The sequence below is a fragment of the Cnephaeus nilssonii genome, assembly GCF_951640355.1.
Source record: "Cnephaeus nilssonii genome assembly, chromosome: 18".
NCBI classification, from domain to species: domain Eukaryota; kingdom Metazoa; phylum Chordata; class Mammalia; order Chiroptera; family Vespertilionidae; genus Cnephaeus; species Cnephaeus nilssonii.
In genome coordinates, this window is record NC_137089.1 from 8,989,844 (window position 1) to 9,278,201 (window position 288,358).

The 288,358-nt window shown below is 40.3% G+C and overlaps 5 protein-coding genes and 1 pseudogene across 15 annotated transcripts in view; 2 read left to right on the top strand and 4 right to left on the bottom strand.

The window, feature by feature from the left end:
* Positions 1-21,189: 21,189 nt before the first annotated feature.
* On the bottom strand, positions 21,190-91,277 carry RAD54B (RAD54 homolog B). Of its 4 annotated transcripts, none has more exons than XR_013814929.1 (19): positions 91,074-91,277; positions 88,270-88,420; positions 85,807-85,948; positions 60,605-60,799; positions 53,753-54,034; positions 51,684-51,846; positions 47,252-47,477; positions 46,776-46,983; positions 43,796-43,935; positions 42,658-42,948; positions 39,177-39,352; positions 37,238-37,499; positions 34,919-34,985; positions 34,228-34,428; positions 31,994-32,840; positions 23,918-24,546; positions 23,613-23,793; positions 22,634-22,833; positions 21,190-21,547 (listed from the first exon to the last, which is right to left on the bottom strand). XR_013814929.1 is itself a non-coding variant. In XM_079796121.1 (15 exons), exons 2-15 carry the CDS (start codon positions 88,402-88,404, stop codon positions 32,623-32,625), a joined length of 2,706 nt encoding a protein of 901 aa, XP_079652247.1. In that variant the 5' UTR covers positions 88,405-88,420; positions 91,074-91,277; the 3' UTR covers positions 31,581-32,622. The 4 variants fall into 4 exon arrangements, 1 of the variants encoding a protein (XP_079652247.1); XR_013814930.1 differs by lacking the exon at positions 91,074-91,277 and adding an exon at positions 90,161-90,589; XR_013814931.1 differs by having other exon boundaries at positions 21,196-21,547; positions 24,466-24,546.
* On the bottom strand, positions 70,393-75,376 carry FSBP (fibrinogen silencer binding protein). Its single transcript, XM_079796122.1, has 2 exons — positions 74,796-75,376; positions 70,393-70,928 (listed from the first exon to the last, which is right to left on the bottom strand). The coding sequence occupies exons 1-2, from the start codon at positions 75,167-75,169 to the stop codon at positions 70,403-70,405; spliced, it is 900 nt and encodes a 299-aa protein (XP_079652248.1). The 5' UTR covers positions 75,170-75,376; the 3' UTR covers positions 70,393-70,402.
* Positions 91,278-94,657: 3,380 nt separating the features above from the next.
* VIRMA (vir like m6A methyltransferase associated) lies at positions 94,658-143,132 on the bottom strand. Its single transcript, XM_079796468.1, has 24 exons — positions 142,894-143,132; positions 136,699-136,814; positions 134,310-134,396; positions 133,611-133,659; positions 131,950-132,118; positions 130,122-130,244; positions 128,374-128,640; positions 125,338-126,478; positions 121,802-122,293; positions 120,655-120,809; positions 118,501-118,583; positions 115,560-115,653; positions 114,885-115,429; positions 114,110-114,345; positions 113,385-113,637; positions 110,546-110,763; positions 107,741-107,873; positions 104,335-104,487; positions 103,486-103,646; positions 102,757-102,853; positions 100,551-100,717; positions 99,311-99,642; positions 97,603-97,746; positions 94,658-96,083 (listed from the first exon to the last, which is right to left on the bottom strand). The coding sequence occupies exons 1-24, from the start codon at positions 142,954-142,956 to the stop codon at positions 95,929-95,931; spliced, it is 5,433 nt and encodes a 1,810-aa protein (XP_079652594.1). The 5' UTR covers positions 142,957-143,132; the 3' UTR covers positions 94,658-95,928.
* Positions 143,133-176,166: 33,034 nt separating this feature from the next.
* On the top strand, positions 176,167-231,742 carry ESRP1 (epithelial splicing regulatory protein 1). Of its 6 annotated transcripts, none has more exons than XM_079796202.1 (16): positions 176,167-176,648; positions 177,197-177,325; positions 178,702-178,815; positions 181,567-181,681; positions 195,861-195,959; positions 196,096-196,150; positions 197,358-197,468; positions 197,598-197,730; positions 197,821-197,863; positions 200,224-200,525; positions 201,933-202,154; positions 204,836-205,034; positions 208,730-208,898; positions 222,665-222,815; positions 227,394-227,503; positions 230,225-231,742. In XM_079796202.1, exons 1-15 carry the CDS (start codon positions 176,517-176,519, stop codon positions 227,466-227,468), a joined length of 2,049 nt encoding a protein of 682 aa, XP_079652328.1. In that variant the 5' UTR covers positions 176,167-176,516; the 3' UTR covers positions 227,469-227,503; positions 230,225-231,742. The 6 variants fall into 6 exon arrangements, with proteins under 6 accessions (XP_079652328.1, XP_079652329.1, XP_079652330.1 ...); XM_079796203.1 differs by having other exon boundaries at positions 204,836-205,022; XM_079796204.1 differs by lacking the exon at positions 227,394-227,503.
* Positions 231,743-237,074: 5,332 nt separating this feature from the next.
* Positions 237,075-288,358, top strand: part of DPY19L4 (dpy-19 like 4) — a 54,600-nt gene continuing 3,316 nt past the window's right edge. The window contains exons 1-19 of one of the 2 annotated variants that reach the window (XM_079795950.1): positions 237,075-237,206; positions 246,309-246,419; positions 249,498-249,622; positions 250,326-250,416; positions 250,959-251,080; positions 251,192-251,337; positions 260,140-260,263; positions 263,794-263,928; positions 266,827-266,958; positions 267,062-267,160; positions 267,711-267,784; positions 270,183-270,341; positions 271,064-271,183; positions 272,907-273,027; positions 275,421-275,477; positions 276,114-276,196; positions 281,290-281,422; positions 283,405-283,563; positions 287,240-288,358. The exon at positions 287,240-288,358 is cut by the window's right edge and continues 3,314 nt beyond it. In XM_079795950.1, the coding sequence (XP_079652076.1) occupies positions 237,191-237,206; positions 246,309-246,419; positions 249,498-249,622; positions 250,326-250,416; positions 250,959-251,080; positions 251,192-251,337; positions 260,140-260,263; positions 263,794-263,928; positions 266,827-266,958; positions 267,062-267,160; positions 267,711-267,784; positions 270,183-270,341; positions 271,064-271,183; positions 272,907-273,027; positions 275,421-275,477; positions 276,114-276,196; positions 281,290-281,422; positions 283,405-283,563; positions 287,240-287,404 (2,172 nt within the window). In that variant the 5' untranslated portion in view covers positions 237,075-237,190 and the 3' untranslated portion in view covers positions 287,405-288,358. Of the gene's footprint in view, positions 237,246-246,308; positions 246,420-249,497; positions 249,623-250,325; positions 250,417-250,958; positions 251,081-251,191; positions 251,338-260,139; positions 260,264-263,793; positions 263,929-266,826; positions 266,959-267,061; positions 267,161-267,710; positions 267,785-270,182; positions 270,342-271,063; positions 271,184-272,906; positions 273,028-275,420; positions 275,478-276,113; positions 276,197-281,289; positions 281,423-283,404; positions 283,564-287,239 lie in introns of both variants that reach the window. The other variant, XM_079795949.1, reaches the window with a different exon arrangement.
* Positions 255,779-257,106, bottom strand: LOC307113931 (actin-related protein 2/3 complex subunit 3-like; annotated as a pseudogene). Its single transcript has one exon. The product of its transcript is annotated as an actin-related protein 2/3 complex subunit 3-like (transcript).

The following is a 288,358-nucleotide window of genomic DNA, read 5'->3' on the forward strand; positions in this document are numbered from 1 at the left end:
CTAACATAAAGAAGAGCGTTGCCCTGGCCGGTTTGGCTCAGTGGGTAGAGCGTCGGCCTGCAGACTGAAGGGTCCCAGGTTCGATTCCGGTCAAGGGCATGTACCTTGGTTGTGGGCATATCCCCAGTGGGGGGTGTGCAGGAGGCAGCTGATCGATGTTTCTGGCTCTCTATTCCTCTCCCTTCCTCTCTGTAAAAAAATCAATAAAATATATTAAAAAAAAAAAAAAAAGAAGACCGTGGCTAGGAGACAAAACTCAAAACAACAAAAATACCATTTACTGAACTCTATGCATGCCTTCTCTCAGTTAGTTCTCATCACCACTGCACTTACCCATGTTTCATGGGTGAAGATGCAGAGGAGCGAAGTGAAATAACTTGTCTACTGTCACAGAGCTAATATATAGTACAACTGTGCTCCCCGGGCCACAGTCTTACTCACTGTTCTATTTAGAGTGGGCGATACACTTCAATCTGGTTCCCATGGTAACCCCACCTCAGCCCACTCCCTAACTCCCCTTAAAAGAGAAGTTCCTACTTGATTGGCCAAAGCCCGTGACCTTCATTGGACCACATTTCATTAATGGGGAAGATTTTTCCACTTAAAGGCACAATCCATGCTACTGAGCGTGGAAGGGCTTTGTTAACCACAGAGCGCCGTGTGAATGTGAGTGATTATGATTATGATGCAGGAGCCAAGGATTGGAGCTTGGCCACCTGCCCTGGGTTTTGCTGCCTGTTACAACTCAAATTAATCCAGCAGAATTCAGGACACATGAAGCAGAGGGAGGGAGGGTGGGGAATATCCTCAGATTGCTGTTTGTAAGGAAAAGTAATTAGCCAGGAGAGTGGCATGGCCAAATCCCCAGCACACGGAATAGGTGTCTACCAGCTACAAAGGCTGACGAGGAGCTGAATGAGTGGGAGGTCATGTGCAAAGAGTTTGAGCACACAAAAAACCCCACCCACCCCCTCCAGGAGGTGTAAGGAAGGAAAGAATTACTATATGGAAAATTATTGCTTTACAGAAAGGGAGGGGGGAGCTCCAATTGCAAAATCAAGACAGCCCTGATTAAGACAAAACTGAGACTGAAGGATGGCTAAGAATAACCTCGAACATCTAGAGGCCTGTGGGAGCCAGATGGGTACTTCCTCCGGCTGCAGCCTTCTTTAGGCCAGCCCCAGCTTCTCATCAGACCCCTGCTGAACAGATTTAACTTTCCATTGGAAAAAAGTTTGTAGCTGCCACTCTTCCTCCACTTCACTAGCTCAGCCTGCTGCAGGCCTTTAGGGGTCCTTCTAGAATCCTGCAGGGGGCCGGGCCGGCGTGGCTTAGTGGTGGAGTGTCCACCTGTGAATCAGGAGGTCCTCGTTTGAGTCCCGGTTCCCGGTCAGGGCACATGCCCAGGTTGCAAGCTTGATCCCCAGTAGGGGGCGTGTAGGAAGCAGCCAACCAATGATTCTCTCTCATCATTGATGTTTCTCTCTCTCTCTCTCTCTCTCTCTCTCTCATTCTCCCTTTCCTCTCTGAAATCAATTACAAAAATAAATAAAATGAAATGAAATCCTGCAGGGGAAGTGCAGAATGTATCTCAAAAGGCCAAGGGGAACCTCCTGAAGAAAGAGGACCTTCTCTGTCCAGGTCCTCCCATTCCTGCATTCACTACACAGCAATTCCCATGAGCCTTTGCCTTATGCCAGGACATGTTCTAAGGGTTAGGGCTAAGGTACTTACACTTGTGGAATGTACAGTCTGGTGGGAAAAATAATAAAGTATCACCTTATTCATTCATTCATTCATTCATTCATTCACTCATCATCTGAGTATACAAAGGGAATGATACTACTGGAGAGGATATGCAAAGTAAGGTTTAAGTTCACACCCATTCAGAAGTCTAACAATGCCCCCGGAACAGAGAAATTTAAGACCAGGTTCCTGTCCTCAAGGAGCATAAAGTATGGTGTTCCTTTCACCAGAATCTACTGTTGGCATGATGCAGGCATTCCAGGGACCCAAGAACCCGATGGTCCACAACTCATTGTGGGTTCTTGGCTTCCCACAGGACAAGACAGCATGGAGTTTAAAGTGAAAGAGAGTTTATTAGTGAAGCAGTAAGCCTTTAAATGTAATAATACTCATAACACGAATGAGAAAAGTATCAATTTACTGAAATCTTTCCATGTTTCAGGTTCTGTGAATGTAGATTGTCTCTTTTAATCCTTACAACTACCCTATGAACTTTAGGACTATTAAAATTACCATTTTACAGATGAAGACATTGAAACATACAAAGTTTAATTTGGACCTGGCTGGTTTGGCTCAGTGGATAGAGCACCGGCCTGCAGACTGAAGGGTCCTGGGTTCGGTTTCTGGTCCAGGGCACATGCCCGGGTTGTGGGCTTGATTCCCAGTGGGGAACCTGCAAGAGGCAGCTGATCAATGATTCTCTCTCATCATTGATGTTTCTATCTTTCTCTCCTTCTCCCTTCCTCTCTGAAATCAATAAATATATATATATTTTTTTAAAGTTTAATTTTCCCAAGATCCCAATAACTAGAAAATTATAAAGTAAATATTTTAAATCCTATTTCTGATTCCAGGAACATGGACTTCATCCAGTAGGCTATTGGGAGCCATCAATTCTACAATTCAACTCAACAAACAGATGTGAAAAACCTATTCCATGCCAGGTTCTAGGAATACGGGAAAATAAGAGACAGTCCCTGTACAAGATAGTTGGGAAGAAAAACTGAGGAGTTAACAATATTAATAGCTCCCCTTTATTGAGCTGGGTATTTTACTAAGTAATTTACATGTAACATCTCATTTAATTTTTCAAGAACCCTATTTTATCATTATTAATAGTATCTATTCACCACTTCTACTTTCTCCTCCTCAGTCACTTTGCTCGTCTTCACTCCTTTGTCCTTGCTCTACATTATCCTTCTGAGCATCCAATACACAGCATCTATGGTTGGTGCTCAGCCAAGGAATTCTCATCTATACCCAACGCAAAACAGTTGGATGGGGAACAGATGTTTCTGCCCATTAAAATTTATATCCAAACTATAAACACTCCTCTGACAAGTGAAATAAGTAAAAGCTTCCGAGAAATTGTGAAGTCATCTCCCTGGGGAATTCAGCAGGAGTGATACATAACCCAGGGGCAACTGAGCCTGCCATTTTCCTTTCAAAATTAAAGCACAGTCTGGGGTAGAGAAAAGAAATTTCCTGCAAATGACACATAGACCCAATATTCGTATCTATGTTTCCCACGTGAGGGATTCACACCATGAGGATTAAAAGATTGCATAGTGAAGATAGCATCATCGTAATTAATATCCTAAAGAATTTTATTAGGCATCTATTTGTATGCTCAGATTTTATTTTTATAGATTTTTAAAAAATTGACTTCAGAGAGGAGGGGAGAGGGAGAGAGAGAGAGAAACATCAATGATGAGAGAGAATCATTGATTGGCTGCCTCCTGCACACCCCACATAGGGGATTGAGCCCGCAACCCAGGCATGTGCCCTGACTGGGAATTGAACCGTGACCTCCTGGTTCATAGGTCAACGCTCAACCACTGAGCTACGCTGGCCGGGCTTGTATGCTCAGATTTTATAATTTACTATGTGATAGCATTTCAGGTTTTATATTCTGTTTTTTTGTACATTCAAATTGCAATTGAGAAATGCAATCTATTCTGTCTTTCACTCAATACATTCTGATGGGGGACCTGTTAGGTATTGGGCCAGGTGCTATGCTCCAGGGTAAACAAATAAAAGCAACACAATCCCTGCCCTCCACAAACTCACAATCACTGAGCCCGCATTTTGAACTGAATTGTCTTTTCACCAAGAAGGCCAACCCCTGTCAGCATGGATGGGCAGGATCATAGTGAGACTTTAATTGGGGGAAGGGGAACCTCTGAGCCTGAGGATTTGAGCAGGGGCACCCCATTCCTACTGTACCAAGACAGACGCTGACTTCCAGGAGCACAGCCATGTAACAAGTAAAGGTAATGAGAAGAGAGAACAGCAGAAGTGCCCTCAAATAGAAATTGGTATTTGGTGTTTGAAGATCTAACTTCATTCATTCCATTATGTCAGATTCTTCAGGTATATTTGTTTGTTAGTCCCTTCTTGACGCAAGAAGATAAGAATGCTCAGCTGGGCCTGGCTGGTTTGGCTCAGTGGATACAGCGTCAGCCTGTGGACTGAGGGTCCTGGGTTTGATTCGGGTCGGAGGCACATGACTGGGTTGCTGGCTTGATCCCCAGTAGGGGGTGTGCAGGAGGCAGCCAATTGATGATTCTCTCTCATCATTGATGTTTCTATCTCTCTCCCTCTCCCTTCCTCTCTGAAATCAATAAAAATATATATTTTTAAAATGCTCAGCTGGGAGCTTATTGTAAGAGAGGAATGAAACCATCTTGACAGCTGCCCTTCTAGGTTTCACGAAGCACAATTTCATACAGGTTACCGTGCCGGCTCTGTTTTCATCTCGACTCTTCATTGCAAAAACTGGGCACTACCTTAAGCCACCTTAATCATTTAAAAAATGGTGGTGGGTATTATAAAACCACAGGTACTTGAGGCACTAAGGGACATCTTTGAGGGACCGGAGCCAGGAAATGGAGATGAAGGATCAGAAGCCAAGACTCTTACACGGTCTCCCTCCCTCTCTCCACATGGCCTCTCCATGTCTGCTTCACGATGTACATCTATTTCTTCCTTTTCTCGCCACATGCCAGCTTTGCCATAGCTTCACGTCCCTTTGCTCCAGACACAGGCAGAGACAGCCTCTCAGACCCAGTTCCAAAGTCCCAGGGAAGAGCATCTGGTTGGGTCAGCTCGGATGAAACCTTCATCCTTGGTTTCAATCCCCTTCAGAGAGGAAGGGAGAGGGAGAGAGAGGCCTGGAAGGTGGAACTATCTAGCACAATCATGCCTGTCCCTAGGAGCCTTCAGAATGTGACAGAAGGGCAGTCTCAGCGGAAGGGTTAGCTGTGCACTAAGCAACACTACGAGAGGTGTCTACTAATCTTTGGGTGTCTTGTCATCTCTCCACAGAAAGCGCCCCTCGCTCCCTGTGCAGGGGCACTGTTCTATGGTGACTCAGAAACTGACAGTCTCTGCTACCCTCACTCAGTTTCTCCCCTCTCTTATCCTCTACCTCTGACGTCTGCTCACCTACAGCGACTACCGTTTCTACTTCCTGCCAGGCTCCATGGCTCTTGGCTTCTGCGCCACTTTACTGTCCAACATCTCTCTGAGTGAATGGAATTCACTCTCCCTCCCCAAATGTAGGTTGGGTTGGATCTCAACTGACCTGGAGCTCTCTTTGGGTCAGTCATTAATCCACCGGTTCATCAACCCCTAGTCCTATCAACTGTGGCCCGGGGAGTGGAGTTACGAGTCCACGGAACAGAAACCAAGAATAAAGAACTGTCTGCTTCTGCTTTTCCCAGGAGAGAACTAAGGGCCTGTCCGTTTTCCTCAAAAGGTACCAGGGGTTGCGGGCACATCCCCAGTAGGGGGTGTGCAGGAGGCAGCTGATCGATGTTTCTCTCTCATTGATGTTTCTAACTCTCTATCCCTCTTTCTTCCTCTCTGTAAAAAAATCAATCCTACCTAATAATAGACAAATATGCAAATTGACCGCACCTTCGCTACGCCCAAGCCACGCCCGCCAGCCAAGCCACGCCCACCAACCAATCAGGACGAGTATGCAAATTACCCCAACAAAGATGGCGGCTAATTTGCATATCAAGACAGCGTAGAAAGAAGCCAAGAGCTGCAGAAGGGAGCAAAGCTGCGGAGAAGCAAGCAAGCTGGGGGGAGGAGAAGGGAGGAGCGGAGGCGGGGCCAGGGGAGAAGGAAGAAGAGCGGGCAGGCTGGCGGAGAAGGGAGAAAAGCAGTGGGGCTGGCGGAGAAGGCGGGGCAGGGGACAAGGGAGGAGAGCAGGCAGGGCGGGGTAGAGTGCAGCAGGAAACCCTATTGCAGGATTTTTCCTGCAACGGGAACGCTAGTAAAATATATATTAAAAAAAAGGTACCAGGGGCTTCTAGGACTCAGACCATAAAATACCTGTTCTGTCTCCAAATACCCTTTGGACATAAAATAAGCTACTTAGGGATCTCTATGGGCTTTTTAAATTTTCAAACAATAACTAGTTTAGCATTCCTTACTACTGTACTATACAGTGTACCTTTGTACCCTCAATTGGTATTTTAATAAGACTTATACTCTTCAATTACCTACCATATTTTCCGGCGTCTAAGATGACTTTTTAACCCAGGAAAATCTTCTATACGCCCAGTCGTCTTATACACCAGAAAATACGGTACTTCTGAAAATCTTCTTTTTTAAAATTTCTTTATTGATTAAGGCGTTACATATGTGCCCTTACTCCCCCATTATCTCCCCTATCCCCCCCCCCTGCCCCCACTCATGCCCTCACCCCCCTGTTGTCTGTGTCCATTGGTTAGGTTTATATGCATGCATGCAAGTCCTTTGGTTGATCTCTCCCTCTTACTCCCACCCTCCCCTACCTTCCCTCTGAGGTTTGATGGTCTGATCGATGTTTCTCTGTCTCTGGATCTGTTTTTGTTCATCCGTTTATGTTGTTCATTATACTTCTGAGAATCTTAAGGTGAAAAGGGGAAAGTAATGGACAGATTAAAGACACCTCACCGCAAAATTGTGAAGACTGTTGTAGTACTTCTTGGTGACTACGGCCTTGCATTCTTGGTGGTAAGATAGTGATTCTTCTTGTAAAATCCTCCGTAAATTGCTTATTTAAGCAAGTAGAGACAAGCAGTATCTCTCTCCTGCCCTGCACTGAGAAATATGAGCTAATTAATATTAAATGTTACACTGTTTCAACGCTCTGCATGAATTAGGGAGAAATGTAAATTAGGGGAAAATGAAGTCAGAGGCAAGAATGTCACTGAGAACAAAACATACTCCATATGGGTGTGTGTGTGTGTGTGGGGGGGGTAATGGTAAGATATGTACACATATAATACCTCAATAAAAAAAAAACAATTAAAAAAAAACATACTCCAATGGGAGTTTTAGAAAGAGACAGATACATCATGTTACACAAGATGTGTAGGATCTTACAAAAGAGCCTAAATATTTTGATCTCCTAGATACAAGCCCAGCTTCTAATTCATTTATGGCCTAAAGCATCCAGTTACTGGTAAGTACCTCCCTATACCAGAGATTTTCAATCTTTTTCATCTCGTGGCACACATAAACTAATCACTAAAATTCTTCGGCACACCAAAAAATACATTTTTTGCCGACCTGACAAAAAAATAGGTATGATTTTGATTCATTCACACCGAATGGCTATTGTTGTTTGGGCTGTTGTCTTTTTTTTTTTTAATTTGACCATCTAAGGGAAAAGAGGTCGGTGCCCCTGACTAAATAGTCAAGTATTGCATGTTTGAAAAATTCTTGGGGCAGCCCTGGCCGATATAGGTCAGTTGGTTGGGCATCGTCCTGTGCACAGAAAAGTCGCTGTTCGATTCCAGGTCAGGGCACATGCCTAGGCTGTGGGTTTGGTCCCAGTTGGGAACCAATGGATGTTTCTCTCTCACATCAATGTTTCTCTCTCCCTCTCCTTCCTCTTTCTCTAAAAAAAAAAAAAAAATCAATGAAAACATATATTTTTTAAATGTCTTGGGGCACACCATTGCCTGCTGCAGCACGTGGGTGGGAATCACTGCCCTCTGCCGAGGAAGCGGGGCCCTGCCATCAGGACCAGAAACAAGCTAACCCTCGGTGTCCCAGCCCTTGTCAGGCTTGTTGCTGGAGAAAACTCCACTGAGATCTGGTGAGTTTTATCTGATTAATAGCCACAGAAGGGCAATCTCTTCTACATGCCACTCAAGGAACCTTGGGCAGGGGAGGGTTCATTTGCATCCCAGAAATGTATGGTAATTCCATTATGGCAATGGAGTCTGATCCTACTTCATACACTCTCTCCACAGGGAGAAACGCTGGTCAGAATTACCCTCCTCTCACGCTCCTGAGTGCTTTTGGTATCCTATCTAATAAAAGAGTACTATGCAGATTGATCATCACTGCAACACACAATATAGCTGCCCCCATGTGGTCAAAGATCCTGCCCCCATGTGGACACAAGATGGCCACCACAAGATGGCCAGCAGGAGAGGGCAGTTGGGAGGCACCTGGCCTGCAACGGAGGGCAGTTGAGAGGGACCAAGCCTGCAAGGGAGAGCAGTTGGAGGAGATCAACCCTGCAGGAGAGGGCAGTTAGGGGTAACCAGACCGGCAGAGGAGGGAAGTTGGGGGCAAAGTGGTTAGGGGGTGATCAGACTGGCAGGCAGAAGCGGTTAGGGGCAATCAGGAAGGCAGGCAGGCAAGCAGTTGGGAGCCAGCAGTCCTGGATTGTGAGAGGGATGCCCGACTGCCCGTTTAGGCCCGATCCCACTCGGGCCTAAACGGGCAGTCGGACATCCCTCAAGGGGTCCCAGATTGGAGAGGGTACAGGCTGGGCTGAGGGACAACCCCCCTCCGTGCACAAATTTCGTGCACCGGGCTTCTAGTGTATTTTATAATAACCCTATGCCACCACTATTGAAAACAGTTAAAAAGGTTTTGCTCATGCTCTCCCATTCTGGCTCTGTTCCAGTTGTTGTTTTTACATTTATCTTTTAATTTCAATTGACACAATATTATATTCATTTCAGGTGTGCAACTTAATGACCAGACGTTTTTCTACCTTATGAAGTGATTAGTCCAGTAAGTTATTGTCTAAATCACCAGGCAGGTCCTGAGAGGGGAATACAATGCAGCAGCTAAGAACTCAGTCTTTGAGGCCACACACGTGGGCTTGAATCATGGTCATGTGACTGGGGCAAGTTATTGGAACTCTGTACCCCGTTTTCCTGTCTGTAAAGGGAAAACGGTAAGACTACTACTTCCTAGTGTCATTGCAAAAAGCAAATATAATGATGCATATAAAATTGTTAGCACACTGTCTGGAGCATTGTAAGTTATTTACTACTAGTAGCCCGTTTGCACGAAGATTCGTGCAATAGACCTTCATTCACCTGGCTGCCTGCACCAGTTTTCTGCCGGCACCGGGGACCCAGGCCTTGGCTGTGGCCACCGCCTTCTGCCTTCTTTCAGGGTCGGGGCTTGGCCCCAGACGGTGGCCTTGGGCTTGGCCGCACCCAACATCCCTGCTAAGGATCGCAGGAGCTGACCCCCAGTGGTTTCCTGCGATCCGTGCAGGCTCCCCGCTGGTGCCCAAGGCCGGGAAAGCCTCCGCCCGAGGCTTTCCCAGCCTTGGGCTCGGCCTCACCCAGCGTCCCTGCTAAGGATCGCAGGAGCCGACCCCCTGGTCATTGCCTTCGATCCGTGCAGGCATACCCCAATGTCCCTGCAACGGTTTCCTGGTGGGCGTGGTTGGTGGGCGTGGCGTGGTTGATGGGCGTGGCTTGGGCGTAGCGAAGGTGCGGTCAATTTGCATATTTGTCTATTATAAGGTAAGATTATACTCATTACTAGAGGCCTGGTGCATGAAATTCGTGCACGGGGGGCAGAGGGAGGGTCCCTCAGCCCAACCTGCACCCTCTCCAATCCAGGAGCCCTCAGGGGATGTCCTACTGACAGCTTTGTGTTGGAGTGATGGTTAATTTGCATATTACTCTTTTATTAGATAGGCTATCCAGGGCAACACCACAACCTACATTCATGTCCCCACAAAAGGCTTAGTATTCTGCAGACTCTCAGTAAAAATCTTAAGTGAACTGAATCAACTATAGCTATTGGAGTGGAGAGAAAGCAGGGAGGCAGGGATACCTGAGAAAAATACTCAATATATCCAAAGGGAAGCAATTAAAGAAAATAGCCCCAGCTACTAAGACTTGCAAAGTACCTACAGATTTTCTAACAATTAGTCCCTTATGAAAGGTTTTGTTTATTCCTTGGGAAGATTCTGAGATTTTATTTAATTACCTTAAGTTTGGTCCCAGGTCCTGGCAATATTCTTCTGGCATTCTCTGCTGCTTGAAGCTGGGGACAGGCCAGCCAAAGCATAGCCCTGGAGCAGTTCTGGGCCCCCCAGCAGCAGCTCTCCATTGTTCATTATGGAGGATTTCAAAGAAGAGATTGTTTAAGGAATGGTTGGCTTTGTAAACAGCCCGGAGACAGTGGAACTAGACCCTGAATCGGGAGCCAGTTCAGGAAGGAATCAGCCCTGGGGCTGGGGGGAATTCCAGAATGAGCAAACTTTATGATGGCCTCTATAAACCCAGCTTGTAACAAATCCAGAAGAGAGCACACAGGACTTGCATTCAGGGGATTAAATTAAACGTTGATCCTAATTCAGGCATCCATAGTGTCTGAGATTCTTCAGTGAATCTTACTCATTCGTTCATTCATTCATTCATTTCATATCTGTTGCTCACCAACCATGCTAAGTACTGGAAATACAGAGATGAATAAAAACAGTTCTCTCTAAATCATATAGATATTGTTAAAAAATAAGACAACAGGCCCAAAATGGATACGTGTGCTAAATTTGATGTCACCAAACTGAGTCTTTACTTAATGAATTTCGGCTCTTCCAGAAATGCCATCTTAAGCCAGGAATCACCTGATCAGCACTAACTACTTCAGGTAATTTTCCCGATAGACCCGTGCCATCCCCCAAAAGGAAAGTGACCTTGCAACAACAAACCTGCTTTTTCCATAGCATAGCTTCCTCGTTTCCGCTCCTCCTGCCTGCAGAAGTCTTTCATTCTGTGCAGCTCTCAGAGCTACTATCTGCTAGATTGGCTGCTGCCCGATTTGAATTAATTTTTGCTCAGTTAAACTTTAAAATAATTTTAATATGTCTCCGTTTATCTTTTCACAGGTGCTATCAGTCCAAAAGATTATTAGAAATGAGCCACAATGGGAATTGATCCAAAATGCCAAAGATAAATATGAAAAATGGAGAGAAATATTTCCAAACATATGACAGATGAAAGTTGTCATATAAAGAAAGATCATACAACAGGGGAAAAAAGATGGATACAAAGCTCAAGTGGGAAATGGACATGATCAGAGCGCTCTGTAAATGGAAAGTAAAAGTGATGCTCAACTTCAGTAATAATCAAAGAAATGCAATTTTGCAATAATAAAAACACCACTCTGCCTATCAAATGGGTCAAGATCAGCCAGTGTGTGCGTGGGTATAGGGTAAAAGGCCCTTCGTGGGCTGCTTGTGGGAATGTAAAATGGGTCAGTGTTTTTCCAGAGCCATCTGAAAATAAGTCCAAAAGCCATTAAAATCAGAAAATGTTTATATTCTTTGGCCTGGCATACACACTTGAAAGCATTTATCCCAAGGAAATAGAAAGATATTTTAAAAATTTGTTTGTAAAAATGTTCATTAGAATTCTGTTTCTAATACTATAAAATTGGGAAGAACCTAAATGCTCAACAATAGAAACTGATTAAATAAATTCTAGTTCATTAATACAATGAACTAGGATGCAGCCATTTTTTCCCAAATATATTTCTGCCCCATCCTCTTTCAAAGACGCTCATTGAAGCATCCATCTTATATAAAAACTGCTGTTTGAAATTTTAACCCTGCTATTTGGCTTCTGTAAATGCTTGCTTGCTTAAATAATAAGGAAAATAAGACTACTCCCACTTCAGGGAGGCCATTAAACCTTCCCCAGACAAAATTATCAGTGCTGGCACCAGGCCAAGCCTTTGATTGAGGTCTCAAGGCCCCAGCACATAGGGGCTCTTTAAGAACTTGCAAAGGGGGCCGGAAACACCCCATATTTGGGAGACAAAGAAGGTAAAAACATATAAATAGGGAAAGTTCCTCCATGTTGGGGCCCAGAATTTGAGAGACATTTTCCTCTGGACCCACGCGTAACAAATGTAACTCCATCTCTCTAAGTATTGCTTGGTTCTGCTCCAGTTTTCTGTAACACCATTAGAGATATACACTGAGTGGCCAGATTATTATGATCTCTGAACGCATAGTAATCTGGCCACTCAGTGTATGATAGACCTCTTGAGTTGTACCAGAACTCACTGATGCTCACTCTTTCCTCTCTGTTTCCTGAACACATGACTGCCCTGGAATTTTCAGCCTGGTAAGTGGGGAAAGTAAGCCTTGGCAGCCAAAATAAGTCCTCCGGCAAAGAGCGGGGGTGTTGGCAGCTGGAAGAAGGACAGGCATAAATAGAAATGGCGGCCGAGGAGATACCAGCAGAGCCCTGAAGGCTACTTGTGTCTCAAACCTTCCCTTTCCTAGTTCCAGATCCCACTATGACTTCTACACCAACATCCCAGTCCATTGATATGCCAAGGGCATCTTCACCCTGAGGTAAAAGATCATGCCCTTCGCAGGTTCAGGGGCAGGAAGGAATGCATGCACAAATCAGGAAGGGGAACGGGAAGCCATATTCACAGGGGTACGCTATGCGCTGGTGAAGGCTGTACAGACAGCCCTAGCTATCTCCTCCTGCTGCTGGATGGCCAGCCACACAAAGGCTTCATCATCTTTGTCACGGCCCATCCTGGTATCGGCAGGTGATGCTTGGCAGATTACATGCACACCAGGCAGGCAAGGAGAATAACTGAGGCCGCCACGGGCCTGTGAACTAGGATGGGGAGGCTGAAAGGAGCCAGAGAGGCAAGGGACAGGCTGGTTGACAAAGGAAAGGGTGCCAGGCAGGCCACCATCCTCAGCCACAGTCCAAGCAAACCAGCGGGCCAGGCAAAGCAGAAGTTTGAAACGCCAGCCTTGGACCAGGAGCTGGGAGCTGAGGCTGCCTCAGTGCTTTCCGCTGAGGCCCGGATCTGTGTGGGGACAGAGAACGGGGCAGGCCGGCAGGAAGTGGGGGAAATCAGGGCCTCGGTTCGTCCACAAACCACGAGGCAGCTGAGGAAGGCAGGACTGGGTATGGGCTGATGGTCCTTGTAGTCAAGTGCTCAGAGTGTGCTGTCAGGGGCTGGGGGTGGGCGACACTGAAACCCATCCCTATGCAAAACTGAATGGACATTCCCGGGCGCCAACTCTGTCCCTGCCAGTTCTCCCTCATATGCTCACGTTTTGAGTTTGCAGGAAGTTCACAGCTATCTATATTTATTCCCTCGGCTTTACCTCTCACTTCTCCCTCACACACTCTCCATGCTGGGCAAACCCACAGCAAAGGCTCCCGTGTCCCGCCTCCACAGTTTGACCGGCAAAGTTCTACCCAGTGTCTTCCCTTACTCCCTTGCACCAGCCTTCCAGGGGCAGGCGCACACACACACACACACACACACACACACACACACACACCTCTGACAAGAACTATGGCCCTAGCCAGTTTAGCTCAGTGGATAGAGTGTCAGCCTGTGGACTGAAGGGTGGAGGGTTTGATTCTGGTCAAGGACATGTACCTCGGTTGCAGGCTCCATCCCCGGCCCTAGTCAGGGTGCAGTCAGGGTGGGTGTGGGAGGCAGCCAATCGATGTGTCTCTCTCACATTGATGTTTCTCTCTCTGTGTGTCTCTCCTCCTCCCTTCCACTCTCCCTAAAATAAATAAATAAATAAATAAATAAATGGGAAAATATCCTCAGGGTGAGTGTTAACAAAAAAGAGAACTATGAAGGGTCTGAGATGTGCCCTACTTGCAAGCTAACAACTGAGTCCCCCACAGTTTCATTGATTCTGGCAGAAGACACAAAACTCCCCGGTCAGAGATAAAGGACTTTATGACTCATGGCGCAGCGCGTGGCCTGAGCATCAGCATATTCAGCACTGGTTCCCCCACCTCCAGTTCCCACAGCACAACAGAGGGCCACTCGCTCACACAGGGAGGGCACTACAGGAGAGGAACCCAACGCTGAGGGAACCTCAATCTTTTATAGTGAGCAGCGAGCATGCCTATCTCGTGTTCTGTAAGGAGACATGATTGCTATCTTCCAAGACTGTTTGCTGTCCAAAGACCTTTGAAAAGATAGTACCAAACAAAGAGAAACCGTAGAGTCACCCGTGCCTACTCACAAGACATGCAGAAACACAGCAGAGGCATGGGGAACTCCCACCATATCCAACTGTCCGTTCCACAGTCTTTAAAGCCCCGCACAGTTGATCCCATTGTAGAAGCCCCCCTGTCCCACCTTCCGACTTCCCACTGAACACGGGAAACTCAGCCCCTCTTCTAAGCTGCCGGCCTCGCCTCAGGTAAGCATGTTTCCACAGGGGATGACTCTTGCTCTAAGTCTTGCCAAGTTATGGTAGATGTATATGCCCTGCCTTCTGAACTAGAACATTCCATTCCAGAGGGCAGAAATTCAGTCCTCTGCCTCTCAGCATCCCTATGGCCTGCAGCATTATACCTCAACACCAAGCATGTCAAACTCAAAGGCTAACACGGGCCAAATAAACGAGGCATGCAGCCCGCGGGCCGCGAGTTTGACATGCTTGCTCTACACATTCTAGAAAACACAGACAGGAAGGCAACTGAAAAATATCACATTCTTGGGCAATTAGACCCTTGTCAGCTACACACACACACACACACACACACACACACACACACACGGTATTTGGGGAAAAACACATAAGGCAGAGGCCCTTATCTGTCATCTGAAAGCTCAGCTCCCCTTACCACCCTCCTCCCAACGCCCTGGCCCTGGAGCCAGGTCCTCCCATGACCCTCTCCAGCACTTACAGGAGGGGCCTGTCAGGAGTGGGAGGAGTTGTTCCCTTGGCCAGAGGAGAGAAATACTGACCATGAGGAGGTACTTGTTTGAAAAGAACCACTTGATTCAAAGTAAAACAAAAACAAAAATGTTATCCCTTGGAAAGCCAACGTCCAGCTAATCTCTGGAATGAAAAACAAATCCTCTGTGATTCAATGCCATGCCCCAGGGTGGCAAAGCACACGCACCTGTCACCCAGCTGTAAACTGGTAAGCCAAAGACATCTTCCGTGGGCATTCCGTGGGCATTTTAGTATTTATGAACCACTTGACAGCTGATTAAACCCAGATGTGCACTGCACACACACACACACACACACACACACACAGGCCTTCCCAGCATGCCACCCCCTCGCACCCCTGCGCCGGGCCTCTGAGTGCCACCCTCCTGTTACAGCAGGATCTGGGGCTCTGCGTCACAGGCCCTCACATCCTAGTCCAGGACTGGCCATGCCCCTCACTCTTCATCCAGATATAGTCCCGCCCCTGGCACCATCACCACACTTTCTACCACTACCTCCATCCAAGGAGCTGGGAACCTAGACACCTGGGGGTTCACCTTTTTCTCTTGGACTTCCTCCATTTTTGAAAAGCTTTTCAGTGAATTCTGCAATGTATATTAACCAAAATGTATTACCTCTGGATTTCTCAAACTGGGGTCCACATGGGCCTACTGACATGGAAGCTACAAGCTACCCCGGGTGCGTCTTCCCAACCGTCAATCTCACTGGATGCTATTAATTTAACACACTGTACACTACGAAGGGAGATTTATTGTGGAAGAAGACACAGCAAGGACGGGGTTGGAATGCTGATGTGAGAGAAGTCTGGGCCAAGGCCACCCCAATGTCAGTGAGGCCTACATGCAGCCATGCTCCTACTCGGGGCTGCAGTGGAGTTACAGATACCACCGCACCGCCCTTGGGGAGCAAGCCCTGGCCTCAGGTCCAGCCTTGGACAGTGTCCTGAGGTGGTCTCTGCTGAGGGAAGCAGGGGCTGAGGGGTTTCATGGTAGCCAGGGGCTGAGGGGAGAGGGGGATGGGGTACAGATGTTCAGTTATAAGAATAACGTTTGAGGCCCTAACCAGTTTGGCTCAGTGGATAGAGTGTCGGCCTGCGGACTGAAGGGTCCCAGGTTCAATTCTGGTCAAGGGCATGTACCTTGGTTGTGGGCACATACCCGGTGGGGAGTGTGCAGGAGGCAGCTGATCGATGTTTCTCTCTCATCGATGTTTCTGGCTCTCTATTCCTCTCCCTTCCTCTCTGTAAAAAAATCAATAAAATATATATATTTTTTAAAAAAGAATAACGTTTGAGGATCTAATGCATAGCACAGTTACTATAGTTAATATGGTATTGTTTACTTGGAAGTAGATCTTAAGCATTCTCACAAAAATAAAAGTAACTTTATCACGTGATGTGTGTGCTAATTATCTTGATCTTTGTAATCATATATATATGTCATCATATTGCACACTAGAAATATATACAATTCTATTTTTCAGTCATTCCTCAATAAAGTGAAAAATAAAATTGACAAGTATCAGCCTCCCAAGAAACATCAGAGACAGCCAGACCCTACCAAATTCATTACCATGGATAGGCCCCTTAGAGACCATCGAGGCCAATGCTCTTGTACCAAGAAGAAAACAAAGTCAAGAAGTAAACTGACTTGCTAAAGCCACTCAGCTAGCTAGAAACAAGGCTGGGACTGGAGCCCATGGCCCATAGCATTAACCTCTCCCACGGTAGTCTGTCGCATTGCCTGAAATTCCACCATCAGAATTCCCCCTTCTGAATTCAGCGTGCCCTAACTACACCCATAAGCAATTAGAGGTCCCTGTCGATTGTGCTGAGGCACAGTGCCCCTCCTCTTTCACCCTGTGTTATTATTGCCTGTTTAATTGTCTGTCCTGCCCCCCAAACAGATCTTCTTGTAAGCTCCATCCGGGTAAAGGGAAGGCATTACTTGCTTGCCGTTGTATCCAGAATCTAGTACACAGTGGGTTCTCATGATTAATATCTTAATAGTCACTGTTGGAGAAAAAATAAATGAGTGAATGAACGATCACCACCTCCTCATAGCACAACCCTTGTAAGGCGACAGGAGGCTTGGTATAACCAGCTACTCTCCTCCTCAATGCTAGCCAAGACAAGGTTGATGATTTGATGAGGAAGAGAGGAAACAAATCCACAACAGCATTTTGAGGAAGACAGGCTGAGGCGAGAAGCCAGTGGAAGCATAAAAGTCCAGAGCACCCAACTCAGATCAAGAGACTCAAGTTCAACGAGCCGGAGGAGCACAGGAGACCCCGTGCAAACTGCCGGGCCCGCGATTCTGTGTAGGACTCTGCCTAGCCAGGGCCCGACCTCCCCGTGGAGCAGCAGGTGTTTCCAGCCAGAAACTTGGCTCTCCTGGCTCGTGTCCTTCTCCTTCACCAAACACAACACTTGAGCCATTAATTTTCTTTCATTGCGCAGGGAGCATGCCAGGACTTTCCTGGAGCTGATGAGTCATGTTCCCTGAGCACAGAACATCTCCCGAGGGAAGTGAGGTCTGTGGGGCGTCCCACCCCCAAGGGAAGCTCTGCCCCAGGGTGCACAGACTCGGAAGCGCCCAGGAAAGGCCCTGTGGGAGGCGCCGGGACAAATCACGCAGGTGCCGTGAAAACTTAGCTTGGTGGGCAGGGCTGAAAGAACTCAGAGCTGCAGGAAACCAGGCACCATGAGTTGCTAAGGTTGAACAGAAACTAGACATCAGACCTGTCTTTGCTTTCTGTTCCTTTGAGTTCCATGTTCCAGGAAGGATGACTATGAAGAGAGCGCTCAGAATGTCTTGACCGTGGACCCGAGTTTATCTGGATTTGCTGCCGCAGACACAAAGTCTCTCTTCACTAAGGGAAAGCTTCAAAGGCAGGAGGGACAGAGAAAGGGTGGCCTTCCTGACCCGGCTGGCACCCACAGAGACCCGCAGAACAAATGCAGGAACCGCAGCCTCTGAGGTTTTCACATACTTTGCAAGGTTGTCTTGACACTGTGGAGCATGCCTACTTGTTACAATCCCACACGAGTCCATTTAGTCAGCCCCTGCTGGGTGCTGGGTGCCGGGTGCCAGGACTGTTAGATGTGTGGTTTCCAGAAGTTCCAGAATCTTTTGCTTCCTTAAAACTCTAACATGTCACCCACCTAATACTAGTGCTGCATGTTAATATTCCCTTTGGGATATGAATACCATTCCTCTGGCCCAGTGGTCGGCAAACTCATTAGTCAACAGAGCCAAATATCAACAGTACAACGATTGACATTTCTTTTGAGAGCCACATTTTTTAAACTTAAACTTCTTCTAACGCCACTTCTTCAAAATAGACTCGCCCAGGCCGTGGTATTTTGTGGAAGAGCCACACTCAAGGGGCCAAAGAGCCGCATGTGGCTCGCGAGCCGCAGTTTGCCGACCACGGCTCTGGCCCAAATGACCAGGACAACAGAGACAGTCTGGGAATTTGCTTCCATTCCAAATGCTACTGTGCTCCTGGTTTCTTTTTCTGCTCTCAGCTTTCTGTAGAGTACACTCCCTTTAACTCCTCTCCTTCTGTTTGTCACATAGCTAGATACACACACTACACACACACACACACACACACACACACACACACACACACACACATATACACATGCACATAGGGAGCTAAAATAGTGGCGATAATGGACAGACGCTTCACTCCGTGGTACTTCTGTTTCCTCGTCTGAAACTGAGGGTGTTGAAGGAGACAGGCTCTCAGGACCCTCCCAAGGCTCTCCCTGAGATCCTGAGGTTCTATGCAGACAGGCCTGCGCACCCAGGTCATGAGCGAAGTAAAGATCAGAGACACTAAAATTTTTGAGCTGCTGAGCTGCTGAGCTGCTCTGCTCCGTGCCCAGCATGCAATAGTCTGAATGACAAGAGACACTCGGCACAGTTCAGCCATGTCCAGAAAAGGGGGAAGGCTATTATATTGGGGTCAGGGAATAACAGTTAAACGATGAAAGGATCAATGTCCTTTAGGTAGCTGACTTGTTTCTAGGTCTTTAGCAGAAGGTGACTCTGGCCTGCTGTTGGGGAGAGGAGCCTGGATTGGCTTCTACCCCTCCTTCTACTGGACGTGAGCCAGGCAGCATTGATGCCTGGCCCCTGGAAGCTTCTTCACAGCTGTGAGGGACCAGAACACAACCCACCTCCAACCCTTACAGAACAAGACAGAAAATATTATCCACCCTCACCTATTCCTACAGTGTACTAGTAACCCCAATAAATGGATAAAGGTGCAAACAGAGATGGGACACTATAGCCCAGAATGACCAAGTTGATTTGTATTAAAAGGGCTGCCCTAGCCGATTTGACTCAGTGGACAGAGCATTAGCCCTCGGACCGAAGGGTCCTGAGTTCGATTCCGGTCAAGGGCATATACCTAGGTTGCAGGTTTGATCCCCAGGTCCAGTCGGGGCATGTGCAGGAGGCAACCAATCAATATGTCTCTCTCACGTGGATGTTTCTCTCGCTGTCAATGATTGCCGAGCCTTCACAAGGTCTTTTGTCGTGGCTTCATCCTTTATGAATCCAATGATTGCTAGAAAGTCCTTTCTCTGAGAATATTCTTGCCTTCCTGAAACCACGGAGCTCTCAAATAGCTTCTTTTCAAATGAAGGTCATTCATTATTGCTCATAAACAATAATCATCGGTGTGACCTGCCTGCCTCAAAGCCTTGACCAGAACACGTTCATGTGAGACTTCGACCCAGAGCAGAATGCCAGGCATTCGGGGGGACGCAGCCCCTCACCTCCCTTTCCACAGGGACATTGGAGAATCCAAATGCTGGTTTACTGCAGTCGAGAGGCCGCCCCGCAATCTGCTGTGTCATAAGCTGCCCCTGCTGATGTTTCTCTCGGGAGTTAACACAACACAAACACAAACATCTTAACACAAACATCAGGTGCTTGGTGTTGTGCACTGAAAACCTACACATGAGCGACACTTTCACATTTTGATGCTGCCGGTGAATGCTACAGGAGGGGCCTGGTTCCTAATCGCTTGTCTTCTGGCCTGGACGGCACGCAAAAATTGGGGTTTGGAAGCTGCTTTGGGGACTGTTAGCTGCAGAAGCTAAATGCTGTCCCAACCTCCAAAAGATATTGTCATTGAACATTAACCTCAGATATCTACATAATAGACACTTTTCCTTGCAATTTTACTCTCAAACAGGAGGGACGTTATCTCAATTGTGTCAGAGGTTTTGTCTATCTCTGAAGAATGATGCTATTTAGAAAACATTCGGGGTGGGGTGGAGGGAGGGGACCAAATAGCTTTTAGGACAATCCTGTCTTATTAGGCCAGACATGGAAGGAGTCTTGTCTTGCTAAGTTACTGGAGCCCAGGTGTGCTCCTGCCTTTCTCTGATCCCCTGGGTATCTTCATTTTATCATTTGATTCCTCAACGCTGCCCCCAAAAGAGGAAAAAGAGAAAGCAGAGGTTCCCAGAGCTGGGTTGGTTAAGTTCCTACTCCTTTGGATGTCTGCGGACAATAGTGGACAATATTTCCATTTTTAACGTGATGATCCTCCTTGATTCAGGGAAGTTAGTCTCATGGGGGATTTGATGTAAGATGGCAGGTGAATTTTGAGCCAAGGTTAAAAACAAAACGTTAGAACTCGATACAAAAGAACATTCCTTCACTCTTCCAATAATAAAAAGTGTAAAGGGTTTTCCGAACGGCATGCAAAAATGTGAAAGGTTTTTTTTTCCATGGGTTGCTTTACTTGTAGTTGATGTGAAAGAAGAAAGAAACTGGATTCATGACCTCTGGGCTCTCGGTCCAAAGATATAGAGAGACGCAAGCTGGAAATAGAACGAAAGGGAGGCGGCAGACTGACCAGGTTAGGGCAGACTGACCAGGGCTGACCATCTGTGGACATCAGACGAGGCTGCTCCAAACACAGCGGCCGGAGAGCAGCTCTGTGAGCTAAGGCCCTCGGGATGTCTCCACACTCACATGACAAGGACGTGGTGTGCCTCTCATGACCCTAATTTTGCTTCCAAAGATGTGAAGGAATTCACACTTGAACCACGACAATGAAGGAGAGTTCTTACAGCCTCGATTACCACACCGGCCCTAAGAGCCATTTCCAGCAAAGTCTGACCATACTGTCATCTATGGTCATCACAAATAGCCTATCAGAACCAAACCCAGAAATTGCAACCATTACCAAAAAGAAAAGAATAACTACATCCAAACCGGAGCAGGCTTCAGTGATTAAAAAAATGCTTACCCCGAACCATCAAAAAATACTTGTTTCATAAAGCAGGATTAGAGATCTGTCCCACTTTAGGCATATCTTCCTGTATGAAAGTTGGTACATTATATTCTATGGCTACTTAATACTATATACCTGACAACTAGAACCCATAACTCTGAAGAAAGACAACAGCTTCATCATTTATTTGCACGGTCATTTCTCCAAGGTTAAGTGGAGCAAGAAACATGGTGGAGAAGCATCTGCTGTATTCTCCATGCCGAAGGCAAGGAGGGAGTGTATTGATTGCTGACCGGGCTGTTTGTAGGGTTATCATTCACTTGGCATTGAAATTACCCTGTTGAGAACGTCAAGGTCAGAGGCTTGTGGATCCTTCCAACTTGGCCCAGAAGCAGAGTTCAGGTTCCAGTTGGTCAGGACCAGACACACCCGGAACAGCTCTCTAGCCAGACACGATGTCGGTGGCGCTGCATCCGCATCCCCTGGCAATCGATGGAGACGCCTGGCAGGTGTCCTCTGAGAAACACCGAAAAGAAGGGAAGGGTTTCGCAGATTGGATTTGGGGGAGAGATAATAAATTAAAAGTCAGTATGTCAGAGTCAGGAAAGGAACTTTACTGGGGCAAGTAGGTACTGATCGTAATTGGAGAACTGTGGAGAAAACAAATTGCATTTGGCAGCAGGAAAAGGAAAGATTCTACGTGTCAAGGTTAAAGAGAATTCTCTCCTATTTGAAGTGAGACTGGCCTTGGAACCTGCAGAAGGGCTACCACGTGGGTAGGAGAGAGATAACTTTATGAACTTAAAAGTAGTATGTTTCATCCCAGTTGAAATAGAGAATTAACACTGAAAATAATGAGAAAGCGGTTAAGCGAGAGGCTGGCCTTCTATCTCTGGCTATAATAACATGAGGAATTTTATCCTGAGGGCAACTTCACTCCATTGGGAGTGAACAATATGTCAAGGATTCTAAGGCAGTGTTTGCACTTCTGAGGAAAGAGTCATGATCGATTAGCAATGTCTGCCCTGGGCGCTGGATGGGGATGCCCATGCTGCATGTCTGCTGATCGGGGCTTACAGTAAGGAGTACCTTAGAGGTTTGAAAGCAAGATAAACTCCATCAAACAGAGATCCACATGTTTATTGTGAGAGAGAAAATTGCCCACAGATTTTAAAATGTGAAACCTTGTGCTGAAAAAAAGATGCAATCATGATTGTATCTTAGATTTAACTTATCTATTGTTTCGTTCGACAAATGTCTTCGTATGCCAGCCCGCCAGAAGCTTGGCACCAGGAATAAAAATGGGCAAAACCAATGGCTTCTGCGTTCCAAGAGTTCACAGTCTAGGAAGGGAAATAGGTAAGTGAACTGACTACCAGAGCGGCAGGGGGGTCAGTTGAGGATACTGTAGAAGGTTGGAAAATGGAGCCCAAAGATATCCACAACCCCAAACCTGGCCCCTGCGAATGCTAATGTATATGGCAAAAGGCGGGGAGAGGGCGCTTTGCAGATGCGATTAAATTAAGAATTTTGAGATGGGAAGGTTAGCCCAGATTATCTGAATGAACTGTAAATGCATGCACGCATATCCTTGATACATACCAAGGAAGAGAAGACAATGGGACCACAGGGGCAGAGAACAGAGTGATGCAATCACAAGCCAATGCCGAGGAATGATGGCAGCCACCGGGAGCTGGAAGCTAGAAGAGGCAGGGAACAAATTCTCCTCCAGTCTCTGGAGGGAGCAGGGCCCCACCAACATTTAGATTTTGGCCCAGTGGTGCTAATTTCAGACTCATGACCTAAAATTAAAAAAGAATACATTGCTGTTGAGTCCACACATTTTCTGATACTTTACTATGACAGTCATAGGGAATTAATACATAGTTTACAAGCGTGTAGGAGAGTAGCTCATTCAGGGTTCCTGGGTCAAGCTTGGGGGTTGATTCTGGTTGATTTAAACCAAAAGACTCCCCTGGAAGGCTCGGCAGTTCTCTTACGTGATGTTTATAGGATCTAGAGGAGCTGGAAGAGGAAGCTCAGAAAAAGGGGATGACCCCAGCATTAAAGAGGATCACCACCCTCTCCATTCTTACATCTTATTATTTCCCTCTGGCTTACAAAGTGTGAAGTCAATCCAAAGGGTTTTGGAAAGGAAAAAAGGAGAATTTGGGGTTGAAGCAAAAAGAGACCATGTATGACCCTTCTGTCCTTCACTGTACTACATCCTCGGCTTTTTGGCTTGGAATCTCCCATCCATCACCAACACTGAGAGCAACTCAGGAAGTGTGTATTACGTTGCTTAGCAACCCGCACTGTTTGGGTGACTAACTCCTTGCCTGGACATATATGAGTATAACTGTCTCTCTGCAGATTATAACTGAGTCACAAGTCTGCTTTTATGAGATCAGGGGAGAATAAAAGCATTACTTGCCCAGGTGGTTGCCTGCAGCTACTGAAATGAAGCAGAGCTCTAAGACCTTCAGGTGAGATGACTCAGAAGACTACCGGGAGGACAATGAGGATGAACAGGGAGGGCAAGTTTCAGGAATAGACTGGAAATAAATCCTATTAATATCACCCTTCCAGAGAGGCAGAGGAGATCCAGTCTAAGGGTCTCTGTCAGCCAGGGCACCAGTGCTGGGCTGAGATGCTCAGTAGAATCTGCAGGATTTATGTCAGACACCGTGGATCTCTTGCCATTGTTCTTAAATTGGGCCTTAACACCCAGAAGTTTCTTGGGAAGATGTAATGCTCATGACCTATGGATAAAAAGAAAACATGCTGAACATAAAGCATACCCAGCTATGTGCATATACCCTATATTGCTATGGGCATAAATAAGCCTATAAGCAAGTGATTCGCATTTAAGCCCCTGGAACTCACTGTCACTTGGGCCACAGGCTGCTCCTCGGCTGCTTGGTCTGTCTCTCCCTTGCCCTGACATCTTCTTGTCCCATCATCAAGAGAACCACAATCCGCCGAAACTGGTTTGGCTCAGTGGATAGAGCGTCGGTCTGCGGACTGAAAGGTCCCAGGTTTGATTCCGGTCAAGGGCATGTACATTGGTTGCGGGCACATCCCTGGTAGGGGGTGTGCAAGAGGCAGCTGGTCGATGTTTCTCTCTCATCAATGTTTCTAGCTCTCTGTCCCTCTCCTTTCCTCTCTGTAAAAAGTCAATAAAATATATTTTAAAAAAAAGAAAAAGAGAGAACCACAATCCAGGAGAGGTGCCACTTAGTAGTTGTACACTATGAGCAACTCTCCAAGTCCCAACTTCCTTATCTGTAAACTGGGCAAAATACAGGACTTCATTGTTCTGGAAATTTGATGGGATGATATAAATAAAACATGTATCACTGCCTGGCCCATAAAAAAAACTCCATAAATGGTAATAATTTGGATCAGGTTAGAATCCTAGCTCTATCGCTTACCAGCTGTTGATCTTGTATAGACTTTTCACCTATGTGAGCTTCCATGTCCTTCTTCCTAGAAATACCAATCATACAGAATTCCTGAGAATATTTAAATGAGATAGCATATATAAATGAGCCTGGCGCAGTATGAGGTATTCAACTAGTCTTCATTAATCAGTGAAATAACTTTTCTGCTTCTACCCACCTGTTTCCTCTCGTGTGGATGGACCTAATGCTTGCATAGTCGGGCTTACGTGGTTGTTTCCTCCAAAACAGAAATTTCTCTAAGTTAATTAGACGTTTACAAACAACTTAATGAGTAAGACCATTTGTTCTACAGTTTGATGTCCCTGGTGCCTGGCACATAGTAGATACACAATAAAATAAAAAAGTAAAATTAATTAAAACAAAGTAAAATTAGAGCTCTCCTCTGTCCCTGACTTCTTGCCCGGCACTACCTCCCAGCAGCCCCCTATTCCACCTCATAATGTTTCTTGAAATCTTATTTATTGATTTGATGAAACAGAGGGTAGACTCAGAAAGCACAATAGTGACAACAAAGATTAAATTCTGAAACTTATAGATCATTTCCTTTCCTGTGATTAGAGTTAAGAGAATAACTAACGATGTCTTTCTTTAAACTAGTTAATAACCAAACCATTATGTAGAGTTGGTGTGGTTGGGTGAGAGGATGCAATTCATGCATCCCCAAAATTACACAAGTTGACCCACTGGGGTATGGGAAATATTAGAACTTTAATACAATTAGTACAGCAGTAAATGTACAAAATGTATAAATAAATGAGTTCTATTTTGGGGGGTGCATACTCATAAACTGTGATGGAGTTACAGCTTACACAATCTTCGTATGCCAGCCCAAACAGTGATCATTCACTTAAACCAGTGGTCGGCAAACTCATGAGTCAACAGAGCCAAATATCAACAGTACAACGACTGAAATTTCTTTTGAGAGCCACATTTTTAAAACTTAAACTTCTTCTAACGCCACTTCTTCAAAATAGACTCGCCCAGGCCGTATTTTGTGGAAGAGCCACACTCAAGGGGCCAAAGAGCCGCATGTGGCTCGCGAGCCGCAGTTTGCCGACCACTGACTTCAACCATATATTTAATGTTACAGTTCGCCATTATTCTTATACCCAAAACTTATCATGACATTTTAACTTCATTACTTTAGATGTGTAGTTAGAGTTACCAGCTTTTGAAGGTCAAATACCTTTATTATATTTATGGGGAAGGAAGGGAGAAACAGAAGGGATGGGATAAGGAAAGAGGGAAAGAGGAAAGGGAAAAGGCCATGTGGATTAAACTGATAAAAATCTCCAGAGAATAACTTAATCACAACATGCATCCTGCTAATATTTCTATGACTAACACCGCCAGTGATAGACAATGTAGAGCAATGCACAAACAAAACCTAAGTTTTGTCAGGCGATGTAGACAAAAAATGGCCCAAATCGAGTCAACAGAGACCAGCTTTCTTCCACAACACAAAGCTCAGTGTGGTGCTGGCCGGATGTCTGATTTGTGCTCTCTTCATCTGCTGGCCTCTCCTGGTCTGTGATCTGGGCCTGGTCCTTGGCTATTGACTCCTGGGGCTGTTTATAATTATCTGTCCTGCTGATGTCTGCTTTTCCATTCTATAAAAAGGGATTAAGTCATGACCAGAGGCCCCAAGGTTTCCCCAGGCATGTATAGGGCAGTAGGCCATCCATTCAAAGTGGCTAAATGGTTAGAGAAGTTACAAGAGGTCTTCTTCTTAGAGGAATGTTTTTGTTAGATGTTAAATATTTAAACATTTTCCTCCACTCCATTATTGAAGCTTCTCATTCTCCTACCTAGCTACACAGGTACGAATGCCGGTGCCATGTCTATTGTCTACAACTACCAAGAGGGTGGGGTATACCCTACTCCCATGGACAGTCTTGCCCCAACATTCAGGGCTACTCAGGGCCCATTAAAGCTGGCTTCTAGACACACTCATCTTCTGAGAAGTATTCCCTGTCTGTTATCTGAATAACCATTATTAATAAAACAGTCCACTGGTGAGTCAGCCCAGTCTTGTTTGGGCAAGTCATGACTGACTAAGTCAATTCTCAGACTTGTGACCCAGGGGTTCAGGGCCAACATGGAATAATTGCTCTTTCTTCTTTGTCATTTTAGGGCCAAGGTTTTAGCCAGCTGAAACATGAAGTTAACTAGTATGGAGACAAAATTTAAAATAATATTTCAATACAAATAAAGTTTTCCATTTAAATAAAATTTCCAATTTGGTGTTACAGTCACGCGCCATTTAACAACAGGAATATGTTCTGAGAAATGCAGCGTTAGGCAATTTCATCCTCATGCAAACATCATAGAGCGCAATTCCATAAACCTAGATGCGATAGTCTACTACCATGATTATTTGTGCTGTGCTTTTATATGACTGGTAGTGCTGTAGGTTTGTTACACCAGCATCACCACAAACAAGTGAGTCATGTGTTACGCTACACAGAACAGCTACTGCATTACTAGGCAATAGAAAATTTTCAGCTCCATTATAACCTTATGGGACCAACAGGGTATATGCAGTCCATTGTCCATTAAAATGTCATTATGTGGTGCGTGAAAGTATTGTTAAAATGCTTTCATGACTTTTCAACACTTCATTAAGGCTCTTCTTAAGGACATCCATGTAACCCCATCCACCCTCTTCTACTTGGATTTTCACTCTTTTAGAACATTTCCCCTCTCATCCCACACCTTGAATCCTGAGCCATCTGATCCACCTGTCCACATCTACCCAATCAGCAACATCTAATTCACTTCACACGCCCTCCTGAAGCTTTACCAATGTTTGCAGCCCACATCAATTGCCCCCCTTCCCCCACCTTTGTAACAGCCCATGCACAGCCCCGTTAATTTAAGCCACTCTATGCTATTCTCCAATGATACAGGGAAATCTTGGATGTGTCCAATGAGCACATTCAATAAAACTCAGCATTCATGATCATATTGTGTACAAAGCTATATATAGTCAATCAGCATGTTTAGATCTTTGACCTTAAGGTTGCCTGTTTCTGTGTTAATCAGGAGATGTGCGACCATGCCAAGAACCCTGGTGTGAAGAAAATGCAAGGTCCTAGAAACAAAACATACCTGATAACTCCTTATACTTATGTGAGAGAATTTCTCCAGTTTAAATACTTTAATGTTACTGAAGAGTTCCCATATCCCAGGCACTATATTACTAAAAAAATAAAAATAAAAATCTTTTAGGTAGCCTATATTATCCCCATTTTAAAAATAAGGACTCCGAGATTCAGAGAAATTAAGTAACTGGCTTAAGGTCACACAGAAAGTAAGTTACAGGCCGAAGCCAGTTTGGCTCAGTGGATAGAGCGTCGGCCTGCGAACTCAAGGGTCCCAGGTTCGATTCCGGTCAAGGGCACATACCTTGGTTGCGGGCACATCCCCAGTAGGGGGTGTGCAAGAGGCAGCTGATCGATGTTTCTCTCTCATCGATGTTTCTAACTCTCTATCCCTCTCTCTTCCTCTCTGTAAAAAATCAATAAAATATATTTTAAAAAAGAAAAAAAAGAAAACGAATTCTCTTTAAAAAAAAAAAAGAAAGTAAGTTACAGAACTAGGATTTAAATAGGTTTCTATGACTCCAGTGCCAACCTCCTCAACCTCTATACTGCTCTATATATGAGCGTACTGTGGATCTGTGTCTGTTCATTTTGTTTCTCCACCAGAATTATAAATCGTTTGAGGGTTTATAATGATAATACTGTTTATCATAATAAGAACTACCATTTATTAAGTACTTACTATGTGCCAGGTGTGCATAACATTTGAAAAACATATTTAATTTCATTTAACCCTCACACAACCTGATTATTGAGGTACTAGTCCCATTTCACAAATGGGGAAACTGAGTCACAAAGCATTTAAATAGCTTGCCCAGAGACATACACACAGTGGAACAAACCCAAGTTCTCCAGGGCTTGAAGCTTACATAAGTGTAGTAGGAAAGCTCTCCTCAAGAAAAAATATTCAAAAATACAAAATCAAAGATGAAAGTGAATATTCAAAATAAAATTAGAAACCACAACTAATCACTTGAGTCTTAGATATGCAAGTTTCTCCGTTCTGAGATGGCTTTGGACAATTCCCCTGAGATGCTCACACACAAAACGCTTCCTAGTTGCTCCCTCGCTTTCCCTCACCATATAGAACTCTGTGACTCCTTTCACGCACACGGGCGTGCAAGGAAGGGGCCTTGAGCCTGAAGCAGCACTAGCTCGTGATAAACCTGCCTCCAGACAGACGGGACTTAATCCTGGTCTGCCCATCTCCAGAGCCCGCATCCAAGGTACCATTTTGGATTTGCCCAGACCAGAGGGCTGTTCTTAAAAGCAAATTTATATTTTGCACACATCATGCATTATATTAAGTCCATTTTCTTATCAAAATGTTCCATATATCAAGTCCCAGGTATGCTCTAAAGTTCTTGAACAAGAGTTATTATTCCTCTATAGTTTTCATAATAAGGTTGCAATTTAAAATAACAATATTCAAGATATATCTTTGTTAGCATGGCAATCAAAAACTCACACCACATATACTTTGGGGATCAACGGACATCTAAAAACAGTAGCAGCTTCTTTTTCCAATGGAGAAATGTAAAGTTTGCCTCTTCGTGTATGATTTATCTTCACTTGAGAAATCATCAGGAAATCAAAAAAAGGAGAAATGTTCATTTCTAGACTATGAATCATATGAGAAAATTGCAGTAACTCTGTATCTTTTCACACTGGCCTGCTTGAAAGACTATTTCATTTTTTATCCTTATTTCACATTTAACTAACATAATTAAAATAACATAATTACATAATTGTTATTGAGGAAAAAATACAGACTAAAGTTATTGTCTGAGAGAAATATTGAGGTCAAAATGTCTTTTATTTCTGTTCTTATATTAAGTATGGCCCAAAAAAAAAAAAAACCTCAAAATAACCATACTTAATGTCTCATTTGGGAATAGTTCACTTCCCCAATGCCTTTCGGAGCATCCCACAAGTCACTGTTTCTGTTTATTTTGGTTAACAAGATATCCAAATCTTCATCCAGTATTCTGATGAGTTTTAAGAGTATACTTCCAGTATCAATTTATTTACATTGCTATCAAATGTATGGGGTTAATGGTGTGGATACAACTGACTGACCATCTGGAGAAAAATTAATTAGATACATCACTTCTTACACCAAAATAAATACCAGCAGAATCGGAGACTTAAGTAGAAAAAAGAAAGCACAAAAGTACAAAAAAATATATAGGAACTTCCACTTCTTGTAGTAGTAACTTAGGTAATTCAACTGACTATCCTGCTGAGAACAACAAGGCAAAATATTTTTATACACACACCTACCACAGAGGACCCAACTATTCCACTCCTAGATATTTTCCCAAGAGAAATAAAAGCATCTGTTCACACAACGATTTTAACATAAATGTTCATAGTAGTTTTATTTATAAAAGCCCAAAACTGGAAACAATCTAAGAGCTTGTCAGCCTGTGAATGCATTAAAAAAAATTATGAGTACATACACAAAATAGAGTGCTTCTCAGCTTTTTAAAAGGGCTGAACATACAACACAGATAAGTCTTTTTTTTTTTAACACAGATAAGTCTTAAGGCAATAAAGAATCCAGACAAAAAAGAAGAAATACTTTCATTTCTTCAAAATGGTATATTTTAATGAGCACTTTGTTAGGCATAAATAGAACAACCAAAACATTCATTTATTTTTTCTACTTATGGAATAAACATTAGGGTTCCCGAGTTTTCAAAGCCATCTGACAGTCAAAGAATTCCTTAATGATGTTTATGGAAGAGAAATGAAAAATAGTTACTGAAGGACTCCCAAACATTCTCAATAAAACAAGGAATTTTTCATTCATGCAAGTCAGTTCATTAAACCTACCTTCATCTTACAACAACTACAGTGTTACTTTTTTTCAACAGTCTATGCATTCGATCAGTTTTTAAAAGGTTGATCACTTTTTATTTACTTTATCATTTAATACCTACCCCCACAACCCATACCCCCCCGCAAACCCATGGGGGGTGGGAATAAGTGTAAAACTCTGGTCATACAAAATGCTCTTGAAAAAATCCTGTCAGTCATATTGGTAGCTAGTGACTTGCCCATTTTTTAGCTGTCACAGCAGCAGCCTATGAAAACAGAGAGCCCTATGCTTTAAACATGCCTGGAATGCCTAATGCGTTGAGACAATTGTGATCTGTTGCTGCCACCAGCAGGTCATGCTCACAAAATGATATTTTCCCCTTTGCTTTTGTTTTATTTCCAGCTCACCTACAGATATTTCTTGCCCACCAAATCCTTAGATGAAATAACAAGTCTCTTTCATAGGTATTCTCAGTAACAATGACTTCTAAAAATATATACTATACAAAACCTTTTCTTCCTTTTAGAAATACATCTAATCTTTTTCCTTGTCTTCTCTTCCTTCTTTCATTTTCCTTCATAATCCCCATAATTCTTACTTTTTTAAGATCATTTTTCTGGTAAATGTATTCCTTTGTTGTGTCTGCCCTTCAAAAACAAAAGCAGCATGTCTACAAACTGCTTTAGATCCAATATATTAATTTGGGACCAACTCAGAGAAACAGTACCATCTGTTGATTATACACATTGTTTACTGCAAGTCACGATTTCCTAAGAATCCCGAAACACCAATCAGAAAGAACATGTGCACCCCAATTTTCACAGCAGTGTTATTTACAATAGCTAAGATCCGGAAACAGCCCAAGGGCCATGACTAGATGAGTGGATAAAAAAGCTGCGGTAGCCCTAGCCGACTGACTCAGTGGTTAGAGCGTCGGCTTGGGGACTGAGGGTTGAGGTTTGAATCCGGTCAAGGGCATGTAGGGCAGTTGCAGGCTCATCCCCAACACCAGTCAGGATGCATGCGGGAAGCAACCATTTTATGTGTTTCTCTCACAGCGATGTTTCTTTCTCTGCCTCTTCCCCTCCCCTTCCACTCTCTCTAAAAATCAATGGAAAAAATACGAGAGAGAGAGAGAGAGAGAGAGAGAGAGAGAGAGAGAGAGAGAGAGAATAAAAAAAAAAGAAAAAGAAATAACTATGGCACAGTTACACAATGGTACATTTACACTACACAGTGGCTGTAAAAAAAAAAAAAAAAAAAAGGAACTCTTACCATTTGTGAAAGCATGGATGGACCTGGAGATTATATTAAACTAACTTTAAATTTACCATTATATTAAAATAACTTTAAATTTACCAAGTTATTCAATTATCTGACACATCTATGTCTAATGTTCCTAATCAAATTAGATTTTCCAAAAACAGGTATTTTACCATTTTTTAATATTCCTTATGAAAATTCCTTAGAGGGTACTTGATAAAAGTGTATTAATTAAGGAATTACTAATAAACAATTATATAATGATAGATGTCTTTAATGTTTTAACATTTAAGACTATATGCCCTACCTGGTTTGGCTCAGTGGATAGAGCATCGGCCTGCAGACTGAAGGGTCCTGGGTTTGATTCCGGTCAAAGGCACATACATGCCTGGTTTATGGGCTCGATCCCCAGCAGGGGGTGTGCAGGAGGCAGCCGATCAATAATTCTCTCTCATCATTGATGTTTCTATCTCTCTCTTACTCTCCCTTCCTCTCTGAAATCAATAAAAATATATTTTTAACAAAGAATATATATAAAAAATTAAACAATAGTGCTGTATCAAAACTCTGATACACTTTGCAACAAATTTATTACTGTAATATAAGTAATTCTATCCAGAGACATAGAAGCAAGGAAAAGACTGTGGAATCTCAGGGAAGGCGGAGATGGTTGGGTAGGTGGGAAGAGATCAACCAAAGAACTTGTATGCATATATGCACAACTCATGGACACAGACAATAGGGTGGTGAAGGCCTGGGTGGGGGACAGGGGAAGGCTAGAATGGGTCAATGGGGGGAAAAAGGGACATATGTAATACTTTCAACAATAAGGATTTAATTAAATAAATAAGTAATTCTAATCATTTTCAAAACTTACATTTAATAACTGTTATTTTTTAAAGGGGGGGTAAGGGAATGTCATGAAGTAATCTTTCATTACAGAGCAGTATTTTGATTGGTTATATTCTGAAAAAAGAATGACACATTTTCTCTTATTCTTTCAAGAAAAGGATCTTTAAGATTTAACTGATCTCCAGAAAAGTGTTTCCATTGCTTCAGCTGTGACATGGAGAGAGGTTTCCGGGAGTCAGACTTCTTGTGATGTGGACCAAGTTGACAATTTCTAGAGACAGGGAATTTTTCCAGTGAATCACCTGCAATAAGTAAAAGAATGAGAAAATCCTTAAGCCAATCAATATTCTACTATATATAATACTTTTTATTTTATGATATAACGAGTTTATGCAATTTATTACATTTTGTTCTCTGATCTCAAGGACCTTCTGATCTAATAGGAGACATATTAAACAAATAATCATCCAGAGATATGCTACAGGGCTGCAATCCCTTATCTAACACCTTTGGGACGAGATATATTTCCAAATTCAGAATATAATTGGAACAATCGGGGACAACACTCCATAATCAAGTCCATTATACAGAATATTTATAACTAAATAATAAAAAAACTACATATTAAAATTATAAGATCCAGCCTTGGGGAAAATTTATAGCCTTAAATACCCATTTCATAAAAGGAAACTGAAAATCATTAAGCTAGGCATTCAACTTGAAAAATAAGAAGAACAGAGTAAATACAATGAAAAAGGAAGAGAAGATAAAAGCAAAAATTGTTAAAATAGAAAACATACGGTAGAGGACCCAATATTAATTTATATAAAATATAAAGTTTCCATGTCAGTCTTGTACAGTCTAACTTCCTAACCTACTCAATATAATTTATCAAGTGACTTCAAACTCTTGAACACTCAAGTCCCACTTGTGATCCAGTTCCTATGTGAATGGTATTAATTACAGAGGACTGATGTTTTTATTTATTTATTTATTTATTTCCTCAACTGGGGATATTTTTCCATTGATTTTTACAGAAAGTGGAAGACAGAGGGAAAGACAGAAATATCGATGTGAGAGAAACACATCAATTGGTTGCCTCCTGCATGAGCCCCGACCAGGGCCTGGGCCAGGGAGGAGCCTACAACTGAGGTACGTGCCCTTGACCAGAATCAAACCCGGGACCCTTTGGTCCAAAGGCAGGCACTCTATCCATTGAGCAACACTGGCTAGGCCAGGACTGACATTTTTGGCTTCACTTAACCAGCACTAGCAGTTAGTTCATCAGGTACTGGGAAGTATGGTGGCCCCTGCTAACCACCACCTCAGAAACATTATGATTAAGGTCTACATAAATTAAACAAAGAGTAAGCTTATTCTGTCAAGTGTATGTTTTGAGGTAAATGGAAATAAGGATTCTAATTCTGAAGCCATTATGCCAGAATTTGAAAGATTTCTCTAAGCTAAATTTCTCACAGCTGTTTCAGAAATAAGCCAAATGGAGAGATTAAGGTTCTAATTAATATCTTCTCAAAAACTGATCTGGCAGTTGCCCTCTGACTTGCAGGGGGAAAGAAACTAACATATACAAATGGTAAATATTTTAGTTATTCTGTATTTAAATACTTTCAACTACTGCAGAGAGACAAATGAACTTTACCATCCTAACAGAATTAACAGACAACAAACCTGTATGGTCTCGGTCTCCTGCACATTCACAGTCAAGCAGGTCATGAGTCACACAGTGTGAACTTTCGTGTAATGTGAACAAATCTTTAAGCTCCTCTACTGAAAACTGGATATGCTCAGATGTCTTGGCCAGGTCTACAACTGCCCCAGAAAGGCCTTGCTTACTGATCTGTCTTTGATAGATCTTTTCTTCTATTGTACCTGAAGAGAAAGCATTCATTAGATTTACTGCAGATCCTTATGTCAGTTATTTCTGCAGGGTAAAATATAGTTAGCATATAGTTAACAAAATAACAATAATTACTAACATGGAAGCACAGATTAACAACAACAATAATTCTTTTTATACTAGAGGCCCGTTGCATGATATTCGTGCAAGAATAGGCCTTCCTTCCCCTGGTTTCGCTCCCGGCCGCCCGGGAGCCTGCAAGTCCTCGCTTCCGGCCGGAGCACCGCTCCTGTAGCTCCCTCCGCCCCCCACGCCCTCCCCCTCATTGCAGGCGTCCTGCCCCACCCGCCGCTCCGTGCCTGCATATGCAAATTAACCTGCCATCTTTGTTGGGTTAATTTGCATACTCACTCCTGATTGTCTGTTGTGCAATGTGGAGGTACGGTCAATTTGCATATTTCTCTTTTATTAGTGTAGCTTACTTAAAGGGATACATTTTTTGGCACATTGAAGGGTTATTACCTGTGGTTAGGAGTCTGTAAATATGTACTGGATGTTTCTGACCATCTCTCCACACTCTAGACATTGCCTTAGAAAATAAATGAGAATTCTGAGAGTACAGTTGAAACTAATAGCCTTTTCCCCATAAGCAATTTGCATTAATACATTTAAGATTAGGAATTCTTGATTTTACTTATAGCTTCAAAAAACAAAGCCCAGGCATGTCAAAGCATTCTCCACTTCCTATCTTTTTCCTGAGAAATAGAAAGGCACGGACACCCACTGTGGGGCTGTAAAATAACCAGAGGAGCGTCAACAAGGTGAGAGGGTCTATCTGCATCAGTGAATGACACAGTGAGTTTAGATAGCAAAATGCAAAGAACTGCCCTGGCCGGTTTCTCAGTGGTTAGAGCACTGGCCCATGGACCTAAGGGGTCACAGGTTCGATTGCCGGTCAAGGGCACATACTTCAGTTTGCAGGTTTGATCCCAGGGCACATGCAGGAGGCAACCATTCAATGTGTCTCTCTCACATCGGTTCTTTCTCTCTCTCTCTCTCTCTCTCTCTCTCTCCTCTCTCTCTCTCTCTAAAGATCAAGGGGGAAAAATATATGCTTGGGTGAGGATAAAAAAAAAGAAGATGAATGCAAAGAAACCACATGTAGCTTGAGCACAGAGGGATTATTCCCAGTCCGAGTAGCTCATGATTCATCCCTGAGGAATCCTGAGGACGCCTGCAATCAGTTCAGGCTCTAGGTAGTTCCCTGAGGTTTCAGGATCAATGATGCCATGCAGTAAGGGTTGATGTGCAAACCCTGCACTTTCCAAAGAAAGGTCTGGCCTTCCCACCAGCTGCAAGTAGACAACCTCTAAGCCCTTGGAGTGTCCTGCCTGATAAAGGGTCTCTGTTTACCTGGGGCCTTGCAGCCACTAGATCTTTTATGCTAACAATGTGATTTAGGTGAGGGCTTTGGGCCCCGTCCTGTCAGTTTGCCCTCTGGTGAAGTTGGAGACTGAATAACTGAGGTCACTCAAGTACTTCATGCCTACACGATCAACCAACAAAAACTCCAGACACCGAGATGCAAATAAACTTCTGTTTGATGGTACTCATCGATGCTGGGACAATTAAGTGTTGTCCACAGAACTCCACCAGGGGAGGAAAAAGGGAAGCTTGTGCCTGGTCTCTACCCCATGTGCCTTTTACCTTTACTGATTTTAATCTGTATCTTTTCACTGCAATAAAAACACAGATAGCAACTGTGGTGCAAATCTGTAAGTAGAAATCTTAGAATACATAAAGATGGACTGTATTCTGAAGTAAACCAAAGCCTTCTTCTGAAATATTTTCCGAAATAAGCTAATTTTATATCTTTACTATACTCTGCACAAACATTGATTATAGCACCTGTGATACTTAATTGTCTTCCCCTGATGGTCGTAAGCATCCTGATGTCCCAAGATGCAAGTGAACTTCCCTGTTTGACAGTACTCATCGATGCTGGGAAAATTAAGTGTTGTCCATAGAACTCCGGTAGGGGAGGACAATTAGAGCCTGCAGTACCTGCAGCAACTTAGAGCCTAGAGACATACAGGTTTGGGTTTGAATCCTGGCTCTGCCCTGTATAAGCTATTGTTAGGGGCAAAAATAGAATACTGGGGACTAGCTGCGGTTATGGGAAATTTAATCATGCTCTGTTAACCATGGTTGCCTTGTGTTGGTTAAAGAAAGGACATTCTGACCTGGCTGGGAGTTGTGCGACCCCAGGACCTGGGATTCAGCCTTGGACCTGGGAGTCAACCTTGGAACCATTCTCATTCAAGAACTGCCTGTTATCATGGAAAGATTAACAACTTTGTTGCCCAAACAATAGAGTCCCACCCCAGTCTCCTATTTCCCATGCCTATAATCCATATTTCCCCGTGTGATCTTTGTCTTTACCCTATATCAGCAGCTGGCTTATGGGGGCTGCAGAGCAGATTTTTGTGGATGACCTGCTGCTCTCCCATACTGCCGGCAATATTGGAATAAACACTCATATATGATTCAACCCTGTCTCTGCTTAATTGGCTCAAGTAGTGACAGGTAGCATGGACCCATTGATTGTCCAGTTATACCATGTGACCTAGAACAGGCTTTCATATCTTCATCGGCAAAATGGGGCTATCCACACTTAGGATTATTGTGAAAACTGAATAGATGTGAAGCACTTAGCAGAGTGCCTGATGCAAAATAGGGGCTCAGTTACCACACATCATCAGCATTTACCATACATCATCATCTTTGTATCCCCAGCAGGCATTCTATAATGTTTATTTAATGCATAAGAACTAGTCCTACCTGGATATCAGTGGCTGGATTCCAATCAATGTCATAGAGAATTAAGTGAGATCCTCCAATAAGGTTAAGTCCCACGCCACCAGCTTTTGAACTTAATAAAAAAATGAAATCAGAAGAGTATTTACTATTGAAGCCATCAACAATTTGCTGCCTTTGAGAGATTGGTGTTTGTCCATCAAGTCTTGTATAAGCATATCCATGACGCTTACATACTTCTTGTAAAATATTCAAAGTTTGTGTGTAGTTGGATACCAACACCACCCTGTCAATCAAAAAGAAAGACTCTTGGTATATTTGAAGAAAATTACCAAATAATATCATCACTGATATTTATAGAACATGCAACAATGGCCGTATACATTAAAACTCAGGTTCTCAAAAAAACAAAAACAACAAAAAAAACAAACTCAGGTTCTCCTTCAAATTCAATTTTAAAGTTAATATCTAAGAGACTTTCCAGTTTTAAGATAGTGAAGTAAAAACTTCTCTGCCTTCTTCACCTCTCTAAAGTCACCCTAAAAACAGCCAGAGAATGAGAAACAGAAATACAAACTCTATCTTTGAGGTTTTTTTTAAAGGAGACATTTATATACGAAAACAGAAAATGATGAAATAGTGATCTACTTATGAGTACAGAGAAGGTGAAACCTTAGTGCCCAAAGTGGGAGATTCCAATAAGAAACAAGTGCAAGTTCATTCACCCCAGAGAATCTTCTTAAGGTACCCCAGAAGGAAGGAGACTGGAGCTCTGACAAGAGCACTGATAACAGAACCCAGGCCCTAGCCCACGTAACCAGTTGACTTTTCTTTCTCAATACAATGTTTGTTATCTGGAGAAAGTAAACCAAAGAAACAAGACTAGAGGACTTTAAGAGACAGGGATGTAATGACTAATCAGAATGAAAGTATGCATACATATGGTCCCAGTCCCCTTTTCCTGCCAACCCCTAGAACAGCAGCAGCCAGGCATCCCTCTTACATCCCACCCCAGGAAAGATATTATTGGGAGATTCATCTCTGAGATGACATGAATGGCCCCAGAGAAAAGATCCACAGAGATAAGGAATCCCTAAATAAAGAAGCCAACTCGCTGCCTAATTACCCAATGAGGGTGACCAATCCACAAGCCTCACCCATGCACACACAACATTCAGTAAGTTTTACTGCCTCACTCTTACATATAAATGGACACCACAGGTCACCATTTGCGGTGAGTCTCCAACATTAAAAATAGAACAAAAAAGGAGAAACCTGAATAAAACAGCAATGGAGGAAACAGAAAACAACATCCTCACGTAAGAGATAACATTCACAAGAAGAGGAGGCAATTTAAAAAATCAAGAATGAGGGAAATATCTTGTAAATTTAAAATGATAGCCAAACTGTAATTTTCACTGGAGATTTTGCAGATAATAACAAGAGAGTCTGCCCAGAAATAGATTAAAAAGGAATGTAATGACCAATAAAAAAGAAAATAATTAGATTTAGGTGTCCATTAAAGAGTTAGAAAGAAGGATGTGGGAACTAGAACAGAGGGCTGGACGAGAGAGACAAACTTGGAATCTATGGGTGATAGTTAAAACTATGGGGAGTAGAGATAACCCAGAAAGAGTGTTTAGAGTAAGAAGGAGGCTAAAGAGAAAACCCTAAGGGGTATCAACATTTAAGGGATGGTAAAAAAAAAAAAAGGGATTCCGAAAGAGCTTAAAGTACAAGCTGGGTGTTATAAGACTTCTCTAGGGTCTTTTTTTTAATATATGTGTTTATATTTATTTTTTTCTTAAATAAAAACTTACAGATGCTGATCATGCCCCAAAGAAAACAACTTATTTTTAATGTTTTCTTCTTTTGAAAGAAAGGAAGGGCAGGGGAGTAAGGCCATATTCTAAACCAAAATTCCAGGAGCACTTACAAGCAGATTATTAGATTGGCCACTGACCTTTCAGTAGGACGAAGTTCGTGGATAACAGCTAAGAGCTTTGTCAGCACTTGTAGTTTTCCTGACTCCTTCTCAGTAAACATGAGAGGGTTATAGTCAGCAGGGAACACATTAATCAAGCCTTCATATAAACTACTCTCTTCATTTTCATCCCAAGTTGAGCTACATTCTTTTTCCTATTCAAAAGAATGATTAACACTGGCTCATGTTTGTTCGTTTTTAATTGGAAGAGAAAAATGCTCAAATTATGGGAGGAAAAATGAATATTAATAGCTTCCTGAAAAGACCAAGCTAACTATCATGTAAATATTGTTGTTGTTAATCCTTACCCAAGGACATTTTCTCCATTGATTTTTAGAGAGAGTGGAAGGGAGAGTGAGAGGGGAAGAGAGGAAAATGAGAGAGAGAGAGAGAAAAACATCTATTTGAGAGAGACACATCGATTGGTTGCCTCCTGCACTTGCCCCGAATGGGGCTAGGGATCGAACCTGCAACCCAGGAATGTGCCCTTGACCAGGAATCAAACCCACAACCCTTTGGTGCACAGGCCAACCCTCTAACCACTGAGAACACTGGCCAGGGCGTTGGTCATATTTTTAAAAAGTAACATGTATCCTACTGAGTTAATTACAGAGCAGTTCTAATGCAGTCTCCTAATGCCTGCTGCCTTCACCCTACTAGTGCAGAATCACTGTCTGGCGGAGCAGCGTGAAGGGAGCCAGAAGCAGAGAAATAAAGGAGAGGAAAACAGAGGGCAAATAGTGCTACAAAATCTATCCTCTCCAAAGCCTGAGCTGTCTCATCGCTGATACTTTTTTCGCTCTTCTTCCCTTTGTCCCTCCCCGCTGTTAACTTTTCTCTCCTGATTTGTGGGCTTGCACGGCCCCTCCCAGGTGATACTCAAAAAGGAGCACAGTAGTTTACTCCATCTTGCCAATTTCTTCTGCAAGAAGGAACAATTCTGTCATTAAGTTGGCAGAAAGTTATTCTTACTTACAACAATATTCTTATTTTACCATTAGTTTTTAGAATAATTTTATTCCAAAGCGATTGTCAGCACCTCTGAAATCCCCACTCTAAAACTGCCTAGCTGAGCCCTAGCCGGTTTGGCTCAGTGGAGAGAGCATCAGCCTGCGGACTGAAGGGTCCCGGGTTCGATTCCGGGCAAGGGCACATGCCCGGGTTTCAGGCTCAATCCCCAATAGGGGGCGTGCAGGAGACAGTCAATCAATGATTCCCTATCATCACTGATATTTCTATCTCTCTCTTCCTCTCGGAAATCAATAAAAATAAATTGATTAAAAATAAATAAAATAAATCATTCTAACCTGGCTGGTGTGGTTCAGTGGTTGAGCATCGTCCAGGAGGTCACCGGTTTATTCCCGGTCACAGAACATGCCCAGGTTGCGGGCACGATCCCCAGCAAGGGGCAGGAAGCAGCTAATCGATAATGTTCCCTTCTCTACCTCTCCCTTTCTCTCTCTAAAATAAATAAAAACATTAAAAAAAAAAAAGAATAAGTCACTCTAGAAAGGTACTCCATGTCTGGTACATGATAAGTGCTTAATAAATGCTAGCTAAGATTATTATTATTATTATTAATAGCAAAATGTGGTTTTCTCTGGCTGGAGAGCTTTATTTCTTTTTTTTTTTTTTAATATATTTTACTAGAGGCCCAGTGCACGGAGGGGGGTTGTCCCTCAGCCCAGCCTGTACCCTCTCCAATCTGGGACCCCTCGAGGGATGTCCGACTGCCCGTTTAGGCCCGATCCCACCAGGACATCCCTCTCACAATCCAGGACTGCTGGCTCCCAACTGCTTGCCTGCCTGCCTCCTGATTGCCCCTAACCGCTTCTGCCTGCCAGCCTGATCACCCCCTAACCACTCTGCTGCCAGCTTGTTTGCCCCCAACTTCCCTCCTCTGCCGTCCTGGTCACCCTTAACTGCCCTCTCCTGCAGGGTTGATCACCTCCAACTGCCCTCCCTTGCAGGCCGGGTGCCTCCCAACTGCCCTCTCCTGCTGGCCATCTTGTGGTGGCCATCTTGTGTCCACATGGGGGCAGGATCTTTGACCACATGGGGGCAGCTATATTGTGTGTTGCAGTGATGATCAATCTGCATATTACTTTTATTAGATAGGATAGAGGCCTGGTACAGGGGTGGGGGCCAGCTGGTTTGCCCTGAAGGGTGTCACAGATAAGGGTGGGGGTTCCCTTGGGGTGTGGGGCGGCCTGAGCGAGGGGCCTGTGGTGGTTTGCAGGCCGGCCACGCCCCCTGGCAACCCAAGTGGAGGCCCTGGTATCTGGAATTTATTTTCCTTCTACAATTGAAACTTTGTAGCCTGGAGCGGAGCCAAGCCTGGGGCTCCCTCCGCGGCAGGCAGCCATTTCTGTGGCAGTTAATTCACCTTCTACAATTGAAACTTTGTAGCCTTAAGCAGAGGCTGGACCCAGACAGGGTGTGCGGAAAGCTTTGCTTCCCCTGTTGCCGGGGACAACCCTGGCCTGCTCTCTCAAGCTCCATTCTGCCGCCATTTATGTTTGAATTTGTTTACCTTCTATAATTGAAACTTTGTAGCTTGAATGGAGGCTTAGGCCTGGCAAGGACAGGCGGAAAGCTTGGCTTCCTCTGTTACCTAGGAAACCTTGCTCTCTGTGGCTATAGCCATCTTAGTTGTGTTAATTTGCATACTTGCTCTGATTGGATAGTGGGTGTGGCTTGTGGGTGTATCGGAGGTATGGTCAATTTGCATATTTGTCTATTCTTATGTAGGATTGCTTTTTACAAAGTGGAAGGGAGAGGGATAGATCAGCTGCCTCCTGCACACCCCCTACTGGGGATGTGCCTGCAACCAAGGTACATGCCCTTGACCAGAATCGAACCTGAGACCCTTCAGTCCACAGACCGATGCTCTATCCACTGAGCCAAACCAGTTAGTGAGTTTTATTTCTTTATAATAAATTTCAAAAAGTGGTATGCCAGGTCACAAAATATACAAAATTATAAGGCTTTTGATACATATTACCAAACTATCTTCCATTTATTTAACAATTTGCATTCTAACCAGTATATCATTTTTATTGTCATTTTTGTGATTTTCATACAAAAATCAGGTGTTACTTTATAATGGCAAATTTTGTATTTGTTAGCACAAAACAAACAAAACTGACTGGCTATATTAATAAAAGACAGGAAGAGAAACCATGACAAAGTACTAGACAAGGTACTAAAGGGCTTGGGGCACAGTCTAGAAGGCAGAACCTCAAACCCACTCCATCCCTAGTTCAGCTCTACGAATACGGACATGCTCTGAAGAACAAACAGGGGCCGGACCTGCTAGAGAGCAGAACCATCCTGAAGAGACTCAGATCCTTGGGGAAACCCACAAATACAACCCCAGGAATTAGTCCACTCTGCCCTCTTAGATTCACATGACAGAGAACCCTCAGCTCACATCCTGACAGTCTCACATGCTACTTACCTTTACGGAGTTGAACAAGAGGCAGGGGTGATTGCACAGTTTTTTAAGAGCGCCTATGCATATCAGATGAGGACTGTTTTCCAACGACCCTTGAAGACAGAACCTCACAGCCTGAGAATTCAACAGCTTTTGGTAAAGTTCAAGCTGTAGCGCCCCCGGTCGGCAAAAGACTACATTCTCTATTTTAGGGGGAAGATATTTATTTATGACCTCTTGGGTTCTTCTAAGGAAAAAGAGTCCAGTGAAGCAAACAAGTTCAGCTGCTCTTCTCTCTCCTAACTCCTTTTCTTCCTGTGAAAGAAACAGCAGACTTAAAGTTGACTTGCAGTTGAAATGAACATTAAATATTTTATAATGATAAACTTAGTAACTTCAATTCAGATTTTTGATTCATCAGAATAAATGAGATACAAGTTTGTGAAAGGAAAACGCTCCATCATCTCTTTAAATGTTCCGCATAATCATTTAATTAAGTGAAGCCACAGTTTCCTAAATTTTTGTTTGTTTGGCTATTTGGCACCAGTGAGAGCAACCAGAAATCTATAATCTACAAACTTAATTATTCTGAAAGGAAGTTTTTATGTGAATACTGTAATGGTACATAGTCTTAAAATCAAAGCAAAGAGCTGATACAGCAAAGTCTTGTAAAGCAAATATTTTGACAAGTTATTGATCCTAAAATTAACCCTATAGGAAATTACTGGCACAAAGCACTACTGATTCTTTCCAAATCATTACACATTATTCATTAAGTAATAGTACAGTTTTAAAATCAAAATACAGTACAAGTAAAACATGTCCCAAATGGAAGAATATAATAAAACTCCAGAAAAAGAACTAAACAAAATGGGGACAAACAATCTACCAGATGCAGAGTTCAAAACACTGGCTATATAGAATCTTTAGAGCAGTGGTTCTCAAACTTTCTAATGCTGCAACCCTTTAATACAGTTCCTCATGTTGTGGACCCCCAACCATAAAATTATTTTCGTTGCTACTTCATAACTGTAATTTTGCTACTGTTATGAATCGTAATGTAAATATCTGTGTTTTCTGAGAATTTCCCCAGGCATACTGCTCTTTTTATTTTTTTCATACTGCTCTTTTTTTAACCTAAATTTATTAAAATAAATTATACCTTAGAAGCAGAAGGCTGTCTTGATATAATGATGGGTTCTTCATATATTTTTCTAAAAGATGACAAAGAGCCTAATATTCCTGGATTTACAAAATCAATTAATGCAAAAAATTCTTGCAGATCATTCTGAACTGGAGTACCTAAAGAGTTAAAAGTGATGAGGTCAAGTTTGTGTTTTACAATCACAGATCTACATAGAAATTTGTACTTACTTCCTTAAACGGACTAACTTTAAGCAAAGTCCCTAAAACTGAGGACAAAGAGCAGTCAAATCAAGTTGAAAAAAAAAAAAAGAATAATTATATATAAAGTTTTAACTCTGGATTTAACTGTGTACTAAATTCTTCTTTAGTACAGCATAGTGGCTGAGTGCAGGTTCTGGAGTCTGCTTGGTTCAAATCCTACCTGCATCACTTACTCTATGAGGGACCCTGAGCAAGTTATTTACCCCAGTTCTATTATTTGTAAAATGCCAATAGTAATAGTAGCTCCTAGAGTTTTATGGACCAAATGAGATAATCCATATACTTACTTAGAATAGGGCCTAGAGCACAATAAATGTTCCATAATCTTAGTAATTCTTAATATTATTATAACTGTGTGACTTCAGACAAATTGCCTTAGCTCTTTAAGTTAAACTCGGGATTTTTTTTCACTTATAAAAGTGGGAAGATAATACTTTCCCAGTGGTATTACAAAGAGAAAAAAAATAGAGACGATGTATGTGAAGTGACCAGCACAGTGCCTGACATTTAGTAAAACACTCAGTGAATGGCACCTACTGCTATTGTCTTTCCAAGTTGCCAGATCGAAGTGGGATCTTCACTAATCTGAAAGGCTGGCAGACTGGAATGAATTAATATACCCTGCATATATTACATACTCAATAACTTTGGCTAACTAGTATTCAAAAGAACATTGGCATGCTTCAATAATTATAATATCCAAAGAACATATAAGTCAGCATAGTCCAAGAGTATAACAGACTAGAAAAATTGTCCAAAGATATAAATAATAACATTTGTTTTTTTTTGTTTGTTTTGTTTTGTTTTTAAATATATTTTATTGATTTTTTACAGAGAGGAAGAGAGAGAGAGATAGAGAGTTAGAAACATCGATCAGCTGCCTCTTGCACACCCCCTACTGGGGATGTGCCCGCAACCAAGGTACATGCCCTTGACCGGAATCGAACCTGGGACCCTTGAGTCCGCAGGCCAACGCTCTATCCACTGAGCCAAACCGGTTTCGGCCATAACATTCGTTTTTAAAAATGCACTTATTTCATTACCATAAACAATATGAATTTTACAATGTCAGAGAGTTTTAGGATCACTTCCCTCAAAACTAAATGGGTCAGCTCCAGGTTGGAGCTTACCAGTTTTTTTTTAACACAGCTAATCAGTTCTACATTTTTAAACACATCATAGAAAGACTAGAGAAAATATATTTATGTTGTATGCATTTTGTTACACTTTTAAAAGAAACTCCATGACAATGACTAATAAAAATAGGGAGAATGGGAAAAGAAGGAAAGGGGAGCGAGAGGTATAAGGACCATTGTGGTTGGCTTCCAGGCATTCATCTAGCCCCAACTGATGAACCCAAGCCAATCACGATAGTCCCACCCTTTGCCAATGACGGATGTAGTAAGGGTTGTGTCTCATACCGGGTTCCTCAGAAGCAGAGCCTGAGATAAGTATTTGGCTGCACATGATTTAGAGAGGGAGTGCTCAAAGAGAATAACGGAATCCAAAAATAGCAGAGGGAGAAAATAAGCAAGGATAGCCTCAAGCTAAATTATAGGGAGGCTGAGAGCGTAAATTGTGCCATAAAGTTGGTCCTGAAATTACTCTGAAGCAAGCGGGCTGGCATTTTTCACTTTCCCTTTTATGAGTCAATCGCTGGCCAAGCTATAGGTGACAGAGTAAGCGCTTATTCAACCAGGGATCATTCTCCAGAAGAGACGGGGGCGTGAGTTGTTTAATCAATAGTCCGAGCAGCTACGAGATGGGTGCAACCAGAAAGGGGAGCTGGGAACGGCACCGACGGTTTCCACCAACATCATCTGACCCACCCTGTCCAAGGAGACATGAGAGGGAGTGACAGAGGGGCTTCTGGGAAAGTTTCCTCACTCTTGAAAACAGAGAAACAGGAAGAGCCAGTCTCCGCTCTCCTTGGGATATCACCACATCTGGATGTGATGCCTGGAACTGCTGCAGTCACCTGCTACCAGCCCGAGGATGAAGCCAGCCCTGTCCCAGCGGAAGACAAAAAGAGCCAAAATCATTGTTGACAGTGCTGAGCTGCTGTATCGCACCCCTGAGCCTGCACTAGCTCTAGACTTCCAGTTATGTGGGAGAATAGGCACATTTAATTCAGATGTCTGTCACTTGTACCTGAAACCACCCTAAGTAATACATAAGAGAAAGAGGTCAAAGCAAAACTTTTTTTGAAAAAAGGAAAAGAAAAAAGGCAGAATACAAAAAGGTGGTAAGACAAAAGGATTTCGAGAAGCAAAAAAGGAAAAACAGAGGGGAAGGCTATGTGGCCACAGGAGAAAGCAATATACCAGCACAGTGTCATCCTAAGAGATCACAAAGGCTGTCTCGACTCTGCAGTCCCTAACTCACCGCTTATACTACTCTTCTCTCATTCTAGACTAGGTAGAACTTAGAAGAAGCTAAATAACTTAATGTGAATAAAAGTCAAGCAGCAATGTCCTGTGACAAGAAAAAAAAGAAACGCTAATGATTTAAGTCAAGTTGGTATGTTTACTGAAACTATTCAGAGCTTTGGAAGAGTTGGGGAATATTACATAGGGATTTGGAAAATCAGTCCTACCAAGGCTTTATAGTATGGGTTTATTAGCATGAACTCCATTCAATAACATGGGTTCATTGGATGCCAAGCATCATATTACAAGTCGTATATGTTCAATAGGCAGCAATGCCATTACCTCCACCCAAAAGTAAGTACTGACCAGTCAGAATTATTCTTTTCTCACAAGCGAGGCTAATGAGGGCTGTAGTTGTCTTAATGGCACTGTTCTTCAAACGATGCCCTTCATCACAGATGAGGAGATCAAATTTTATATTCTTAATGTGATCCAGGGAACGAAGTAACATTTCATAACTGATAATCAGAACAGAATATAATGGAGATTTGATGAATTCTTCTACTTTGTGGTCCTAACAAAAGGAGAACATATTTAACAAATCTTGGGCAGAAACTGTACGAAATAAAATTTAAGCAGCATATTTCTCACAGCCATTAAGCAAGTATTAGAATATGTTAACTCAAAACCAAATTGCATGCCCAGATTCCACTTCTCTGCAAAGGAGGTGGAGAGTTACATACACTTGAGAAACTGCTACGTTAGAGAGTGAAAACTGCAGTAATGATTTGAAAAACTACAGATTTAGACAATGACCAAGGCTAAACTTTTAAGTCTCTTACCTGATCAACAGTAAATATCTTGATCCTTTCGCTTCCTAACCATTTTTGAAATTCTCTCCTCCAATTATTCACCAAACTCCCAGGTGTGACAATAAGTGTCTTCTTTATTATCGGCTTGCCTCCATAGGGTCCCTGACACTGTAGAGTCCAGATGAGTGAAATACATTGCAATGTTTTCCCTAAACCCATTTCATCAGCAAGAATAGCTCCACATCTGCCATTCACCCTGTTAGAAATAATTATACTTCTTTAATCACAATAGGAAAATATTTTATGGCTCTAAAATCCTCACTTGTTAGTCAAGAACCAGAAGCTGATATTTTGTAATTAAAACAATTCTACTCCCTAAATACTTTTTCTAGTTTTTCATTCAGCTGATTTACATATCTCTTTTGTATCTTTGATAATTGTGCTCATTATATATTTACTAGAGGCCCGGTGCACGAAATTCATGCACAGGGGCGGGGGAGGGGGGGTGTCCCTCAGCCCAGCCTGCACCCTCTCCAAGCTGGGACCCCTCGAGGGCAGTCGGACATCCCTCTCACAATCCAGGACTGCTGGCTCCCAACTGCTCGCCTGCCTACCTTCCTGATTGCCCCTAACCGCTTCTGCCTGCCAGCCTGATCACCCCCTAACCACTCCCATGCCAGCCTGATTGATGTCTAACTGCTCCCCTGCCAGCCTGTTTGCCCCCAACTTCCCTCCTCTGCCAGCCTGGTCACCCCTAACTGCCCTCCCCTGCAGGGTTGATCGCTTCCAACTACCCTCCCTTGCAGGCCTGGTCCCTCTCAACTGCCCTCCCTTGCAGGCCTGGTGCCTCCCAACTACCCTCCCCTGCTTGCCTGATAGCCCACAACTGCCCTCCCTTGCAGGCCTGGTCCCTCCCAACTGCCCTCCCCTGCTGGCCATCTTGTGGTGGCCATCTTGTGTCCACATAGGGGCAGGATCTTTGACCACATGGGGGCAGCCATATTGTGTATTGGAGTGATGGTCAATCTGCATATTACTCTTTTATTAGATAGGATAGAGGCCTGGTGCATGGGTGGGGGCCAGCTGGTTTGCCCTGAAGGGTGTCCTGGATCAGGGTGGGGGTTCCCTTGGGGCATGGGGCGGCCTGGGCGAGGGGCCTGTGGTGGTTTGCAGGCCGGCCACGCCCCCTGGCGACCCAAGCGGAGGCCCTGGTATCTGGGGTTTATTTACCTTCTACAATTGAAACTTTGTAGCCTGGAGTGGAGCCAAGCCTACTGCTCGCTCCATGGCCGGCAGCCATTTCTGTTGGAATTAATTTATTTTCTATAATTGAAACTTTGTAGCCTGGAGTGGAGGTGTGCGGAAGGCTTTGCTTCCTCCATTGCCAGGGGCAACCCTAGCCTCCCGCTCTTTCCAGCTTCGTGGCTGCCGCCATTTCTGTTTGGATTTGTTTACCTTCTATAATTGAAACTTTGTAGCCTTGAGTGGAGGCTTAGGCTGGCAAGGGCAGGCAGAAAGCTTGGCTTCCTCCATTACCTGGGAAACCCAAGCCTCCTTCCTGCTCTCTGTGGCTGTAGCCATCTTGGTTGGGTTTATTTGCATACTAGCTCTGATTGGCTGGTGGGCGTGGTTGGTGGGCGTGGCTGGTGGGTGTAGTGGAGTGATGGTTAATTTGCATATTACTCTTTTATTAGGTAGGATTGTCTACGAAATTACTAAAACAAATCTGAAATTGAATCTAAATCATTTGTTACATATATATATATATTTAAAACTGTTTTGATACCTACTAACATATATATATTTAGAGAGACTAGAAATGAACCTCAATTTTATATCTACACTAGAGGCCCGGTGCATGAAAATTCATGCACTGGAGGGGGGGGTCCTTCAGCCCAGCCTGTCCCCTCTCACAGTCTGAAAGCCCTCCAGGTTAAGAGGCGACCTGGCGAGCAGGGGAAGGCGTTACCCCTATCACACCTCTGCTGCTGCCATTGCCGGCAGTGCAAGCCTCGGTCGGCCCTGGTTACCTGAGCCCTGGGCGGTTGGGGAGCCGCCATCTGAGGCTTGCCTGCATCTTGGGCATCGGCTAGGCAGCCGCCATCCAAGGCTTGCCTGCGCTTCAAGCCAGCCCTGGGCGGGTGGGGGGCTGAGGGCGTGTCTGGCTGCACTGCATGCCTGCCACCCCCACCCCCAGTGGGGCTGAAAGGACTGAGGGACTCTGGCAGGGCTGAGGGGACTGGGCGCCGCCATCTTGTGGCTATGGGCACCGCCATCTTTGTGATAGGGTGACAATCAATTTGCATATTCCCTCTTTATTAGATAGGATATGAATATCTGAACAGTCTTCATCACGAACAGTTCAGCAGTTTTTATCAGTCTTGTTAGTAGGTATCAAAACAGTTTAAAATATATTGTAATCTTAACCATCAAGAGCTATCGCGCTGTATTTATGATTCTCTGGTAGTAAATAAAAACTTCAACCAAAATATCTCTCTGCACTATAAGAAACATTAAATACTAAATATTTAATCTAATACACATAATTTACAAAGAGTCTGTTATCCTACAGATCTACTAGGTTAACACAATTTAAAATTAAATAATACAAGAAATATTAAAAGTGGCATCCCATACCACCTTATAGCTTTTAAAACCCTTTGACATATATAGTTGATATGTATTTTTAAAGTTGCAAAATCCAAGGGAATTGAGGCTATTACCAAAAACATAAGTATAGTCTATTAATCATTCTATTCCTTATTGCTAGAAATAATAACCAAAAAGCAATTTTTAAAATATGTTTTCCATTGCAAAGTATAGAAATAAAATTGCAAATATGAATTCTAGCCACTGTTATCATTTTTTAATCAACAGTTTGCCAAGGCAAGAGCGAATGCCAGCTGAGAGATATTGCGTGGCAGAGAGAAAACAGTAATGCATCCTTTCAGGGTAAAGAGCAGAGAGCAAGTAAGGCTTCCCTGAGAAGATGCGCCTTGTGCAAAGTTCTAAGAGATGAATAGGAATTCACTACACAGATTGAGTAGTTCAGGAACCTGGCACTTGAATTGAATTCCGAGCAGGGAAATACAGGGCTATGAACCTGGCAGGACAGGCAGAAAGAAGACAAAGGATGAGGATACTTATCCTTGAAAGGTCAGACTGTACCTTGTAGGTCAGTGTCTCCCAAGCACCAGGCTTTCATGACTACCATCACAACTGTTGCCATATGTGTTATTATTTATTTATTATTTTTCTTTCAATCAGCATACTTTTTATTTAGATTTATTTGAAAAGAAAACTCTTTCTACACATAATTTACCTGTGAAACCAAAAGTTAAATGTGCTATTTTTTTTCTAATAATTCATTGGCTAAAATATGCTACTATTAAAATTCAAAAACAAAGTGTGCTCATGTATGCCTAAAATTACCCAACATACCAGCAGTGGAGTGCATATCACAGGTTAGGAAACACTGCTCTAAGTTCTCAGAGTCTGAATGGTTTTAAGCAAGGGAATGGCATGTTCAGAACTGTTTTACAGAAATACCAAACTGGTGGGTTTAAGGAGTATGAGAAGCAGATACGCAAGTTAGGAGTCACTGCAATAGTCCAGATAAAATGTAACTTTATGACATCGGTTCCCACAGCTGCTGCAGGGTTTGATTAGATTGAGAAGATGAAATAGGAGAAATCAAAGATGATTCCCAGGCCAACTGAGATAAGATCTCCAAAGAGAAGAGCAAATCTGAGAGAGAACATGAGTCTGGACAATTTCCTGGAAACAACATTCCCTTAACTTGTTCTCAGAATTTGTGGGAATTGACATTCCTAACTCCCTGTTAAATGACCAATTTAAAAATCAAGGGCCTATGCATTAAAGAAAGAACTGGAAGGAAATACACCTAGATGTTAGCAGGGACATTTGACTTTTTTTATTCCCTTTGTCTGGATTTTTGGGGGGATTGAGGTGGACTTCTATCATATCTTTAAGAGAGGATACTACCATTCTTTAATCAGAAAACTCGATTTAAAAGGAAGGGGGGAATCTTGGTCGTCTTTTTTAAGTAGAGGAGAGATAAGAAAAAAACCTTTTTCTAAAATTCTCATAAGGAGAATTAAGGTTTCTCCCATTTTGCACCCATACCCCTTTATCATACTAGTAATGAGCTCTTATTGTATCACATTAAGGTTGACTGCATTTATTTGTTTCTTCAAATAAAGAGTGAGGACCATGGTCCTGAGTCTTGTGTGCCCAGCTCCTAGCAAGATGGCTACTATATGGTATCCATCAAGAACCACTTCTGAAATAAATGCACACATTAAGTACCACTCATCATTCCAACTAAACTCATGATGGACCCTCTATGAACCATTGTATCAGACTCTTCCTGGAAAACCATTACTTTATGGGCTAAATCAAAACTCAGATTAGACTCAACTCAAATGATTTCTTTTCCTACCTCATTCCCATCACACATTCATAAAGGAATATGATTCCTTCTTTCTGATGTGGTCGAAGATAATATGCCAGGTGAGGATCTATCACAATATCCACAACAGGGAAACAGTTCTTATTGAACATCCACTGATGATTTTTGTCTGGTCGGGGCATAACAAAGGAATCTTAAGAAAAAGGTAAAACAATAATTATAAATGAATTGTCATTTCACTTTGTTAGCAACTACATTATCTTGTTTTGATTACTCATAAGATAGAACTGTTTGCCATCATTTGTGGCAAAAAAAAAACAACACACCCACAACCCTTCAAATTTAATAACATTAATGCTAAGCAAGGGTACAAAATCCTATATAATAAAAGGCTAATATGCAAATAGATCAAACATTGGAACGACCAGTCGCTATGATGTGCGCTGACCACCAGGGGGCAGATGCTCAATGCAGGAGTGGTCAGTGCACTCCCACAGGGGGAGCACCGCTCAGCCAGAAGCTAGGCAAGCGCAGCGGCAGTGGCAGGAGCCTCTCCCACCTCTGAGGCAGCCCTAAGGAGCAGCGAGCAGGCGGGTGGTAAGGAGCAAGGACTCCCGGACTGCGAGAGAGCACAGGCCTGGCTGAGGGCTCCCCCCCCCCCTCCCCGACCCCAGTGTACGAATTTGCATGCACCGGACCTCTAGTTTAAAAATAAAATCTCATGCCTTATTGATGTAAGATTTCATGCAAAGAATTACAAAGAGTTTTCTAAACTTCATATACTCAGTGCTCTGAAATTCACTGTTTCTAATAAGAAATCCACTAAGCCACAACATTTAATAGTTCAGTACTCAAAGCAAAGAGAACTATTATATCCAACAGAAAGCATAGGTTGAAATTTTGCCAACATGTGCTTGCAAAGCTCACAGCTTCTTATTCTGGAAAAGCTCCCTAAATTTAACATCAAGACTCCCTTTATTTTTAGTACCGTACATACTAACAATGACCACTATTCCTATCAACCAGAAGAACTGCGAATTTCCCATTGACTTCACCACCATTATTTGCTTCAAGTTAATCACTATATTCATGAATGTCAAAAGAATGAATCTTTGCAAAGCATATTTCTAAATCTTTGCAAAGCATATTTCTAAAGAATTACATTATTGTTCAATAATGTAATTCTTTAGAAATATGTTAATACAATTTAAAAGCTTTATTAAAATACCACCAAAAATTACAAAATCAAATATAATTAGATAGCAGGTCTCAAATGATAAATCTAAAGTCATCATTAACTGGCCGCCTCCCACACATCCCCCACTGGGGATTAAGCCCGCAACTCGGGCACATGCCCTGACCAGGAATCAAACCGTGACCTCCTGGTTCATAGATCAACGCTCAACCACTGAGCTATGCGAGATGGGCTAAAATTTAATTCTTTTTTAAAAATATATTTTATTGATGTTTTACAGAGAGGAAAGGAGAGGGATAGTTAGAAACATCGATGAGAGAGAAACATCGATCAGCTGCCTCCTGTACACCCCCTACTGGGGATGTGCCTGCAACCAAGGTACATGCCCTTGACCGGAATCGAACCTTGGACCCTTCAGTCCGCAGGCCGATGTTCTATCCACTGATCCACTGAGCCAAACCGGTTAGGTAAAATTTAATTCTTTACATGACATTTTATTATTCAATATTTTAATATGATAATACATGTAATCAAGACATAGTCTTCAAAATAGAAGCATAAAAAACATAATCCTCATTCATGAATTTATTAATTTTTCTCCTTACTAAATGTCATATTTTATCCAAAATCATAAACATGTATGTCTGTGTGTATACATCTACAATTTGCATATTTTCCTTCAATGCATGTACAGAATTTTTATTACTGTTTCTTATAAAATAATTCTCAAACCACATTGTTACTCAATATTGACATTATCCCTTACATCAGATTACGTATCTGAAGAATAATATATACATAGTTTCATCTGAACAGTTTAAAAGAAAATTTAAAGTTTAAATTCACATACCAAAAATCTTTTGACAGGAGAAACAGAATATTCAAACTAATTTTTAAATCTTACTTGGTGCACATGGATCATGGCGTGGTTTGCAAGTTTGGAAACTATTCTGCCTATTTTCCTTTGAACTTGGTTTATAGACACTTTTTAAGGGGTTAGAAAAACACTTCTTGGCAGCTTGAGAAGAACTTGATATAGCTGGACTTCCTCCTCCAGGCTGAAAACATCTGCCACTGCTGAAATCATCTGGGGAGATCGTACCCATGACTTCTATTTCTTTTCCACCAATCATCATTGTATGGCCCTCTTCGATCTTTTCAAGCTCTTTGAATTTATACCCAGCACCTTTAAATTGAGAACAAAGAAAGTTATTTCCTGATACTCTAAGATGACTTAATTACTGATACCATAGTCACCTTCCCATAACTGTACAAGAAAACTGTGCTTTGAACGCAAATAGCCTTGTATAACCCATTAGCCAGAATGAAAACATAATTTATCATTTTGGTAAACAAAACAAAACAAAAGACAAAAAACACTAAGAAATCAGAAAAAATAGATAATGATCCTATCTAATAAAAGAGTAATATGCAAATTAACCATCACTCTGCGACAAAAATGGTGGCGCCCATAGCCACAAGATGGCAGCACCCAGTACTCTCAGCTCCGCCAGAGTCCCCCAGTCTCAGGGAGGGATGCCGCTGAGAGGCTGCAGAGTAAGCGGCCTGGCGGAATGCTGCCCAGAGGCCCTCCTGACCCTTTATAAAAAACAAAAACAAATTCACTCCCCACGGCCCGATCCCCTCCCAGCCGCAGCAGTTTGGGGTCTCAGCCTGGGAGGGGCGCACACCCCCACGGCCCGATCCCCTGCCAGCAGCGGCAGCCTGGGCTGGGGTCTCAGCCTGGCAGGGGCGCGCACCCCCACGGTGTGATTCCCTGCCAGCGGCGGCAGCCTGGGGTCTCAACCACTGAATCACACCAGCCAGGCAGATATGAAGGAATCTTAAATGTTTCTTTTTTTTTTTTAATATATTTTATTGATTTTTTACAGAGAGGAAGGGAAAGGGATAGAGAGCTAGAAACATCTATGAGAGAGAAACATCGATCAGCTGCCTCCTGCACACTCCCCACTGGGGATGTGCCCCCAACCAAGGTACATGCCCTTGACCGGAATCGAACCTGGGACACCCTTGAGTCTGCAGGCCGATGCTCCATCCACCTAGCCAAACCAGTTAAGGCTGTCCAATATGTTAAAGAAAAAACCCTATCTAATAAAGAGGGAATATGCATGGGAGGGTAGTTGGGGACGATTGGGCTGGAAGGGGAGCAGTTAGGCATCGATCAGGCTGGCAGGGGAGTGGTTAGGGGGTAATCAGGCTGGCAGGCAGAAGCGGTTAGGGGCAATCAGGAAGGCAGGTGAGCAGTTGGGAGCCAGCAGTCCTGGATTGTGAGAGGGATGTCCGACTGCCTGTTTAGGCCCGATCCCAGGGATCGGGCCTAAACAGGCAGTCGGACATCCCCCAAGGGGTCCCAGATTGGAGAGGGTGCAGGTTGGGCTGAGGGACACCCCCCCAGCCCCAGTGCACGAATTTCGTGCACCGGGCCTCTAGTATAGTTATAAAAAATTAGCCAAGTTTTAGCCCTGGCCGGTGTGGCTCACATGGTTGGAGCGTCATCCTGTGCACAGGAAGGTCGCAGGTTCAATTGCCAGTCAGGGCACATATCCAGGTTGCCAGGTCCATCCCGGTCAGGGTGTGTATGGAAGGCAACAGGTCAATGTTTTTCTCTCACATCGGTGCTTCTCTCTCTCTCTCTCTCTCTCTCTCTCTCTCTCTCTCTCTCTCTCTCCCCCATTTCCCTTCCTCTCTCTAAAATCAATTTTTAAAAATTTTAAGTGGGATATTTTATACCAAGTCTGTTTGAATTATTAATTCAACAGATATTAAGTGTTGCCATGTGTAAGGTGCTGATGGAATGTAAATATGAGTAAGTCAGTCACAGTTTATTCAAAATGCGCTCATTAACCAGATAGTGAGAAAATTTTAGACTCCTATGCCTGACTACTTTAAATGCATATAGTTATTGTGTGATTACAGGGAGGTATGAACTGTGTCTACCATAATGTTTTTAAGGCTCTAAAAAATAAAACATTCACATTTTAGAAAATATGACCTGTTTAAACTAGCTGGAAATTGTTACAATTTGCCCTATTAAAAGTGGACTAAAATTTACAATCTGTACCAACTGGTAACATATATACATTCTTAAATGATTTATAATGGAGCACTTTTTAATGTTAATGCTCTAATAAAGAAATTAGCTTGTATTCCAAAATGCCAAAAACCAATTGCTCTATTCCCCAGACTATCTGAATTCAACAACAGTCTTGACCTCTCCATATTAATGAGGGTTATAGTTTTACCTTCATATATAATAGCCCCCCCTTTTCCATGGAGGTGATGTTCCAAGACCCCCATTGGTTGCCCAAAACTGTGTATAGTTCCAAACCATAAATATACTGTTTTTTTCCCATACATACATACATATGATAAAATTTAATTTATAAATTAGGCACAGTAAGAGGTTAACAACAATTATAATATACTGTAATAAAAGTTTTGTGAATGTGGCCTCTTTCCCTTCTTCTTGTGATGATGTGAGATAAAACGCCTTATGAAGTCAAGAACTTCTACGTTTTCACTTAAAGAAAGCACCCACACGCTTGTGCTTTGGGACCACTGTTAAGTAAAACAAGGGTTGCTTGAAAACAAGCACTACAACCTAGAGGGCTGCTAAGGGACTAGAGGGAGAGTAGCATATACAACCTGGATGCACTGGACAGAAGGATGAGTCACATCCTGGGTGAGGGGAAACGGGATAGCACAAGATTTCGTCATACTGCTCAGAACACTGTGCAATTTAAAACTTATAAACTGTTTATTTCTAGAATTTTCCATTTAATAGTTTTGAATCATGGTTGACCAGGGGTAACTGAAACCTCGGAAAGTGAAACCAAGGATAAGGGGGGACTACTGTAAAATCCAATTATAGTCATCTCTCAGTATCCCTGGGGGACTGGCTCCAGGACCCCCTCACCAACCCCACTGACCACCCAGGATACTAAAACCTGCAGATGCTCAAGTCCCTTATATAAAACCAGAGGCCCGGTGTATGAAAATGCATGCACTTGGGGGAGGGTGGGGTCCCTCAACCCAGCCTGCCCCCTCTCACAGTCCAGGAGCCCTCAGGGGCGGGAGGCGACCCGGCAATCAGGGGAAGGCGATGCCCCCATCACAACTCTGATGGTGCTACTGCCGGCAGTGCAAACCTCAGCCGGCCCTGGTTACCTGAGCCTCGGGCGGTCCTGGGCAGCTGGGCAGCCACCATCCGAAGCTTGCCTGCACCTCGGGCCGGCCCTGGGCGGCTGGGGGCTGAGAGGACTGGGGGACTTGGGAGGCAGGCGCGTGGAGCGGCTGGACCCACCTGGGAGCTGGCCTGGCTGTGTAGCGCACCTGCCTCCCCAGCGGGGCTGAGGGGACTAGGCACCTCCATCTTGTGGCTGTGGGCGCCGCCATCTTTGAGGGTGTGTCAGTCAATTAGCATATTCCCTCCTTATTGGCTGTGGGCACCGACATCTTTGTGAGGGTGTGGCATCAATTAGCATATTCCCTCTTAGATAGGATGGTGCAGTATTCGCATATACGCTACAGCGAGGATTCCTACACATCACTTCATTCACGTGGATTCAGCACATAGCAAATTCAAGAACCTTTTGGAACCTTCTGGGATTTCTTTTTTCAAATATTTTCTACCCGAGATTGGTTAAATCCAGGGATATGAAACCCACAGATACAGAGGTACTGTTAATCTCGGTATAAAAATAGGAGATAAGAATAAAGTTACTTTTGAGGCATCTTTAGAAATCTCTGTAACTCTGTGATCTCTCGTTTCACTTTGATCTGTAGTGATAACTCTCTTAAACAACTCTAAATCGCTAGAAAAACTGTCTTAAAACTCTTGAACTTTGTTTCCCATGCTTGTTTTTTCTGGGTATTGTGTAATAAGGGCCAACTGAGCAAGACTACATTATCACAAACAATCAGCAAATCCAGCACTCCAGCCCTCAGTTTTTTTAGTCTCTATCCCTATGATGGCAATATTTAAATACTATATATTCAGTTTATTTAGAAGAAAATCTACCTGGATTACAGGCCAAAACTTGCAAAATTAACTCCAGGTTGATATATTTATTACTGTTATAATTAAGCAACCAAATCTTATGTTTGAATGTTTTTATTTTGAAAGCCCATAAAATCCCTTTAATCCCCTGGAAATCTAAAATAGACTTATGCCCAGGCCCTCTCTCCACCATTCGGGCCAAACATATCACAGCCCCCGAGGTCAGGGCCTAAGCATTGGTATTTGTTTTAAAAGAACCTTAGGTGACTCTACTTCTGTAGATAGGGTAAAAATCAGTTTTAAACCTAATTTGCATTTTTTGCTACTTGCAACTAAAACATCATTTTATTGTGTAAACTACACATATACAAAACCATGTATACTATAACTAAGGCATAAAAGATATTCCAGGATAACTTTGATAACTTTTACCACTCTAGTTGGCTTTAAAATTTTATTAAATAAGCATGAACAAGTTCTCCAAAAATCTAGCCTTTATCTATCTTAAGCTATAACATGCAGAATATCTGCTGTAACTTATTTTAATTCCTCTAGACACTGAGTATGACAGTGTATATGTATATAGTAGTTGTTCAGTATTTCTTTTTAATGTTTTCATTGATTTGAGAGAGGAAGGGTGAGAGAGATAGAAATATCAACGATGAGAGAAAATCATTGATCAGCTGCTTCCTGCACGTCCCACCTGACCAGGAATCAAACCATGACCTCCTACTTCATAGGTTGACACTCAACCACTGAGCCACACTGGTCGGGCTCAATTTTGTTTTAATCTTTATTGTTGAAAGTATTTTCCTTTTGCCCTAACTGGTTTGGCTCAGTGGATAGAGCGTTGGCCTGCGGACTGAAGGGTCCCAGGTTCGATTCTGGTCAAGGGCATGTACCTTGGTTGCAGGCATATCCCCAGTAGGGGGTGTGCAGGAGGCAGCTGATCTATGTTTCTCTCTCATAGATGTTTCTAACTCTCTATCCCTCTCCCTTCCTCTCTGTAAAAAATAAATAAAATATATTTTTTTTAAAAGGATTTTCCTTTTTTTCCCCATTGTCCCCTTCTAGCCCGCCCTCACCCCACACCCCAGGCCTTCACCACCCTATTGTCTGTGTCCATGGGTTATGCATATATGCATATAAGGTCCTTGATTGATCTCTTCCCACCCACCCACCCCTGCCTTCCCTCTGAGATTCATCAGTCTGTCTCATGCTTCTATGTCTCTGGATCTATTTTGTTCATCAGTTTACTTTGTTCATTAGATTCCACATATGAGTGAGATCATGTGATACTTGTCTTTCTCTGGCTTATTTCACTTAGCATAACACTCTCCAGTTCCCTCCATGCTATCGCAAATGGTGAGAGGTCCTTCTTTTTTTACTTCTTTTTTTTTTTGTATTTTATAAAAATATTCGTATATGTTTATATTTTTTAAAAATCTGTTGCAGATATTTCAGTTCAGCCTCAACTCTTATCAGTGCCAATGGCCTTTGTATACTACATTTCTGAAACTTTGAACTACTTTTAATTTTCTCGTGCTTTTGCATATGTTATTTCCTCTTGCATATGCCCAACACAAAACTATCATCCTTCAAATATTACCTTACACAATAACTTCTATGAAGTTTTCCCCTAGCCTCCTAGGTAGACTTAAATGGCCATTCCATTTTTGATCCTATTACACTTAGTAAAATTCTCATTGAAACAATTATCTTATTGCTTCTCTATCAATTACATTGGTCTGTCACCACTAAACTATGAATGATATCCATCTTTGAATGTTTACTCTTAGTATATGCTTGGCACATAACAGTTGCTGAAAACTGTAAACTATAAAGTTTTAAATGAATGAATAAACATGTAGACAAGATTCTATAATTATGGGTCACACTCAAAATTGAACAATAACCCTGACCAGTGTGGCTCAGTTGTCCTGTGCACTAAAAGGTTACTGGTTCAATTCCCAGTCAGGGCACATGCCTAGGTTGCAGGTTTGATACCCAGTCAGAGCACATACAAGCAACTGATCAATGTTTCTCTCTCACATCGATGTTTCTCTCTCTCTCTTCCTCTCTCCCTCCCTCTCTATCTAGAAATCAATTAACATGTTCTCAGGTGAATCTGTGGGCTAATTTGTATTAGTACAAGTCGTGCTGGCAACATTTTATAATAGACATAATGGCAACCTCCAACTTAAATGTATAATCTAGAGGGGATAGGAGTGGGCTGGAGAGGGTCAATGGGGGGAAAAGGGAGACATCTGTAATACGTTCAACAATAAATAAAAATAAAAAATAAACAAATAAACGTAAAATATACGTTCATTTGACATTATTGAAATTAGATTTCATTCCACTCCTAATCAATATCTTTTTAAGTTTTAATCACTTAGCATTCTACAAAGAATAAGTTGGGGGAGGGGAGTGCAGTAAGACAAACTGCTTAATCTCAGAAAAATGCCAAACTATATATACACCTGGCTGACCATTTAATTTTTTGAGAAAAATCAATTTTTTTGAAGAAAATGAAACTGAGATGGGATCTGCCTCACTGAGTTAGTATACATAAGACTAAACATTACGAGAGAATTTTATGTTTACGAGATAATTTAGATATAAAAGAACATCTTAAACCACCCCTTTATAAAACCCAATTAGATTTCAATGATGTAACCAAAAATATATGCTAATTTTAGGCCAAATCATAAACATTAGGTAATATCACAATACCTCTTCCAATGTCTTTGCCTTCCAGGTCCTTTAATGTAAGTGATTTTCCGTTCACAATAAGAACAGCATCACCTTCCCACTTTTTGTGCTTTTTCTTTGAAGCCTTACACCAAACAACAGTGAAATATCTAACCACACTACCAGGTTCCACTTCTTGTCCTGTAGACACTGTTATGTCTTCAGGCGGTGAATAAACTAGAATAAAAATATAAAATATAAACCATATTACTAAAGATCACTTTAATGTTTAAAAGTAAAGCCATTCAAACAAAAAAACACACAACAAAATCAAACTATATTAAGAAGTATGAAAGAATATTTGAAATTATCATGTTAGCATTTTATAAACTGAGAAATTCAAATGTCAGGTACTAGCATTACCATGAGTGCAATGAATATAAATTTCTTAACTCAGTTAAAGTAAAATAACATAATATCACTGCAAACATTTTAAAACTCTAAGAATTAAAAATGATATTTCAATATCCATGGGAAAATAGCTAAAATCACATCTTTTAAACAACTGATTTGATTAACAGTGATACGACAAGTCAGGGAAACCTAAAATAAGATCACAAATTTCTCTGAAAGAAAAATCTGTAGTTTTTTCAAATAAGAACAAATGTAAAACAGCAAAGTAGGAATGAGACTGGATTTCATTAAAATACTTTTGTGTCCCAGTTAGAGAATAATCACGCTGGGCCTCTGATCCTAAGATTCTAGGTTTTCCATCTTACAAAAGCCTGTACTTTTCTCAAAAACATTTTCAGAATCACCTTCTAAAAACATATCCAATGTTAACCAGACTTATTGTGATTATTTCACGATATATATAAAATATTACATTGTACACTTGATGCTATATGTCAGTGATTTTCAACCAGAGTGGTGCAAGAATTTTTAAAACATGCAATACCTGCTGGACTCCCTCTAGCCCCACCCTGTGGAGCTTACCCCTGCTGAGTACAGCCATAAGCTCTTCCTGTGACTGAGGTTATAGACAGCTGGCAGGCAGGGCAAGGCCAGGCGGGGGAAGGCGGAGGCGGATCTCGGGGTGCCTTAGGACTTTTGCTGTCCTGCCTCCAGGCCCGGTGCTGGTAAAAACCAGCATTGGTGGGCCGCTTGGTCTTTCCTGCATGCACCCAGGCCCAGCAGAGGCAGCTCCAACCTATGGATCACTCGTAGCTCCAAACAGGTGGCCAAGGACCAGTCAGCCACAGGCAGCATCTTACATGGGCCAGCACAAGAATCCCTCCCAAGAGGCCCAGAACTAACACACCCAGTGGCCAGCTTCAGACATCAGAGCAGGATCCAATAGCTTCACCAGCAGGCACCAAATCCTCCTGCATGCCCCTGGTTCACAGGTCGATGCTCAACCACTGAGTGACGTCGACCAGGCCAAAATTTACCAGTTTTTAGATAACTTGATAGTTGTCATGTTATTTCGGTTGTTTTATCAACCTTGATTTTCCCAGATAAAGTTTTCAGTTTTTAGCATTAACAAAAAAGACGGATACTTTGGTTAGTTTTTTAACTCTAAAAAACTTTGTGGTGTGCAACTTTTTTTGTTGTTAATCCTCACCCAAGGATTTTTTTCCATTTTTAGAGAGTGGGGGAGAGAGAGAGAGAGAGAGAGAGAGAAACAGCGATGTGAGAGAGACACATGATTGGCTGCCTCCTGCACACACTCTGACCAGAGCCAGGGACCAAGCCTGCAACCGAGGTACATGCCCTTGACCGGAATTGAACCCGGGACCCTTCAGTCCACGGGCCAACGCTCTATCCACTGAGCCAAACTGGCTATGGCTGTGGTGTGCAATTTTAGCCAATTTTAATTCATTTTCTTTTTGCATGTTTTCTACCAGTAGCAGTTACTGTACATTAAATGAAAGACCGATAATATCTTGCTGCACTTTTAAAATTTGTTCCTGTTTTATATTTGATTATCCAAGAGAAAAATGTAATTCTCAGGATTACTGTAAAACGGGAGGGGGAAGAGGTGTAGAGTATGTCTACATCAAATGGCTGGGAAAAACATTCTAGAGTCAAATATCCTGTTGTGTTCCCAGGACCTAAAAAAAGGGGAATATAACAAAAGACAATAAATTCTGAGAATTCAGAAATTTACTACAATTAACTTTGAAATACCATAAGATACTCAGACTTAGATCCTTTCTCTTGTACAACAGCAGGAGGGTTAAGAGCATGAACTAATCTGGCTGGGTTTGGATCTTGAGTCTGCCACTTACTAGCCATGTGACCCTAGACAAGTTCCCCCTCTATGCCAGTTTATGAATCTCTAAGTAAATGTAATACTAACACCTCCCTCACTTGTTGTGGGCATTAGGTTAGCTAATATGTGAAAAAGGCTTATTGCCCTGGAATAAGTACTCCTTAAATGTTACCTTCCATCATCATGATCATCTTGTCCTTGTCCCTTTCCCATTTAGTCCCATTTTAAATGCAGCACTTAGGGTAGGAAAGGGGAGTGAATAATCCCAAAAAGCAGAATGAAGACAACTGGAAATTAAACATATCTCCAACATAACCTCCTTTATCCATCCTACTTGTATTATATAAAATAGTGACTAATTTGAAACATCCCAGGCTAACTACCCCTAAAAATTCCACCTTAACTGTACTTTTTATTTCTAAACTTGGTTCTGGTCTATTTTGCCCTTGACCCTGTAATGTACTTTTCAAATCAGTAACAAATGGTCTACAAAAAAAAAAAAAAGTCTATATACACAAGAGACTTGAAGGCCTTTCAGCAAGATTCACAAGGTAAAGATGCATAAAAACATGCTTTGAAAAAATAACAGAAAGAGGTAGATAATTTCATTTTTATATTGATGGTGGACATTATAATCTTAATGAATCATCAGCATAGTCACTCTAGGATTGGATGGCTTAATTATGCATTGCATAAACCCAACTTTTTAATATTCTTTCTTTCCTTTCCAAAATTTTAAATAAACACATTGTTTTCAAGTGAGCATACAAAATTTAAAATGTTTTATATAATCAAATTCAATAAATAATGTAAGTATAAATACTCTTGCAAACTATTTTTTGAGTTTTAAAACTACCAAAACATACCAGAACTTTTAATATGTATTAACATAACTGCAATATAAGTTTAAAATTTGAAACATAGTTTTTATTACACTAAAAATATACAAACATTAATACACAAATTCCTTTAAACTGGTAATCATCCATAGTTTTCTTTATCTAATAAGAGAAATTAAATGTCAACTAAGTATAATTACCATTAAATATAAAATAAACCTAGAAGGCATTTCTTTGCATTAAAGGTCATTTTCAGAATAATACTTTATGAGCATGACAGAAACTACACATCTCATCATATTTCTCAATACCTCTTGTCAGCCCTAACCGGTTTGGCTCAGTGGATAGAGTGTCGGCCTTCGGACTGAAGGGTCCCAGGTTCGATTCCAGTCAAGGGCATGTACCTTGGTTGCGGGCACATCCCCAATAGGGGGTGTGCAGGAGGCAGCTGATCGATGTTTCTAACTCTATATCCCTCTCCCTTCCTCTCTGTAAAAAATCAATAAAATATAATTAAGAATGTTAAAATGGGTGAAAGAAAACAGAAACAAAGGGTACATGCTATATGACTCCAAGTACTAAAGTTCTAGAACAGGCAAAACTTATGCTTTTTAAAAATTAGAACAGTGGTTGCCTATGGTGCCAGAGAACTGATTAGAAAGGGACAAGAGAAAACTATCTGGGGTGATAATGTTCTGAATTTGAGAGGGTTTTAAGCGACACAGGTGTAGTCATCTGTCAACACTAATCACTTAAGTTTTATGCATTTCACTGTTTGTAAATCTTACCTTAAAAAAACATACATACACAGCACTAGCTGGTTTGGCTCAGTGGATAGAGCGCCAGCCTGTGGATCAAAGGGTCCAGGTTTGATTCCAATCAAGGGCATGTACCTTGGTTACAGGCAAGAGGCAACCAGTCAATGTGTTTCTCTCTGTCTTTCCCTCTCTCCTCCACTCTCTCTAAAAGATCAATGGAAAAATATCGAGTGAGGATTAACCAAAATAAAAACAAAAAAAAGAACCAACCATACATACACAAATATTGAATTCTAGTTCTTAATACTCATGCTGAAGTATTTAGATTTATTCTAATTCTGCAATTTGTTTTAAAATAAGTTTTCCTTTTTTTATTATATTTTATTGATTTTTTTAAATATATTTTATTGATTTTTTACAGAGAGGAAGAGAGAGGGATAGAGAGTTAGAAACATCGATGAGAGAGAAACATCCATCAGCTGCCTCTTGCACACCCCCTACTGGGAATGTGCCCACAACCAAGGTACATGCCCTTGACTGGAATCGAACCTGGGACCCTTGAGTCCGGAGGCCGACGCTCTATCCACTGAGCCAAACTGGTTAGGGCTAAAATAAGTTTTCTTTAGAGTTTTCTATATGCAGTATCATAGCATCTACAAATAATGCCAGTTTATTTCTTCCTTTCCAGTTTGAATGCCTTTTATTTCTTACTTGATTGCTGTGGCTAGGACTTGAGTACTATCTACACTAACAAAAGAGAAATATGTAAATTGACCATACCTCTGCAACACACACCAGCCAATCAGGAGGGGATATGCAAATTAGCAGGACAAGATGTCGGTGGCCCCACCCCCCAGCCGCTCTAGGCATGGAGCAGCTGGGTGGGGCAAAATGCCTGCTATGAGGGGGGGGGGGGGGGGGCGGAGGGTGCTACAGGAGCCGAGCTCCGGCCAGAGCAAAGCGAAGACTGCAGACTCCGGCTAGAGTCAGCGAAGACTCCGGCCGGAGCGAAGGCGCAAGGCGGCAGCCAGAGTGAAGGCCTGGGTCCCGGGTGTCGGAGGAAAACCTGTGCCAACAGCCAGGTGAAAGAAGGCCTATTGCACGAATCTTCGTGCAACGGGCCTCTAGTGTTGAATAAGAGTGGTGAAGAGTGGAGATCCCTGTCTTGTTCCCAAGCTTATAGTTTTTGCCCATTGACAGTGACTGTGGGTTTGTCATATATGGCCTTCATTATATTGAGGTATGTTCCCTCTATTCCCACTTTGTGGAGAGTTTTTATCGTAAATGGGTGCTGGATTTTATCAAATGCTTTTTCGGCATCTACTGATACCATCATGTGGTTTTTATCCTTCATTTTGTTTATGTGGTGCATCACTTTTTTTGATTTGCAGATATTGTACCAACTTGAAATCCCGGAGTAAATCCCAGTTGATCACGGTGTATGATCTTAATGTATTGCTAGATCCGGTTTGCTAATATTTTTTTGAGGATTTTAGCATCTATGTTTATCAGGGAGACTGGCCTATAATTGAGGGGAGGTGCAGAGTAGGTGGGAGGATGAAGGAATTGAGCAAAAAAGGAAGAAAACTTTAAAAAATAATAATATGGGTTTTCTTTAAAAATCAATTGGTGGCCTTGTGGTTGAGTGGTGTCCACGCACCAAGAGGTCACCAATTCAATTCCGGTCAGGTCATATACCTGGGTTGCAGGCTCAATCCCCAGTAGGGAGCCTGCTTGAGGCAGCTGATTGATGTTTCTCTCATCAATGTTTCTCTCTCTCCCCCTCCCTTCCTATCTCTCTCTAAAGCCAATAAAAACCTATTTTTAAAAATGAACTGATAGATGGATAAAGGAAAAAATTAATTGCAGAATTTAGGTGACAGACACGTTTACTGTGAAATGCTTTTGACATTTTCTATGTTTGAAGAGTTTCTTAATCTTTGTTAACAGAATTGAATTCACACATAATTTAAAAATATGAAAGATATACTAACAAACATGTAAGTCTAATGATATATACTCTTTAGTTTAAACTGTTTGGGCTGACTTGGGAGGTATTTTTATCTTATTTATTTTGCTTTCCATTATTTACAAAGCAATTAAAAATAACAAATTCAAATTATAGCTACTAGTTTTAATCAAATCAAAATTATATGCAAAGAGCATAACTGTTAATTAATTAGGTTGCATATTTTAAGATTTTAATCTTTTGTATTAAGTATTGCAACCATTTTTTATCTAATTATTTTTAAGTACTTGAAATCAAATTTACTATCAAATATTTAATAGATTTTGAGAATTTGTGGATCTTAATATTTGAAAAATAAACATGTTATGATATTTAGACATGGTACATTTGAGATCTACTATACCACAATCCTGTAAATAAATTTATTTCAATTTGCCTTATAAAATTTTACCTCAACAATATTGAATTCTTTGTCTTATGACACACAAAACGAGCACACAAATCAATATAATGTATTACCTTGTATTTAAAAGAACATGTATGAAAACATTTAACCATGATCGACAATATATATTAAATACATTTCATCACACTCTAAATGATTAAAACATGTCTATTTAAAATTTGACATTACTCTAAAAGAAGGCACATGGAAACATTTTAAACATTTTTATATAACTAAAAATGCAAAGGATAGAGTGAATCTTTCAAAAATGAAATAACTCCAAGCTGATGTCTCATTATTATACATAAAAATACTTGATTTAAATATTTTAAGAAATCTGCCAATATCTTTAGAAATGAAAGCTTCATTATCTTTTTCAGGATATCATTATAAATCATACCTTGTTTAGAAAATCAAAAGTTGTAAAAATAACAATGTACCCCCATTGGAAAATAAAGTAAAGGAGAAAAAAAGAATTATAAAAAAATAAATAAAATAAAAAAAACTAAAAAACCTACAATGTACCATTTAAGTTCATATGGGTAAGAAAAGATATAGGATGGCAACAATCTTGACCAATACTGGAGAAAAATCTGACAGAAGCAGACTATGTTTATAACTTATGGGCAGCAAAAGAATTTTCAAGGGCAATTCTGTATACACGTTTACCTTCAACACTAATTTTAGAACCTAATTACACAAAAAAGATGCATGTTGTACTTTTTTTAACACAAAACTCTTTCCTAGAAACAACTCACAGAATTACTCTCACAGGACACATTTTGGAAAACTCTGATTTAGCTGCACAGAGTAAATATTCAAATTAAACATTCGTCATCAATTATGAGTAGTACATGCTGAAATTGTAATATGAATTACTTTATATACAGTAATTTGCTTTCAATAATCTCAAAAAGTTAAACTGACTATTATAAGAATGCATTTACTAGAATTATATTGTAAAAACATTACCTCAAATTACAATTATAAAATTCATTAGACTCAAAGAAGTCATAGTACAGATTAAAGATGATGAAATTGTCAAAATGATGTATCATTATATCCAAGGCATTTTTATAAAATATTTAAATCTAAAAGCAGATATAAAATGTCGATGAAATTAAGCAATCAACAAGCTAAAATAATATCCTAACAGTCCATTTTATTTTTATCATTTCTGTTTCTATAGCCATAACCTAAATTTCAGACTTCCTTTACTCTCACTACAAAATGCTATTATAACACTAACTTAGAACTCTAATTTATATCCCCCTAATCAAAAGTCTTCAGTGGCTTCCCATTTTACATTCAAGTCTGATTCCTTAAAAAGTTTATTTTTTATTTATTAATTTTAGAGAGAGAGAGAGGAAGGGGGAAAGAGAGGGAAAAAAAACATCAATTTGTTATTATACTTATTTATGCATTCACTGGTTGATTCTTGTATGTACCCTGACCAGGGATCGAACCCGCAACCTAGGCTTATTAGGAGGACACTCAAACCAACTGAGCTACCAGGCCAGGGCTAAAACTAGTTTTTAATGTAATCTATAATCTGGCACCAACCAACTTCCAAATTAATATCCCTTAACTCACTTTTACTCCTCTTTTCAACAAAATTTTCTAAGAATCTAATATGAGTTAGGCACCAAGCTAGATTCCAAAATATTCTGTTCTAGTGGTTTTCAAACTGAGGGTTTGTTAAAATATTGCTGGACTCCACCTCCAAAGTTTCTAATTCAAAAGGCATGAATTTACATTGCTCACAAGTTCTCTAGTGATGCTCATATACTGGTCAAGATCTACTCTTGGTGAACCACTGCTCTACTCCTTAAGGCCACAAAGGAAGCCTGAAGGATGTCACATGTTTTGTCTGTGTAGTGTTTTAAACATTTTGAATTATTTGCAAACATTTTAAAATTGGAAACTTTTACATAAAATGCAGATCTCTGGCGTATTGTGCATGTAAAAAGTCTCCTGGAAATCAACAGTAGCTACAGTCAAGGAAGATGTCTTCAGATTACTACCATCCTAATGGGCCCTCTACACTCACATACAATTACCTGGTTTAGCACTGCATTTATGCTTGTCAGCGATGATCCAGGTCTTCGTGCTGCTCACTTTGACTTAAACGTCCTTTCTCCACTATACTGCTAAAATCCTGCCTACCCCATTCTAAAGCTTGGCTTAAAAATGCTTCCTCAACAAAGCTCTAGCAAAAATAGAAATTGATAAGTAATATACATACTAAAGATTTAACTTAAATTTAATATGTGTGCTTTAAGAATTAAAGTTTTATTTCCACAAATACTAAAATAGTAATATTTAAAAAAACATTACAGATTATATCATAAACTATAAACATACCTTTTGCTACTTTTGATCTATGTAAAATTTTAATCTTGTTCATTAAAATTTTTACTATGAAATCTTTTTCAGAATAAGACAAAAGTGAATTAAAACATTAAATCTTACAGCCAAGATATATAATAGCTCCAAGAGATTATCTTATTTTCTTGCCAAAAAGAAAACAAACAAAAAAACAGGGTGGGTGGGGGGTGGGAGATAATTGATACAATGCCCAATTTCATAACCTCCCAACCTTTAAAAACTATTTTAATAAAATAAGCACCTCTAATTTTTTAATATGGAGGTTAATTTTAATGGTTCTTTATTTCTATGGAATAGCCGGGGGGGGGGGGGGGGGGATTACAAACAAAAACTCAGTGCTGGTCCTTGCTCTGCCATAAATAGCTTTGTTTTTGTTTTGTTTTTTAATATATTTTATTGATTTTTTACAGAGAGGAAGAGAGAGGGATAGAGAGTTAGAAACATCGATGAGAGAGAAACATCGATCAGCTGCCTCTTGCACACCCCCTACTGGGGATGTGCCCGCAACCAAGGTACATGCCCTTGACCGGAATCGAACCTGGGACCCTTGAGTCCACAGGCCGACGCTCTATTCACTGAGCCAAACCGGTTTCGGCAAATAGCTTTGTTATATCAAGTAAGTAACATTGAGTTCTTTCTGGACCTCAGTTTTATTAGCTTCTAAATTGAAGAGGGGGTAAAAAGTGATCACCAAATACCTCCCATCACTAAAATCATAGGACTTACTCCTTCAAAAAATGAAAGCATAAAAATCAATGTCATAAAGGCAAACTTCCTGTATTTAGGCTAGTATTGCTTCTAAATTAGACCGAATTAAAAACCTTGAACTACTGCTTTTCAAAGCTCTAATTTAAAATGTTGAAGACAGAGCTCTGGAAGAATATGTATGTGTTTGTGTATATATTTATGTATGTTATATTTTAATGATCAAAATATAACATCTTTTGTAAGGCCAACAATTAAACTTCTTAGAAAAAAACATTGAGGAGAGACAAAAAATATATACCTCAAAAGAAAATTAAATAATTTTTAAAATGTCAAAAAAGTTTTTTTCATAATAGAGATTAACGATACATTATAAGAATACATATTCTGCTTTAAGACATTCCCAAGAGAAAGTAATTTGGCCAAAATTCAAATTATCATATTGTGAAACTGAAAATAAATTAGAAACTATTATATTCAGGCAGATCGTGCCGTAAGCGAATCGCTTTCAGCTTCTCCACTTCAATTTTTGCTTGTAGCAGCTCTTCTTCTAGCTGCTGCCTTCTTTTCAATCCATCCCTCTTCTCCTGAACATATAATCCAAAATTTTTTTGATTTTCTAAAATTATCTGATGCTCCTCTTTCAGCATTTGCAGAATCTGAGGATCATACCCTAATTGTGACCTAAAGTGTCCTCCACACTCATGATGAAAAAAATCATCTCTCCTTGGGATGGAAGATGGAGACGATGTCATTCTCATATCAACAGAGGAAAGTGACGGCGACCCAGATCTTTCCATAACATGTACTAATTCATGTTCTTCTCTTTGCTCTAAAGTATAACTCTGTTCCGAATTTAAAACCAGTGGAGGAGAGGGCTTAATGTCTTCTTCTTGCTTCACCTCCACTGTAATAGCAACTGGATGCTGATCCAACATTACCTGTAGTGAACTGGTACCAGCCTGTGCCTCCTCAGCCAAGTTTGCACTACAGCACACAAAAAAGCATTATAAAATGTAAATCAAATGAAGACAAGGGTATACTTACACCATAACTTCAAGTTTAATGTACATTAAATTATTAAGCTTTAAAGCTATAAAGAAAATCATGAAACAAATATTTAACCCTTAGAATAACAAGTTGAAAGTGAGTAACTAAATTTAGGATTTTAATACCATACATATATGTTATTTCCCACCCTTAACTTTAAAATCTGGCTCTTAAAAGAACAGGAAATTACAATACTACACAAATGACAATGAGGTAAAAGAAAAGCCATTTTTAATGGTTTCAAAGAGACGCCAATTGCTCCTACAAGTCTGACGTTCTTTAATGGTATTCTGAGTCTTGCTATCCCTATACCTTCTTTGCCCTTGATCTGCTTCTGCTCTCCTGGATTGATCTAAAAATTACCAAGTTCCAAGACTCCTAGGAGGATAATGGAAGGGCATCTATGAGAAGCAATGTTTTCTGCATTTGTCAAAAAAAAAAAAAAATCAAAGGTTGTGTATGGCTTCAGATGCCATCAGGATTATCCTAACTATCCAATTTCAGGTGCAATGTTTAATCTTACCTATCCTAAACCACATGACTCAGTTGTTCTCTCAGTCTGTCAACCATTGGTCAGGTGAAGTTAACCAGCCAAGGTTTTATATTGACCACTATATCCCCAGCACCTTGCGTAACACTATACTTGAAACCTGGTAGGTGTTCATCATATGTGGAATGATTAAATATAGATAAAAAGGTTATGTTAGTGCAATGGTTTTAAATAGGCTATATACAATAGATTGAAAGTTTATTAAATTTACATGTTATTTCCATAAAACTGTACAGGCATCTACAGTTTTAGCAGAATTTATTAATATGTTATTATGTACCTTAAAGTTCTGTGTGTGTTTTTTTAAATAATTGGTTATACCAGGAAGCTATTAATTAAGACTATATAATCTTGTTTCTTGAGGGTTATTTTTAAATTTTGCTTCTGCCTTACTTAAAAATAAAAATTAGAAAGGGAAAGAGATTATTAGAATATTACTGGGAAAGTGCTATATTAACATTATTTACAGAACATTTCACAAATGATAAGTAACATAGTTTAAGTAGAACTTAGGAAAAAATTTAAAATCCCCATATGTCACTTACTAATGGCATTAAATTGTCAATAACATCAGATGTTTGTTAAAGGGATACAAATGAAATATATAGTATGTTATTAAAAAAACCTATTTGTAGATTATATAAATTCATCCATTTTCATAACTTTTTTGTCATCTTATAATTTTCTCTTAAATTTTTTTTTTTTTTATTTCAGAGAAGAAGAGAGGGAGAGAGAGAAACATTAATGATGAGAAAGAATCATCGATTGGCTGCCTTCTGCTCGCCTCTCACAGGGGACCAAGCCTGCAACCCCAGCATGTGCTCTAACCAGGAACTGAACTGATACCTCCTGGTTCGTAGGTTAATGCTCAACCACTGAGCCAAACTGTGGTTGGCTATCATCTTATGATTTTCAAAAGCAAAACGACAGAATATAAATGTAATTCAAATTAGTAAGATTTACTTTTATTAACATCTCAAAAACCTATAATGGAAAAATATTACAATTGCAGATTAAATTTTAAAAATTTACACTGTAACTATTCCAAATTAATATTTACAATAGAGTACAATTAGACATATACATTATACTCTAGTGTAAATTAAAAATGTCTTATATCTGGAAATTCTATTCCATTTTAGTGGAAACATTATAAGTAAGGTCATCATATAAAAAATGCTTTAGCGAATGTCACAAAAGTGATAAACAGAAGGGTTTCTAAAATTTAGAAATATGGATTGTAAGGATCAAATGGGTTACAAAAACAGAAAATATAATTTGATATTAGAAAGAAGTAAAAATACACATAAATCAATGTGTTATAGATAGCCTAACCAAATATGTGTAATTTTTTAAATACATTAAATAATATGAACAGTAAGATTTTCCTTACTAAGAATGGAGAGACTGATGAGATTGGCAGACATGTTTATATAGAAACATAATTAACATTATAAAGTAATTATAAACTTGTGAGGTAATTATCAAGATTCAAGATGATGTCAAATAAATATAAGCACATTAAATATATCAATATATTACATGAAAACGCTAATATGAAAAATGGCAGTGTAGACACTAACATAAGCAAGCATTTAAATGGCTTATTTCTGATATTCTTCACTTTAAAATATGAAAAAATGTTATTGTTTAATAAGTGTAAAAATATGTGAATCAATTAATTCCTTTTATCAGAGAAATGTTGTCCCAAAAGATTGTATATGTAACATACATACACATACAAATGGTCAAAATATAAACAGATACTTGTATCTTATTTCTCTTCTATACTCATTGTGTTTTTAAAATATGCAACTAAAACTAGTTTCTATGTGTAGTTTTCAAATTACAAAAGTCTATACTTAATACCCAAAAGATGGTTTTATACCTGTAATGCAAAAGCAACTTTTCTTATGGTTTGAGGAGAAAAAAAATGTAGTAAGTAACACAATATAAAACAGTCTTACTGTGGAGGTTTCTGGACATCCAGCATGTTAGGATTTAATCATTTGTCATCTCAGTGAACATTTTAAGTAGTGGCCCCATAACTGTGTACCCATGTCCTGGATTCCCACTAGTGATTTTTTTTTACTATGCTATCAGCTAGAAATAAGCAGTATATGGTAAGAAGCTGAGCTCAAAAAATGATCCCAGTAAATTATCAAAATAACAAATATGTTTGGTTAAAAAGTTCTTTTCCCTGTTTCTCTCCTAACTTCAAAAAGTTTTCACAGGTAATCAATAAATTTACTTATATAATGACTCTTCCACTAATAGAAAAGCACATTGTAAAGCTTTATTTGAAAGGTCTCTCAACTAACAAAAAATTTACAACTTGTTTAAATTACCCTAAATGATTCAGAAGAATGTAGCTGCCATTTTTATCTTTGGCCAGGGGTTGCAATTTGAATCAGTAGTAAGATAATAGTTTTTAAGATTCCAAGGCAAGTAGTTATATAGCGCATAAATTTAACAACAATAAAATGTTTCTAACACTTTATGAAACCAGTTGCTCTTGTTGGTCTATTAAAATTCATAGTTTGATATCCTTGCAAAGCAATTTGTGAAAATCTGCCCTTTCCTATGTGACCCACGATCAATACCATTAATAAATACACAAAAACTTTAAATTTTATTAAGCAACCTGAATCCCTAATTAGGCATTAAATCCTTTCCTCGTGTTTTTTTATTTTAAATATGTTAGAAAAATAACTTAAACTGTCTTACCATATGCAATAATACCATTAATAAGTTTACTTAATTATTGATTTTAGTTTTTTAGCTCAAAGAATATTCAGTAAGTGGAGACAGTGACAATTTCACATACAAGCAAGGGTTCCATTTCTCTTACAACTAACTTTCTATGAAACTGAAAATTCCAATGAAATGTAATCTTAAATGAAATCTTAAAAGGTCTCTCTCTCAGCTAATTAAATAATTGAATCTTAAAGCTTAAAAAGTTTATGAACAGATGTCACAAATTTCATCCCAATTATTCCTCCCTAACCTTTACTTTTTAGAAACTACACAGAAGGAGGGAAGGGGGAAGGGAAGACAATAAAAGTGACTTAAATGAAATGCAGCAGGAAAATTCCTTATAGCCTCACTTTTCTTTTTTTAGAACGCAAAACAAAGACACTATTCATTGCTCCCGAGGGGGGATGCTTACTATGCATATCTCTGTCACAGCTAAGCCAGAGCCCAATAGATAGGAGGCGCCATAATTTTCCACAACAAAATAAAATAAAGCTTACCTTTGTATGTGGTTCCTGTCTCTTACCAGGCAAAAACTGGAAATCTGGGGAATCATCTCCATAACTTTCTTGGTTGGCTCAGAAATATTGCTTTTTAAATCTGATTGGGTATCTTTTTGCTGCAAAAGCTCCTGTTTGGCATATTCTTTGAGCCTTTTGTAAAGGGTGCGTAGGCCCTGCGCTGTCCGAGGAGGGCGGTCTACTCCAATGGCATTATAGTTAACCGCTATGATATCCCAACATCTATTCTTTTCCACTATTACTGAATGCTTATTAGTGTGTTCTTCGAGAATTTTCACATATGGCTTCACAAGTTTTAGCAAATCAAGCTTTTCGGATAAGGTAAAATTGGAAGATCTAGCCTTTCCCACCATTGTTCTTTTCTCAAATTCAGTAGGCAGTTTCTGAAACCACCATGCAGCCTTCAGCTCTGCTCAGCTCTTTTCACAAACGGAAAAAGATCAGGCTTAACTAGGCTAGCCTCATTTAGGCCCACGCCTACAGGGGAGGGTTTATTAAAATTCCTCCAGCTTAAGCTGACGCAGGTTCAGGAAATCTGCTTAAGCCAAGCCTGACCTACATAAAGCTTCTCACTGAAACAGACAGGAAGGCACAGGCAAAACACACTTGTGTATAAAGAGAACAGCTCAAGATAGGATTTAATACACAAAGGTCTAGAGATAAGCATGGAACACCGCTAAAAATTAGCTAATTTGGTGAGAATATCAGATTTCCACATATGTATGCTTAGCTGATATTGAAACTGCACTGCAGTATCACTTTAATAAAAACAAAAGAGGAACTGTTTTGTCCTGTTTACAGATCCAGTAGACAGAAAAATAAAAACTAACGAGATGAATGTAGTGATTCCTAACTGAGCAAGGCCCACGGTTTCTGAGCTGCTATTCTCTCTTACAAAATCTGCATAATGCTGGTCCTGCTGTCAATCAGGAATTGCATATCCTCTAGCTAGTTAGGTTACACCCAGACTCAGACTCCACAGTAAAGCTAAGCTTCTCCTTCAATTTACAACCTACAGTATCCACTGGGGTGTGTGCTTTTTCAGTTACTTAAGAAGAAATTTTTGTCAAACAATGAATCTAAAAAGCAGATTTAAAAAAAAAAAAAGGTTTTTAAAGCAATGTATTATTCTCGCTGTAACATATGTGAATATGCTAGCCTGCTCTCTATCATGTGTAAAAATCACCACAGTGAAAACAGCATAATCTCGCCTTAAGACCTCACACAACAAAATCACTATTTTACTATTATTACGGGGTGGGATTTTCATTTAGCTATACTCACACAATCTCAACTGCGAAAGAAAACAGTCTAGCCATTTGCAAGGCTACCAGTTTACATGCTTGGAATGTATTTTCTAATCCCTGTCTGAAAATATGGTAAATAACAATGTAAGCAAAATAAGCTTATTTTCTCCTGACATACATGTTTATCCAGATAAAAGAAAGAATTAGAACATATTTGAACACAGTTCCATTCAACCAATTACTGAACAGCCATTAAAAATCCTCCCAAGCACTGTGCCAGGCCCAAGGAAAACAAAGGTGAATTCTACCTGATACAGCCCCTATTCAGGAAGCTGTAGTTCTGCAGAAACACCATAAAATTTCAATTCCTTGTTTTCATTCTTTCAATAGGGAGAAGCAAATTAAATGTATTGAGTTCTCATATGAGCCACATGATGTGCAAGAAGTTTTAAATGTGTATCCATCAGGAAAAAAGGGAAAGACTGCTGGGTGTTCTAATGAGATAAAAAAAAAAAAAAAAAGAGGACTAGGTACACAGACAGGGACCACGTGGAGGTAGGGGGAAAGGAAGTCAGACATGGAGGTGAACCTGGCTGGGCTGGGGAAACTTGACCCTTGACCTGGCCAGGTGGGGACAGTGATGTCACCTGGGACCTGAAGTGGCAGTCCTTAATCAGGTCCTCCCACAGGTAGAAACCTGAACTTTGATATAATTGGATATTGCCAGAATTCCTTAAAGGGACCAATCAGAAGCTAGCAGAGTATATCAATATCCCCTAAACAAGAGCTTAAGTGGGTAACCCATTTGGGGACCCCTTCCTGCTGTCTTGCAGCAGGAAGTCCATATATCTCCTTATCTCCTCCCGCAAGCTCTGCCCCCGCGTCCCCCCCCCCCCCCCCCCAATAAATTCTGTTTTCTTCCCACCATTTTTGTCCCTGAATCCATTCTCCGGTTTTCCGAGACAAAGAACTCAGACCCAAACACATTTTGGGTATATTTTTGGTTTCAATATGGAATGCTAAGTGTTGTGTGGCATACCTTACTGAATAGTCTGATTTGTTAATACTTCTAGCTTTTCACTGCCTTTGGTCAGTTTTATTGCTCAATAAATTGTTGTAAATAGTAATGATTATTGCCCATAGAGATGGGAATTGAAAATTGACCCGTCCCAGCAACCTGACCACAGATATGCAAAGAAAAACAAGAACACAAGATATATATTATCCTTAAATAATATTTTGTTATTTGGGGGGGAAATGCAGATATTATATTAAGAAACAAAATACTAATAAAAATATGAAAAACCATTCAATCTCTAAATTATCAAGGAAATGTATAGCAAAAATGGGACTTTCATCCATAAGACTGGCAAAATTTTTAAAGACTGAAAATGTCAAGAGCAGATAAGAGGGTAGAGCAAAGAGCACTCTTCGGTCCTGTTGATGGATGTGTAAAATGGCATTCTGGACATCAATCTGAGAATATCCATTAATATTTTACATTTGTAAAACCTTCCAAAACTGTTAACCTAAAAATAAATTAGCCAAGTGAGAGACAACAAGCATTTATGTAGGGAGCGGTTATAGGGTTAAGCCTTGGACTGACCTGCTGGCAAAGCCTCAAACAAGTCCCAGCTTAGAGGGCACAGCCCTCTAAGCATAATTAAGCTTGATCTTGTGACTGCTCCCTAGATCTTTCCTGGGTAGCTAATGGACTGTGGGAGGGGCAGCAAGTGCTGCCAAAACAAGTGAAACTCACAGGAATACTGTAACTATGGTGACCACTACCTTGTTTACCTCTGACTATAAAATAAGGCATCAGCTTGCAGTCTGGATCTGTTCTGTGGCCTCAGCCAGGCCCAGAAGATCCACCAAGACCCAGCTTATTCTCTGTCTTTTCTTCATCCTTCGCCGGCCCTCCCTCAGGCTCGCCAAACCCTTGGCTGTGCTGGCGCGCACACGTTTACTTGAGGACCAACACAATAGCTATTTAGGAAGCAGTGATTCAGACAGAAACCCAAAGTCTTCCTATTAGGAGATGAAGGCAAGGGGTATTTATGAGACAGAAAAGGGGAATAATTACATGAATAGAATCCAGGGTGCTAACAAGCTAAGGAAGGAATTTCTTTTTTTTTTTTTTAAATACATTTTATTGATTTTTTACAGAGAGGAAGAGAGAGGGATAGAGAGTTAGAAACATTGATGAGAGAGAAACATCGATCAGCTGCCTCTTGCACACCCCCTACTGGGGATGTGCCTGCAACCAAGGTACATGCCCTTGACCGGAATCGAACCTGGGACCCTTGAGTCCGCAGGCTGACGCTCTATCCACTGAGCCAAACCGGTTTCGGCAGGAAGGAATTTCTGTAGAGGCAGATAAGCTAATACAGTGATGCTGATTCTTAAAAATGTCTTTAGTTTTCAGTACAGTAGTCATAATAACTGCTCTCTTGTTATCTTTGCAAATAGTTCTTTGGAACACAATGTTGCTTTAGGCTCAGATCAAATATTGTTTTGCCCAGTTTTAACATTCCAAAGATTTGAGGACTAAGACATACAGGCAAGGCAGTTCCTCTGGGATGACAGCTCCAACTCCATTTTGAAATGGCTCCATCTATATTATTTTTTACAATACTATGGTCTACATTAGGCAGCATTAAAATGAAAGAGGCAGATTTCATATATATATATATATATATATATATATATATATATATATTATTGATATCAGAGAGGAAAGGAGAGAGAGATGGAAACATCAATAATGAGAGAGAATCATTAATCAGCTGCCTCTTGCATGCCCCACCCTGGGGATAGAGACCGCAACCCAGGCAGGTGCCCTGACTAGGACTTGAACCTGACTAGGACTTGAACCATGACCTCTTGGTTGATGGTGAATGCTCAACCACTGAGCCATACCAGCCAGGCTTCAATACTTTTTTTTTACAGAAGAAAACAAAGTTTTAATACATGTGCATGGGTAATTTCAGAGAGATGAAAATTCCAAGGACAGTGAGGCCAACACTGGGTATATAAGACATTTTGGACAAAGGAGAAAGGGGGATGGAAGGGAGTATTAGATTTCAGAAGAATGGAGGATTTACAGGTAGTTGGGGAGGAGGGGAACATACCTGGCAGGCAAATTCTTGCTAGGCAAATCAGAAACAATGGGACATAGGGGGTATCTGCCTGAAGCCCTCTGTTTACCATACTTAATTCAAATTGGGCTAAGGCCACTTCACTGAGGATCTGTATAATTCTGATTTGATTTAAACTGTAGTTTTAAAACATTCATATTTTTCTTCTCTCTCTCAGCTAACTTGACTGCCCTGATGATCCTTGACTCCTGACACAGCAGAAGACAATAGCCCAGTTCTGAGTAATGGTCACCCCAAGGTTTAATCCCACTGGCAGGCTAAAGATAACAGCTCCTGAGCCCTAAGGCAGGAAAACCCACTTGGTTACTTGTTCTTGAAAGTGGTTATGGACACCCAGCTGACCTGGGAGTTGTCCTCAAGACCTGAAGGAATCCCCGCCAGTAGGCGAGGGGATCCCAAGACAGGTGCTGGGCGTGGAGGCCACGGGGGCATAGGCTACCAAGGAGACAGAACTGAACCTCACATCACCCTGCTTGGCCCCGGAGGATGGCTGGTTAGCCAGAGACGGGTAAGATTCCTCAGGGAAGGAACAACCTAAGACAGGCACAGTCGCATAGGGGCCATCAGGAGAGAACTTGGGGGTCAACAGAGGTGGGGCACAGACCCTCACCCCCCCAGCTTTGCAGGGGCCTGAACCCTCACCCCTTCTGAGGGAAGTCTCCTGCCCCCATGGCTGCTTAACTTCCCATGCCCAGCTCAAATCGGGACCCGGGTAACAGACAGAGACTTGGCCGACAGCAGCTGCCCTCTCACTGCAACAAGACTTGTTTGAGTTGTCTTGTACCCATGATGTGGGGAAGTGGGGTTTTGATATTTAAATCCAGCCTACCACCAGGAATGCTCAGGGCCTACTCAAGAAGGCAAATAATCCTTTCCACTAATATTTACAGGGTAAAATAAGATTGTTGTTAGAGTAATAAATTTGACAGTAAAATAGTAGTCAAGTTTTCAGGCTAATTTAAATTGGCTAATTTGAAATAAGTGAATATTCTAGAAAAATTAATTGTACTGGACAAAAAGCAGTTCCTAAAGTGTTAACTAAAAATTTTATTGGTAGTTCATCTCATGATAAAATTGCGTAACATTTAATGAACCTTAAAATTTAAAAGCTATCAAGACTACATTATAAAATTTTCAAAAGCCTCCTAATACTTAAATCAAAAAAGGGGGGATAGTAGAAGAATATCATGTAAGGAAAAATGTCCTGTAAGTAAATTACATCTAGAAAATTTGTTGTCCTGTAAGTAAATTACATCTAGAAAATTACTTTAGAAAATTAATTGTAATGCTAACAGCAAGATACCCAGGAAAAACACACATGGTGTCAAAACAAGCCAGAGGAAAATCATTTGGGCAAAAAATGAAAAAGGGTCCCAAGTCAAATTTATAGAAAATATTCCTTTATTAACTTTTGGTCGAGAATATGTTTGTATATTTTCAGGAAACAACTCCAAAACCATGTAGATTCCGGCAACAGAGAGGAATTGACAGGACTACTCCAGCCATGAAGACAGAAGAGAAGCAGTCCAGAGATGGAAGACGCTGACGTACCCTTGCCATACTAGCAGTCAGCAGCTGTGCGTCACTGCAGGTTGCCCAGGACCAAACCAGAGAGGGTCGGACCTGCATTACCACCATTTGTCCACCATCCAGAACTGAAATATCATTGCTGACATGTACACATAGGAACTGTTTGACATTGAAATTGGGTCACAAAAGAACTGTTGGCCTAGAAAGAAACTCACGACAGACTGATTCATTTGCCTTTCAGCATAACCATTATTGCTTGTCTCATTTTCGGTTCTTGTAAGTGTATTTCTAGTAGGACATGATCTCACTCATCTAGGGGAAATGATGAACAACAAAGACTGATGAACAAGAACAGACCCAGAGACAAGGAGGCATGGATCAGACTGTCGGACCTCAGAGGGTGGGTAGGGGAGGGTGGGGATAAAGGGGAGAAATCAACCAAAGGACTTGTGTGCATACATATGAGCCTAACCAGTGGTCAAGGACAACAGAGGGGTTAGGGCATGCGTGGGGAGGGGTGTGGGATGGGAATGGGGGGATGAGGACAAATATGTGAAAAAGACCTGAAGGAGCCTGGCTGGTTTGGCTCAGTGGATAGAGCGCCGGCCTGCGGACTAAAGGGTCCCAGGTTCGATTCCAGTCAAGGGCACATGCTCGGGTTGTGGGCACGATCCCCAGTAGGGGGCGTGCAGGAGGCAGCCAATCAATGATTCTCTCTCATCATTGATATTTCTATCTCTCTCTCCCTCTCCCTTCCTCTCTGACATCAATAAAAAAATATGTAAAAAAAAAAAAAAAAAAGACCTGAAGGAATGATTTATTACCCTTATCTCACATCTGACCAATCAGCTCCTACTATAACCCTGAACCCCTAGCCCATGGTGCCTTGTGATTTTGCTCTATACTTGTATAATCTGTAACTTATGTCCTCCAGGAGTTGTGTCTTTCAGAGTAGGAGCCTGGAGGCCTCCAGACTGGCCAGTTCAGATAAACCAATTTCTTTTGTTAGGGGCAGAAATAGAACACTATCACATCAAGTTGTTGTTTTTTTTAATTACAGTTGACATTCAATATTATATTAGTTTCAGGTGTACAGCATAGTACTTAAACTTATAATTTACAAAGTGATTTCCCTGATAAGTCTAGTACCTACCTGGCACCATACATAGTTATTACAATATTGACTATACCGTTACTATTTTGTAACTGACAATTTTTTAAAATATATTTTTAATGATTTCCAAGAGGAAGGGAGAGGGAGAGAGAGAGAGAGAAACATCAATAATGAGAGAGAATCATTGATCAGCTACCTCCTACACGCCCCCTACTGTGGATTTAGCCCGCAACCGGGCATGTGCCCTTCACGAGAATCAAACCTGGAACCCTTCAGTCCACAGGCTGACGCTCTATCCACTGAGCCAAACCGGCTAGGGCTATAACTGACAATTTGTACTGATCACAAATCACAATTATAACAGTAATGAAAAATTCTGAAATATTGTGAGAATTACCAAATGTGACACAGAGACACAAAGTGAACAAATACAATTGAAAAATGGAATCAACATACTTGCTCGATACAGGGTTGCCACAAACCTTCAATTTGTAAAACACATTATTTGAAAGCCCAATAAAACAAAGTACAACAAAACGAGGTATGCCTATATGTACTTTCATATAGCTTGAGCATCATAATAAAGGATATATGCATTGTTCATACATTGCTGGTGGGAGTATAAAGTTTTAGTATCTGCAGAAGGCAACTCATCATTATCAATCAAAATGACGAATGCACACTGCACACACTTTGAGACCAGCACCCTACTCCAATGTATTTACCCTATGGATATAGTCTCACCTATTTTTATAATACATAGATATTTGATCAGACCATCAAACTTCAGAGGGAAGGTAGGAGAGGGTAGGGGTAAGGGGAGAGATCAACCAAAGGACTTGTATGAATGCATATAAGCCTAACCAATGGACACAGACATCAGAGGGGTGAGGGCATGGGGGGGGGGGAATGGGGGGATAAGGACACATATGTAATACCTTAATCAATAAATGTAATAGTAATTTAAAGAAACATAGATATTCACTATAGCTTTGTTTGTAATAACAAAAAAGCTAAGCAACCTAATAAGGCTCTGGTTAAATATACTTGGCAAATCCATACAATAGAATATTATGTAGTTTTTAAATAGAAAGAGGTAGTTCTAAATGTACTGACAAAGATTTCAAAGATAGACTGTTAGAGTAAAAATGCAAAGTATAGAACAGTGCAGCTAGTGAATAATAACTTGTATGGGGAAAATATATTACATACAAATGTTTCCAAATGTACAAAATATCTCATACATGCCCAAATACTGGTAACTGGTTGCCTCTGGAGAAAGAAACTAGATGGCAAGGGATCAGGGAAAGGGGATTTCTTACTATATTCTTAACTTCTGAATTTTGTACCATGTGCATTCATTACCTATCCTTTTTTTTTTAAAAAAAAGGTCACAAGGAACTATATATATTGTAGGATTCTATTCATATGAAATGTCCAAAACAGGCAAAACCATAGAGACGGAAAGCAGATTAGTGGTTACCAGGGCTGGGAAGAAAGTGGGGAATGGGGAGTTGACTGCTTAATTGGCCCTGAGATTCCTTTTAGTGATGACAATGTTCTGACACTAGATAGTGGTAATGTTTGCAAAACACTGTAAATGTGCTAAATGCCACTGAAATGCACACTTTGAAATGGTTAAAATGGTGAATTTTTGCCCGGCCAATTGTGGCTCAGTGGTTGAGTGTCAACCCATGAACCAGGAAGTCACGGTTCGATTCCCGGTCTGGGCACTTGCCTGGATTACAGGCTAAACCCCCGTAGGGGACATGCAGGAGGCAGTCCATTGATGATTCTCATTGTTGATGTTTCTCTCTCTCTCTCTCCCACTCCCTCTCTCTGAAATCAATAAAAACATATATCTATATATGTATGTACACACACACACACACACACACACACACACACCTTCTTCTATCTGTAATAATAACAGCGTAACATGTTAATTAGACCGGACGTCCTTCCAGACGTCCTTCTGGATGTCCTTCCGGGCACTCTACCCACTGAGACAAACCAGCTAGGGCTCCATGCTTTTCTATATGCAACATCTCTCTTCAGCAATCACTACAGAAAGCAAGATGCTTCTTACAATGCTCTCTTCCCCAGCTAACCTCTCTCTGAATGACAGGCAGGACATGTCAGCAGGTTGGCACAGGTTCCCCAGGCCAGTGAATGCCTTAAATCGGAGAAGGATTAAGGGATTAAAGGTTGAGTAAATTAACTCCCTCTTTAGTTTATCTTAACTCTTAACTCTCTTCTCATATTTAGCAGGGAAGAGAACAAGAAACCATAGAACACAAATGAGACCCCAAACCAGTAACAAGGAATGTAACATACTGTAGAGTCTAAATATCATTCTCTGGGGAAGATATTAGTTACCATGATAGAAAAAACAAAAACAAAAAACAGGCATGCATGGATCATGATCTGCCACAGGCCTGACAGTAGAGATGAAAGACTGGGAAAATAGGACATTCATCTAACAAAGACAGAAGAAAAGAGGAAGGAAGTAAGGTAGGAAGAAATGAGAGCAAATCAGTGAGACATGGCAGCAGCTAAACGGCCATGCCCAGAACTGTTTCTACAAATCTCCCTGAATTGGTACCAGCTCCAAAAGTCCTTCCGCACTTTTAAAGTTCTGAGGAGCGCAAATGGTACCAATGAGCCTGGCCAATTGGGGAAATACAAAATTCCTTTCTTCCCCACCAAGAAATGAACCATTTATAGGTAAAATTAATCATCACCAAGCTCAAGAACTTCCTTGAAAAGGGTTAAGCGATGAAGGCACTTTTTGTTGATTTACACTGGTATCTTAAGGATGGCAGTTACAATACTACAAACCAGCAGATGGGTTCTCTCCCTGAATATGCTTATTCAACCAAAAATAAATAAAATACAATTTGGAAAACTGTAGTTTTGATGTTGGCTTTCACAAGGCCAAATAAACATCTGTGAACAATCTTCATTATTTTTTTAATTACCTGAAAAATACTGATCTATTACAGATACAAAAAGAACCATAGCCATTATTTTAACTCAATTCAACAATGGGGAGAGGGAACATTTGTTAAATGCTTGCTTTTACTGCTTTTACTTCATAATTCCCATCTAACTGATCTGAAGTTACTCCATGGACTATAATGATTTAACAATTTCTTTTATTTCAAGTTCACCTCTCCAGTTTTAGTATTGTTAACATATATTTTTTATTTTTTGTTTTTTTTTAATATATTTTATTGATTTTCCACAGAGAGGAAGGGAGAGGGACAGAGAGCCAGAAACATCGATGAGAGAGAAACATCGATCAGCTGCCTCCTGCACACACCCCATTGGGGATGTGCCTGCAACCAAGGCACATGCCCCCGACTGGAATCGAACCCAGGACCTTCCAGTCCACAGGCCGACGCTCTCTCCACTGAGCCAAACCGGCCAGGGCAACATGTTTTTTTAGAAAATTTGTTTTTTTAATCTTTAAACACCTTTTAGTACTTGAAACAAAGACCATATTTGACCAATATGTTTACAATGAACAGTATTAGACATACACCTATTATAAAGTACAAGATTTGAATGACATGGTTATTAATACAATCATTAAAGATAAATTATGACAACAAAAATCTGAATTGCCAACAATCTAGTAGTATTGTATCAATAACTTTCAAATGTACATATTCATTCTAAGTAATCAATTTAAATAATCCTATATAATAAAGAGCTAATACGCTAATTAGACCAGACGGGGGAACAACCTTCCTGTACAACCTTCCAGAACAACCAGTGGGTGGGGGGCGGGCCTGCGAGGCAGCTGGGGCTGCGAGGGCCAAGGCAGTCGGGGCTGCAAGGGCTGAGCCCCTTGCACGAATTTCATGCACCGGGCCTCTAGTACTGCAATAAAACTGGTCAAGTGTAAACCTGATTACTAAAAAGTACAGTCTTACCTGTATGATGTAGGTTAAATGCTGGCATTGCAGATGTCTCCCCGTGATTCATTTCTCTACCACTGTCTTCAGCAGGCCGAAGATTTAAACTGTATATTTTGGGATCAGGTTGTGATTGGAGAAAAGTATTATTTGCAGCAACCTAAAAGAACGAAATATGTATTTTTATGCAGAAATTCAATCTAATTTTCCATATTTTTACATAACAGATACCTAATGTAAAAAGAGCGACAAGTTTAAAAAAAAAAAGCTACAAGTTTAGTTTCTCTACATATACATAGGAAATAGGTACTTTAAAATAATTTAAAATTCCATTTTTATTGTTTTTTAAATTAGTTTTAAAAGCTGAGCCTCGCCAGTGTGTCTCAGTGGTTGAGTGTCGACCATGAATCAGGTCACGGTTCTATTCCTGGTTGGGGCAGATGCCTAGGTTTCGGGCTCGATCCCCAGTGTGGGGTGATTCTCTCATCATTGATGTTTCTATCTCCCTCTCCCTCTCCCTTCCTCTCTGAAATCAATAAAAATATTTTTTTAAATAACTAAAAGAAACAGAGAATGAAAATTGTGCTTATAATTATAGTGTGTTTTTTCAATATTTTTATTTATTTTTTTAGAGAAAGAGGAAGGGAAAGGGAGAGAGAAAGATCAATGTGAGAGTGAAACATCGATTAGCTGTCCTCTGCACGCCCCCCACTAGGGATTGAGCCTGCAACCCGGGCATATGCCCTAACTGGGAATCAAATCAGCAACCTTTCAATGCATGAGACAATGCCCAACCAACAAAGCCACACTGGCCAGGGCTCCCTCTTCTACTTTTAAGGATGATTATATGGGGCAACCAAGGCAATCCAGGATAACTACCCCATCTCAAGGTCCTTAACATTATCACTTAGTCAAAGAGTTCCTTCTACCATGTGAGGTAACATATTCACAAGTTCCAAGGATTAGGACATGGATGTTTTTAATATGTTTTTATTGATTTCAGAAAAAGGAAGGAAGAGATAGAAATATCAATGATGAGAGAGAATCATCGAATCCTGCATGTCCCCTAAAGTACATTGAGTCCGAAACCCGGGCATGTGCCATGTTAGGAATCAAACCACGACCTCCTGGGTCATGGGTCAATACTCAACCACTGAGCCACACCAGCTGGGCAAGACATGGACATTTTTAGAGAGCCATTTTTCTGTCTACCACAGTATGTTTGAATTTTTTAAAAAATAACAACTCACAATAAAAAAGAAAAAAATTTATTAGACTTTAACCTCCATAGCATAAATAAATCGGACAATTGTAGAGTAGCAGAAGTGTGGCTTGCCCGTTTTATATATTTTCTATATAACTTCTATATATCTAAGATCAAAACAATCCCTTCTCTTAGTAGTAAAGAGCATATATTAAGACTGCTTCAAGCATTTACTTTTTTTTTTTTTTTTTGGTTAATCTTCACCCAAGGATGTTTTCTATTGATTTTTAGAAAGAGTGGAAGGGAGAGGGAGAGCGAAAGACAGAGAAATATCGATTGGTTGCCTCCCACACATGCCCCAATTGGGCCCGGGGATCAAGCCTGCAACCGAGGTACTTGCCCTTAACCGGAATCAAACCCACATCCCTTCAGTCCAAAGGCCAATGCTCTATCCACTGAGCCAATCTGGCCAGGGCACATTTACTTTTTATAAGTAAAATGAAATGTCCAGAATAATTATATAAATCATTATTTACATGTTTGTCTTTAAACTGCCTTATCTAAAGTTTTCATTTATTTATATGGTATCTCTATATATATATATATATATATATATATGGGGCGTAATATCACAGAAAGGTCACGGGTATCCTGCCACCCGTGAGGAATAAGCCCCAGTTGCTGTTGGATGTGGTCATCACAAAGGAGCCATTCTTCAGGCGCTCTGCTCTCTCCACATCCAATATATGGTATCTTTAAAAAGAATAAAAATCACCCTGGCCAGTGTGGCTCCCTGGTTAGAGTGTCAGCCACGCACTGAAGGGTCACAGGTTTGATTCCCAGTCAAGAGAAAATACCTGGGTTAAGGGTTCAAGCCCCAACCCTAGTCAGGGTGGGTGCGGGAGCCAACCAATCAATGTGTCTCTCTCATCAATGTTTCTCTTTCTCTCTCTCCCCCCCAGTCCCTTACTCCTTCCCTTCCACTCTCTCTAAAAATCAATGGAAAAAATATCCTCGGGTGAAGATTAAAAAAAAGAAAAAAAAGAGCCTGACCAGTGTGGCTCAGTGGTTGAGCATCCACATATGAACCAGGAGGTCTCGGCTCAATTCCCAGTCAGGGCACATAACCAGGTTGTGGGCTCGATCCCCACTAGGGGGCATGCAGGAAGCAGCCCATCTATGATTCTCTCTCATCTTTGATGTTTATCTCTCTCTCTCCCTCTCCCTTCCTCTCTCTGAAATCAATTTATGCTTCCTTTAACTTCTTTTTTTTTTACCTCAGACAATTGTACATCTGGATCCAGCTTTGTATTCTCTTCATTCGGACTTGGGTTACTTCTCGCTGGCGGTATAAATTTTGGTTTTTTGAAGGGTTTCCCCTGCAACTGACTTGGTGCTGCAGATCGTCTCATATTCAGCAGTACTAACCTGAAAAATACCAAAAACAAGTCTTCCATAAATCTGATTAGATTCGGTCTTTCTGCCTCGGTTTCTGTGATGAGTGGGGACATTCACATTGTGCTGGATAGCCTTTATACAGTTAGAGGGGTTAGCAGTGGAGAGCATTCTCTACGGTTTCTTATTCAAGGGCAAAATAGATCTCTATTAACACAATCTGAGAGCAAATTAATGGTTTGATTAAATTTAAAATTGGTTTGTAACTATGTTTACTTGAGAAGCAGTATTTACTAATACCAAAGGTCAACACAGCTTCTGTCTAAATAAGTCATGCCAAAATAACCTCACTGGCCCCATCCCCTTCTATAATGGGCCAACAGAATATTATATGTCCTTGGATACATAATGACAACTGCAACATGATGAATTAAAACACAAATGTTAGGCCCTTAATGGTCAAATGAAATAGAACTTTTATATGAAAAACTCAAGGCTTTTAGATGACAATAGCTTAACTGAAATAACAAGATAATGATGAGCCTACTTAAATAAATTCTCGATGTCATTAATAAAAATGATGTCCACATCATGAAATTAGCAGGTTTTATTTTCTGCATTTAGTCAGATCCCCCTGTAAAACTCTGAAAATTCTGACCAAACCGTTTTAAAAAGAACACTAGAAAAATACAGTAGCTAGAAACTTTGGGCAAACTATTTAAACTCTCTGGATATCAATTCCCTCATTTGTAAAATAAAGAGAATGGACTAGATGGTAAAATTTCTTTCATCACCACCTTAAACCCTAAAACCCTTCCAGACCTAATACATGATTTCTAATTTTTCAACCCTCCTATTTATTTATTAACTATTTTTTTAAATGAATTTGAGAATGTAGGCAAGTGAGAAGCAGCACAGGGAGGTGGTGGTTCAGAAAACGGACTCTAAGTTGGCTTGAATTCTAGCTCTGCCATTTACATCCATCAGTCATCTAACTTATTAATGCATTTAAAAGTAAGCTGCAGGCATCAGTATATTTTCCCCTAAATATTTCAGCTTCGTCCTGGCCGGTTTGGCTCAGTGGATAGAGCATTAGCCTGCAGACTGAAGGGTCCCGGGTTCGATTCCGGTCAAGGGCACATGCCCAGGTTGCAGGCTCAATCCCCAGTAGGGGGCGTGCAGAAGGCAGCCCATCAATGATTCTCTCTCATCACTGATGCTTCTAACTCTCTCTCCTTCTCCCTTCTTCTCTGAAATAAATAAATATTTCAGCTTCCTCGTACCTCTTAAATTAGAACTATCTGAGCCCTTTGCCCATTTGGCCGTAGCTGGTTTGGCTCAGTGGACAGAGCGTGGGCCTGAGGACTGAAAGGTCCCAGGTTCGATTCCAGTCAAGGGCACAGGCCTGGGTTGCTGGGCTCCATCCCCAGTAGGGGGCATGCAGGAGGCAGCGGCTCAATGATTCTCATTATTAATGTTTCTATCTCTCTCTCTCCCTCTCCTCTCCCTTCCTCTTTGAAATCAATAAAAATATATTAAAAAATAAAATAAATAATGCCCACTTGGCAGCCCTACTGGGATGCTACAAGTTCTGAGATGATGCGAACACCCTACCTGCTTCTCTCCTCCCAAGTCAATGGCAAGTCCTGGCTGACAGCTGCAACCCATCAGAAAGCCCGAACTTTGGAGCAATGCAGAGATCATGAAGAACACAGCTTTGAAGGTAACAGTGTAATGTCATCACTAACAACACACAGCTTTACAGGTAAATACCTGGACTGACTCTTCCTAGTGTGTGATCTTGGACAGTTTGCTTAACCTCTGTGTCTCCATGTCTTCAACGATAAAAGGGGGTACAATAATCATGATGACAGTGCTGTCGGATTAAATGAAATACTCCAAGCACTTAGAACAAAGCTGACACATAGTAAGCACCCAAGGTTATATCTGTAATAATAATAATACCATGTCTAATTATTATTGGATGTTTAATACACAAGGTCCTGTGATGAAGGTCCCATGAGGTGGGACAGTGAAGGATGTAGCTCGACCCAGGGGATCGTGACCGAAAGCTGGGGGTTTGTGTGGGCTTTGAAGGTGGGAGGGGTGCCATCATCCGACCTTCGGGGGCAAGGAGGTAAATAAACCACCAAGAACCAGCCCCGGACCGCCTCTGCTGCTGCTGCACTGCGGGCTTCACCTGTTTTTTTGTTGTTGTTTTTTTTAATATATTTTATTGATTTCTTACAGAGAGGAAGGGAGAGGAATAGAGAGTTAGAAACATCGATGAGAGAGGAACATTGATCAGCTGCCTCCTGCACACCCCCCACTGGGGATGTGCCCACAACCAAGGTACATGCCCTTGACCGGAATCGAACCTGGGACCCTTCAGTCCACAGGCCGACGCTCTATCCACTGAGCCAAACGCGCCAGGGCTCACCTGCTCTTTGGACGTCATGGCCCCACCACACCGGCCGCCAACACCCTCCGCTAAGGCATCAACCCCGGGAGGAGGCGCAGGCCAGCCCGGGGGAAGGAAACGCCGCGGGCAGAGCCAGCGGACCGCAGAGCGGGCGCGGAGGCGTCCCCGCCCGCAGTTCCCTCTCCCGGGGGCTCCGCCAAAAACGCACCCCCACCGCCGCCCGCCCCCTGCCCCCCAGGACCCGCGGCCAGGGGCCCCCCACACCTCAGATCGCCCCCGGGACCCGCAGGAGGCGGCCCCGCCTGCTTCGCCGCCGGCCTTCCCTTCTCCCTCGGAGCCTGCTCTGGCGCCTCTCCTCGCCGAGTTCCTCACGGGCCTGCCGGCTGCCGCCCGGCGGGTCTCTTGGGAAGCCACGGGCCAGGACCCGAAGAAGCGGAGTCCCCGCGGGAGGCAGCGGGGTAGACAGCGCTCCCCTCACCGCCCAGAGCTCAAACCTCCCGCTGCCGCGCAGCCAATGGCGGAAGAGCCCGCCGCGCGTGCGCACTACCTGCCGGCGGCGCCTGGTCCAGCCCGACTCTGATTGGCCGACCTTCCCGCACGTGTCCCTTGGCGTTTCTCTGTACGCGCCTCCAAGTTTCTTAGAGGCTTGGGGTTCGATTCAGAAAGGGACTTATGCTCTGGCTGGTTTGGCTCAGTGGATAGAGCATCGGCCTGCGCAGCGAAGGGTCCTGGGTTCCATTACGGTGAGAAAGGATTGGCACGAATTATTGAAAGGGATGAAAAGCCAAGGAGCTACAACCCAGATTACTCTATCCAGCAAGTCTAACATTCAGAATGAGAGGACAGATAAGAGCTTCCCAGACAGGAAGGGGCCAAAGAAGCTCACCACCACCAAACCATTATTACAAAAAACATTAAACGGTCTTTTTTAAGAAGAATAAGATATAAAACATGAATAGCCTGGCTGGTGTGGCTCAGTTGGTTGGAGCGTAGTCCCATATACAGAAAGGTTAAGGGTCAGGGCACATATGGAAGGCAACCAATATTCTCTCTCACATGAATGCCTCTCTCTCTCTCCCTCTCTCCCCCCTCTCTAAAATCAATAAGCATATCCTCCAGTGAGGGCTTTTTTTTAAACATGAATAAAAATGGCTATAAATACATATTTATCAACAAGTACTTTAAATGCAAATGGTTACATTTTCCAATGAAAAGACAATGAAGGGATAACAAAGCAAGACCATTACATATGCTGTGTACAAGAGACCCACTTCAGATCAAAAGACACAGACTGAAAGTAAAGAGATGGAAAAAGATATTTTATGAAAATGGAAATATAATTTAAAAAGCTGGGATAGCAATACTTATACCAGACAAAATAGACTTTAAAACAAAAGCTATAACAAGAGACAAAGGACCCAGCGATTCCACTTCTGGATATTTATTTTAAAAAACAAAACGCACCCAAAATGATAAACCAAAACACTATTCATTGCAGCATTGTTTCCAATAGCCAAGATATGGAATCAACCTAAGTGTCCATCAATAGTTGAATAAAGAAGTGATGCACATAAATGGAATATGACAACCATAAGAAAAAATAAAGTCTTGTCATCTACAACAGCATGGATATACCTAGTGTGTGTTGTGCTGAGTGAAATGCCATGATTTCACTTATATGCTGAATATGAAAAAGCAGAACTGAGACTCAGATACAGAAAACACTTTGATGGTTGCCAGATGGGAGGAGGGTTGGAGGGATGCCTGAAAGAAGTGAAGAGATTAAGAAGTACAAATTGGTGGTTACAGAATAACCATGGGAATGTCAATAATATTGTAGTAACTATGTATGGTGTCAGATGGGTACAAGATTTATGGGGTGATCACTTCCTGGGTTATATAATTGTCTAATCACTGGGTTATACACCTGAGACTGACATAACATTGTCCAGCAACTCTAATTGAAAAACAAAAATTACTTTAAAAAAATTAGAAGCTAGCCAACGTGGTTTTAAAACTTGTTTTTATCACTTTTGAATCAAGTTCCTTAGATTTCTACATCTGTAAAATTAAGATAATATCTCCTTTGCTGGACTGTTATAAAGACTGAGTAATAATGCATGAAGGGGATAGTCAACATGTTGAATTCCTTAGCTTCTCATTTACCTAAGATTATTAGGCAATCAGGACATTTTTAATGATGCACATAAATGGAATATGACCATAAGAAAAAACAAAATCTTGCTGTAGGGAGCAGTTATAGGGTTAAGCCTTGGACTGACCTGCTGGCAAAGCTGCAAACAAGTCCCAGCTTAGAGGGCACAGTCCTCTAAGCATAATTAAACTTGATCTTGTGACTGCTCCCTAGATCTTTCCTGGGTAGCTAATGGACTGTGGGAGGGGCAGCAAGTGCTGCCAAAACAAGTGAAACTTACAAGAACATTGTAAATTGCCTTGTTTACCCCTGACTATAAAATAAAGCATCAGCTTGCAGTCTGGATCTGTTCTGTGGCCTCAGCCAGGCCCAGAAGATCCACCTAGACCCAGCTTATTCTCTTTGTCTCTTCTTCATCCTTCGCCAGCCCTCCCTCAGGCTTGCCGAACCCTTGGCTGTGCTGGCGTGGCACATCTTGCCATCTACAACAGCATGGATATACCTAGTGTCTGTTATAAACTTTATTTCTGTATATAAAGTCCAGATTTTATTAGGTATTTTGGATTCCCAAAATAACTTATTAGGACACACCTCATTTTAGGCTTTAGATAATTGTAATAAAATAGCAAATGTAGGTATAATTTGCTTCTACAGTACTAATTTATTACTTTGGCTGGCCTGAATTTCTGAGTGTTACACTAGCAGTCAAATAGCATACACAACACTGATATTTCTCAAAGATTATATTCAACTTAAAGCTAAAAAACAAATCAAGAAATGTACCTATAGTGCTTGCTTCGGCAGTACATATACTAAAATTGGAACAATACAGAGATTAGCATGGCTCCTACACAAGGATGACACACTCATGAAGCATTCCATAAAAAATATGTACATATATATAGCCATATTTTATTATTCAACAAATGTAATTACTTAAGAAACAATTATTACGTGTATTTGGTCAGGTATTAGGGACAAACTTTGAATTCTATCTAATGTGAATAATATATCTTTAGAGATGAGCTTATTAGGTTTGAGAATTTTTTTAAATTTATTTTTATTGATTTCAGAGAGGAAGGAAGAGGGAGAGATAGAAACATCAATGATGAGAGAGAATCACTGATCGGCTGCCTCCTGCATGGCCCCCACAGGGGATCGAGCCCGCCACCCAGGCATGTGCCCTTGACCAGAATCGAACCTGGGACCCTTCAATCTGCAGGTCTACGCTCTATCCACCGAGCCAAACCAGCCAGGGCTAGGTATGAGAATTTAAAGGGGTTTAGTTATCCTTGTTTTTTTGAGGCCATTAGGGATATGAGATTTCCTTTACTTTTCACTTAAACATCAGAATCTTCAGAGCTGAGCTTTTATTCAAGGCGTTCTAACAAACATTGTATTTACTCACAAATATTTCAGCAAAACAGAATGATAAAGGAATGAAATGAGACTCACACACACTCCTTTGTTAAGTCTTTATTTTTATTTATTGATTGATTTGAAAGAGAGGGAGAGAGAAGAAACATTGATGAGAAACATCCATTGGCTGCGGCTTCCTCCTGCACGTCCTGCACGCCCTCCACCCCCTCACCGCACCCCCACCCCCACCTCCCGGGATTGAGCTTGCAACTTGGGGATGTGTCCCTACCAGGAATCGAACAGGTGACCTCTTGATTCCACACTCAACCACTGAGCCACTCCGCCCGGGCAAGGAGTCTCTATTTTGTCAGTTATATAAGGCTCAGTGTTATCTCTTGGGAAAAATATGGCTATTTTCCATTATAAACTTTATTTCTGTATATAAAGTCCAGATTTTATTAGGTATTTTGGATTCCCAAAATAACTATTAGGACACACCTCATTTTAGGCTTTAGATAACTGTAATAAAATAGCAAATGTAGGTATAAGTATAAAGCTGAAACACAAAGTACATACACATTTCTAATGTACAGAAGAACGTTGTGTTTCTTTTGTTACAGACAAAAAGGTTCCCCAAACTATGCATCAGGGTACCCTAGTAAATTAGCACAAGGGTCAGTGTTTATTTTAAATTTTTGAGGGGAACACATCTATTGGACAGAACACAAACTACTAGTTTGAGGTAGTTTATATTCTCAATATTAGGTGGCTTTATATTTCTTCCCATGACAGTGTATCTTTTAAAAACTGGGTTTTCAGCAGTTGTGATCAAAAGTACTGTGCAAAAAGCATAGTGGAACAGGAAGTGATAGTAGCAGTGTCGATCCACGCTGATTCCAAGGTGTGAGAAGCTGTACAGTGTCCGCACTGACTAGTGCTTATGATATAAATTCTTACTAAGTTGTTTGGACCTGGCTGCTTAATAAATGTAAGTATTATGCAATCCTTTTGTCCTAGATGTGAAAAAAAAAAAAATTACTGAAACGCTAAAGGGCACCATGAGCTGAGAAAATATTGGGAACATCTGTGGTATAGACAAGGATACACTAAGACCGTGGTCGGCAAACTGCGGCTTGCGAGCCACATGCGGCTCTTTGGCCCCTTGAGTGTGGCTCTTCCACAAAATACCACGGCCTGGGCAAGTCTATTTGGAAGAAGTGGCGTTAGAAGAAGTTTAAAAAATTTGGCTCTCAAAAGACATGTCAATCCTTGTACTGTTGATATTTGGCTCTGTTGACTAGTGAGTTTGTCGACCACTGCACGAAGCCAAAAGTAATTTCATCATTCATTTTTCTACCTAAGAAATTTTCTAGTCTTATATAAGAAGGAGAAAAAAATATATAAAAACATACATACAAAGTTTGGATTTTTATTGAAATCTTGTGTTATGTATCAAACAAAATCTGTTTTCTTCAGATAAAAATATTTTTTCAGAGTTTCCAGATAACTGCTAAAAGGTTAAGTTGGTCCTTCAATGTCTTTTTTATTATTTTTGTTGTTGTCAGTAAATGTTCATATACACTTAGGATGTTCCCAAAACAACTTTTATCGTGTAAAGGACCGCACATGACGACCTCTACCACTGCCTCCACTGACAAACTTTCCTCTGGAGCCTCCACTGCCGCTGTTCGCACTCGCCCAGGAAGGCCCCAGTCCCCCGCGGCCTCTGGAAGCCCGGTCCCGAGGACTTGGGCGGTAGCCTGTAAAAGAAAGAGCACACACAGTACTAGCTGCAGCATCCTTTCCTCTCCCAATACATGAAGACTCATCTAGAACACTGAGCTCCAACCAAGACAGAAATTATTCTTGGCTCCTTTAAAATCCACGTACAAGTTCTATGAATGTGTTAAAGACCAGTGTGAACTGTCCTCTTTAAATAGTTTCATATGAGAACAACATCTCAAATAAAGCTGGTAAGCGTTATATGCTTACTAGTATACACACAATATAGTACAGTAACTAAAAACAGAAGACACCATATGAAGGTATGTCTGTTCTTAAAACACTTTGGTCAAAAATGTACCTAAGGATTGGCTTTTATCATTAACCTTTTGCACTCGGATGTCGAGTGTGACTCGACACGGTTAGCATTAGAATAAAGGAATCGAGAAAAAAGCAAGCGAGTGCAAAGGGTTAAAATATAAAAACAGAGCACATCGCCATGAAACTGCTCAGACTATACACAAAGGTCAGAATCCGCAATTTTGGTTATTTCTATAGAAAATATACATTGGGCACTCATTCAGATATAAATGACAAATATGCAAATTGACCATACCTTCGCCATGCCCGCGATTGGCCAGGAGGCGCGGGTGGGCGGGACTTGGGGTGGCGGGGTGGCTGATTGGGCTGGCGGGACGCTGAGCTCGCGTTGCCAGCGGCGGCTGGAGCTCAGCATCTGCGCCATGGCTGTGCTGTGGCACAGAAGGGGCCTCTGGGGCAGCGAGCTCACGTCCCACCGCGGACCATCAAAAGCATGGGAGTTGCCCTGGCTGGTTTGGCTCAGTGGATAGAGCGCCAGCCTGTGGACTAAAGGGTCCCAGGTTCGATTCCAGTCAAGGGCACATGCTCGGGTTGTGGGCACGATGCCCAGTAGGGGGCGTGCAGGAGGCAGCCAATCAATGATTCTCTCTCATCATTGATATTTCTATCTCTCTCTCCCTCTCCCTTCCTCTCTGAAATCAATAAAAAAATATATTTAAAAAAAAAAAAAAAAAGCATGGGAGCTGGGTGCCTGTCCGCTCAGTCATCAGGGGACAGGCACCCAGCTCCCCTGCGATCGAAAGCAAAAGTGTGGGAGCTGGGTGCCTGTCCACTCAGGCACCAGGCCTTTCAGAAGCCTCCGCCATGCTGGAGGCTTCTGAAAGGCCTGGTACACCAGCGATCAAAAGCAAAAGCGTGAGAGCTGGGTGCCTGTCCACTCAGGCACCAGGCCTTTCAGAAGCCTCCAGCCCGCCGGAGGCTTCTGAAAGGCCTGGTGCACCAGCAGACAGGCACCCAGCTCCCCCGTGATCGAAAGCGAAAGCGTGTAGGGGACCCTACACGTGCATGATTCAATCATGCACTGGGCCTCTAGTTCAGATATAAAAGTAAATTGACTTCAGAATTACACATTTATATTCTAAAATATTCTCTCCCAGAACCAGAGTACATTACATTTAACAATTTGAAATGAGGCTTCACCTCCCTCTCAGCATACCAAGTCGGAAGAATGCTTACCTGTAGAACTGAGTGGTCGCAAAGGTGGAAGAGGGCCCCTATTAAAATTGCTCTGGCCTCCACGACTTTCATTGTAAGTTCCTCGAGGAGTATTCTGAGCGCTCCAACTGGAGCCTCTTGTTCCCTCCCGACGACTGTAGTTTCCTAAAGGCAACACAATCAAAATCTTTTTTCACAACTTCAGTTGGATTAAGAAAGACCAGACAGGTTTTCCTTAAGCTTCAAAAGGAATGGAAGATAAACTGAAATTTTTGTCAATGAAATATACTGTAGAGTGGCAGCATCATACGTGGATAGGAGCAGAAGCAGTGGAGCCAGACTGCCAGGTTCACATACTGGTTTTACTACTTACACTTACGTATCCTGACAAAACCTACCTCATGGGGTTGATGTGAGAGTATTATATGTCAAGTGCTTATAACCATCCCTAACATTGCTATGTGTTTGCTATTAATGTAAACTCCTATTCTCTTTCACTCCTACCCTCCACAGCAGCAGAAAAACATGTCATCAATCTACTGGTGAAGCATAATATCTATGAATAAACTCAGTTTCTAAAATCTTGAAACAATTTAAAATAGAATAAATATTACATTAGGAATCAAGTACACAAGAGATTCAATGGTGAATATACAGAAAAATCTTCGGGAAATTGTTGATAAGTACAGCTATAAAAATAATGTATAAGTATTATTCAGAAAGGATAAACATAATTCTTAATGTAAAAATGAAAATAATTAGCCCAGACTTAATTAAACTTATCACTAAATGTGCTTAGATTAAGCAAAGGTTAATTTAAAAGAGAATGTTTCCCTATCCAATAAAATGCTCTGCAAATAGTACACTGAAAATAATCAAGAGGCAGCTTAATTTTAGTAACAGAAAAATACTTTATCTGAATCACTATCATCTCAATAATTTCTATTTCATATTCTAATATTCCACTATTCTAACTCAGCAATTTTCAACCTTTTTCATCTGATGACACACACAAACCAATTACTAAAATTCTGCTGCACACCAAAAAATAGGTATAATTTTCATTTATTCACACTTGACAATTATTATGTTGGCTATTGTCATTTTTTTATTTGACTATTTAAGGGAAGAGGTCAGTGCCCCCGACTAAATAGTCAAGTGCATGTTTTAAAAACTTGTAGCACACTGGTTGAAAATCGCTGTTCTAACCCATTAGAAAATATATATAACCTTGGCTGGTGGTGATCAGTGGTTAAAGTGTTGGCCTGCGACTGAAGGGTCACAGGTGTGATTTCCAGTCAAGGGCAAGTACCTAGGTTGCAGGTTCGATCCCCAATCCCAGTCCGGGCACGTGCAGAAAGCAACCAATTTGTGTCTTTCACATCGATGTTTCTCTCTCTCTCTCTCTCTGTCCCCCTTTCCACTCTCTCTAAAAATCTATGGAAAGCCCTGGCCGGTTTGGCTCAGTGGATAGAGCGTCAGCCTGCAGACTGAAGGGTCCCAGTTCGATTCTGGTCAAGGGCATGTACCTTGGTTGCAGGCACATCCCCAGTAGGGGGTGTGCAGGAGGCACCTGATGATGTTTCTCTCTCATCGATGTTTCTAATTCTCTATCCCTCTCCCTTCCTCTCTGTAAAAAAAAAAAAAAAAAACTATGGAAAAATATCCTCAGGTGAGGATTAACAGAACAAAACAAAAAAAGAGAAAGAAAACATATATAAGTAGTTACCTTTTGAGGCCGGCGGTGTGAAAAACCTATTTTGACTGTGAAAAGCTCCCCGTCCTCCTCGATTGCCTGAAAATCCACCACGAGAAGAAATCTTCTGTGAGACTTTGAGTGGCCGTTTTGGTGGGGGTATTCCATCTTGCGGGACCACTTCTTTACTTTCAGCTGCAACAAAGTCATCCACATGCATAGATGGTGGTCTGCTTGTGTTCTGTTTTCTCTGACGAAAAATATCATGGGGTCGGATACCCTGTCCAAATCCTCCCCTGCCCCTTCCTCTTGGTGGGGGCACAACATGAGCTCGTTTGGCAGGTTCAATGTACTCGGATTTTCCACTATTAAAACAAAAATACTCCATGAAAACATGTTTTAAAAATATATACCTCCAATGAAAATATAAATCAATCTTTACAATATGAAAACTACATTTCAACTATTTTTTATTCCAATTGTGGTTAGTTTGCAAATATTTCCATTACAGGCAAACCTTGCTTTAATGTGCTTTACTTTACTGAACTTCACAGATATTGCATTTTTTACAAATTGAAGGCAAGATCCTACATCAGTAAAAAGATTGACGCACCAAAGGCTCAGATGATAGTATCATTTAGCAATCAAGTATTTTTTAATTAAGGTATGTACATTGGTTTTTAGACACAATGATATTGCACACCTATAGTATGGGGTAAACATAGTGTTTACATGCACCAAGAAACAAAAAATTTCATGTAACTCACTTTATTATGATATTTACTTTATTGTAGTAGTCTGGAACCAAACCTACATGTCTCCCAAGATATACCTGTACTTTCCATGGAAATACAACAAAACTAGCTAAGAATGGCACTCACATTTTATTGGTATAACTAACAATTACCCTATCTAAGAAAGAGGAAATATGCTAATTGACCCTCGCACTGTCGCAAAGATGGCGGCGCCCACAGCCAATAAGGAGGGAATATGCTAATTGACTGCCCCACCCTCAAAGATGGCGGCGCCCAGTCCTCTCAGTGCCCCCTGACTGGCTGCCTCCTGCACACCCCCTATTGGGGATCAACAGGCATGTGCCCTTGACTAGAAATTGAATTGGCAACCTTCTGGTGCACAAACAACCCCCAACTAACTGAGCCACACCGGCCAAGGCTTCCTTTATCCTTTAATAGCCACATGTCTAGCTTAAAATACATTAAAATAAATAAACATATATGACCACAATCAAAATCTTTAGTAGAATAAATGTTACCTTGAAGTTATAAAGGTCTCATGCTTGTGCTTCCCAAGTTTGAATCCTTTAGTGGTCTTGGTTCTCCCTGGAGATGATGGTTCTGACAAAAATGAGCGCTCTAATTCTGAGTGCAAGTCAAAGTCACTACAGCATTTTTCAGAGAGTTCAATTAAGTCCACTTTTACCTGCAGTCATAAAAATTAAATAAAATGAAATATACACCTTAAATGTAACTATTAATGTAACACTTAACTATGGAAATTCTTATTTCCTATAAATTATATGACTCTAATTAATTATAGGCCTACCTCTTTCCCTCATCTTTTCAAAAAGCAACATCCCTGGTAGTTAAAAAAAAAAAATCTTAGGAATTCAATTGTGGGTTTTTCTTGGAGGGGAATGGGTTTGGCATTCTTCCTCACAGAAGTGTTATTAATCGAAGAGACCTATGCTGCCTGACAAAAAACTCAGGATTTCTCTACATAAATTAACAATGTAGTATCTCCAGAACTTTTCCAAAAGAATATGAAAATAACATATTCTACAAGCCTTATATAGTTAACCTATCTGCTATAAAAGGATTTTGTGCATCAGGTCTCAAAGTTCTATGCATTTAATGAGGTTCCAACCTAAGTTTACTTTCAGAGAAATGAAAATCACATTTACTTAGGTTTTATTCAAATTTACCAAACCTAAAACACTTAAAATTTCCCTAAGCCATGTAAGGTCACAGTCATTAATGCAACACAGTTGTGATTCAAAGTGAAGTTTATAAAAAGAACGATTTGTAACACAAATGTTTTATGTGATGCCAATATGGTAGTCGCTAACCACATATGCCTATTTAATTTTAAATTAATTAAAATTAAATGCAGTTTCTTAACCACATTAACGTTTCATTGCTCACCAGTCACATAAGGCTGGTGGCTACTTTACTGGACAGGATATAGAATATTTCTGCCACTACCTAAAGTTCTATTGGACAGCACAGTTCTTCTAAAGAATCAGTGACCAATTTCCAATGAAAAAAGAAATTAATTCTTTTTTAAAAAAATATGTTTTTATTGGTTTCAGAGAGGAAGGGAGAGGGAGAGATAGAAACATCAATTATAAGAGAGAATTATTGATTGGCTGCCTATTACACAAGCCCGCAACTCAGGCATATGCACCAACATGGAATCAGACAGTGACCTCTTGGTTCATAGGTCGACACTCAACCACTGACCCACACCACCGGGCAAGAAATTAATTCTTTAATGAGATTTAAAGAGAATTGTATGTGATCTTTTAAATAAGGAAAAAGAATCCTCAATACATTAAATACACTTTAAATGTGAATCATTTAAAAAATGTTATTGTACATGATGAGTAACAGCATTTTTTAGAACAGAAAATATCAAATACATATATTCCTTTGATCAAGAAAAAAATAATATATGGTACCATAAGATGTAGCTGAAATCATCCTCCCTAATATATCTGAGAAGCACAAAACAGACTACACTGAATTTTCAGTCTTAGTGTAACTATACTATTTCCTACTCAGCATTATATTTAAGGATGTTAATTTGCATTAGTACTTCATTATTCTAACAAATACATTCCTTACATTTCCTCAAATTAAGAGCAGATAACACAACACCATTCCGCTCCTTAAACACAAACACGGGAATAATTATTAATTTGGGGGGATCAATTATTCTCTACTTTAAAAATATAAGAAAACAAATTACTTCAGTATACTTATGCAAAAATGTGATTTTCTCCTAAAATGTCTCATTCTTGCCCTCGCCGGTGTGGCTCAATGGATAGAGCGTCAGCCTGGGAATTGAAGGGTCCCTGGTTCCATTGAGGTCAAGGGCACAAGCCTGGATTGCGGGCTCAATCCCCAGTAGGGGGCGTGCAAGAGGCAACCGATCAATGATTCTCTCTCATCATTGATATTTCTATCTCTCTCTCCCTCTCCATTCCTCTCTGAAATCAATAAAAATATATTTTTTAAAAATAAAATAAAATGTCTCATTCCCATATATACAGATCACTAACCAGAAAGAAGCAAAACAAGTAGCATAAAAACTGAGTCTTGGACACTATTAAGTGGGCGACTGACATAAAAAGCATGCAGTACTGGTCCCCAAATGAACTTGTAACAGCTATATGAGAGCTAACAATACACAAAGAAACAACAACTTTTTTTTCTAAATATTTAGTAATAAAATTATACCAAATCCAAGTCTGCATCAATATCTTCAGCCTGAAATGGAGTAAACCACATAGATTTCAATTGATCATCCATGACATCAGCTAGTACATATGCAGTCCTAGAACAGAAGAAGAATTTGGTAAAAAGAAGAAATCCAAAATAAAAATTTTAACATCTTGTAATTAGAGTAAAATCTATGGAAAGTACAATTTAAAATGTCACCCTGTAAAAGTATTAAAAATTAGCACTTAAAAAATTAATTCAAAAAGTTATTTAAGAATTAAGTATCCTTAAAAATCAATAGCTTGGAAACTAACCCTGTAGTGACAAATTTTGACCTTTCAGTAAAATAAAACAGTACTGGATTTACTTACAAAAAGTCAAGTTTATTAAACTGTACCAATGTGTACAAAAAATGTCCATACTTAATTTTTCTAAATTCAGAGAATAATTCCATTACAATGAATAGTCATTATGCTCTGAAAGTACAGTGCTCCAAAGATCAAGAAGCATTGCATATCAGGGATAAGTAAACTATGACCCCCATTCTACTGGCCTGTTTTGGTATAGCCTACAAGTTAGAAATGGTTTGTAAGTCAAGAAGAATATGTAAAAGAGGCTTAATGTGGCCTGCAAAGCCTAGAATTTTACTATCTGCCCCGTTACAGAAAAATAGCAAGCTGGCCATTTATAGACCTCCAGCCATTAATACACTGTATCTACTCAACCACAAAATATTGCTTGTTTTACCTATTGTTAAACAGATTCTGGAGAGATTCTGGAGCTGAAAGTACTGGTTCTACGTCTTGGTCACCGAGAGGTAAAGGATCACCTGATGACTCAAGCATCTGCTTAAGTCCAACTACATTGTCCAACAACGAATCCAGATTGTCATCATCTTTTGAATGTTCCTAAATACAAACAAAAACAAATTAAGAAGATGCAGGTAAAACTAAAACATTTGTGCCCCAAATCTATTAACTCTTTAGTAGAAAAGTTTATATTATTTCATTACTTAAAAATTTGGAGCACCATCAGGAAGTTATCAACTTAACATTAAACATAATAAAATAAAGCAAACACCAAAAACACTTATTTTATTTCTAAAGAACGGCAGCAGGGGCACCTGCACTCAACCAATAAACAATTCAAAAAGTACTGCCTTCATATAGTCCTTAAGATTCTTCACAATATGAAGGACTTCACTCCAAATTATTAACTCAGGGTTATTTCAAATGCTATAAATACCCAACTGAGGATTCAGTTTCTCACCCGAGGGTATTTTTTCCATTGATCTTTAGAGAGAGGAGAAGGAAGGGAGAGAAACATCGATGTGGGACACATCGATTGGTTGCTTCCCGCATGCACCCTGACCAGGGGATCAAGCCTGCAACCGAGGTACATGCCCTTGACCAGAATTGAACCTGCGACCCTTCTATACTTGGGCTGACACTCTAACCAGAAGCAAAATTGGCTAGGGCAGGATTCACTATTTTTAAAAAGTCACTAGAAAAACTTGTGCTAGTCAAATGGAAAAGAAAATAGGACTTGGGAATGCACTGTTTTTATTTTATTTCTGTTTTTATCTTTGTTTTTTACCAAAACAAGTTTCTCTAGTTCAAGGAACAAATTTTCTGGACTTTCTTCTTTGCTTTGTAGAAGTTGTTTTAACTCTGCAGCATTAATACTCATTGTCCGTGATGGATGAGCTCCCTCTACTTCCATGAGACCACTATCATCTCCACAACATCCCTGTAAATGTCACACACAAATCAAATTTGAGAACAACGAAATCTGCAAAGGTGCTTCCAAACTTACTCAGATATTTAAGTAATTTTTCTGCAATCTTTCCCTTAATGTTTTGGTTTTATATCAGTACAAATGGCTAGTTTCAAGAAGGATTTAGTCACTTCAAAATTGAAGTAAGTTTTCTTTGAGTAAAATTCACACAATAAATAGGTAAACACATGCACTCAATATACTGGCACTAAGATTTCTCAACAAAAATATCCAATGGAAAATACACTGGTACATGCAGAACACATAATATTCAGAATATGGGGGGAAACAACATGGTCATCTCAATAGAGACAGAAAAGCATTTAACAAAATCCAACACCTTTCATGATAAAAACACTCAATAAAAACTACAAAAGGAAGGAAATGTCTCAGCCTCATAAAGGGCATGTATGAGTAACTATAGCTAATATTGTATTTAATGGTCAGAAGTTGAATGCCTTCTCCTTAAGATTAAGAACAAGATAAAAACATCAATTCTTGTCACTTGCATTCAACGTGTACTGGAGGTTCTTGTGAGAACAATGAGCCAAGGAAGAAATTAAAAAGGTATCCAGATTGGAAAGGAAGAAGGTAGACTACCTCTATATATGACATGATCTTGTATATATAAAATCCTAAGGAAACAACTAAAAAAAACTAATAAAAAACTTCAGCAAGGTGTTGGACACAACATCAATGTACAAAATTCAATTGTATTTCTAAACATAAAGAACAATTCAGAGATGAAATTAAGAAACAATTCCATTTATAATAGCTTTAAAAAATTCCTAATTTAGAGGCATAAGACTTATATTTTGAAAACAATACAACATGGTAGAAAGAAATTTAAAGCAACCCAAATAAATGTACAGCCATCCCATTTTCCTGGACATGAAGATTTAATGGTAATGCTCCCAAAACTGATCTACAAATTCAATACAATGCCCTTAGTGGCTGCCAGGGGGTAGGGGCAAAAGAGAATGGGGAGTTTCTGTTAATGGGTACAAAGGTTCTTTGGGGGGTTATGAAATCATTCTAAAATTAGATAGTGATGATGGTTGCACAATTCTATGAATAAACTAAAAATCACTGAATCATCATTTTAAAAGGGTGAATTTTATGGGGTGTGAATTTCATCTCAATAAAAATGTTACAAAAAAGGAGGAGCACGAAGGAAAATTTTAAGGTAGAAGTGGTGAAATCAAAAGAAGAAACCCTATATAATAAAAGCGTAATATGCAAATCGACCAAACGGTGGAACGACTGGTCGCTATGACGTGCACTGACCACCAGGGGGCAGACACTCAATACAGAAGCAAGGGGTCCCGGACTGTGAGAGTGCACAGGCCGGGCTGAGGGACCCTCACCTCCCCCAGTGCACGAATCTCCTGCACCAGGCCTCTAGTAAAGTATAAAAGGTTGTTTATAAATTAATGAAGAATAAGCAGCTGAAAATGATGAACAGAAGAGGGAAAACTGGCTACTATTTCATTAGTTCTATCTTGAATGTCAGGAAAGATCAATGGTATAAAAACATAAAACAAGTTTATGGGGGAAGATAATGAATTTTATTTTTGATATTCAGAAATTCTATACATTAGCTAAGAGCAAGGACAGGAGAGGAAAAGAGAAGAGAGAAAAGGAATCAGAATATTAGAAGGGAGATCTATGCCATAGATAGAAATGAGGTAATGTAGGGGAATATTTTTCCTGATTAAGGAAGAAAAACAAGAGATTAAAAAGAACAAGGAAACAATCTAAGAGGGAGTGAAATGATTTAGAAATTAAACAAAATGGCCTTAATCTTTTTAACCAAGGAGGTAAGAAAAAAAAAAGGCATTGATAAGGAATGAATAAAAAGCATTACTCAGCAGTACTTGAGGGTTCAGCAGATTCTGGATTTCATGAATAAACACTGGTTGGTGGTTTTTATTAGGAACTGTTTAACTGGTCATATGTGTAAGAAAATCTACCATATGTGTAAGAAAACAAAATCTACCACATTGTTTTATTAGCAATGTCACTTATGATCTGGTGAAAATAATAAGTAGTAAATCTCTTTAGGGTAGCCACAGTTCTACTGTTAAATATGCCAATCTTCTAAAATCAAAGCATCCGGTAAACTTAATCACTTTAATAAACTATACGTAAGATAAAACAAACAATAATTTAGCAGTGAAATTGGCACAATCGCTACAAAGAGAATAGGCAGTCAAGAAAGGCTATTGAAGTAAATATTTTCAATATAAAATATACACATAACAGAAATACACTAAACAGTAAACTTAATTTTTTTCCTATGAAAACCTTCTATATTATATTTATTTTGGTAACACTGTACTAAACAGTCTTCTACAACTCTTCCCAAATAGAAATCTTAAATATGCGTAAAATTTCTGAAATCAGTGTTGACAGAATACTAACCCATGGGATATTAACAACTGTGCACGTACACACACGCACACACACACACACACACACACACACACACACAAGTATTTTGCAAGCAATACATTTGGACAAAATTGGATTAGATTGCAGTAAAGCAAGTTTCTATTTATCCAGAACCTCTTAGAGCTTGTAATATACCAATGTACACAGTTAAGTTTCATCAATGGAGACATTCCCAAACTTGTTTGACCAGAAGCACTTCCTAAAGGCAGGCCTATTAATGGCTTCTGGAAATGTGTCCATAATATAAAGCATGATTTTGTAAAATACTAATAAGAGAAACTCTTATTAAGATTTTAGAACTAAATAATCTTTAATCCATATCTAAGATGAATCCAAAATAGTCTAGTATAATAAACTTTACATTCACCCCCAAAATCACAGCAGCCAAAACACAATCAGTAAATGCTCATTTAAATGACAGTAAATAATTAAGAGACTGATAAAACTTGACTATTCTAAATGACCCTAGCAAAGCAACTCAATGTAAAAAATAGTGTGGATAGTATTTTTCTCTTTTTAAGTTGCAAAATCAGAGAGGATTCATAAATTAATGTCTAATAAATTAGAATTCAATAAAGACTACTCAAACATCTATAATTTTTAATAAATAAAAAATCTGATTTCATAATGGGGAGAGGACACAGGAAAAAAACAAGATTCTACATTCCAAATTCCAAAAATACATTACAAGTTTTTTTTTTAAATGAAGTGATTGTTTAACCTATGATAAACTTTAAGAATACAAACACATATGATATACATATATACATACCACTGTGTCAGAGTTAAGAATCTGTCTCATAAATTCCAAAAATGAAGATGCAAGTTCACCTGTGTCCTTACTAAAGGTGCTGACCACTCGTTTCAGTAAACTATGCAGAGCATTACTGTTTTTCCTTAAAGAACTGTGAATTTTAAGAGAGAGAAAAAGTCTTAACATTAGAACATATAAATCTAGTATGAGAAATGAACTATCTCAGTTCAGACAGAATGAAACTTAGTCCACCATTTTAAAAAAAGCAAAAAATACTTTGGTGTGTCTGTGTATACAAACCATGTAACAAAGCTTTATTTATAGTTGACATTTCCTTTTAAAGATAAGCTTTAAGCTCTTAAGAAAATTTTAGTTAATAATATGTCAAGGTTAGTTTCTTAGTTTTGATATTCAATGAACATATGGAAATATGTGATATAAATGATAGAGAGTTCAAGACTGCAGTTCTGAAAATACTCAATGAGATGCAAGAAAATATAGACAGGCAATAATTCAATACACTCAGAAAACAAAATGAGAACTTTACCAAAGATATTGAAACTTTTTAAAAAGCATGGCTCAGTGGCTGAGCATCAACCTGTAAACCAGAAGGTCATGATTTGATACCTATTTAGGGCACATGCCTGGACTGAGGGTTCGATTCCCAGTGTGGGGCATGCAGGAGGCAGCTGATCAATGAGTTTACAGAGTTATGACAATCAAAGCAGCATGGTATTGGCAGAAACACAGACACACAGACCAATGGAACAGAACTGAGAGCCCAGATATAAAATCACACGAATATGGCAGATAATTTTCAACAAAGGATCCAGAAACACACAATGGAGAAAAGAAAGCCTCTTTAATAAATAGTGCTGGGCCCAGTCAGAGTGCTCAGTGGTTGACTGTCGACCTATGAACCAGGAGGTCACGTTTTGATTCCAGGTCAGGGCACATGCCCAGGTTGTGGGGCTCATCCCCTAGTAGGGGGCATGCAGGAGGCAGCTAGCCAATCAATTATTCTCTCTCATCATTGATGTTTCTATTTCTATCTCTCCCTCTCCTTTCCTCTCTGAAATCAATAAAAAAGATATATAAAAAAATAAATAAATGGTGCTAGGAAAACTGGAAAGCCACATGCAAAAGAATGAAACTAGATTACAGTTTATCCCCATGTACAAAAATTAATTCAAAATGGATCAAAGACCTAAATATAAGATCTGAAACAATAAATTACATAGAAGAAAGCTTAGGTGCTAAACATATGGACCTTGGTCGTAGAGAACATGAACTTAATCCCAAAGGATTTTCTCTCATCATTGATGTTTCTCTCTCTCTCCCCGTCCCCTTCCTCTCTGAAATCAATTTAAAAATATCTATCTAAAAATATCACATACTGCCCGGCCAGCGTGGCTCATTGACCTATGAACCAGGAAGTCATGGTTCGATTCCCGGTCAAGGCATATACCTGGGTAGTGGGCTTGATTCCCAGTGTGGGGCCTGCAGGAGGCAGCCGATTGATGATTCTCTCTCATCACTGATGTTTCTCTCTCCCTTTCCCTTCCTTTCTGGAATCAATACAAAAATATATTTTTTTAAAAATCACATATAATACTGTGGCAGAGGTATGCAAAGGGTTATTTATGAAAGCACCTAACCAGCCAGTAATGGAGGGATTAAGGAAAGATTTTTGGCTTTCTTGGAAGTGTAGTGTATAAGGTGAGTTTTAAAGGATATAAAATAAACTAGAGGCCCGGTGCATGACATTTGTGCACTTGGGGGGGGGGCCCTCAGCCCTGCCTGCGCCTTCTCGCAGTCTAGAAGCCCTCAGGAGATGTCCTCCTAAGGGGAGCGAACCTAAGCCATCAGTCAGACATCCTTAGCGATGCCATGGATCAGCCTGGCTTCTGGCTGAGCGGTGCTCCCCAGGTTGAGCGTCTGCCCCCTGGTGGTCAGTGCGCATCATAGCAACTGATCCTTCCACCATTCGGTCAATTTGCATATTACCCTTCTATTATATAGGAGGATATCCAGGCAACAGGAAAAAGGACATTCAAGAAGTAAAATTTAAAGACTTTGGTGAGAGACTGGGAAATGGGGAAGGTAGGAGAAAAACTTGAGTGTTCAGACATGCCATCAACTAAGAAAGAGCATACAGTAGAAAAGATAGGTTTTTTCCAGGACAAAGAAGTGGAGAAGGGTAGAAGCCAGCATCAAACGCAGTACCTGGAACTTAACTTTTCAACCAATGTTACAAGAATTAATGAGAAGCACAAATATATGTTTCCTCCTCCTCTCTTTCTCATAACCCTACATACTCCTACAAATTCCCAAGAAAATCTAGCCAGCATGAAGAAAAAGAAGAAGGCACGGACAGAGCAGAAATTATGTCTGAGAGACTGAGCAGCATGAGGTATACATCATTTCAAATTAATTTTATCTCAGCCATTCCCCTAGAAAATAAAAACCATAGAATCAGCACTTTTAGGGTCCATAATACCACACTATCATTACCTTTGAAGGACTAGAGTGAATATATCAACAAACAAATATCTTAAAGCATGAATTAACATCCCTGGAACAGTAAGATTTCCTTAAATACTCTAAGATGTCCACATTAATTTGTCTGTCTATTCAATTCACATTTTTAATCCTGTAGATTTTATTAGCACATGCTACTGCTGACCAATCTTCTCCATAAATATAGAGAAAGAAATCACATCTTCAACCTTCTGTAATAGCTATAAATTAATTAATATGGGAGGGGGGGTGTTAACAGTGAAAACTTAAGCCAAGAGTATATTAAATTAGATAAAGCATTACCTTTTTAAATGAAATAGTCCATAATCATGCTCTGTAAGAAACATCATTGTTCTGACACATGTCAATAAACAGTTGTAACTGCTCTCAGAGTTGGCTAGCATAGCCAGTAGACAGTCACAAATTGAGGCCATCAATTCTTTGTTTGGCAAAGAATTGGAGAGCTGCTCTAGTTCAGAAATTGAACCTTCAGAAGAGTTTGGCAAAATAAGTGCAATGTCCTGTAAGGGAAGTGGGGAAAAGAAAAAAAATAATTTAAAAAAATTATCGTTATCATTTTTACTTCAGAAATTCGTAGCATTTAATACTTAGTAATTATCTCATCAAAATATTGTTACAGTCCCATCCTATACATTGATTCAAACACATTAAAAACAAAGGAGTCAGCCCTAGCCAGTTTGGCTCAGTGGATAGAACGTTGGCCTGCAGACTGAAAGGTACCGGGTTCGATTCCGGTCAAGGGCACATGCCTGGGTTGCAGGCTCTATCCCCAGTAGGGGGCGTGCAGGAGGCAGCCAATCAATGATTCTCTCTCATCATTGATGTTTCTGTCTCTCTCCCTCTCCGTTCCTCTCTGAAATCAACAAAAATTGAAAAAAATAATAAAAATAAAAAACAAAGGAGTCATTTGCCCTCCTATGAAAGTTAATACAAGTATACATAACTAAAGAAAAAATATCTTATTTTACAATATTTTTACTTTAAAATTTGTTCCTTCTGTATTGCACTAAGTGCAGTTTTTATCCACAACCTGTAAACTGAAGTACCTTTGGTATTAAAATATTTTAAATATATTTTTATTGATGGAGCAAATAAACATCCAACCACATCTTCCAAATAAATATTTTCCTCTAGTTTTTTATATGTTTAAAATGCAAATTTTTTAATATTAAGCAAATTAAAAACTCCCACTACTCTTTTTATAGAAGTAGATTTTACCAGAACATTTTTAGGTATGTCTCACAGCCTTTAATAATTTCAACATACTGCAAACCAGTATTCTACTTAGGTTAAAACTGTAAAACAAAGCTAGAACAAGAAGGGAAATATAACAATTGAGGCCAAGAATGTCTATGTGATCAAAGCAGCTAGGATGCTATAGTACTCTTAAGCATAATCATAAAAGCTAACATGGATTATACAACAAACACTAGTTAAATGGACATTTTGAGGTATGAGAACTTAAAATATCCTTTCTACCAGGTCCCAAACTATTTTCACCAGGTACCCTTTTTGTGAAAACAAGTCACACAAAAATTGTTCCTTCTTGACTAGAGTGTTAAAAGGTAAACAAACGAAATTTTTGTTAGCTAGAAAAAGATAATTTTCTAACACTGAAAAATATTCTGCCTGAAAAAAGATCACATCTAATGATTAAACAGCAGGAGCATTTTGCCAAGCTAGAATATGATTAGACATAGAAATCTGCCAAGATTCCAATCACAATAGGCTTTCAAAGTTAAAACAATTCTCATTAAATCACGAAACTAAAAGTCAATAACATAGACAGCTGGGAGAAATACTAATTTATTTATTTTTATTAAATTTATTGGGGTGACACTGGTCAACATGAACATATAGGTTTGAGGTGTTTTGGGGTTTTTTTTTTAGACACACTACCACTTTTAATCAGAATCTATAAAGTACAGTAATCTAAAAAAACACTAAAACTGTAGTAGCCTTTGATGCCTTCAAAAACTGTCCTAACAGAGTATTTCTCAGCCATAATAAAAGAATGAAACTTTGATGACATTTGCAACATGGATGGAACTATAGGGTATAATGCAAAGTGAAGTAAGTCAGACAGAGAAAAGCAAATACCATATGATTTCACTCATATGTGGAATCAAAACAAAAATAAAGGAACAAACAAAGTCACAGATACATGCCCTAACCGGTTTGGCTCAGTGGATAGAGTGTCAGCCTGCAGACTCAAGGGTCCCAGGTTCAATTCCGGTCAAGGGCATGTACCTTGGTTGCGGGCACATCCCCAGTAGGGGTGTGCAGGAGGCAGCTGATTGATGTTTCTCTCTCATCGATGTTTCTAACTCTCCCTCTCCCTTCCTCTCTGTAAAAAATCAATTAAATATATATATTTAAAAACAAAAAAACAAAGTCACAGATACAGAGAACATTTTATGGTTGCTGGATGAGAGGGGGGATGGGCGGAGAGGTGAAAAAGGGTAAGGGATTAAGATGCACAAATTGCCACCTATAAATACAGTCACAGGATATAAAATACAGTATAAGGGAATATAGCCAATAATATTGTAATGACTATTTATGGAGTCAGATGGGTACTGGGCTTATCAGGGTGATCATAAATTATATAAATATCTAATCATTATGTTGTATACCTGAAACTAATATAATACTGTATGTCAACTATAATTGAAAATAAAAATTTAATATGTTAAAAAAAAGTTGCCCTAACAGGAAACCATGATATTAATTCAACTAATCACAAAGCTATAAAATTCAAGAATGAATTGGTGTTTAATATAATTAGAAGGAAAATAAACATACCAGACAAAACTAACCCCCCACAATACTGCGGCACATAAGGCAACTATGCAAGGATGCAATTTCATAAAGAAAAGGAAAGACCTCTTCAAAGAAACCTATGAAGTACAAACCCCAAGGAAGCTGTGAAGCACCAAATCATTTTATTGTTTGTTCCTAGTCAAATTCATCTCCCTAAACAGCAGCAAGAGTAATAAAACAGGTGAGATCTCCTTGTTCACAGCTAAGAGTTACATCAACAGCTTTTAGACACACACACACACACACACACACACACACACACACACACACACAGAATTTATAAAGTAACTATAAATACCTGATCACAGAGAGACTGTAAAATGGATGTGATATATTCAACACACTGTTGGCGAATAACACTGTCTCCAGGAGACCGCACCAAAGTTAACAGATCCTGGAATATCTCAGCATATTTTTCATCACCTTTAATAGTTCCATTAATTAGATGCAAAATAGCTAATTTACAAGCTTTGTGTGAAGCCAGAGCATCAAGAAGAGCAAGCAACCTGGTGGTTTGGCTAGTATACTGTTTTTCTTTTTCTTCTGAAGTGCTGAAATAAAATCAATACATTTAATAAACAAAGTTCATAATTTTAAGGTATTATTTAACTAATAATTGTTTTTCAACATATACCAACTTATACCAATCTTGTATAAAACATTTCAAAATGACAACTTTTCTGGAATTTTACAATTATTATAAAATTTTGTAAATTTAGGTTTTAAATAACGTATTTTCTTAGATCAGAATACTTTATGGTTCACCTTTCAAACACCAAAAATCAAGGCCTTCCAAGCAATTTGCACATGAAATGAAAGAAAATATTCTACTTAAAAATAATCTAAATACACTCATTATATAGGTGTGTGTATATGTATATGGTATTTGTGTATATGTGGTGTATATTTGTGAATCTTATCTGAGCATTCTAAACCCTGGTTTCCAAATTCTAAGTGAAAAAATATGTATCTGTCTGTGTCAAGAATAACTTGAAAAAAATTTTAATGCAAAATGAAAAATACCTTTGCAAGTCTTCTACAATCAAATCCAACACAGTTCTCATAATCAGAAGTGCAGTTGGTGAGGCAAGGTCACACAATTGAACACAAATACGTCGTAACATATGTTGAATGGGCTGGCAGGTTGTGCCAGAGAAAGAGCGAACTATTTCTTGGAGCAACTTTGCTTGAACATGAAGGTGCATGCTCCACAATTTTCGGGTGTTGAGTGCCACTGATATATCATGTGGCTCAATAACCTGTTAAAAAAGTATAATGTATGTGTTCGTAGATTTTTTAAATATTTATTTATAGTCACAAAAAACTGTTCAGGAAGAACTATTATGAAAAGAACATCTTTACTGCATGCTGAAAACATTTAAGGTGCTTAAAACATCTATTACACAATTAAACATTGGCTTGAATTCAATGCATTTAAAAAAATCTTATTGTTCTCAGGTTAGCAGTCAGTAGAGCAGAGTCCATTGGTGAAGTGACCTAGTAAATGGCAAATTCTAATACATAATAAAGGAGAAAAAAAGGGATTTAAAAATAACAAAAGTACAAGTATACATAACAGCATAATAAAATTCACATTAACAAAAATTCATTTTAAATGTCACCCTCATATTCCCTTAATGACCGACTTGCTTCAGTTTTATCTCACCCTCATCCAGTTATTTTATGTCTGTTTTAGGGAAAGGGGATGAAGGTGTTTTGTTTTTTTAACAAAATCACTGGCTTTTAAAAAAGTGTTACTGCAGTCATTTATAAGATGCACGTTATATGGAAGTGATACCTGAGTTGTTTGCATGGGCAATGGTAGAGGCAGCAGCTCTGAAAGGAGTATGAGTCCAGAAAAAAATCCTTCAGGAACCTTTAAGATTGAAGAAAGAACTTCTTTTAACATTAAAGACCAAGTATTATTGGCCAGAGTCTCTTCTGAGATTGTGAGTTTTTCATTAACTCCTTGTGTAAAAGTCAGTAAGATATCAATGATATCATTCTGAATTTTCTGTTCATCACTGTCCAAACGACCTGAGAGGGGGATAGAGCACAGGAGCATGTGTAAAGTCACGAGTGCTGAAGGAACACGCATATCCTTAAACTCAAAGGAGCCACCTCTCAGGAGTTCCGTTAACATAGTTTTAAGAAGAGTGAGTGTGCAGCGAGCCATTGAAATAGTAGTAACTCTGTGAAGAGTAGTCCCCATGTTGACATGGAGCCTCCAAGGCTGAGTCAAAATACTGTTCAATTTTTGTAGAACCCGAATAAAGGTGTCCATTCCTTCAGCAGAAAAAAGCTGAATAACAGCAAGATTCCATTTCAGATCTTTCTGTTGACCTTTATATAAGAGGAAAAGAAAACTAATTAATTATATGTTAATAATCAGTTAAGAGTCTTGAATATCTTATTTAATAAATGATACTCATACTAGGCTTAAAAATTGGTAGTTTTAAAATAGCCATATTACCTTCAACAGGGGGTGGTGGGCATGCCACATTGCAGAGAACACGCAAGGCAGTGGTAAGGCCAACTCCTTCTGGAGTCATCAAGTTATCAATATTCTTTAAAAATAAAAATAAACAAAGTTTAATTTCTTGTTACCTACCAGATCAAGAGAAAATTCCAGAGAAGGCATTAGTTAAAAATATGAATTTAAAATTTACATACATTTCTTAAGTAAATTTAAAACATAAATAAGGCTGATAAAGTTTATAAAAGTTATCTGAACTTTGGCATATGTTGTACCATATGATATTATGTAAATAATTGTAAAGTACAAGTATGTTAAAAAGTACTAAAACAAAAGTAACATACAAAAATGTATGAGACTCTCTGTAATAAGAATTTAAAGTAGCTCCTTTTTGTATATTCTTTCTATACATCCTCTTTCCCAAAAATGAACCAATGACTAATTTGACAAAGCACTACAGGTAATAAACCTCTTTCAAAACTGAAGAAGCAGCCTTAGCCAAGTGGCTCGGCTGGAGCGTCGTCCCGTGTACCAAAAGGGCTGTGGACTTGGTCCCTGGTTTGGGTACGTATAGGAGGCAACCGACTGATGTTTCTCTCTCACATTGATGTTTCTTTCTCTCCCTTCCTCTCTCTGTCAAATCAATAAATATATCCTCATATGAGGATTAAAAAAAAAAACACTGAAGAAGTAATGAGAAATGTTTAGAACTACATAACATACATTTTTTTAAAAGCGCAGATACCACAGGAGTCTAGTTATGATAGTCATTTGGGGCATGGTTAGAAGAAATAAAAATACACTTGTTCTGTCCTTAGCACTATGTTTCCTGACAACAGATAGTTGTGATTATATTTCTTTTCTTTTGTACTTTCCACAGAGCGGCATATAGATAGTTTAAAAAAACTTTGAAGAAATAACATTAAAATGTTACTATTTCAATTTTAACTTCAAAAGAAAAACTTAAATTCCTTTCCCTCATAGTTTTGCAACTTAGAGGATCTTTTCTTCTAATTTCTTCCTTGTTAACTTACAACAATTCCACAAATTACTAAGGCATCAGGGAGCCACACAGTGACGTTTCAGTCTTAGATCAATTGTTTTTAGTATATCTTGGAATGAGAGTCACTTATAATAACCATAATTAATGGGATAAGGATTTATATAAAAATCAAAAATCTTTTAATTACAGCATGTAATTAATTCAAATTTCTAGAACTAAATTTCTTTTTGGTTAAATACTTTTACGTAAGGCCATCTGATATTTATTGGTTACTTCATATGTTCTCCTGACCATGCACAAGCACCCCAAACACATGACCATCTAAATTTACAGGACCTTACCATACTCCTGCTAAACTAAAGACTGAATATAATGAAAGGCCATAGATGGTCTCCTGATGCACAGAGAAAGAAGCGAAGAAGAATATGATGGTACCATGGGAGGTGAAAGTACTCTCAGAAGAGATGGAGTAAAAAGAAAAGGGCAGACAAGTCGGTTTAGAAAACTCTAAATCAGATAAGCCCAAATGGACATGTTGTTGCTGGGTCAGAATAGCAACAGATTAAAAATGTACTGCATACATTTCCACTCCAAGACCAAGATTGTTTATAAACATGCACACACATACACACATATACGCCATACACATAGCTCATCTGTTAATGAAAGATCACTCAAGGTCCATTCTGCCCCAAGGTGTAAAACTTTTTATGCATTTATAAGCACTTTTAGGCCTCAATGTGTATGTATACACATTGTGGTAACTAAATTTTAAACATTTAAAACTAATAACGCCAATGATTTTAATGAATTTTTTGTTACGAATTACTTGAATTATATAAATTTTCAACTGTAATATTATAAATTATACTAGAAGCCTGGTGGATGACATTCGTGCACTGGGGAGGGAGGTCCCTCAGCCCAGCCTGTGCCCTCTCACAGTCCGGGACCTCTCAGGGGACGTCTGGCAGTCGGACATCCCCCAAGGGGTCCTTAGCACTGCGTGGAGGCTGAAGAGGCTCCCACCTCTGCCACTGCGCTCACCAGCCGTGAGCCGGCTTCTGGCTAAGTGGCACTCCCCCTGTGGGAGCGCACTGACCACCAGAGGGCAGCTCGTGCATTGAGTGTCTGCCCCCTGGTGGTCAGTGCGCATCATAGCGACCGGTCATTCGACCGTTCCGTCAATTTGCATATTTGCCTTTTATTATATAGTATGATTTTCACTTTTTATGAATTCTTTTTTTTTAAAGGTTTTATTGATTTTCTAGAGAGGAAGGGAGAGCAAAGAGAGAAACATCATTGAGAGAGAATCATGGATTGGCTGCCTACTCCACGCCCCTCACCAGGGATCAAGCCTGCAACCCGGGCATGTGCTTTGACCCAGAATCAAACCGGCAACCTCTTGGTGCATAGGATGACATTCAACCAACTGAGGTACATAGGCTGGGCAGGATGGCTACGAATTATTTCAATTGAAAATCTGACCATCCCAAATTAACAAAAATAAAACTAGCCCCCACTGCAACTATCTGAAACTGACTCCATCACTTTTCACCTAAAAATTTTGTAGGAAATTCTTTTCCACTAAAGTTTAACTAAAATAAACTCTATATGTTATATTCTTGTAGCATTAAACTTTAAAACACTCTTGTAAATGTCATCAAAATGGCAGATGATACTACTCTGATTTGATTTGAGAGAAAAAATATGACAGAATCTGGTAGTGGAAAGCAGTAGAATGCACAAGGTTGTGTGCATGTATGTTCCTGTATATATACACACACCTACATTCATGTACCAATCTATTAATAAACGTCTAGTGAATCAAGCAGTATACTTATCAATTACTACATTATCTACACAAGTGATTTAATGCATCATTACTATATACTACCGTACAGTTCATAAAAACAGGCACTTTTTAGTTTTACTTACCTGTTTAACATATTCAATTAGGTTTGGGATGCAGTTAATTTCAAATCTAAGGTTTTTCAGAGGTTCAAGCCACTTGCCGAGTTCTTAAAAACAAAAAGAGTAACTTATAATATTTTAAAATAAGAGCCTTTATAACAAAGGAAATAATGGTACTTTTTTCCAAAGATAAACATTATCAGACCATACTGATTTCAATAATCTAAATTTCATACAGGGATGAACTTATGTCTAATTCCTTAAACTTTAAAATGAAATATAAATGCCCTAATATACTGGTTTAGAAATAAGGAGCAACCACTTTTAGTATTTGGTTTCTGAAAATGTAAATAATTCATAAACAAGATAATCTAATTAAACTGTTTTTGTAACATTGACAATTTTTTAATAAAGCTGATTGCTTATAAACTAATAACACAGAGTTTATTCACCTAATGCTGTCACTGCTCACACACTCTAAAAAAATCATGCACAAAATATATTAATTTCTAACAGGATCAAACCCATGGGGGGACATTTACTGAGTGCCTTTTCCCTTAACATGAATTTTTAATTTTGTCATTTTCCTAATTTACCTTTATAAAATTAAAAGTACACTATCACCCCAAAATAATAATAGCAAGCTTTCTTTATAAAACAGACGTGAATGAAATATACCATTTACAACTAAACTCAAAACTCTCCTAAAAGGAATGGCCAACACCTAAACTTTATCACCGAGTATTTTTTTAAAAGCATTCTAATATAGCCCTAGCCAGTTCGGCTCAGTGAATATAGCGTCTGCTTGCGGACTGAAGGGTCCCAGCTTCGATTCAGTCAAGGGCATATGACCGGGTTGCAGGCCGATCCCCAGTAGGGAATGTGCAGGGAACATCTCTCATCATTGATGTTTCTCTCTCTCTCTCCCTCTCCCTTCCTCTCTGATATCAATAAAAATATATATTCTTTTAAAAAGCATTCTAATATAAGAAGTAATATACCAGTTCCAGACACTTTATAGCAATGACTAAAGGAAACTAAACACTGCCATGTCTTCCTTGGTTCTACACTCCTTCCTGAGGATTACGACTATGTACATGAGTATTTTCCTATGCATTTTAAAATTAACTTTCATATACACAGCCTATATTGCTCAAGTGAAAAATATAAGAAATAATAATAAAACAAATACAAGTGTGTCCATTGCCCAGAATAAATTAGTAAAGCATTAATAATACCTCTGAAGATGCTGTGTGCCCTCCTTTTATAAAAGCATACTTCAGGGGGAAAATCTATTTCCAGTTTGGAAGATTACAACCCAACTTTTACTGGTAGCATCACATATAAAATTTACAGTTAGGAATAAAAAAAAAAGCTCTAGCTGAGTAGCTCAGTTGGTTAGAGTGTCGTACCAATACACCAAGGTTGCGGGTTTGACTCCCATCAGGACTCAACCAATAAGTGTATAAATAAGTGGGAAAATGCAAAAATCATGTGTGTGTGTGGGTCTCTCTCTCTCTAAAACCAATAAATAAGAAATTTTAAGAAAAGAAAAGAAATAAAAGCCACATACTATTTACAATATTTACTCAATGTTATCAAATTTTCTCCTGGGTAAGGTCAGCAAGCCAGGAACCAAAATAAAAGAATAAAAACCTGTAATTAGATAACTTGAACTTTTTAAGACTGCCCCCATAAGGCTTGCCATAAACTTCATTCAACACATTTATATACTTTAGAATATAATAGTCATATTCATTATTCTTCACTTTTAAGGATTACACGTGTTTATTAACCATAAATGGTTAAGTTGTGGTTAAGTTGTACTTAGAACAGCATTGTACTTAGAAATACATATATAGAAAAAAACATACACATGCAAACTTTACACAAAACTGAACTTTTGAGTTTGTTTTTAAACTACTTCTTCCATTTTTATTAGGAACCTAAACTAACCACCAATTTCCATGACTTTCCAGAAAAAGGTACTTTGAGCAATTTCCTAAAAATATTTTTAAGAACACCATATAAAATACCTTCATAAAAGGTACTTTCAAGGAGCTAAAAACAGAGTATTACTAGGTATATTATGAAAATATAATAAAGTATTAATTATAGATATATAAAGGCTTTTTCCTTCAGATATCATAAATGCTTAAAATAACTCAAGTACCATACCTTGCAATTTAGCATTATTTTCATCTGCTTTACAAAGCTTCAAGAGAGATACTGCATGATGTTCTAGCATTTGGACATCACTGGAAGACTGAACCACCACCAAAATAAGTATGCATGCATAATTATAAGCTACTGACTTCTTAGACTTGGAATCACTGAAACAAAATAAGATTTTAAGGTTTTGGGTACAAAAACAATTTTTTCAGGAATAATTTTAAACATTTTTTTCTACTTGGTTTTAAAGAGACCAAGGAATTTTACAATGAAACCTGAGTAATTTCCTGAAGACAAGAAATCAGATTTTAAATTTCACCTCCAATTCACCTAAAAACACTACTTAAAAGTATATAAACAAAGCATATCACAATGGAAGTGAAATTCTACTAAGAAATAAGATCAGAATATTAATGAAATATTAACAAATATACTTCATTAGCAATGAAAAGTTAGAAAGTAACACTTGAAAATGTTTGTCCACTCTGGATAAACAGGAACAAGTATGCTGAATCAATCTACTGACATCATCATTCAGACTTCCACTACAGAACTGATTAAGATACAGCTCCACATTGAAACCTCTGCTGCCTGCCTTTCCCTAAAAGACCTGTCACTCAGGAAGTCATAGCAAGACCCAGCTGCGAGGCCAGTTACCTGGATGCCACTGCTTTGTGTGACACGAGCCAGGAAGAGCATGTTTCTCTGCCCATACGCTAAAACCTTCTGCCCTACAGGACAGGCCTTGAAAACTACCATCATTCTCAATCCCACCCCCCAGTCAAAGCACTTCTGAAACCAGAGCACCAAGAATAGAGGACAGAAGACAGCGAGATAGTCCTCATTACTCTCAAGGTATATATTCCTGTGCTTGGGATTCCCCTCCTCACAAATCAGCAGGAGTACACAGTTGCAATCTTTGTCAGCACCACAGGAAAACAGGAAGAAGCTGCTAAAAGATCCACTTCATTGTTTCACAGCCACCTTTTCTATTTTTTAGGTTACTGTCATTCTAATCCTTAAATTAATAAGTTATGTGTTATTCAACGCAATAATCCTAGTTTGTACTTTCCAAGCAACACCTTCTAAACAACTAGCCCATTAATGATGTAGTTTTCCAATATAATAGAAAATTGAGTAAGTAGGGAATTACCCTAAGGCTTCTTTGGAATAGTACTCCATTAAAGTGATAAGACTTTGGAGATTTTTCTCAAGACTAAAAACATGGCCAACAGCTGATCTTCCCACAGGATTAAAAGTAATCAAATAAAGGTTGTGAAGGGTTCCCAAGAGATCGGAATGGTCAGTTTCTTCACTGGCTGTACAACGCTGAAAATGGTTGAACAGTTCTGTAATACACTGCAATGTTTGTGTTGAGTCCTGTAGCCATAAGGCAAATGCATCATCAATAACACCATCAGACTGGAGACCTTCCTCTTCATCTTGATCATAAAGGTGACATAAAGACCGGATCAACAAATTTGTTGCTTCATATTCTGACATAAAAAAAAGAAGACCCTTTTGTGACTGTGCAAGAAACTTTAAGACATCTTTTGTGGCTTGCAGCACACCAGGGTGGGCACTTGTTACTGGAATTGACAGAAGCAAGGTAACCAACTCCAAGAAGTGGTGGCTGTGAAGATACCTGTAGAAAAATTAATTGATATATATTAAGTCAGTGTGAAACATTCTTCATTTACTCAGTAGTCATTAGACAGGAGAGGTAAAAATTTTAATGGCCATAATTCTTATCCTCAGCAATATACTGCTTTAACTTAAAAACATAATGTGAGTAGCAAATTTTCCCTCCACTGAGCCAAAGAAACGTGAAAGTTCTGTGAGGCTTTTTCCTTGCTAACATTCAATAGATGTTGAATAAATGTTGACAAGTTTTCTCTTTCCAGGATCAATCCCGACTTTAAATTCCGGTCCTTTTTACCAGGCTATTTATCAAATGCTCCTTTTTCACCATAGTCCTAATTTACCCATGGCACATCTGAATTAGTGTATCTAAGAAAATATAGAACATATACTATAAAAATATATAGTATATTTCGATTTATTGTAGGTAATTAGTACCTCTAAAGAAAAAAATGTCAAATTATCAATTTTTAGTATTTGACTAGTTAATACCACTATACATCGCATTCTTTTATCAAATCCAAAAATTTCTTAGCATATAGTTGTAGTAGAAAAATTCTGAATTTACTCAGCACCCCAAAATAGACCCAATTGCTACTGAGTATTTTTGTTGTCTTAAAAATACTTTATACTCCACCTATTCATGCCTTCCTCTCCCACAACCCTTAGAAATCACTGATCTTTTTTACTGTCTCCACAGTTTTGCCTCTCCCAGGATATCATATATAGTTAGAATCACACAGTATAAAATTGCCTCTTCAATAATATTATTGCTTAAATTTAGGCTTCTACTTCATGATAATAAACACCCTTAGTAGCATTACATAAAGGCAAACAGAATTCTCAAGAAGATAAAACTCCATAATTACTCTGCTCTAAGAACATCATGAACTTCCTTATTCAGAAAACAGTTAACATGACAGCCCTTCGACTGCTTCGAATTCTTAGAAAGGATTGCTTGCAAGATTGGCCCTTGGCTGGCATCTGGGACTTGAATTTGGGGAGGGTTCCCACCGCCCAGCTGTTAAGAATACTCACTGTGCCTAAACTGTTTGTGCAAACAATATGTAATTTGAAGCCTTAGGGTAATTTCCTACTTATTAAATTTTCTATTATTTTGGAAAACTCCATCATTAATGGGCTAGTTGTTTAGAAGATGCTGCTTGGAACATAAGCTTTCCTTCTGGGAGTCTGGAATTCTGGTACATGCTACATACTGGGTAGCTATTACCCAGTAAGCTTGGATGCTGATATTCTGATGAGATTCCTCAGTAGGCAACATTTCACACATGTCACAATTTTTTTTCTGGGGAATTAATTGGGTCCTGTTTAATTCCACTGGGAGGACTCTGGAAGCTTACAACTGGTTCCCCAGGCTTCTCCCTATATATTTTCTTCCTTTGTTGATTGTGCTTTGTATCCTTTTTCTGTAATAGATCATAGGTGTGAGTAAAACACTAAGTCCTGTGAGTCCTAGCAAATTTTGGAGACCACAACACAGGACATTAGAGTACAGCCATCATTTCAAACGAACACTTCCAAAATGCAATTATTTCTCCTTTCAAAATTCATTCTCCCTCCGATTTACCAGTTTTGGTCAACAAAACCACCACAGTTCCAATAGTTACCCTAGCTAAAATCATATTTAACTCTTTCTCAGTGTTTTACCTACTTGCCAAGTTCCAATAACTGCTTTTACAGATTCTCTTAATAGTAGCATATTTGTCTTTCCATCCCCTGTAAATGCCATTATTGAGGCCAAGTACTTAACACAACACTTAGTACCTAGAATCTTCAGACCAGCCTATCTAACCAATAACTCCAATTTCTTTCCCACTGCAATACATCTTGCAACAAATAATCCTTGAGGACAACTTTGATCATATCGTATCAGATATTCAAGATCTTTCCACATTCTAAAAACTAAATCAAAATTCTTTAATGTTGAATTTCAGACTCTTTATTTCCTAAAGTCTGATACCCAAATATACCTCCTTCAGTTATGGTGGAAAAAACAAGATTTAATAGGTCATAAATTACTAGTTTCCCCTGAGTGACTACTTGAAAATTTCCTACATTCACTTCCCTCAGTCATCCTCAGTGCATGCCTTACCTCCCACTTTACTAAAAACAAGTGATCAGTGAGGAGTGTCTTGGCTCCTTTACTGTCTCCATACTACAAATGTATATCTGTGCATTCATAAGGTTTCTTTTATATCTTGTTCTAAGCCAAACCCCTACATTTGTACTCTTGACCTCATACCAGATAATTGTTCTAGCAAATATTATCTCTTATTCCTCCTTATAAGAACTCAAACTAAGGCAAGATCTGTTTCAGCTAAAAACAAGAATGGACAGGCATAGACTTTAAGAGTGAACAAATACCCTATTTTGTGTTATTGCACTATGCCCCAAATCAAGGCAAATTCAATCACAGATAAATCACAGATATAGGAAATAAAATAAAAATAGCATTTTTCCATTAGTTATAAAATTATTTACAGATAAAATGCCCCTAAAAAAGTCTCAAAAACTAAAAGAAAATTTAAAAAATATACCGTGGGCAAAACTCTATCAACAGATAACAAGAAAGGTAGATGGCAGAAACAAATGCTAATTAAGCCTTAAAGATATGTTTAACCAGGCCTCTAAAATTAAGTTAGTAAGATATAAATTTAACTTACAATATGTTAGAGGAATGAAGGTAAAAGGTTCATACAGAAAAGCTCTCCTTCCTATGTCACCCATCCTCTTACACCATCTTTCTAGAAGCAATTCAGCAGTTTCTCCTTTATTCTTGCTCATATATGTGCTTATCTAAGCATTGTTGTTGATAATTCTATATTTAACTTAAGTTGCTAATACTACTTTAAATGCTAACAAAATATAGTTCACCCACTGTAACATACTTCTCAGTCTCACGGCTATTTTTAAATATCAAGTATTCTTACACAGATATGCATTAGACATTTAAAAAAAAAAAATCAACCACATCTAATTGCCGCCAATCATCTGTGAAATAATTTCCCCAAACCAAAGAAGCCTTACCTAAAGAGAACAGGATACGGATCATCCCTCTCTGGAGGTCCAGTAATACGCGCCATCGTTGGGAAAGACTTAACAGGAGGTTGGACCATTGTATGAGGTGCAGTTTCCATTAAATGGAAAACTTCTTCCAGGAGATTAATAAGCTTTTCTATTTCCCCTTCAGTTATATTTGAGGATTCCAAAAGATCCATATCCATTGAAGCCTCTACCTCATTTTCATATTCTGGGTTTGTTCTTTCAAGTCCAGTATCTGTGTCATGATCAGGTTCACTGTGGTTAGGAACAGATGAAGTCTTCTCTGCTAAATGGTCACCAAGTCTTTTAATCTCTGACAGGATTTCATAGAAATGGCACTTCTGAAGGATAGCTGAACCAGCAGTGACAACCCTCACAGTCTGATCCAAAAGTATGAGCTCGAGAAGTTTTTGATAGCCACTTTTTTCACTCTGTCTACCTCTTAAAAAAGCTTCCATTCCTTCTGTCATACTAATGACACTGTCCAAAGCTTTAAAAGCATTTAACTTAAGGGAAGATGAGACATGATCAGCAAACAGGAGCTCAAATAATCCATCGATCACTCCTGCCTGGAGCAGTCCCATGACTCCTTGAGCTCCACATTCTGCTAGTGAGGACACTAATTTGGTCCCAGCTTTGAGCTGTCGGACATTTAAGGCAATGGGTTGGCGAAGGGCTACTTGTAAATTTAAAGCTTGCATGGTCCAGTCTACCAACTGGCCAAAGCAGTCTGGTTTCGTGTTTTTCAATTGCAAATAACTTAATCCTTTTATTATTAAACTTGGAATTTCTTCTAAAGCCGTTACCCACTTTGCACCTCTGTCTTCCCGATACAAATCTAACAGTTCAGTTAACTTCACTGAGGCTTCTATTGCCCCTGAATTTTCTTTTTCTGGGCCTTGATCCTTCATTCTACTGATTTCAATTTCGAAAGTCGTCTTGTATGGACAGCTGAAGTATAAAAGTGGCACAAGTTCCCTATCATATGGATCATATGTCATAGGAGGAACCGAAGCTAAGTCTTCAGCAGTGTATTCAACATCAAAGTTTGGATACTTAAATGTTTCCCGTTCCAAGTCAGCAATTCCATCTTCATCACTGGAAATTTGTTCATAACCATCATCACCTGAAAATTAGTTTGGATAATATTTAAATATTACATCATTGTTGTTTAATGAAAAAAAATCTAATTAATCAAAAACAATTTATTTAATAGCATGGCAAAAATATGATTTCCTCAACAAAATTAACTTCTGCCCCAACACCTTAACAATTACCAACATTTATAATAATTATGAAGAAACTTCATAAGCAAAGTCCTCTATTATCTCTGCTCAGCTTTACAACTAAATATGCTACAGGTATCTTTTCCTCACAAAAATAAAATTAGAAATTAACTAGCCTTATTCTCTCACCTTCTCTACTAAAATGTCCTCTGATAAAGAAAACAGCCTGCCTGAAATCTAACTACTATTTGCCAGTCAAATACAATACATCTAAAAAGGATTACTTGATGTTCTGGGAATGGGGGAAGCTAAAAAAGTATCACTCGCCCTGGCAGGTATGGTTCAGTTGGCTGAGTACCATCCCATGAACCAAGAGGTTGTAGGTTTGATTCCTGGTCAGGGCACATGCCCAGGTTGCAGACACAAATCCTGACAGGGGGTGTACAGGAGGCAGCCAATCAATGTTGCACTCTCACATTGATGTTTCTCTCTCTCCCTCTCTTTTCCTCTCTCTCTAAAAACCAATAAACTTTTTTAAAAAAAGGCTCTTCTTTCAAAAGAAAGTATCACTCAACCTAATTATTTATACCTTGTAAAAGGGCCTCTGTGATGCTGAAATGAGCCTCACTCTCATGCAGAATAACTCCAATCTTCACTATTTTAGAAAAAACCAAGGCAGATTATCTGTCATTTTGCATAAATGCTTTAAAATTATATGCCATTTCTTGGACAAATGAAGAGTCCAACAGCTTGAGTATCTCTCTTTTTTTGCTTCTAAAAAAAGCAAAGCCTAATTAAAGTAGTCTTTAGCATCATGCCATCACATATTTCTGTACTGAGATTCTTTTCTCCCTGAATTTCTAAAACTAATGTAACTTTTTGCTGAAATATCTAGGTGGCAGACATCTTTAGGAATTCCACCCATCTACAACACCATTCCTTATTCTGAAAACAGCCTACCAAATTCCGAGTCACTATGTATTTGCTGCATGACCTGCTTCCCTGATCAAAGCTGATGGTATCAAAGGGCAACTTATAGTGTAGCAAGCCAAACAAAACCCAGGAAATTGGAAATGGAACCGAGATACAGCCAGGTAAACTGGTTGAATAAAAAGAGAGATTAAAACTGTGGGGTGAATAGAAAAACAAGTTAGTTGACAGAATATAAAATAGTAATATAAAGCAAAGACGGAAATCCAACCTCTAGTCAAGTCTTGAAGCGCAGTTATATTCCAACCCTTGGGTTTCTTAAAAGCCTATCTTCTATAATAATAAAAGCGTAATATGCAAATCGACCAAAGAGCCGAACAGCAGAACGACCGTCCAGATGACCACGCTATGACACGCAATGGAGCCAGGCCAGCCAAGGCGGGTGCGATGCGATTGCTCGGGGGGCTCGCCATTGCCCCACAATTGCCCCAGAGAGGGAGGCCCAGGCCACCGGCCAGCAGGGTGATCAATCCGGGGCTCCAAGATCGCCCCAAAGAGAGAAGCCCAGGCCACCCTCTGCGGGGCGATCGACTGGGGGACTCTGCGGAACCAGGGAACCAGTGGTGTGTGGTGGCAGCGCCAGGCCAAGGCAGTACAGGCAGGGGGCGGGGCTGCGAGGCAAACAGGGATGCGAGTCCCCTGGCAGCTGGGGCTGGAGGCAGCCAGGGCTGCAAAGGCCTACCCTTGCACAAATTTTGTGCATCGAGCCTCTAGTGTTTATTATAAATTCTTTTGCATAGCTCAAACATACATCAAATTAGCTTCTAGCACTTAAAACCAGAAAGTCCTAGCTAATATAACTCACCTTCTTCATCATCTTCACCTTCTTCCTCTTCCTCTTCATCTTCCTCTTCAGGAATACTGTCTACTGTTTGGCGATCATCCTCATCCTCATCCTCTTCTTCCTCTACATCCACATCATCCTCATCATCTTCTCCTTCTTCGTGCTGTTCCTCTTCTACTTCTCCTTCATCAGAATATTGACCTTCTTGGGGAACAGAATTCCGATCAGGAGAAATGGGCTCAAAGTAATCTTCTCTATGTGGAGCATCCTCTTCCTTGTCACCAGACACTGAAAAATTGATTTAAGGCACAGATTATTTTTTAAAATTTACTTTTCATTTACAGTTAAGATACAATATTATTATATTAGTTTCAGGTGTACAGCAGAGTGACTAGACGTTTATATACTTTAAAAAGTGATCACTCTGATAAGTCTAGTTCCTATCTGACACCATACACAGTAATTTCAATAATACTCACTATATTCCCAATGCTGTACTTTATATCACCATGACCAATTTATAACTGCCAATCTATACTTCTTAATCCCTTTCACCTTCTTCACCCATCCTCCTAACCCCTCCCATTTGGCGACTTATCAATTTGTACTCTATAAGTTTATTTTGTTTCTTCATTTATTTGTTTTTAGATTCCACATATAAGTGAAGTCATATGGTTTTGTTTTTTTTCTGTCTGACTTAGCACAATACCCTTAAGTCCATCCATGTTGTTGCAAGTGGTAAGATTTCATTCTTTTTTTATGGCTGAGTAATATTCCATTGTATATATTTATCATCTCTTCTTTATCCATTTGTCTAACAATGGTCACCTAGATTGCTTCCATATCTTGGCTACTGTAATAATGCTGCAATAAACATGTGGGTGCATATATCTTTTCAAATTAGTGTTTTGGATTTTTTAGGATAAATACCCAGAAATGGAATTGTTGACTCGGATAGTTCTATTTTTAATTTCTGAGGAACCTCCATACTGTTTTGCATAGTGGCTGCACTAATTTACATTCCTATCAACTACGCATGAGAGTTCTCTTTTTTCCACATCCTCACCAACACTTGTTGTTTGTTGATTTACTGATGACAGCTACTCTGGCAGGTGGGAGGTGATAGCTCACTGTGGTTTTAATTTGCATTTCCCTGGTGATTAATGTTGAGCATCTTTTCATATGTCTATTGGACATCTGTATGTCCTTTTACAAAAATATCTATTCAGGTCCTTAAGGCACAGATTATTTTAATAGTTTAAATAACATGAGGCAGCAGGATTGGAAATTGCAATTACTTAGTGACATTTTGAATGATTTATCTTATACTTTTTATAAAAAGCTTGTTTTTAAAAAATACTAAGAATATACACTGTACAACTTTATATAGTCAAAGTTAATCAAGTCTAATATTTTATGTTCTAACACCATAAACTAGTTCTTTTCTTTTTATCTATTAAATATGCAGAATTTTATCTCTTCCACTACATAGTGCTTATTTTTACTGGTACTCTTCTGTGCATAACACTATAACACATTAACACTTTATTTTCAAAGCAATGTTGTGACAGCTTTAAATGAATTAACTGATTTTTAAAAAATAACTTCATATGCCAACAAAACAATATAAAGAATTACACACAATAAGAAAGGGGAGGACCATTCATCAAGATTTTATTACTAGCATCTAATTTCTTTTCTTTAATCAAAAAGCACTATTAACATTAATCAAGAGGGTTAAAAAAAACTAGCACTGATTTTATTTGTACCTGGCAAAGGCATAGGATCATCTTCATCATCATCGGGCGGAGGGGGTCCCGGTGGAGTTCTTGGTCCCCTTGGCTGTGGTCTTGGGGGGCTTCCATTAAACTGATCTTCTTTCTCCCCATCAGCTAGAGTTTAATTAGAGACAGAAAAAGAACTTTCAGGTTATTAAAGTATAGAGAAATGAATGCATGACAAAAATACCACTCATGATTTGAGTTTTTTATCTTCAGGATTTATTGATCAACTTTTCTGTCCTGATGTCTAATAGAATTTTGCTAATTTATATTAATGAAAGTTAGAGTTTCTGACTTTCCACATACCAAAATATAATGTGTATACTCTTGCACATTAACCTAGAGAAATTAACTTATTTTCCTGCAGGAAGGTGTACATGAATGTTCACACCAGCTTTATGTGCAACAATCAAAAACTGGAAACTACCTAAATATTCTTCAAGGACTGACTGGTTAACTAGATTATAATACATTCATACAACGTAATACAACTCTGGGGGGAAAAAGAATGGCCCTAACCGGTTTGGCTCAGTGATAGAGCGTCGGCCTGCGGACTGAAAGGTCCCAGGTTCGATTCTGGTCAAGGGCATGTACCTTGGTTATGGGCACATTCCCAGTAGGGGGTGTGCAGGAGGCAGCTGATCGATGTTTCTAACTCTCTATCCCTCTCCCTTCCTCTCTCTGTAAAAAAATCAATAAAATATATTTTAAAAAAAAAAAGAAGAAGAAGTACAAACTGGCCCTAGCCAGTTTGGCTCAGTGGATAGAGCGTCCGCCTGCGGACTGAAGGATCCCGGGTTCAATTCAGCCAAGGGCACATGCCCGGGTTGCAGGCTTGATCCCCCCCCAGTATGGGGCATGCAGGAGGCAGCCAATCAATGATTCTCATCATTGATGTATCTCTCTCTCTCTCTCCCTTCCGCTCTGAAATCAATTAAAAAAAAGGGGGGGTGGTGGTCAGGGGTGATTGTTCTAAGTTTCCAAAAACTTAAAAGACAACCAAATGCTTGATTAGATTCTGGTTCTGGAAAAATAAGTCACTTAAAAAAAAGAAGTACAAACTGGCGGTTGCAGAATAATCATGGGGATATAAAGTACAACATAGAGAATATAGTCAATAGTATTGAATTAACTATGTATGGTGTCAGATGGGTACAAGATTTATTAGGGTGATTACTTTGTGGGTTATATAAATAAACCACTGGCTTGTACACTTGAAACTAATAATATTACATGTCAGTTGTAATTGAAAAATCAAAACTTATTTTTTAAAATGAGTATCCTAAAAATATATACCAAATTTATTGCTTATTGCTCAATTCTTTTAAAAAAATGTTTTTACTGATTTTAGAGAGAGGAAGGGAGAAGGATAGAAAGACAGAAACATCAATGAGAGAGAAACATCATTGATCAGCTGCCTCCTGCACACCCCCTACTGGGGATCAAGCCTGGAAGCCCTGACCAGGAATCGAACCATGACCTCTTGGCTCAACCACTGAGCAACACCGGCCAGACTTCTTCAATTCTTTTAGAGATAATTTTTATAGTAAACTATGAATAACCACTTGATTACATTATCATTTACATATTTAAATTTTAAAAAATAATTTTAAAAGCATTGTAGGAAAGTAGAGGAAGAAAATAACATGTAACCTCTTCAATATAAAAAGAAACTTTTATAGGAAAGAATGGGAGACTGATAAATACCTTGTCAAGTCTTAAGCAAGGTTCAAAAGATAGAAGAGCTCTTTGAATTACATTTTCCTGCTATAATGAACATAAATGTCACTGACAGAAGCAAGTTTAAAATTCTCACCATGTTTTGGATTCTTTTTCAAACTTGGTTGTGGTTGAGGAGGTGGTGGAGGTGGAGGTGGTGGTGGTGGAGAGTCTCTGTCATGACTTATCACTCTATCCACTGATCCGTAGATTGCCAGTGTCAGACAATTATACCAGCCTCTTAGCACCAAACCATCAGTATTCACCTGATTTGTTAGGGGAAAATATCTTTCAAATTAATGTTTTAATATGTTACAAGTAAATTGATATCAAATTACTTTGTGGTTCAACTAAAGTCCTTAAAAGTATGCTGAAAATGCAAAGGTCAATATTGGTGAAAATTCACCCATAAGCACAGCTTTTATATGGCCCTCTAGAGTTACCATCTCTAAGCCTGTCTCAAGAACATCACCAGTCCCACACCATATGTGAATCCTGTACAAACAGCATAACAGATTCCTAACTAAGGGATTAGAAATGAGAATGAAATTAAGTGGGAGTTACTGCCAATTAATTAATTAAACCCCAATAGTTACAATGATAATGGAGGTGCACAAAAGTATAAATTGTGCTCAGCCTCAACATTTATAAAGTCCATAAAATTGTATAGCATTCTTTTTACATGCCCAATTCAAACATGCAGGTAATATTTTATGTACCCATGTTGTACTTAAAAAAGCATTAAACAAATTGTTTTTGCAAAACTTTCTCCTAAAATGATCAAAGACTTTATCAATGACATTAATCTTCAATACTCTTATAAAATAAAAATAACAATTTTCCCAGAACTTATCTACATTAATTCCTCTATATTCACAAAACTATGAGAGGTAATCAGAGCAAATATTATCAACAAATAAGAAAATCAGAGTGTTAGTAGAAAAACCTGGACTAGCCCCTGACTTCTGAGTTTCCTTTACACTCTACCATGTTAGGTAAAAATGAAGTAATAAGTGGTAATATAACCCATTCTAGAGGTACAGTAAGGAACAAATTATTATTCTCCTGGCTAACTCTAGCAAACTCCAGTAAAGGGAAACTGGGGACAAGAAAAAAGGCTTAAAGACTATGCCCAGGGATTGACAGACTCTAAACAGAAATCCAATTAAGAAGATAAAGAAGTAAGGAAGGAAATTTTTAGTCTAAACAGGGCGCAGAGGATTAAACACCCATATCCCACCAAAAACAGTGTGCTAAGTAATTTCAAACTAGATCACAATTATTTTTGCATTTAAGATCTTCCATGATTCAGATCTAGATGCTTCTAGAATGGCATTTGGTATATCAAGAAAAAAGGCATACTTTTGGTATGAAAGGAAGAAATATGAAATATGTATTTTTTAGGAAACCTTAACTAAGGCACAATAGTGTTTAATATTTTTATTCTGCAAATAAGATGACCTATTTATCATCTTCTGAATTTGCCCACCTAAATATAAGAAGGGAAAGCACAGACGCTGACCTCTTCCTGACTCAAATATAAAATTAGAAGAAAAAAGAGCTTTATAGGTCAAGAATGACATTACAATGTCTTTGCTCCATTTTAAAATAGTTTCTGGGTACAAGAGGAATCAAAGAAGTAATGGTGATATTCTGGAAATAAGCTGACAATCTGCATCACTGGTTTACTTGGACCAAAAACTCTGAATGGAGGTGAAAACAAACAGTAACAAATTGAAAAATGATTTCCACTATTACCTTTGAGTTGGGTCTAAAGATGATGGACGTATTCTCATCATATTCCAGGCTGCCAAAAGAGTAGGAATAAATATATAGGCTCAAATTCTGAACATTACAGTTCGTGAAGAAGTAAGTCTTCCTAGTTTCATATATTTTAATAAAACCATGCTAAATTTTCATTTTAATAAACTACAAAGTTTGGGTTTTATTTACTTCCCCCAAAGTGTTTTGTGTTTTGTTTTGTTTTTAAGTGTAAAACGAACCCTCTAGAGATTCTAATATAATTGATTTGGGGTGAGTGTAGGTATCAGTATTTTTGAAAAATCCCCCAAGCAATTCTAATGTACAGGGAGAGTAAAGAACCATAGCATTATAGTCTTCAAAAAATTTACTATACTGGGACCAAAATTTTATAAGGCACCTATTTTTCCCTGACCGGTTTGGCTCAGTGGATAGAGCGTCGGCCTGTGGACTGAGGGGTCCCAGGTTCGATTCCAGTCAAGGGCATGTGCCTTTGCTGCGGGCACATCCCAGTGGGGTGTGTGCAGGAGGCAGCTCATCGATGTTTCTCTCTCATCGATGTTTCTAACTCTATATCCCTCTCTCTTCCTATCTGTAAAAAAATCAATAAAATATATTAAAAATGAAACATAAAAAACGAAGAGGCTTGCTTACTAATTCATGAGTTTCTGGTGAAATTACCCAGTAGGTACATACCTTCCCAATCTATCGAAAACAGGGGCACTTGGTTTGCTTACATTGTTAAAGAATAAGTCTAACTGAAATGTGTGCGGAGATGTCTCCCTGTGAATAAAACAAAGTTGAAATGTCAGCTTTTGCAATAAACAGTTCAAATTATAACCAAGAAAATAATAATAATAAGTGCAAATTTAAGATCAATTCTAGAATTAAGATATAATATTCCTAAGATTTAAATAATTCTTGAGAACTGCATGTTTGACATGAGCACCTCAAAGAGAGGATCTCCTGGCAAGGAACTGAAATCTCCGGCCAACAGGAGAGTTCAAAACCAATTCTCCAGCCCTAGTCAAATCTTTGGCCTCTGCAGCCAGGCCCAAATCTTAACCATAAGCTCAAGAGGAAACTTGAGCCAACTATGCTACTCCCAGATTCCTGACCCTCAGAAATAGTGAGATAATAACTGTTTTACTGTTTTAGGCTGCTAAACTCATTTAATTTGTTATGCAGCAATATATAACTAATAGACTGTTCTTAACCAAAAGCAATACAATTAGAGTAGACTGCAGGATACATTATCATTACTCCTTTTCCTTTTACAAATATTTCCCTTTATAGGAAAAGTAAGAAGAAAGAAATTATAAAAAACATTAATTTTTATTTTCTTAAACATGGGGAAAAAGATAGTCAATCATAATGATTTCTCAGCTTAAACATTAAACATTGCTTTGTTTTGCATTTGTCTTACTTTTGAATGACCTAAAAATATGTGAAGATTTTATATCACAATTATTAAAAAATGAGTCCTTAACTATGAATCTGTACCATAACACTTACCACTAAGTAGCTGATTTAACTCCACATAATAGAAAATGAGCTATCACAGCATGAACATAATGAAATGTGGTATTGATACATAAGTTTAATACCTAGGCTATATGCTAAAAATCTATAGAGTTATATTTATTATATATATTCATGTTTCCACAACCAAAATTTAGTTTAGATCTCCAATACATGTAATTAAAATCAAAGATGAATACTCATATTACAAAGATCAAATTCCTGTTTTATGTCAGTTGTTACAAAATTATCAGCAACTCCATGTTAGTGACCATGTGTTACATTTTATTTCCAACATAGAGCCTAAAAAAAGAGAAGCTTCAAATAACAACTTGCTAAGTACAACTAATGGCTAATGTGAAGCTACATATTTTTAAAAAGACACATGTACCAGGCTAAGAAGATTGTCAATAAGTCAGGAAAACTGATTACTATTAAAATAGTATTAAAAATGTAGTTTAAAAAAAATGTAGTTATATAACAAAAATATATTTCTAAATATTCAGACTAATTCTTATTTATTTTTAAGGGAAAAGGTTAAAAGTACTTCATCTACTACATTATGCCACTCTAGAATATTTTGGGAAATGACAATAAACCTATTTCCACTAATTTAAAGAAAAATGAAAAGAACAATTTTAAACTAATACTTAGGCCAAATAATTACTCTTTTTAAGTTTATAATGATATATGGATTATAGAGAAAACCTAGCGTCAATTTACAATGCAACATAAAGATTTAGGATTTATTTTGTTGATATTTTTACTTATAAAATATTATCTTAAAATTTTGCATTTAAAAATGTGTCTTTTGATATAGGAACAAGACCTTTGCTTTTAACTATGACAGGGAATACAAAGATCTTATAGCAAAATTTATTATTGATTTGTCTTTAAAAAGTGTTTCCAAAACATTAAATTGAACTTTCAGAGCAGCAGTTCTTCACAATTAAAATGCTTTTGTTTATATAACATTTAACTAAATTACATAATTCAAATAGCAAAGACAACTGGTATAAAGAAAGAGCTTTGGGAACAAACACAACTGAGGCTTGGGAAGCATATAACTCAAGTGGCAGAAGCTGAGCATGCAGAAGTTTTATAATCATTAATAAATGTTGAAATTTATCAAGATCACTATGAAAGAGTTCTATTTAGTCAATACAGTGAGTTGCATTGATAGAATTTCTAAAGCTAAATCATCCTTCCTTGATCCAATATTTGTAACATATTAATGGATTTAGGTATATATACTGGATATGTTGTTTAGGATTTTTACATATTGTTCATAAGCAAAATGGACTTATAGTTACCTTTCCTTATGCTGTCTTTATATGACTTAAGGTGATATCAGCCTAATAAAATGAGTTTGTAATAAAACATTAATTTTCTTTCCTTGGGGAAAAAAATGTTTCTACTGAAATCTATATAATTTTTTTAACCAATGTCACCCCAATAAATTCAATAAAAAAAATTTTTTTAATATATAAATTACCAAAAAAAATGAATATGTTACTAGGAAAACCTTTAGTCAAAAATACTTTTAAAAGGAAAGCTGACTTACCCATATGCTCTATTGTCAGGCAGGTTGCTATGGGCTCTTACTCCTGGGGGTATGACTCGGACTTCATTAATATAAACCACACATGGAAAACGAACCACATCTATATGAGAACTTTGCTTTAAAAAGGGGAGGGGGAAGGACATACTGTAAGTAAAACACTAAGTCAAAATTTACTCATCTTAAAAAAAAATTATTCATCTTCAATTTGTTTCATTCAGAATGTCACAAATAATCTTCAACTCCTTATCATTAAAACATTGCTATTATATTACTTATACTATGTAAATCATTTTTTAAAAATAGCTGATGATAAAATGTACCTACTTAAATCTTTCCATTTGTATATTAACATTTTCTACAGTGTATCTTCCTCCCTGATGTTTTGCTTAAGCCAATACAGACCTACAATCCCTTATTGGAAACCTCTAAAGTCAGATACCTTTTAGAATCCTGACTTTTTTCAGATCTTTAAAAAGCTAACATGATACAAATACTGCTTATTATTTAACACCCACAGTGGCTTCTGGGACAGTGCCTTTTCATCAAAACATTAATATTTCTGTAGTTACATATATAAGCATTCATACTAAATAAAGATTCGAACTAGCATCATGTCAGTTCAGATCAGACTACATGCTCAAATGAATTCAGGGCAGATTTTTCTAGAATTTCTGAATTATAGATAAGGGATTGTGGATCTGTATTTAAATTAGCTTAATCTCTTAAACTTAACACACTAACTAATACCAAGGCACAGCATAGTTGAGGCAAACGCTCTCTGAAATTTAAAAAAGAAAAAAATACACAAACTAAGTTTATCATAATAAAAGAAATGGATAGCATAAATTTAGTATATACTTATTTCTTTCTATCAATTGACTTAAGATCAAACAAATGAAGCTCTTGTGATCAATAATTTTAAAAGAAAGTTTCACATTGTTTTTGGACTATTTCACATCAACTTTTCTTAGTTCAGTCAGTCAGCATTACCTAGTGGTCAAAGTTCATAATGAGAAGAATGGTTCACATTATTTGCATCTAGAAAGACCGAGTCTTCAGTCTCTCTTGAAGCTGCAAAGAATATTATGCATATCAACAGACCAAAATATTGTTCAAGTTTGTCTTTCCTAATATGTGACAGAGAGATGGCATCCCAATTTTGCAATTTAAACTCAGAGATTATAATTAAATATATATGGCATAGAAATCTTAATATAAATTTATTATTAAAATGCTTTAACTGTCAAAGATAAAATGTCATATATCCAGTCCATCATTGACCAAAATGTTGTTATGCAACATGACTGTACATAGAAGCTCCTTTACTGACATGGTTATAAATTCTCATTATTTTACAAAAGAAGCTTAGAACAAAAGTTTATCAATTCTATTCTCCTCTACCCTGCCTGCTACTAATTAATGAATGGTATTAGTAGTAGTTAGGATATAGTCACTATGGACCTACAAAAATGAACTTAAGCTTTTTACAGCCTTTCAAAATCTATTTTGCTTATAAATAGAAAATTTTCTGTATTAGATGCTATGACTTTTATTCAATAATTATTTCTAAACATTTATTAAATGTCTATTATGTCTCAAATTATACTAGGTCCTGTGGATACAAAGGCAAGACAACCTCTGCCATTAAGGAATAATCTATTGTGGTAGACAAATAACTTACTAAGATAGACTCACACAGGAAACTATAAAAATTCAGAGGGGTACTTACCTAACTCAGATTTGGGGGAGGGGGGTAAGTTTTCCCAAAAGAAGTAGAACCTGAGCTAATTAATTCTTCAAGGAAACAATCAGTGTAAGAGAAGGAAAATCTTTCCAGGCAAAGGAAGAAGTATGCACAAAAGGAAAGCAAACAGGAATGTGGAAGGGTCAAGTAACTGCAAGCATAATTCATCATGGCTACAGGGCAAAATAGGGGAGGAAAATAGGACAGAACAGCTAAGTATAATCAACATAATTCAAGAAATAAGATTTGATCTGCTGCCAAAAGTCAACTCCAAATCCATGATCTCCATCTAGGACCTCTCTCCTGAGCCCCAGACCACTATATCCAACTGCCAACTGGAAATCTCCTCGTAAATGTCCCTCTAGCACCACAAACTCAACAAACTGTATCAGTGATAGCACCACCATCCACACAATGGCCAAAGACAGAAACTATTGTCATCCCTGGCTTCTTTCTCACCTAAGTCATTCATCCATCCAAACATCAAGTCTTATTCACTAAACCTCTACATAGTTTCCAAGTGTATGTAATTCCCTCCATTCATGCTGTCACATAGTTCTAGACACTATGCACTCCAATGTGGAAAAAAAAGCAATGGAGTACTAAGTGGTTTTGTACTTCTTTCTTGTTCTCCTCCAACGCATTCTATTGCAGTGAGGTCGTTCTAGAATGTAAATGTATCACTTCCCTGCTCCTTACTATCCCTGGGCCAAACTCCTTGGTCTTAAAAACAAGTCCGAATGTATAGCCCAACATACCATGCGCTTTTTCACCTTTATCATGCTACTGTCTCTGCTTAGAATCTTCCCACACTCCTCTGTCATGCCTTTCAGATGTCAACTTTATCTTGAAAGGTGAGCCAGATCAAGTCTAGATAGGTGCCTCTCCCTTGTATATCCCAAATCTTCTCTCAGCTGGGCTTCTCTATACCCTTTTGTACCTTTTGAATTTGTACCTCATACATGTACTACCTAATAAAAAAAAATGTTTAAGCCCAGCTGGCATGGCTCAGTGGTTGAGCATCAACCTATGAACCAGGAGGTCAACAGGTGATTCCCAGTCAGGGCACATGCCTAGGTTGCAAGCTCAGTCCCCCGTGGGGAGTATGCAGTAGACAGCCAATCAATGATTCTCTCTCATCATTGATGTTTCTAGCTCTCCCTTACCCTTCCTCTCTGAAATCAATTTTAAAAAAATCAAAAAAATTTTTTCAATTGTTTAAAAATGAAGCTTGCTTTTAAAATGTTATATAGGTGTACGTCTTGATTTATAAAGATGCATTACACATCATTAGGTAAAAGATATCACAAAATAATATTACAGTATCAGTACATTAAAGTGGACAATGGGTGTATACATTTAAGCATATGCAGGGTTGAGCAAAAGTACATTTACAGTTGTTCACATAGAAAATACATTAATAAATAATAATACAAAAATAAACTGTTTCACATACTTGCAACTGTAAACCTACCTTTGCCCTACCCTGTATGTATTTACTAGAGGACTTGGAAAAAAAATTTTTAATTAATAATAGCTGAGATCTAAGAAAAGTGAAACTATGAAAGCTTTTGCTTTTATATAATTTTTAATTTTTCTATAATGAAATTAAAATTTACTAAAATAGCCCAACCAGTGTGGCTTAGTGGTTGAACATCAACCTATGAACCAGGAGGTTATGGTTTAATTCCCAATCAGGACCAATCAATGATTCGATCTCATCATTGATGTTTCTCTCTCTCTCTCCCTCTCCCTTCCTCGAAATCAATAAAAAATATTTTTAAATTTACTAAAGTATTTTTAGTTTTTAAAAAGTGGCAAACAAACCACAAACACAATATGCAATTCATTTAGCATCCTCAAACCCTTTTAAATATTTCCCTTGTGAAACTTTAGCACATGCCTGGGTTTTGGGCTTGATCCCCAGTAGGGGCATGCAGGAGGCAACCGATCAATGATTCTCTCTCATCATCGATGTTTCTATCTCTCTCCCCCTCTCCCTTCCTTCCTATCTAAAAATCAATAAAAACATATTTTTAAAAAGCTAACAATGATTACTGCCCATTTGCTAACTCCTGCTTTCACTACTCCTCTAATCTTTTCATCATGATTTGTCACCTCTAAATATTTCTGAACCATTTTAGATATTACTGATAGATTAACCTACCTAATGTATTTTACTAATCACATAATTTACCTGCTTAAAAGCTACCCATTTCCTACAAAATAAAGTTTCCACTCCTTTGCTGAGCATCCAACAACTTCTATGATCTGGCTTAGAACTGTCATTCAGGTGTCACTGCGTACTGCTACTTTCAGCAAACACTATGGAGGAGTCACTACTCCAGAAGGCCCTCCTGTCTACAACTGTGGGACATATCTTGCACCAAAGACCAAGTTCATATGCCGACTGCCTTGATGAACTCTTCCCTGATAATCTCAAATGAAGAGTGATCTCTCCCTCCTCTAAACTCACACAGCCTTTATTTGAACCAACAAAGGGAGCTAAATAAATATTGATTAAGGTCCTAATATGTCAGCAAGTGATGGGCATTTTGGAAATAAAGGTGATAAACCCCAAGGAATTCCCACTCTGTCTCTTCATGCAATCATAACATTCTAACTTGAGTTATAATGTTGTGGACCTAATCTCCAATACTTAAGTTATAAATGTCTTAAGAACAAACATCTCAATATTCCATATCTCCCCCACAAACTTCTACTTCTTCAAGACTCAGATCAAATATGATCTCTACTAAGCCTTTCCCAATCATTGCCAGAAGGTATTTACTACCACACAACTGGTCCTATCCTCTCCTGGTCCTCAATGTTTGTCTAAAAATAAAGAAATATTAGCTTCTTAAATATGTAAGTGGTGAACGCCAATTTTCCTACACTAATTCATCATATGCTTGTTTCATTTTTAACTGTTCGCTATTTCTGTACACATAATAGGCTTGTTCTGATCCAATTCTGCTGCCTCCATCCTGAGTTTTCTAAAGCCTAGCTGTAATTAGTCAGAAAAGTATACTCACTGAACAGAGCTAACTGACCCACATGAAATCAGAGACCACAAATGAATGCATTGTTAGTAAAACATGCTCAAGTTTCCAAACTTTTTTTATAGACCTATAAACCATTTGTTAAAATAATTAGAAAGTCAACGTTGTTGACTTTTTATTTTGTCAAGTAACGCATTAAGATACAACCACTACCCACTATCATCGCTATCTTCAAAGAAAGAACAGTTCTCTAAAATGATTACGTTTACACTGAAAGAAAATGTGGGTTCTGAGGTTTTAAAAATTTCCCTATAGACTTAATGTTCATTCTTTTTTTTTTCCATTTTAGATGTTTAATAATGTCTCACAGTTGTGTGTACACAACACAGCCAATTCCCTTCTGGTTTCCAAGTCAGTCTTGACGAAATCATGACGTTTATCTCCCTGCTCCCATACTTTTTCCAAAACAGGCTAAGAATGGACCCTCTCCTGCTCTTCCTTGTTGCCCTAAATGCTCCTATCACAGGACTTAATGTCCATCCACCTCAGATGATCATACTGAGAAATAGAGAAAGTGAACCGTTAACAGTAACAATAATAATAAAGTAATGATTATAATAATAGTACTAGTCACGGGGGGGGGGGGGGGTGGTGGTAATATTAATACTGGCTAAGGTTTACCGAGCATTTGCTATGTACCTTGTACACGTTAACCTCTTTAATATCCAAATCATTTTGGCATGTGATTAAACTTTATGTGGCAGGCACTATTATTAAGTCTATTTTACAAAGGAGTAACGCTCATCCTTCATGTTCCGTTTACCTCGAAAAGATGACGCCACAATTCCCCACCTTCGCCTCCCAAAACGACTCTACTAGCTGGACAGCAATTATCTGACTATTCCCCTCCTCGCAGGGAGCCACCACGCAAAAGCCGCTCCGTGCAAATACGTCACGTCCTCACGGGTGACTCCTGAACCGAATGGGTGTCACACCTGGGCAGCCTAACTCCCGTTAGGAAAAGGGACCTGGGAGGAGGGACTTAGGAATCACGAAGCCATCGTGAGCTGCTCGGCCTCCGGGACAGCTGTCAAACACAGGCCGTCTGAGACCCTCCCCAGCACCACCTGGGCTAAACCGCAGAACCAAGGTATTTTCCAGGCCCCAAGCTGACGGGGGCACGGGGGCAGGGGAGCAAAGCCAGCAGAAGAGCCAACTCAACCACAGACGCCGGAGCCTAAGACAACGCAGAGCAAGGGCCTGGCCGCCGGTGCCCTCCCGCAGACGTGGTGCCCACACCCAGCTGGGGGGAGGGGGTGTGGACGTGCAGAATGTAAGGCCGCCGCCGGCAGGAGGGAAAGTCGAAGCACGCCTCAGGATTTTTATTTTTATTTTTGGAAGCGTCCCACCGTGGAGAAGCAGAATCGGAATCAAGAAGCCAAGTCTTACCTCAGCGCTGGGGTGTTTAAAAGTATCTAAAAATAGCAGTTCCATCGCCGAGTCCACCGCCATGTTCGCCGAGGACGGGAGGCGGGCGGAGGACTTCCGGGGCAGCCCTGTAAACTTCGGCGGCGACAGCGGCTCTGGAAAGGGAGAGACGGCGGCACTTCCGGTGTCCGAAGCGCTAGCCAATCCCGAAGCGCGGTGCTGCCGGAAGCCTCCGGCCCCGCCTTCTCCAGCGCGGCGGAGGAAAGCCGAGAGGGGACCGGCGGGTACGGTGGCTCTAGTGGTCCAAATCCTGTCGCTGTCGCGCGTTCCCTAGCCACGGCGCCCTCCAGGGCAGCCTCGGTGCAAAGGAGGCTTTGGAGAGGGTGGTGGTGACGGGAAGGAGGAGGCTTTGGAGAGGGTGGTGGTGAGGGGAAGGATGCCCAGTGAAACGGCCGTCAAGGGCCTTTGTAGGGCTGGCAGGAAAACGCGGCGTTGAGTGAAGAATAGTGTCTCAAAACGAAGAGGTGGGTGTTCGTTTGTTTGTTTTCTCATCAGCAAAATGTATTACCTAACGGTTTTAACCCATAGACTTTGCGGAAATTAATTGAAATAAAATTCCAGAAATGGTATAACGGCCGGGCTGGAGTGGCTAGGTTAATGGAGCGTGAGCGTGGTCCTGTGCGCGGAAAGGCTGCAGGTTCGATTCCAGGTTAGGGCACATACCTGGCACATACCTGAGTTTGAAGTTGGATTCCTGGTTTCCTGGTTGGGGCTCCTAAAGGAACGCAACTGAAGGGATGTTTATTTTATTTTATTTTATTTTTTTGGTAATATATTTTATTGATTTTTTACAGAGAGAAGGGAGAGAAATAGAGAGTTAGAAACATCCATCAGCTGCCTCCTGCACACCCCCCACTGGGGATGCGCCTGCAACCAAGGCACATGCCCTTGACCGGAATCGAACCTGGGACCCTTCAGTCCACAGGCCGACGCTCTATTCACTGAGCCAAACCAGTTAGGGCTGAAGGGATGTTTCTTACATCAATCCCTCTCCCTTTCACTCTCTAAAAATCAATGGGAAAATGAACTAATGCCATATCTACAAACGTGGATAATCTAAAAAGAAACAGGGTAAAAGAGGTTGAATATGTACTGTATAATTTAAAGCGTGCAAAATAAAACTTTTTAGGGGCATATGTGTTATAAAATTATAAAGAAATGCATGAGGATGGTAAACACTACAATTTCAAGATAGTGGTGAACTGGAGAGATTTAATCAAAAAGTGCACAGGGGCTAAAAATGCTTTGGTAATGTTTTATTCTTTAGGTTGGTGGTGGTTTCACAGGTGTGCCTTTCAGTATGTCTGGAATATTTAATAAATTAAGTTTTTTTAAATATATTTTTATTGATTTCAGAGAGGAAGGGAGGAGAGAGAGATAAAAACCTCAATGATGAGAAGAAAATCACTGATTGGCTGCCTCCTGCACACCCCACACTGGGGGTCGAGCTCCCAACTCAGGCATGTGCCCTTGACTAGAATCGAACCTGGGACCCTTCAGTTCTCCGGCTGACGCTCTATTCACTGAGCCAGACCAGCAAGGGCTTGTCTTGTTTTTTCAAAGAACTATTTCTTGAATTCATACTTACTATTTCCAGAATTTTTCTATTTTCTGATTTTTTAGTTTCTCCTTTGCAATTTACTAATTTCTTCCTTCTGCTTTCTTTAAGCTATTCTTTTTCTAATTCTTATTTATTACTATATATATTTATGTCTACCAAATTTCCTCTAAGCTCTGCTTTAATTGTAAACTAATGTACTTTGTAATGCTTTTATTATTGTTATTTTTTACATAGTCTGATTTTCTTTCTTTTTTTAAAATTTTTTCCCCAAATATATTTTTATTGGTTTCAGAGAAGGGAGAGGAAGAGAGAGATAGAAACATCAGTGATGAGGGAATCATTGATTGGCTGCCTCCTGCACATTGGACGGAGCCTGCAACCCAGGCATGTGCCCTTGACCGGAATCAAACCTGGGACCCTTCAGTCTGCAGGCCAATGCTCTATCCACTGAGCCAAACAGGCTAGGGCCAGTCTGATTTTCTTAGCTTTGACTTTCTTTTTGACCTAAGAGTAGGGTGTGATAGCTATTTTTTTTTTAATTAATAGACTATTTTTTAGAGAAGTTTTGGTTTTACAGGAAATTGAGCAGATAATACAGAGTTTCCATATATTCCCTTTTCCTCCTGTTCAGGGATTCCTCTATAATTAATATCTTCCATTATTGTGGTACCTTTATTACATTTGATGAACCAGTATTAGTACATTATTATTAACTAAAGTCCATAACTTACATTAGTGTTCACACTTTGTGTTGTAGATATATACTATATTTATATTTTAATTTATAGACTATCTATGAAAGAATTATGCAAGAAACTGAGAATAGTTGTTGCCCCGGGGAGGGGAGCTTGTTGGCTATGCTACAGAAATACAGGTACTCTGTTTCCATTTGTTTTACCACTTAAAAAAGTAAATTTTTTAAAGATTAATAAGAGTTGAGGAATAGAGAAAAACCTGTATAAACAACTCTTTTAAGAACTTTTGTTTCGTAGAACAGAGAAATTGGGTGGTTGTTGGAGGGGAACATGAGGTTAAGGAAGTGTTTTTAAGGTGGGGGATAACTGCAAGGAGTGATGGGAATGAAGCAATGGAAAGAGAAACAGTGGTGATTAAGGGAAATGGAGGGTATCTGAGGCAGAAAAGAATTGACTAGGTGGGAGTGGTACCTGGTAGCCAAGTAGAATGTGACCTTTGCTAGAAAGAACACCTTCTTCCTGGTAACCAGGATCAAAAGGACTCCCTGGGTGCACATGCAGGTGGGATTAATGATTTGAAAAGGAGGGAGTTCCTTTTTGATGGTTTCTATTGTCTCAATGAGATCATCAGCTATGATTAAGGGGGCAAAAAGATGTATAGACCCTGACTGGTTTGGCTCAGTGGATAGAGCGTCGGCCTGTGAACTCAAGGGTCCCAGGTTCGATTCCGGTCAAGGGCATGTGACTTGGTTGCGGGCACATCCCCAGTAGGGGGTGTGCAGGAGACAGCTAATTGATGTTTCTTTCTCATCGATGTTTCTAATTCTCTATCCTTCTCCCTTCCTCTCTGTAAAACATTAATAAAATATATTAAGAAAGAAAAAGATGTATAGGAGGTCAAAAAAGAGAGCAGGTATTAACTAGACTTCTAGGAGAATCCAGAATCCTTGATTGGCTACCATCACTTCTCATAGTATGTAGGGCCCCAAATTCACTTCTTGCTCACTCTTTCACCTTATCCCTACCACACCACTTTGATGATTCAGCCTTTCCCAGCTAGATATGGTTCCCTTAATAAAGGAGTATTTCACATCGTTGTGACCTTGTTTACCTGGTTTGCTCTGCTTTGCCTATGACCCCTCAATATGGCTTTTTAAAAATTGATTTTTAGAGAGAGGAAGGGAGAGGGAGAAGACAGAGATAGGAACATCGATGATAGAGAAACATCAATCGACTGCCTCCTGCACGCCCCCTAATGGGGATCAAGCCCACAACCCCAGGAATGTGCCCTGACCAAGAATCAAACCAGCGACCTCCTGGTGCCTGGGATGACATTCAACCAACTGAGCCATACCAGCCAGGCACCCAGGATTTCTTTATGGCTTCACTCATCTTCCTCTTTTCTTTCAGTCTGATGAAGAATGATTCTCTTCCCCTGAGGAGATGTTCCTCCTACTCTTACATCCAAATCCTTAACCTCTTTTTTTTTTTTTTTTTCAAATCCTTAACCTCTTGTTGCATGGGTCCACACTCAACCACAGAGCCACACTGGCCAGGATCAATATGGCTTCTAAAAATCTACATATCCCTAGCTGGGTGGCTCAGTTGGTTTGAGCGTCATCCTGTACACCCAAAGGTTGCAGGTTCTATTCCCAGTCAGGATACATACCTAGGTTGCAGGTTTGATATTTCTCTCTCACATTGATGTTCTCTCTCTCTCTCTCTCTCTCTCTCTCTCTCTCTCTTCTCTCTCAATCAATAAAAACATATCCTCAGGTGAGGATTTTTTTTTAATCTACATACAGATACAATATTGTCCAAAACAACAAAATAGCTAAAGAATAGCTTTAACTAAGGAATGAAAGGCTTGTACACTGAAAACTACAAAATATTGCTGGAAAAAAATTCAAGAATACTTAAATAAATAAAAGGCATTCCATGTTTGTGGATTGGAAGACTTAATGTTGTTAAGATGACAATATTACCCAAAGTGATCTACAGAATCAATGCAATCTATACCAAAATTCTAACAGCCTCTTTTTTTTCTTTCAGAAATGGAAATTCTGATTCTCAAATGCATATGGCAATCAAGGGGCCCCAAATAGCCAGACAATCTTGGAAAAGAACAAATTTGGAGGACACACACTCCTGATATAAAAACTTACTACAGTGCCCATCAGCAGATGAGTGGATTAGAAAACTGGTACATCTACACAAGGAATACTACGCTGCTGTAAAAGAGAAGCAATTCTTACCATTTGCAACAGCATGGATGGAACTGGATAGCATTATGCTAAGTGAAATAAGCCAGTCAGAGAAAGATAAATATCACATGATCTCAGTCATTTGTGAAATATAATGAACAATATAAACTGATGAACAAAAATAGAACCATAGACATACATGAAAGCATCGAACAGACTGTCCAACCTATGAGGGAAGGTGGGGGTGAATGGGGTAAGAGATCAGCCAAAGGACTTGTATGCATGTATATGAGCATAACCAATGGACACAGATAGTAGGGGGTTGAGGGCATGTGCTGGGGGGTGGGAGCGGCCGGGGAGAGGTCAATGGGGGGGAAAGGAGACTCATATAATACTTTAAATAATAAAGAATTTAAATTTAAAAAAACTTACTATAAAATTACAGTAATCAAAACTGGTAATGGCATAAGAATAAACATATAGACCCAATGGAATATAATTAAGAGTCCAGAAATAAACCTTTATATACATAATGAATTGATTTTAAACAAGAGTGCCAAGGCCATTCAATGAGGGAAAGAATAATTCCTTCAATAAATGATGCTGGGATAACTGGACATCTATATGCAGAAGAATGAAATTGGACCCTTACCTCAAACCATAAGCAAAAATGGGCTCAAAATGGATCAAGGATCTAAATATAAGAGTGGAAACTATGAAACTCTTAGAAGAAAACATATGGGCAAATCATTACCTGGGATTTGGCAATTAGATATGACACAAACACAAGAAAGAATAAATTGGACTTTTAACAGAATTTAAAACTTTTTGCATCGCCCTAACCGGTTTGGCTCAGTGGATAGAGCGTCGGCCTGCGGACTCAAGGGTCCCAGGTTCGATTCCGGTCAAGGGCATGTACCTTGGTTGGGGGCACATCCCCAGTAGGGAGTGTGCAGGAGGCAGCTGATCGATGTTTCTCTCTCATCGATGTTTCTAACTCTCTATCCCTCTGCCTTCCTCTCTGTAAAAAAAATCAATAAAATATATATATTAAAAAAAACCAAAAACTTTTGTGCATCAAATGACACTAAAGAGAGTGAAAAGAAAATCTATAGGATGGGAGAAAATATTTGCAAATCATAAATTTGATAAGGGTCTACTCTCTAGAATCTATATATGTAAAAAGCCAGCGACCAGAACGCCGAAACGACAGAACAACCGGTTGCTCTGATGCCCACTGCGGCCTGTGAAGCAGGCAATCAGGGGCATGGTGGGGCCTGCTGGCCAACCTCCTGCAGCCCTTCCCCCCAGCAGGCACAGCCCTGATCTGCCTCGATTGGGGCTGGGCTGGCCAGACCCCACCTATGCACGAATTCATGCACTGGGCCTCTAGTATAATATAAAGAATTCTTGCCGAAACCAGTTTGGCTCAGTGGATAGAGCGTCGGCCTGCAGACTAAAGGGTCCCAGGTTCAATTCCGGTCAAGGGCATGTGCCTTGGTTGCGGGCACATCCCCAGTAGGGGTGTGCAGGAGGCAGCTGATCGATGTTTCTCTCTCATCGATGTTTTTAACTCTCTATCCCTCTCCCTCTCTGTAAAAAAAATCAATAAAATAAAATAAAAAGAATTCTTACAACTCAACAACAAAAAGATAAATCACCCAATTTAAAAATAAGCAAAGGGACTTGAATAGGCATTTCTCCAAAGAAGATGTACAAATGGCTAATAAGTACGTGAAAAGATAAATTTCTTTAATCATTAGAGAATGGTAAATCAAAATCACAATGGGGATAGCTATAATTTTTTTTAAATAAGAGTTGACGAGGATGTCAGGAAATTGGAACCCTTTTATATTTCTAGTACAGTTACTGTGGAAAGCAGTTTGGCAGTTCTTCAAAAAGTTAAACAAAATTACCAGATGATCCAGGGATTTCACTGCTAGGTATGTACCAAAAGCATTGAAAACAGGTACTCAAATACTTGTTCATACATATTCACAGCAGAACATGGCTACAAGGTGAAAACAACCCAAATATCCATCAACAAATAAATGGATAAACAAAATGTGGTATATACATATGCCCTGACCCTATTGGCTCCTCTTTCCCCTCAATAGATTTGATAGTCTATTATTTGTAACTTCACTATACTAACAGATGAAGCTCTAGTGCCCAATCAGTTTATTCCCTTATTTATTGACAGGTGAGTGTCCCCCTTCTAGCCTGTGAGCTTCCAACACGTGATTGTGTCCTGTTCACCAATACATCCCAAGTTTCTGACACACAGTAAACACTCAAAAATGTTTCTTGAATGAATTGATTTATTTTTCACTATTTTAAATCACACATAGGATTATATTTTGTGCATGTTTTATATATCGAATGATGTTCTATAGAGAACAGCCTTGAATTCCACATTGGAATTTGTCTTGTAAGTGGAGAGTGAACTGAGGAATGGAGGTTGAGCACTGGCCTTTTTGAAAGGAGAATGTAAATATAGAAAAGATATGCTAGGAAGATCATTCTGTGATGTTTACAATTAGTTGAAATATAAGGAGCCTAGAAGCAAAGAGGTCATGAAGAAATTTATTTTAAAAATTCATGTGAGGGGATTTGTATTGTTGGCAGTGGACATGGAAAAGAAGAGAATGAGAAGACACATTGAAAAGAAAAGTTACAAAAAATTTGTTAAAATTGTCTCTGATGACTACCATGAATGCATAGAACTCATAGTTTACTGATTATTCAATACTCTAAAATTCTGATGACAGAAATAAAAAGGGGAAAGGATAATGAGGTAATAAGTTAACCTATTTTAATAAAGTTTATTGTTATTTAAATTTTAAAAGTTATGTTGAAAATTAAAATCTCAGGCAAAAGTTCTACATTTTGGACTCCAAGGCCTAGTTGCAATATCTACTGCCACCTGCTGGCAGAGATGAGTGACTAGTCTCTTAATTGCAAACCTACAAACTTAAGTCATGCTTGTTATAGTCATCTAAATGTCAAGCATTTGGATGGTAATAGGGATTTCTATTCTTTTTAAAAATATATGTTTTTATTGGTTTCAGAGAGGAAGAGAGAGGGACAGAGATAGAAACATCAAAGATGAGAGAAAATCAAGCCCCCAACCCAAGCATGTACCCTGACCTGGAATCGAACTGTGATTTGGTTTATAGGTCAATGCTCAACCAGAGCCAGGTGGGCTGCGCAGGGGTTTCTATTCTTTATTATATAATCTAATTGCTGCATACAGACCAAGGACTTTCTATGGACTTGATAATGGCTGATTAAGCTTGATACCTAATCCCATTTTAATTCCTATTAGTGAGTGGTTTTAGGACTTCCTTAGGTTAACAGTTTCTTAAATTCTAAGATTAAAACAGCAAAACTTTGCTAGTTGCTTTGAGAAAAATGTCATAAAAAAGAATGGAGAAAACCACGTTGAAAAGCAACAATACTTCTGTTTATACCAGGCATTTGCTTTGTTCTACAAATTGATTTTTTTTATTTTGATTCACTATCATAAAATTTTTATTTTTGCCATGTTGTAGTAATATGTTTTGAAATCTAGTAGAGTGATTCTATATTTAAATGAATATTGATGTGTTAATATTGGTAATACTGGATTTGTATACATATCCTTAAAATATTTAGGCCCTTTTACCCAATTTCATTTTGGAAATCTATCCTAAGAAAGTAATCACAAAATGGTGAAACAACATTATTTACAAATATGTATCACATCTTTTGTAATAACAAGAAATTGGAAATAATGTTAATGTCTAATAAAATAGAAATTATAAACAATGCTATAATCAGAAGATGAGATATTTTACAACCATCAAAATGATATTCATGAGTAACTTAGAATTACATGAGAAAGTGTATTATATTTGGAAAATTACATGTATGACATGATTATAATTATATAAAGCTAAATAAAATTTTAATATTTCATGCATATCAAAAAGCCTAGAAAGGCCCTAGCCAGTTTGGCTCAGTGGGTACAGCATCGGCCTGCGGACTAAAGGATCCCAGGTTCAATTCTGGTCAAAGGGCACATGCCCGGGTTGCAGGCTCTATCCCCAGGAGGGGGCATGAAGGAGGCAGCCAATCAATGATTCTCTCTCATCATTGATGTTTCTATTTCTCTCTCCCTCTCCCTTCCTCTCTGAAATCAATAAAAATAAAATAAAATAAAGCTACCATTAAAATAAAAGCATGAAGGGTTAGAGTTGACTATGGATATAATTTTATTTTGTTTATTTTTTAAATATTTTAACCTACCCTTCTCCATGGTAAATTAGTAAAATCTCATATAGTGCCTAACAGATATTGTTCAATAAATATTTATTCCTTTCTTCTACCTAACCACCCCAGAGGTGGAGAGAGATTATGTATATTGCTTTATATTTTTATTCTGACTAATTTGTGGAATATTTTTATATTTTCTCTATTTGATAGTACCAAATGAGACCATGTGCATTTGAAGCAGTGTCAGAATATTAGCTGTAACTACATGGAAAAATAAACAGATGTGTTGGCTGGCTGCTTCAGACAGGACTCATGGTGAGGGTGCAGCATCTTAGCATGATCATGTTCTAGGAGCTGGGCTTCACCCTCAGAGAATTAGAAACTTTGGTTAACTGGTTTCCTCCGAAGTAATCAGATTAGAGTCACTTTAATCACACTCACAAATGACTCAGTATAAACAAGATTTTGACGTTTTGATTTTCATCGGAAAACCAGAACAAGTATTAACATTATGGGCCTCATGGAATCAGCAAATAAAATGTAGTTATTAGTTGGGCCATAATATATATCAGGTTTTGTTTATCCATTAATCAGTTGGTGGATATTTGATTTGTTTCTACCTGTTGGCCATTGTGAATAATGCTTCTATGAACATTGGTATACAAGTATCTGTTTAAGTCCCTGCTTTTTTTCTTTTCTTTTAATATATATTTTTATTGATTTCAGAGAGGAAAGGAGAGGGAGAGATAGAAACATCAATGATGAGAGAGAATCATTGATTGGCTGTCTCTTGCACTGCATGCCCGCCCCCCCCCCCCCCCCCCCCCCGCCCCGCAACTAGGCATGGATCCTTGACCTGAATTGAACCCGGGATCCTTAAGTCCACAGGCCGACGCTCTATCCACTGAGCAAAACCTGCTAGGGACCTGCTTTTAATTCTTTTGAGTATATACTTAGGAGTGGAATTGTTGGGTCACAGAGTAATTCTATGTTTAACTTAAAAAAAAAAAAAAGATTTTTTTAAATTGATTTTTGGGAAGAGAGGAAGGGAAAGGTGAAAAAAACATCAATGTGAGAGGGAAACATCAATCGGCTGCCTCCTGCACGCCCTCTACCAGGACCGGGGATCAAGTCCACAACCTGGGCATATGCCCTGACCAGGAATCAAACTGGCAACCTATCGGTGCACAGGACAGTGCCCAACCAACTGAGCCACACACCAGCTAGGGCATTCTATGTTTAACTTTTTGAGAGACCACCAAACTGCTTTCCACAGCAGCAGCACCATTTGGTATTCCCATCAGTAATGCATGAAGGTTCCAATTTCTCCACATCCTCACCAGCACTTACTGTTTTCCATTTATGTTTTGTTTTTATAATAACAGTCACGCCATTGGGTGTAAGAGACGCCCACAGTTTGTGTCCTGTGTATCCTTACCAAGCACACTACCAACAAACAAGGATATGTATTTAGCTATGCTTTGTCACGCTAATTAACATTTGACCCAGGGCAGTTGAAAACTAAAGTTCGCTGTTTACTTTCTCGCCTCCAAACACCTCCTAAACACTTTGTGTAGGAAAGCATGCAGGGACCTAGACAGTCAGGGGAAAGTGTGGCAACTGAGGCAGGAAGAGTCCCGCGGGAATACTGGACACAGCAAGCCCAGAGCCCGCAGGAAACCAAGCAAAGGCAAAAGGACACGACAAAGAGGTGAATTGAAAAAAGAAGTAAGCCCTAACCGGTTTGGCTCAGTGGATGGAGTGTCGGCCTGCGGACTGAAGGGTCCCGGGTTCTATGTACCTTGGTTGCAGGCACATCCCCAGTGGGGGGGTGCAGGAGGCAGCCGATTGATGTTTCTCTCTCATCAATGTTTCTAACTCTCTCTCCCTCTCCCTTCCTCTCTGTAAAAAATCAATAAAATATATTTTTAAAAAATATATATATATATATTAAAGAAGAAGGAGAAGGAGAAGGAGAAGGAGAAGGAGAAGGAGAAGGAGAAGGAGAAGGAGGAGAAGGAGAAGAAGAAGAAGAAGAAGAAGAAGAAGAAGAAGAAGAAGAAGAAGAAGAAGAAGAAGAAGAAGAAGAAGCAGCAGCAAGAGTAACGAGTTGGGGAAAGGAGCAAGAAACCAAAACGTCAAAGGAGATTTACCCAAATAGAAATATCACCAACTGCCACTCATCCGGAGCAAGCCTGCTTCTAGAAAAGCCAGTTTGGCAGCTTAGAAAGAGGAAAGGGCAAAAGCCAGTTTCTGAGCTGAGCGTTAAAAAACATATCTGAACATGACTTTTCTACATTTTGATCTTTTTTGCTTGCTTTTCTAATCCCCATCCTGCTTTAAGTGATTTCTGAAATTAACCTAGGCATGACATCATCACAGAATTATTCAGGCCTCTGCAATGAAACTCCTTTCACTAGTTTTCAAAAATAGATGTCTGGGTGTGTGCAACCAGCTAATTACCAAATTTGAATGTCTCATGCACCAGTCTAGTGCACAAAAGCATTTTAAAAGATTAAAACATTTTATTTTCTATTTTTTGCTAGAACTGTTCGATTTTTATAGAAGCCTCCTATTACAACTGTAAAGATTTAACTTCTAGGTCTCCAATAAAACATTTTAAATGACAGCATATATGATATTTTTTTGTTGCAAAAATTAACTCCTATTCCTAGATAGATGACTCATTTCCTCCATTTCACACCTGAACTTGATGGTCTGATAATATAAATTTTTAAAAATATATTTTATTTATTTTTTACAGAGAGGAAGGGAGAGGGATAGAGAGTTAGAAACATCGATGAGAGAGAAACATTGATCAGCTGCCTCCTGCACACCCCCTACTGGAGATGTGCCCACAACCAAGGTACATGCCCTTGACCAGAATCGAACCTAAGACCCTTGAGTCCGTAGGCCGACGCTCTATCCACTGAGCCAAACCGGTTAGGGCTGAAAATATAATTTTTTTTAATCTTAGAATTAAAAACAATATGTGAAAAATACTTGCAATTCTTTTGAAATTTTTACATAGCAAAATACCAAGTGAAAACTATAAAAATTTTCAATGGAATCCTGGTGTATTAGGCTATTCTTCCAAACTAATTTTATTTCTAGGCATAACCAACTGTCCACATCTGGAGACCCTCAGGGGAAACCAAGTGTGCTCATAATATAGGTGATTTAATAAGAAGGAGATTTCCTTCTGAGTCAGTCCTGAGACAATACTATACTTTTTTTTTTTTTCACTTTTTTTTTTTCAGAGAGGAAGGGGGGGAGAGAGAGAGAGAGAGAGAGAGAGAGAGAGAGAAACATCAATGATGACAGAGAATCGTTGATTGGCTGCCTCCTGCACACCCCACACTGGGGATCGAGCCCACAACCCGGGCATGTGCCCTTGGCCAGAATCGAACCCAGGACCCTTCAGTCTGCAGGCCGACGCTCTATCCACTGAGCCAAACCGGCCAGGGCAATACTATACTTTAAATGATACATAAGGCATTAACAATAATCTCAGGCTGAAATTTTAAGGTGCCAAGTAGACATGATCTCCTCTATTACTATATGACATTTTAAGAACTTATTTATTTACAATTCATCTCTATTATTCTCTACTGAGACTTTAAAAAAAAATACTATGAAGCAATATCTCTATACCAGAGGATCAATCAAATTGTGTATTGAGCCTTCTTACTAGCAGACATTGAGAGGGATAGAAATGAGGTAAAGCATAATTCCTGATCCTTAGAGAAGTGGCTTTTATTCCTTTTAAGATTTCACAAGAGCTATGTAGCCTGTGTTTGTATGTTTTGCTTTCTATTATAATGTTATTATTATTTTTTATTACAAAATAAAAGCTATGGTGTTTAGGGATGTATAGTTGGATACGAAAACCGCAAGTAAAAGAAGGTAACAGCCCAGGCTGGTGTGGCTCCGTTGGTTGGAGCTTCATCCCTGACACCAAAATGTGCTGAGTTCCGTCTCCGGTCAGACGTGTACTGGAGACAACCAATCGATGTTTCTCTCTCACATCTATCTTCCTCTCTCTTGCTCTCTCTAAAATAAATAGATAACCTTTTAAAAAAGTAACATGACCATAAAGTCAGGACAGTGGCTGTTATTTGTGATGAGAGAGGATTTGTGTTTGAGATGCGCACAGGAATGGCTTCTGGCGTGGCTGGCAAGGTCCCTGTCTCCTTGGGTGCTGGCCTTATAATAATTTGTTAAGCTGCAAATTCGTTTTATGCTTGTAAAAAATATTTGTGTTAAAACCAAAAAAGATCTTGGGTTTTAGATAGCTCATTAAAAGTGTTTCCATCCCCATCTCCCAAAACAGAGAGAACAATAAGAGCAGCACACCCAAATGCCCTGACTTTTCCAAACAGTGATCCGTAAGAGACACTAAAAACACTGGAATAAATTTAAAATACTGTGCCAGTTAACTTGGGATTTTACCTGACTCCTTATAGAACTGACCTAAAATACACAGCATTTTTTTTTTTTTAGAGAAATAAAAAGCCATGCTTTGCTAGAACTGACCAGTCTTGGGCAACTAATTTTGTAACCTGGATGTACAATTAGTACAATACATCTGAAAGATCAGGCCCTTGCCCTAGCTGGTTTGGCTCAGTGGATAGAGCGTCGGCCTACAGATTTAAGGGTCCTGGGTTCGATTCCCAGTCAGGGCACATGCCCGGGTTGTGGGCTGCATCCCCAGTAGGGGGCGTGCAGGAGGCAGCTGATGCATGATTTTCTCTCATCATTGATGTTTCTATCTCTCCCTTTCCTTTCCCTTCCTCTCTGAAATCAATAAAAATACATTTTAAAAATAAAAAATAAATAAAAGATCAGGCCCTAGCCCTAGCTGGTTTGGCTCAGTGGATAGAGCATCCGCCTGCAGACTACAGGGTCCCGTGTTTGATTCTGATCAAGGGCACATGTCTGGGCTGTGGGCTTGATCCCCAATAGAGGGTGTGCAGGAGGCAGCTGATCAATGATTCTCTCTCTCTCTCTCTCTCCCTCTCCCTTCATCTCTGAAATCAATAAAAAAAATATTTAAAAAAAAAATAAATAATAAAAGATCAGGCCCTGGTCTGGTCGCTCAATTGGTTAGAGCATCGTCCCAATCTGCCAAGGTCAGGGCACATACCAGAAACAACCAATGAATGCATAAATAAGTGGAACAACAAATGGGTGTCTCTCTCTCTCTCTCTCTCTCTCTCTCTCTCTCTCTCTCTCTCCATTCCTTTCTCTCTAGAATCAATAAATTAAAATTTAAATTTAAAAAATCAGCAGTTAGTCCAAGACCTTTTAGCTAACAGTTTCCTGGAGCCTGGTGATCATCACCAATGAAATTCTCATAGTGTAAGGGCTAGTCACAGAGGGTTAATTGCTTTATTGTCTAATTTTAAAAAAACAAACACACACATATTTTTTAAAAGAAACATCAATGATGAGAGAGAATCATCGATCGACAGCCTCCTGCACACCTCCCATTGGGGATCAAGCCTGCAACCCAGGCATGTGTCCCCAATGGGAATCGAACCTGGGACCCCTCAGTCTCCATCCACTGAGCCAAATCAGCTAGGGCTGTTGTCTGAATTTTAAACAGTTTTGTGTGTCTCCCAAAATGTAAAATGGCACAACCACTTTGGAAAACTGGCAGTTTCTAATAAATATAAATATGTGCCTTTCGACCCAGCAGTTCTGCTTCTAAGTAACTTCCCTAGAGAAATTAAAACATATGTTCATGAAAATAATTGTATGCAAATTTTCATTGTAGTTTTATTCATAATAGCCTGAAAAGATCTAGAAATAGTCTAAAGGTCCATCAATATGGGAATGGATAAACAAATTATGCTATATCCATACAATTATATATTATTTAGCAATAAAAAAGGACTATTACATGCAGCAACATGGGTGAATTCTAAAATATGCTGAGTAAAAGAGCCAGACCCACCCACCCCCAATTTACATATTGTGTGATTCCATTGATATGAAGTCTAACAACAGGCAACTCTAATTTGAGAAAGTAGAAGTCAAAATTGTGGTTATCTCTGAAGGACAAAATGAAATATTCTTCTCAGGAAGTTTCCTGGTTTGGAAAATTACATGCTATAGATCTCTTAGTCTGAGTGATTTTTATGAATAAAAAACAAGTTTCTGCCCTCGCTAAATAAATGTTGAACATTTACAGAATATCTGTTCATTTAATGGGGTACCAAGTTTTCAATCCTGCCCTGGGAGGAACTGTTATCCTGCCAAGAACAAGGGACAGGGAGGGAAAATAAAAAGGGAACATACCCTGGAAGGGGTGGCAAAGAGTGTGAATTCACCAAAATGCATTTTCAGTTTCAGCTACTAGGGGGCAGAATTGCGGCGGCAGTAATGGTGGAATGTTCCCAGAAATGGAGAAGCTGGAGGTAGAATCAGGCATCTAGCCAGTAAAAAAAAGCAGGAAAAGGTGCAGGTCAGAAAAGGCACAGGAAGCATGGGCTCAGGTGAGCTGGCAGGCAGGAGGGAGGGTATGACAAGCAGGAGCATAACGCTGAGGTGGCAGGAGGCTTCTGAAACTGCTGAGCTGCAGGCTGAGAAAGGCTCATCCAACCTGCAGAACCTGGCATTGCCTCCGACAAGGGTACCCATGTTGTAAGCTACTGCAAACAAGAATCTGTAAGTCTGGGCACTTGAACATCTATGGAGGGTGGGGGAATGGGTCTAACTAAGGAAGAACAGTTTTCTGAGGGAACCGCCCAGGAAAGTTGGAAGGGATCCAGAAGCAAGTACAGACAGAAAATGGAGGTGGCCTGTAAATGAGTGGTATGATTTTTCCGGGGTGTGGTGAAGAAATTCTACTTGGTCAGTGAATGGATGATTAAAATTTCACCAGCTCACCCAGCTGGTATGGCTCAGTGGTTGAGCGTTGACCTATGAACCAAGAGGTCACTAGTTTGATTCCTGGTCAGGGCACATGCCCAGGTTGTGGGCTCGATCCCCAATGGGGGGGGCATGCAGGTGGCAGCCAATCAATGCAATGATTCTCTCTCATCATTGATGTTTCTATCGCTCTCTACCTCTCCCTTCCTCTCTCTCTGAAATCAATAAAAATATATTTAAAAATAAAATAAATAAAATTTCACCAGCCTGCTTTTCCCTGATCTTAAAGCTTTGATCCCAGTTAAAAATGCAATGCCCAAGAAAAATGGAATACTTGGAATACCAGTGACCTATTAAACAAATGTTAATTGAGCATCTGCTTTGTGGAGCTAGAATTTGCATTCTAGTCAGGCTGAACCAGCAATAAACAAGTAAACAAACACATAGATGAAACTGTCAGATAGTGAAAGGGCAAGGGAGAAAATGAATCAGATACCAAGAAAGAGAAAGACTAGGCAAGTTGGGAGAATCATCAGATAAGATACTGAGAAAATTTTCTCTCCTAGTGATATTTGAGTCCAGGCCTAAATGGTGAGAAATCTGCAATGCAAAGATCTGTGGGAAGAGCCTTCAGGCACAGGGGGCAACAATGCAAGGAGGGTTCAGGGCTCTGTTATTTAAAGCTCCAAAATAAGGGGATGGGTTATTTTTCTACTTGAAAGTCATTAGAGAGTTTTAAGCAGGAGAGTGGTCTGACTTCATTTACATTTTTAAAAATATGTATTTTTATTGATTATTGATTTCAGAGAGGAAGGGAGAGGGAGAGATAGAAACATCAATGATGAGAGAGAATTACTGATCGGCTGCCTCCTGCACGCCCCCTACTGGGGATCAAGCCTGCAACCCAGGCATGGGCCCTGACCGGGAATCAAACTATGACCTGTTGGTTCATAGGTCAACACTCAACCACGAAGCCATGCTGGCTGGGCCATTTATATTTTTAACTAGAGGCCCAGTGCACGAATTCATGCCAGGGTGCGATCCAGCTGGCCCACTCTGATCGGGGCCAATTGGGCCAGGCCAGCCAGGGGGGAGGGGATGCAGGAGGTTGGCCAGCTGCCCCCGCCCCTGATCGGAGTGGTGGGGGGCCTATTGGGGGCAGGGACGGCCAGGGAGAGGGGCCTCGGGTGGTTGGCCAGCCGGCCCCGCCCCCTGGTCGAACTCCCGGTCAAGGGGACAATTTGCATATTAACCTTTTATTATATAGAATAATGCTCAGTGGAGCATCAACTCAAAGGAGGCAAGAATGGAAGCAAAGAGGCCAATTAGGGAGAAATTGCAATAGTTTCCATGAGAGACAATGGTGGATGGACTAGAGAAGTAGCTGAGGCAGTGATGGGCAACCTTTTGAGCTTGGTGTGTCAAACTTCGCCAAAAAACTGAACTTAGCCACTTTGAGGAAAAAACTTACTCCAAGACTCTAGTCGCAAATGTTTCATCCTCAGGAGCAGCAAATGTTTCATCCTCGGCATGCGGCCGCGTGTCATCAGAAATGGCTACGCGTGTCAGTGCTGACACGCGTGTCATAGGTTCGCCATCACTGAGCTGAGGGATGGTGAGAAGTAAAGAGATTTCGACTTCGTTTTATAGGTGGGTGAGAGAGGAAAGGGGAATCATAGGTGACTGCTAAGTGTTTAGCTTGAACAACTGTGTGGATGAAGGTGCTGTTAAATGAAATGAGGAAGCCTACAGACCCAGCTGGTTATTTGGGGTGGAAAGAGGGTTCTATTTTAGACATCAAGAGTTCTATTTTAGACATGGTAAATTTGAGGTACCTAAGAGATATCCAATGGAGATGTCAAGTAGGCACCTCTTGAAGAAGGTCAGGGGTGGGACTATAAATACCATTAGCATAAGGATAGTACAGTATCTAAAGCCAGCTGCCTAGCCCAGCTAGTGTGGCTCAGTGGTTGAGCACCGACCCATGAACCAAGAGGTCACCAGATCCATTCCCCAGGTTTGGGGCTTGATCCCCAGTAGGGGGCATGCTGGAGGCAGCCAATTGATGTTTCCATCTCTCTCTCTCTCTCTCTCTCTCTCTCTCTCTCTCTCCCCCTTTCTTCTAAAATCAATAAAAACATATTAATTAAAAATAATAATAAAGCCAGCTGCCTAAGTGGGATCACACAGGGACAAAGTGCAGACCTGGCAGAGGAGAGTCCAGCCAGAGTTCCAGGCCTGAGAACTTGCGGAGGGAGGCAGGGGAGTGGAGCCAACGAAGGAGCTGAAAAGTACAAACCTGAGAGGTCGGACAGCCCAACAAGGTTGTGGGAATAAAGACTTGAATGTACCTCAAGCTAAGAGGGTGTGCCTCTGTGTCTGATGCTGCTGAGCAAGATGAGAAAGAGAAGTGATGATGACCTGAGCCAGGGTAGTTCCAAGGAGTGAGGAAGTTGAAAACCCACTGGAAACCTGGTTTTGATTGTAAAGAAAACTTTTGTGAAAACAGATTATCCAGAAAGAGAGGCATACACAGATAGGTTGGGAAAAGTCCATCCAGGGCACTAAAAACAGATCCCAAATAAAAGAGATTCCCAACCTGGCTAGAATGTCAGAATCACTGAGGAACTTAAACACCAAAACAAAACAAAAACAAAAAAACAAAAAAATTGCCTGGCTCTGGCTGGTTTAGCTCAGTGGATAGAGCATCGGCCTTCAGACTGAAGGGTCCCAGGTTCGATTCCAACCAGGGGCACATGCCCAGGTGCAGGCTTGGTCCCCAGTAGGGGGTGTGCAGGAGGCAGCCAATCAATGATTCTCTCTCATCATTGATGTTTCTGTTTCTCTCTCCCTTTCCCTTCCTCCCTGAAATCAATGAAAAGCTTCCTAGTCCCTTTCCAGATCTACTGAATTAGTAGAAATGGGAATATATATATATATATATATATATATATATATATATATATATATATTCCTTCCTTATCCCCAGTGGATGTCTGAAACCACAGATAGTACTGACCCCTATATATACCATGGTTATTTTCTATACATAAGTACCTATGATAAAGTTTAATTTATAAATTAGGCATGGTAAGAGTTTAACAACAATAATTAGTAAAATAGGACAATGGTAACAATATACTGTAATAAAAGTTATGTGAGTCTCTCTCAAAATACCTTATTGCACTGTGCTTACCCTTCTTCTTATGAAGAGGTGAGTTGATACAATGGCAGCGTGATGAGATAAAGAGAGGTGAATAACATAGGTTTTGTGACATAGCATTAAACTACTTTTGACCTTCTGACAATGTATCAGAAGGGGGATCATCTGCTTTGAGGGGTCCTGGATCATCAAGCCGTGACATGTTGATGATTGGCTGTCAGGATCAGATGATGTTGATGGTTGGGGATCCTCAATAACTGAAGGTTTTTTTTGGTATGTTTTTCTTTTTCCCCCCAAAAGCTTTTGGAAGAACATGGTAATCAGAAGTTGTTTCTTTTTAAATCATCAAGGTGTTGCTGCAGAGGTTGTAATCCTTCGGTCATCACCTGGGTGACTTCAATGCTGCATCACATCAAGAAAACATTCCATAATTTTTGTAAAATAAGGGTTACTTGAACACCGAGACAGTCGATCAGATAACCCAGAGGGCTGCGAAGTGACTCAGAGGCGGGGATACCGTGGACAAAGGAATGATTCACCTCCCAAGTGGGATGGAGTGGGAGGGCATGAGATTTCATCATGCTCCTCAGAACTGCACACAATTTAAAACTTAAGAAGTGTTTATTTCTGGAATTTTCCATTTAATATTTTCATATCACGGTTGACCATAGGTAACTGAAACCACAGAAAGTGAGACTGTGGATAAAGGGGACTACTCTATATATGTAAATTATTATTTTTATTGTCATTAGTTTTTAATTTAATTTTTACTAATGAATCTATTTTTTTAAAATATATTTTATTGATTTTTTACAGAGAGGAAGGGAGAGAGAGAGTTAGAAACATTGATGAGAGAGAAACATCGATCAGCTGCCTCCTGCACACCTCCCACTGGGTATGTGCCTGCAACCAAGGTACATGCCCTTGACCGGAATAGAACCTGGGACCCTTCAGTCCGCAGGCCGACGCTCTATCCACTGAGCCAAACCGGTCAGGGCTAATATATTTTATTGATTTTTTAGAGAGGAAGGGAGAGGGAGAGAGGGATAGAAACATCAATGATGAGAGAGAATCATTGATTGGCTGTCTCTTGCATGCCCCCTACCGGGGATCAAGCCCGCAACCCAGGCATGTGCCCTTGGCCGGAATCGAACCTGGGACCTTTCAGTCCGCAGACTGACGCTCTATCCATTGAGCCAAACTGGCTAGGGCTAATGAATCTATTTTTAAAAAACCCCTCGAATAATTCTGACTTAGCTGAATGGAGTAGAAGGTGAGCTGGATAGGAGCATTCCCACCAAAACAGAATCCATACCTTTCTCCTGGAAAGAAAGAAAAGAAAGAAAGAAAGAAAGAAAGAAAGAAAGAAAGAAAGAAAGAAAGAAAGAAAGAAAGAAAGAAAGAAAGAAAGAAAGAAAGAAAGAAAGAAAGAAAGAAAGGTTAATAGGTAGAACATTCAAATTTTAAGATCTTTTCCATAAATTTTTTTCTTTATAGAAAATCAGAGCATGCGTCCACTTATCTTCTGATGAACTTTAGTGGAACACAAAATGGATATGTACTGAAAAACTAACCACACTTAGACACCCTGCTCTTTTTAAAGGGGATGTGTGCTCATGGCTGAGATATGATACTGGATACACAGAATTAAAGGGGCTGTTTTGCCACTGAAATATTTTTGTTTTAGTGATTTCAACAGTGTTGTGCAAATTGCATGAAACTTTTAGGTACTCTGCCTTCAAAACAGGTTTGAGAATGCTTGAAATGAGCTCTGAAACCTTCACGCTCTCCCTCTCCTTGCTCTCCCTCTCATCTTTTCCTCCCTCTCTCCTCCTGTTAATCTTTCTCCCCGACTGACTCCCTCCTCCATTTTCCTTCTCCACCTCCACCAACTCTCTCTATCCCTGCTCAGATAAGTAACATCGTCGAGGTAGACCTAAAAGCTAAATCTCTGTACCCCTTGAGTTGAACTAGAAAGAAGAAAACCCCCAAATAGGAGTCATTTGATCTGTCTCGAAAAAGTAGGAAAAATAATATTTAAAATGGGATCTTCCCTCCAAGAGGCCTTATAATACTTTACAGTTCACAGTGCATCATTACTTTATTTGATCTTTATACCAATTCTGGGAGAAACTATGGTCTTATCAACTTAAAACCATTAAACAAATAAAACAACACACACACACACACACACACACACACACACACACACAGATGAATAAGTGAAGGCTTGGAAGGGTTAAGATAATTCCCAGGATCCTTCAAGTACAAAAATAAAAACTAAGAGACTTGTTCACAATAACAGAGTAAAAAAAAAAGAATAAACTCAGCAATAGAGAGGAATAAACTATTGATATATGCAACAATTTGGATGACCCTCCAGGGAATTATGCTGAGTAAGGGGGAAAAAAGCCAACCCCAAGAGGTTCAATACTCTGTGATTTCCATTTATATAAAATGTTTGAAATGATGAACTTTTAGAAACACAATAGTGATTGTTAGAGGTTAAGTATGGTGGAAGGAGGGGGGACAGGAGGGAAGTGGGTGTGGTTATAATAAAGCAACACAGAGAATGTTTATGGTAATGGAACTGTTCATATCTACACTTTGATGGTGGATACATCCTTAACGAGCAGCAGAAGTGTAAATACACACACACACACACACACACACACAAATGAGTACAAGCAGAACTGAAGAAATCTGAATAATGGATTACATCTATGTCAACATCCTGGTTGTGATATTGTACTCTAGTTTTGCACAATAACACCATAGGAAGAAACTGGGTAAAGGGTATATTTTCTCTTTAATTTCTTACAACTGCACATGAATCTGTAATTAGCTCAATAAAAATTTCAATGTGAAAAACAATGAATGAGTCAGGGTGTGTCTCTGGCTCCTGGTTCTTGCCTGTGCGTTATTTACCTCCCCAACGTGTCATGGGAAGAGATGTGGCCTTGTTCTTGGAATTGCCAGTTTGACTCAATGCCCCTTGAGTAAGTTAGAGATGGGGGTGTATCCAAATTTGACTCCGGAAGGTATTATTACATCAGGCTAAAAGAATAGGTTCTCCAGAATAATTAAACTCCCAGAGTGTTTCATACATTGAGAGCCAGGACACCCTACATTTTATATGGAGCATGCCAACATTTTTATTTTTCTGAGTCAGCAATTCCAACACATACTCCGAGTTTCCCCTGACTTTTTGGGCTCAGCTTTTGACGGGGACCGTGTTTAAGGTTGGGAAAGAAGGGGACAGTAACAGAGCCTTAGATCTGGAGGTAGGGCAATTAGAGTTGCTTGTGGGAATGGCAAAGTTCTCTAAGTAATTATTTGTGTGACAGTGCCAGAAACTGAGGGTCGGCTTCTGACCCACAAAGCTGGTGCAGGACGCTCACCCATTCCGTGCCTCAGTCTTGACTCTCCCTTTTCCTTCTTCTGTTCTCCTCCTGCCGCTTACCTTTACCTGCCGCTCTCTCCACCCCACCTTCTTTCCAGTCTCTTCCTCTTGATTTTTATTTTTCTTCTTTTTGCTACATTGTTCTACTATGGCCACCTTATAATGAATACACAATTTTAAAGTATTAACCAAAAAATAGACCAGCTGGCATGGCTCAGTGGTTGAGCGTTGACCTAAGGACCAGAAGGTCACCGTTCAATTCCCAGTCAGGGCACATGCCTGGGTTGCAGGCTTGATCCCCAGGGTGGAGTGTGCTGGAGGCAGCGGATCATTGATGTTTCTACCTCTTCCTCTCTGAAATCAATTTAAAAAATTTTTTAAATATATTTTATTGATTTTTTAATTTCTTTTTTACAGAGAGGAAGGGAGAGGAATAGAGAGTTAGAAACATCGATGAGAGAGAAACATTGATCAGCTGCCCGCAACCAAGGTACATGCCCTTGACCGGAATCGAACCTGGGACCCTTCAGTCTGCAGGCTGATGCTCTATCCACTGAGTCAAACCGGTTAGGACTGAAATCAATAAAAAATTTTAAAATTAAAAAAAAAAAAAAAAGCAAGACAGTCACTAAAGCCTGGTGTGGTTGTTGGCTGTGAGGTCACAGAACTGCAACTCTAGTCCAGAGCAGTCTCCCCTAGGAAACCGCTTGCTGCTGAGGGAGCGCTTTGCTGGGGGTCAGAAAACCTGCGTTACAGTGTGGGCTCCACCACTAACTTGCCACTTGACCTCCAGCAGTGCGTTTCCTCACCTAGGACAGAAAAGGAAAGGACTCCAACTTCCCCGTCGAAAGTCACTTTCAGTTTTGTCCGAGTCTAGAGAAACAAGTCTTTCAGGACAGGGGTGGTGGAATGCTGGAAAAAGACGGGCCGATCTTGATGGAGAATGAGAAGTTAGGTCACTTCATTTGGCATCTTTCCTGGAGGCTCGGTATTCTGATGGGCCAGGAAGTTATCATCAAACCATGTGTCATCAACCTAAGGCTGCTCTGCAGGCCAACACTGTAATTATCCTTACCCCTTAATAGCAAGCAAGAAGTGTAGGTGCTGGACCACAGAGAGGGGGCAGTTCATCAGGAGAGGAGGAGGGATCTGACCAGTGCAGAATGACTGTCAAACTAGGAAGGGAGATGATTCCTTTCGTGCATCCAGGCAAAGGTTTGCATGGGTGGCGTAATGGCAGGGAGAAGGCTCTCGTTAGGGACTAAATGAAGAACAGAAAATGTAAATAGAGTGGAAAACAGTGAAGAAAGAGAAATTGCTCTTCCCAAGACTGATTCCCATGGCAATAATAATACCCTACCTCTAGGTCCTAACAGGTTAGGTTCAAAGTCGAGGAGGAGTTTATCTTTGGGGAGGAATATACAAAGGTTCATGGTGCTTAGTACTTAGGCCAGCACTTTCAAGGGTGTTATCTCATGTAATCTTCACGGCAGATTAAATAATCTACAAATATTAATATCCCCATTTCATACCTGAGGAAACTGAGGCTCGGGGAGGCTAAATCACAAAGTAGCATGTTGGGCAGAACCAGCATTAAAGCTGGGCTCGTCTGAGTTCTTCTTAGCAGCTTCTGAGCCACCACTTATTCTGAAATCTCTTGCCTTATCTTGCCACTGACCAAACACTAATGACGGCTCTAAGAATGCTCTAGTATCTGGCAGCGGGCAGGAAGCTTGGTCTTGATTTTGAGTCAGAAAATCCTGAATTTGAATTTGCCTCTGCTAAGTCTGTGCCTATGGGCAAGATACAAAACCTTAAACCTCAATATTAACGTCTTTCAAGTGCCTCACCCCCAGACTTAAGGCTCTATTACTGTCTGTTCTTTCCCAACCTTAATTTCCTCTGTTGATTTAACAGCATCCGATGTCTTATATTTTTATTTAGAAAACTGATGATACTGTGATCTCGATTTGCTTCTTGATGGCAGCCAGTTAATAAAATTGATAAGAAGCACAGTGATGGTTTATTAAAATTTTAAAAAGAGAAAACCTAACAGTTCTTTGCTGCCTTATTGTTTATACACAGAGACCGCTGCCCCTAAGAAGTCAGACCTTCCTGTTTCAGCAGGGCTATTAGGAAAAAACATCCAATTAGAAGTAACAGCTAGGCTCCCAAGCTGGCTTTCCAGCTTACTAGCAATGTGAACTTGAAGGAATGTAACCTACCCAAATCTCAGTCTCATCTGCAAAATGAAGATAACACTTGCCCTACCCTTCTTCTTCTTTTTTTAAAAAATATATTTTATTGATTTTTTTTTTACAGAGAGAAAGGGAGAGGGATAGAGTTAGAAACATCAATGAGAGAGAAACATCGTTCAGCTGCCTCCTGTACACCCCCCACTGGGGATGTGCCCGCAACCAAGGTACATGCCCTTGACCGGAATCGAACCTGGGGCCCTGAAGGCAGTCCGCAGGCTGACGTTCTATCCACTGAGCCAAACCAGTTAGGGCTACCCTTCTTCTTTTTAATAGACTTGAGTATCGAGTGGAATAGTGCATATGAAATCCTTGAATACTGCATAGTTCTATAATATTCAAATGCAAGACAGTGTTCTCATACATTGACTAGGGCCTGGTTTTCAATCTCTTTCTAGAAATTGTCAACTGATGGGTCTTTGGTGCCAATTCAAGGCCAACAGGAATCCCCACAGTGTGGCATAGTGAAGAAGGAAACTGGATTCGGTGCAAAACAGCTCAGTGGTAATACAGCATAGTTGTGCCACAGCAGGACTGTGAGACAGCTCTGTGGCCAGGCAGCCCTGAGGCCAGGCTCCTCTCCAGCCAGACAGCTCTGTTCCATGCGGGTCGCTCCAGAAAAAAAAACAAAACAACAGCAGGGAAACACTCTAGTGAAAAGGGAAAGTGCACGCTCAGAGAGGAGCGCTGATTTATATAGATAGAGGTCCCCGCCCTGTTCCCTGATTGGTCTGTCCTCATGCAAATGAAGGCTCCAAATCCACACAGTTTGATTGGTCAGAAAGGCACTGTCCAGATAGCTCGGAGTGGAGTCACTTTGATTGGTCAGTGAAGAAGCGGATGGGGATATAGGTGTGCAGCTCTGATTAAATGGGGAAAGCCTCAGTCCTACTGGTTGAAATAGGATTCCAGGAACTCCTTTATGAGGATTGGCTCGGCTGGCAGAAATTCAGTGCAGACTTCTCCCTGAAGTGCCGTTTGTAAGAGAGGCCCCTGGGTAGAAATGGCTCCTGGGTTCTTTTGTTTTGTTTTGTTTTGTTTTTTAATTTGAGCCCAGGTAGCCACTGGGAGCCTTTTTTTGTAGGTATCTTCTTTCTTAGGGTCCACGCTCAAACAGCCCAAGAGAAATGCTTCCACTCAACATTGGATACTAAGACATATATAGAGAAGCATAGGTTACTTACTCGCTGCCATTTCCAGTGCTGGCACTATACTTGGCAAAGTAAGTGCTTGGTAAATATTTGTTGAATGAAGGAAAGGAGGAATGAAGCTGGGCGGATGGGTGTGAGCAGGTTTGTGGCGTTAGAGCTGTGTGAATGTAGAGCAGAGTAGTTGTGTGAATGAAGCACGAGGATCACCTTAGGCTTTTACAGTAGTATTTCCAGAGTGGACAGAGCCTGGTTGTGGCGGCCAAAGATGAAACTGTTTTCTTCCAAATGGAGCAACCTCCTTTGTAGTTTTGTACTAAACTAAGGAGATAGGAGAAGGCATAGGGGAGAACGGTTGAATCAGCATTTTGTCTGAAAATATTTTTAGTTAGCAAAAGACCATCAATTCACAATATTTAACAACAATAAAAAATGGAACAGCCCTGGTAGTTCAGTTGGTTAGAGCATCGTACCAATAAGTTAAGGTTTGATCCCAGGTCAGGGCACATACAAGAAGCAAGCAATGAATGCATAAATAAGTGGAACAACAAATCGATGTCTCTCCCTCTCCCTCTCTCTGATTAAAAAAATTTTTTTTAATGGACCAGAGTATGCAGTACCGACTTTACTACCCACATCAGGACTGCTTCTTTTCCTGTGTCTCTAGCCAGACAGGAATTACTGGCTGCTCAAACCTGCTGCTTTTTCTTCCCCATGCCTCTGGCTCAGCCACCAATAATCTTTCCTTCCAACTGCCAAAGTCAAAGATGTCAATGAATTAATCACTGGCTCAACAAGTATTTATTGTGTTCATTTAGTATCGACAATGTGTAAGGATGAAGGGAGCAAATAGTCTAATTTTGGTAGGAGGAGAAATATATATATAAAGGCATAATTGTAATGCTATAAGATAGGTTCTTTTGTTCTATAACAGTTTTATTGACATTTGATTCATATACCATAAAATCGATCCCTTTACAGTGTCCAGTTCAGTGGTTTTTTTGTATATCAGACTTGTAAAACCTACATCACTATCTAAATTTAGAACATTTCATTAGCAGATATTCCCCATTCCCCACTCCCTCCCAGGTCCTAACAACCACGAATCTACTTTCTGTCTCTACGGATTTGCCTATTCTGGACATTTCATATAAATAAAATCATACAATACGTGGCCTTTTGTGTCTGGCTTCTTTCATTTCACATAACGTTTTCAAGTTTCATCCAGGTTGTAGTTTCTATCAGTACTTCATTCCTTTATGTAGCTGAATAATATTATGTGGTATGACTGTAACACATTTCTTACAGTTAGATCCATGAGCCATTTTAAGTTAGTTTTCAGTACAATAAATGGAAGTGGTCCCACTTAATTATTTTCCACGTAACTATCCATTGTCCCAGCACCACTTTTTTAAAAAAATATATTTTATTGATTTTTTTACAGAGAGGAAGGGAGAGGGATAGAGAGTTAGAAACATCGATGAGAGAGAAGCATCGATCAGCTGCCTCCTGCACACCCTCCTACTGGGGATGTGCCTGCAACCAAGGTACATGCTCTTGACCGGAATTGAACCTGGGACCCTTCAGTCCCCAGGCCAACGCTCTATCCACTGAGCCAAACCAGCCAGGGCTCAGCACCACTTTTGAAAAGACTGTTTTTTCCCTTTGAATGAGATATAGGGCCATCATAAAACTTATCTTCACTGACTCCAAATGGTAGAATCTGCCAAGTATATCATCTCAACTTAACAACACTTTAAATACTTCATACACAAAGCAGGGTGACAATGATTTCCTGATCTTGGGGTTGCATTTTGCCAGAATAACAACATTGTCCCTTTATCAGTCAAATGGATGGATGAGTAGGTATACCACAGGTAAGCAGAGGAACATGAGAATAAAACAAAGCTTCTTAAACCTTTCTTTAAATACCCACTCCTGTCTATCCACCTTGACGTCAAAGAAAATGTTTGCACCCTGGCCAGTGTGGCTCAGTTGGTTAGAGCATCGGCCCACGCACTAAGAGGTCTAGGGTTTGAGTCCTGGTCAGGGCACATACCCAGGTTGTGGGTTCAATCTCCAGTCGGGCACGTGCTCATCAGTGGCTCACTCTCACATAGATGTTCCTCTCTCTCTCCTCGTCTCTGTTCCTCACTCTAAAAAAAAAAAATCAGTGGATCAGAAAACAGTGGTACAACTACACAATGGAATTCTTACCATTTGCAACAGCATGGATGGACCTGGAGAGCATTATGCTAAGCGAAATAAGCCAGTCAGTGAAAGATAAATACCACATGATCTCACTCATTTGTGGAATATAATGAACATCATAAACTGATGAACAAAAACAGACACAGAGGCAAAGAAGCTTCGAACAGACAGTCAAACTTTATTGGGAAGGCAGGGGAGGGTTGGGGGTGGGGGTAAGTGATCAACCAAAGGACTTGTTTGCATGCATATAAGCATAACCAATGGACACAGACACTAGGGAGGTGAGGGCATATGCCGAGGGGTGGGGGAAAAAGGCAACATTTGTAATACTTTAAACAATAAAAGAAATAAAGTTCCCCATCAGCTATTAACCTAAAAAAAAAAAAAAAAAGAATAGATAAGAATAGATAAGGTTTGCTATTGTGCTTCCCTCTCTGACTGGATTTTGGGAGAGGCAGATAACTACTCCTCAGCAAAAGGCATGAGGCCAGAAGTGAGGAGGGACAATTCCCCAGGGTGGCCTCATTTCCCTGGATGCCCCGTTAAATAGATAGGGTCTGTGGTTCCCAAGGAGAAGGCTTCTCTTGTCCAGATTCATGGTGTATTTCCCTATGACACATGGTCAGTGAAGTCTGGTTTAAATGTGTCCATCTGCCTTGATGGGGTCTTTAGTCTAAGCTCAGGTCAGAGGGTTAATGGCTTTTGTGGTTGTCTGGAGAGACCCCATCCCACATGGGGATTCCCCTTGAGCTGCAATTTTCTTTTTAAATATATTTTATTGATTTTTACAGAGAGGAAGGGAGAGGGATAGAGAGCTAGAAACATTGATGAGAGAGAAACATCAATTAGCTGCCTCCTGCATACCCCCTACTGGGGATGTGCCCACAACCAAGGTACATGCCCTTGACCAGAATCGAACCTGGGACCCTTCAATCCGCAGGCCGACGCTCTATCCACTGAGCCAAACCAGTTAGGGCAAGAGCTGCAATTTTCGACCTTTTTCATCTCATGGCTAAAATTCTGTAGCACACCAAAACATATATATATATATTTTTCCAATCTGACCAAAAAATAGGTATAATTTTGATTCATTCACACCTATGACTATCGTAGTGTTGGCTGGTGTCTTTTTATTTGACGGTCTAAGGGAAAAGAGGTCAGTGTCCCAGACTAAATAGTCAGGTATTGCACGTTGTAAAAATTCCTGTGGCACACTGATTAAAATCGCTGCTCTTGAGTAGTAACTTTCCTGGTTTTCAGGAAAATGTTTTTTTTTGACATATCCTCTGTCCTTAAAGTGCACATTATCATCATCCCCACTTTTACAGGTGAGAAACTGAGTGCTTGTGAGGTTAAAACACATACCCAAGGCCTCGAGGTAGTAAGTGGCAGGGCGGATTAATAAGCCCATACTTTGTCCACACAGACTGTCTCTAATAACTGCTATAATAAAAGCTCAGACCAGTAATTTGTTTAAATATGTAATGCAGAGAGTAATTAATAGAAAACTACTACTAAAATGTATTTAGTTATCTTGACCATCACTTCTTCCTACCACCTCACTTCAAAGAAGTTGGACTTGTCCAGAGAATATAAAATGTGATCTCTCTTACAAATGCACCTAATACAAATAACTAAGAAATACCAATGGCTTGTGGCTGCCTCACAATTTTATGTTTTAAATTATATTTTTAAAAAACAAATATAACTTACATACCATAATGTCCACCCTTTTGAAGAATACAATTCAGTGGTTTTTAGTATTTTACATTTGTAAAAACCATCACCACTATCTAATAAGAGAACATTTTGATTCACTTTTGAAGCCTCTTTTCTTAAGGGTACAAGAGAACTCCAAGATAGATCCAGAGATCCCAAACACAACTGGAGCCAGCAAGTATAGTACTGCTACTGTAGTAATAAAAAGGAAACTGAATTGCAAGTAGTAAGAATATGACACATAGGCCATGGCCGGAAAGCTAAGTTGATTAGAGTGTCATCCCAATACGCCAAGGTTGCAGGTTGGATTCCTGGTCAGGACACATAAAAAGTCAACCAATGAATGCACATATATATGTATACTTTATCAGAATCATTTGAAAGTGTTATGGACATGATTCTCCCTTATTCTTAAATACTGGGTACTGCCTAAAACAAGGGACAGTCTCCAGCCAAACCACAATATTACAAAATCAAGAAATTAACACTGATATAATACTGTTATTTAATCTACAGACCTTATTAAAATTTTTTTCTAATGTTCCAATCATGTTCTTTAAAGCAAGAAAAAAAGAAGAAGAAAAAAGGATTTCTGGTCCAAGATCCATGTTTAGTTGTGATGTCTCATAAATTCCTTTAATCTGGAATAGTTCTTCAGTCTTTCTCAGTCATGACCTTCATCGTTTTAAGAATATAAGCCAGTTACTTTTCAGCCTGTCCCAAGAAGGAGGAGGAAGAGGGGGAAGAGGGGGAGGGGGAGGGGGGAAAGGAGGAGGGGGAGGAGGAGAAGTGGAGGAGGAAGTAGTTGTTGGAGGAGGAGGAGGAAAGATTCTAACTTATTCTGGAAGTTGTAGAGGTGAAGACCATAGGAAGAGTGAGCCCCACTTCTCAAGGTTCCTCTCAGCTACCTCATACTGATTATTCTAATAGGTATTAGAATTATTTACAGATGGGATAGACAAGAAAACATTTAGAATTCAGAATGGATCTGCTTGTACTACATAGACCTTGTTCTTGGCATTCCTGCACCTTACAAGAGTTGAATTTCTTCAAAAGTAGGGTTGTCTCAAAGCATTAGCACCTACTCTCTCTAAGTACTTGAGAATTAAATTACCTGCAGACTCCCATTTTCAGAAGCTCACCTTCAGTAGCTGAACTATGCCCTAAATCAGGAGACAAAATGGATGGGTGTTCTTCCTTAAAATCATTCAACAGGTATTTGTTGAGCCCTGACCAGGCAGTTCAGTTAGTTAGAGCGCTGTCCTAATACGCCAAGGTTTCGGGTCCCCGGGTCAGGGCACATACAAGAATCAACCAATGAATGCATAACCATGTCTGTCTGTCTGTCTCTCTCTCTCTCCCTCCCTTTCAATAAATAAAAAATAAAAAAAATATATGCACTTGTTGAGTGCCCAGTATATGTCAGGCTCTGTTCCAAGCCCTGGGAATACCTTCGAGAACAGAAGAAAACAAATCAAAATCCTTATCCTGGTAACCTAGTTGGGCAAATTAAAATTTAAATGAGAACAATCAGAAACCCAGGATCTGACTTCCTTTAACAGGAAGAAGGCAAACCTCTGGGAAAGGGGGGAGCCCCGAGATTCGATTCTAACATGGATAACCCTGCGGAGTCCCTGGCAAGTGCGCCGATGATAAAGTTCAGTTTCTCCCAACGCCCTTCCCAAATGATCAGTCCGAACACCCAGGCCTGAGAGGAGCAGCGAGGCGGGATTTCTGAGCTTCCTAACCCCTTTCTCAGCCCCACGTGCGGCGCGGGACCTCCGGGCTGCGTGGCACGCACTCGGGCGCGCCCGGCCAGGCCTGCCAGCCCGGCCCGCACCCCTCCCGGGCGGCACCTCCCGGCCCAGGGAGGGCCGAGCACCTGGGAACCGCGCGCCCAGAAAGCCCGGCGGGGAGGCGGCCCCGGGGAACCGGCTCCTCCGGCGGCCTCACCCACTGCAATGCAATCTGGGTGGTTTTTCCAGGTCCCTCCCTGCCTCGCTCCGCGCCCAGCCCCAGCCCCAGCCCCCGCGGCGCCTGCGGGCCCCCGAGGGTGGCTCCGAGGTTCGGGGATTAGGCGGGGCCGGGCCGCCGCTGGGAGCCAGCCGAGGGCTGCGGGGACCTGCTCGGACCCCGCACCCTGCAGTCCGGGAGGTGGTAGCACACGCCGCAGCCTGAACTGTAGGCGAGCGTGGTACCGAGTCACCGCGCCGGCCCTCGCCGAGCCCGGCCTCCGCCCGCACTCGGGGGGCGGGAGCGGCTCCCTGCACCGCGGGAGGCAGCGTCGGCGCCCGCAGCCTAGTCGCTAGGAAACGCGGCGGTTCCGTCGGGCTCCCGGACCCACCCCCTCCGCCCTCCGGCCGCGCTTCCTCCCCGTCGGGACGGCCCGACCGCCAGCTCCCCCGGACTTGCGTCCTGAGAGTGGGTTTACTGTACGATAGGTGTGCGGTTCCGGACTTTTTATCGTGCACGTAAAGGGGCAGACACCTGGGCTCGAAGTAGTAATACTTCCGACGGAGTCGTGTTCCCCAAAGTCCATCAGCTGGAAACCTAAAACTCGAGGAGATTTCACCTCGTGCGCTTTCCTCTCTAAAATGTCAACAGGACCCGCCGCATCGCCGCCCGACGTGGCGGTGGGCGCACAGCCTCTGGGCCGGACCGAGCCGAGCCAGAGCGGGGACCTGGCCCCGTCCCCACCGGTACACAGGCCCGGGTCTGAGAGGAGGGCGCGGGGTCCGAGGGGCGCCGAGGGGAAGGCCGGCGTAGGGGTCCCCCAGGAAGCTGCATCTTATTTAGGACCCAGGGCAAGCGGAGGGAGCGCGCCCCTGCGCCGCGGGAGGCTGCGGTCTGGAGCAGGCAGCCAGAACCCCCAACCCGACGTGGCCTTGACGGGAGAAGCCGGGAGAAAAGGCGGTGGGGTCCCTGGTGCCGGCCCGTCCTCCCGGGGGAACCCCTGCTGCCTAGCGCGCAGCGACTCCTGCTCGGAGCGTGACAGAGAGGCGGGCCGTCGGGCCCGGGAGCTCGGCTCCGCACGCGCGGGGCTCTCCCTCCCCGACGGGGGGCAGCACCTTGGGGTTCGGAGGAGCCCCAGCTGGAGGGGCCGGGCCGCGGGTCCCGCTGTTTGCCCGGGAAGGTGTGCTGGGCTTGGGAGCGGCTTTTCCGGGGCCCTGGCGTGGCCCCGCCACCTCCCGGCTGCCGTGGGCGGCCCCTCCCTCCGCGACTCGCCCTCCCCAGGCACCGCGCCCCGGGCAGCCCCGCGCCCGGGCTTCACCTCTGGCCTCCTTTCGCCTCCCCGCGCCAGTCCTCCTCGCTCGACCCTTTGGAGAACCTCCGGCTTCGTTCCCCGCGGCCGGCATTTCTCCAAACCCCTACACCTCTCGGTTACCTCCAAAGGCGTGGACCCCCCCCCCCCCGTCCCCCCCAAACTCCCGCGCCCTTTCCCCCCTCACCCTTTCCCCTTCAGGCCTCCGCTATCCTCTGGGTGGCCACAGCCTCTTCCCGCCCTGCGTGTCTCCCCCCCACCCCAACCTCCCCACCCCCGCCTTCCTCGGCCGCCCCTCTCCATTCATCTAGCCATTGTCTCCCGCCCCCTCCTCCTTCGTTCCCCGGGCGGCCTCCTCCCCCACCGCTGCCACGTCGTGGTTTGAAGGAGCCAATGGGCCGGCGCCGCCAGGTGTCTCTTACCTGCACCACGTGGGGGAGGGGGAAGGGGCGGGCAGGTAGAGCCACATCCCAAAACAGAAAAGCTTTCAGCCATTGCGCGCGCCTCCCGGGGGTGCAGCCCGGCTCCAGGCTCCTGGCAGAGACGCACGGGCCACGGAATACAAAAGGGGCCGGTCTGCGGCGCCCTCCTGCCCACCCCGCTTCCTGCCCGGGGTGTGGAGCGCTGGCCAGGTGTCGGCTGGGGCGGCTGGTTACCGCCTTTTGCTCCGGCTGCGGCGAGAGGAGGAGGAGGAGGAGGAGGAGGGGGGTGGGGGTGGGCGCACTTTCCTTTTCTTTTCCGAGAGGGTTTCGCACCGGTTCTCCCGTTCTCACCTCCACGCCGCCTCGCCGCCTCCCGACCCCCCCTTCTCCCCCTCCCCACCCACCGTCATGACGGCGTCTCCGGATTACTTGGTGGTGCTTTTTGGAATCACTGCTGGGGCCACGGGGGCCAAGCTGGGCTCGGATGAGAAAGAGCTGATCCTGCTGTTGTGGAAAGTGGTGGACCTGGCCAACAAGAAGGTGTGTGTCCCCCCCCCCCGCCCCCCAATGTCTGCCCACACGGGGGGAGCGGGGCACGGAGTTGGCGGTGGAAGTGGCGGTGGTTGGTTGGGGGGGAGCCCCGTTCGGTAAACAAGCGCCCTCGTTTGTTCACCGGTGAGGCGGGACCCGGGGCCTAGGGGCGCCCGGAGGAAAGCCCCATTCGTCGGCCAGCAGCCGCGGAGCTGGTTCTGCCCCCGAACCTGGCGCAGGTGGGGAGGCGGGCGCCGCCGCGCCGGGCCCTCCGCCGCCGGTCGGGGGGACGCCCAGCGGAGCCGGGTGGGACCCCCGGGGCCCCGGCGCCCGCTTCCGACCTGAGGATCCCGGTGGGGGTGGGGGCGGGGGCGGGAGCTGGGCCGCGCCGACCTCTCCGCCCCTGGAGTCGCTGGCGACACGTGAGCTTTGATTCCGGCGGCCAGACCCCCTCCGGAGGCGCGGGCCGCCCCCACAGGGGAGCGGGAAGGGGGGTGGGCGGAGAGGCCCCCCCATTGGAGAAGGGGGAAACCGACTCCCGCGTCTCTCCCCTCCAGGTGGGACAGTTGCACGAAGTCCTGGTGAGGCCGGATCAGTTGGAGCTGACGGAGGACTGTAAGGAGGAAACGAAGATCGACGCCGAAAACCTGTCCTCGGCGCCGCAGCTGGACCAAGCCCTCCGACAGGTGACAGCCCCGCCCGCCCCCGCGCCCTCGGCCGGCGGTCCACGCGCGTTCCCGGGGCGGGGTGACCGGCCGCCCGGCCGCGTGGGTGGGCATCCCGCCTGCAGGCCCGGGGCGGACCTCTGGGGGGGAGGAGGTCGCTGCTCCTCTCCTCCCAGTCCCTTCGCGGTCTTGGGCCGACATTCACTCGCTCTCGGGGTGCTTCCTGAGTCACGTCCTGGGCCGGAGAGTCCGCGGGGCTTTACCCATCGGGTGACGCACGGAGTTGAATCCTAGCGCCCCCATCCCGCGGCCCAGACCCCAGGCGTCTCCGCCCTCTGCAGGGGTTTGGGTCTGCGGCTCCGCCCGGGGTCAGGGGGCGCTGCGGGGTAGACCCGAGGGCCCGCCCCCAGCGCTTGGGTTCAGGATGCTGAGCTCCCCAAGGCTCGGTTCCGGTGCCGTGGTTGCTTCTTGAGTGGCCGCGCCCGGGAGGGCTGGCAGGCCCGGACGTGCAGGGCCGCCTCTGGGGTCCCTGTGAGAGCGGGGGAACCAGCCCCCTTCTTGGAATTAATTGGGGGGACCCAACCGCCGGCTGCTTCGGGGTCCGGACCTCAGAGGAGCCGGGAGGCGGGGCTCAACACCTGTGCACAGGTGCGTGTCCGCCGCCCTCCTGGCGCGCTGCCCGTTGGAAAAGGGGGAAGTCATCATCCCTGAGGTGTGTTTCAGGAAATGTGTTACCCGGCTTTCCAGAGGTCTGTGTACCCATCCACCCACATTGCCCAGCTGGCATCTTCCTTAAGCCTAGATACAGTGGTCGGCAAACTCCTTAGTCAACAGAGCCAAACATCAACAGTACAACGATTGACATTTCTTTTGAGAGCCCAATTTTTAAAAACTTAAACCACATAGGTAGGTACATTGTTATTAATTTAATGAGGGTCCTCCTAAGCTGGCTTTTGCTAAAAAACTCAAGGGGCCAAAGAGCCGCATGTGGCTCGCGAGCCGCAGTTTGCCGACCACTGGCCCTAGAACATCCAACCATTAAAAAAAAAAAAAAAAGAACACCAGGGAATGATGTAATCTGAAGGCAATCTGCTGATGAAACGAGACCTCTGATTTAAAAGTCTGGGATTTTTCGCAGAAACAGGAAGGGGGTACAGGCGGACGGTAGGAAGCATGGGCTGAACTCCCCCGTGAGGAGCCGCGGGTGGACGGAAGCTGCCCTAACTAAAGGGGGACAGACAGTCTGTGGGAACCTAGTCTTCCTCAGGTTGTCCCCCAACGCGGCGTCCCCTTTTCGCAGTAGTAGGTAGTTCCATCGTCTCTGGTTATCGCCAAGTGGGGCCGCTTGGCAGAGTTTGCACATCCTGCATCAGTTGCATCTTGTGTCTTCTTTTCAGTTTAACCAGTCCGTGAGCAATGAGCTCAATATCGGGGTAGGGACCTCTTTCTGCCTCTGTACGGATGGGCAGCTTCATGTCAGGCAAATCCTGCATCCCGAGGCCTCCAAGAAGGTAAGAGTGCTGGCTGGTGACTGGAGGGTGTTTTTTTTTGTGTGTGTGTGTGTTTTTAATGGTTTACCCAATTTTCTCGATGTTGAAGAGATGCATAGGGGGAGTCATTGTTTCAATTGTTAAAATGTTAAGTATTGTGTCCTGTATATTTTATCACAATACAGAATTCACAACACTTTCCATAGAGACGTTTGAGATTGCAGTAATTTTAGAGATAACATTTGGTGGCTCCATAAAAGTTTTATTTTTGTTAAGTTTTTGAAATGCTCGACATTCTCCCTTTTCCAATGCATATTAGCTACATTTTTGACACTTAAAAGTAGCTACAAATAAGAGAGAACTGTACTTTAATACTCTGTAATATTCCCATCTACGTGAAAATTGCTTTATCTTAGGAAGGAAGGAGCAATGGAAAAAAGGTCAATTAAACTTTAAGTTATAGTTCTCATAATTTCATTTAAAAGGCTGTACTTCAAAAATAAGACTTTACCGTAGAACCAGTGAAACATTAATTGTGGTATACTGCGCTTCTCTGGCTTAAAGTAAATGTTCAAAACTGATTGGATCCTGTATCAAAATAATAGGGTCAGCCCCATCTTTCACCTTTGCTTATCTTTCTGATACTGGAAGAGAGTATGGAGTGCGAAAAGTGCAATCTTATTGTAGATATAATGTGATTTCTCTCCCATGGAAGAATGAGGGTTTGAGCATAGGTAGCCAACCCAGTGTAGTCAATCTTTGCTAATATAGTTCATCTGATCAACTTGATTAGCTTGAGCTCTAACTTGAAAGGATGGAAGTAATATATTTTTAGGGAAACTGTATGAGGCAATTCTTGCAATGAAAGGTTTAGAATGACAGTTGATGTTGCAACTGAGTAGTCAATGCAGATCTCTTTTTACTCCAGTAGGGAAAAGGGAAGAAATACATGTATAATGATAATTTTTAAAGTTTGAAGGAGAAACTCAAGTTCCTGTATCTTGAGGATTGAGAAAAGCACTACCTTTGTAGCAACCTTAGTAATTATTGGATTAGAAGGGGGAAGTATTTTTTGTTAATTAAATGCTAGACCAATTGCTATACCCTTGATCCAGAGATAGACATATATGAGGATTCTACCACTCTCAACTCCCAACTCATATGAGGAGGGATAAAGCTTAATCCTTTCCCTGTTGGGCTGAAGAAAAACAGCTGGTTTTCTTATTTTAGATAGGCTGTTTTGGATATGGGAAAACCTCCAGAGAAAAACAGACATTTTCCTGAGTCACTTGTATTAGGGTTTTGATTAAAGAAAGCAGAAACAATTAATTTAGTATAATAAAACAATTTAGTATCATAATGAACGTTATTCTATTCATTAAGGAAAAGTAGAAAAAATGGTAAAACATAAAAGTAAATAATCCTGCCACTCAGAATATATTAAACTATTTTTCTCTAATATGAACATATCTGGATATATTCTTTCAGGTTTTTGTAAAAAAGCTTCATTTTTACAAGGAGCATTCACACTGCACAAACCTTCTAGCCTACTTTATAATTCAACACAATATGAATATTTTCTGTAAGCATTAAATAAAATACTCAGCTTTTTAAATGGATGCAACTATTTAAACTGATATTTTATTGTTTAATATGGGAGTTATTGTCATTATAAATAACTTTTAAGTGAGCATTTTTGTAAGCAATTGTGAGGATTCATGATTCTTTTGATAACTATTTTGAAAACTGGCCACGATACAGTGATAACCCTATTTCAAATATAGGATGAGCAGGTTACATGTAATAGAATCCAAAAAAGGAAATTTATATCGAGACATTCATTATTGCATAAATGTTATGGGTTACAAACATTAAAAAGTCTTTATTTCCTTGACTTTCTAATGTACAAACGAGGAAAAATTCCTAATAAGTAAACACAACGAGAGGTTTTGAAATCTTAAAGAAAAATCTAAATTCAGTTTTAAAAAATCTTCAAGAGTTATTCAGTGAGGGCCCCCTCCCCTGGGGGTGGGGTGTGGGGGAAGAAGAAACAATAGTGTAATATTTGCTCAGACAGTTGCTTTGTATAATAATCCTAAGAGTGGTGCTAGTATCTAGGAATAGCAGGTAACTATATCTCTGTTGCCTTTGAAATTTATGATATCTTTTCTTTTAAGTCTAATTTGACTTCTCAGGTATAGCCAGAATAATGGTCAGGAAGACTAATGTGGCACTGTAATTTGGCACAAAAATAATTCTTTTCAGGTAATCAGGAATTCACTATCTTAATGTGATTTTGGTACAGAAAATATGCATTATTAGAACCTAGTATTTAAAAGTATGTTTTATAATTGAATCCTATGTTTAGTTATACATTGTGAACATACGCATTTCTATCAGAACTGAAGGCTGATTTGCTGCCTGAAAATACAAGCGGACTAACATGATTACAAGTCGCAAAAGAGTGTAGTTTTATCAAACAGAACATATAAAATACAACAGCCCAAATGTATTAACAGCTTCAGAAGTGTTTTGAATGGAATGCTTAATGGAACGTAAGCATTGTAACCCATTGCCTTAAACTAAGATGAATTTTTCCCATGAGAGTTGTTTATAAGATATAATACTATAATGGAAAACAAAAGCACCCTAACATTCAATTTTAAAAAATGTGGTAAAATAGATTTATACTCAATCCTTAGGTTTATGGTTATTAGGGAAACAGTAAACTAAATTCATCTAGTTAACAATGTATACCTTGTCCTTCCTCAGAATGTATTATTGCCTGAATGCTTCTATTCCTTTTTTGATCTTCGAAAAGAATTCAAGAAGTGTTGCCCTGGATCACCCGATATTGATAAACTGGATGTTGCAGCAATGACAGAGTGTATCCTTTAAGTGGTTACCCAAGTATCATTTGAAAAGATAGCTGCCGGGGGAAAATGGCAACGCAAAACAAAAACATTAAAACATTTTTAACTTGATCAGTGTATGGATGAAAATGGCCTGTCCTCACCTTGTCTGTGTGCTGTGAGAAATAGTGCAATTTTAGGCATCTTTTAAAGTATGTATAACTTGCTGACTTTTAATAGTGATTTAGTTAGATGAGTCTTGGTGAGTTGAACACATCCAGAGTAGAATTCAGTTTCATATTGTGGGAGTAGTTTGGGTCTTCTTGGTTGTGGAGGAATTGAAGAATGTGAAGACTTAATTTTCTTTGATGCCAATTCCAAAGCCACTTGTTCTTGACTATCTTGAGCAACGCCACTAGGGCAATAAGCCATCTTTTGAGACAAAGTGAGGTTGCTTTTTTTACCCCAAAATTTTGTATTACCAAGGTAGTGTACCTAATGCATTATGTATTTAAAAGTAAATCTAATAATCACAAGTCTTGTAATCATGAATGACCCATCATCTTTAATCCGGTGAGTCTTTAAAGTGCTAATTAATAAGCAGTCATGTGCTAACATATCAAATGGAATACTGAGTAATAGAAGGGTTAGGTGACACGCCCAAAGCCACTATGAGAATTGTCATGGCGTTGGATTCATGTTGCTTTCAGGAACTTGTGGGTTATAGATGTTTCTTCTTAAACTTTCTCATTCTTTTTCAGGAGCTAAAGCCTGGTTTTGTTTTGTTTTTTAATCTAAAGCCTGGTTTTGTTTTGTTTTTCATCTAAAGCCTGGTTTTGTTTTTTTAAAATATATTTTTATTGATTTCAGACAGGAAGGAAGAGGGAGAGAGAGAGAGAAACATCAATGATGAGAGAGAATTATTAATCCGCTGCCTGCCTCCTGCACACCTCCACCGGGGATCAAGCCTGCAACCTGGGCATGTGCCCTGACCAGGAATTGAACCAGTGTCCTTTTGGTTCATAGGTCAATGCTCAACCACTGAGCCATGCCGGCCGGGCTAAAGCCTGGTTTTTTACATTTATTTTAACATTTCTGGATTGAAAAAGGTTTGCATATTTTTCCTAAGCATTTGTAAGTTGGTCAAACTCATTTTTTTTTTATTTGCCTTCTTCCTGGAAGCAGTTAGCTGCAGTTGTGGTTTAGCTGGTTAGTAGCTAGATGTTGGTTAGCTGGTTTAGTTAGTTCCCAGTAGTGCTGGGAGAAGAGTGGAATAAGCACATTTTGTGGGAATTCTTTGTAAGAATTTCCTTAAAAAGTTGGGACAGCAGAAAAATTCTTACTTTTTGTTCTGTCGGTTTGAATGCTTGCATTAGTTAACTCCGGCGGCCATAACAAAGACCATAGACCAGGTGACTTAAAGAACACAATTCTGGGGTCTGGGAAGCCTAAGATCAGGATGCCGGTTTCTGGTGAGGGCTCTTCCTACCTCCTCACTGTGTTTCACGTGGGTGGGGGGGAATAAAGGAGGAGATATTTATTTTCCTCTCTAAGGCCACGGATCTAACAAATGAAGACCCCTTCCTTATGGCCTTAACTGCCTTCTGAATACTCTGTCTCCAGGGACAGTCACATTGGGGATTAGAGCGTCAACATAGACATTTTTGGGAGGGACACAGTTCCGTCCATAGCAAATGCTAACCTATCTGATGCACTGGCCCAAAAGAGAGAACCAAAAATTCTAAAAAGTAAATGAACAAATAGTGGAGGAAAACTCTAATAAGTTATCTTTTTTTTTTTTTTATTAAGGTATTATATGTGTACATATCTTACCATTGTCCCCCCTCAACCCCACTCCCATACATGCCCTCACCCCCCAGAGTTTTGTGTCCATTGGTTATGCTTATATGCATGCATTCAAGTCCTTCGGTTGATCTCTTATCTCCCCCACCTCTCCCTAACCTTCCCCCTATAATTTGACATTCTGTTTGATGCTTTACTGTCTCTGTATCTATATTTTTGTTCATCAGTTTATAATGTTCTTTATTATCCATAAATGAGTGAGATCATGTGGTATTTTTCTTTCATTGACTGGCTTATTTCACTTAGCATAATGTTCTCCAATTCCATCCAGGTTGCTGCAAATGATGAGAATTCCTTCTTTTTTATGGCAGCATAGTATTCCATTGTGTAGATGTACCACAGTTTTCTGATCCAGTCATCTGCTGATGGGCACCTAGGCTGTTTCCATATCTTAGCTATTGTAAATTGTGCTGCTATGAACATAGGGATGCATATATCCTTTCTGATTGGTGTTTCTTAATAAGTTATCTTAATTTAGAAAAAGACAGAGTAGGAAAGGCAGTTAAGAATCCTTTATCCCTGACTATTCAGTTCCCTCTTTTAGCAAAGAAACTTTTCCCTTAGTGCCGCGGTCGGCAAACTGCGGCTCGCGAGCCACGTGCGGCTCTTTGGCCCCTTGAGTGTGGCTCTTCCACAAAATACCACGGCCTGGGCGAGTCTACTTTGAAGAAGTGGCGTTAGAAGAAGTTTAAGTTTACAAAATTTGGCTCTCAAAAGAAATGTCAATCGTTGTACTGTTGATATTTGGCTCTGTTGACTAATGAGTTTGCTGACCACTGTCCTAGTGCATATAGGTCAGATACTAGTAAAAATTTACATAGCTACAAATTTTTTTTTGTATTTAAGTATTTTGGTTTTCTTAATGTGTTGGTTGACAGTTTAGGGGAAAACTTGTTAAAAGTTCATCCATGTTTTCTTCTTGGTTTCTTAAGAGTTTCACATATATAAGATTGGGGTTTATTATTCAGCATTTTCAATATGGTAATCTGGGCTTAACCTTTTTACTTGTTCATGTTACTTTTTAAAATAAAACATTGCATTATCTGACCTTTATGTGAATGGGTAGGATTCTGTGCCAATTATTTTTTGTCATTCCTTTTAATCCTAATTCTATAACTATTTTGTTGGTGGTTCTTTTTCAAATGCCATGGAGATGAAAATTAAATATAACATGAGTTGTGAATGAAGAAGCTAGGTCAGGTTCCATTTCAGGAATATCACACGTGAACTTTCAGGATGGCTCTCATAGCCATTAAATAATGCCTTTATTGAAAAAACTAGGGCCTTGGCTGGTTTTGCTCAGTGGATAGAGCATCCGCTTGGGGACTGAAGGTTCCCGGGTTCGATTCCGGTCAAGGGCGCACTTGCCTGGGTTGTGGGCTTGATACCTAGTAGGGGGTGTGCAGGAGGCAGCCAATCAGTGATTCTCATCATTGATGTTTCTATCCCTCTTCCTTTCTGAAATCAATAAAAATATATTAAAAAAACAAACTAGGGATTTTTATATTTCTTTTAAAATAGCTTAATTAAAGCCTAGTTTCTTTTGGCTTACATTTGGAGAGTCTTAGATTTATAGTTTCATTACCAAATCAAGAAGTGGATTTTAATCTTACATTTGTTTATTAATGTTTACTTGTATGTTTCCCCCCCATTTAGCAGGTAAGAAATATTATTAAGCTTTCCTAGGAGTGGCTTTTGTTTTACTTTGCTACTGTGATCCATTATTTTCTGACTCCTATGCAGAGGAGTCATTATTTCCCTGAGTAGGCCACCAAACCCATTCCTCAGGTCAAAAGCAATTATACCAAAATTGACTATCAGCTTGTCCTTATCTATGCAAAGGATTTCTGTTGAAGAGCTGTCCTGTTCTTTCGGACCACTAAACATTTTCCTTTGTAATACGGAATTGGCACTAAATTTGGAAACGGTCAAGATGGTCATCACACATCCTTGGTGGTTTTGCCAAGTAGATGGAGAGTCACTTGCTCCTGAAGGATGGACCTGTTCTACCAGGCGAACCAGCAAGGTCGGGCGGCTCTTGCCAACCCCTGGAAAGGGACAAGCGCATATGCAGCTTGGCTTTCCTGGGAGAGTCACCTGCCTTCTCTGAGCCTCAGTTTTATCTCAGGTATTCCCAAATGAAAGCTTTGCAAACTATCGGGTGCTGTGTAAACAAAAAGAGTGTAACCACTTTGATAAGAGAATGGGTTTTAGGAATTTCCTGAATGCAGTTCTGGCTCTTTTTTTAGCATTTATTTTCCTCTTTCGTGCTGGTTCTAAAGCCACTTCTGGTGTTCGTGTTGGGCCTCTGAGTTATGGCAGTGGCAGTGCTGTTACCTGCTTTTTGAGTTGTGCAGTCCCAGCGGGAGAGAAGACTGACTTAGTAGGTGAACTGTGGGTGGCATTTTGTAAGGTTTTTACTTAATCAGGTGAGGTGGTTGAGGGTGTGGTGATAGGGACTGGGGCCCCTGTGATCTGTTGTTTGTTTCGGGGGAAGAAATTATTATCTTAGGTCCCTTATGGAAATTAATACTATTTGTCTCCTGATAAAAAGGACGTTTTGCTTGTGGGACTATTTACGTAAATGAGTTACCCAGTTTTCAAAGAGTGTAGCTGTATTGTATCCCCCTAATGTTGGGTAGAATTAGTTTCTCCTGGTTTCTTGACTTGCTTTTTGTTAGCTTTGTTATCCGTGAACTGATTTACTCTGGTTGATCAAGACCTCTCTCCTGTTCTGTTCACTCCACTTTGCCAAGCCTTTACTAAGGACTTATTTTAATAAAGTATGGCCTTGTAAGGAGAGCAGGTGAAAGAAGAGAACTGTCTGTTGAGTGCTTACTATATACCCCATCCATAGCCTGACAACCACCCAGTGGAGGGCGGTATCACCGCTTCTTTTTTTTTTTTTTTAAATATTTTTTTATTGATTTTCTACAGAGAGGAAAGGAGAGGGAGAGAGAGCTAGAAACATCGATGTGAGAGAAACATCGACCAGCTGCCTCTTGCACACCCCCTACCGGGGATGTGCCCGCAACCAATGTACATGCCCTTGACCGGAATCGAACCTGGGACCTTTCAGTCCGCAGACCGACGCTCTATCCACTGAGCCAAACCGGTTTCGGCAAGTATCACCCCTTCTTACAGCTGGGGAAATGGAGGCTTAGAGGTTTTCTCTTTCGTTAGTTAGGAGCACCAGCATTTGATCCTGAGTCTGATGTAAAAGTCCTACTCGTTAACTAGGGAGTGATATTCTAAAACCTATAAAGATCATTTGAGGGCGGGGCAGGCATTTTAAGTAGATTATCTCCCTTATAAAATTACGCTGTGTTTCCTGAGCACATACTAAACTAATCAGCAGGAAAAGGAAGTTGATTTTGTAAAAATTCTATCCAGTGGTAGGGTATTGCATCTGTATGTACTGTTTGACATTATTAGCAAACCAGAGGCCCGGTGCCAGGAACCGTGCACTGGTGGGCGTGGGGCGTGGCCTGTGGAGATAGGCCTTCTGTGGGAGCGCCGCTTATCCTGGTCAGCTGAGCTGCACTCCCACTGTGGGAGCGCACTGACCACCGGGGCAGCTCCTGTGTTGAGTGCCCGCCTCCTGGTGGTCAGTGCGCATCATAGCGACTGGTCGACTGGCTGTTCTGGTCGTTTTGCCTTTTGGTCGCTGGACTTTTATTATATTGGATACCATTGTACTAGTGCAGCTTTTCATTATCAGGGTAAAAAGAAAAAAAAAATCACTAAACCATTCTTACTTGCCCATCCAAGGATTACTAGAGGAGTGAGTCTGTGTTTATATGTGTTTTACCACTTCTCAGTGGGGGTAAAGGATATGTGTGTGTGTGACGTTGGCATGTTTTTTTCATATATTAACAGTGTTCATATATAGAAGAGTGCTTAAGAACATGAGCTCCAGAGTCGAATTCATAGGGGGCGAATTTACTGCACCTCTCTACCTCAGTTTCTCCATCTTGAAATGGGCATGACTGTTGTAAGGAATGATGAGAAAGTGTATGCAACCACCTAGCCAGTGCCTGGTCTGCTGCACACCCTCCAAGGCTGACTGTGATCCTTCCAACCTCACCAGGTTGTTGGGTGTCTCTGATGAGGAAAAACAGCTGCCAAAAACTTTGAAAAGGACTTCCTTATTGATTTAAGACCATGTCTAAATTACGCTTAAAACTTTTTTAACTTTGTGTGAGACTGGATATATAGACCTTTTAAAGCATCACCTGCATGTTAATACTGGTATACTTCAGGGTTGATTTCACTTCTCTGTTTGTAGAATATTGTGTGTTGTGAGTGTGGTTCATTCCGCTCTTACGTGCCTATTTGTTCTAATTGAACGGGGCCTTTGCAATCTCACAAGGCTTCATTGCTCTGCTTGAAAAGTGAATCCTCCTTAGTATCTTTCAGCGTATATGAAAGGTATTTTTAAATATTACCACGTGCACAGTTAAGCTGGGTTAGTAGTGACCTTGTTAGCTAGAGAGCTAAGAAATGATCTTTGGCATCACATCAATATGATGTGAGCCAAATCGGCAAATACTCTGGTTTGTGGTCTGTAATAAGTTAGGGACTAGAAATACTGTATATTCTTGGCCAGCACTCAGAGATATGTTGATTTCCTGTGGTTTATTATAATTACAATTTACTTGTAAAGTGTGAGTTGGGAATTCCAGGATAATTTTCTTGTGTTGGCTCTAGAAGGCTTGTTTACTATCATGGAATCTCCCTTCCCTAATTTACCCCGTATAAATTGCTTTTTCTACAGTAAAATGTTCGTCTCTTTTGTTGCATTAGCTCCTACTTCCATCTTATTTCTTCTAGGATATAATTGACTTGTCAGTTTCCTTAGACATTCATGTGGTGCTTCATTACCATAACATATCCTGAAGAAATATTTATTAGGATAGATTGTCATTGTTTTTTCCCTCTTGGAAAGAGTAAGCTTCTGACGAATAGAGTTAAAACTGTGGTTTTAGGTTATTTTCCCAGCATTTATTCTAGGTATAAAGACATTTTTCTTGCCTTGGCTCCTAGTTACTTGTATGTTCTTATACATAGGTATTCTTGATTTACTTCTTTTCAAAGCTCATTTTAAAATATAGCAGATCGTTTATAGAACTTACTTTTAAAATTTCAGCTCATGTAAGGGGAATTTGTCACTTGCTTCTTTCCTTTGCAGAATTAGAAGAAATTCAGTTCTTAGTTGGGACAGTAGTTCAGCTTTTCTCTTGACATATTTTGTTTGCTATTCTTTTGTTCATTGCCATAGGTATTTTATTGTAATATGCCTGGCAATATAGTCAGTTGTGTTATGCTACAAATAAATGGCTTTGAGTTGAAATTTTCAATTGGGGTGCAATTATAACTTATGATATTTAAATTGCCATATATAGTTTAAACATCATTATTCCACAGTGTGTTGTTTTATATGTGTGATTCTCTTAGATATAACTGAAAATTTGGTTTAAAAAGATATTTAGAAGTAAAAATTGGGTCTCTGTAAACCAATTTGTCCATTCTCAGGCTGTTGGAGAAGGTAACTTGGAGTGGATAAGCTAATGAACTTTGTAAAATTGCTCTCTCTGAATTCTGCTTTGAGCTAATCAAAGTGTGGGTTAAATCCTGAAATCTGTTCCACTAAAGGTGGCACTGAAGAAAATAACTCTCTTGTTCAAATGTAGGCAAGGTCTCTGGACTTCTAAACTCTGTATAACTGTGGCCCTTTGCTCGATGTTAGCCCGAAATGTTAGATTTGTTCCCACCTGCGTGGCTTTTCCCTTCCTCGTTTCCTCACGGCGTTCCTCATTTGTAAAGCTGGCCGAGCCTGTTGGTGCTGTTGAAGCTGCCTCAAGGGCAGGATGAGTAAGTTGCATGACGAGCCATAAATCAGGAGGCACAGACTCATCTTGCCTTCCCTCAAGATCAGACGTGCAGCAATTCAATATGTAATTATACATCGATAGGGGAAAGGATTGGCGCTGAAACTTCTTCCTCACTTCCTTTCATTTGTTCCTGTTAAATTCTGGTAAGGATTGTGAATGGAACAAACCGTCCAAAAGAGAGGGTAGGGTGTGTGTGTGGGTGTGTGTGTGTGTGTGTGTGTGTGTGTGTGTGTAAGGGGGTAGTTTGGGTATGCAGGAGGTTAGGTGACTTTTAAAAATTAGGAGCTTAGAACTGTGTGATGACTTGAGGAGAAACATGTTGGCACATGTTATGTGGAACCAAGTTCGACACATGTCTAGAACACGCCCCTCCCCCAATTACATGTTGCACTCAGTATGATTCTGTGTTAGTTTCAGATCTACAGCACAGTGGTTAGAAAATCATGCGCTTTACAGAGTGGTCTCCCTGACGTTTCAAATGTCCATCTGGCCTCCTACATAGTTACTACAATATTACTGACTATATTCCCTGTGCTGTAATTTACATCTCTGAGAACATACCCTGAATTAAAAAAGTAGAATTCGGTAAAATAATTCTTTAGCTACAAATCTATGTCTACACAGGATACTTTACATTTTTACATTTGCTCTCTTCTACTTGGCTCTTACCTATACGTGTAGAAAGCTTCTCACAACGAAGTATTGCTCAAAACAAATTAGGCCAAGCGTCTCGGTGCAGGGAATCAAGTACCCATAGTCACACGCCGGAGGTGTGTTGCAATTCCAGCGCCCTTACTTACCAGCTGGGAGACTGGGTGAGTTACAGCACTTCTCTAAACTCTAGTTCCTTCACCTGTTGGGTTTTGCTGGAGGCAGGGCTATTGCAAAAATAGGAGGAAATAGATGGTGTTTGGTCAGCGTTCTTTAAAATCTCTGTTCAGCCGAAACCGGTTTGGCTCAGTGGATAGAGCGTTGGCCTGCGGACTCAAGGGTCCCAGGTTCGATTCCGGTCAAGGGCATGTACCTTGGTTGCGGGCACATCCCCAGTAGGGGGTGTGCAAGAGGCAGCTGATCGATGTTTCTAACTCTCTATCCCTCTCTCTTCCTCTCTGTAAAAAAATCAATAAAATATATTTAAAAATAAATAAATAAATAAATAAATAAATAAATAAATAAATAAAATCTCTGTCCAGGAATGGCCTCTCACAGGAAAGAGCTTTTTCTGACAGTTCAATCCATGGCGAAGCGGGGAAGGTGGAGCTGTTGGGAACTGTTCGCTTTCACCAGTGGTTCTCTCCCTGGGGTGGGTTTTGCCCACCAGAGGACACTCAGCAATGTCTGGAGAAATGTTTAATCATAATCAGGGGTGGGTAGCAGCCAGCATGCTCCAGGAAACGCTGTGGTACACAGGAAATCCCTTCCCAATAAAAAGGAATCTCTGCCCTACACGCCAGTAGTGCCAAGGTTGAGAAACTGGCTTATCCAATAGGGTTGGTTTCCATTTCTTGGGTATCTTTCTCTCTACTCCATTCATTTCTGACAAAGCTGAAAATGTTACCGTACTAGAATTGCAGGGTTCCAAACGATTGTTCAGCAGTAACGAAGTTTGTCGGATAACCTATGGCTAGTCACAGCTGATCTTTCTTAGTTCTGTGAGGATCCTTAAAGTAGTCCCTCCTGATCCCCTGTTCCTCCACAGGAAATTTTAGGGCAGTCATCTCTCTAAAGTATCTTTATCTTTTGATTCTGGTTTTCTACCTGTTACCATATTCTTTGAAAGTGGCACAGAATTAATAAGTATATATATAGACTAGAGGCCCAGTGCGTGAAATTCGTGCGCAGGTATAGTCCCTAGGCCTGGCCTGTGATCAGGGCCACCTCCCCACCCCCCCTGCTGCCTGCAGCGGGCTCCGCACCCTGTCGCCACCCACCCACCCCCAGTTCCCGTTAGCCATGGGGTGATCAGAGCCTGCCAGCTGGGAGGAGGGGCCAAGAGGTGGTCAGTGCGCCTCATAGTGACTGGTGCTTCTGGTCGTTCCGCCATTAGGGTCAATTTGCATATTACCTACCCTTTTATTCTATAGGATAGTACAGCCTTTCCACAGGTGACCATTTTAGTGACCCCGATAGGTGGTCATTGCTCTGTTGCTCGGGTATCTCCTGGGATTGATTTTTCTAATCCTTCTAGTGTTTCATCACTAGATGATGTAAAGGGAGTGATTTCGCAGGTGTGTGTTGCAGAAATTATTTACCATTTTAACCTGATGATTATCTTATGAGTATGCAAATAGGCATCTGGTGAATTCAGATTTTTTAGTCTTAAATGTGACCCTCAAAGTGTGATGAAATAATGGGTTATAATGGGAAAGTTGGTCATCTGATGGCTCTAGGAAGAAAGAGAAAGGATATCACTTATTAAATGCCTGCTTTGTACCCTGGGCTTGCTTTGTTTCATTTCATCTTTACCAAAAAAAAAAAACACCAAAAAAACAACCACAGGGAACTAAAGATGATTACAGTTTATGCTTTACAGATAAGCTGAAACTTAGTGGGGTTAAGGAGTTTGCCAAGACCACATGGCTGCATTTGTACACGTGGCATATGTAACTGCAGAGACACGCAGCTGGTGAGGGACAACAGAAAAATGAATTTGCCTAGCAGGGTGGGACAGTGATGAAAGGATACTTACTGGAGGAAGGAAGGAAGGAAGGAGGAGACTTGGGAGGGGGGTTGAAATGGAAAAGGGGGTTTTGATTTGAGAAAGGAAAAGGGTATACTCATTGAATTAATTCTACATGATTGGCTCTAAGGGTTGGTGGAATGGAGCTCTCTGAATTTTTTTTTTTTTTTGGAAATTTTTTTTTATTGATTTCAGAGAAGAAGGAAGAAGGAGAGAGAGATAGAAATATCAATGATGAGAATCATTGATCAGCTGCCTCCTGCTGGGGATTGAACCCACAACTCAGGCATGTGCCCTTGACCAGAATTGAATCTAGGACTCTTCAGTCTGTAGGCTGACACGAGAGCCAAACCGGCAAGGGCTCTCTAAATTGTTTTAACATTGTATATGTCCTCTTCATTTGAAGTAAAATAGTACCTAAGAACTTTTTCTTAATAGCTGCCTTCATATTTTATCCTTATAAAATACCAGTCAGAAAATTATAAAATAAGGCAAATATGCTAATAGCTACCACCCTAAATATAGGCTGTCTTCATTTTATTTCTTTTAGTTTTTTTAATTGTGATAAAATTGGTATATAAGCCTATATTTATTTCAGCTGTACAATATTATAATTCAATATTTGTATACACTACAAAATATTTACCACTGTAAGTCTAGTTATCACCCATCACAATACAATCTATCCCCTTCACTCCTTTTGCCCTCCTCCTAACCCTTTCCCTTCCAGTCTGTTTCCCTGAAATCTATGGTGTTTTGTTTGCTTATTTGTGTTTTTTTTTAAGATTCCACAAATGAGTGAAATCGTATGGTACTTGTCTTTCTTTGTCTGATTTATTTCACTTAACATGGTACCCTATGCCCCTCCATGTTGTTACAGATGGCACAATTTCCATCTTTTTATTTATATTGATTTCCGAGAGAGGAAGAGAGAAGGGGAGAGAGATAGAAACATCAAAGATGAGAGAGAGTCATTGATTGGCTGCCTCTTGCACTCCCCCTACTGGGAATCAAGGCCACAACTTGGGCATGTTCCCTGACCAGGAATTGAACCGAACCGTGATCTTCTGGTTCATGGGCCAAGGCTCACTCACTGAGCCACACCAGCTGGGCAAGATTTCTTTCTTTATTATGGCTGAATGATACTATGTACCACATCTTCTTTATCCTTTCATCTAGGTTGCTTCCATATCTTGGCTATCCTACATAATAAAAAGGCAATATGCAAATTGCATCACTCCGCTACGCCCACGATTGGGCCGGCTGGAGGCACGGGGGGGGGGGGGGCGGGACTCAGGGTGGCCGATTGGCTGGCGGTAGGAGCGGGGGGCGGGGACTCGCGAGTCCCTGACTCCCGCTCCTCCCACCGGCCGTTAGGCCAACGCTGAGGAAGGACCCATGGGGCCGGCGGAAGACGCTGGTGGTGGTGGCCGATTGCGTGGCTGCTGGCAGCAGTTTTCCGCCAGCACCAGTTTTCCTCTGGCCACCCGCCGATCGGAGCGCCTCCCGGATCGGAGTTCCTCTCGGGGTAGCCGATCGCGCTGGCGGGAGGCGCTCTGATCGGCGGGGTGGCCAGAGGAAAACTGGTGCTGGCGGAAAACTGCTGCCGGCAGCCAGGTGAAAGTCTATTGCACGAAACTTCGTGCAACGGGTTTCTAGTTGTAAATAATACTGCAATGAAAACGGGTGCATATATCTTTTTAAATTACTGTTGGTATTCTTGGGATAATTACCCAGAAGTGGAATAGGTAGGTTATATGATGGCTCTATTCTTAATTTTTTAAGAAATTGCCATCTAGTTTTCCATATAGTGGCTGCAAGGGTTTACATTCCCACCAACAGTGTATGAGGGTTCCCTTATTTCCACATCCTTTCCAATACTTACTTGTTGTCTTTTTTATAATAGCTGTTTTGACAGATGTGAGGTGACCATTATGGTTTTGATTTTTTTTACTTCAATTTTTCCAATCATTAGTGATGTTGAACATTTTTTACATACCTGTTGGTCACTGTTTTCATTTTAAACTTGAGAAAAGATAGAGTCCCATTGTATTATGGTGTGTTTTTTGTTTTGTTTTAAAGAAATTGTGCTTTGAGGGCAAGAGGAACTAAGCAATATAAAAAGAAAAAGCTTATCTGGCTTTAATTGGCTTTTATTTCTCTTGACAGATGGGGGTGGGATTTTATTTGTACATGTCCTACTGGTCCTAAGCAATTTATTAAATCCTTAAACAGGGTAAGCTGTGGGGCAGCTTAAACGATCTATTGGGAAAGATTTTTTTTTTTAATATGTTTTTGTTGATTTTTTTTTTTTAAAGACAGAGAGCAAGGGAGAGAGAAAAACATTGATTGGCTGCCTCCTGCATGCCCCTTACTAGGATCGAGCCCACAATCTGGGCATGTGTTCTGACGGGGAGTCAAACCTAAGACCTTTCAGTGCATGGGAAGATGCTCAACCAACTGAGCCATACCGGCCAGGAGTATTAGGAGAAATCTTAATCAGGGAGTAATTGCTCAGTGTTGCCTAATTCTTTCCCTTCTGCTTCATGTACACTACAAAGTAGGCATTGCATGCGAGGGTAAGCCCAGCAGTTTGCGAAAAAGAAAGCTTTGTAAGCCCACTCTACCATCTCAGCACTGGTTCAGGTCCATTGTTTGGCTATAGTCTTTTTGATTTTCTAAAAAAAATCCAAGGAATTCCTTTTCCATGAATACTCTCAGGTTCTCCTTTGTTGAGTAGCCTTTAACCTCAGCAAATTTATGAAATGTGAACATCATGACTTCCGTGGTGTGTTCCATTTGAGATGGCATTTTGGTGAAGTCTTGGCTGGAGGCGTGCAGGACTGCTAAGCTGATTGGAACACGGGGCCAGTCAGTATTACTATATGACTTGCACTACATTATAAAATCGACGCAAATCTATGTATAATACAAGTGTGACTATAGCATTGAAACTTAAAAAACACTTCAATGACTTAGCTTCTAAAGGTAACTATCTTAACAAAGATACATGCTTATTTTAGAGAGATTTCAAATTCATAAAACTTGACTGAACTCTTCATTTGGGTTCCACCTTCAAACCCAATTTGAGCCACATATTTCTTAAAAGTCACGTTTCGTATCTTACGCAAACAATCTCCTTTCTGGACCAAGAGCTATGTCGGCGAGTATTGGCTCTTAGTGCTTGAATTGTTTCTTACACATTTACTCTCAAAGGACAAGCATTTGCTGCCATGCAAGATGGCCATACTCTGGGACTCTAAATATCTTTCAGAAGAGAAGTTTTGAGTAGAGGTAGCATGCCAGAAATAGTGTCATCAGTAATTTGAGGTGTCTTTTTCCAACATTCGGCTTAAAAAAAGTCATTTATGATCTTAACAGATGTAACCATATCTTTAAGTCAGCATAGATATTGCCTTGTGTGTGCTGTAACGATATATAGGATGAAGAGTTCTATTAATTTTGCTGAATACTACATGGTTTGAAACTAAACAAAAGTCTCAGTATTGATGCATTTACTACTACTCAATAAACAAATTTTGTTGCTGGTAGTACCTCAGGACAGGGTTTATTTGGCCATTTTTACATAGGAGAGCATGGGAGACTTCAGGAAGTGTGGGTGAAGTCCAAACTGATGGAATGCAGGTATTCTGAGATTTTAAAGAATTGTCCACCTAGGTACATTTTATTACGCTTCTTAGCTCTGTGTGTGTCATTTGAAGTTAGAAGCAACCTCATTTTACCTCCCCAAAATGTTTCCTTGACTTAATCTGCCAGGTTTAAATTTTGAGAAGAATAGTTCAGTGTCCCGGTATGGAGCCTCTCAAGTTGAAGATATGGGGAATATAATTATAGCAATGATTTCAGAGCCTTATAGTAAGTATTGCCATTGTAACAACGTACACCTAGAATTTGATCCCGCCCACTTTCCCTCACCTATACATTTGAATTTCCTTCCACAACCTTATCTCTCTAATTGCTAAAATGATGACGTATGTGTTCTCATTTTTAGATCACAGGTTTTCAGACCCAGAGAGAGTCAATTACAAATTTGAAAGCGGCACTTGGTAAGTGTTTGAGCCTTTTGGTTTGTTTTATTCATTTTGTGACATTTAACTCCCTTTATACTTTGGCTGTCCATTTTTCAATAGCAGGTCATTCAGAGAAGAAGGTTTCTCTTTAAGTGTGCTTGGATGTCGGGATTAATGAAATATTTGCATCTTTAGTCCCTAGGGCCCTGTGTACAGCAGCATATGTTTGTGTCTGTGATTATTGTAGCCTCTCTGAACTATCCATTCTCTCCCTGGAAAACTTCCAAAGCGGAAAATCATAGGCTTTAAAAGAGTTCACAAGGTCTTTCCTGAGATAATTTAAAGTATGTCCTATCAGCTTCTACTTTAAAGCAAAGGAAATAACTGGGGAGGAGTATGAGATGGTGGTATCTCTGTTGTGATCACAGGCAGACCTAGTTAAGCTTGTAAATCTCTGTAGTGAATTGTGTGAGATTGCCTGGTGCCTGACATGAACAGAAACTTCTGACATCTTAGCCCACAGAGAGACTTTGAGGCCTACTTAGTTGTAGAGAAAGTGACTCACTAGGAAAATGTCCTAGGAGTACTGAAAATATGAATGTGGGAGGAATAGAACATCAAAAGGTGTCAAAATATATCATAGGTGATTTGCAAATGACTCATTAAGGGGTGTGGGCACTCCCAGGCATTTCTATAAACACGCTCTGTGATGGCTCCCCGGTTTGATAGAGGAGGTATCTTAATGGTAGACTTGTGACCATGCACACACATTCCTGATGTGGGTTAACTGCCAGCTTTATGGCACATCTTACATTTTGCTATCAAAGTGGGTTTAAAACCCGCTGGTGTACCGGCCAGTTCTGAGAATGAATTTAAGCCTGTCCTTCTTGGCTTTGGAATTGACAAGCCCTCAGGATATTGGGAGAACTCTGCTCTCTAAGAATCGATCCTGGGTCCTTTGGAGTGTATGGCAGGCACGCAGCAACTCAGCTGATGGTCGGTTTGCAGGGGGAGCTAGCTGTGTTGGATCTGCATAGCCAGTGATCTTTCTATAGTGAACCACCTAGACATAACTTTGAATTGTGCCCAGATAATCTTTGATTTTACACAGTAAATGAGGCAATATTAAAAGTCTGCCCAAACTGCAAAAAAAATAATACTTCATGTGTAACTAGGCAAATTGTCTTACGGGTCAGACTCCCTAGCGTTAATCATGCAACCTGAAGTTTTGCTTGATCCACAGCAGCAAGATGGAACTTGTTGACGACAACACGGTAGTCAGAGCCCGGGGTTTGCCATGGCAGTCTTCGGATCAAGATATTGCAAGATTTTTCAAAGGCCTCAATATTGCCAAGTTGGTTTTCTCTCATCTCTGTTTTACTTAACAATCCCAAAGGGATCATGGACTGGGTATCATCTTCCCCTGACTGTATTTTTTTTTTTTTTTTTTCCCCTACTGCTCCCTGTTCTGTTCTTTGTAAAGGGGAGGTGCAGCACTTTGTCTGAATGCCCAGGGTCGGAGGAATGGAGAGGCTCTGGTTAGATTTGTGAGTGAGGAGCACAGAGACCTCGCACTGCAGAGGCACAAACACCACATGGGGACCCGGTACATAGAGGTACGTCCTCACAACCTGAGACCCTGACACCCTGAGGACAAACATGAGAAGGCTCAGAAACCATATCTTAATTTCCCTTTCTTTTCCTAGGTTTACAAAGCAACAGGTGAAGATTTTCTTAAAATTGCTGGTGGTGAGTGCCTTTTATAAAATGTGGCTATAATAAGAGTCTAAAACTTTTACCTATATGCCAAGGTTAGATACATAGTGTCTTGAATAGTTTTTAGTTCCCAATGAAACAACTTTTTTTAGTTCCCAATGAAACAACTTTTTTATTTTTAATAGGAGGAAGAAAATGTCCAATAGTATCAGTAAGTGTAATGCATAACACTTTGCCCTAAGGCTTGAGTCAACCAACTAGAGTTAAATAGCCATTAAAAATAGGTGCACAAAGTGAACGGGTCATATAAAGTTCATGTACAAAGGGAAAGAGTAGTTCTTAAAAGAAATTAGGTAGCCTGAAAACTACTTTTAAAAAAATATATATATATTTTATTGATTTTTTACAGAGAGGAAGGGAGAGGGACAGAGAGTTAGAAACATTGATCAGCTGCCTCCTGCACACCCCCACACTGGGGATGCACCCGCAACCAAGGTACATGCCCTTGATCAGAATCACACCTGGGACCCTTCAGTCCGCAAGCCGACGCTCCATCCACTGAGCCAAACCGGTTTCGGCTGAAAACTACTTTTAAACAGCCAAGTAGAGCCCTAACCGGTTTGGCTCAGTGGATAGAGCGTAGGCCTTCAGACTGAAGGGTCCCAGGTTCGATTCCGGTCAAGGACATGTACCTTGGTTGCGGGCACATCCCCAGTGGGGAGTGTGCAGGAGGCAGCTGATTGATGTTTCTGGCTCTCTGTCCCTCTCCCTTCCTTTCTATAAAAAATCAATAAAATATATAAACAGCCAAGTAGAATACCTGGAATTGTTGCATATCTGCTTCTAGTTTTTCTCTAAATTTCCTGAATTCATCAATGGCCATGACTGTGGTAGCTTTCCGGCATCTGGTATTTTAGGATATGTGGTGTAAGTCTTTATCAAATTCTTGGGTGACTTACAACTTTAAAACCTAAAAATAACAGATGCATAAAAAAATGTTAACTATGATTTGTCCAACAGATTTTTTTTCTATACATATAACTACTCTGTAAGTTTCTATTGCTCTGTTCAGATTGCTTTATAACTCCCTTGCTCCTTTTTAATATAATGAATATCTTCCTGTGGTACTCGGTTTTCTTAAATGTTAATTACTATTCAGTATTATATGTAGCATACATTTTTATTAAACATCCCTGTTGGCATCTAGAGCTTATGTCCAACTCTTTACTCTAAGTATGTTACAGTGAATATTTTTGTACCTATGTATGTGCCACCCATTAGGATGAATGTCTAAAAGTAGGATAGCTGAATCAAAGAATGTGGGTGGATCTTTTAAGAGACCTTTGACACCTATTGCCAAAATAAACGAGGGTGACTTTCACTTAAATACAGAGGACATTTGCATCCCTGCATTATGCAGCCCTGGTAAAAATTTTTGCAGTTGTAGAACTTATAGTAGCAGCATCCTGTTTACACCATTTGCTGGTATAATTCTGTTCTCGAACTTATTTCTTGAGATAAACCACGGCTTCCAAATTTAGAGCTTCAAGTTTAATAGAGTTTTCAGAGTTTCCAAAGTAATGTTTGATATTGGTTGGGGATAGAGTGTATTTTGAATTGCTGTGATTCTGAGGTCCTATGATAAGCTGCAGATGGCAAAGTTATTAATGTTCAAGTTAATACCTAGTATTTCATGGTATGTGAGCAGTATAAGTAAGGGAAAATATTGCTAGTGTACGAGCTTGAATGATGTGCATTTGAGTATTTGCTACATGGCTGTACTGTACAAAATGCTTTATGTTAGGCAGAATGTTAATAAACGTTGAAACTAACTGCCAAGTATATTTATTATACTATTCTCTGTACTTGAGTATGTTTTAATCTTTCTTAATAAGAAGTAATCAGAAAATAACAAAAATCACTAAAGTACTTTATATATAATAACTCATAATTTATGAGATAGGTAATTTTATCCTCATTTTACAGATGAGGAAACTAAGTGACAGGTTAAATTTCTTTTAAGTCCTATGTACCCTAGTAAAATGGTATAAGCCAAGTTTGGACCCAGGCATTCTAGCTCCAGGACCTGTGCCCTTGACCATCGTGATGATTAATTGCCTCTCCATGAGAAGAATATGGTGGCTGGTCCATAATTGACTTGTCTGGTTATCCTCCTAATTGAGAAGTGTTTTATGAAAATGGTAGGGGGGAAAGTTTTAAGACTGTGTGAAGAGAATTCTTTTTTTCCTGGGTTGTTACTAAAAAAGCTCAGTTGGGAGTGTGGGTCTTAATTACAAATTCAAGACATTGCCAAGAATTTTAGCATTTCAGATTTGGTGAAGTTGATGTCTTAATCCTTTCTCCCCCTGCTTCCTAATATTTGTGTTTCCTAGGGACGTCCAACGAGGTAGCCCAATTTCTCTCCAAGGAAAATCAAGTCATTGTCCGCATGCGGGGGCTGCCATTCACAGCCACGGCTGATGAGGTGGTGGCCTTCTTTGGACAGCATTGCCCCATCACTGGGGGGAAGGAAGGCATCCTCTTTGTTACCTACCCAGATGGCAGGCCAACAGGGGATGCCTTCGTCCTCTTTGCTTGCGAGGAGTATGCACAGAACGCACTGAGGAAGCATAAGGACTTGTTGGGTAAAAGATACATTGAACTCTTCAGGAGCACAGCAGCTGAAGTTCAGCAGGTTGGTTTTTAAGAGCATGTTGGTGGTTTTGCATTATTTCTATTTATTTCTGAAACCAACCCTACCCTGTTCATTGTTAAAATAAAATCTTACTCTGTAACGAAATGATAGCCACTGTTAACTTGTGTACACACACACACACACACACACACACACACACAAACGCCAGGTGTTTTTATATAACTGGAATACTGCTATAGATATTCTTTTGTATTCTGTTTCAAAAGTATCTATCTTGCCCAGTCGGTGTGGCTCAGTGGTTGAGCATCGACCCATGCACCAAGAGATCGTCGGTTCAATTCCTGGTCAGGGCACATGCCCGGGTTGCAGGGTCAGTCCCTGGTGGGGGCTGTGCAGGAGGCAGCTGATCTTTTGCTGTGTTTATGCTTTGATTTTTGTTTGTTGGTTGGTTGGTCACCTCTTACTCAGAGAGCAACTGTGACAGGGGTGAGTGAGGAAATTAGGGCAAATTTTCCGGAGTGTCTTGATGGCTACGTTTTCAGTATGTAGGATGATTAAGTTCGCAATGGCAAATTGTTCAGAAAACCCGGGGATGCCACACATGGCATTTGCACAGTATTACCCAATAGTGGGCATGTTCTAAACGAAGACAAAAATAGGCAAGAGCTTTGAAATTTACGTGGGACCAGTTTTTTTCTCCAAAATGAACTTGACATGATTCATTCTCAAGACAGCTAAATTTCATGTATTTAAAAGTCAAGATCCTCTGTCTTCCCAGTGTCAAAGGTTCACGTGGCAGTTAAATGGTTATTTTTATGGCCACTAAATTATTTTTTTCAGTTTTACATTGCCATTCTATCTTTTTGCTTTATATATTATTTGCTTTGTAAGTGTGGCATTGTATTTTCATATAATCCAGAGTCACTGTTTTACCTGTGGTTCCATTACTGGGTTATTCTTTTTATACTTCTTGGATTTGGAGCAATGTGAAGCAATATTAAGGGGAATATTGTCCTTAATAAAATGAAACTAATAGATTGCTACAGTAGTCCATGATTAGCCATTCAAGATATTAATGAAAGTGATAGGCTTTAAGGATATTTGTCCCAAAGCAGATATAGATGTATTTGTCAAGTAGACAAGTCTTTAATCTAAGCAGATTTGTGCTGTGTGTGGTATATACCTCAGCACACTTTTGCAAAAGTGGGTCTCACACTGGCCCAGATGCAAAGCATGAAGCCCTTTCTCCATGAGTGTGTCTCAAACGTTAATACGCTATGAATTACCTGGGGACCTTGTTAAAATGCAGATTTATATTTAGTAGATTTGGGGTAGAGCCGAGATTATGCATTTCTCACAGGCTCCTCCCCCCGTGATGCCAGTGCTGGTCGGCAGGCAGCATTATCAAAGCAAGACTGAGTCCCTTCTGTTTTGCTTTGAGTACAGGTGCTGAATCGATTCTCCTCGGCTCCTCCTCTCATTCCACTTCCAACCCCGCCCATTATTCCAGTACTACCTCAGCAGTTTGTGCCGCCTACAAATGTTAGAGACTGTATACGCCTTCGAGGTCTTCCCTATGCAGCCACAATCGAGGACATCCTGGACTTTCTGGGGGAGTTTTCCACAGATATTCGGACTCATGGAGTTCACATGGTATTGAATCACCAGGTAAGAAAGTCACTTACTCGAAAACTGATTTGCTTATTTTTATCATCAAAGAGTCTCTCCCCATAAAAGAGTGCAAACGTTTGTCAGTTTTATAGTTAGTCTTGCAGGGAAGATGTAACTATAAATGCGAGAGGTCTTTAGGATGAACTCCAGAAAGAATGCTGTCATCATTATGGTAATACAAATTTGGGTCTGATTCTGTCATCACATATATGCATCAAATTCTCAGTAGCATCACGTAGTACATATCAGTCTAATACAACATTTTACTGTTGCAACTACTGAGCTCTGCAACTCTGCTGTCATAGCGTGAAAGCAATCATAGACAATACGTACCCGTGAGCTTGTCTGTTCAAGAGTATATTGTATCCATAGACTGTCCAGAAAACGTGTGTATGTGTGTGTGTTAGATATCAAATTACATTCGGTAAAGTACAAACTCAATAAAGAGTAGTATCTGTACCACCTAGAATAGGATGTGGTCATAATTGGCACTCAAATGTATTAATCAATTAATTATTTAATGGAAACCTATCAAAATCTAACCAAATTCCATGATATGCAAGTATACGTTCTAAGCATATTAAAAATAGTTCCTGGCTTAGTGTCCCTTAATTTTGGGTTTAAATAAAATTAATCATCTTTGTTGCTGGACAATATGCCAGTATTTTGTGCTGTCATAAGCAGGACAGAATCCTCAAAACCTATAAACCCAATAGTCCTAATTAAAAATTTTGCAACTCTTCATTAAAAGCAAAGGTGTATTAATTTTTGAAAATGAGATGTTTCTGATTTCAGTGATGGGTTGAATATAGGTTTGTATTGGAAATACCAACGTTTTTCTAAACTGCTAGTGTTCCACTTTCTCTTTTCACATGGAGATTTGGTCCCATTTGAAACCATAATCCTGCCTCACTGGGAAGTGCATGTCACTGGGTGCAGGCAGTCAGAAAGTCCTGAAACCCTGCTAGGTTTTCCACACCAGCGCATGCTAGGTACCCTCTCAGCGTGCTTCACGGGTGAGAGTCCTTTTGAAGAAAATTCCCCACAATTGCCCATAAATCCCCACCAGCGACTGGTTTGGTTTTTCTTTGAGTCACCATTTCTAATAACCTAGGGGCCATTATTACTTTTTAACTAATAACAGTAGACAGAATTACCTGTCATTGACCCACATTGTGATTGCACTTGGGAGAAATGCTTTGTAGATGATGGACAAGCTCTCAGCTGTCTCGAAGATGTTAGAGTTCCTTCTTGGACTGGGTGTCCCTGGTATCCCTGACTTCCCTGGGATGGCAACTCGTCTGGTAACTTGCATGGTAAATCATTTGCACTAAATGGTCCCTGTGAGACTTTAAAATATATATATATTTTTTTTTTATTGATTTTTTACAGAGTGGAAGGGGGAGAGATAGAGAGTTAGAAACATCCATGAGAGAGAAACATCGATCAGCTGCCTCCTGTACGCCCCCTACTGGGGATGTGCCCCCAACCAAGGTACGTGCCCTTGACCAGAATCGAACCTGGGACCTTTCAGTCCGCAGGCCGACGCTCTGTCCCCTGAGCCAAACCGGTTTTGGCCCCTGGGAGACTTTTAAAGAAATCCCTAACTGTGAAAGAATTCCCAGAAGCTGATGGTATCCTTTTTTTCTCCCCTCATAAAATGTCCATGCTGAATGTAACTAAGGCATCCCAGTTCTGTGGAACACATCGATCAGCGTGGTTCTAAATAGGAGATTTTTAGCAAGCTATTTGTCATGGAGAAAATTACCATCAGCACCTGTTTGACCAACATTTAAGATGGAGGTGCAGCCGGAACCGGTTTGGCTCAGTGGATAGAGCGTCGGCCTGCGGACTCAAGGGTCCCAGGTTCGATTCCGGTCAAGGGCATGTACCTTGGTTGCGGGCACATCCCCAGTAGGGGGTGTGCAGGAGGCAGCTGGTCGATGTTTCTCTCTCATCGATGTTTCTAACTCTCTATCCCTCTCTCTTCCTCTCTGTAAAAAATCAATAAAATATATTAAAAAAAAAAAAAGATGGAGGTGCAGGGGCAGAGGCGAGAGACGGGCTTCCATGCAAGGCTGGTGACGCTGCCGTCCCGTCCCCAGCCCGTGCTGTGCTTGACAGCTGCCCACTTCCTGTCTCCCTTCCTGGCCCCAGGCCACATTCCAGCCTCGGCTGCAGGGACACGGGACAGGGGGGTGGCGGGTCAGGGATGGGCAGAACTGAGCGCCGAAAGAGGACACTCGTTCATCCAGTTTCTCACAGGAGGATACACAAAGCTCCAGTACGGGTTCTGTTACCAGCTTTTCTCAATCAAACGTTATAATTGGACTTTTCAGAAGGGCAAGACCCAAAACCAGTACACAGTCCTGTACTCTCAAACCACAGCCCCACGGAGACCTGATCAACCCTTTGCCAATCTGATACTAGCAGAAACCAAGAAGGACCACTGTCTCCCATGAACCCTCAAAACCGTTTCTTCCATGTGTTGCGGGCCCTTCTGGTGCTTAGGGGATGAAATGCGAGTCCGATTTCAGTCCATCCCACGGTCACCCACGTTTTGTTGCCTACAGTGTTCGTGCTGTGGGCGGTGGTCACTTGGCATGTTTCGAAAGCAACCATTTCCTGGTTGAAGGAGACCGCCTCCATTTGTGTTTATCCTTCCCCCACACGCTCAGGGCCGCCCGTCAGGAGATGCCTTTATCCAGATGAAGTCCGCGGACAGAGCGTTTATGGCTGCACAGAAGTGTCATAAAAAAACCATGAAGGACAGATACGTGGAAGTCTTTCAGTGTTCAGCTGAGGAGATGAACTTTGTGTTAATGGGGGGCACTTTAAATCGAAATGGCTTGTCCCCACCGCCATGTAAGTTACCATGTAAGTTTTTCTTGGGTCTTGGCGCTCTTCTACGCTGTGTGCTGGTAGGTGCTTGAGCTGCTTTCTGTGTTCCTGGTTCTTTCTGAGGCAGGCAAGGCGGTCACATAGGCTTTCCCATCTGAAATCGGTAGCATCTGGGAATCACTGAAGACCTTGGTTGCGGACACCCATAATTAGAGATGCTACAGATACCTCCTTTCAAATTATATTCTTGCTTTTCCAGTGATAAGCCCTTGATTTCTGAAGCTTAGTGTGCTCAAGATAAGCACTGACTCTGGGAGGCAACCTGGCTATGTAGATATTTGAATACGCATTTAAAGGTAAAAGACGTATGGCCGGATCTTTATTTTTTTTTTCTCCTGGAACCCACGAAGCTTTCTGTAGAAGGGTCATTGGATGCCCATTTTGCATCTCTAAAGTTACGGAGCATTAAGTATTTTTGGACAGGATAGCCTGGGGAGCATTTCTCTTGCTCTCCAGGATATCTGGCATGAGCAAGTTAGTAAAAAAAATGTAAATGCGTAAATAAATTAGCCAAAGTTTCCATTGGATCGCAGGATCAGTGCTTAATTTCAAGCCATGCTCTTGCTCATTGGCCCCTGGGTGCAAGCCATCTGGAATCCTGTTTGAGAGGAATTAAGCCCTTTAGTCTGAAGACCAAGTTCTGGTTAGTCAAGAATGTTAAAACGTGAATCTTTGGACGGTTTTCACTTTTGAATAAAACATACCTGTCAGGAGGCATGTTGGGTATGTTTAAAGCATGTAGCACTTGGAATGCAGTCCAGAGATAACTGAGACAGTAAACTGGATTATGTGCTTGATTCCAATAACATGGGGAGTGTTCGAGAACATTACTTTCTAATACAGAGAAATCTGTATCAAGAAACCTATTTCAATAAGTGTTATTCATAGGATATTCAGTGGGGCTTAATCCTTTTTTTCCCTTGGAATTTCTAAATGCTAATATTCCATTTATCTGCTGCTTGCTGTTGGTGAAGAGCTAAGAGTTGATCTAATGAGCATCGAGTTTTGAAAGTTTATGATTGGGTTTAAGTAGTTATGTATATATATTTTAAATATACTTTTATTGATTTCAGAGGGGAAGGGAGAGGGAGAGAGAGAGAAACATCAATGATGAGAGAGAATTAAACCTGGGACCCTTCAGTCCACAAGCCAATGCTCTGTGTTCCTGGTTCTTTCTGAGGCAGGCAAGGTGGTTATATAGGCTGAGCCAAACCAGCTAGGGCTAAGTAGTTATCTTAAAGTAATCTTAGTCATATATATTCTGTCCATAAGCCACTGATTATGTCAGTAACTTTTACGATTTCTCTTAGTGATAATCTTTCGAGCGTTATGAGATAAGGGAATTTCTCCTTCATGTGTAACCCAATTTCTGCTGTGATATCATTTTATTTCTCTCTTCCTGGTGCAGAACTGGTCATCACACTTTCTTCATAAGACTTTTCATTTCTTCCCTTTCTCCCTCACAAGCCTGAAAATAATAAACATGTTAAATGTATTTTTCACATAAAAATATATTTACACATCTTTACTATTAATACTTTTCCAAAATTTTAACTAAAATTTGACCATTTGCCATTTTAGTGAAAGAGTTCACTTATTTTTTAGTTCAAGTCAGAATTTCAGTTTATGCTAATATTATGCCTGTTCTACTGGACTGTTCTTTTCCTGCCGACTCACTTTAGGTGGTTGCCTATTTATACAACAACCAAAAAATTTACAGAAATTGCATTGTTTTTTATATAATCTCAAGGACTAATACAGTTAAAATAGTGATTAGTTAGGACTCACTGAGGAGTTTCTTACTGAATTTGGGAAAGAAGTGCTGCTAAAGTATCATTGTTTTAAAGTTGCAAACTTTAATTTATTTATAAAAATTTAACTTTTCAAAAAGTTGAGCATTTGAATTTCACCTCCATTCTTCTCGTCTATGAAAATATACTCCTTATTCTCTTTTAGGAATATGAGAATAGCTGTCCTTTCATTTGAGGGATACCCAAATCTGAGTAGACTAATATGTTTAGTTATTAAAAAATTACTACTTTTCTTTGTTTTAAGGGAGAAAAGACTTATACCTACTATGTATATATGTCTTATTGGTTTGAGACACTGTCCTTAATGAATTGCTTCATAGCTTTGAAAGCTGGAAATACACACAGGCTTTATAATTTTTTTATATGACTGATGCCTTAACTTGTCCTGATTGCCCTTTTAAGGCCAGGCATCATAATTTTAAAATTCATCTACATGTAGCTCGATTTTCAGTGAGTATGAACGAGCTATCCAAAAGATGAATATGAGGTCGATATGGGTACCCATATGACGTCTTTGCCCTGTACCCATATGCAACTGACTGTCCTACTCCTCTCCATACACATGTGGATACTCGGAAGACTTGCAGAAGACGAGAGATTTTCATGTGAAAAGGTTATCCCTTATGCCTCTGATATTTGCAAAATAGAATAGGTTGTTCTAGGTGTGCAAATTAAAGTTAGGAACCCTGCCCTAGCCAGTTTGGCTCAGTGGATAGAACATCGGCCTGAGGACTGAAGGGTCCCAGGTTAGATTCCCGTCAAGGGCATGTGTCTCAGTTGCAGGCTCGATCCCCGGCCCTGGTTGGGGTCCTGCGTGCGGTAGGTGACCAGTTGATGTGTCTCCGTCTCTCCCTCTCCCTTCCACTTTCTTTAAAAATCAATGGAAAAATATCCTCGTGAGGATTAACAATAACAAAAAAAAACACACAAAAACAAAGTTAGGAACCCTAAATTCAGGCAACCTCTCAGTTACCTCTTTGCTGAGTACAGATGGCTGAATAGTGTTCATCTCACTTAGTGAGTTGGGTAACCAGAAAACAGGAATTTCATTCTTCCTATTTTCTATATAATCTGAGTTCACTGTTTACTGCTGAGTCTCAGGAAGACTTACACTTCTATTTCTCAGGGCTAATTCCTAGGTTGGGTTTTTTAAAAACATGTTTTTATTGATTTGAGAGAGAGAGAGAAGAAGGGAGAGGGATAGACTGATAGAAATATTGATGATAGAGAAACATCGATCGATTGGCTGCCTCCTGCACGCCCCCTACCAGGGATCGAGGCCACAAACCAGGCATGTGCCCTGACCAGGAATCCATCTGTGACCTCTTTGTTCATAGGGTGATGCTCAACCCCTGAGCCACAGTGGCTGTTCCCAGGTTGGGTTTTTTGTTTGTTTGTTTGTTTTCTTTACAAGTTTGAAGGTATAGATTACCTTCAAACCCCATCATCTGGGTTACCTTTAGGTGGAAATAATGCCAAGTTAATCCAGCTTTTAGTTTGAAATGATACTAAATGTCAGCCTTATGTTTCTTTCCTCAAAGTGTTTGTGGTAATTGGCACTCAATAGTAGGGAAAAAAATATATATCACATGTCAAGAAATGGTTAAGCTGACGTTTGATGATACTGGCTTTTCCAACTTTTAGACCAAGAACGGTTCTGTAGGTTGATGGAGTGTGAGCATTGAGATTACTTCTGAGTTTTGTCTGTATAATCAAAAGGAGGTTGCATGGGGTAGTATAAAGATTTGCTCTCTTACTTTAAACGATATAGATGCAATAGTAACCTTATGGCTTGAGGGCTAAGCACACGTGCGCCAGCTGTTAACAAACGTCTCAAAGTGTCTCTCTCTGCTTATGTAGGCCTGTCTCCTCCTTCCTACACATTTCCAGCTCCCGCAGCGGTTATTCCTACCGAAGCCGCCATTTATCAGCCCTCGCTGCTTTTGAATCCACGAGCACTGCAGCCCTCCACAGCGTACTACCCGGCGGGCACTCAGCTCTTCATGAACTACACGGCATACTATCCCAGGTGAGGCTGTGAGGGAGGTGGAAATGAGGGACAGGAACAAATGACTCCTTTGGTAGCCGGTGCCTGAGTTCACAAAAGACTATTGTCTGCCACGGGTGAAGGTTACCCTGGTAGGCAGTAGCTTCTGGTCATCTCTAAGCAAGAAGGTCGTTTCAAGACACACCAAAATAAGTTTGTTTGTTTTGTTTTCTTTTCAAAACTATATATTAACAACATCTTTTAGGCTATTTTTGTATACAACTTTGCTTTTTTTCCTTCTCCATTCTTAGGGCCTTAAGTGAGGGGTACTGTGATCATTGCAATAGGGTGGCAATATCTTGTGAATGAATTTAAAAAAAACACACACTTAAAGACAACAATTACAGCCAAAACCGGTTTGGCTTAGTGGATAGAGCATCGGCCTGCGGACTGAGAGGTCCCAGGTTCGATTCCGGTCAGGGGCACGTGCCTTGGTTGTGGGCACGTCCCTAGTGGGGTGTGTGCAGGAGGCAGCTGATAGATGTTTCTTGATGTTTCTGACTCTCTCTCTCCCTTCCTCTCTGTAAAAAAATCCATAAAATCCTACCTAATAAAATAGTAATATGCAAATTGACCGCACCTTCGCTACGCCCAAACCACGCCCATCAGCCAATCAGGGCGAGTATGCAAATTATCCAACAAAGATGGTTAATTTGCATACACGGAGGGAGGGAGGAGTGAAGACTGAAGACAACTTAGAAGGAAGAGGGAGGAAAAGCGGGAAGCAAGGTGGCTGCCAGAGGGAAAGCCCAGGCAGAGCGGGGAGGGCGGCAGCAGAGCGTGGGTGGAGGTGCGGCGCCCACATCGGCAGCGGCAGTGCACGCGGCCACAGTGGCCGCTTGCAGGATTCTTCCTGCAAATGGGCTACTAGTGTATATATAAAAAAGAAAACAACAATTATATTTTTAAATAGCATTAATTCCTGCTACCCCTCAATAAATAAAAACAGTTCTTTGAAACTGTATACAACTTGTATTCTTTCACCCCTAAGTCTTTACTAACAAGTCCAAAGTGAGATTTATTTAGAACTTTCTTAGAATCAAATTTTTTATTTTTTTTCTGGATTCTAGGGAATATACAATATTGTTCATTTCTTATGTACACCATAGTGATTAGGCATTTATAAAACTTACAAAGTGATCATCCCGATATGTCTAGTACCCACCTGATACATATGTAATTTATTACAAATTTATTGACTGTGTTATAACTGCCAACATGTACTTCCTAATTCCTTCATGTTTTTCACCCACTCCTTCAAACCTCCTACCATCTGGTAACTATCAATTTATTCTATCTGTGAGTTTGTTTCTGTTTTGTTTGATCATTTATTTTGTTTTTTAGACTCCACATATAAATGAAATCATGCCATATTTGTCTTATGCTAAGTGAAATAAGTTAGACAAAGTCAAATATGGCATGATTTCAACCATGCTATTATAAATGGCAAGGTATTTCCTTTTTATAGTCAAGTAGTATTTTATTGTATACATGTACCACAACTTTTTTATCCAGTTGTCTATTGATGGACGTTTGGGTTACTTCCATATCTTGGCTCTTGTAAATAATGCTGCAATGAACCTAGGGGTGCATATATCTTTTTGAATTAGTGTTTTTCTTTTCTTTGGATAAATATCCAGAAGTGGAATTGCTTGGGTATCTGGTAGCTCAATTTTTTAATATTTTGAAGAACCTCCATACTGTTTTCCATAGTGATACCACCAACTTGTAATCCCACCAACAATTCATGAATTTTTGTCCAAATTCTCATCAACACTTGTTGTTTGTTGGTTTATTGATAATAACCATTCTGATAGATGTGAGGTGATGACTGATTGTGGTTTTAATTTGTATTTACCTGCTGGTTAGTGATGGTGAGCATCTTTTCATATACCTATTCGCCATCTGTATGTCCTCTTTGGAGAAATGTTTGTTCAGGTCCTCAGTCCATTTTTAAAAATATATATTTTATTGATTTTATAGAGGAAGAGAGGGAGAGATAGAGAAACATCAATGATGAGAGAGAATCATTGATTGGCTGCTATCTTCTGCATACTCTCCACCCTCTCCTCCCACGCCGCCACTTGGGATTGAGCCCAGAACCTGGGCATGTACCCTGATTAGGAATCGAATCATGACCTCCGGATTCATAGGTCAGTGGTCAACCACTGAGTTACACCAGCCAGGCTGTCCCATTTTTTAATTGGATTGTTTGTTTGTTTTTGATGTTGAGTGATATGAGTTCTTTATAAAGTTTTTTTAATATAAATTTTGGATTGTAACCCTTTATTAAATGTACTAGAGGCCCGGTGCATGAAAATTCATGCACTGGAGGGGGGGTCCCTCAGCCTGGCCTGTCCTCTCTCACAGTCTGGAAGCCCTCAGGGGCAGGAGGTGACCCAGTGATCAGGGGAAGGCGATGCCCTATCGCACCTCTGCTGTTGCCACTGCCGGCAGCGCAAGCCTCAGCCGGCCCTTGTTACCTGAGCCTCGGGCGGCCTTGGGCAGCTGGGCAGTCACCATCTGAGGCTTGCCTGCATCTTGGGCCAGCCCTAGGCGGCTGGGCAGCTGACATCTGAGGCTTGCCTGCATCTCGGGCCAGCCCTGGGCAGCTGGGGGACTGAGGGAACTGGGGGACTCTGGAGGCAGGCACACGGAGTGGCCAGGCCCGCCTGGGGGTGGGCCCGGCCTTGCTGCGTGCCTGCCGCCTGGGCAGGGCTGAGGAGACTGGGCACCACCATCTTGTGGCTGTGGGCGCCGCCATCTTTGAGGGTGTGACAGTCAATTACCATATTCCCTCCTTATTGGCTGTGGGCGCTGCCATCTTTGCAATGCCGTGAGGATCAATTAGCATATTCCCTCTTTATTAGATAGGATCATTGGTGAATATCTTCATTCAGTAGATTGTCTTTTGGTTTTGTTGCTAGTTTCCTTCCTTGTGCAAAAGCTCTTTAGTTTGATGTAGTCCCAGTCTTCTTTTGTTCCCTTTCCCTAGGAGACATATCCCAAAAAATATTGCTATGTAAGATGAGGGATATGTTTTCTTCTAGGAGTGTTATGGTTTCAGGTATTATATTTAAATCTTTAATCATTTTTATGGTTATGGTTATTTTATGGTTCTTGGATATGATGTAAGAAAGTGTTTGAGTTCCTTTTTTTTTTTTGTATCTCTCTAGTTTTCCCAACACCATTTATTGAAGAGACTGCTTTTATCATGTCACTCAATACTTGTTTTATATATTTAGGTAGTTTTGGTACTCCTTTGATGTGAATGTTGGCACACTTGATGTTTTCCCAAAAGTCCCTTAAATTATTCTCATTATGTAAATTCTTCCTTTTTCTCTTTTGATATTCCAATTGGGTGTTTTCTACTACCTAATATTATAGATCACTGGTACTATTATTGTTCTATGTTAATTATTATTGATTTGAGAGACAGATAAACATTGATTTGTTGTATGCATTCTTGTATGTACCCTGACTGGGAATCTAACCAGCAACCTTGGTGTATTGGGATGATCCATTATGTTTAATTCTTTTATAGAGTTTTTGGGTCCCTGCCAGGTCTAATTGCCCATGATTCTCAATTGAATATATAAGGACCTCTCATTCTTAATTTTCTTTTTATAAAATTTACTAGAGGCCTGGTGCACAAAATTCGTGCATGGAGGGGGGGTTGTCCCTCAGTCTAGCCTGCATCCTCTCCAATCTGGGATCCCTTGAGGAATGTCGGGCCTAAATGGACAGTCAGACATCCCTCTCACAATCCAGGACTGCTGGATCCCAACTGCTCACCTGCCTGATTGCCCCTACACGCTTCTGCATGCCAGCCTGATCACCCCCTAATCACTCCCCTGCCAGCCTGATTGATGCCTAACTGCTCCCCTGCCAGCCTGTTTGCCCCTAACTGCCCTCCCCTGCTGGCCTGGTCACCCCTAACTTCCCTCCCCTGCAGGCATGGTCACCCCTAACTGCCCTCACCTGCAGGCTTGATCGCCCCCAACTGTCCTCCCTTGCAGGCCTGGTCCCCTCCAACTGCTCTCCCCTCCAGGCCTCGTCCCTCCCAACTGCCCTCCCCTGCTGGCCATCTTGCGGAGGCCATCTTGTGTCCACATGGGGGCAGCCATCTTATGTTAGAGTGATGGTCAATTTGCATATTACTATTTTATTAAATAGGCTAGAGGTCTGATGCACAGGTGGGTGCCACCTGGTTTGCCCTGAAGGGTGTCCTGAATCAGGGTGGGGGTTCCCTTGAGGCATGGAGTAGCCTGGGCGAGGGACCTGTGGTGGTTTGCAGGCCGGCCATGCCCCCCGGCGACCCTAGCAGAGGCCCTGGTATCTGGGATTTATTTTTCTTCTATAATTGAAACTTTGTAGCCTTGAGCGGAGGCCAGGGCCAACGGAAAGCTTGGCTTCCTCCATTGCCGGGGGCAACCCAAGCCTCCTGCTCTCTCCAGCTCTGTGGCCACTGCCATGTTTGTTGCATTAATTTGCATACCCACTCCTGATTGGTTGGTGGGCGTGGCTTGTGTGCATAGCAGAGCTACGGTCAGTTCTCATGCTTCTCTTTTATTAGATAGGATTAAAAATCTTTGTTAATCCAATAATCAGTTCAATTTATTAAAATAAAAATTTACTTTAACACAAGCAATTACTGCTCAGAATTTAAAAACTTACAACAGGTCTTGTTTTTTTCTTCCCCAGCTATTTAGACTAAATGTTTCGAGTGTATCTACCAATATGTGACTTTTTAAAAAAGTGGCCTGGAACTAACACATCTAATTCCTACAGTTGCTATGTTGCATTGTATTTTTCTTTCCTCTCCATCTATAATATTTTAGTAGGAAGGAAGAACTTTGGAATCTCAGTAGCAGTGAAGCTTGTAGCCACATTATTGAAAATATTCTTTATTCTACTGGAAAAAAAAGAATAAGGCGATAGCCATGATAATTGTAAGCTGGTGAGCTTTTAAAGGGTTGAAAAGACGTAGAAACACATGTAATTAATTTTTCATTATTGAGTACTGTGTCAGGCACCTCTCCCAACTCCAATCTGTCACCTTCTGTGGACTCTGTGACAATCACTTGCTGGCAGTGGTTATAACAAAGATCTTTGTTTACCTTCCTTACATCATTAGAATGTCAGGAGTGGAATGCATTGTTTCACTGCATACCTGGTGCAGTTTCTCATGTCTACAATACATTTATTTGCAGAATATCCAGTTCCTCCATTGACTTGCTCTCTGGGCGCTATTAAAAGAAGGAATCTCTTAGAAATAATTTTCCATCACAGTGAGGTGGGAAACTCTTGAATTGAAAGTCCAAATGCAGGAGGAACTGACATGTATGGCTTAATAGCTCCTGTAATTTGGGGCCCTTGACTATATGTTATTATTATTTTTTTCCATTACTAGTTTTAAAGTTTGTAATATCCTCATTGTTAATTATTAAGAGTATAAAGTATAATGTGGAAAAGGATATTCCCATTTACACACTTCAAAATCTATAGGAACCACTATTATTAGTTTGGTAACATACACATTTGTATGTGCTTCTAAATAATGTGGCATACTTACACCTGTACTGCCTATCTGTTCTGTTATATATAAACTTTCCAATATGTCATGGAGTTCTTCCTATTTTTCTCATTCTTCTAACTTCCACATGATGTTAATATAATCGTAATTTAACAATTTCTTTATTTTTAGACATCTAATTTTATTTTCTCTAGTAAATAAAAGTGCCTGTTGATCTTTAAGTACTTATATTTCTGCAGGACAGTTTAATGATAATTTATAAAATAAAGATAATTTGTAGGAATAATATAACCTATAGAAATAAGGTAAGCAAATTCCCAAAACAAGAAGATATTTTACTGTTTTGGTAGAACACCATTAATTTCTAACCTCACATGATTATTAAGGCATTTGAGGCTATTGGAAAACTCTGTTGTGTACATGCACAAGTATATTTTGGTCAATTCTTGGATAAGTAGGCAAGTTTGAGATCGCACACTCTAAGCTAAAAAGATATTAAATCAGAAGATTTGGAGTTTGTCTCTGAAAGTAACATTTTTTGTAATTCCCTCCATTTAAAAAAATGATATACGTCAGTTTGATTTCAGATTAATGCAGTGTATTCATTGCTTTAAAACATCAAGATTCTAATGTATTTTGTGTATTTCTAAAAGCATGTCCCTCAAAAAAAGTTAAACATTTTTAACTTTCAATTTTACTGAGCAAACTATTATTTAGTACCTCTTGAGTGTGACATTGGGACTGGTAAGATTAGTAAAACATGGACCCATTGGTTCCACAAATGCAAACTGGAATTCAGTATACAATATAATGACACTAGGATGTTGTAACAGTGCAGTAAAAGCAATATTGTAATAATGGAGAAGCGCCAGATAATTTTTGTTGACGGAAATGATTATCACCCTCAGTTTTTTTCAGTTTGGATTTATTTCTAAATGATGTAAACAAGAACTGCTGTGGGCAACTTTTTCTCTACTATCAGTGAGAATGCATTCTAGCTTTCATGGAAGAAGTAGTCATTTGCTAGTCTAAAGACAATACATATAATGAGCAGTTCAGGGAATTAAATATACTTACAATTATTTTTAGCATTATAGAAAATTAGGAAGTACAGGGAACCTCAAGAAAAAAAAATTGCTCAATAAACCTAATAAGATTGGCTTCAATTTATAGATTTGTTTTTCTAAGGATTTTTCTTACAAAATTAGGATCATGTTATTTTCAAGAATAAGTTTAAAAATTTGTAAATGTGCAAATAAACATAAGTTGAGAATATCTATTACCCAGTTGTATCAATATTTCACCACTTTTGTTTCATCTATTAACACTGTTTGCCTTACTACCAGAACACTACAAAAGCTAGGGATTGCTTCTGTCTATTGCTACTTATTATGTGTCAAATATATCTTTAAATATAATGCTTTCAGAGTAAGTAAGCACCTTACTCTTAAAGCATTAACATTCTAATTAAAAGAAAGAGAACTTAACTAAAATACATGTGCCAACCTTGATAAAGAAAATAACCGTGCCATGGCTGGTGTGGCACAGTTGGAGTGACCTCTTGTATGCTGAAAGGTCGCAGGTTCAATTCCCTGGTTGGGGCATGTGTGGGAGGCAAACAATCCATATTGATGTTTCTCACATTGATGTCTCTCTCTCTCTCCCCCCTCTTCTTTCCCTCTTCCCCTCCTCCCCCCCAAAAAATGAATAAAAAATAAAATAAATAAAAAATATTTAAAAAATAAAAAGAAAATAACCCTATTTTGCATCTACTGTCCTATTTAAGCATTTCCTTGGTGTGTCTTTAAGGGATTACACCAAAGTAGGCCCAATGGAAGAACTGACATTTGTATATGAATTTTACTTAACAATATAGGCTGACGTTTGATTTTCTTTATGAGTTAAGTAGTTTCTTAAACTACCTCTTTTTAAAATTTTTTTCACTGAAAGCAAAATGTTGTTTTAGCAAACGTTTTTCATTTACATACAAAATAATAAGGTATCTCTGGAAACGTAGACAATAAATACTGGTAACCAAGGAGCTGTAACAGGTTGCTTCTACAGAGTGGTTCAGATTTGTTGGGGGAAAGGGTATGATGGAGTCATATTTGTGCCTTCCATATTGTACAATATTCCTATTCTAAAAAGACAAAACTGTATTTTTTAAATGACCAAACTTTTTTTTTTCAAAAGTAACTTGTGAGTGGACATTGCCTTCTGCTGCTTTGCCAAGAAGCACAGATTCCCACGTATCACAGTGTGTTTTGCTTGTTTCTTCGTTCTGTTATTTAGCATTATATTGCTTTTTAAAATGCATTTTTTTAAAACATGTAAGAGGATCAGTGGTGTTATGATTTTGTGCTTTCAGTCAAACAGCAAGATTACTTTCAAAATAACACCTAGTGTAGGATTCAGTTTTCAAATTAAACGTGGGGCTTGCCCCAGCCTGGTGGCTCAGTTGGTTGGAGGGTTGTCCCTGACAAAAAAAGGGTTTCTGGTTCGATCCCCTGTCAGGACGCACACGGGAGCACAGGATCCATGTTTCTTTCTCTCTCTCTTTATCTCCCCCTGCCTCTCTCTAACGTGAGTAAAAACATATCCTCGGGTGAGGAAATTTTTTTTTAATGGGACTTTCTGGAGGCTCTCTTTGTTTTTGAGTAACCAGCCTGTATTATGTACTTGAAACATGATAACTGTAGTGGCGGGTTATATTTTATACCCTTTAACATGGTTGGATTAAATTTAAGTTTAGTTACCAAACTGTTTTGACAGTACATAAATTAGCTGAAGAGGTGAAATAGATTCTTGGAAGATGTCTTTAAAGCATTCCAAAGTGTTTTCATATCCATTGGTTATTTAACTTTTCTTTGAAAGGTAGGTACATGTGCATAAAGAAGTTTATACAGTCATGGCGCCACGTACGGATGTTTCAGTGAGAAGTGTCAGTGATGGATTTCATAGAGAAAGGTGATTCCACAAGTTATAAGAGAACTGAAAATTTCCTAACACCTTCTAATAGCCATCATAACCTCATTGCAAATGCTTGTCATGGTGTTAACAGTTGTCTACAGCAGGGGTGGGGAACATCTGGCCCATGGGCCATATAAGGTGCAGGAAATCATTTGGTCTGGCCCTGTCAAGGCATTAGGGATGAGTTAATTAAATGTTTGACCAAATAGAGCAGGCCAGTTTTTAAGTTGATAATGTTGTATGGCCCTCAAATGATGTTACACATATCCAAATGGCCCTTGGCAGAAAAAAGGTTCCCCATCCCTGATAGTATTCAGTACAGTAACCACCTACACAGGTTTGTTGCATAGCTATGTGGGAACAGAATGTTACCCCAAAATTTGTCTTTGCCATTAGGATTATTTTAGGCTGAGTAAGAAACAGCACACAAGCTTTGTGCAGTGGCAGTATCGTAGCCAATGAGGTTTATCCTAGGCGTGATTATTGCTAATTGTTTTTTTTTTAAAAGAAAAAGAAATATTTACACAGGGAGATGCTTTGAAAACCAAGTTGAAGTTACTCTTTGTAAAAGATATTTATGGTTGTTAGGAAAATCTCTATTAGTAAGAATATCCCCTTCCTGTGAAGAAGGGAATTATTTTTATCACAAGAAACTCTTGGTGCTGAATACAACAATCTTAAATCTGCAGAACAAACTTAACCTTGTTTACTTTGCTTTTCCTGGTAACCTATCCCCCTCCTTCCACAACCCGCGCCACCCCCCACCCCCCCCCCCCCCCCGCCACCGCCACCATGTGGTACTTAAGGTGGTGGCTTCAGCCATTCTGGGGAAGTTACTCAGATCTCCTGAATCTCTCTCATGCTTACAGAAAGTATACATGTCATTAAGCTTTTGTTTTTCTCCTGCTAATCTCTCTTTTTTTTTATTTTTTAATGTATTTTTATTGATTTCAGAAAGTGGGGAGAGAGATAGAAACATCAATGATGAGAGAGAATCATTGATCAGTTGTTTCATGCATGCTCCCTACTGGGGATTGAGGCCACAACCCAGGCACGTAGCCTGTCCTGGAATTGAACTGTGACCTGGTTCATAGGACGATGCTCAACCACTGAGCCACATCAGCTGGGCTAATCTGTCTTTTAATATAGCCAAGAACCCAGGAGAGTAGAAGAGAATTATTTTTCCTCCTCAACAAAGCAGTAAGCTATACCGTACAGTCGTTGCGTGGTACAGTGGGTTATACCATCTAGGTCTGTGTAAGAGCACTCACTCAATGATGTTTACACAATGACGAAATTACGAAGGCTGCATTGCTCAGAGTTAAGCAGCACATGACCGAATATAGCCTTTCAAAAGAGCTAACAAATCCAGGATCCAGATATAGTAATAAGTCCATGAGCAGTCAGGGAATTAAATTTCCAAAGAGTACTGAAAAGTTAACCTTGCTGAAATGGTTGATTTCAGATGAAAATTTAAAGTTAGTTAAAAAATTTTCTATATAACACCCAGCCGGTGTAGCTCAGTGGTTGAGCGTCTTATCTATGAATCAGGAGATCACGACTTGATTCCAGTCAGGGCACATGCCCGGGTTGCGGGCTTGATCCCCAGTGGGGGACGTGAAGGAGGCAGCCAATCAATATTCGTTCTCACTGATGTTTCCATCTCTCTCTCCTCCCTTCCTATCTGGAAAAAAAATTATAATAAAATTTTTTTTTAATTTCCTATATGAAGACAGTCATTTTCCAAATAAAAGATCTTTATAACACTCTGGGATTTAACGAATGTTAATCCAAAAGGATCTGTGTAGTAATTTTGTAAGGCAGCGGGAACCAGTTGTCTTTCTGCAGGACTTTACATGTTTCCTAAGCTAGTGTGTTATGCACATCCAGAGGGGAGAATTTAGTTCTCTAATCTTTTCACTTAACCTATTTCTTTACCTGAGAGATAATGCTGTGATCCTCTCTTCTCTAGAGAAATATGGCAAGTCCTCAAATGATGAATACTGTCATACTATGACTTTACATTTTAGAATGCCACCCGATAACATTAATCAGTGTCACCAATGTTTAGTAATTTGTAATCCTATATAATAAAAGGGTAATATGCAAATAGGCCAAACAGCAGAACAACAGAATAACCAATCAAGGTGTAATACGCTAATGAAATGCTAAGGCTGCTTAACTGCTCGCTATGACGTGCACTGATCATCAGGGGGCAGACGGTCAACCGGTCGACCAGTCTGTATGATGTGCACTGACCACCAGGGTTGATGCTCTGACCGGTAGATTAGCTTGCTGCTGGGGTCCAGCCGATAAGGACTAAGGGAGATGGGCTGGACACGCCCTGGAGCCCTCCCGCGGTCCTTCCCCGGCCTGATCATGTGCTGGTGGGGTCCCTCAGCCTGGCCTGTACCCTCCTGCAATCCGGGACCCCTTGGGGGATGTTGGAGAGCGGGTTTCAGCCCAGTCCGCAGGCCACTCCCCTTGGGTGGGCGCCAGACACAGGGCTCATGGCTGGCAAGCGCTGCTGTGGCAGCACGAGTTGCTCCTGATCGGGACTGATTGGGCGCGAGCCCGCGGCAGGCATGGTGGGGTCAGGATGAGCGGGAGCAGCAGGTAGGAGCTGCAGGCAGTGTTGGACTGCGGGTTTCAGCCCAATCCCTGCAGGCCACCCAGAGAGACCCCACCCGTGCACAAATTCGTGCACTGGGCCTCTGGTATTAAATAAATGAGTAAAGGGTATGTGACACTTGTTTTCGCTGGAGTGTATATGAGTGTCATGGCATCCTGGCCCCCAGTATTATCATATATATATACCTGTTCTACACAGAATTTTGAATGACTTATTAGGATACATTGAACATTATGAAATTAAATGATACAAATTAGTATCTGGGAAAATGTAGGATAGGAAGCATGTTTGAATGGTCTCACAACAGAATCTCAAGCAACTAAATTAGAATTGCAAAACTCAAACTTCAAAGGAAAGGAGGTCAGATGCTGAGGGAAACAGTTTTTCTCTACATTGGGTTTAAAATTATTTTTTACCTAAATATGTAGAAAGGACATGAAGTACTGCAGTGGAAGAAATCTGGAACAACTTTATAATACATGCACTTGTGTGTTAAACTCAGCGATTTCTTAACACGTGTGGCTTGGGAAGGAGCCTCAGCCATGGTCATACATACTGTCTACAGCAGCAATGCTCCATGGTGCTCCGAACGGAAACCTTTGGTAAAGCCCCTCTCCTGCTGTTTTTCTTTTCACTTCATTTCCTCTCACCCCCACCTCAGTTCTTTGTTCAGGCAGCTCAACAAGGTTTTCTACCCAGCTCAAGTGCAGTCCCCTTGTTAATTTACATGATGTGGTACGATCTTCCAGCACTCTAGACCTTTGAATTCATTGCTATATTGACTTGTGGAAGTTACATTATTGACACTGTGCACAAGAGACACTGATAAATATTGACACTTGAGAATCTGAAACCTAACTAAAAAGACAATGGAGGTAAGTAAGAACCGAAAACAGTGACTAACAATTGAGCATAAAGATTAGGATGAGCTTCTGGTATAGTCTGGCTTTGATGGACAACTCTTATCTGTTTTTTATTTTTATTGATTTCAGAGAGAGGAAGGGAGAGGGGGAGAGAGACTTTCAGTGATGAGAGAGAATCCTTGTTCGGTTGCCTCCTGCACGCCACCCACTGGGGATCGAGCTTGCAACCCAGGCATGTGTCCTGACTGAGAATCAAACCGTGACCTCCTGGTTTGTAGGTGGACATTCAACCACTGAGCCACGCTGGCAAAAAAAAAAAAAAAAAAAAAATTCTTTTTTTCAATGTTTGGTAAAATTCACCTGTGAAGCAGTGCCTCCCAGGTGACTCTAATAGGCAAACAAGTTGAGGATCAGTGCTTTAGACACCGAAGCGGTTAAAGGCAGCTTGATGTCCAGTAATACTTGCAGGCTCTCCCATATTTTCAAAATAGTGAAATAGAATGATGGTTATGGAAATAGCAAAAGTGAAATAACAAATTATTGCATTTTGTGGTTTATGGAATAACTTGGTATGTTTAAATCATTGAATCTGCAGAACAATTCTGGGGAACTTGAAAGGTGCTATCATCCCCATTTACCAAATGATGTAATTGAAGTTAAAAGAAATTAAGTGACTTGCTCAGGGCTACTGCGCCAATAAAAAAAAAAATGGAGTCTGGAACTAGATGCACATCTGATATCATTCCTATTAACCATCAGTTAGGATCATGTAGGCTACAGACTCTCAAAGATTTTTAGTCCCTTTCATTTTGTGTGTGTGTGTGTTTGCTTGTCTTTGAAATGGGATAATCATCTCCTTAGAAAGATGTATAAAGGTTAATAATCTAAAACTGTGGGTCTTGATTGCTCTTTAATAACAACTTATTTTAAAATTTCCCCAATATTTTCAGTTACGGGTTTCTGGCCACTGATTGTGGTGGAAAACCGACTGGGTGGTGACTAGGATGAAGCTTATTTTATGACATGGCAATTACTTAAGTTGCCATCTAAAGAATGAGGGGTCCACTCGGTTTGTGCTCCTTGGGGGTGACGGCTGAAGGTGTACCAAGAAGGACGGGTGCCTCAGCTCTCCCGCTGTGTTCGTGGTGATTGACTTCAATTTGCTGGGAGTCTTTTCCAGTTCACCCGCCACCTCCTCCTCCTGCTTTTTAGTCGGGTTGGAAGGGATGTCTCAGAGGTGCTTTCGTGTTTTTGTATTATTGTGCCCCACTTCCTCTGCCGTCCCTTCGCTTGTGTGTGCGGGTAAAACAGTCTGTTCCTGGGGGAAATCACTTCAGGTGCTTTCTTTCGGTGTCTGTGGCTGTGGCTCCTAGTAGTCCTTCGTATTCATGCCTTCATATTCCTGATGACGAGCCGGTTAATCATCAATGAGCTGGGCTGTGGACGCGGTGCTTTGTGGTTGAGCGACCTTAAAGGCTTCATTCTCTCCTTCCTGCCCCTTTAAGAATCTCAGCGAGAACTGGATCTTTGAGGAAAGCCCTGCCCTGAACTCTCTGCATTAACCCTTCTGCCTTTTAACTTCAGGCTTTTCTGGAAACACGGTGTTCTTACCTGGCTTGGGAGAGAGAACTCGGATGATTCTGAGATCGCCTTGAGAGAGTCTGTTACCTGACGTGACTAATGTTTTTAGAGTGAATATTCGACGTTGTCTATTCCTATTGGTTCACTGTACTTTCTCTTCCTTTAGCCCCCCAGGTTCGCCCAATAATCTTGGCTACTTCCCTACAGCTGCTAATCTTAGCGGTGTCCCACCACAGCCTGGCACGGTGGTCAGAATGCAGGGCCTGGCCTACAATACTGGAGTTAAGGAAATTCTTAACTTCTTCCAAGGTTACCAGGTCAGTAGCTTGAAGAAGAAAACTATTCAGTGCCCTTAATACTTAAGTTGATTTGCCTAAAGAATGCAGCCAGGAAGGAAACCGATTCTCTGAACTTTATGTGTGTACAAGTGCTACTAGATGGCTTATGGAGGCAAAAAGAACCCGAGTCGGTCAGTCAGTCAGGAGGACCAGTGTGAGTGCTAACTTCAAGCTCATCCCTTTGACAAGGTCAGGGCTTTTCCACGCTATGTTTATGACTTCTATTTAATCTGTTGGTGCTATTTTGGCACATAAGCAGTGTGGTTCTTTCCATCTAGAATAGGACTGCCTAAAGAGTTTTCCTTGAAGTCAAATACTTTTTTTTTTTTTTTTAATCCTCACCTGAGGATAAATCTGTCGTTTATTTGTTCATTTCTTTGTTTGTCTTTATTGGAGAGAGAGAATCGTGAATCGGTTGCCTCCTTCTGGGGATTGAACCTGCAACCTTTTGGTGTACAGGAAGACACTATAACCAGCTGAGCCACCTGGCGGGGCCAAAGTCAAATTCTTTTTTTTTTTTTTAATATATTTTATTGATTTTTTTTTTACAGAAAGGAAGGGAGAGGGATAGAGAGTTAGAAACATCGATCAGCCGCCTCCTGCACACTCCCCACTGGGGATGTGCCCCCAACCAAGGTACATGCCCTTGACCGGAATCGAACCTGGGACCCTTGAGTCCACAGGCCGACGCTCTATCCACTGAGCCAAACCGGTTAGGGCCAAAGTCAAATTCTTGACTAACAACAAAAAAAAAATACTTAAACGTGGTGTTGAAATGGAATATTTACAAAGTTGTCAGAGGGCTCTATGCCTATCCTGAAACAAGAACAAAGGACGCTCAATGAATCTTTAGTTAAGAACTCCTTAAAATGAGCTATAGGATATTCATTGAGCCTTGTATGTAATGATCCGCAATTAATTCTTGTGAAACTGGTATTACTCTTGTCACTCTACCACTGCCTGTGTCCATCAATTGTTTTCCGACTTCAGCTAAAGAATGAGCTTTTTCTTGGTAAGATCTCTTTAACAATGAGCAAAATCCCCTCATTGCCATCTCATCTGAGCAGACACCTTTTCTTAAATCACATAATACCTAGAACCGAACTCTTCTTTCTTGCAATAGCTAAAATTCATTATCAGACAGCCTTCTAATTGCATTAAGAGCAAAAATTGTCTTTCTTCTTGAAGCTGAACTTTGCTTCAGTCTCTAGAGTTGGGAAGCCTTTATAGGCATGATTGTCAAATCCTAAAATAGCCCTTGATCATTTATAGTACGGCATTTTAAGGCTTGTGCCTGCAGAGGCTGTTTTCACTCTTAGAATGGATTTACAAGCTGGGTGTCCATGAATCATGGAAGATTGTAGAACTCAACTAAAATTTGTGGGTTTTTCTTTTTTTTTCCCAGATAGCAGTAGATACTTTGCTTTTTCCCTAAACAATTAAGCTGCCCAACAGAAGAAGCCCTTGCAGAGATGACTCAGTAGTTGAGCTTCAACCTATGACAACCTATGAACCAGGAGGTCAGGGATCAATCCCCTGTAGGAGGGCTTGCAGGAGGCAGCCGATCGATGATTCTCTGTCATCACTGATGTTTCTATCTCTCCCTCTTCCTTCCTCTCTGAAATCAATAAAAATATCTATTTTTTAAAAAAGTTACTTTCTAAATTTCATATCTGATTCATTAGGTTATGAAAAGAATAGAGAATTTTATCAAAGGTTCTTAAAAGAGGTTGCTTAGCCCTGGCTGGTGGTTCTCCGTGGTTAGCGCGTTAGCCCACGCACCCAAAGGTCTCGGGATCGGTGCCCAGTCAAGGGCAAGTACCTGGGTCGCAGGTTTGTTCCCAGGCCTCAAGTCGAGGTGCATGCGGGAGGCAACCAATCCATGTGTCTCTCTCTCTTTCTCTTTTCCCATCCCCTTCCATTCCATCTAAAAGCAATGGAAAATCCTCAGATAAAAATTTGAAAAAAAAATTTTTGCTTAATCTCATGGAGTTTTGAGTTTTGTATTTTCCCCCATTGTTTTTCAATTCTAAAAGGTAACAAGCAAAGTTTTAGTTTTTAGTGGTCAGCTGAATTAATTTGTTGGTTATTTTGACTGATCAACTTTTACATGCACACTGAATAGAATTAAGCGGTTGTACACATATGTTGGTTATGAGATTAAGCAAAATGGCTGCTATTATGAAGAGTGCTCTGGCTGGCTTTTGTGGGTATTTATTCTACCACAAATTAGTAATAACAATCATTTCTAGATTTGTGGCTGAAATATTGGTGTGCTTCTGAGTTGTGATAAAATAACTTCAGTCTGCAGCAGTTTGTCATCAAGATTGGGGTAGAGTTATCTGATATCCAAAGCAGAAAGGTTGCGCAAAATGATTTCATCTCTAGGCATTTGGCCTTCATTTCTGAAGTGCCTGGAATTTATGACCTGGCCCAATGAATTAGGAGTATGCAGGTACCTCGGTTTTTCAATTCAGTATATCAAATTACTGCAATGTCTTCCTTCAGTCATTTGAGCTCTAAGATAGTTACAATGCATCATTCAAAATCTTTTCTATCTAACCTAAGTTCTTACCACTCTCACATAAAAAGCTCATATTTTCTACTTTCTCTTAGACTTCATAATTTTTTTAAATAAATGATTTTTATCTCAATTATATTAAGAACAGAAAATAACAGCCATGCTTTTCAGCAGCTGTGAAGCTTGGGAGATTGGGCGGGGCTGAGGACATAGGATCTCATCCTCTCAGCGATTCCACCCTCCTATGAAGGCCCTCCATAAAAGAGATTGATTCTAAGAAAGAAAGAAAATAACAGCCACTAGCTGTGGGATTTCAGATTCTTTAGATACCATTTTGTCACAAGACCAATCAACCAGAGGATGACATTTTTATCTTTACTTTCAGTGTATTTATTGCTGGTTGCTGATTTAATAGTTACTCATTTGATTTCTGGTTATTTAGCATTTATTTTATGTAATTATATAATTTACTTATATTAAGCAAATACTTGATAATAATTGGTCGAGAGGATGAAATCTCTCCATAGTTTGATTCTGGCTTTAAAAAAATACATATATCTTGCCCAGCCGGTGTGGCTCAGTGGTTGAGTTGTCGACCCATGAACCAAGAGGTCTCTGGTTTGATTCCCAGCCAGGGCATATGCCCGGGTTTCGGTTGTGGGCTCAATCCCCAGTGGGGGCTGTGCAGGAGGCAGCTGATCCGATGTTTCTCTCTATCTCGCTCCCTTCCTCTCTCTCTAAAATCAGTAAAAATATTTTTTTGAGCCCTGGCCTGTGTTGCTCAATGGATAGAGCGCCGGCCTAGAGACTGAAGGGTCCCAGATTCGATTCCGGCCAAGGGCACATGCCCAGGTTGTGGGCTCGATCCCCAGTAGGGGATGTGCAGGAGGCAGCCGATCAGTGATTCTCATCATTAATCTTTCTCTCTCTTCCTCTTCCTTCCTCTCTGAAATCAATAAAAATATATTTAAAATATATATGTTTTTGAAAATACGTATATCTTGATATAATAATGGCATTCTCTATACATATGTTATTTTTAAATACAGTTTTTGGAATTATGTTTCCCCCACTCAGCAAAACTCCTTCTATAAAACTACTCCAACTTAAGTTTTTCCTACTTCACTAAGGGTGAGGGTCGGGGTGTAAGGCTGGAAAGGGCAGGATTTCCACAAAAGGGGGGATTCTGATGGCCTCAGCAAGATGCAGGATATGGGTTCTGCTAGGTAATCTGAGTCTCATAAAGTTAAAGTACCTGAGTTAGGCCCAATTTGAGGAGTGAGATTAATAGAATGAGGACTTCATTTATGAAGACAAACCACCAATAAAACATTGGATGATGAGAATGTCATTCTGGTAATGAAAACAAGCCTGTATTTATTTTTTAGTTGATGGGTCTCTTATTCTGAATAGACTCTTGAGAATCCTTATATTAATTCCTTTTAAGTTTTTAATTTGCTCTTTGCATGATCTTTTACTGTCGATTTTGCATTTTCAGCAAGTGCTAGACTTTATTCATGATCTCTTTGGGCCTTTCACTGCTAAGATTTTTACTTGCTGAGAGAATAGAGCAGTATTGCAAATACATCGAATACTATTTAAAGTTGACAGGGTTGTTAGGACACCTTTGGCTTATTTTAGAATACCTTGCAAATAGTTGGTGCTCAAATATTTGCTGTCGAGTCATACCTGTGGTATCATGGAAACTGTACTGTTAGCAGGCACTGAAGTATTTGGTGATGTTTACTGTGGAGTGGTGGTGGTGGTGGTGGTGTGTGTGTGTGTGTGTGTTTAATCTATGTGTTGAATCAAACTTCCCTCCCAGAAGGGATTTTTAAGGTATTCAGTCATGTTTAAGTAACAAATGAAGACTTGGGATTAACCGTTATGTATACGGCTTGTATCAGTTTTAACTTGTTTTCTGTCGTCTAAATGCCCAATAATTGGGTTGGTAGATCTATTCAGTTGAAATACTAACCATTCGTAGCGACAGTTTGTCCATCTTTTGATCCTGTTTGTTTTAACTTGCATTTTAGTATGCAACCGAGGATGGACTTGTACACACAAATGACCAGGCCAGGACTCTACCCAAAGAATGGGTTTGTATTTAAGGGTCCCAGCAGTTAGACCTCCCTCAGAAAAGAAGGTAAGGCTCTGTGATATGGAAGGTAAATGGTAAAGGGCTAAACAAACAGAGGTCAAGAATCAGAATGTATTTTCTTAGGGACCAGGTGAGAAGTTCCCTCTTTTCCCTAGTGTGATGCACGTGTGTCAGAAACACGGGAAGGGATGGAGATCGCAGTGAACCTTTTGCACTCGGATGTCGAGTGTGACTCGACACGGTTTGTATTAGAATAAAGGAATCGAGAAAAAAGCAAGCGAGTGTAAATGGTTAAGATTGTCATCTCAGGTGGTATCTAAGCAACATTGATGGATAATAGTATGTTACTTGGGATAAGGGGAAACCTTCCCATTTGGAAATTCTCTTGCTATATCTCATGTGGACTATTGGTTAGGATTTGCCTATTCTGGGTATTTCGTATAAATGGAATTATATGTGACCTTTTTGTCCCTAGCTTCTTTCACGTCACGTGTTTTTGAGGCTCATCTATGTTGTAGCATGTGTCATTACTTTGTTCTTTTTTGTGGCTGAAGAATACTTCATTGTACAGCTATAACACATTTTGTTTATGCATTTAATCCACTGATGGACATTTGTGCTGTTTCCATTTTCTGGCTGTTGTGAATACTAACACTTTTGCTAGCATTTATGTACACATATTTAAGTATTTGTTTTTCATTTTGGGACTTATGTGTCTATGAGTGGAATCATTGAGTCTTTCTATTAAATTAGGTATACTTTTTTTCCAGTTTCCTTTTTTAAAAATTGTGGTAAAATATACATAACATAAAATTTACCATTTTTTAAGTTTACAGTTCTGTGGCATTTAAGTACATTTCACATTGTTGTGTAGACATCGCTACTATCTAACCCCTAACATTTTTCTTTTCTCCAACTCTGTTTACATTAAATAATAAATTCCCATTTCTCTCTTTCCCCAGCCCCTGGCTTCTCCCATTTTTCTTTCTATTTTAATGCATTTGACTGTTTTGGTTACTTCATAAGTGGAATGACACAATATCTGTCCTTTCATAACTCGCTTTTCACTTAGCATAATATTTTAAGGTTCATCTAGGTATAATTTAAATGTGATTTATTCCAAAATGATTGCAAGGTTTTTGTTGCATATTTTTTTCCTTTTCTAAAACTTAAATCTAGAGGGAAGGAACCCTGATAAAGTTTCTTTGAAATTAGTTGGGTTGGGTTTTTTTTTTGTTTGTTTTTGTTTTCTATTAATATATAGCCTTTTCTTGAAGGATGATGCATTCTGGGTGAGGCGCCTCAAGAGGTGGAGTTGTAGGAATATGCTCAGGCATTGGTGTGGTTTATTTCTTTTTTATCATTAGGTTTGCTGAAATTGGCTTGCTGGCATGTTGTTTTCAAATTTTGTCAACATTTTCATGGTTGAGGACCCTGTGGGCTTCAACCACATGGATTCTAAATTGAAATTGGTGTTGCCAATAAAACGTTGTCCTTGAGAAATCACAATTGGGGACTTATCCTCTCATTCTGAAGTTGTAGAGACTCCAGTTCTGAGTTGGAAGGGATGGATTCTCTGCCATTTTCAGTGAGGTTTCAGAAAGCATCATGCCCAAATGCTTAGCAGTGGGACTATGGAGGATTTCCTAGTGTAGGTCACAGTGGTAGGAACCCATTAGTCTAGCCCAGTGGTGGGCAAACTCATTAGTCAACAGAGCCAAATATCAACAGCACAACGATTGAAATTTCTTTTGAGAGCCAAATTTTTTCAACTTAAACTTCTTCTAACGCCACTTCTTCAAAATAGACTCGCCCAGGCCGTGGTATTTTGTGGAAGAGCCGACCACGGGTCTGGCCTGTTGATACTCATTTTGGTTCATACTTTGTCTTTCCAAATGTTCTTTATTCAAGCCCTTAATGCTGTCTATGAATTTGGTAAGCCTACTATCGCTTGTAAAATAAGTATATTGAATAAGAAATGATTATAAAAGGAACTTTTTGATATTACATTAGAAATGTTCTAAATTGACTTTTGGTATATAGGAGGATGTTCTCACCAACTGAGCCACACCAGCCACACAGTGCTTTCATTTTAAAGTTTTTGTGTGGTGTATAACTGAAATAGCATAGTGGAACCAATACTGTTTTCAGATTCTGAATCTGCCAATTATTCAGCATCTATAGGATTAATTGCTCTGTGCCTCTATTTTCTCATCTGTGAAAAAGGGGAAACATGGTAATCTAATAGGGTAGTTGTGAGGGTGAAATAACCCAACTAAAGTTTCCTAATCAACTACATGCTAGTCTTTGGCATGTAGAGCTCATGTTTGCTGCAGTGTCATGCCTCCGTGCTTCTTATTGATTCAAATATTTTTGTTTGAAATTAATGGTTTTATTTCTTTTAATAATAATATTAATGTCTAAAATCAGAGGGATGCCATCATAACTTGGGGACCCAGGCTAAGGAATGAATAGAATAGTCTCTTCACAAAAGGAGTTGAGTCAAGTAGGGGGATGGAAACATAACACTATTCTATGCATGATAATACAAAGGGTAGGTAATGGTTGAAATGCAAATTATCACATAACCTTCATTTGCCTATGCTGTACTCCCCAAGAATCTGCCGTATAAATGCCAACTATGTGAACTACCTTAAGGCTTTTTTAGAGCTTTTAAAATTGAAAATTATTATGTTTTTATGGCTGCTAAGAATTTAAGATTTTAGAGACTATAATATTTCCTTTTATTCATTTTCTGCCCCCCAGTGTTTGAAAGATGTATGGTGAACCTGAAACCATCAGACACCTCATCAACTTCAAGCAACTTCAGGGGAAGTTTGTCTACACTCAGGCTGCAGTATTTTCAGCAAACATGATTGGACAGTGGGCCTGTGCCCTGTCTTTTGGTGGAGTGGAAAATTTGAGCCAGTGAAGCCAAATCCTTCTAGAAGCAGAATGCCTGGCTCCTTGCTGATTGCGTTTAAAAATGTGAAACGGAAATTGGATGTCTCCATTACTTCCAGCCAATGTGGCATCATAGGTGTTCCTTAAGTTTTATGTCTTGGGGAGGAAAAATACTCCACTTACATGTCTACTATCTCCACCAAAAACTCTGTTATGGAAACTTCATTTTTGTGTGTTCCCACTCTTCTCTCCATCTCCCTACTCGCTACACAATTCTGTCCTCTTGCTAAGCAATTCAAGAAAAAGGTCTTGGAATACTTAAATCACAAACTTAGAAATAAAACTAACATTTTCTTACGTTTCTTGGCCATCATGACATCTTATAGTTCAAAAAACAATGAAAACATTTTTAAAATGTTGGGAAAAAATCAGAAATGGCGCACCCACCACAAAACATACGTAGTTTAAAAGTTGGATCTTTCCCCCCCAGCAGATACCAGTTGTAAATAAGAATGAACTCTAGGGGCCAAAATGCGAAACCAAAAATGAAGCAGCTACATGTAGTTTGTAATTTCTAGTTTGATCTGTAACTGAACATTGTGGCTTTATATGTATTATTTTATACTGTACTTTTCCCATTATTGATGGCTTGGACTTGAATAAGAGTAATTCCATAGTTTTAAATATGACAAAAATGAGACTATTTGGACTGTGTGTTCTGGAAAGCAATGTACTAACTGAAGTGAATGCTTGTATATATTAAGATAGCCTTAAACCTTCTCTAATGCCTTAACTATCAAATAATAAAACTTTTAAAGCCTAGGATTATAGTCAGCATGCTAGACCGAGAGGTAAACACTGGTGTGGTTAGAGCAGGTACTGATGCTGTCAGTATTTAGCTCTATGTGTTTAGCTGTGTTTATGCTAGCTACAAAAGTGCAATATTAGACACTAGCTAGCTAGTACTGCTGCCTCGTGGAACTCCAAAGAGGAAAACAGGATTTGATTAACTCAGTGCACGTTTCTTTAAGTTACTCACATTGTCCTTTGCTTGGATGCAATGCCATGCAGATTTTCGTGGCTGCTAATTTTTATTTACTTTGCATTATGTTGACTAACGCTTGGAGAACCAAACATCCCCTCTTCAGCTGACCAGGATTAGCCCTTTAACTGCAGTAAGAAAATAAAAAAATAAAAAACAAAAACCATTTTGTGTGAATATTGGTGATAACTGGCACTTAAGATCAGAAAAAAGTTCTTTATACTTGATGCCTTAAGATGCTGTCTGCCCAAAGTTCTGAAAGACTTTGATAGGCGAGTAATATTACAATACTACTGAGTTTTTGTAGAATATTTACATTTGATAATAAAACTCACCTGTTTAATCTCAATGTTTCCATTCTTTTTTTTGTTATTAGAAGAGCTACTAGTATAATGGTTGAAGGGCATTGGGTCAGCCATCTTTTCCTGAGGTGGTAAGATTTTTCCCTAAGTTTACCATAAGTATTTGTAAAAACGATTGATAAATGCACTCCAGATGTAGTATAACCATCCCTAGAAGGTTAATTATGGAAACTTTGTGACATGTTTAACTTGTGGAAGACAGAGATATTAATATTTGGTCCCTGCATTTACTGGAATTCTATTTGCTTGACAACTTGAAAACCTGTTTAAGCCACATAAAAGTAATACAATTAGAACTTTAGTGTTTCTGAATTCCCCATAGTTTCTTTTCTAATAACTCTTCTTGCTGATGCTGAGTTCTCCAATATTGTCTAGTCCAAATTCTATCCATTTTTTTTGGCTATGGTATAGTCTTGACTGACTTCTTCCATTTCAGAGCTATATATATTGTCATTATCACTTATTTGACATATCTTTTTAAAAAAAGATTTTTATTGATTTCACAGAGGAAGGGAGAGAGGGATAGAAACATCAGTGATGAGAGAGAATCATTGATCAGCTGCCTCCTGCACGCCCCCCACTGGTGATGGAGCCCACAACCCAGACATGTGCCCTTGACGGGAATCGAACCCAGGACCCTTCAGTCTGCAGGCCGATGCTCTATCCACTGAGCCAAGCCATTATATGCCAGGGCTTGACATATAATCTTGTTAAAGAGCTGAAGTGGGAGCTCCAGTGGCGCAATCGGTTAGCGCGCGGTACTTATAAAGAGCTGAAGTGTATCAGTTCTGAATTCCTATTATAACTACAAGGGCAGGAAGTATACCTGTATGTCACTCAAATCTCTAGCTCATTTCTGTTCACTCAGTTTGCCGTTATTAAGCACTCACTGAATAGAGTTTAATTTACCCGGGAAAGTTTTTCATTCCCAGTCTTTGCCGATGTCATTTACAAAAATGGGACCATTGCTTCCAGGTTTGTATTTCAGCTTTGGGTCTCTGCTGTTATCTGCAAGGAGGTGGCAGAGTTCGCTAGGCAAGCTGAGCTGACCCGTGCTCCTTTCCTTTGATGTCTCTGACAGGCATTTAATGTTGCCCAGGCTCTTCCCTGCCTTCACCCAAAACAGAGTTGCCTGAGTTAAACTGGTTTTCCTATTTAGCTCCCTGAAATAGAACTTCGGTAGCTGCTCTTCTCATGGAATAAAATGAAAATGGGCAGTCAGGAGGATGTTGAGTAAGGGTAGTGGGGAAGGAAGAGAGAATGAGAGTAAAGAGGATCAGAATAAAAGACTTTCAAGATCCAGCTCTTTGTCCTAGCCGGTTTGACTCGGTGGGTAGAGCGTCAGCCTGCAAAAAGAAGGGTCCCAGGCCGGGGAGGCAACCAATTGATGTGTCTCACTCACATCGATGTTTCTCTCTCTGTCTCTCCCCACTCCCTTCACTCTCTCTAAAAAATCAATGGGAAAAATATCCTCGGGTAAGGATTAACAAAAATAAAAATCCATCTCTTAGGCTTATTGTTAATTACACAATTTCTTCCTGGTCACATTTTTTGGCCATGTATGTCAGGGTATCAGAATGGTGAATTGGTCCTAGCTGGTTTGGCTCAGTGGATGGAGCGTCAGCCTGCAGACCGAAAGGCCCAGGTTCGATTCTGGTCAAGGGCACATGCCCAGGTTGTGGGCTCGATCCCCAGTGGGGGCCGTGCAGGAGGCAGCCAATCAATGATTCTCTCATCATTGATGTTTCTATCTCTCCTCCCTTCCTCTCTGAAATAAGTAAAAATATATTTTAAAAAAAGGCTGAATTGGCCCTGGCTGGTTTGGCTCAATGGATAGAGCGTAGGCCTGTGGACTGAAGGGTCCCAGGTTCGATTCCGGTCAAGGGTAGATACCCAGGTTGCAGGCTCGATCCCCAGTGGGGGGCACACAGGAGGCAGCCGGTCAATGATTCGCTCTCCCTGTACCTTCCTCTCTGGAATAAATAATATAAACACACACACACACACACAGTGAGTAGCCAGATTATTATGATCTCTGAACGCATAATAATCTGGCCATTCAGTGTAGACTGACCAGAGGTAGAATTTTAAAATAAGGTTTTTTCATGTATAAGAACAGCATTGTGGGTAGTTAGAAAGAAGCAGAGGACTTACTAGCCAGAGGCTGGGGGCCACTATCTCCTGGTCCCTTGACATATCAAGATTTGCAAGCTTTCCCTTATGCATAAGTGCACTGAGTGACCAGATTATTAGGCGTTCAGAGATCATAATCTGGCCACTCAGTGTGTGTGTGTGTGTGTGTGTGTGTGTGTGTGTGTGTGTGTGTCTGTGTGTGTGTGTGTGTGTGTCTGTGTGTGTGTGTGTGTGTGTGTGTGTGTTTTAAATGGTGAATTGAGCAGGAATGGTGGAAACAAACTCCCAGGACCACCCTGTGAAGATCATCCAGGCATAACCTGGTAGTCTTGCTGCTCTCTTTGACACAACAGGCCTCCTGAAATGTCCCAGCAAACCAGCGTTCAGATGACCTGGAATAAACTTCATTTCCGCCTTGCTAATTATGGAGCTAAGGGTCTTTGATGAGTTAGAAATAGAGTGTGTTTTTATTTTATTTTTAGAAAAAAACATTTTTTTTTAAATTTTGGAGAGAGGGGGGGGGAGAGAGAGAGAGAGAGAGAGAAAGAGAGAGAGAGAGAGAGAGAGAGAGAGAGAGAGAGAGAGAAACATCAATGTAAGAGAGAAACCGATCAGCTGCCTCCCGCATGCACCCTGACCACTGAACCCACCACCTTTCACTGTATGGGACAACACTCCAATCAACTAGGCCACACCGGCCAGGGCAGATGGCAGGGTATTTTAATAGGATGCTAATTTTCTCCTTCCAGAGCCGAGGTGGACAGAGCACTTGCAGAAATGCCCACACGGTCGTACACAGGTTACTGCCCACTGCAGATGACTCATGCTGTTCTTGTGTGTTGTGATATATACTTGGAACAAAATGAAGCCAACGCCATCATTTTGCAGTGCCCAACCAAACTTCTTTTTGTGGAGATTTATATTCTAGACTACATTGCAGTTTTTGGTGGATGACCACAAAATTTAAAATCAAGTAGTATCTCCTGGCCTTCTGGACTCTGTGCACACCCTACTAGTCTCCTACATTTGTTCTTCCTGGGAATGTCTGCATCTCTCTACATTAATGCAATTTCCCTCTCAAAATTAAAGATACACTGCTGTTTCTGATACTTAGACATCCCACGCAAAGCCTCATTGGACTTTTTTTTTTTTGCAAATGAAAAAAGCATCCAACAATCAAATTTCTAAGTTGTCAAGTGGGGAATGATCATGTGTAATAATTCAGAAATGAATTTACTTAAAGGAAGCAGAAGCATTGTCCATTTTTTTCCTCAGGAAGGAGCAGAAATCTGTGGTGACCATAACAGACTATGAAGTCTCCTTAAAAAGCAGTATTCTCATAAAAGAAGAATCACTTAAGTTTTTTTTAAGCCCTCAGACTTTAGAGAATCAGGAAGATTTTATATGTTGTGGGGTTTTTTTTAAACCTAAAGATTGAATAATATCTCTTTCATATTTCCGTAAGAAGCTATTTCTTCTCTTTATCCATTACTGTATAGAGCAGGCAAATTTATAATTAAGTCCATCAGTCACCCTGGTGATCACGAAGGAACAACCGAAGGAATGGACATCACCTCAAGACCCCTGACTTGGAAAACAGTGGTCCTCATTGGTCACTGTATGTTCTCCCATGAAGTGGAGCTTTTGCAGAAGTTCCTCTAGTAATCAGGACACTGGTATCTTCTGCCCACGTATTCATCCTGCCATATCTTGCAGTTTTCAAGGTCCATCCATTGTGTTTTCTCTGCTTTGACCCAGGTCTTTTCTGGCCCACTAGTACCTGCCGTGGTATTTCTAACTTGTGTCCAATGTTGCTTGACAGCAAGACATATGTTCAGGCAACCAAAAGCATAAAGAGTTCCTGGAACTGTTTTTGCACAGTATTGAAAACTGACAGCTGCTCCCCAAACAGCCTCATTTGACAAAGGTGCTATTAGTAGATTCTTGCTGCCTGCTAAGAATGGGGCCTCCATAATTACCCCATGACTTCAGTGAATTCTATTGCTTTTTTACTCTTGCTCTAAAATGGGCATTTTGTCAGTTTCTAAATTTATTTCCAAGTACTGTTAGAGGAAAGGTCCTGGTATTTGTTTAAGAATGTCATCTATATATATAAAAGCCTAAGCCACCAAACTGCTGAACCACCGGTGGACTGGTCGCTATGACGTGCCTCCCACAGTGGGAGCGCTGCTCAGCTGACCTGGATGAGAGGGGCGGGATGAGTCGAGGGGCTCCTCCCAGGCCGCCTGCCAATTGGCACACTACTAAATCCCTGGGGGCGGGGGGGATGTTGGATGCACAAGGACCCCATCGTGCACCAGGCCTCTAGTACCTAATAAAATTGAAGACATAAACAGTTTGAGGAGTTAAAAGTTTGTTCCATTGTTGTGGAATACCTTCAAAGTGCAGCCTGCCTCCTGCATAGACGATAGTATTATTGTTTTCAAAAATATCACGAGCCTGGCCAGTGGCTGAGCATCGACCTATGAACCATGGTTCCATTCCTGGTCAGGGCACATGTCTGGGTTGCAGGCTGGGTCCCCAGTAGGGGGCGTGCAGGAGGCAGCTGATCAATGATTCTCTCTCATCATTGATGTTTCTCTCTCCCTCTCCCTTCTCTCTGAAATCAATTAAAATATATATTAAAAATAATATCATGAAATGCAGAGTTACTTGGTTAACAAGTTTGGATGGTTAAACACACTGAGCTCTTTTCTTGTCATGGTCAAGAGGCCTGCTACACCCAAGCTCTCTCACCCATGGTGGGTGTTCTGCGCCCCGAAAACCCGAGCCTGCAGATGGGCGTCCCAGGTCAGGCCCAGGACTACCCCTGCCCAGCTTCCCTTCTGCAAAATGGGGCGGGACCGGGACCGGATCTGGAAGGTGTACCACACGGTACCCTCTGACTCCCTGAATGGAAACTCAAAAGTCACGAAAAGCACGCTCCACCTCCCGCCTTCTCGGTCAGGACGGCGACGGGGAGGGGCTGCCGCGGGGCCACCAGCCCCGTCCCCCCCGGAGGGGGCGGCGCCCGGGCTCCCAGCCGCCTTCCTGCCGGCGCAGGCCCCGGCGCACCCGCCTAACGCGCCCGCCGCTCTCCGCTCCCGGCACTCTGGTTCCCGGGCCGCCCGGGGACGCGGTTGGCGGAGACGCCGGAGGGGGGCGGGCCAGGAAGTGGGGGCGCGGCGGCGCGGAGCGGGCCTCGCGCGACGGAGGGGCTCGGCGACGCGCGCAGGGCGGAGACTGCCCGCCGCGCGGGAGCCGCAGGGGTGCCCGGCCTCCGCGGGAGCGATGGCGGAGGAAGAAGGTGACGGCCCGGGGTCCGGCGCTCCGACTGTCTCCCCAGGTCGCGGGAAAGAGGGGCCGGGGCGCGACGAGCCGAGGCCGGGGCGGCGGGCGGCGGGGGCGGATTCCGAGGGAGCGGAGCGAACGGCCCGAAGTTTCGTGGGCCGCGGTGGGAAGCAGAGGGGGCGCTCAAAGTTGGGAATCGAGGAGGAAAAGCAGAAGCGGTGGGGGGAGTGGCTGCGAAGGCGGGCTGTGAGCAGATCCTCCTTGGGTCTTAGTAAATAATATCTTTAAATGGTTTGTTTTATTTTATTTTTTAAAAATATATTTTTATTGATTTTTTTATGTTTTTTTACTACAGAGAAGAAGGGAGAGGGATAGAGAGCTAGAAACATCAATCAGCTGCCTCCTGCACACCCCCCACTGGGGATGTGTCCTTGACCGGAATCGAACCCGGGACCCTTGAGTCCGCAGACCGACGCCCTATCCACTGAGCCAAACCGGTTTCGGCATATTTTATTTTTTTAAATACCTTTTTAAAAATTAAAGTATTTTATTTATTTATTTTAAAATATATTTTATTGATTTTTTACAGAGAGGAAGGGAGAGAGATAGAGAGTTAGAAACATCAGTCAGCTGCCTCCTGCACACCTCCTACTGGGGATGTGCCCACAACCAAGGTACATGCCCTTGACCGGAATCGATCCTGGGACCCTTCAGTCCGCAGGCTGATGCTCTATCCACCGAACCAAACCAAACCGGTTTCGGCTAAATGGCTTGTTTTTGAAGCTTAGGAGCGTCCACCCATGAACCAGGAGGTCACGGTTAGGTTCCCATTCAGGGCACAGGCCCGGGTTGCGGGCTCCATCCCCAGTGGGGGGCGTGCAGGAGGCAGTCAGTCAGTGATTCTCATCATTGATGTTTCTCTCTCTCTCTCCCTCTCGGAAATCAATAAAAATATATTAAAAATAAAAAAAGATAATGGCGTTAAAAAAAAACAGCACAGCCATGCCCTGGCTGGTGTTGCTAAAAATAAAAATAAAAATAAAAAAAGGTGTAGGTAGGCACTCAGTGGCTGTTTGAAAGCCATAGTTCTTTAACCAGGTGCGCTCCGTGCTGTGCTGCGTGCGCAGGTGAGAGGCGGTGGAGGGGGAGAGGGGCCTCCGCCCAGGGCCCCCCAAAAGAGACGGGGGTCTGGGAGGAGATGAACCAGCGGAAACTGAAGAAGGCCAAGTTCACCTTACAGGGTAGGAGGAGATGGCTCATGTCGAAGGACTAGAAGTCGTTGGGGATTAGGAGGCCAGGAGAGCCGTGAGGATGGAAGTGGGTGGGGTGGAGACAGCACCCCATGACCCCGCGGGGTGAATGCCAATAGTTGAATTCTCTCTGCAGTATTGAGTCGTAGAAAAGGACAGGTATGAGAAAAATGGGGAGCTGGGAGGCACGTAGCGAGTGATAGCTATTATCGGAAACATGCGTGCCATCATAACTTCATGATGCCATACCAGCTTCAGGAACAGGTATATAGTAGGATGGCGTCACTTGACTGAGCGGTTTTGATTTTGGTGGAAAAACATGACCTTTTTTACCCTATTGGCTGGAGTTGGTATTGTGATCTATTTAGAATTAAGTCTTATTGACCCAAGAAGTGCAAGGAGAGCGCTTCAAGAATTCAGTGGAAAGCGTAAAACAGGAATTGTAAGACGTGTCTGCTGTCCTGTGTCTTGCTGTCTGGTCCCTGTGCTCACACTGGCTTTCATCGTTGCCTTCTCTTCCTTGAGTTTCCAGAGTGTTAAAACTGATCTGAATGTAAGACAAGACACTCTACCTAAAAACAGCTTCAAAAGCAACACTATTTGTGGTTGGTGAGGAAGAATCTAATTTCATTTGTTGCCTTGGTTTTTTATCTTTGGCTGCAGTATATTTAAAACATGTCTTGATTTTTTTTTTCTTTTCCTTTTCTGACTAATTGTAAAAGCTGTGGGGGTAGGTTGATGAGCTAGTTTAGTTTGTAAGTTTCCTTGAGCACGTACCTGCTCAAGTTAAAGCAGCAATTTTCACCCGGTGTGCTGCAAGAATTTTTAAAACATGCAATAACTGACTTTTTCAGTCAGCAGCACTGACCGCTTTTCCCCTTAGATTGTCAAGGAAAAAGAATGACAACAGCCAACACAACAATAGCTTGCTGTCTGGTGTGAATGAATCAAAATTATACCTATTTTTTTGTCACATCAGCAAAAAATATATATTTGTGTGTGTGCCACAGAATTTTAGTAATTAGTTTATGTGTGGCATGAGGTGAAAAGGGTTGAAAATCGCTGAGTTAATACTAGGGGGAAGGGTGGGAGGGAAAGGGTCAATGGAGGGAGAAGGGGGGGAGTCTGTTAATACTTTCAACAATAAAGATAAATTAAAAAAACTAATACTGGGTACTGAAAGTCTTTAATATTATGCATCACATAAAATGACATTATAGTTACACAATTAAAAAGACCATACCGCCCTGCTGGTGTGGCTCAATGGTTGGGGATGGACCTATGAACCAGGAGGTCATGGTTTGATTCTGTGTCAAGGCACATGCCCAGGTTGTGGGCTAGATCCCCAGTTGGGGGCATGCAGAAGGCAGCTGATTGATGATTCTCTGTAATCATTGATGTTTCTATCTCTCTCTCCCTCTCCCTTCCTCTCTGAAAAAAAAAAAAAAAAGACCATACCATTTTGTAAAATTTACTTAGGTGATATAAAGTGAAAAATGATTTTTGGTTGTAGAATTACAGATATTTCAAAGCAATACATCTTATATATGAAACATAATTGATGCAGTTTATTTAAAGTATAGTTTCACTCAACACATTTTTTTAAAGGGTTGCTTCTCTTTTTAAATGTATTTTTATTGATTTCAGAGAGGAAGGGAGAGGAAGAGAGAAAGAGACATCAGTGATGAGAGAGAACCACCAATCAGCTGCCTCCTGCATGTCCCCTACTGGGGATCAAGCCCCCTACTGGGGATCAAGCCCGCAACCCAGGCATGTTCCCCTGACCGAAATCGAACTCAGGACCCTTCAGTCCTCAAGCTGACGCTCCATCCACCAAGCCAAACCAGCCAGGGCAACACCTTTTTAAGTTACATAAATAATTGGATCCCTACTGTGGTAGGTGCTGGGATATAATGGTCAACAGTGAATAATTAAATTCTTATTTATTATAGTAATGCTAGTAATGATATTTATAGCAAGCATGTCTGTGTGCCAGGCATTCTGAGTGTTTTACATTTACTTAGGACTCAATACTTTTTTCTCCCAAAACACATGTTATTTTGTATTCACTTGTGTTAAAATTAAACTAAGTTTACTTGTATCCCCATGTGCTCTATATCTTTTTTTTTTTTTTTTTGCTTATTCACTTGGATCCTCTTTGTTGTCCCACTTTTTCTCTAAATAAATTCTATTTAGGAACCTCATCTTCCAAAAGGTGTCTTCTTTGCTGCTAGGGGTCAGGGTGTTTATGCTTCCTGAACGAAATGTTAGAGCAAAGAAAGAAGTGACAACCTTGAGTAGAGCAGTATTAACACTTCACGTGGAAATTGCTATATTCTGGATGGACATTTGCAGGCCTCTTTGTAGTCCTACTATTTCATGTAAAGATCACTGGACCAGAAATAGCAGGTTATTTTTGTGGCTATGTTATTTTCTTTTTTTTTTTCTTCGCAGTGCTAAATATGTAAAATAGTGAAAGGAAACCTGAATTCTATCCTAGAGCTTTTCTATCAGAATTAATAATCTAGTTTGTCCACTGCTTTGGCCTTTATTACTTACCACTGAGAGATTCTTGGCTTTGTTTATCAATTATTAAGTTAGGAGATCAATATAGAGAAAACAAGGTGAAATTTGCATCTAATCTGATTTGTTAAATGGTGACAGTTAGAAAATTAGTTTTAAAGACAAGGTTGAAGGGATTGGCTAAAATGAATACTGTATTTTCCAAGTTGTATTTTTTTTATTCCCACAATTTAATGCCACTGTGATTGTCATGTTCTAAAATCAGTGCATATGTTTAATATGCTAATGGTTTCCCCCCTTGAAAAACTTATTAAATAATACCTTTAAATGAATGGCACTTTAGAATTAAGAAAATAAAGCATTATAGATGTAGTACTAGAGGCCCGGTGCATGAAATTTGTGCATAGGGTGGGTCCCCTCAGCCCAGCCTGCACCCTCTCCAATCCAGGACCCCTCGGGGGATGTCCAACTGCCGGTTGGATATCCCTCTCACAATCCGGGACTGCTGGCTTCTAACTGCTCACCTGCCTGCCTGCCTGCCTGATCACACCTAACTGCTCCCCCCTGCCAGCCTGATCACCCCTAATTGCCTCTGCCTGCCAGCCTGGTGGCCCCCAACTGCCCCCCTCTGCTGGTCTGGTCACCCCTAACTGCCCCCCCCCCCCCCCCCCGCCAGCCTGGTTGCTCCTCACTGCCCCCCCTGCCGGCCTGGTTGCCCCCAACTGCCCCGCTGCTGGCCTGGTCGCCCCCAACTGCCCCCTCTGCCGGCCTGGTTTCCCCAGGCAGCCTGCTGTTCAGTCATTTGGTCATCCCTCACTAACTCCCCTGCCAGCCTGGTCGCCCCATGCAGCCTGCTGTTCGGTCGTCTGTCTGGTTGTTTCGGTTGTGACTGCCCCTGGCTTTTTATATATCAGGATATTGATTTGTATGGTCTTTATCATTACTCATATAGATTCTTGAGAGATGACTGTTAAGATTTGTATGCTTCATAAGTTAATTTGGAAACTGCAAGATTTTTGTATAAATTGTACTTTTATAAATAAAAATCCATTTATGTACACAGAGAACACTTTATTAAAGTCCCTGTAAAGTGATTTATAAAGAATTTAAAAAAAAGGAAAATTGTAGCTTTTTGTGAAGAAGACTTTTTTATGTGAACACTCCCCAATTTTATCTTTATCTTAAACTAGAAGCCCGGTGCACGAAATTCGTGCACGGCGGAGGGTTGTCCCTCAACCCAGCCTGTACCCTCTCCAATCTGGGACTCCTGGAGGGATGTCCGACTGCCCGTTTAGGCCCGATCCTGGTGGGATCGGGCCTAAACGGGCAGTCGGACATCCCTCTCACAATCCAGGACTGCTGGCTCCCAACTGCTTGCCTGCCTGCCTTCCTGATTGCCCCTAACCGCTTCTGCCTGCCAGCCTGATCACCCCCTAACCACTCAGCTGCCAGCCTGGTTGATGCTTAACTGCTCCCCTGCCAGCCTGTTTGCCCCCAACTTCCCTCCTCTGCCAGCCTGGTCACCCCTAACTGCCCTCTCCTGCAGGGTTGATCACCTCCAATTGCCCTCCCTTGCAAGCCTGGTCCCTCTCAACTGCCCTCCCTTGCAGGCCGGGTGCCTCCCAACTGCCCTCTCCTGCTGGCCATCTTGTAGTGGCCATCTTGTGTCCACATGGGGGCAGGATCTTTGACCACATGGGGGCAGCTATATTGTGTGTTGCAGTGATGATCAATCTGTATATTACTCTTTTATTAGATAAGATAGAGGCCTGGTGCACAGGTGGGGGCCAGCTGGTTTGCCCTGAAGGGTGTCCCGGATCAGGGTGGGGTACCCTTGGGGTGTGGGGCGGCCTGAGCGAGGGGCCTGTGGTGGTTTGCAGGCCGGCCACGCCCCCTGGCAACCTAAGCGGAGGCCTTGGTATCTAGGATTTATTTTCCTTCTACAATTGAAACTTTGTAGCCTGGGGCGGAGCCAAGCCTGCTGTTCCCTCCGGGGCGGCAGCCATCTCTGTGGCAGTTAATTCACCTTCTACAATTGAAACTTTGTAGCCTTAAGCGGGTGGGCCCAGCCAGGGTGTGCTTTAAAGCTTTGCTTCCCCTGTTGCCGCCGGCAACCCTGGCCTGCTCTCTCAAGCTCCATTCTGTTGCCATTTGTTTGAATTTGTTTACCTTCTATAATTGAAAGTTTGTAGCTTGAGTGGAGGCTTAGGCCTGCAACGGCTATGGAAAGCTTGGCTTGCTCTGTTACCTGGGAAACCTTGCTCTCTGTGGCTGTAGCCATCTTTGTTTAGGTTACTTTGCATACTTGCCCTGATTGGCTGGTGGGCGTGGTTTGGCTGGTGGGCGTGGCTTATGTAGCGGAGTGATGGTTAATTTGCATATTACCATTTTATTAGAGAAGATGTGTGCTTTTAGACACTGTCTAATAAAAACACCTACCTTGGTCACACACATTTCTTAACTACCTCAATATATTTGTTAATTTGATTTCAGAAATTATCCAATTAAATTTTTTAAAAATCTAAAACTATTAATGTGTTTAATATGCATGTATTAGCTACTAAGTAAAATTTTTTGTGCTTTTTTTCCTTGTATGCTTTTATTTTATTTTTTTGTATTTTTGTGTAAGTTTATTCTTTTTTTTCTTGTATGCTTTTAAAATAAAATTTAAAATAATAACTTGCATCTGAAGACTTTATTGGCTTTACATAAAACTTTATTCTTGTTGACCACTTCTAACTTTTGCTTTAACTCATAGAAGGGGAAAATTAAAAGAGCATCATGAAGAAGGAACATACTTATTAGTTGACCCAGATTTGTATGCACAAAATCTCAAAATTCACAGTATGGCTTTCTAATAATGTCATTTTCTAATGTATTCAGTGGCTTCACTAATGTGGTAACACAATAAATAATAGTATAGAAATGGTTAAAAATTAGGCTAGTCAAACTGAATCCACAAAATATACAGTTTTTACCTCATTATGACAGTATTTATTTATTTTTTTACTATGCCAGTATTTAAAGAAATTTTGGCAAACATGAATTTACTTTGACATTATTTATTTTAGCCTGTCCGATGTGGCTCACTGGTTGAATGTTGACCCATGAACCAGGAGGTCACGGTTCGATTCCTGGTCAGGGCATATGCCCAGACTGCGAGCTCCATTCCCTGTGGGGGAGTGTGCGGGAGGCAGCCTATCGATGATTCTCTCTCATTATTGATGTTACTATCTCTCCCTCTCCCTTTCTTTCAGAAATATATGTGTATATATATGTATATATATATTCTTTTTAAAAAAGTAAAATTTACTTTATTCATTTTCTACAGTAAAGTTAGAGAATAATCCATCTAATCAGCAACAGTAGCTGATTCATTTTTCCTTTTTTTAAAAAAAATATATTTCTTTATTGAATTCAGAGAGGAAGGCAGAGGGAGAGATAGATAGAAACATCAATGATGAGAGGGAATCATTGATCAGCTGCCTCCTGCATGCCCCCTACTGGGGATCGAGCCTGCAACCCGAGCATGAGCCCTTGGCCAGAATTGAACCTGGGACCCTTCAGTCAGCAGGCCGACGCTCTATCCACTGAGCCAAACTGGCTAGGGCCATTTCTCCTTTAAAAAAAAAAATATATATATATTGTTGATTTTTTACAGAGGAAGGAAGAGGGAGAGATAGATAGAAACATCAATGATGAGAGGGAATCATTGATCAGCTGCCTCCTGCACACTCCCAACTGGGAATGTGCCCACAACCAAGGTACATGCCCTTGACTGGAATTGAACCTGGGACCCTTGAGTCCACAGGCCGACGCTCTATCCACTGAGCCAAACCGGTTAGGGCTAATTTCTCCTTTTTTGATTCCTCTCTTTAGGCTTATATTTCATAGTCTAAAGTCATCACAAAAAGAAAAGAAAAATATAAGGAGGAGACAAATTCTTAAACCACCTTAAAAACTTGACAGGACACTAACTTCATAAGGGCAAAGCTTACCCCAAAAGATAATTAGTCCTAACCAGGAAAAGTATTTACATTGAATACAGTAAATTCCTTTTTAATTTGGGATTTAGTTTACTGGTTTGAAGGAACTTTTCTGCATTATGTCTTTTTTTGGGTGGGATATATAAAGGGTAGGTAATCTAATGGGGAATTTTCTGAGATTGCCCAAATCCAGGGATATTTATAGGTTCAGCTATTTTCTAATACCTAAGTCTATAAGACTTGAATGATAATGACACCACAGCATTGTGAAAGTCTGCAGAACTTTTAGGATTATTTAAAAAATGAAGTATAGCACTAACTGGTTTGGCTCAGTGGATAGAGCATCGGCCTGTGGACTGAAGGGTCCCAGGTTCGGGTTCCGGTCAAGGGCATGTACCTTGGTTGCGGGCACATCCCCAGTAGGGGGTGTGCAGGAGGCAGCTGATCGATGTTTCTCTCTCATCGATGTTTCTAACTCTCCCTCTCCCTCTCTGTAAAAAATCAATAAAATATATATATATATTTAAAAGAAGTATAACCCTGGTCTGGCGGCTCAGTTGGTTAGAGCATTGTCCTGATGTGCCAAGGTTGTGGATTTGTTTCCCGGTCAGGGTACATACAAAAAAGCAACCGATGAAAACATAAGTGGAACAACAATTCCACATTTCTTGCTGTAGAAATCAATCACTAAAAAGTAAAAAATGAGATGCCCGACTGGCAAGGCTCAGTGGTTGAGCGTTGACCTATCAGGTCAGCCAGGAGATCACGGTTCGATTCCCGGTCAGGGCACATGCCTGGGTTGTGGGCTCAATTCCCAGTGTGGGGTGTGCAGGAGACAGCCGATCAGTGACTCTCTCTCATCATTGATGTTTCTATTTCTCTCTCTCCCTCGCCCTCTCTGAAATCAGTAAAAATACATAAAAAATAAAAGTGAGGTATAGTTTTATGGTCAATGTATTTTATATTTTGATTAAAAATTATTAATCCGTGAATTATGCATGTAACTAATAGGTAACTAGAATAATAAGCTAATTTATTACATAACAGTTTGTTTCCCAATCATGAAAAATAATTTACTTATTTTGGGATATTGTGAAAATACCTTCCTCTCCGGAGAAGAGCTCATTAGTTTATCAATAGTACTCTGAAGGCACTTGTTGAAGGTGGAACCGATATTGTCTTTTTTTGTTTGGAGGAAGAACGGTTTTGTGATGAGTGCTAAAATAATTATGAAAAAGGTTATCTTTGGTACTAATAGGTCTTTGTGTGACTTTTACCTTAGTATAATAAAAGTTAATCATTTGGGATACAGACAGAATAAGTTGATGCACATTGCAATGACTTTTCAAATATTTTAAGGACCAGCTATAGAACTGCGCCAAAGAAAAAAGCCAGAATCTTCAGAAAATAAAGAATCTGCCAAAGAAGAGAAAATCCATGACACTCCAGTTCCTGAAAGAGCTCCAAAACGTAAGTTAGATAGATTTGGAGTTTCTGTGCTACTACAAAAAGACAGTTATACTGGGTAGTATACTTTATATTAATATTTTAAATGTAGGAACATATTTTGTGATTAAGATGTGGTGGTACCAGTCAACTTCCATTAGGTTTTACTATAGAACAACCTCTAAATCTCACTCATTTACAACACACTTTAATACCATTCTAAAGTCAGGAAATTTAAAGTAGAAACACTAAGTCAGGAGTGTCTGTATAAGATTTGGTTGAATATATTTTTTTCTAATAACACTTGATAATTAGGATTAGCTTGCTATTGTCTAAGACTCAATTAAAAACACACACACACACACACACACACACACACACACACACGAAAAGATCCACGTTTAGAAACTTTGAAGAACTTTTACCAAACTGCCACAATAAATAAGTTTTCTTATTGTGTTTTTACTGAGTTCTTACTATCTGCCAGGCCAGATGCTTTACACATACTAGTGGAAACAGTAATGTTAAAATAATTTTATCATACAGATACTAATATTTGATTTACTGGGTAGGGTTTTTCAAGCATTTTGATTATAATTCATATTAATTTAGTGATATCTAACTAGGCTTTAATATCTCTAATATACTTTGTAAAATAACATTTATGAAATAATATATTGAAAATAGCTATGATTTTAGTTTATCTAAACAAATAAATCAATAAGTTGATTTTTATAAACTTCCAGTCATTCAGTAGCAGAACACTAGGCTTTGGGCCCTTAGGCCCATGCTTATATTTATCTTAATAGCTATAGCAGGACTAAATCATCCTGTGTGTAGGAAATCCAAATATGTTTTATGTTATTTCATCAAGAAGTTGTTACATATACATAACAGTTGTATATGAAGTTTTAAATACATAATCATCAAAAGTCATTGAATTGTACATTTTATTTTTCTATATATATATATATATATATATTTTTTTTTTTTCCCCATTGATTTTTAGAGAGAGGGAAAGACAGAGAGAAATATTGATGTGATAGAAACACATTGATTGGTTGCCTCCTGCATGAGCCCTGACCAGGGCCCCAGGCCAGGAAGGAGCTTGCAACTGAGATACTTGCCCTTCACCGGAATCGAACCCAGGACCCTTCGGTCCACAGGCCATCACTTTATTCACTGAGCCAAACCAGCTTGGGCTGTTTTATTTAATTTTTATTTATTTTATTATTTTATATTTTTATTGATTTCAAAGAGGAAGAAAGAGTGAGAGAAAGATAGAAACATCAAAGATGAGAGAGAATCATTGATCGACTGTCTCCTGCACGCCCCACACCAGGGATCGAGCCTGCAGCCCGGGCATGTTCCCTGACCAGGAATTGAACCATGACCTCCTGGTTCATAGGTTGATGCTCAACCACTGAGCCACACTGGCTGGACAAATTGTACATTTTAAATAGCTGTAGTTTATAGTAAACTAGCAGCCCGTTTGCACGAAGATTCGTGCAATAGACCTTCATTCACCTGGCTGCCTGCACCAGTTTTCTGCCGGCACCGGGGACCCAGGCCTTGGCTGTGGCCACCGCCTTCTGCCTTTTTCAGTGTTGGGGCTTGGCCCCGGGCGGTGGCCTTGGCTCTGCTGCACCCCAGCCTCCCTGCTACGGATCGTAGGAGCTGACCCCCCGTGGTTGCCTGCGATCCATGCAGGCTCCCCGCTGGTGGCTAAGGCCGGGAAAGCCTCCGCCAGAGGCTTTCCTGGCCTTGGGCTCGGCCCCACCCAGTGTCCCTGCTACGAATCTTAGAAGCCGACCCCCTGGTCATTGCCTGCGATCAGTGCAGGCTCCCTGCTGGTGCCCAAGGCCGGGAAAGCCTCCGCCCGAGGCTTTCCCGGCCTTGGGCTCCGCCACACCCCAACGTCCCTGCAACGGTTTCCTGGTGGGCGTGGTTGGTGGGCATGGCTAGTGGGTGTAGCGAAGGTACGGTCAATTTGCATATTACTCTATTATTAGGTAGGATTGTTTCTCAATAAAGAATAAGATCCCTGGATAAGGAAAAAATATCAGTAGTAATTCTGATTGAACCTATTTTTTCTTTAGATGTTTGGTATGGTAGTACATTCTTCTTATTCCTTTTTTAAATGAATAGAATTTAATTTTTAAAAATACGTTCAATTTATAGAAGAAATGAGCAGACAGTATAGAATTCCCAAGTTACCATCCCCCCCACAATGGAGTTTTCCTTATTATTATTTAACTAGAGGCCCATTGCATGAAATTTGTGTGTGGGGGGGCGGGGTTCCCTCAGCCCAGCCTGCATCCTCTCACAATCTGGGACATCCCTCTTGCAATCTCCTAACTGCTGGCCTGCCTGCCTGATCGCCCCTAACCACACTCTATTTGCTTGTCTCATTGCCCCTAACCACTCGCCTGCCTGCCTGATCGCCCCTAACCACGCTGCCTGCCTGCCTGATCACCCCTAACCCTTCTGCCTGCCTGCCTGATTGCCCCTAACCACTCGCCTGCCTGCCTGATGCCCCTAACTGCTCACCTGCCTGCCTGATCGCCCCTAACCACCTCTGCCTCGGCCCTTGTCACTGCGGCTTCATCCGGAAGGATGTCCGGAAGGTCGTTTGCCTGTTTGGTCTAATTAGCATATTAGCTCTTTATTATATAGGGTATTAGTAAGGTACGTTTGTTACAATTAATGAACCAGTATTGATACATTATTTTAAACTAAAGTCCATATTTTATTCAGATTTTTTTGATTTGTACCTAATGTCCTCTTTCTGTTCCAGGATCCCATCCAGGATATATTACATTTAGTTGTCATGTCTCCTTAGGCTCCTCTCGGTGTGACTGTTTCACAGGTCTTGTTTGTGATGACCTTGGCAGTTTAGAGGGATAGTGGTCAGGTATATTGTAGGATGCCCCTCTGTTGAGATTTGTCTGCTGTTTTTCTCAGAGTTACACTGGGGCAATGGGTTTTGGGATCACATCATATCCAGGGTACATACTAACTTTTGATTACTTTTTCTTTTTGAATAGAAGTTCATAAATATAAATATCATCTACATCTAATTACTTTTAATATGCTTTTCAGATGTATTATTGCAGCGCTTTGCGAAGATTTCCATTGGCTGTCTCGCAGCAGTTACTAGCGGTGTGATGTATGCGCTCTATCTGTCAGCGTACCATGAGCGGAAATTCTGGTTTTCCAACAGGCAGGTAAGAAGACAGACCTTTGAGCATATGAGAGGTGTTGTAGTATTTAATATTAATGTAACTAATTGGCTTTTCCAGGGAGCCCAAATCGTGTGATAAGCATGACAAGTGTTTTCTTATTTATAGCCATTAGAAACAAAATGGTGTAAAAGCTGTTTTAAGAACACTCACAGTATCAACCTTGAAAATTTTAATGTAATATATTTTAAGGCCATAGAATAGAAATACGAGGATGCTTTCCTTCATGCAATTAATTTATCAGGGACTTTTGGCAGTGAAATGATGAGGAGTTTACTCAGCTTTTTAGTTTTCAGAAACAATCTGAAAATTTCAGGATCAAAATATATTTTTAGCCTGACCAGTGTGGGTCAGTGGTTGAGCGTCGACCCATGAACCCAGAGGTCATGATTTGATTCCTAGTCAGGGAACAGGCCCGGGTTGCTGGCTAGATCCCCTGTAGGGGGAGCCAATCAGTGATTCTCATCATTGATGTTTCCATCCCACTCCCCCTCTCTTCCTCTCTCTGAAATCAATAAAAACATTAAAAAAAAACACACCCAAAACTTTGACCTACTTAAAGGAAAATTCAAACATATCTTTGAATAAATGGATAGATAAGTAGTTATTAGTTTAGAAGATGAGAGAGAAGGAAGATAGCAGTTGAAATTTAGGACAATGGTATTTAAATAATCATATTTTCTTTTAGGAGCTTGAACGAGAAATCACATTCCAGGGTGACAGTGCCATTTATTACTCTTATTATAAAGATATGTTAAAGGCACCTTCATTTGAAAGAGGTATGATAACTACATTTATATTTTTAATAACAATATTTTTATAAAATAAAACATTTTTTCCCAGCCAAAGTGGCTCAGTTGGTTGAGCATCATCGTTCTGACCGAAGGGTTGCCGGTTCAATTCCTGGTCAGGGCACATACCCAGGATTTGGGTTCGGTCCCGAGTTGGGGCATGTACAGAAGGCAGCCACTTGGTGTTATCTCTCATATCAATCTCTCTCTCTCTCTCTCTCGCTCTCTCTCTCTCTCTCTCTCTCTCTCTTCCCCCTTCTCTCTAAGCATGTCCTCAGGTGAGGTTAAATAAATAAATATAAAATAAAACATTGTTCTTCTGTATTGTAGCCTTTGATTGTAGAGATTTGTCTCAGAATATAGATATTGTTCTTCCTTGTACTTAATAAAATAATTGGAAAAATGATACACAGTATTATTTTGGGATTTTTCTTGATCTTAATTTAAAATATTCAATGACTTCTGAATGACATGTTTAGTTATCATAAAAGCACAATAAATAACCTAGAGAAAAATTTTTCTGTCTTTAGGTATTTACGAACTGACACATAATAACAAAACTGTATCTCTGAAGACTATAAATGCAGTGCAACAAATGTCTCTATATCCAGAACTTATAGCCAGTGTTTCATATCAAGCAACTGGTAGCAACGTATGTGTTTTCTTTTTTATTATAATATTTATTATCTCACATACTTATGGATCCTCAAAGTTACTTGATGTAATTCTGTTATCTTCTTCTCTCTCTATTTTTTTCAATTAGGAGATTATTGAGCCAGTATATTTCTATATTGGTATTGTTTTTGGATTGCAAGGAATATATGTTACTGCTTTATTTGTTACAAGTTGGCTTATGAGTGGAACCTGGCTAGCAGGAATGCTTACTGTTGCGTGGTTCATTATTAACAGGTAAGAAAGGTGTTTTTAATTAAGTTTTACAACTTTCTGTGTCTGTGGTAGTCAGTTCTAAAAATGCTCTCTCCCTGACCCTCATATTTTATATGGCACCGTTGACCTTAAGTAGGAAGATTACCCAGTGGGGTTGGTCTAATGGTATGATCCCCTAAAAGTGGAGAGCTTTTTCCAACTAGTGCAGAGATAGTTGGAAGCATGAGGAGGGTTTGCTGTTCTGTTGCTGGATTGAAGTGAGGAGGAAGTGACTTTTCCCAATAACCATTGAGCTCATAAAAGGACTATAAATACGGATGAGAACTGCAGCCCTAGCTGATGCTTTGATTTTAGCTTAGGGAGCCTCTGAGCAGAGAATCCAGCCAACTGCTGGATTTGTGACCTAATAAATCTGTGCTGTGTTGTGTTGTTTCTTTAAAGATTTTTTAAAATGGATTTTTAGAGCTAGAGGAAGGGAGAGGGAGAGCGAGAATGGAACATCAATCAGCTGCCTCTTGCATGACCCCTCCTGGCTATTGGGCCCACAACCTGTGCATGTGCCCTGACCTGGAATTGAACCAGCAACCTTTTGGTTTTGAGATATGTTTTTTTTTTTTTTAATATATTTTATTGATTTTTTACAGAGAGGAAGGGAGAGGGATAGAGAGCTAGAAACATCGATGAGAGAGAAACATCGACCAGCTGCCTCCTGCACACCCCCCACCGGGGATGTGCCCGCAACCAACGTACATGCCCTTGACCGGAACCGAACCCGGGACCCTCCAGTCCGCAGACCGACGCTCTATCCACTGAGCCAAACCGGTTTCGGCTGAGATATGTTTTAAGGCACTACATTTGTGGTCATTTGTCATGCAGCAATTGGAAAATAATACAACCACCTTGTATCTCTTTTTTCAGATATAATGACATTGGCATATATAGATATACCTCTTCTATTTAAGGTTGATGACATAAGCTTCATGAAAAGAAGGAAGAGGTATCAGATACATCACTATTAACTACCACAGATAACTATTCAATATTAATCGATGGCAGTGTGCTTTGCCTTTTATTTTTTTATTGGTTTTAGAAAGAGGCAGGGAGAGAGAAACACTGATTTGTTGTTCTACTTATTTATGTGTTCATTGGTTGAGTGAAGCTGAGATTGACTGCTAGTTTAGGGGATGACAGTCTGATCTCTCCATTGTTTTCCTCTTAAGACTAGAAAATAATCTTTGCATTGTTTTGGGGTACCAGATGAATTTCCTTTTCACCATTAACCATTTACTTAAGGGTTGTAGCTCCAGTTAGTAATCTTTGCCAAAATTAGTGATTTCATTTGGGTTATAAAATTATATTTTTCTATTTTCATTAGCTACATTCTTCATTATTCTTTTTGTTTGTCTTGTTTTGTTAATCCTCAACCGAGGATAGTTTTCCACTGATTTTTAAGGAGAGGGGAAGAGAGAGGGAAGGAGAAAGAAATATCAGTGTGAGAGAAACACATCGATTGGTTGCCTCCTGTAAGAGCCCCGACCAGGGCCTGGGCCGGGGAGCAGCCTCCAACCAAGATACGTGCCCTTGACCGGAATCGAACCCGGGACCCTTTGTTCCGCAGGCCGATGCTCTATCCACTGAGCAAAACCAGCTAGGGTATATTCTTCATTCTCTAAAGGTAGAGTTTTTCTTTATTAACCAGGATTCTTTGGCTATCTTTAAATTCATTTTCTATTTGAAAGACAAATGTTTAACTTCACTTTAATTACCAACTTCTACATGTGTTTGTAGCTGTCTCCAATTGTGATAAGAAACATTTTCTGCTGTTCTCACTGTCTCTCTTTTTTTGTTTAATTCTCACCCGAGGATGTTTTCCAATGATTTTTATTTATTTATTTGTTTGTTTGTTTGTTTTTTAAAATATATTTTATTGATTTTTTTCAGAGAGGAAGGGAGAGGGAGAGAGAGTTAGACACATCAATGAGAGAGAAACATCAATCAGCTGCCTCCTGCACACCCCCTACTGGGGATGTGCCTGCAACCAAGGTACATGCCCTTGGCCAGAATCGAACCTGGGACCCCTGAGTCCGCAGGCCGACGCTCTATCCACTGAGCCAAACCGGTTAGGGCATCCAATGATTTTTAGAGAGAGTGGAAGGGAGGGGGAGAGTTAGAGAAAAACATCCATGTGAGAGAGACACATTGATTGATTGCCTCCTGCAGGCCCCTGACCGGGGCTGGAGATGGAGCCTGCAACTGAGGTATGTGCTCTTGATCGGAATCTAACCTAAAACCCCTCAGTCCGAGGGCAATGCTCTAACCATAAAGCAAAACTGGCTAAGGCAGTATTCTCTCTCTCTCTTTTTTTTTTAGTATTCTCTTTTTAAATATCTTTCTCTACTTAGGAATTTTCATTGGCTTAATAGGACTAAATACATTATCATGATTGTTCTTTTAGTTGCTCAAATTATCACAACTTTGGTCAATAGGAGTCTTTTCAGGCTGACTTCTGAGTTCTTTTGACACATCTTCATTAATCTTTGCAAGCTTTCTTGCTTTTTGACTAAACAAACAGGCTGACATGTTTATCCCCTGTGAAAGATTTGGAATTAGCCATTACTCTATGGAGCTCTGGTTGCTTTTAGTATAGAACAGTACTAGAAAAAAAAAAAAAAGAATAGTATTAGAGAATTTGGTGTGGATGCTAGGGGGATAAAATGATTTTTTGTTATGTCAGAAAGTACCTGTTAGAGAATATATAAATTTCTTGATTTTTAAATTTATTTTAGAGAGAGAGGAAGGGAGAAGGATAGAGAGAGGGAAGGAGAAACATCAATGAGAAAGAACATCAATTGGCTGCTTCCTGCATGCACTCCCACTGGGGATCGAGCCCACAACCTGGGCATGTGTCCTGACCAGGAATTGAACTTGCGACCTCTTGGTTCATGGGTCGATGCTCATCCACTGAGCCATGCTGACCAGGCGAGAATATTTTAAGTTGCCATGTACTTTTCTAAAATTCTGTTAGGACTCATTTTTAAAATTTCATAGCCAACTCACAGAAACACATTTCAGTACTCATAGACTAAGTCTAGAAAGTCTTGCTCTTTAGAGTGAAATGGTTTTTATTACAAAGTAACCATTTTTTATATAGATCGCCTAAAAAATTGCTTTCTTGATTATGTAATTTATTAGTTATTGCTGTATTAAATCATCCCCATACTTAACAGTTTAAAACAATAGACATTATCTTATATAATTTCTTTTTTTTTAAAAATATATTTTATTGATTTTTTTACAGAGAGGAAGGGAGAGGGACAGAGAGCTAGAAACATCGATGAGATCATGAGAGAGAAACATTGACCAGCTGCCTCCTGCACACTCCTTACCGGGATGTGCCCGCAACCAATGTACATGCCCTTGACTGGAATTGAACCTGGGACCCTTCAGTCCGCAGACCAACGCTCTATCCACTGAGCCAAACCGGTTTTGGCTCTTTTTTTTTTTATATAATATATATTTTTATTGATTTCAGAGAAGAAGGGAGAGGGAGAGAGAGATAGAAACATCAATGATGAGAGAGAATCATGCATCAACTGCCTCCTGCACACCCCCCACTGGGGATTGAGCCCGCAACCCAGGCATGTGCCCTTGACCGGAATCGAACCCAGGACCCTTCAGTCCTTAGACTGATGCTCTATCCACTGAGCCAAACCAGCCAGGGCTATCTTATACAATTTCTGAGGGTCAGGAATCTGGAGTGGCTTAGCTGGGTGGTTCTGGTTCTGGGCCTCTGATGAGGTTGCAGTCAGGAGTTGGTTGGGGCTGCAGTCATCTGACAGTTTGACTGGCCTGGACCATATACTTCTGAGTTCACTCCTGTGGCTGTTTATAAGAAGCCTCACTTCCTTGCTGGCCTAGAAGGCCTTCGTTTCTCATCACATGGCCCCTCCACAGGGCTATTCACAATTTGCTGCTGGCTTCCTTAGAGTGAATGATCCAACGAGTGTGCATTGAGTGTGCCATAGTGGAAGCCAGATACGTTTCATAACCTAATCTCAGAAATGATATGCCATCACTCTGCCATATACAGGGGTGGGCAAAAGTAGGTTACAGTTGTACATATGGAAAAATATCTATAATAATAAAAGCATAATGTGCTAATTAGACCGAACAGCCGAAGGACCTTCCGGACGTCATTCCCGACGAAGCCGCGGCAGTGGGGGCTGAGGCAGAGGCAGTTAGGGGAGATGAGGCACGCAGGCAGAGGGGTTAGGGGCGATGAGGCAGGCAGGCGAGCGGTTAGGGGCAATGAGGCAGGCAGGGGAGTGGTTAGGGGTGATCAGTCAGGCAGGCAGGAGAGCGAGTGGTTAGGAGCCAGTGGTCCCAGATTGCGAGAGGGATGTCCGACTGCCAGTTTAGGGGTCGGGGCCTAAACTGGCAGTTGGACGTCCCCCAAGGGGTCCTGGATTGTGAGAGGGTGTAGGCCAGGCTGAGGAAACCCCCCCTCCCCCGCCCTGTGCATGAATTTCGTGCACAGGGCCTCTAGTATAATAAAAGAATAAATAATAATACAAGAATAAACTTCCACATACTTACTACTTTTACCCACCCCTGTACTATTCATCACCTAGACTTACTGGTACACTGGAAAGTGACTTACACAGGGTATTTGTTTTTTTCCTGACAAAATGTTAGAAATTTCTTTATTATTACTTAAGCACCAGCTTAATGCAGAAAATTTCAAATCACCCTTTGACAGTTCATTCTCCCCCTCCCCCCAAATTCTTGATAATGAACTTTTCAAGTAAAGATACGTTCTCTTCTCTCTTCTGTATAAAGGTTTATAAAATAAAGGCAAAGAACTGTGTACATCTTTCTGTAAAGTACTGCCCACAGCTGTGGAAACAGTGTCTGCCCAGCTCTCTTTACTGTCCAGGTCCTGAAAGTCTCTTGTTCATGAATTTTCTCCTCACAAAGCAAGTCGGCCACTTGCTGGGTTTATCATCCTTTCTCACAAAGTCTCAGTCCAGGCTCTTGCCTCAGCTGCTGCAAATAGGCCCTCATCTTCCTGTATGCTTGCAGGTTTGGCATAAATTGTGTTAAGTGGAACACCAGGCTCTCCTGGAATGAGAAAATGAGTGACTCCCAGTGTATACATTTCCTTCTCGACTTGGCTTTTGGAATTGCATTTTTGGAGTTTCTTTAGACACTCAGAAATGTAGAGAGTTGTGTATATCAAGGTTCTGTCAGCTTCATTCTTAATTTCATAGTTTTTGAAGAAGACATTGGCCTTTAAGTAATAGATGGCTTCATCCACAATATCTGTATCTTTTGTCTCTCTAGGGGCGGGTCCTTTGAACTGACTTCTGATGGGCAACAGTGCCATGTTTCCAATGAGTTTGGTGTCGGGGTCCATGAGAGAAGAGTGGTAAGCCGGCATCTTGATGGCTCCCGAGTTTCAACCCCTCCAGGGTGTTAATACCAAGAGGCAGGGACCATTGCGGACCATCTTGGAGGCTGGCTACCACATGCAATGAACTTTTAATACTCATTTCATTTAGTCCCTAGACCTATCTTAATCATACATTTGAAGAAGAAGCTCAGGCAATTTTTTCATGTAAAAATAACAGCATTACCAAATAATAAGACTCCCTGTCAAATAGAATATTTTAGATATCTTAGTGAGAAATGTAAGGAAATATTGTCTTATTTAATGATAATTAATTTGCCTTATTTAATAACACAGTATATCGTAGGTACCTGGAGCAGGACTTAGGTAGAAAAATTAACCTGATCTATTCTGCTAAAATGTATCTTTTGGCAATTGAAACATTCTCAAAAAAAAAAAAATATATATATATATATATTTGCTTTTATTGATTTTAGGGAGAGAAAGGGAGAGGGAGAAAGAGATAGAAGCATAAATGATGAGAGAGAATGATGGATTGGCTGCCTCCTGCACGCCCCCTATTGGGGATCGAGCCTGCAACCCGGGCATGTGCCCCAACTGGAATTGTACCACTAGCTCCTGGTTCATGCTCAACCACTGAGCCATACCAGCCAGGCAGAAAACAGTGTGTTTTTGTTTCATGTTTGAGAATCCAAGGGTGTGGCCAATGGTATGCATTGTTGTATGCCATTTTACATAGGTGACGAGCATCCATGGATTTTGGTATCCATGGTGGGGTGGTGTTCGGGAACCAATCCCCTGCAGATGCCAAGGGACAGCATAGGTCTTTGGGGAGTCAAAAGCTATATATGCATTTTCAACTGTGCGGGATCTGTGCCCCTAACCCTGCATTGGTCAAAGGTCAACTTTACTGCAAAATATCCTTTAATGCCACGAAAAGTATGTTCTATTTTTTATTCATCAGTTTTAGAATCTATTTATGATTGCCTAGAAAAGTATAAAGCAATTTTAGTCATTCTACATTGTCATCATTATGTGTTCTTAATGGTATTTTGTGTAACTTGTTTCTTAACCCCAGAAGGGGAAAGCAGGGTTATAAACTAGCTCCTGCATGTTCAGACTAAAGGATGTAGGCATACTGGAAAATTCAAGGAAATTTCAGGAAGTCCTTCAGTGGGGCAGGAGGGTTAGAGGCAGATTTCGCTTCCAAATGGTCTAATCTTAGTCCAGCTTCACATATAAACAAAATGGAAATTGCTCTTCTCTACAAATACTAGTATATACCTTGGTATCACTTTCAGTGGAAACATCTTTATATTTGACAAGCAAAGAAAATATGTATGATTAAAAGTCCACACTTGATCTTAGCCAAAAGGCTGAGAAGCAATATGATTAAAAATCTATATTAAATTTAATCTTTGGCAAGAAAAGAAAATACGTACATTAGTAATAACAAAGAGTTAAGATGCAATGAATGCACGTGTCCTAGAGGTACCGTTAACAGACAATAGAGGTAACATGCGTGCTGGTTTTGCTTTGATGATGTTGGCATGCTCAGGATGCTCAGGGAGGTGTATGTTTTTTTAGTTTTAGGTTTTCGAAATTCCATTTTATTCCTAGGAAGTCATCTAAAAAAGAGTTCTTGTCCTTATTTATTACAGTATTATTTGTAATAATACGAAAAAAATAGAAAAACCACTTAAAATATAAGAATGGTTAGGTAAATTGTAATATATCAAAGCAAGGGAACATGCAGACATTAGAAGTTATACTGATATTGTATAGTGTATTTCAACTTTCACACATACATTGACAGGCCAAACAGTTTTACATGTGTCCTCTAACACCATGTTTTTCAAACTTCACTTATGTATATTTAAAACTGCTATTGGATTCCATGTGTTGGCTTAAATATATAATGTTATTTAAATTTTAAAAAGTTCCTTATGCTTAAAAGCACTTATGCTACAAAAAAAAAGAAAAGTGAAAGTTATTTTTTATTGTTGTTGTTCCTTTTTAAAAAAATCTTTATTGTTGGAAGTATTGCATATGTCCCCTTTTCCCCCTTGACCTTTCCCAGCCCACACCTTCCACACCCCAGGCCTTCACTACCCTATTGTCTGTGTCCATTGGTTATGCATGTATGCATCCAAGTTCATTGGTTGATCTCTAACTGGAAATTATTTTTTAAAAAGCACTTATACTACTATTGAAACCAATTTACTAGTTAAGTAACAAGCCAATAAAATATTAACTGAATATCTTAATTTAGTATGAAAAATGGTATTTTGCTGAAGTCAAATTTCCACTGTCAGTGTAAATATGGTATATGTCCAGCAGGTTCTTTTGAATATGACAAAAACACGCAGCTGGCTACCGCGAGGTGACTCAGTTGTCATCATACTGCTCTGTTCAGTCCACTAAGAAATCTTTTTTTTACTGCAGTGATAAGGACATTGTTCTTATTTGGTAACACATCATTTAGTATTAAGATCATCTCGTTTTTTTTCTGATTAACCCAAGCCAGTTGGAAGTAGTACTATGTTGCCAACTACACTTAATACAAACATGGAAGTGAGTCCTGAAATCTTTTGGCAATCATGCATTACCAAATAGTCATCCAGATAATTCAGATCATGCTAGAGGCCTGATGCACGAAATTCGTGCAAGGGGCTCGGCCCTTGCAGCCGTGGCCCCTGCAGCCCCGGCTTTGTCCAGAAGGTCATCAGGAAGGATGTCCAGAAAGACGTCCGGAAGGTCGTTTGGCTATCTGGTCTAATTAGCATATTATGCTTTTATTATTATAGATGATACGTTTAAAATGAAAACACAAAGTTGAACTCAGAGCATGCCGATCTCTGTGAATGTGCCTATGAAACCCACTTGACCTAACAAGTATTTTGAACTGCTGTTCTGTGCTGCTATCTGCTAGACTCAGTCCCTGGGGAGAACAAGTGGGTTTCATTTGATTTTGTCACATCCCACTGTTAGCCTACTGGTCCTCACTGCAAGCACGGGGAGGGGAAGAGAGTGCGTAGCACAGGTGTTCAGGAAGGTAGCAGTGAGGAGGCTTGGGCAGGGGTGGAGGATAATTGGCAGAGAGTCTACTCAGTTTGTGCTGTAGTGACTAGAGGAGAAGGATTCCTTATCCCCTCCCAGAAAGTGTTTCTGGAGCGGAGTTTTAAAGATTTACTGCACTAACTTGTGAGCTGAGGGACAGTGGTAGAACCTTTGGAACACGGATTGCGGGATTAAGCTTCCCAATTCTGGGCTGATGGAGTGGTTGGCTCTATGTCTACGTCACAGGATTGTTATGGAGAACAATGAGATGTGTGTGAAAGTGTTTTGATAAGTATAGTGTTACACAAATATAATGTCTTGCTATTTTGCTCTTTATCTGTGGTTTATTTTAGGGTGGATACAACAAGAATTGAACACTCCATTCCTTTAAGAGAAAACTGGGCACTACCATATTTTGCATGCCAAATCGCTGCACTTACCGGCTATTTAAAAAGCAACTTAAATACTTATGGAGAGGTAAGATAGAATTTTGTTTTTTTGGTCATAAGTTGGGATTTATTTTCATTAATCATACAAATAATTTTGGGGGGTAAGATACAAATTTATTTCTCACAATTCTGACATAGTACAAATCTGGTACAACCTTTAAAGCTAATAATGAGTTAAATTCAATGAAGCTTAGTTATTACATAATAAATGATGTAGTTAGGTAGTCTTGATATAAACTACACTGTTATTCTGCATTCTAATTGACAATAAATTATTTTTAGGAAAAGAGATATATTGTTTTAGTGCAGTTACTTGACAAATATATGAATAATATCTTACTTTGAAAATTAATTTCATTGTTATTTCACCATTTCTCTCACTTCTGTAGCACTGATGGCCTTTAGTCATCACAAGTTAAAGAAATATTAATGAAATATAAAAAGTCTCTACAAATGACAGCAACATTAACTGTTATGGTAGCTCTGCTTATCTTTCTGTTTACCTTGGTTTTCTGTGATGGGGTGAAGTAGGTTAGTGAGTTTCAGGAGACTGTCCCAGATAGTTTAGATTTTTTCTTTTGTTGTTGTTGCCATAAACCCTTTTGGCAGTCAGATGAAGCTTACAGACTCACTCAGAATAAAGATTTTAAGTGCATAAACTGACAATCTGCCTATCTTGGGTTAGAATTCCTACCTGGAAAAAGAAATCATAAGGACCAGGGAAAGGCCTTTATTGAACCTGATTGGCTGGGAAATAAGATGCACTCTTTCTAAGATTTCAAAAAAAAAATAAAGTTTCTAAGATTTCAAAAAGAAATCTCAGAAAAATGTACTGTGTTCTCTTCTACGTTCAGTGATGACAAATGTTCTGAGCATAGGAAACTTTCAATTTCATTTTTTTAACTATAGTATTTTCTTTTTTATGTAAAACTAGAAGCCTGATGCATGAAATTTGTGCAAGGGCCTCAGCCCTCACAGCTTCGTCTGGAAGGTTGTCCAGAAGGTCGTTCTGCTGTTCGGTTTAATTAGCATATTAGCTCTTTATTATATAGGATAACACTAACACATTTCAGATTTGTACATTTTGCTTTGCTGTGTTTGTATAAATAGCTCTCTGAGCAACAATATTTTCTTTCTTTTTTTATGTTATTTATTTAATTAATTTACTTATGTTTAAATCTTTATTGTTGAAAGTATTACATAGGTCCTCCCCCCCCCCCCCAAACTTCTTCCAGCAATTTTTAAGAAATATATATTTTTATTGATTTCAGAGAGGAAGGGAAAGGGAGAGAGAGAGAGAAACATCAATGAGAGAGAATCATTGATTGGCTGCCTCCTGCACATCCCCTACTGGGGATTGAGCTTGCAACCCAGACACACATCCTTGACTGGAATCTAACCCCGGGACCCTTCAGTCCATAGGCTGGCGCTCTATCCACTGAGCAAAACTGGCTAGGGCAAGAATATTTTCTTTAATAGTCAGGAAGTCTGTCATTTAGTATTCTCCTGATAGATTGTGCAGCTTTGTAGAAAGAACCGTTCTTCAATTTATTGTTTTATTATTACTTAAAAAAAATCTTTATTGTTGAGAGTATTACAGATGTCCCTCTTTTTTAAATGGAATTATATGGTATTTATCCTTCAAGATTGTCTTTTTTCCCTCAGCCTAATGCTATTTTATTTTATTTTTAAAATATATTTTATTGATTTTTTTACAGAGAGGAAGGGAGAGAGAGAGAGAGAAGCATTGATCAGCTGCCTCCTGCACACCCCCTATTGAGGATGTGCCCGCAACCAAGGTAGATGCCCTTGACTGGAATCAAACCTGGGACCTTTCAGTCCGCAGGCTGACGCTCTATCCACTGAGCCAAACCGGTTTCGGCAGCCTAATGCTCTTAATATCCATCCAAGACATTGCATATCAATAGCTTGCTCCTTTTCATTGCTGGGTAGTAGCGTGTTTCTCACTCTGGAGGCTAGACCTCATGGTCCCGGTTGCATCAGGCTATCCAAGTTCAGATAGTTTGTACAGTTACCTGAAGCCATCCAGAGATGTCTGTGGTTGATTACTGAAATGCATTTAGTGTGTCACTTAAGTTACATATAAAAAGGTTCATAATAAAGGCATAGTTGAAAATGAAGTGAGCAAGGTAAGGAGTAGTATATAAGAGTGCACAGAATTTTGAAAATGTTCAGAGAAAGGAAAAACATAGTTAATTGTCCAGATTGTGCTTGATACGTATTTCTGTCTTATTTTCACTCCATGTTCTTAGGTAGTTTGAGAATAAAATTAGCCGGGTTCCAGTACAGGGTCGCTCTTCTCCAGCATCCCCAAAGCATTCTCCAAATGGCCAGTACGTAGGCTGGGTCTAGAGCTGAGCCTTCATTGGTTTCTCTACCGATTCCCTGGGAATGGTGGTTTCAGGCCTGGTTATTGCCGTTCTGGTGGTTCCACATTAGAAGATTTCCAGAACACCTTCTCTTATAGCTGTTGTGATAGGAAGATCAGAAGCCTATGTGTTCTACAACGCTGAGCCCTTCTGGTAGGGCTCAACTGGTAGAAATTTTTGACCAACTGGTAGAAATTTTTCATCTCTTACATTTTGTCTTCTGGTCTTTATCTTCTTCCGGATGCTGAGGAATTCTTTATCTGCTGATGGCCTGAGGTATTTCTGGCTGTGGAATTTATCATTGAGTATAGTCAGCCGAGTCTGAATGGTTTAGTTTTAGAGAACACGATTCTTATCTTAGGTTTCTTGACTTGACCTTCTCCTTCACTGTTTTTATGAGAACAGTCATTTGACACCAGTGCTGACAGATGAATTGGGAATGAAAGAGTAGATCCCTGGAAGTTGACACTGTGTTAGACATCTGCTAAGGGACAGTAAATTTCTCCAGACTCGGTTGCTCACTAAGGATCATTTGGGAGATGACATTGGGAAGGACAAAATGGATTTTAGCCAGGCATATTTCAGGCAAGGGCAATGAGATCCTTGTGTTCAGTTCTGCAGCCGAGGAAAACAACTAAGTTTTATGTGGTTGACAGTACACTTTTGCTGAGAAGAAATTTAAATAGCAGTGTACTTTTTCCATGAGCTGTGCAATGGGCTGTGTGAGACGCCAACATACTAATTAAGGAAAATATGAAGCACGATGGAAGTGAAAATATTTTCTAGGGTGAAAGGAGTTATTTTTGCAATAATAAAAGCCCACCAGAGCCAGGTCTAGTAAAGGCCACAGTTTTCTTATATTACTTTACCTCTTTGATGATGAAAGAAAATTGTACTGAATTTTATTTTATTTTCCCCTTTGTCTTCTGAAATTCTGTGTGATGTTGAGCTTTGAAGGACTGTCGTTGATTTCTCTCTAGAGTGCTTTAAGATCTTACTGTTTATGTAAGGATTTACTAATAATTATGTTGTGTAGAAACAAAATTTCAAGAATTAGCTTAAAGTTGAACCAATAACAGAGCTGCCACTTTGAGGTAACAACCTCGTAGATATTTATAGGTAGTAATAATGCTATTGATATTTAGTTTTTTTCTTTTGTTTTCCCTAGAGGTTTTGCTACTTATTGATGAGTGCTTCAACTTACATGTTTATGATGATGTGGGAGTACAGCCACTACCTCTTGTTTCTTCAAGCAATATCTCTGTTCTTGCTAGATAATTTTTCACTGGAGCAAAGTGACAAGGTATTAATGGCATTTTGAAATTGTGATTTTAAAATCAGAGGAATAAATGTTTTTATAGTGTTGTATCTAAAACCATCTAACTTTTAAGCTTTATTTTTAAATGTTTTAATAGGCTCTGAGTTTATATTTCTCAGAAGATTGCTAAATTCATCTCCTCTATCCTTTTAGAAGCACTTTGAAATTCCTTTAAACACGATCTGCTTAAGCAAAGTCACCCTGTGCTTCCTCTGCATTTCTAGCCATTTCTCCTTCTGCTTTTGTTCATTTAAAAAGAAAGAAAAGTGAAATATAGGACATGTACAAAAGAGTATATGGCTGGTGTATATACAGTATTAGAGTATAATATGGGTATTTGACCACCCAGGCCTGAAGTGGAGTATTTGAATAGGCTAGAAGCCCCTTTGTAACTCTTCCCCAGTCATATCCAGTTCCCTCCCCAACAGAGGTTAACTGTCCTGAATCTGGTTAATTCTTTCCTCTTTTTCTTTATGGTTTTTACCACCTATCTATGTGTTCCTAAAAAAATGAGCTGTAACTCATTGTGTACTTTTACCTGATTTGCCTTTGAGATTCATCCATGGGGATGTACTGAGCTATATTTTATTCATTTATATTTATATATTCTATTGTTGATGGAAATTTCAGTTTTTTTTCAGTTCATGTGCTGCTATAAGCATTTTTTTTAAAATCCTCACCCGAGGATATTTTTCCATTGATTTTTAGAGAGAGTGGAAAAGAAAAGGAAAAACAAAGAGAAATATCGATGTGAGAAAAACACATTGATTGGTTGCCTCCTGCACGTGCCCTGATCAGGGCTGGGTTTGAGCTTACACCCAAGGTACGTGCCCTTGACCAGAATCGAACCCAGGACCCTTCGGTCTGCAGCCAACGCTTTATCTACTGAGCCAAACTGGCTAGGACATATAAGCATTCTTATACATGTCACATGGCACATAAATGCAAGATTTCTCTAGAGTATATACTTCATAACAAATGACTAGTCAAAGGATCTGTCCCTGTGCAACTTAGTTAGATACCAAGCCTTTCTCCAGAATGGCTATATCAGTTTATACTCTTGCCAGAAGCCATTAAAGGTTCCCATCAACATTTGATTCCTTCGGTTTATTTCTTTTTGCCATTTCTTATCTTTTCTTTATTTTAAACCTCTATTAAATATTTGATATGTTGTCCAAGCCAGATTTTAAGAATCTTCTTGTTCTTCTCTTCCTTTTCTTCATCCCATATACTCAGGTGGTCCAAAATCCTGATGAGTATCAACATTTAGGTTATTGGAATGGAGAAAATTCAATATAAAGAGTCGTTACCATTTGCTAATTGAAAGGGTAGTAAGAACCTGAAAGTATCATAGAGGTAGCAACTGTAGGAAGCAGATACCATCCCTCAGGCTGAGTTAACAAAGGAAGAATTCGGAATTATTAAAACTTAAACTTACAGGAGGGACCTTGTGGAGCTGAAATTCATCCTCTGAGAAAGGGCCACTGTTCAGCTTTGTTGGTGTCTCTGAACTGGAAAGAAGGGCCCTGTGGGAATGAGACCCAGGCCTCTGAGAATGGTGCTCCTCTCTGGGCAAGAGGATGTGATAACAGGGGGTTCTTCAAGGGTTGGAAGAACTGCAGCAGCATTCAGTGGCTTTAGCAGGAAGTAATTGCTCTGGTGGAGTGATGCTTACAGGAACTGCAAGCAGACATGAAGTGGCAGGAAGGAACGAGCTCCTTCTTTCTCCTCCAACCTTGTAATTGCTCTTACATTTCGTATTGGCACAGCTTACTAGGGAGCCAACTAGAAAAACGGGAATGAAGATTTCAGAGTCCCAGCCCCAGCTTTATGAGGCAAGGGACAGAGAGGAAGGGAGAGAGAGAGAGGTAGAAACATCAATGATGAGAGTGAATCATTGATTGGCTGCCTCCTACATGCCCCACACTAGGGATTGAGCCTGCAACCTGGGCATGTGCCCTGACCAGGAATCAAACCCTGACCTCCTGGTTCATAGATCGACTCTCAGCCACTGAGCCACAGCTGGGCCCTATGCTTTGTCTTAATTTTCCCTTTCTAAAATGAATTAACTTTACGCACCAGCTGGTTTGGCTCAGTGGATAGAGTGTCAGCCTGTGGACCGAAGGGTCCCAGGTTCAATTCCAGTCCAGGGCATGTACCTTGGTTGCAGGCTCCTCCCAGGCCTGGGCCCTGGTCAGGCACGTGCAGGAGGCAACTGATCGATGAGTTTCTCTCACATGGATATTTCTCTCTGTCTTTCCCTGTCTCTAAAAATCAATGGAAAAAATATCCTCGTATGATGATTAAAATAATAATAATAAGAAGAAGAAGAAGAAGAATTAACTTTAGGATAGGTTAAATTATTATACTATTGAATTTTAGAAAATAAATCTACTAAGACATATAACTTTCCTGCGAGATCTTCTATTAAGACATTGAATTTAACTTTCTTATGCTCATTGTTAAATAGACCAAATGCAAAAATACTTTTCTCTGGTCCTACATGCTATGGTAGTATATTTTCCTTGGGTAGATTTTGGGAACTAAAGGTTTATGCAGTTCGATGTTGCATAGACGTATTTTAACAAGTAAGCCAAGTCAAATTAAGTCAGAGCCTGGGACTACAGAAGGTTCTTCCAGCAGATTTAGACGTCCTTAATTTTAAAACTTTTAGCTTTGTTTGCAAGAATTCTTTCTAAGAAGGATGTAATAAATTAATTACATAGCATAACATTAAAAAACGGATTGAACATTTACACAATATTGTCCTAAATGATAATAGAGCACTTATCTTGTAATTATAGTAAAATCTAAACAAAACTAATGAAAATATGTACAATAAAATTCATTTTGTTCTTATTAATTTTATTTTTGTCCCTACAGGTTCATGAAGTTTATAAAATCTATATATTTTCTCTGTTTCTGGGATATTTACTGCAGTTTGAGAATTCAGCTTTATTGGTGTCGCCTTTATTAAGTTTAGTAGTCGTCTTAATGCTTGTTAAGTGCCTTCAGGTAATTAAAATTGCCTTTTTATCATTCTTATGGTGAATTTTTAAATTGTTAATTTTTTATGCCTCACTTCTTTGTTCATTTTATTCCCTTCCTCCCCCCACAGCTAATTGCGAAGAAAAGAACTTTTGTAGCTAAAATAATGAAAGTTATTAATTTTTATTTGGTGTGTACTCTGACAGTGACATTGAATATTATAATGAAGGTAAGCAACTCTGTGTCTTTATGTAGCAGAACAAATGCAATAATGAAATAGAGTGGACTAAATTTTAATGAGGGTAATGAGATAGCAAGATAATAGTTTGTACAGTAAAATTTTGAGTTGACCAATGATCATGCCTAGCATATTAAATTAGAAAATAGGATTATGGTTCTTTTCTGGCTATACTTTAAAAATACATCTACTTTATTTTCCATTTAATTTAGAAAGTTATTGTTATGCAGTTAACATTAAGTAATACATGGAATCAACTGAGATGAGTCAAAAATATTTGGAAGAGAGGTAAGTTACTTAAGCCAGAGGGGATAAGGTTGAAATCTTACTACCACATTATAGTTTTAGGCTTGAGTGTAAAGTAGTGTGATGGGCTTATGCCAGTAGATCTCCTTGCTTCACAGTTACACCATGTATTACTTCATTCCTGTGTTTTGTTTTGTAGTCTTGCTGTGTTTTCTGTGTGTAATATTGGACAATAGCATATTGCTGTAAGTACAGCAAATCGTTTTTTGTGGTAACTTGTGTTTTTCTCCTCCAGACGTTTGTCCCACACAAAGAAAATGGGCACATGCTGAAATTCCTTGAAGTGAAACTTGGACTAAATATGACTAAGTAAGTTTTAGATTATTTAAGTTTATCTAACTCTATACCACTTAGAAGATAAAGAACAAAAATAATCAAAGGAGGACGTACACACCTAACTAAATACCACTTAGAAAAATAAGTAATTTGGGATATTATATCTAGAAAAAATCTGACATTAATCTTTTCTCTCATTAAAAAAATTCGCATTTAGGTCTTCTTGAAATTGATATACTTAAACCTCAATATCATCAAAGTATTTAGAGGTTACTTTCTCCCTTACTAAGGAACAATGATCATGCTCTGTGTCTGCTAAGGAACAATGATCTAAGGTCAGAATAAATGACAGATTATAAAGAACCATAGTAATTTTAACCACTACATTGGCAAAATGCTTACATGAAAAAGGCTATGGGGCTCAGCCAGCATGGCTCAGTGGTTGAGCATCGACCTGTGAACCAGTTAGTGCACAAGCCGGGCTGCAGGCTCAATCTCCAGTGTGGGGTATGCAGGAGGCAGCTGATCAATGATTCTCTCTTATCATTGATATTTCTATCTCTCTCCCCCTCTCCCTTCCTCTCTGAAATCAATAAAAAAGATATATTTTTAAAAAGGGTATGGGCACAAAAAAGGGGTTAGGCAGTAAGATATTTATTTCATAGCAAAGAATCTCATCTTGGTGTTAAAATGGTGACTGGAGGAGAAGCTGACTTTTTATGAGACTGACACGCTGCCTGCTGCACTAAGAAGACAGCTAAGAAGCTGACGTTTTTTAAAATTCAAGAATAGTGTTTTGCCTTGTTTGTTTGTTTGTTAAATGCATTTTTAAAGCCTAAAATGAAATACATGCTTTTACATATTGACAAAGTCTATTTGCATAACAGGAAATATATATTTACCTGCACATTTCTCTAATTCATATAATATACCTCAGAACCCTATTATCATTTACTGCAGTTACATGGGATTTTAGATACTGTGTATGTCATTTCATGTTGTGATACATCACAGTTAATAAAATATTTGGTATGGTTTAAACAATGAAGTCTTCTGAAGTGTAAGCCATATACATATGTCTAAGATAAAATGATCCTTTAAAAGGCCATGTTCTATATTAGAAAGCCCTGATTGAAATTGGTATATGTAGGCCTTATACATAGCAAGCAATTAGTAAAAATTGGTTATAGACATTTGTAATTTTCTGCCCTTTTCACTGACTTTCTTTCCCTTTAAACTTGGAAGTCTCTAGAATGAGCCTAGAATTAAGGGCTGCTTTTGTCCTTGTTTCTTAGTTGATATTATGTCAGCCCCTTTATTTAGAATGTCAGCTTCTAGACTTATTTCACAAGGTAATATATTATGTGTTTTAAGAATAAGACATGGCCCTTAGCTGGTTTGGCTCAGTGGATAGAGTGTCGGCCTGTGGACTGAAGGGTCCCAGGTTCGATTCCAGTCAAGGGCATGTACCTTGGTTGCAGACACATCCCCAGTAGGGGGTGTGCAGGAGGCAGCTGATAGATGTTTCTAACTCTCTATACCTCTCTCTTCCTCTCTATAAAAATCAATAAAATATATTAAAAAAAAAAAAAGGTCGCAGTTGAGTTACATTTGTTAATATCAGGGCTGTCTAATAATATTGTGAGCCACATAAATAATTTTCTAGTAGCCATATTAAAAAAGTAAAGAGAAAAAAGTAAATTTAATTTTAGTGACGTATTTTATTTAACCCAACATATCAAAAATATTATTTTAATGTATAAACAATTAAAAATTAATATATCTTGTATTTTTAAATTCTTTTTTATCTTTGAAATCCAGGGTGTATATTGGCCACATTTCAAGAGCTAGTAGCCACATGTACTAGTCGTTAACATGTGGACAGCTGAATTTTTTATTGTCTTCTAGATAAAAATAGAAAGTGAGCCCTGACTGGTTTGGCTCAGTGGAGCGTCAGCCTGTGGACTGAAGAGTCCCAGGTTCAATTCCGGTCAAGGGCATGTACCTTGGTTGCGGGCACATCCCCAGTAGGGGGTGTGCAGGAGGCAGCTGATCGATGTTTCTCTCTCATTGTTGTTTCTAATTCTCTATCCCTCTCCATTCCTCTCTGTAAAAAATCAATAAAATATATATATTTAAAAAAAAAGAAAAAGAAAGTGAAACTCCTTTAGAACTGTATTGGGCTCTAGAGGTGGTAGCATTCCTTGGTATCAGAAAGCCGCAGTTTTACATTTATTGGAGCAGTTTGTTGTGGAGAGGTCGTAAATGCTATTGTCTTCACTTGTAAAGGGTGGGGTCTGGCTGTTATAAGTGAATGGATTTAAGAAATGTGTTTTGTTTTATCTTAAGTTTCTACTGAGATAAAAAAAATACTCTTATGGTCAGTAGTTTAAAACACCTGTTATTTTAATGTGCTTTGTGTCTTCTATAGGAATTTCACAATGAATTGGCTCCTATGTCAAGAATCCCTACAGGCACCATCTCAAGAATTTTTTTTGCGATTGACACAGTCTTCTTTACTGCCTTTCTATATTTTAGTGTTAATTATTTGTTTTCTTTCTATGATGCAAGTTATTTTTAGGAGAATTAAGTAAGTACCAATGAGAATCAATCACATTTCTAATATATTATGGAAATATAGTATATAAAACACTTATTTTTAATATTCTTCCAATATTTGTGTATTTGTTTTAGAGCTTCTAATTTCATTCTCTTCATCAGTATATAAAAAAAACTATAAGTTAACCAGATAAAATTTAAGTTTATAAATCTAAACATGTAATATCCAGATTTAGTGTAGGAGTAATATTTAAGTAATCAGGTAAGCTTTCACAAACTTGATAATTTACTCAGATTTTTAGTTAACATAAGAATAATTTTTTCTATTTAACCTCAATGAAGCTAGTAGTATTAAGTGATTTTAATTATAAAGTTTGATTATTTTTAAAAATGTTTATCCTGTTTGAAAGGGGATTGTGTGTGGCATCTTAATTTTGAGAGTTTAGTTGTTTAAATTATGATTTAACTATATTGTTTTAGCAATCACTAGTGAGTGATAATTGATCTTGGAAAGGTTCCTAAAACACTTTTTAAATTATATTTCTGAACTTTCATTTTTAGTCTTCACTGAGTCAGTTACATTTAGGTTCTAAAAGCCATTTTCAAAGACTTGGAGATAGAAAAGTTAGTATTCGACTAGGAGAATATACTTTCAAATGATCAGAAATACCGATATTTCTTCTTATGAGGAAATTTAAGATCTTTTATTTTTCAAGTATATATTTTAGTAAAAACCACATTTCCTTTCTGTAGTGGTGAGTCCCTGGGAGAAACTGTTACTCTTGAAGATGGACGAATTGGAGAAAGGCCAGAAATAATTTATCATGTGATTCACACTATTTTTTTTGGTTCTCTTGCAATGATTATAGAAGGGTAAGTGTACTTTATTTGACCTGTTTAAAAATATATATTTTTTTATTGCCTGGCCGGTGTGACTCAGTGGTTGAGCATCAACCTATGAACCAGGAGGTCTTGGTTTTATTACTGGTCAGGGCACATGTCCTGGTTGCTGGCTTGATCCCCTGGAGGAGGCACGCAGGAGGCAGCCAATTGATGATTGGCGCGCTCTCTCTCTCTCTCTCACTCCCCCCCTCCCTTCCTGTCTGAAATCAATAAAAATATACTTTAAAAAGTTTTTAAAATATATTTTTATTGAGTTTTTAGAGAAAGAGGAAGGGGGAAAGAGAGAGAGAGAGAAGAAACATCGATGTGCAAGCAAAACATTGTTTGGCTGCCTCCTGCATGCCCCTTACCGGGGATCGAGCCTGCAATCTGGGCATGTGCCCTGGCCAGGAATAAAACCAGCAGACTTTCAGTACATGGATGATGCCCAACCAACTGTGCCATAGCATCCAGGGCTGACCTATTTTCTTAAATAAAGAAGTGTGCTTTCTAATGGTAATAGGTGGATACTTTCAATAATACATTTGTAAAACTTGGTATAATAAACAAAGTCTATAAACTTTTTTAACTTAACTGGAGTTTACAAAGGCATTTACTATTAGTTGTGGAGGTGGGTAGGAGAGTGCAGTTTAAGGAACATTTCCTAAATGGGGTGACAGTATTGAGAGAGAAATAGAGATTGGCCTGGCTGTCACTTTCCTTGTGTGTATGTAATTTGGGAAGAAGTATTTTTTGAGAACTATAAGAGGGAAGTAGCAAGAGATAATGTCTAGAAAAATAAACAGAGACCAGATTAGGTGGTTTAAAGCCAAAATTTGACAGGATCAGATTTGCTTTTTAGTAAGATCTCTCTGGCAGCAAAAATTGAGAAAGATTTGAGCAAAACAAGATTAGAAGAAAATAAACCATTAAGAAGGTGTGTGTCACAGTAGAATTTAGAGGAGAGTAGCAATGGAGATGGAAGAATGGGGCTAAAACTAAAATATTTGGGAATTGGAAACTGCATGAATCGTAGGGACTGTGGTGGAGGGCCCATAGGAAGAGCTGCAACTCAGCCAAAGGAGGACTTTTTAAAGGAAGATGTGATCAGATAGAGTCGAAGGTGAGGAAAGAAAGATGAGTATGAACTTAAAGGAGTCTGTCTGTAATGGGAATCAGAGTCTCAGGCAGAGGGGTACATTTGTACCTGGAGGGAAACACTTATATGCATTATGGGATGGCAGCATTGAGAGTGTTCTGCAAACTGTCTGGAACAATAATCATATTTAGAGATGTAATAGGAGAAAAAACTGGAAAGGCAAGTCAAGGCCATATTTTACAAGGTCCTGAAAACTATTTAGATGAGTTTTCACTTATTTCAGTAGGCACTGGGGAGCCATTAGAATTTTGAACAGCAAGTGTCTTATAGTTAGGTTTGAAGAAGATTCATTTGGCATTTGGTTGAGCTGGAGGAGAGTCTAAAGGTAGAGATGTTAATTTATAGGCTCTTGCAATAAAATACTGAGCAAGGGTTGGATTCAGAGAAATCTGTGGATTTGCATAATGCTCTAATCTCTAGAGCAGAGAGTTTGTGTTCGAGGGGATATTCTATACATATAATTCAGTGTGCATGGTATCTCCTGGAATTATAAACCAGATTGTAGTATTGGTGTTCATAGGATATCTCATATGTGACTCCTTTTGTCTTTTCCAGCTTGAAATACCTCTGGACTCCTTATGTATGCATGTTAGCAGCATTTGGTGTATGTTCTCCTGAACTTTGGACGACACTTTTCAAGTGGCTTCGATTACGAACTGTACACCCAGTGTTGTTGGTGAGTCATTGTTATTTTAGGTTAAGTACTTGTTTCTCTTCTAGTTAATGTAAATGGAAACCACATTGAATGCCATTGAAATAGCATGAGTAAATCACATTATAACTTATGGGTAGAAAGAGATCCTGTAAAAAACATTTTTAAATAATTTCTAAGTATAAAAGAAATGTATTTTAATGCAGATAACTTAAAACATAAAAGGTGAATAAAGTGAATCAGAATTTGAGAGGCTATCAAGAATTAATTTTTATATCTCTCTTGGTTTCGTTGAGATCTCTGGAATGTTTTCAGTGTGAATGGAGCATTTATACTGCCTGCTGTGTGCCATGTGCTTGGAGTACAAAGATAAGAAAAACATGATTAATTTCATCATGTAGATTATGGTCTCCTGATCATAAAAGTAGGTAATAAAAAATATTGATGCACCTGCCTGGTATAGCTCGGTGGGTTGAGTGTCATCTCATGGACCAAGAGATTCCAGGTTCAATTCCCTGTCAGGAGCACATACCTGGGTTGTGGGCTCGATCCCCAGTAGGGACATGCAGGAGGCAGCTGATTGATGTGTCTCTCTCATTGATTTTTCTATCTATCTCTCCTTTTCCCTTCCTCTCTATCTAAAAATCAATAAAAACATATATTTTTTTTAAAGTATTGATGTCGCTGAAACCGGTTTGGCTCAGTGGATAGAGCGTCGGCCTGCGGACTGAAGGGTCCCAGGTTCAATTCTGGTCAAGGGCATGTACATTGGTTGCGGGCACATCCCCAGTAGGGGGTGTGCAAGAGGCAGCTGGTTGATGTTTCTCTCTCATCGATGTTTCTAGCTCTCTATCCCTCTCCCTTCCTCTCTGTAAAAAATCAATAAAATATATTTTTTAAAAAAAGTATTCCTGTCATTGGAACATAGAGAAGGGATTCTTAATTCAGTTTTTAAGACTTTCCAGTATGACATTTGAAAGATGCTAAGTTATTAGTCAAATGAAGGGGGAAGAAAGGGTATTTGTGGTAGAAGGAATAAACACAGATAGGCAAAAAATGATGTAATTAAGGGTATAAAAACAGGAAAAGAAAGAGCATGATACATTCAGTTTTGTTAGCACATAAAATATGAGGCGAGGTGGGGCTGGTTAAGAAATGAGACTGGAGAAGTTGAAGAAGATAAGGTCACAGAGGCCTCTAAGTGTCCTGCTGTGGCACCAGGTCTTAGCCTATAGGCCAGTGGTCGGCAAACCATGGCTCGCGAGCCACATGCAGCTCGCGAGCTGCCGTTTGCCGCTCTGTTGACTAATGAGTTTGCCGACCGCTGCAATTGCCAGTAGGAAGGCATTAAGATTGTAGGCAGGGGTGTGAGAGACAGACTTACAGTTTTCTCTCCGCTCACCCTTACAGTTCTGTGAATGATAGACTTTCGGGTGACAGACTGGAGCCAGGAAAGATGCTGTCACTCAGGTACAGGCCATGGTAGATGAAAGTAACGAAAGCTTTAATTCACTGAGTGCTCAACGTGTGTCAGGTGTTTTTCAAAGCATGTCACATGCTACTCAACCCCTACAAACACCTATTGGCTAAGTTTTATTATCCAATATTGGCTAAGTATTTTATAGACAAAAAAATAAAGCCTAAACTGGTCAAATCATTTCCCTGAGATCACATAGCTTATAAGGCTGGAAATCAAGATTCACATCTAGGTTTTTCTTATTGCAAAGCCCATTCAATTCATACTGTGCTATACTGGAGGGAAAAGAAAAGGTAGAAGATTAATAAGACTTGGTGCCTGTTAAGTGTGGGAGAATGAGGAAAAGGGAGAAATCATTGTTGTTTTCTATGTTTCTGGTTTATATGACTGTGGATAATGGGGTCACCAATGAACATGGGACAATAAGGAGAAAGACCTGGGAAGGAAGATGATGAATAATTACCTTTAATATTAGTCATGTTGTATTTTGCCAGTTTTTCCCCAAGAAATTTATACATTCTTATTGTAGCATACCAGTGTATTGATGTATATTAGCTGTTTTGCCTGTTATTTCATTGTCTTTTTGTTGTTGTTAGTGTTTTAGGTAGCAGTTCAGGAACCTTTGTGTACTCTTCATAACTTAAATTCCTGTCAAAATGGCCAAATATTGATCTGCTATTTGAAATACATGTGTGTTGCTGTTTTTATGTTCTGCCTTAAAATTATATAGTAAATATATATGTTTCACTTTACCTTCAAGTTTAATATGTCTTAAATTTATCATTGGTCTTCAGCCATCTCACTTCGTGAGCTAGGTTTCATGCTGACTTAAATTTGTATAACTATATTGATATGTGCTTTGTCACAGAGTCAGTGTCTAGTACTTTAAAGTACAATCTGAAATATATTTATTCATAACTCTTTTGCTTTCATATTTTAGGCTCTTATTCTGAGCATGGCTGTGCCCACTATAATAGGTATCAGCTTATGGAAGGAGGTAAGAAAATCACATTTTTGTATTAAAACTTTATCTATAAGGTAGATATGTGTGTAGGATATTTATATTGAAATGCTATTTTAACAAAATAAAGTCTGGTATTCTTAGTAATGCTTAATTTTTTTTTATCATTAAGAACATAATATAAAAGCTAAAATATGTTTAGAATGCCATCTGATGCAATTTTCTGTTGTCTAATACTGTCATTAATTCAATTTATAATTGGCAAAGGAAATTGTTGAATAAACCAGTCTTTATATTAAAAAGTATTTTGGCAACTCCAAAATGTAAATATTTGTAAAATAATATAAATTCTTTGGATTATAATATAGCATGAAACTAATCGCCAATAAACATGTGAACTATTTGACCCCAAATTAATTAATTAAATTATTTATGATGTGTGTGCATAAAAGACACAACTAGTAATTGCTTGGTAATTATAAAATTACTTATTGAGTCTAGACAGTAAATTAACCATGAAATAGTTGATTTGGGTTGAGAAGATTGAGCAGGTCACTGTCAGAACAATGTTCTAAAATTGTTTGTAAAAAAAGTCTCTTTTCAAATACTCTGGAAAAGTTTTAAACTTTCTAGATACTTATACGTTGGGTGGGTTTTGTTTTTGCATTTTAGTTTTTTCCAAGATTAATGACAGAATTAACTGAACTACAAGAATTCTATGACCCAGATACAGTGGAACTTATGACCTGGATAAAGTAAGAACTGAACTACCCAATATTGTTGTTAAACTATTAATTAATCATTGTGTACTATCTTATGGATTCAGGGTAAATAATAATGTTTTTTCAAATTCTCATAAAATTTATGAGAATTTTTGAGTATTTATCAGTATTTTTAGGGATATTTAATTTTTTATTGGACTTATAAATCTAATTTTCTAATTGAACTCATCTCCTTTGAAAATATAGCATTGATAAGTCTGAAATTTGAGACTCTCTTCCATCAAACACCTAGAAATGTGGAATAAAAAGGGACAAATACCCCACGCTTCACCACCAAGAGGCCCAATACCTTCTTTTATTTTTCTTTAATTTTTAATTTTTTAAAATATATTTTATTGATTTTTTTACAGATAGGAAGGGAGAGGGATAGAGAGTTAGAAACATCAATGAAGGAGAAACATTGATCAGCTGCCTCCTGCACACCTCCGACTGGGTATGTGCCCGAAACCAAGGTACATGCCCTTGACCAGAATCAAACCTGGGACCCTTCAGTCCGCAGGCCAACGCTCTATCCACTGAGCCAAACCGGTTAGGGCCCAACACCTTCTTTTAGATGCAGGGTCTCTCTGTCCTTTGGTCTGCCCAAATAAACTCTTTGGGAGGAAAAAAAAAAAAAGGAACAAATACCTTTTATTTGGATAGTCAAAAGGATGTTTCTTTTGCCCTAGGTTGGAGATGGACAAATGGTGGATTGCTAGTCTTGGTAACCAAAGTTACCAGGATTTTCAATTTTAATTTTATTGCCCACCCAATACAAGAGATATGATTTAGGCCTATGGAAGCAGAGAATTATAATTGAGACAACTTTCCCATCCCGATATATATATATATATATATACTAGAGGCCCGGTGCACGAAATTCGTGCACGGGGTGTTCCTCAGCCCAGCCTGCACCCTCTCCAATCTGGGACCCCTCGAAGGATGTCTTACAGGGATCAGGCCTAAATCGGCAGTTGGACATCCCTCTCACAATCCGGGACTGCGGCTCCAGCTGCTCACCTGCCTGCCTGCTTGCCTGATTGCCTCTAACCACTCTGCCTGCTGGCTTGCTCACCCTCAACTGCTCCCCGCTGCCGGCCTGCTCGCCCCCAAATGCCCCCCCGCCAGCCTGATCACCCCCAACTGCCACCCCTGCTGGCCTGCTCGTCCCCAACTGCCCCCCCCCCCTTTGCTGGCCTGCTTGCCCCCTCCTTTTCTCCCCACTGGCCTGCTCACCCCCAACTGCCCCCCTGCTGGCCTGCTCACTCCAAACCGCGCCCCCCCCACTGTCCTGATCACCTCCAACTGATCCCCACTGATGACCTGCGCACCCCCAACTGGCCCCCCTGCTGGTCTGCTTACCCCCATTGGCCCCTGCTATCCCATCCTGGCCTGATCAACCCATGGCGACCCATGGTCCCAGTCCCTCCTTTTCTTCTTCTTCTTCTTTTTTTTTTTATCACCTCCTTGAGTGGAGGCCAGGGCTGGCTGGAAGCAAGTATCTAGGATTTATTTATCTTCTATAATTGAAATTTTATAGCGTTGAGCAGAGGCCAGGGCCAGCCACGGTGGGCGGGAAGCTTGGCTTCCTTTATTGCCGGGGGCAACTCAAGCCTCCTGCTTGCTCCAGCTCCGTGGCTGCCGCCACTTTTTTTTTTTTTTTGCCATTTAAAAAATATATATATATTTTATTGATTTTTTTACAGAGAGGAAGGGAGAGGGATAGAGAGTTAGAAACATTGATGAGAGAGAAACATCAATCAGCTGCCTCCTGCACACCCCCTACTGGAGATGTGCCTGCAACCAAGGTACGTGCCCTTGACCGGAATCGAACCTGGGACCCTTGAGTCTGCAGGCCGACGCTCTATCCACTGAGCCAAACCGGTTTCGGCTGCCGCCATTTTTTGGGGGATTTATTTATTTTCTATAATTGAAACTTTGTAGCCTTGAGCGGAGGCCAGGGCCGGCCAGGGCGGGTGGGAAGCTTGGCTTCCTCCATTGCTGGGGCAACCCACGCCTCCTGCTTGCTCCAGCTCTGTGGTTAGCCGCCATCTTGGTTGGGATTTATTTATCTTCTATAATTGAAACTTTGTAGCCTTGAGCAGAGGCCAGGACCGGCCAGAGCGGGCGGGAAGCTTGGCTTCCTCCATTGCTGGGGCAACCCAAGCCTCCTGCTTGCTCCAGCTCTGTGGCCGGCCGCATTCTTGGTTGGGTTAATTTGCATAGTCACTCCTGAATGGCTGGTGGGCGTGGCTTGGCATAGCGAAGTGATGGTTAATTTGCATGTTTCTCTTTTATTAGTGTGGATATGACTAAGGGGCTCTCAAAGAGTAACACTATCAGTTTAAAGGATAGACTAGCAAAAGATCCATCCAGTGGTAGAGAAAAATTATAAGAAAGCATGACCTTTTTGACCTCAGCTCTTGGTTAAAAAGATCACTCTCTGAATTTGTAGCAATGGATCTTAATTAACAAGGGTTTGTAGTTTGAAATTATACTTGACTAATCTAGGAAACCCCAAATCAAGAAATCAACATAAAAAGTGGCTCTGGGGTAGTCTAGAACACCTGATATATCCTCAACCCAGACTTAAAGGGTTCCACAAATAAAATTTCATGAAGATTATCTGTAAAATTACAAAACACACGAGGAAACAGTCTACAACAAGAATCAAGCTCTCTAGAATTAGACCTTCAGTAAAATTTGTGTCGGTTAGCTTTATGGCATAGCAGACTACCACAAAATTTAGTGGCTTATAAATAATAAACTTATTATTTTGCCCCATTTTGAGTGTTAGCAGTGGGGGGGATTCTTCTGGTCCAGGCCAGCTCAGCTGGGATTGGGTAGTCTGGCATGGCCTCTCTCACATGTCTAGGTTTGGGGTAGGTATCAGCTGAGGGAATGGAATTGACTTGTCCATGTGCCTCTCATCATCCAGCCCAGGTTAGCCTCAGCTAATTTACAAGGTAGTGGTTGTAGAGTTCCCAAGAGCAGCTAGAGAGGGCAAGTCTAAATGTTTACCATGTTTTGTCTCTGCTCACCTTATGTTTCCTGTTGTTTGTTGGCCAGAGCAAGTTACATACCCAAGACCAGGTTCCTCCTAGAGAATAGCTATAGGGAGAAGAATACCTGTGGCCATTTTGCATCCAGTTTGTCCCATGGATGGAGACTGAAATAATTACACTGAAAAGTATTGAACACATAGAAGAAGAACCTGCAAGGTGAAAGAGAATGAAACACTATCAAAAAGAGACCTGGAAACTGTGGAGGAAAAAAAAAAATTTCTAGAAATGATGACTAGGTTTATAGAATAGGTATATAGAAATGAGAATAGGTCTTATTATAAGGTCTTATATTGTAATGACACCCCTCGATTATCTCATATATATAAAATTTGTTTTCTTTAGATCACCGTTAACTATTGCTCATTAATACTTTTTGTGAATTGTATTTACCATTGTGGAACACTGACTATTTAGGTTTGTGTTGTTGTCATTAACAAAAGAGGGAGTTACATCTCTGTGAGATTTATCATAATTTGTATTTTCAAAAACAGCAAAGGCCCAAATGTAGGACTTTGTACATCACACAGTTGGACATTTCAGTCTTATGTTTGTTTCCCCATTACTGAGTGCTCCCAGAGGACAATGGGTATGTGCCGTCTCTTTATTCCCAGAAGAGGCACTATCCCCAACACCTGGTGGGTGGATGCTGGTACAGGGAGCTCATAAATAAACGAAGGCAATAGAGGAGACCCTTGGGACCTGCTTCTGGGTTTCCTAGTCTTGTAGGTGGCATCTACCTGGGACTTTGGATCATGGTTCAGGGCAGAGACGTTCTATATGTGATATCTGGAGACAGATATGTGGTAAAGGTAGGGAAGGAGGAGGAGGATAGATGGATTTGGAACGAGTTGGATTGTGATTGTTAATATTTGCAAAAAGATGAATTTGAGAAATCACAGTATTACTGTTGAATTGATTACACTATATAAAATAGTATGTTCCTATCACTATATCCCATTACCCTGCACTGTTTTTTTGTTTTTTTTTTCAGTTTTTAAAATTTTTTTTAAATCCTCACTCGAGGATATCTTTATTAATTTTAGAGAAAGAGGAAGGGAGAGGGAGAGAGAGAGAGAAAGAAACATTGATGTGAGTGAAACATCAATCAGGAGGCAGTTGGGAATTGAACCCAAAATCTGGGCATGGGCCGTCACCAGGAATCAAACCCATGACCCTTCTGTGCATGGGACATGGCTCCAACCAACTGAACCACACTGGCCAGGACACCCTTTGTTGTTTTTTAATAACATTATTGCCACATGATTTATATGTTTACTAGAGGCCCGGTGCACGAATTTGTGCACAGGTGGGGTCCAGCTGCCCCCCCCCCCCCCCCATGAGGGCCAATCGGGCCTGGCCAGTGGGGGGAAAGGAATGCAGAAGGTTGTCTGGCCAGCCCCACCCCCAATCCATCCCCCATGGGGGCCAGCCAGGGGGAGGTGTTGCCCCCGATCGGGCCAGTTGTCCGGCTGCAGTGCGAGTCATAGCCATCAGTTGTTCCATCATTCCAGTCACTTGGCTTTTATATATATAGATTGTCTTCAAGCAAGGATCTTATCTCCACCCCCGTCCTTAAAAAAATTTCTGTATCTTCTGCACTCAGAATCATTCCTAATACATAGTAGATGCTCAGTTTATTTTTGAATGAATCCATAAATAAAATGAAGTGAAGGCTGACATTGAAACATAAGTATAAAATATATTGTAAGCCCTAACCAGTTTGGCTCAGTGGATAGAGCGTCGGCCTATGGACTGAAGGGTCCCAGGTTCGATTCCAGTCAAGGTCATGTACCTTGGTTGCAGGCACATCCCCAGTAGGGGGTGTGTAGGAGGCAGCTGATCGATTTTTCTCTCTCACTGATGTTTCTAACTCTATCCCTCTCCCTTCCTCTCTGTAAAAATCAATAAAATATATTTTAAAAATAAAATGTAAATTGCCTGGTATTTCAGAGTTTATATAAATGAGTGATCTAAGTAGTGTATTTACCTTCCCAGTGTCTAAATCTCTATGGTTCTTTGCAGAAGGCAAGCTCCAATTGCAGCTGTGTTTGCAGGGAGTCCACAGTTAATGGGTGCGATTAAATTATGCACTGGATGGATGGTGACAAGCTTGCCTCTTTACAATGATGATGATCTTCTCAAGAGAAATGAAAATGTAAGGCATTTTAGATGCTATATTTGGATCTTTTTTAACATCACTCCATTTTAGTATAGTTTTGTAATGATGCATATGTTCCTGATTAGCTGGGAAAATCCAAATAATTTTAAAAGGGTTAATTAGCTTTAATTTTTAAAAAGCTGCTTAATATCATTGTTCTCAAATTATTAAGGAAAGAAGTCAATTAATGTCTTGATGCACTTTGTATTTCCAAGCTAAAAATCTATTACACTTTGGTTTATGTTTCAGTGTGGGCTATTATACTTAGTATAACGTTAGAATGGTATCTAGTTACTTAATGTTCAGAGACCATATCATTTGAGTTAGACACATATCTATAATTAATAACATGTGACTGATTTTTGTATGATCCCCGATGCCACTGATTCTCAAACCTGGGACAACTATGCCCCTAGGGGACATTTGGCAATGTTTGGAGACATGATCTAATTAGAGCATATCCCCATACAAGAATCAACTAATGAATGCCTAAATAAGTGGAACAACAAATCGATGTCATCTATCTATCTATCTATCTATCTATCTATCTATCTCTCATCTATCTATCTACCCCTTCCTTTCTCTCTCAAATCAATTTTTTTAAAAAAATTAAAAAAAATTGAAAAGAAAAATGCATAGTAATCAAAACTTGAGTTTTAGGCATCCTTGGCTCATTCAGTATTTTGTGACAATGGTCAAGTTATTTTTAACCTTGCTGACTTTATTTTATGTATAGAATGAGTATAAAATACTCTGATACATGGTAATATAAAAGATTAAATTATCACAACTTAATGATAAAAAGACAAATTAATTTAAAAATGGACAAAGGCCATTCGCAACAACAGGGATGAATCTTGAGTGCACTATGTTAAGTGAAATAAGTCAGATAGAGAAAGACAATATTGTATGATTTCACTTATATATTAAATTTTTAAAAGCCAAATTCATAGAAATATGGAGTGCTTACCAGGGTCTAGAGGGTAGGAAATTGGGAGATGTTGGTCAAAGGATACAAACTTCCAGTTATAGGATGAATAAGTTCTAGGGATCTAATGTACGAAATGGTGAGTATAGTTATTAATGCTGTATTTTATACTTGAAAGTTGCTAAGGGAGTAGATCTTAAATCTACCACAAAAAAAGAAATGGTAGTTATGTGACATAATGGAGGCTAACATTATGGTGGCAATCATTTTGCCATATTTAAATATATTAAATTAGCGCATTGTATACTTTAAATGTGTATGATGTTATGTATTAATTATATTTCAATAAAGCTGGGGGGAAATGGGCTAAGGACTTGAATGTAGCCCTAGTTGGGTAGCTCAATTGGTTAGAGCAGTGGTCGGCAAACTCATTAGTCAACAGAGCCAAATATCAACAGTACAACGATTAAAATTTCTTTTGAGAGCCAAATTTTTAAAACTTAAACTTCTTCTAACGCCACTTCTTCAAAATAGACTCGCCCAGGCCATGGTATTTTGTGGAAGAGCCACACTCAAGGGGCCAAAGAGCCGCATGTGGCTCGCGAGCCGCAGTTTGCCGACCACGGGGTTAGAGCATCATCCTTATATGAAAGGTTGTGGGTTTGATCCTGGTCAGGGCAACCAATGAATGCATAAATAAGTGGAACAACAAATCAGTGTTTCTCAATCTCTCTCTCTCTCTCTCTCTCACACCCCTCCCTCATTCTCTTCCCCCTTTCTCGCTCTCTAAAATCAGTAAGTAAATAAAAATTTAAGAATATAAAAAAGACTTGAATGTACATTTCTCCAAAGAAGATATACAAATGGCTAATTACATAGGAATACTTTTATAAACTTCCTGAGGACAGGAATCAAGTTTCAGTGCATATCTTTATTTTCTACAGATAGTACTCAGTACTAAGAACATAGTAGAGAAAAATTAATGTATAGTTTTGATTAACAAAAGTTTTAAATGTCCTTTAAAATAACTGTTTTAATTATATTCTTTCAGATCTATCAAATCTATTCAAAGCGATCTGCTGAGGATATTTATAAAATACTGACATCTTACAAAGCTAATTACCTAATTGTAGAGGATGCTATCTGCAATGAGGTGGGAACCACGCGAGGCTGTAGGGTTAAAGATTTATTAGATATTGCAAATGGCCATGTAAGTAACCATTTGGAAATGAATTCTTTTTGATAAAAATGGTTTTATTTAAACTTGTAATATTCAAACATAATTTGGGAACTTAGCTAAGAATTAAAAGTTATATAACAACTAGAGGCCCGGTGCACGAAATTCAGGCAATGGGGGCGGGTCCCTCAGCCCAGCCTGCACCCTCTCACAATCCGGGACCACTCACTCCTTACCGCCCGCCTGCTTGCTGCTTCTTACTACTTAGCTTGTTGCTCCTTAGCGTTGCCGTGGAAGCAGGAGAGGCTCCCACCACCACTGCTGCATTCACCAGCCTTGAGTCTGGCTTCTGGCTGAGTGGCCTGTGGGAGCGCACTGACCACCAGGGGGTAGCTCCTGTGTTGAGCGTCTGCCCCCTGGTGGTCAGTGCGCATCATAGTGACCAGTTATTCTAATAATTCCACCATAACGGTTGCTTAGGCTTTTATTATATAGAATAGAGGCCCAGTGCACGAATTCATGCACAGGTGGGGTCCGGCCCCAATCGGCAGATTGGGGCTGGTCCTGTCAGGAGGAGGAGATGGTGGGAGGTTGGCCGGCGGGTCTGCCCTGATCAGGGCTCCAATCAGGGCCGAGCCGGCCTCGGGGAGGGGCTGCAGGCGGTTGACCAGCTGGCCCTGCCCCTGATTGGGGTGGTGGGGACAATCGGGTGGGGCCGGCCAGGGGGAGGGGCCGCAGGAGGTTGGCTGGCTGGCCCCGCCCCCTATTGGGGTAGGGGTGTGGGGCCAGCTGGGGGGAGGGGTTGCGGGCCGATCAGGGTGGTGAGGGCCCATCGGTGGTGGGGTCGGCCAGGGGGAGGGGCTGCAGGAGGTTGGCTGGCTGGCCCTGCCCCCTATTGGGTTAGGGGGGTGATCAGGGGCGGGGCTGGCCAGGGGGAGGAGCTGTGGGCCGATTGGGGTGGGGTGGGCTGGTCAGGGGAGGGGCCATGGGAGGTTGGCCACTGGCCCTGCCCCTAATTGGGGTGGGAGAGGCCAATCAGGCAGGGCCAGCTGTGGCGGGGGCGCCCCAGGAAGTTGGCCCAGCTCCATCCCTCAATCAGGCCGCTTCACTGGCCGCAGTGGGCGTCATAGCGACCAGTTGTTACAGCATTACGGTCACTGGCTTTTTATATATATAGATGGGCGGAACTTACTAAAAGTAGTTTGAAATATTTTTTCTTTTTAAATATATTTTATTTATTTTTTTACAGAGAGGAAGGGAGAGGAATAGAGAGTTAGAAACATCGATGAGAGAGAAAGATTGATCAGCTGCCTCCTGCACACCTCCTACCGGGGATGTGCCCTCAACCAAGGTACATGCCCTTGACCGGAATTGAACCCGGGACCCTTCAGTCCGCAGACCGACGCTCTATCCACTGAGCCAAACCGGTTTCGGCTGAAATATTTTTTCAATATACAAAAGAAAAGTTGGATATTTTTTGGGGGGAGATTTTTTTCCAATACATGGATTTCTTATTTATTACCTATACTATGCATGTTCAACATTTATAAACCAAAGATGGCCAGGGTTATAAAGTACAGCATAAAGAATATAGTCAGTAATAGTGTGATAGCTATGTACCATGCCAGGTGGGTACTAGAAATATCAGAGGGAACACTTTGTAAAGTATATGATTGTCTAACTACTATGCTATACATCTGAAACAGATACAAAATAATACTGAAAAAAAACATTAAAAATGAAAAGCTGATATAATTTGATTTGAATGATGATTTTAACTCAATGTTATATTCTTCTTTTAAAATATGTTTTTGTTGATTTGAGAGAGAGAGGAAGGGAGAGGGATAGAGATAGAAACATTGATCACCTGCCTCCTGCACACCCCTCACTGGAGATTGAGCCTGAAACCCTGACATGGGCCCTGAATGAGAATCAAATCGTGACCTCCTGGTTCATGGGCCAATGCTGAACCACTGAGCCACCCCAGCTGGGCAGTATTACATTCTTATGTTGAGAAATTTATTGTAATTTGATACATATCTACTGCCTTACCTCTCAGTCTGTAGTGTATAATGTATGTCTAGCAATGAAGAGGACTGGCAGGGGAGTGTTGTCTGGAATGGGTACCTTTACTCCTGGGAAAGTTGAGTGTGGAGGCCCTTAGGAAAAGTTTATTAGGTCATTAGGTTATTCTAGGTAGGAGTGCACATTCTGTTCAGGTTGTGGCCCATATTTTTTCTGCTCTTTCCTAAATAATTGTCTTATCAGACCAGTTTGGAGGTGAGAAATTAGTTTTTATGATTTTCATCTTTCTCTTTCTTCATGACCCCTTAAATTTGTAATATAAACTTACTCTGTTTTCTGCTACATGTATTTTGAATTTTCTCTGTTGGTACTTGATGTCTGAGATCTTTTGCTTAATTGGTGACAAAATGGAATTTTAGTAAACATCACAGGTATTCAGTAATTACTGTATTGCTAGCTGAAGCCTTTTTATTCTGCTTTTAGCTACCTTTATGCTCCCTTTCGAAGATCAGGTTACTTGCATATAATGCCAGGCATGGACTTAAAGCTAATCTATCATTTTACTCTTAAAGTTGGCTCTCTGACATCTTTTGTTGGCATTAGAATAACATTTAGTGTTTTATTATAGAAAATCTTCAAGCTAGCTATGCTATCTTGGTGAACATCATTAAGGTGGGAGTGTAAAGGTGTACACTGGATAAATCACAAAAATTTACTTGTTGCCCTAACCGGTTTGGCTCAGTGGATAGAGCGTCGGCCTGTGGACTCAAGGGTCCCAGGTTTGATTCTGGTGAAGGGCATGTACCTTGGTTGTGGGCACATACCCAGTAGGGAGAGTGCAGGAGGCAGCTGATCGATGTTTCTCTCTCTTGATGTTTTTTTTTTTTCTCTTTTTTTTTTTTCTCTCTTGATGTTTTTAACTCTCTATCCCTCTCCCTTCCTCTCTGTAAAAAATCAATAAAATATATTTTTAAAAAATTTACTTGTTTACTGGATAATTGTAAGTCAGTTTTATACCAGGAGAAATGTTTGAATATACACTAAGAATATATCCCTGGCCAGTGTGGCTCAGTTGGTTAGTGTCGCCCTGTGAACCAAATCATAGTGGGTTCAATATTTGGTCAGGGCACATACCCAGGTTGCAGCCCAATCCCAGTTGGGTGCATGTGGGCAGTAGCCGATAGATGTTTCTCTCTCACATTGATGTTTCTCTCTCTTAAATCAAAATTTTAAAAATACAGGATTAAGCAAAAGTAGTTTACAGTTGTGAGTATGCAGAAACAGAGTTTATTCTTCTATTACCTATTAGCGTATTATTTTCTATATGAACAACTGTAAACCTACTTTTGCCCCACCCTGATGTTCATTTCTCAGCCATGATAAGGTTCTTAATGGAATATAGAGATATAGCCTTCTACATTTTAGGATTAAATATTTTAAAAATTAGAAACACTTTATACTGGTTTCTCAATCTCAATGGGACGCTCAGAAATTTAGTGTATATGGTTATTCTCTTAATGAAGAGACTCTATTCACCAAACAATATGAGATGTTCACTGAACAATGTGAGATAGTTCATGTTTAGCATAATATATTTCCTTATGAATGTAGTCATTTGTACATTGATTTTATTTATCCTATAACTTAATAAGCTTTTAATATTATGTTTCATATCTCTTGATAGGTGGTTTGTGAAGAGGGTGACAAGTTAACCTACTCAAAATATGGGCGATTTTGTCATGAGGTCAAAATTAACTATTCTCCATATGTGAATTATTTCACTAGAGTGTATTGGAACAGATCCTACTTTGTATATAAAATCAACACTGTGATATCCTTTCAGTCTTGAAAATAGCAGAGACTTATTCCATCTGAAGTAAAATGTTAATTTTCTTCTACCAATGGGGTGTCTTTTTGGAAATCAGAGTATGGACATTTGAAGTGTTGCTGCTGCTTTTCCTCTCCTGCCGTTAACTGGACCCAGAGTTCTGTGGGGAATGGAAGATTAAGCATCACTGGCCTTTGGTAAAATGTTCAATCTTACCGCTCTGCAGTATTCCAGCCAGCGACTCTTCTGACTGTTACATAGTCTTTAAAGATTTCACCTTCCAAACTGTTATAAAAATTTCCTCAGAAATCTTTATTTTATCATAACATTGATCTTGAATTTGAATATATTCAAGGTCTGAGTATAGTTCTCAAACATAACATTTAATATATACTTAATATGATATAATTATAGAATAGAAGAAGAGAATTATTCTTACATTCAAGGCAGTTTCTAAAGGTGTTTTATGCTTTATAATAGGACTGAAATATTACAATAAAAAGCTAACGTAAATGTTAGCTGAAAATATGTGGCATTAAATTAAAATGGAAATGGCATAAAGGAAAGTGATTTTTAAGGATATATATATAAAGATATATCCAGATTTTCCATGATACTGCTCTCATCTGCTGCTTATCTAAGTGAGCACTTTCTTAGTAATTTACATAGTGCATGATATTGCATTTTATTACTTTATGACTTTTAAGTGGTTAGCTTTTGTCACTTATGCTCATAAACTTAATATGAATTTGTTATATAGTAACTTGTTAAATAGTTACTTGATAAATAGTAACTCTTTTTTTATATATATATTTTATTGATTTTTTACAGAGAGGAAGGGAGAGAGATAGAGAGCTAGAAACATCTATGAGAGAGAAACATCGACCAGCTGCCTCCTGCACACCCCCCACCGGGGATGTGCCCGCAACCAATGTACATGCCCTTGAACGGAATCGAACCTGGGACCCTTTGGTC

Coding starts and splice junctions, on each gene's coding strand:
- FSBP (XM_079796122.1), bottom strand. CDS start 75,169: ATGGTGGGAAAGGCTAGATCTTCCAATTTTACCTTATCCGAAAAGCTT. Junction 70,929..74,795: donor GACAGGAACCACATACAAAG/GTAAGCTTTATT, acceptor TGTGTGCTGTAG/TGCAAACTTGGCTGAGGAGG.
- VIRMA (XM_079796468.1), bottom strand. CDS start 142,956: ATGGCGGTGGACTCGGCGATGGAACTGCTATTTTTAGATACTTTTAAA. Junction 115,654..118,500: donor TAATTGAATATGTTAAACAG/GTAAGTAAAACT, acceptor TTATTTTTAAAG/AATATTGATAACTTGATGAC. Junction 99,643..100,550: donor GAGACCTTTATAACTTCAAG/GTAACATTTATT, acceptor TTGTTTTAATAG/TGGAAAATCCGAGTACATTG.
- ESRP1 (XM_079796202.1), top strand. CDS start 176,517: ATGACGGCGTCTCCGGATTACTTGGTGGTGCTTTTTGGAATCACTGCT. Junction 197,864..200,223: donor TTTTCTTAAAATTGCTGGTG/GTGAGTGCCTTT, acceptor TGTGTTTCCTAG/GGACGTCCAACGAGGTAGCC. Junction 202,155..204,835: donor ACATGGTATTGAATCACCAG/GTAAGAAAGTCA, acceptor CCACACGCTCAG/GGCCGCCCGTCAGGAGATGC.
- RAD54B (XM_079796121.1), bottom strand. CDS start 88,404: ATGAGACGATCTGCAGCACCAAGTCAGTTGCAGGGGAAACCCTTCAAA. Junction 42,949..43,795: donor GACAGCCTTCTGCTTCTAAG/GTATAATTTATT, acceptor TTTCTTTCACAG/GAAGAAAAGGAGTTAGGAGA. Junction 37,500..39,176: donor GAACTTCGTCCTACTGAAAG/GTCAGTGGCCAA, acceptor TTTGATTGACAG/GGTGGTGTTGGTATCCAACT.